Consider the following 288,358-nt stretch of genomic DNA (forward strand, 5'->3'; position numbering starts at 1 on the left):
TGAAATGGTTGTTTCAGTGTGTGTATATGCACATGTTTTGTGGCAGACTGAGCTGCCACACAGAATGTACTTCTTGTGGGTCACAGGAAGGGTTTGAAACAAACAGTGCAGCAGTGAGACCTACTGAATTTGATGACTGGTGAGATGAGGGACTAAGAGAGGGGCAGTAGCTGGGAGTGGCTCCCAGTTTTCAGGCCACTGCAGCTGGAGGGTCGAAGTCTCTGAGGTAGAACAGACACTACTGGATGAGAACATGGGATAAATGATGTTTTATTTTTTAATCGGCTTAGGTGGAGGTTAGAAACCTGCATGGGATGGAGGGTCCTTTGGATGCACAGTGCTCTCAGGATCCCAAGAGGCATGTTGGCAGGGGTGAGATGGCTCCTCTGCAGCATTTCCTGCCCTTGAGAAAAGGTTTCAGCCGCTCCTAGCTCCCTCAAGCAAGACGTCAGACCCAGAACTTGACCCTGGTCCAGTGCTGACCAGCCCACATGCCCATTAATGACGCTGCAAGGGGGGCTGTTGGCGAGTCAGTGTCAGATCTGGACCTCATAACTCACAGCCTGCCCCTGGGTGACAGACGGCCTCTGTGCATCCTGCCATTGCTCTGCGCCCTGGCCAAAGGGTAAAGCCACGGTGGCCGCAACATTCACATCGGGTGCCAACGCACGTCCACAAGGTGTGGCCGAGCCCCGGGGCTGTGCTGGGACCCATCTGTGTGGCAGTACACGGCTCAATTCCTCCTTCTCTCACCCCTTTGTAAATTGCCTTTGTCAGCTTCTCCTAGCGGGAGCTACTCTCTTCATCAATCAGAAACAATGGGCTGTTGGAATGAAAAATTCCTCTTCCCAGCCAGCTGAAGAAAAGGGTTTCAGACCTGAGTGTTTCCTCTTTGCTCTGGGCAGCCACCAATAGACTCCCACACTGAACGCTGAGCTGCCAGCCCTTCACCCTCAACCCCCCTCCCACATACACTGGCCCTGCCTGAGGCCGGCTGGGGCCAAGTACTAGTCTCCCTCCTGATAGTTCTAGTGCCTGAGCAGAAATCAGACTTGGTTCCTTGATTGTAGAGGACAGAGCCATGCAACTTCTAGTCATAATAAAGACAGTATCTACTTATATGTGTTTAGCACTTCATGTACCCATTAAATCTTCCAGTTATTCCTTTATGAAACATGCTGAGCATCCACTTTCTGGAGGCAGATGTTCAAGCCAGTCTCACGTGGGTTCTCTTGGAGAGGATACAGCATACGGTTAGGACGGGTGCCTCTGGGGCCCGGATGCCCAGGATTCAGTTCTGCTCCGCTACACACAGCTGTGGGCAAGTGAGTCACTAAGCCTGTTATTTCTCCTGTAAAACAAGGATTATTTGGGTACCTCCCCCACAGGAGTCGTCTGAGGATTAAATGAAGCAATAGATGTCACGTGTTTAGAACAGTGCCTGGGACATGATAAGTGCTATGTGACTCCTAGTGTTTATTATCATCATCATTAACAGCAGCAGCATCATTATGTTCATCAATATTTGATTAAACCTGTGAGAGAGGAAGCTTAAGCATTATTATGCCCATTTTATAGATGGAGGAATTGAGCCTCAAAGCCTCAAAGATGTTACGTGACTAACACACGTCAGCAAGCATCTCCCACCTCCAAGCCTAATGCTCTTTCCATCTAAGTTATGTAGTTCTACAGAATTAAGAAGGCTCTTTTACCTGCATTATAAAATTATAAGAAAGTACCCAGAGCTTACCGCTCAATATAGTTTGACCAGCCTCCTCTATGGACAATCTCCTCCTTGCAGGCAAAATAAAGTATCCTCCACCCCAAATGAAAACTCCCCAGGGGGTGTCTTCAAGGACACGGCTTGAAGGGTCCCTGCCCTGAGACCCACCACTCAGATATTCCTGCAGGCTCTCCTAGGCCTCCTGTGAACAAATGTGCCCTGGAAAATGTAGGCTCACTGACTCTCCCAGGTTATAGGTGATGCCCAAAGCCACAGGTGTTACCATCAGTCCTTGTGTTTCTAAAGCGTGAACTTGTGGCTGACCACTAGCACTGCTGAAGGGGATGCTGCCAGGCAGGACCCCTGCTCCACAGCCAGGATCCAGGCGGCCTGGATTCTGCCTTCCGTTCTACTGGTGGGTAGGAGTGCAGTGTGGAACCAGCTGGGTCATTTGAACAGCGGAAACTGTTGAGCTATGTTCACACTGACATGAGGCTCCCAGGCCTCCTCCTTCCTCCAGGGGATTTGCCGCCAGCTCCTGTTTCCCCGAACTTTGCCTTGTCTTGACAGCAGCCCAGCCCTGCCCCACAGAATCTTCACTAGGCCTCTTGCTGCATATCCAGTGGCCAAAACCAGCTTTCCAAGGGCTCTCTCGGGTCAGCACTTGGTCCTCAGCCCTGACCTGATGAGCTGCTGGGACCCCCTCCCTACTGTAGTCCTGGGCCCAGTGGGCTTCCTCATGCCTCCAGGAAGCATTAGCCTTTCTCCAAGGGTCCTTCTGCCTAACACTGAGTGTGATGGCTGAAAGAGCTGGTGTCTGTCTGTGGCTTCCCAGCGCTGCTGTCTGCCATATCCATTTCCCTTTATGCAGCATCCCCTGAGTGACAGAGCTAATCAATCTCACTAGCCCACTTCACAGGCATTCATGCACTTGACTGCCTTCCAACAACAGCTAGCAGAAATACATGCATCTCTTATTATGAGGCGGAGAAATGCTTATATAAACATAAAGCCCCAAATTTTAACCTCGGAGAGGTTCAACAAAAGCACTTGTGTCTTAACATGCGCACCTTCCTGCCTCCACATACTTCTTCCTCTGAAATTCTATGTCTCATATGTGAGAATCCTGAATCTGCAAATGGCAAAACAGCAACAACTCAAACAAGGAAAAGCATTGCCACTGATGGAACATGCTCATTAAACATGCTTGTCGCTGTGTGCTGTGAAGGCTAAACCCACACAGAGCAGAGATTCCTTCATGAAACACTAAAACCACTTAGACAAGGCCAGGAGCTAATGGCCAGGCTCCCCAACGTCAGTGGAAGTGCCCCAGAGAGCGTTATCTTATTGTCGAAGACAAGGAAGTTGGAGGGTGTCGACAAGACAGTCCTGTTTGTGATGTGGCCGCTTAGTCCTTCTATGGCTACATTCCTCTCTGGAACTTCGGTGGTGAATTTGGTAGTGGTTGCAATAAGCAGAGGCAGGGACATGGATGCTGTTGCCTGTGCTCATAGAGAAATGTGTCCACAAGCCCAGCTGCGCAACCACACACTCTAGAGGAGCCACAAATGTGGCAAATGCCTGAGGATGATGCCCCAAGTGCCGGCCAATCACTGCATACCTCGGGTCACTAAAGACTTCAGACTAACAGTGGTGTGGGGAGAGGAAATGATAGCTCTGGGCTCAGTTCTCATGAATACTGAGAACGTTTTGGTTCAGGATTTTCATAGGTTCTCTTTCTTCTCCTGCCCTCTCTTCCAGATGCATTCAGCTAAAGAGGTCCTTCACTGAACCAGGCATTATACTTGCAGTTATGTTTTGTTGTGGTTAGCATTAAGCTCACTAAGAAACAACATAGTTAAGTTCCTCGAGATTAATTAATTTATTTATATTTACTTTATTTTATTTTGCCATCTGCACCCCAGATTTATTAGAATAATATCTTATCATTTTATGTTGTATTGACCTTGGAGCTGCCTCTGTCGTCTGAACCTAGTCAAGCTGATACTCATGTAACTGTGATGAGCTAGAGGTCACAGGACACTGAGAGACAGATACAAAGAGCTTTCCACACTCTTCATTCCTTGGCCAATGCCATGGAATGTCTCATAGTGCATCCACACTGCTCCCATTCTCTGCCCAGAGTGGGAGTCTCCACCCGTCTACTCAGAGCTGGGCCCAGGGCCACTGCTGCTGCTTCTGCAGTGGGAGGGGCAGACCCAGAGGGGTTGTCCACATCTTCAGCTGGCTCGCTGTAGGTCTGAGGGGCTCTATTGTAAGGCAAGAAGTGAAGGAACCCAGACACCATTTCTTGGTTTTCTCAGGTCACAAATTGTGGTCCTGAGTCAGTATGGAGTCTCAACTCTAATCCTCTTGGGACAAATGAGGGCAGGTTTTCCCAGTTCTTTAATAGCAACATAAAAATTAAGTATTTATATCTTTAGGTTGTGGGGAGAAACCAGAAAAAAAAATTAAGTATATATTTTGAACAATGCATTGGCTTGGGGGTACCAGCCTTAAACACAGTTGAAAACCCATATGTAACTTTTGACTGCCCCAAAACTTAACTACTAATAGCCTACTGTTGACCAGAAACCTTGCTGATAACATAAACAGTCAATTAACACATATTTTGTATTTTATATGTATTATATACTGCACTCCTACGATAAAGTAAGCTAGAAAAAAGAGAATGTTATTAAGAAAATCATAGGGAAGAGAAAATAAATTTACAGTACTGTAAATACATATTTTAAAAATCCACATATAAGTGGACCCACAAGTTCAAACATTTTGTTCACAGGTCAACTGTACCATGATTTCTAACCCAGGGGCATAAGAAGGGAATTTGCAGAGATTACCTGCTCTCTACACAGTCTATGGAGAGGTGCCCTCCCATCAGAGAAGAGGGCACATGAGCATATTTTATCTCAAGAAGATAGAATTCCCAATATATTAATCCTATTTGCTTCCCAGGGGCAGTGTCCTGGGGTTCCATGTGGAGGGACTGTTCTGGGAGCCCCCTGGGCTAAGAAATAGTAGAGTAAGGGTTTCTTCATCAGAAAGGTTTCTCTTTCTTGGCACATTTGCCTCCAGCAGAAATTGTTTCAGAGAAAAATGTGGAGCCACAAGTCTAACGCTGTAGGTTCAGTATCAAACTGTGTTGAATGGTACTTTGTGACGTTCAAGGGGTAGAGATACTTTTGCTTGAGCCAAAAATTCTGCTGCTTTCCCATTACCAGGTTTCCCCAAACTGCAAAAGCTCCTGATTTATAAACACTTTTTCCACAGCCCCTCTCCAGGCTATTTTGGCCCCCTTACTGAAAAACGGAAGCAACATTACATTTAAAAACCAACCATTAGTTTATTGATGCTGATAAGGTCTGTTAATCAAGCCAGACTTTTCCTCTTTGTGATCAATACAGATCTGGTTTGTCCTGCTAATAGACAGCTACCCAATTACCTGCTTCCTAATTGCAGCCTCCACATCCTTTACAAATCTGGCTTGTTTCATTAATCAGGTAACAGCTAAATTGCCACCCAGTTTCTTGCAGAACAGATTTAATCTGGCCTGCTTTTGATTAAAATCCCTCACCGAAACCAGTGCTAGATGTATTTTAACACTCTTTACAGAGCATTCAGGAGTTATCACAGCACAACATGTAACAGTGGCTAGCCTGGGGGAAACTGAAGGTCCTTGGAAATTTCCCAGTGTGCAATGGGACAAGCATATCCTAGAAACACCGAATTCCGGCTTCTCACCTCCTTGTGATAAATATCTAGAAGTGGCATTCCTGAGCCAGAGAGGTAGTTTCTTAGCACATCTAATGATTCGTTGGTTGCAGAACCAATAAAGATCAGGATATATATGTCACCAAAATATAGCTATGGGAAAATACGATGTTTCCTTTGTAAATCAATTTAACAAAAGATAATTTCCTGAAAATCACAGAGTGATATAATAATAATCTTACAGAAATCTTAAAACAACTCCTATGTCCTCAAGCACATAAGTTGTTAAAAATTTACTTAACAAGTCTCTAATACTGTGGAAAAAATTTAATTAAAATGGAACCGTAGCCTGCAACTCACTCATAGAGAATAACCACCTACCCTGTCCTTAGGGATTAAATAATAATGCTAAAGTCTTTCTAATTACCAAGGGGGGAAAAAAATCTCTTATCTATGTCATTATTTTTCACCTCAGCCTTGCAAATTAAATCATTTGCAGTAACAATTCTGAAATTGTAAGTAAAAAAGCAAAATACCCAATATTTTATAATGTGTAAGTGATGTGTGATGTAAATATAAATTATGTATAACTGAATTACATTATATTTGCAACAGAGGACCAATGAACATGTCCAGTGTAATGGAAATAAGAAACAAGGCAACTCAACCGAAGAGGCCTCGGAGACCGTGGTGAAACTACTGTCAGAATTTCTGTCTCAACCCCATCTAAACCATCCAGGCTTTTGTACAAAGGGAGCTGAAACCCAAACTGTGCTCAAAATCACCTGAGAGGAAGATACAGCCTGGTGTTTTAAAATAATACTTTATCGTCTTGTTCAAATATTAGAGTTGGATTCATATGAAAGACCTTAACTTCCTTATCTGAAACAGCAACAACAACAACAATAATAATAATATAAACAAAACCTTAATAAAGGGTTATGTACCCAAAAAACTGGGTGACAATTTCATTTCTGTAAAAGTCACTATTACACGACAAAGTGAAAACAAATATAAAGGTAACAGATAAAAAGGAACACATGGAAACATGAACGTTTGGAATTTCTACATTTTACCTTTCTAAATTGGTTCTACTGCTCTGAGAAAAACTATTCCAAAATGACTGACATAGTACCTGGAGCTTCACAAAACAGAAACAGAAATAAGGAATCTTCAGATTGCTGGGGGACCACACTTCTCTGACTACTTCCAATACTGGAAACGTGCCCTACATTTGCTGTGTTAAGCAAGACTCAGCTTGTCATTTCACAGGGCACTGTGAAGTATATTCTTGGATGGAACTGTGTTAAATAGAACTTCTCTAGGCATTTCCAAGACACCTTCCTTCTCCTTTCCTCTCTTGGCCACCCACCATCGCCTTTCCTCCGGTTCCATCTTCTCTGGAAGAAAGGACCAGATGAAGGTTTAGAGCCCTATAGCCAAGCACCTCAGCTTTTCTCAGGGCACAAATTGGCAGGTTCTCCCATTTTGACTTGGTTTTAGCTATTGCTATCAGAGGGAGCCAATAGCTTTCATCCTTCCTTCTTAGGAAATGTCAGAAACGGTCTCTGATTTGAAATCCTAGGTTGCACTATCTTTCTAGCTGGGAGCAGAATTATTAAGTACTTGCCTAGATTGTCCCCAGACCCCCAGTTTGGCAACTAACCTGGGGGCCCTTAAGTGGAAAGAACACTGTAGAGATAACGCTGAGAAAAAATTATTGAATTGCTTCTTGTTAATGAGGAATTGGAGCCAACTTCCCTTCAGTTTGCCATGGCACATAGTAGGTACCTGGGCTGGCACTCAGTAAGTTCTCAAAGATTATTGCCAAATAATTCTACTAGGCAGAAGAGTTGGGGTTTTCTTGCCACTTGTGACAAGAATCCCTCAGTGTTAGGCCATGGTACCTAGCCTTGGTTAGTCTACCCAGTAACACTTGGAACAGATAGTCCACTACAGATATTGCTTTATCCTTACAATGACCTATAATATAGGTACTCGTGAAGTGTCACCTTGGCTAGGCTACAATCATCTGTTATACAATCAAATGCTAATCTAGGTATTACTAGGAACACCTTTTGTATATTTGATTAAAATTTATAATCACGTAAATATCTTAAATAATCTGGATGGGTTTAAAAGTAAAGGCTTCTGTGAATGTGTGTGTGTGTGTGTGTATGTTTAGGGATGGGAAAGAAATTCCCTAGCCTTGCACCATGGCCTATGGATTTTAGAATCGCTTAGCCAGCCCCCACAATTGTGTAAGTCAATTTGATGTAATAAATATATATCCTACTGGTTCTGTTTCTCTAGTTGAACCCTGACTATCGTTAGCATGTCCATTTTACAGACAGGGAAACTGAGGAAGTGGAGAGATTAATTAATTTGTCTAAGGTCTCACAGTTATATAGTAGACTCAGGATTCAAAGCTAAGAATTCTGATTCCAAATGCTGAGTCTTTCCCACTGCTACCTTTCCAGGCCACAAAGTAAACATAACTTTTTTTTTTTTTTTTGCTCCTAACCCAGTAATTATTTTTTTCACACAAAAAAGGAGTGTATTAGTTATACATTGGTAACAGTAAATTGCCAATGATTTGGAGCTGTTTTGTTAAATTTTTTCTAAAAATAAACATTAGCCACTTTGTCTTCATCTGCTGGTGAGTTCATATTTGTGATATCTAGTAGTCTATAAACGATTACTAGCAGAAATATCACTGGGTTGTCTTTCATTCAATTTATTTTAAAATAAGAACAGTTTTGCTAGTTATAAAGCTTGTGATTATTACAAGTTTGGTACTTTGACCATATATATATATCAAATCTAAAAATCAAACACAGAACTATTATCCGTACCTGGGAAGAAAATTCACATAATTATGAATTAGGATTTCCTTATATTTCTTTTGTCCATGTCAATCATTTGTTAAACTTAAGTAACACATAAACATAAATAATAAAATATCTTTAGCTTCCTAAATACATATTGAAATTGTACAATTTGTGTTCAAAATAAGGAATCATGCCCAGTTAATACATTCAAGAAGGTCAAGCATACAAATAATTAACGTAGGCTGCATTAAAGAAGTGAAAATGATGTGAATTTAGCCAGCTCTCATTTCCTGACAATGCTCATTGCCTTTTCTATGTGGATGTTTCCAAAAAAATTCGAAGTAGAGGAATGACCAGAGTTTAGGCGATCGTTAAAGCTCTTGCACCCTTTGTATAAAAGGGTGAAGATCTGAAGTACTTCGTTGGTGGCTGGATTTGAAAAAAAGCTCTTTCTGAGGGTGACACTTCTGATAGCGCAGCCCTTGCCTGTGGTGGGGGATGGGTGGGATCGCCCTTTGGGGGAGGAGGGACCCAGGCGAGGGCTGCCTCTGCTTTCTCTTTGCCTCCATCCAGCTCATCCCCATAGGCAGGCGTGGCGGGTGCCTCCTCCGTCCCTGTGCACCTGAGAGCAAGGGCGTTGGGCTTTCTTCAGTGCCCCTGCATCTCGGGAGGGTCACGGTGAACTGGCCTCTGACTCTGGTCTATAAAATTCAACGGCAACGCTGACTGCATGGCGCGTGGGAGGAGGGGTGAGCAGCAGCTGCAGAGGAAAGGCCTGAACTCCCAGGGCTTGTGAGGGCAGCAGCCACGTGTCCCGGGGCCAGCGGTGCGTCATGGAGCAGAGGCAGCTCAGGCCGTGTTTCTGAGGGCCTCCTGCAGGCACAAAGCCCAGTTCCGGGGTGTAAAGAAGCTACAGGTGAGCCACAAAAGTTCAAGACACATCATGAGAGTGACTCACCCACATCAAGAGGACTTGAAGGGACAGTTCCCAGCAAAGGCGTTGGAGAGGGAGGATCTCTAGCCCCTTGACAGAGAGTCAGCAATAATATATGCTGGACTTGGTAATAGAAGGTGACACTCATAACAGTGTCACACGGATAGGAACTTTCCTCACCTGTGAAGGGAGGTGGATAGAAGGGCTCCAAGGAAAGAGAGGAGCCAGCCATGAACCCCGTCTGCTTCTTATTTGGAGCCAGCCTGAGTTTTGTGGGGGAGACGCCTCATTTTAAATAAAGTTCATAGTTTTGATTATTATAAGGATTGAGCTTATCATTTCTAACTAAATATAGAATATGCTGAAATTTAGAGCAACTGGAGGATTTTTATGGCATAAGAGTGACCAGGAAATTCATGCGATGACCAGCTTTTCCTCCAGGGAAGGAATTGGTCCTACCAAATAAATTTCAATAAAAACAAACCAAAAAAAGTCTTAAAAAGAAAATACAATGAGATACTTGTATGAGGCCAGTCTGTTCTGCGTACCATTGACATGAGTTGTAACGTTTCCATCAAGTGTAGCATCCTTGGTGCCCTAGAACTGGGTGCCTCCTTCTCCAGAGAACAGCATTGTTTTATCCTCTCGGGGGACAGGGGCAGGGTTTGCAGTCATAGGTGTTTGCACTGCGCACACTGATTATCTGTTTCTTTGAAGTTACTTGTCATCTTGTCAGTGACTATTGATTGTCAATATGAAAAGTGAAAAATGCAAGCAAACAGCTTTTTATTTATCCTATTTCCAACAAACCATTAGTCTTCACAAATTCTTTAGTTGTCATACTGCTCAACCATTGCTACATTTTAAGCTTCTTAGTTTAAAATATTTTAGTTCCCCAACTCTGAAGTCAGTACTTCTCCACTCTTCAAGAACTAGTACCACATTGGGTCCTAACATATGTTGCTTTTACTCTGTTCCACGAGGAGATAAGAGATTGGGAGAATGTTTTTCTTTTTATCAACACACACAGGCACACACATATTCAGAGGGAGAATTTTATGGACTGTACTCAAACAAAAAGGACTATAAAAGAAGAATGCTACTTCTTAAAGCTGTAACCACAAATAAAATTTACTTGTGGACCTATCTCAGATGTTGGGGTCTCATCTCCCTCAAAATTCATTTTTCCTTTTCCCTCTCCCTCCCTTTCTTTTTCCTCTCTTTTAAAAGCAGAGCTCTGTTGTAATCTCTTTTCCTTTGCTCTGCGGCAAGAGCACTTTTGCCAAACTCCTGTGTCAATATACCTCCTTTGTTAATAAAAGACTCACAGAATCACTTGCTCACAAGAAAGCACTCTTCTTTCTAATTCATAAAAGAGGTAATTGTCAAACATGTAAACACAGCAAACTGGGCAGAGCAACAGGTGATCTTGGGTTGTCAGTGTGCACCATTTTAAACATCTTGGCTCCCTCGCCTTCATGAAAGACAAGAAAGAAGGAAAGAAAGAAGGAAAGAAAGAAGGAAAGAAAGAAAGAAAGAAAGAAAGAAAGAAAGAAAGAAGGAAGGAAGGAAGGAAGGAAGGAAGGAAGGAAGGAAGGAAGGAAGGAAGGAAGGAAAGAAAGAAAGAGAAAAGAAAGAAAAGAAAGAAGGAAAGAAGAGCAAAACATATCCCAAATCCCATAGAAAGCAAAATAGATTTCCATTAGCTCACGCAGCAAAAGAAAACAATTGTGTAGGGTTATATATTTGGAAAAGTCACTTACAAATATAACCAGCAAAACTGAATTGAGGCTAAATGCATAAGGTACAGCATCTAACTGAAGAGTTACAGCACATGAAAAACATGTATTTGTTAGATTACAGTTACAGTCCCTGCTTGTTGCAGGAAGATAACACAAAGGTACGGATAAGAAATGCATCGCCCAGGGCCACAAACTATGTGTTTACTCCAATCATCCTTTTAGAATTCCACTAAATTCTCCAAAATTGCCTTCTTTTTGAGAAAATTGTGTTGCTGTTTACACAGGCTCCCTTCTCCTCTTGACATTTCCCTGTTGGCAATCACTGTCATCGAACGTGACATTTTCCCCCTCAATTCAAGTTCGGGTCAGAGGCAGGAGAGAAATAAATGCCCTTCATTCAAGACAAGTTTCTGACCGACGATGGTGGCTGATGGCAACCCGAGAATACCTGTGACCCCACTTTTGATCAGAGAACACCGTTTTCATTTATTTCTAGTTTTCCCAGGTTTTTCAGCCCATGACTGCAATGACCTTGAGTCGGTGGAAATCGCTACCAAGAAACCAAAACAGGCTGATCCTCATTTTGTTCACGGCCAACCTTGAAAGAACCTCATCGGATGTCATCTGGTGCAAGAGAGGACGCAGAGGCTCCAGGGTTAAGGGACAGGGGAGCCTAGCGTGGGCAGTGCTGGAGTCAGAACGCAGGCTGCAAGTTCCCTCTGCCCCCACCCCCACCCCACCCCAGGCCCACGCAGTTCAATCCTCAGAGGTTTCCTGGATATACCGCAGCCTCGGGAATCTTGTGGACAGTGGACACACTCCTCTTATTTCTGTTAACGTGGGGCATTGTCTGGGAAGGTGAGAGGAGGATGCCTTTGAGGGTCCCAATCAGTGCTTCGCAACAGCCTAAAAAGGGGGCCTTCCCTTTTCCTCTTCTCTCTCATTCCCAGTGGAGGGAGGACCTGGCCCAGCAACTTTCCTCTTCAGGCCAAGACCTGCTACTGTCTGGCTAGCTACTCATCCCCACCCTCTCCTCACATCTCCTATTAAGGCAAGTTGATGGAGGTGTAATTTCCACACAGCAAACTTAACTTCTTTTCAATGCACATGTTGATAAATTTTGAGCAATGTATACAAATGAACAACCACCACAAAGATCAGAATGTATTAATAGAGCATTTTCATCACCCCATAAATGACTTTCTGCCGCTTATAGGCAACTCCACCTGTACTCCAGCCTGACAAACTCTAATCTGATCTGTTTCTATAATTATGCCTCTTTCAGAATGTCATATAAATAGAATGGTACAATGAATAGCATTTAGTATCTGACATCTTTCACTTAACAGAATGTTCTGATGAATGTGCCCTGATGGGTGTGGCTTAGTCAGTTGGATGTTATCCTGAGAAGCAAAGGGTACCAGGTTTGATTCCTGGTCAGGGCACATATCTGGGTTGCAGGTTTGTCCCCTGTCGGGGTGCATGCGAGAGGCAACTGATCAATGTTTCTCTCTCGCAGCGATGTTTCTCTCCTTCTCTTTCTGCCTCCCTTCCCCTCTCTAAATCTAGAAAAGAAAAGAAAAGAGTCATCATGTCAGTATAACATTGAAAGTTGTGTGGAGGCTAAGATTCCATTATTTTATTTGTTTTATTGTATGTCTCTTTCAGTGTTTCCCTCTAAAAAACTCAACAGTTGAGGCAGTTCCCTTGGGGTCTGCTATAGTCTGAATGTTGGTGTCCCCCCCACCCCCAGTGTATTAGGAGGCGGTATTAAGAGGGACTAGTGCTTTATAAGAGAGACACCACAGAGCTCCCCAGCCTGTTCAACCCTGTGAAGACACAGCAAGAAGCTGGCGGTCTGCTCCTTGGAGGAGAACCTTCACCAGAACCTCACTGTGCTGGCACCATGATGTTGCACTCCCAGCCTCCAGAACTGTGACAAATAAATCTTTGCTGTTTAAAAGCCATCCAGTCTATGGTAATTTAATTATAGCAGCCTTTCTCTCCACCCGGGGACCTGGTTCCCCATCATTGGGTGACCCGTGACACAGATGTAGTCTTTGTCCACACCCCCAGCAGCCCCTCTGCACACCAAAGGCTGCCTGACTGCCGGACCGCCACTGTCTGCTGAGTGCTTTCTTTCCCTTGTTGTGGGGGCTTGTTCACCAGGAAGCCAGGAGGGCCGGTGGGTTCATGCTCATGGAAGCAGCTTCAGCCAACCAAAGAGTGGGCAGTGGTGGATAAATATCCCTGCGCCCTTGCCACCTCTCCAAGGGTTGGATAACTGAGGTGTGCTCTACGCTGTCTCCCATGACCCACAGCAGGACTGTGCCCCAGCTCCCCACAGTGGTGACAGGCCTGCTGAACACCCCTCCCTGGCTTTCTTCTCCTCCCTATTTCACTTCCCCACTTCCCTACAGGGCTTTCTAGGGTTAGCCTCCACATACCCACTCATCTCTGGGTCAGCTTTTGGAAGAACTCAAATCAAGACAATTTGCTTTGCATTCCTTTGGACATCCTTTCTTATATGTCTAACACACCAGCACAATCCCTTTCAGAGGAAGCCCTGGTCAATGCCAACACAGGCAGAAGGGCTGAATTTAGTGGTCTGGGAGTAAGGTTTTCTGAGCAGGCCATTCAGAGCGCTCTGCGCTGCCTCTCACCCAGCATGCTTCCAACAGATTCTAGGTCCAGTCGCTCCTGAAATTCAGACCTGCATATAGTAGCCTATGGGTCTGGCTTGATGAGCTTCACTCAAAGCCTGACAGCTTCCAATTCTCTGACATAACTGGCTGCAGATACACCACATTTAGATAAAACCATCAATGACCTTCACCAAACTGAAAAGCAAAGAGATTATTTATATACACAAGATTCGCCCAAGTACTTTCCTAACCTAAATAGTCAGAAATATTTTATCTAACAGACTGGCAGAATGCTTTAAGAAAATGAGAAAAGAGGTCTGCAATAGGGGTCAAACCTACTCTGAATTATCAACTTTATGAGCCCAGTCTACTTTTAATAAATACAGTAAAGTGTCCTCCTTTACTGGTCTATCTCTCATTAGAATCCATAAAGCAACATGACCCAGTTTTGACATTAATTGTAGATATAAAAACATGGTGTTCTGAAAAGAATTATAAATGCTTCACTGAGCTTTAGTAGGAAAGCCTTCTCTTGAAAAATGGAAATCAATGTCTAGTGTAACATGTAGCACTTTAAGAAATAAGGCAGATTCTTTACAAGCAACATGATCTCACTTGAAACAATAGGGTTGAGTGCATTCAATCCAGCCATTATAGCTGAAGCATGTTCTTTTTTTTTTTTCCTCCAAGAAGCTATATTGTTTCCCTTTGGTCCCATGTGTGGCAGAGGGCTCCAGCGTGGTTAAAAGGATGCCTAGTGGTTTCAGGGAGAGGCTCGGGGAAAAGCCAGACACCAGTGGAGGGCTCCAAAGGCTCCTAGTCCTGCTCGAGGGTGAGCCTTTCAAAGAGATACTTGCCCAGCCCAGCCTGCAGGTCAACCAGCTTGTGAAAGTTAGTAAGGTGGTTGCCCATCTTCGTGATGAGTTTCAATTCACCTCCTCATCCAGGAAGTGGTTCTCCAGGAAGCCACAGAGATGAGGGTCTGTGTGGGTAGAACCCAGGGCATGCAGATCCAAAAAGGCCTGGTTCAGGTTGTTCTCCAAGGCCATGGCAGCTTCAGTGGTGTCCTGAGTTTTACCTCACTAATCTTGGGAAGGCCTCAGCATGTCCTGAAAGAGAACGTGGGCACCGCGCTGGTTTTGCATCTTTAAAGAGACACTCGGAGCCCTCATGCTTCTTCTTAGCCAACTGGCTGAGGAAATGGCCCACAGCCTCCAGAGCCACACTGTCATGGTGGAAATAGGAGACCAGACAGACGTAGGTATAGGAGGCCTGCACATAAGTTGACCAGGTGGTTTATGGCAGCATCCATTTCGGTGGAATAATTATGATGAATTTGGGAGCTCATGGTCATTTTGCAATAAGGAATTAAGGTCAAAAAAGTGTTGGCTGGTCTTGGAGTCTTCAGATGGCTGAGTTGTCTCTTGTAGTGACTGAACTGAGGTTGGAAGGTAGTTGGAGTCCAGAAGAAGGGGCATCCTTGTGTCTGTTTTGCCCAAACACTGTTGAAGCAAGAGACATACCTGAGGGGCCTTTGAGGTACTGCAGAGGTGGTGGGCAGGGCGGTTTTGAATTTCTCTTAAAGAAAACATCCTACCAGGAGAAGTGTGAGAAGCACATTCAGGCTAATCGTTTTGAATACAGCATGTTGGGTAATGATGTAGGTGGTCTGAGACCTTTTCCAGCCTTGGCCTATATTGGCAGGGTCTGCCTGAGGACCCTGGCTTCCTGAGTAGGAAGGCCCACTTGCTGTCCCTGTCTCTGACTTCTTTTTAGAGTTCATTTTCGGAACCTTCACTTGGAAGCTGGCTGAACCTCTGGGGGCAACATTTGGGATCCTCCTCATACATTGCTGTAGACCCCTGTGAAAATCCTTCCCTAGTTTGTCCTTCCCCTGTTACCTTCTGCAGTACCTGGACTCCATCTTCTGTGAGTCCTGCTAGGGCTCCTGCTTGTTCTGGGAATTGGCCCTGAGCCTGCATCATTTTCATGAAGCAGGTTCTTGAAGAAGAGTCTGGGAATGCTGGATCTGCAGTGCAATCATACATGACATACTAATGTTGGGATTAACAAGTGTACCCTCCATCCAGGATTTCATATTAATGTCTAATGTGTTGTTGCTAAGGAATTATTGAGAACACTTGGTGCACTGTGATTGAGGACTTGCATCTCTCCTGGTTTTGTCCAGGAGTCTCGTTTAATGTTGTCAAGTTTTGCCGGTGTTTATTTGCATGTCATGAATGCTCTTATTACCCTCTTCATTATCAGACTCTACTCTCTTGCAGAAAATTTCAGCTTCTGTGTATACAGTTCAGTGTTCACCTTCATATAGCAGCTTTACTTCATTGATAAGAGTATTCTACTGTTCATCACTGTGCCCGACAACTTGTGGCCACTGGTTACTCACAACCTGGAATTGCACTCTCTGCTCTGTGGGGCAGCCTGCTTCTATGCATGTCCCCAGGGAGCTACCAGCACTGCCACCAGGCCATGGTTCTTTTGTTATGCATGCTTGTTTGTAATGGGAGGTAAGGGGCATCCAAAGCTCACAAACTTTAAAAAATGTATTTAAATACAAATTTTATGACTAAATATAGTCCCAATTGGGATGGGTCAGAATGATTCTTTCCCACCTGCATTATTCTCTTTGAAAATTAAACCATTACTATTGAGATAACTAAACAGCAATGCCAACCAGTATATCCGTTTGGCTGCCTTTGTTGGTCAGAGCACAGCTCTCTTGCAATCACAGAGCTCTGATTCTGAGCCAATCTAATTTATGTCTCTGTAAATGTCTTGCTCAGAGATGACATTTGTTTTTAAAACAATTAAAGGCAGAGCAGATGCAATAGATCTTAAGAGGGGGGAAAAAGTTCCCAAGATAATGAAAATCAATTGGATAATGTTAATGTGGAAATGACTTTCAGAAATGGTTAGCGTGGTTTATCATAGCATTAGTCACAGACCTCAGAGGACATTAAGAAAATGTTACACATGTATTAGAGTCCAGGGAGTCTTTTCTCGATCATACTGTATGACTTTAGATGCAGATGACCTGTCATTTCCCTTAGATTTGTTTAATGGTGCCAGCACTCAGGATTCTACTTAGTGGTGAGGCCTAATCTTCTGGAACAGGGCAGGGCAGCCAGGAACATTTGCCTGTACTTGCTTTCTGGGTCCCAGCAACAGGCTAAGGCTAGGCCAGAATCATTTATCATCTCATACTAAAGTCCCAGTGGGTTGAGGGCCTTGTGCAATCGATAGTTCCCTGTTTATCCTGTGTCACCAACCTGTCCTGTGCAACTGACTCCTTTCCATTAAAAAATGGAACATTTAACATTTAAACATGGTTGAGGTTCTTCTGTCTTAAAATTTAAAAGCCCTCCTCTATGCCTTTCTTTTCACAGATTTCTTACACTTGCTGGTTTCAATCCCTCAACCCAAATGCAGCCTGCCCTGCCACTCCATGAACACGGCTCTTGTCCAGATCACCAGTGGCCTTGTGGTTAGGGAATCTAATGGACACCCTTCAGTCTAAAGCTCCCTTCACCATTTGGTCACTTTCGGTGTCATTGGCCTCCCTGGGACTCCACTAGGATGGAGCAGAAGCTGGCAGGCCAAGGAGGCAGCTACTGTGATGCTGAGTGGGATTGTAACAGGTAGGGGCATGCAGAGGAAGTGGGAGCTAGGAGGTGATAAGGATTCTGTCATGGGACACATATCACACCCTTCACAGCTCTGCCCATGCTGTGCTAGAAGTATGATCTGGCACCTTGTGCTATCTGTTGCAGGGAGGAGCAACCAAGACTTTTTTTTTTTCCTTCTGCTCCTTAAAATTCACCTATTCAACTAGGATAAGATGACAGTTTCCAGGCAACATGCAAAAATAAGGGCAGCCTCCTCTGAATTTCTGGTAAGTTTATCAAGCGTAATATGCAAAGCAAACATTGTTTTTCTAACGGATGGAACTAAGCTGGTTAGCTACCATCTGTGTTTCCCTTCCTTTTATCTTCATTCATATGTCTTTCCTCCCCATCCCCCAACTTCCAGTGCCATGAATTTCTATAAATAGTCATAACTTCTTGATTTATAGATGATGCCTTCCTCCTTGCCAATGTACTTGTCTCCACCCTGGTACCATATGCATGATTTCTATACAGGTAGCTTCCTGTGGTGCCTACAATGGCAGTCATACACTTGTGTTCTTTATAGCTTGCTTTTTATATTTCCGAAACAGAGCTTTGGCATAGAGGTATAAGAGGCTATGAATGCTTTTCTTTGTGATCTCCTTCTCATTTCCTCCTAAGCACTTAGGTAGCTATCTCTGTGGTTGTACCTTTTTCTAATGTCTACTGTCGCAGCACTCTCGCTGCTAGGAAGCCCTTCTTATGCACAGTGGTGCTTACTAAACGTTCTGTTTGAACCCCAACCTCTCCCTACCTTGAGCAACTTTCGTTCTTTCCTGAGTCTGTTTCTGGGGTTACCTAGGAACACCTGTGTGTTTGGCTAGAGTGCAACATGTTTGCAAGATTGGTTTTTCTGCATGACAATCTTTAAAGTGAGTAGACTGATGTCATTGCCTTCAGCTAGGGCAGGCCACCTCAAAGCATTTTCTTTTTTCGATTGTGGTAAAGAAAAATGTTTCCTACTTTGATTTAAAAGAGGTCTCAAAGACTTACGAGGGTTTATAAGGCAGTATTCCCATTATCACTGGGCAAACCTCCTCCTCCCTCTCTCTGACTATTCTCCATCCATTCGGCCTTCATGCTGTCCCTCAAACACCCCAAAACACCCCAGGGACCCTTCTGTCTGAGGACATGGCTCTCCAGTTCCTCTGCCTGCACTGCTCCTCCTGCCCACTTCCCAATAGGCTCACTCATCACCTCCACCAAATTCATTTAAGTATCACCTGATCCCCCACGACCTCCACATCCTGTTGCACAATTCCTAGTGCCCCCAATTTTTGCTCTATTCTTTTGGTCATAGAAAATGATAAAATTTACTTATTTACTAAGTTTATTGCTTATTGTGTGTCTCCCCCGTGCCTCTCCATGACAGCCACGATGTTCATCTCTTCGTGTCTCCTCACCAAGTGTTCCAAGTGCTGGGAAAATATTGGGTACATGCTAGGTGCTCAATTTATTCATTATTGTATGAACACATTAGTGAAAGAGAGGTGGAAATAAAGCAAGTAAAAACATATTAATTATAAGCAAATTTCTACTGGTTGTCTTTTCCTGACAAAATATTTCCAGCTCTGTTTACTATCTATTTTGATGCTTTTTCACAGCTCATTGAAAATTGGCCCTTTGGAAACAGCACTAAAGAGGTTCAATTGCCAGAAGCCATCATTTTGACAAAGGATCATGTGGTGGGTGGGTTTTTAAAAGAGGAGCTGGTGGCACCCAGGTGAAAGAATGAGGTTGGAAGGGTACAGATTCAGGAGACAGTGGTAAAGGGGAAAAACAACAGACTTGCTTACAGGTCTACTGACAGCTGGACAAGGGGGAGTGACCGATTCCAAGTAAACCCCTGAGTTCTTGCTGAAAGGATCCCAGGCAGGGAACTTTGCCATTGCTGATGCTGCTCCATCTCCCTTGAGGTGTGAAGGACTTTGTCATGCTAACAGAGCCAGAGCAAGAAGGCCAGGAGACCTTTTAAATTGGTTAAGTCCAGAGAATGTCCAGCTTTAGGGAAGATGAGCCTTTCTTAAGAAAACAGTGGGAACATGTCTGTGATTGTATGTATGTAGTGTGACAGCTGACATAGTGGTGCCTCATGGAGGTGAGCTTGTGTTAGAGTATCAGCAGTGAACTCATCCATGTGTTGTCCTCACCCCTAGCACTCCGGGATAGAACTCCTGTCTCAAATTCCCCAAACTGGCTTCTCTGTGCCTGGCCTGTGCTGGGTGGTGTGAGGCAGGAGGGAACAGCAGTGTGGTGATTGCCCTCAGGATGCTTCTCATCAGGGGAGAAGAAGGTGTGTATCCAGATAACCAACACAACTGCCATTCAAGATGTTAATACAAAGCCTTTGACCTGCGAGTTGAGAGATTGTTTCTATTTGAAAGAATCAGGGAAGCATTTATACAGGAGCTGAAGGCCAGGTTGAAATAGGAGCACACATAGGACGTTGCAGGGCATGGCAAATCCATTCCTGCAGAGGGGGCTGCATGGGAAAAGACACGGAGGGGTTGGGAAGCAAAAAATACAGTCTATTTTCTATTCAATAAAATATATAGAACAGTTCAGGAGCAGTATAAGGACTGCAAAGAAAGTCATGTTCAAACTGGGGAGGACACCAAAGTCCAGTCTCAGGGGTGAACTTTACTCTGGCAGCAGTTACAAGTCATTGTATGTTTTTAGTAAATACTTCAGTGGGTCAGAGTACAATTTTCCCTTAGATGCAGAGAAGAGAAAGTGAAAAGGAATCTATTTGGAAGGAGGCTGCACAGTTGTAAATTGTTCTCAGGTCCAGCTACCATGATAGACATTGGACATCAGAAGGCAAAGTGGAATATTCCAGAAGCCCAGGAGGCTGCTCCCTCTGCTCCCAGCTCTGGGCCACAATGTGCAGGCCTCCATCCCACCTCCCTAAAGCAGGTGGTCCCAGGCCATGGAGATGAAGATGTCTAATGGGACCCAGGAGAAACAGCAGTCATGTATCTGAAATTTAAGCTCCCTGAATAGATTCTGTACCTCAAATTGTTCCTGTAGGCTTGCTAATTTCTTTTTCTGGTTTTACATTAAGTCAAAAAAATTTAAATACAAATTTAAAAGGAAACACAATAGACATACCAAGTGAAAAATAAGCAGGAAGGAACTATAAATCATATTTCTAAAAGTAGTGAGATGAAATAATCACATCCATTTGAGAAATCACAGTCACAAAAGCATCATCTAATGTCTGATTAGATAGTCCTCTTCAAGAGGTAAATATAGATGTTGACAATTTTGTTGCTCTGTGTGTGTGTCATCATAGGCCTAGCTTCTTCTGAGGTTATAGGGTATGAGTAGAAAATTGCTTTAAAAATAATCCTCTGTCATTTTTCAATTTCCAATCAAAATTGGTTACTTGGCTCAGAAAGTGCTGTACAAGTGATAAATCATTTTTAGATAAATCATTTTTAAGAAACATTGAACTGCTACTAAAGATATTTCTTTATGTGGTAGACATTCTCACTTTAAAAACAAACATATACTTTACAAATTAAAGTATATCAGGAGCATTTGTTCTACAAGAGTTGACAGGAAAACATGTTGAAAGGACCATGCCACCTGGTTCTCTGCCTATGTGACATGTCCTTGTACCTCAGTACGTACCTACATGCCTCAACATGCACCTTGTGCTAACAACAGTGTGACAGATACTCTCATTTCTGCTGCTTTTGGGAAAATGTAACAGCTTGTATTTAGTTATCCCATGGTTGTATTGTCTTATGTTGAATAACCACTGTAGACTTCTGCTGTTCTGTAAGTAGCCAGAGCTAAGCATGAGCTATGTCTTTCTATAATATGTTACCTGAAGGTACTGGCTATGTAGCTGTGTTGGAAGCCGTGGTTATCGTGGTCTGTTAGGGCTGCTGGAAGAGAACACCATAGACTGGGTGGCTTCTCAGTAACAGAAACTTATTTCTCCCACATCTGGACGCTAAGAAGTATGAGATCAGGGTGCTGGCAGATTTGGTGTCTAGTGAGGGCCCACTTCCTGGTTCACAGACAGCATCTGGTCGAACAGGGGAAGGGAGCTCTCTGGGGTCTCATTTATGAGGGCTCCACTCTCATGACCTAATCACCTCCCAAAAGCCTTACCTCCAACACCATCACATTGGAAATTAGGTTTCAATATCGTATTCCCTCTCTATATCATGGTTTACTTATCATGGCCTCATTGTGTCACGGGATTTTAAAAAATATTATATTTAATTATTTATTGCAGACTTTTCGCTATACTGTATCACAGGATTTTGTGGTACTGTATACGTATGTTGTTAAGTTACTAGGTTTAAGAGTGTAGAACATGTTTAAGAACATAGGTAGTGTTTATAAAAGTGTGGGAAAGGTTAATAAGGGACTGGGAACAGTTTATAAGTGTGTGGGGTTTATAAAGCCTTAAAATATACATAAATACTAAAATAAATGTAAGATTCCTACTTTGTGAATTTTCACCTATCGCAGGGTGGGACTAGAACATAATACCCGCAACAAGTGAGGGAATCCTGTGTATGGATTTGGGATGACAGTAGGAGGTTTAACACAACCACTCAGTCTACAGTAAAGGTTTAGCAAGATTCTCTGGTTTCCTCAGACCTCTTTGTTCTCTCTTCTATAGCAGGCAATGCTGGGTTTTACAGGTACTTTGGCTTTTAAAATTTCTATATATTTTGATGTGGGCAGAGATACTCCAATTCTTAATTAAAAGTGAAGTATTGTGTGTGCATAATGTACATGTGTGATCACACACAGGCACACACCCCAGGATGTTGAGATGGCATTTTTTTCCTTCAAGTCCACAGAACCATCCTAGTACACGGGGTAAAATCCAATTTGAGTGTTCAATCAGTCCCCACATTTGTTTCCGTAAATCCACTCAATTCCACTTACACACACCTTTGTCTTTTCATAGTCTATCTTTAGAGTATTTCTACTTAGTTAAAACTGGTAAGCTTTATTGTTTGAACACAGTTACGGTATAGAAGCACAGTATGTGTCTGTTGGTGAAAATTTATAGACCTGGTTTGACAACCCTGTCCCTTCACAATGTGTAGGAGATAATATGTCATTGAATTCAGGCTTATCATACTGCATGGATGCATTTATCAGCTTACATTGAGGGTTCTCTGTTTACATGCAATCACAGTTTTATTTTCTTTTTAGTATACACACCTCTGATGAGCACACTGTATCTTTCAGTTAAGTGTGACATTTCCCTGCTTCTCTGCCACCTTGTCTGACCTTTTACACATTTGCCGAATACTTTTCCCCTATAAGACTTGAATAGCCCTCCCATGGCATGATGACTACTCAAGTGGTGTCCTGGAGAAGGTGAAAATATTGATGCTGATGTTCAAGGAGGAACAGGGTGATTCAGAATGCCTGAGAGGATGAGGAACTAAGGAGCACGGGCCATTCTGAGGTGAGACTGCTACTAGGAATATTACCCAAGTAACTTAGGTTATAGCCCCAACCCACCAAACATGGCCTCCAGGGAACCATTTTTCAAGCACTTTAACCATTCTGGGTGATGTCCAGAAGAGTCGAGAAGGTCTGCCATACAGAGACTGAGGAAACTGCTGAGCAGCCTTTTCTCCTCCCACACTTCAGCCACAAGGATGAATGACTATGGGAAAACGAGTGAGAAAACTGACCCAGTTGTTCCTGGGAACAAAGTTAGAATAAAATCCAGGAATTCCAAAGGGACTGATTTTAGCATTCTAATAATGGGATAATATTGTGCCTACATGTGCTGCTAGTGGAATAAGTGGCCTTGGGACTCAGGGGCACTGACGTTCCCATGGGAACCCCAGATGCTCTTCTCCCCTGGAGGAGGAAGCTGGCCCCGATCAGTGGTTCCCGGAGCTGGCTGGACTTGAAAACTACTTGAAGAATTTCTTCAGACTGAAGATTTACTAACCAGAATATCCAACAGGAGGCCCTACATACATGTCCTTTTATGAACTCCTCAGGTGGAACCACTTGTAACAACATACAACTCTAAGATGCCATTTCAAATCAAACTTCCACTCAAATATCCACAACAATTACAATAGCAGTAGCAATGACACTTTTGTCATCAGATAACTGTTTCTCTTTTCCTGCCTAAGCTCTGCTTTCCTTGGTCTTGGCTTTACTTCCAGCCAGGATCTCTCTAAGGGGTGGTAAAGTAACAACTACACATAATGCCTTCCAAGTGACACTCATTTGCTGAAATCTTATATTTCCCATAATATGAATAGAGGCATGAAACTAAGCAGAAAGACATTTTAAGGGCATAGGTACTGTTAACCTATAGTTCCACAGAAGTTTATTTGCTTATAGAAGGTCTCATTATAGATTAGTGCAAGACATAACAAGTTTGGTTTGGGGACAAAGACAAATACCTTGTCCCTGAAGGTCATCACATCTGGAATGTGTTACTAAGGCTACATGCAAACAGTCCTTTCCAGGAATCTCTGGAAACTATGTGGGTTCCTATGTAGCCAAGAGTACTGAGTCCTGTCTACAGGTCAGAAGCTCTTGCTGACCTAAATTCTGTATTAACTTTCAGCCCCCAAATGCAACTGTAATTTTGATGGCTTTCTTGGTTCTAGCATCAATCTCTCTGGGAGAGGGTGTGTCTGTACCTGGCGGGAGGGTTGATAGCAGTTGTGATGGCCCAGATCCTGGCTTTAATTTTCACAAAGAAACTATGTTTTCACTGTTTGTTTGTTTGTAATCAAGGCACAGGAAGGTGGCTGGACTATCCTAGTTGTTTTTTGCACTCATTTATTTATCTAACCCCCCTCTCCAGAATGAGAGAATTACATTTGATTGGTCCAAGGATGTATCCTCAATACCTAGGACTTTTATTGAATGCATAAATCAGGGAGATAACTGGCTTGGAAGCTGGGAACAAAATGGAAATGTTGGCCCACTTGTGGGTGCTTCTTACTCTTCTCTGCAGAGATTCTGCATGTGGAGAGAGTGCAGCACCTGGACCGCCTGACCAAACACAAGGTCCCTTCCCCTCTGGGGAGTAAAATCCTGGCCAGGGTGCCCCAGAAGCATAAGCACCAAAGAGTTTGTGGTCTGCAAACTGTGCTTGCCTTGGGGAAAGGTCATTTGGTTGAGGTCATTGGCCACAATAAACGAAATCACGGGACACTGAATACCACCCTGCCAGGAGGCTCCGAAAGCAAAAGAGAAGCAGGAGTGCTGTGCCTGGCGCAAAGGGCAGAACAGCTAGGGGCTCCATGTTGTCGGATGTGGACACTGAAGATTGATGCTTACTGAGCTGGTGTCAGTGGGGAGTACTTTCCCAGGTCAACCAGTCAGAAGCCGTTTCATCTCCTTCCATGTTCTCATTTATCTTTATTGCCTTCTCTGGGCATGTCAATGTTGCAAATGAAAAATATTTTTCTATCTTTTTCTGTAGAAATCCCAATTCATTGAACCTATCTGGGACATTTCTAAGACTGTATTTCTCAAAGAATACCCTGTCGTCATAAAAATCTGTTGCAAAAGTAATCAAGATGGTGGCCTGAGAGCCAGGAAGGTGATGGTCTGGGGACACCATTCCACAAGAAAACTGTCCTCCCTGGAGCTGCCACTGGCTTGGCTGTGCCAGCTCCAATTCTTTTTGGATCCAACATTCTACAATTCACCCTTAAATAAGAGACAACGGAGTGAATGTCTTGAATTTTTCCCCTGGAGTTTCTTTTGCCACCCACCATCCAAACATGACAGACCAAATTTCTGAAGAGTTTTCAACACCCACAGCTTGGCAACTAAGAGTAGGGAAAAAAAAACCCATGCACAATAAATACTTGAGACATATTTAGTTTTTTCCATGAAGTGACATTTTATCTTACTCTGCTTAAAAACATTCAACTGTTAGCAATGGTTCACGTCTGCTGAGTTCTGCGATTCCTATGAACAACTTGCTAAGTTCTTCAAGACAATCAAGAGCTTTATCCTAATTTGTTTGCCCAAGTCATAGCAGGCTCAGAGCAACTCCGGTTGATTGTGAAACGAAGTTTACCAAGAGACGTGGTGGACAACGGATTCCAGGGAAAATGGAAAATATGCAGTAAATGGGGGATGTGGGGAAACAGAGGCGATCGACTGAATGCTCTTCATTTCTTTGTTCATTCTGCCAATCCTCAAACATGGATTTGTTAAGCACCTTCTATAAGTGAAAGCACCTTGGAAAAAACAGATAAAGAATGATAAGTGGTCCCTTCTCTCAAGGAGCTCTTAACTGAATAGCAAAAAACAAGACATAACCATGTGGAGTGTCATACAACAAAAGCTTGCTGAGAGTGGTAGGGGGCAGAGAGTGCCCGGCGAGGTGGCAGTCGGTATGGGCCGAGGGAAGTGGGGGCTCGGAGGAAACAGCAGAGGATTTTACCAGGCCTTTTGTGAAATAAGTTATGTTTTCCTGTGAGCTGCCTGCACTTGGGTATAGCATTGTCAGCTGAGACGTGTACTGGGGATCTAACATCATGTAATCCCTATTTAAAGCCCTCTAATGACTTCTCATCCTGCTTGGAATTAACTCCATGAACTATATGGACAAATGACGGGGCCTCTGCTCCTGCAATTCATTGTCCTACTATCTTCTCCACTTCCTCCTCTGTGTCAGCCACGCTGGCTTTCTTTATTGTCTTCCAGTAAGTTATGCTCTTCCCACCATGGCCTTTTGCCCTAGGTGTCCCCTCCAGCCAGAACCATCTCCCCACAAATCTTCACAATCTGGCTCCTTTTGTTTTGCAGTTACTATATAACATTTCTTGTTGGTCTGTGGACTCTCCCTCCACATGAGGGCTAGAAGCGTTCGGAATCTTACGCAAGGCTATAGAAAACACTGTGCCTTGGCTAGTGCCCTGCTGCTTAAGCCTTTGAGTGCCATGTGTAATTCGAAATTTGGATCGACATGAGAAAAACTGATATATATATATCAATATATAACCTGAGGTACCAAAAAAGAGCACAAAACATAAAATACAAATCATTCCATTGTTATTTACATTTATAGCCATCAAAAAAAAAAAAAGAGTCAGTGGGAGTGACACTGGCACTTTTGGGAAAATTTGTCAGCGTCGCTCACAGCGACATTGTCACTCGAAGGGTTAAATGCTTGCCAAATGCATGAATGAATTCATAGAGATGAACCCTGGCTCAAAATGAAGAGTAATGACCACATAGTATATGTATTTATTATTTAATACCCATCTATCTTTTAGGCATTATTCCTACTTACATTTCAAGATGAAAAAAGTGAAGTTTAGAGATGCCCAAGGACATGAACGCGACAGAGCAGAACTATAAGGTGCACCTTTTGACTTAGAGTCTGTTGGGCTTTCAGATCCACTATTGCTGCTTGCGTGAGTTATGTCTGTGATTATAAGGCCCCAAGTACAGTGGCTTATATAAGACAAACTGATTTTTCTGTGTGTGTTAGTACAGAAGCAAAGGTTTCTGCCATGCGGAAGGTGTAGCTTCCTGCTCTGGGTCCAGGCTGCCTGTGGCAGTGTTGCCACTTCCTAGCCAGTGCGGAAAGGGGAGAGGAGAGAGGAAGTGGGGTCCATGGCTTCCTGGTGAGGATGTGGTCAGGAAGCTGCATGCACCAGAGCTACAAGAGAAGCTGGTAGGTCGAATGGCTACTTTGGAGATTATGAGTCCAGTTAAAATGTGCTAAATTCAATTACTAAAAAGAAGGCAAGACTAGATGTGGGGGACAATAAAAAGACTCTTAGGCCTTATAACAACCACATTAGGTAGAGATGAGTATCATCTCTATTTGGAGAAACTGGGGCCCAAAGAGGTTGAAGATCACACCATTAATCAGTGAAAGGGCAGAAACTCATGACAAGATTTCATTGTAGTTCTCCATTTCATCACTTATTTCTGCCTCTCTCTCTCTCTCTCTCTCTCTCTCTCTCACACACACACACACACACACACACACACACACACACACGTGGCTCAGTGTTTTGGGCTTAGATGGTATTTACCCTATTTTCATCCATGGAACACCATTCAGTCTTGACCTCATGAAGAGAATTCAACCAACAGGGATGAGGAAGCAAGTAGTGGTTAGCGTCCCGAGGGCTAGGACCCTGTCTGGCCCCGTAGCAGCAGGGCTGGTGTCCTCTGGTGCACTAGGCTCCTGCGGAAGCTGTCTCTGAGGGCAGCACGTACTGAGTCAGGCCCTGGGTGTCAGGTGCAGGGGCTGAATGTTCACTAGAGGCTTTGTAAATAATGGGAGGCAGGGGTCCCTAACTCCTGAGCAATAATAACAAGGCCATTAGTAGGTACAGTGGCCCTGTGCTTCTTATACTGGCGTAATTCCAATTTACAGCTGTTGTCCCTGTGCTCTTTCTCTCCAAAGTGGTCAAGTCTGGATGATAAACTATGGGGTCACCCTACCAATAACCCTATGTCACCATTGGTACTGAGCCTTAAAATTGTTGGGGCAAAAATGATGGGGGTGTTGAAGAGCTAACTAAGCAGGGAAGATGCCTAAATAGGAGTCCCTGAATTGTATTGCCATTTTAAAGTCACAATAAGAAATTGATCAACAGTTCAAATTAATAGTAATTCCATTCTGCTGGATAACCGAAACAATCTAATTATAAAGGTTAATTTTATAATTCATTCTTAGATTACCAAACAGAATAAAAATGTCCTGGAGGGTGTTTTATGCTGTTGAGTCATTAATGATTAAAATGTCTGGGAAAAGAAGCATGCATAGTTACAAATTATTCAAACCACATAAGGCTTTTCAAAATTCTGTCTATGAGAGGCATTCAATAAATAACCCAGAATTCATCTATTTCATGTTCATGCCCTTTGGTTTCAATGACATTCTCATTTTTCAAAACAATATTGAGTTACATTGCACATGGACTTTCAGAAAAATTCTTCCCAGTTAATCAAAATTTGCTCAATTTGTAGCACAACAATTTTATTCCCCAGAGGCCATCATTGACATTCCATCTCTATGAACTTGACCCAAAAGTCCTGGCGGGAAATTTGCAAAATGACAGTCCTAAAGGAACTTTGTGATTTGGAATAAGAAAGATATAATTAAAGATCACATAAAAGAAGTTTCTCCTTCTTAAAGTTAGAATAAAATATAAGACATATTCATTATCTAAAGATAATGGGTAAAAGAAAAAAAATAGCAATTTAAAGTGAGATTACTTGATAGGCACCAAAACTTTATAGTAAATTATGAAAACTAAAAAAGGCTCCATAGGATTTCATGAAATTAAAAGTTGCAGATTTTGGTGTAACTTTCCAATGAGTGTATACCGTATTTCATGTGATGCTTGATTTTCACAACATGACCCTAAAGAGGATCATTTAACAATGGGTGAGAACTTCATGGGTCTCCTCAGAGGATTCTCTTAAACACTTTCATACCCAAATATTCTCTTTTGGGGTGCCAGCCAGCCTCTTAAGCTATCACTCCAACTCCACTAGTGCCTCACTTATCAATCTTAGCATGTGTGATTTTTGAGCAGTTCTCCACATCACTTTCATGTGATTTTTATTTTCACTTTGCAATCAATGTGCATTGTATTAACTGTGCATTGTTGAATATTCTAAACTAGCAGTCCCCAATCTTTCTGGCACCAGGAACCGGTTTTGTGAAAGACAATTTTACCACAGACCGGGGTGGGGGATGTCTTTATAACCTGCCACCAGATGCAGCTTAATTGTCACTTGCCACTCACTGATAGGGTTTTGATATGAATCTGCAAGCAATTGATTGATTATGGTATCTGTGCAGTAAACCTCTCTGCTAATGATTTGTAGCTGATCCCCAGGGCCAGCACCACCACCCCAGCTCTGCCTCATATCATCGGTCATTAGAGTCTCGTAAGGAGCACACAACCTAGATCCCTTGCATGTGCATTTCACAGTAGGGCTTGTGTTCCTATGAGAATCTAATGCTGCTGCTGATCTGACAGGAGACAGAGCTCAGGCGTGAACGTGAGCAAGGGGGAGTGGCTGTAAATACAGATGAAGCTTTGCTCCCTCACCTGATGCTCACTTCCTGCTGTGCAGCCCAGTTCCTAACAGGCCATGGACCACTACTAGTCCATGGCCTGGAGGTTGCCGACCCATGTTCTAAACCACCAATAATCCTGGAGTCCAAAACACAAAGACACTGATGTAATTGGTAGGAATCAACACTAACTGGAGCAGAATATTTGAATATGGAATAACTTTATGACACTTTGATACATTAGATACATTAGGTGATATCTTCCATTTAAGCTCCAGATGCCAACTCCTATACCTACGAGGCCTTACATAAAAGATTCTGTGGTAGCCATCACCTCCTTGTACTTCAGGCTTGAATTTTAACTTCATCACCTTATTCTATGATTTTGTCAACTCATTTTATCTCAATGACCCTCCAAGCCCAGGAAACTCAGATTCTTTCCCTGGGACCCAAGTTCTGCATATTCGTTTTAATGTCCGTGTCCTCAGGGAGTATGCTCCTAAATTTTCTCCAATTCTCAAAGGAAACCAAACCACTAACTGTGCAGTATCTCACATGATCTCTAAAAGCTGCTTCCAGTACTCACATTCTCTGATCTCTGATTTTCCCTGGGTTAGACTTTCTGTAGGAATGGAAGTGAAAGATTGGATTAGCCCAGGGGGGAAATATCTATAAACTGTTACCTCTAATCGGTGTTGAAATATAGGTAGCCAATCCATGTATTCTAACAATCTACCTCCCAGAAACCCCTTGAAATTTGTTTTGAGAAACTAAATTAAAAATTTTCAAGTTTGTTGTTTCAGGGGAGGCACAATGCTACACAGAAGATGTAATGATGCATGTGCAAATCATTACAGAAATACTGGGCACTCAGCTGAATCATATCTAAGGATTTGAAACATCACTAAATTAACTACCGTCCTGATCTGTAATTATTTCTGACTGAAATCACTGCAAATATTGGAACTAGAAGGTAGAAAATGATACAGGGCATCTGATGTGGGCAGAGCAAGTGGAGTTTCTGAAAAAAGTAGTAACTGGGGCTTTAATAGCTACTCCAACGCTTGACATTGTCACAGCTATAACTTTATTACATATTACACGCTAAATTTACATTATAAACTCCAGAGAGATCTCAGTGCGATAATATTGTAAACACAAATACAGGGGGAAGAAAGGAAAATTGCTTTGATGATATCAGTTCTACTTTGTAGGACTCAAAGGACCCAAGTCTCCTTTATTTACCTATTCACTAGAAATGGAACTGCTGGTTGGGAAACCTGTTCTGACACTCCTGTGTTAGTGCAGCCCTGAGCTCATGGAATCTTGAATGACAGTATTTAACAGTGGAGGGACTAAGGCCCAGGAGTTTAGGAAAATGGTTTATATTCTTTTATTAGGCATTCAAAGGCAAATAGAACCTGTCCCTCTGTCAGTGTGGGGTTTGAGAAATCCATGGAAAAACTTGAAGCAGGTTACGGAGGCTGATTAATTCAACTATAATCAGAGGTTAGGACATGGAAAGTGGTTACAGTGACATTGATTTTTCTCAGCCATAGAAATTTTTTTTATTTTCAAAGGGATCTGAGACCCAGTTTGTTGGATTCCTGATCAGTCTTCCATACAGACATGAAAAGTCATATGAATGAAATGATTGAACTTGTATAGAAAAACAAAGAGCATAAGCTTATTAATTTAAGAATATGGCAGGATTTAGATCCAATTTGAATAGAGATGTTGAGTAACTGACAATTGAAAGAATTATTTTCTATTGCCAAAGTGCCAGGGGTTTATTACAATCACAGATTTTCAAAAATTACACCATGATGAAAGTAAATTAATAGTTTCAGAAGAGATTTATATGTTTTTATGACCTTGCAGCAGTGAACACTTTGAACATTTGTGGACAGATGTCCACAACTGCCTTCCCAGCATTCATTTCCCCTCCTTTCTTACCGCTGTTTTTCATTGGGATCTACCACCTTCCCCACTGTCAGCCCACAGGTCCGCGGGACATCATCCTCGGCTCCAGGGCTGGGCCTTGTGCTCAAACATGCAACTCAGGCTGGAATAGCTACATACAGCTCCACTTCCTTTTGGTCATAGCGATCGGAAGAGTGATGTGCACAACTAAAGTGGTTGTAATAATATTGAATCTCTGGGTTTTGGGAGAAAATACTGAAAAGAACCATCTTTTTCGAGACTAGACCCAGGAGGGGGCGAGAATGTAGCTACGGGAGCGACTCTGCCAGGCACCATATTGAGAAGCCTGGGAATGGTTTCCTGCTGCCGGCTAAGCCTCAGACCTCACTCCAGTTTAGGCAATGGTCCAGTTCTGAACATGCGCTGCATTTAATGATCATATCTATGAGTACCTCTCAGTCTGGAACAGTTTCTCAGCTTTCCCCTGATTTTTCTTAACCTTGAATTTTGGGAAGATTATAGGCCACTTATCTTTGGAATGTTCCTCAACTTGGGTGTTTCTGATGTTTCTTCACAGTTGGATTCAGGTTATGCATCTTTAGCAGGAATATCACAGAAGTTCTTATAAAGGCCTTGTATTAGGATTTCACTTTTTCTCATGATTGGTGATGGTCACTTTGACAACTTAAATAAGGAGATGTCTGCCAGGTACTTACACTGCAAAGTTACCCTTTCTCCTTTGCAATTTTGGAATGAAGTACTTTGAAATTATGTAAATGTACTATTTTTACCAAAGTTTAATTATTTATATCTAAATGAATGCACAGTTTCCTATTTTATTTAATGGTGTATACTCTTTCATGATCATTACTTATTTTGATATACAAACTTCTCCCAATTTGGCCCCTTCTAACCTGCTTTCTGAGTCCTTGTGACCTGTCTCCATCATTCTCTGATCACTTCCTTTGCTGGCTCAAGGTATTATAGGCTCTCGTACTGTTCTTGTCTCATCAGCCATTTTACCAATAGGCTCCTGTTCCTTTTTGTGGAAGATGGATTTTAGAGACTCAGATATGGGTATTAGGATTATCACTATACCTAAGCATCCCAGGGGACAGAGGTAGGCAACGTGCGTTTGTATGCATGCGCGTGAGCACACACACACACACACACACACACACACACACACACATACCTACATTTCTCTCTCTGTATACAGAAAATCATGAATTGACACTGACATGCCCAATTCCGATCGACACTACAGGGTTCATTCTAGTTTCCTCCTTCGCCACATTGGTAGCTCCCCTCACTCATAGTGACTCATGTGGATCCCACATCATTAATATATTTATTTATTTTTGTCAATCTCCCTAGTCATAACTGAACGCCCGTCTCTGCAACCAACACGAACACCCTGCACTCGCCACACTTGGGTTCTCATTCTCTACACTGGGCTGTCCCAGTGTGGTTTTGACATTCTTCAGCAGACAATCCCCCACATGGCTCCATTCCCACCTTTCAGCCTGAGATCTGAATACTCTGCTGGGCTATTCTTTGCGGTGACACGCTATACACATGTTGGACTCCAATAGCCCACCCTGTAGGACTTGAACATGCCATGCTGAGCTGCCTCTCTGTGGAGATGATTCCTCAGCCTGCTCATATGGCGGCACCCACTCTGAGCCACTATGGTCCCCCTTGCCCAGCACCTTCACCTTCCTTGCTTCACCTTACCAAATGGCTTTCTCACAGAACAATTTAGGGAGAGGCAGCCCTTTAGATTTTTTAAGTATTTTTTTTTTTTTGTACTTTTAAATATAGCTTTGGTACTGAAAATGAACCACTCTTTTCTTTTTTAAGTAAACTTTGACTTTATTTATGTTTAAAGATTTTATTTGTTTGTTTTCGGAGAGGGAAGTGAGGGAGAGAAACACCGATGTGCGGGAGAAACATCTATCGGTTGCCTCTCACACACGCCCCCAACTGGGGACCTGGCCTGCGAATGACCCAGGCACATGCCCTGAGGGAATCAAACCGGTGACCTTTTGGTTCACAGGCCATCTCTCAATCCACTGAGCCACACCAGCCAGGATGAAAATGAACCATTATTTTTTATCAGAAAGAAAGAAGGAGAAGGAAATTTTGAGTTTCCAGGTGGTTTTCTGGTCCTCTTTTATGCTTTCTGTTGAGGGCAATGGGTAAAGGGATTATGAATGCTGGTAAAGGAGCAGCAACCAGCATAGTAGAACTACTTTCCCTTTATGAGTAAAGGATACAACTGGCTTGAGGAATTGTCACTATTGGCCTAGTCTTAGGAATAGATCAACTTGGCTCCTGAACACCAATTGTACCCCATAGAGGATAATTGCACACATACTTCAGAGGATCTCCTGGCTCATAGCCTGGCCTCCTTGGCTGCTAGCAAACATTCAGAGTAGAATTATTACCACTCCTTCTCATACTCTTTCAAAATATAGAATGGAAGTGAACACTTTCAAACCTACTTTACAAGGCCAGTATCACCCTGATATCAAAACCAGACAAGAACACTATAAAAAAGGGAAAATTACAGGCCAATATTCTTCATCAAGATAGATGCAAAGATCTTCAACAAAATAGTAGCAAACCAAATTCAAAAATACAAAAAAGATCTTATACCATGATCAAGGGATATATTTCAGGGATGCAAAGATGGTTCAATATTCAATATTCAATTAATATTATATAGCACAATAATAAAATTAAAGATAAAAATAATATGATCTCGACAGATGCAAAAAATGCATTTGACAAAATTCAACATTTATGATAAATCAACAAAATGGGTATAGAGGGAATGCACCACAATACAATAATGGCCATATATGAAAAGCCCACTGTTAACATCATACTCAACAGCAACAAACTGAAAGTTTTTCCTTTAAGATCAGGAATAAGACAAGATGCCCACTCTTGACACTTTTATTCAGTATAATATTGGAAGTCTTACCCAGAGCAATTAGACAAGACAAATAAAAGGCATTCCAATTGGAAAAGAAGTAAAACTGTCACTATTTGCAGATGACATGATATGATTTACTGAATACTCTAAAGACTCCTTCAAAAGACAGTTAGAACTAATCAATAAATACAGTAAAGGTGCAAGATATAAAATCAATATGCAAAAACCTGTTATGTTCTATACACTAATAACAAGTTATCACAAAAAAATTCAGAAAACAATCCCATTTACAATTACATCAAAAAGAATAAAATACCTAGAAATTAATTTATCCAAGGAGGTGAAGGACTTGTGTACTGAAAACTACAAATGAAGAAGACACAAATAAATGGAAAGATATTCCATATTCATGGACTGGAAGAGTTAATATTGTTAAAATGTTCATATTACCAAAAGCAATCTACAGATTCAATACAATCCTTAGCAAAATTCCAATGTAATTTTTGACAGAAATAAAACAAAAATCCATAAAGTTGTATGGAACTACAAAAGATTCTAAAAAGCCAAAGCAATCTTGAGAAAAAAACAAAGTAGAAAGTATCACGCTTCCTGGTTTCAAACTTTATTACAAAGCTATAGTAACGAAAATAGTATGATACTGACTTAAAGAGAGACATATAGATCAATGGACAGAATAGTCAGCCCATAAATGAGCCCACACATATATGGTCAATTAATTTACAACAAAGGAGTTAAGACTCCGTCGTCGGCAGCCATCCGTCTCCAGAGACGATGGTGTAGCTTCTTAAGAGTCTATCTGCACCGCTGAGAATGGCTGTGCAGTCCAACTCGGGAGTGACACGGTATCTGTCTCCTCCCGTGTTGCATCGACATCTTGTGATGACGCTGGAGTGTCCTCTCCAGTGAAGCTGAAGCTACAGAGCCTGGGCAGGGTGATATGGAGGGTCTGCTGTTGCCCATGCAGCAGACCCCCCCTCTCTTCGCAGCTGAAGGGTCCAAGGGAAAGACGGAGTCAATACAGCTTGGCTTCAGGTGCGCCGCAGGAGTTGCCGGTGTTGACTACAACATCAAACCGCCTTAGGGACTCCGGCTCCGGATTTTCTGTCGGGGTTTACTCCCTTAGCCTTTCCCCTGAAGAGGTATGCCGCAAGGCAGCGGAGGTTTTTTGGAGTCAGAGTTTTCCTTCTCTGAAAGGAGTTAAGACTATACAATGGGGAAAGAACAATCTCTTCAATAAATGGTGTTAAGAAAACTGGATATATGCAGAAGAATGATACTGGACCACTACACTATCTTATACCTACGCGAAAATTAATTTAAAATGAATTAGAGGCTTGAATGTAAGACCTGAAACCTTAGAAGTCCCAGAGGGGGAAAAAAAAACAGGTCGTCAGCTCCGTGGCTCAATCTTAAAAGATTATTTTTTGGATCTGACTACTTCAAAAGAAAAAGCAAAAAAGGAAAAAAATAAACAAGTGGGATTACATTGAACTAAAGAACTTCTGCATAGCAAAAAAAGAAGAAAAAGCCATCAATAAAATGAAAAGGCAAACTACTGAATGGAATAAAATGTTTGCAAATCACAGATCTGATAAATACATACACATGCACACACACATATAAGGCCTGTCCAGAGAAGGTCCAGCCATTGTTAATACAAAGAGAACGGTTTGTGAGACATTGATGTGGCATCCAAGGAGAATGGACTGGAATACGTATGCATGAACAATGATGACTTCACTCTATTAGTCAGTGGGTGCCATAGATGCCATTGAGTGAGCGTGTGTACTGTGTGGCCGTCGCATTCAAAATGACTGAACAAGTAGAACAACAAATCGGCATCAAATTTTGCATTAAGCTTGAACATTCCTCTGCAGAAACTATTCAGATGATTCAGAAGGCTGCAGCTATGGGCAACTGGTGATTGGCAGCTTCATTATGACAACATGCCCGCTCACGCATCACGTCTTGTGCAGAGTGTTTTGTCAAAACACCAAATCACCCAGGTGACTCAGCCCCATTATAGCCCAGATTTGGTGCCCTGCAACTTCTTACTTTTCCCAAAACTAAAATCACCTTTGAAAGGGAAGAGATTTCAGAACATTGATGAGATTCAGGAAAATACAATGGGGCAGCTGTTGGCAATTGGGAGAACAGTGTGAGGTCCCAAGATGCCTACTTTGAAGGGGGCTGAGGCACCATTGTCTTATGTACAATGTTTCTTGTATTTTCTTCAATAAATGTCTCTATTTTTCATTTTTCATTTTTCATATTACATGGCTGAATACCTTCTGGACAGAATCATATATTCATACAACTCAATAGCAAAAAAAAAAAAAAAAAGGCCAATCCAATTAAAAAATGGGCGGTGTCTGAATAGACATTGTTTTTCAGACATATGGAAAACCAACCAACAGGTACATGAAAAAATGCTCAACATCACTATCATCAGAGAAATGCAAATCATAACCACAAGACATTAATTCACACCTGTTTGGTAGCTATCAAAAAGACAAGACATAAATGTTTGCAAAGATGTGGAATAAAAGGGAACCCTCGTGTACTGTTGGTGTGACTGTAAACTGCTGCAGACACTATGGAGAAGAGTGTGGAGCTTCCTCAAAAAAGTAAAAATAGAACTACCATATGATCCAGCAACTTTACTTCTGGATATTTATCCAAGGAAAATGAAAACACTAATTCAAAGAGATATATGCATCACGTGTTCACTGTAGCATTATCTACTATGGTCATGATATGGAAAAAACCTAAGTGTCCACTGATGGATTAATAAAGAAATTATGGTAGATATGTACTATGGAATACTATTCAGTCATAAAAAAGAAGAAAATCTTGCAATCTACAACAACATGGATAAATTTTTAGGGCATTATGGTAAATAAAATAAGTCAGAGAAAGACAAATACTGTATGTTCTCAGTTATGTGTGGAATCTAAACAAACCAACCACCAAGCATTGCCAGAGGCAGCAGTGCAGGTAGAGGTAGGCAAAATGCATGAAGGTGGAAAAGGTACAAACTTCCAGTTACAAAATAGTCATGGGGATATAACGTACAGCACAGTGACTATTGTTAATAATTCTGTATTGTATATTTGAAAGTTGCTAAGAGAGTAGAACTTGAATCCTCATCACAAGGAAAAAACTAACTATGTATGGAAATGAATATTTACTCGACTAACTGTGGCAATCATTTCCCAATATATACAAATATTGAATCATTATGCTGTACTCCCAAAATAATATAATGTTATATGGCAATAATACCTCAATAAAAAATGCAACCTGTGTTAAAAAAAAAAAAAACCTAACCTTTATTGAGTGCTTACTGTTGGGATCTTCGAGAGAGTGTGAATAAATAGCACCCCTTTTTCCTTATCAAATATCTAAATAAACTGAGGCACAAGACAAAATAGTGGCAGAAAGTGGCCAAAACAGCACTTGTGTTACTGAGAAAGGCTGAGATGGGGCAAACGACTTATTTCAATGGGTGAAGCTTTTCTCCAAGGCCAACCTGGCATGAGCAAGGCCCTGGGAAATATTTTTTTTGTTGGACTCTTGTCTTTATAAACAATTTGATTAAAAACTCTATCATAAAATATATGAGCACATGTGAGGTCTGGTGATTTATCAATCCAGATTTAGAACAAATAATGAGCAAAGAAGACACATTTATGTATTTGTTTAAGGCCCCATGTGTGCATGTGAAGCCTCCTCATACAGTCCAGGCACCATTTTTCCCGTCCAGGTCCAGGAAGTATTTATTTATGTTCTTTATTGTTATATGCACTTTCTGGGCTAATTTCCTATCTCTGCTGTGAGAAAATGTGACAGCATTATTCCTCATGGTGCCATGGTCTTTCAGGACCTGTTTGTATCGACCCAACATAGGTCATCTTGCCTCTGCAGTTTTGTGATTCCATTTATTTAATGCATTACTCCTGACCAGACGCCATCCAAATTGTCACCTGTGAATACCAGCTTCTAATGACTCTACCAAAGGCTGTTACTGTGCTTCGCTGATTGTGACCACATATGCAAATCTTATCCAGAGTGTGCAGGAAAATGTGACAATAATTCACTGTCTAGATGTGTTAAACTGTTCTAAATCACATAGCATAAACAAAGCAGCGTATCTTCCAGCTACATCCTCTCTTGAACTTCTTAGAATATGATCTCTGTCCATGTGGACCAAACCCCGCCTTCCACGGCCATCAGCAGGGAGGAGGGGTAATGGATGCAGGGAGAAAAAGTTCCTTTTGCACAAGAAATGCCTGTCCTCATCCAGCACAGTTTAAGAGCAACCCATGTGAGCATGACGTCACTGTGACTAAAGGCAGAAGAGATCATGGATGGAAAGGGCCTGCAGATGTGCGGGAGCAATGTGCTCAGGTGTCCTTAGAGGAGAGGGGCACAGTCACCTTGGCCACTGCCTGCTTGGGGTAAGTAACTGCTTGGGGTAAGGTGCTAGCAGTGGGGGTGGCACAGGGGGAAGGACACCTGCTGACTTTCACCTTGACAGCCACAGAGTGGGAGACACTTCAGTGACATGGGTCCACACATGCAGCTCAAGCCAAGACCCAACCTTGCCTTGATTCTGAAATGACAGGCACTCCACATCAACATAATTCTGGGAGGCTAATCTTGCCCATTCTTGCAAAAGAAAAACCCTGCCAGTCAGTGGGAGAGACTTGCTGGCCAAATCACCCTCCTGAAACCATAGCCTGGCCAAGGGGCCCAGAATAACCCCTCGATACGAGTCCTGGAACCTCTTAGGGAGTCTCGTTGAGCCAACTTGTAGGGTCCAGGGCAAGAGCACCCCAAAGGTGTACACACGGTCGGGGGCCCACACTGTTCTCTGCCCAGACATCACTGACTGTCCAACCACTCCCAGGCGCTGGTGGGGGACATGGGACGTTTTGAGGAAGGAACTCCAAGGCGCAGGACCCCTGCTTGTGGCAAAGGGCCAGGCAGGTCTAATGGCGGTGCTGCTGTTCTGAGTGATGAGCTCTAGAATCTCCTGACTATGCCAATGTTACAGCACTGGGCCAGGGCCGGTCTCACAGGAGGGCTGCCTTGGAAAGGCAGGGGCAACTGCTCACTTCTAAGAGAGGGAAAGAAGCCAAGGCAAGCATGCCAGTTTACTCACCCTCATTCTAACCGGATTAAGCCTCTTCAGCAACAGAGGATGGCGAGGGGCTGGGTGTGTCCCGTTGGTGGAGTTTCCTGCACCTGGAGGGAAACATGGAGAATGAAGAAGTGTTCGCACCTGAACCTTACAGCGAGCCTGTGGGGATTCTAGTACATACTTCATGTGTTATTAAGAGAAACACCACCTGTACCTGTTTTATAGATGAGGCAACACGGAGGTCAAGTAAGCTGCTCAAGACTTCACGCCTGGCAATGTCGAAATTAGGATTTAAACACAGGCACTCTGGCTGATGAAGAAGAGAAGGAAGGAAGGAAGAGTATGGAGGAGACAGGATAAGTAAGAAAAGACTAGGTAGAGCCTGTCACCTCTGGGGTAACTGGCAGGATAAAAGGGTTTTTTTTCTTCGCTTACACCTTGGAGTGTGTAAATATTGCATCAGCTTCCCTCTTTCCAGACTCAAGAAAGTCTGCACAAACAACCCTAAATACGTATTTCGATTTGAAAAGAAAAAATATTCTCCTTGGGTGCAATGAAGCTTATCCTCAATTCTGGCAATAGCAGGTCACTAGGGAATGCTGTTACTCAATTTACAAGACAAAACATTCTCTTCATTGTGATTCTTCCCACCCCTGTGGGTTTCTTACTTCAGGACCATGAAGCAATCACCGGTTCCTAGGGATTATTAATCAATGTTGTCATCCCTGTGAAGCTCAGAATTTCATCTGTACTTTGATTTCAATAAAGGGCCTGCTGCAAAGGAAGCACTCAATTGCAACAGCAGGTGATACTTCAGTCTAAAGAGATGCAGTAAGCCAACCTCCAAGACCAGAGCTAAAGAGACACTGCTTCCCAGGAGGCCTCCTGCAGACTTTCTGGGGAGAACTGTAGTGGCAAACAGGCCAGAGGTCAGACAGCAGAATTTTCTGCGGAGTCCAGCCAGAGAAGGACAAACTAATTCTTTTAAGACATGAATTACGGAAGAAGGACAGAGTGTGACTCAACTTTTAGTGATTTGGGAGCTGGCCTTACAACAATGCAGGCTCCTAAGGCCTGCAGGGAAGGAAGCATATCTAGCTCCTGGGCTGAACAACTCTGACACATCCCAGGGCAAACAGAGAGGCTGTGGGAACTAGTGAAGGGGAGCTGTGAGCAGGGACAGCTTCAGGCCTCCGCCCCGCTCTCCCATACTTAAGGTGGAGATACATTCTCAGTCATCTCCTTCTGAGCCTGCCATACTTTCTCCAGCCAGCTATCAGAATCGAAAAGCCAGGCAAAGCCTGTGTACACCCTTGACCATAGGAGACCCATATAGTTTCTAGGAGGGCCTCTGAGAATGAGTCAGGGAGAGGAGTTTGATATCGAAACAACTTTCTTAGGGAACAATGCCCTTTTTTGAGGAAAAGGAAGAAGTATATATACATATACTTAAATATACATACGTATTTGCCAATATGGTATAGAATGTTAATTCTTAAATTATCAAATCCATTGCAGATAGACATGTATATAGGGGCTTGCTATGTTTTTAAATTTCTCATGTATTTTTAAATGTTATAAAAATTTTCTAATATTGATATTTCTATTACCATTTGTGCTCTGCAAGTGTGCCAGACAGCTATTGATTTTCAGCTGCTGAAGCTAGATAACCATTGATATCTGCTTTTCTATTTCATTCCAGTTCCCCTGCTCTCCCCAAGCCTTCCCTAACTTAAAATTGACCCCAAAATGGAAGCAGAAATAGGACCACACAAGCAAATGTCTTAAACCTGCTAATTTGTCATTCTTGCCCACTTTGTCCTCTGGCAGCTCAGGATGTGTGCACAAAGCACTTTTGTAAGTAAATACAAACCTGTTCCTGACCTAAACTTAGCTGCTGCCCTGCCTCACCAGAGGATGGCACTGGGCAGGAAAGCAGGAGCTCGGCTCCTGGCAGTGGGACACTGTGTTTGTAGTCCGGAGAGCTGAATTCCAGGTCTAGCTCCAATGCTTTCTGGCTGCAGGCTCATGGGCTAGACACTGCCTCCTCAAGTGAGGTAATATATTGGTGATTTAATTGTTAATTTTTCATTGATTCTAAGTACAAAGCAGTCTATGAATAGACAAGCACCTTCTGCCAAGTTGCTTTGGCAGGGCTCTCCCAGCATCCTGTGGTGTCTGTTACTGGAGATGATGAAGCCATGGTATTCATTAACCAAAAGGATTAGCTGTCTGGGACAGACTAATCAGGACAGAACAAGACCATGTAGAGCGGATTTAGCCTAGCCGTAGGGACTTGACATTCACTCCTGTTAGATCACAAACTGCTTTTTACTCAAGCCTTACCAGTCTGTAGAAATACAACAGGTTCCCTTCGACCACATTGTTGTTCTTCCTTATTTGGAGATGTGCATAGTGATCACTTGAACTGTGGATACCACAGGAATTGACAAAGAGAAAAATGATGGAGAATGAATTCTCTCTGCAGTGGATTTGAAAGTAACATAAACATCTGCATCTGCTGAGATAGTGTTTTTTTGTTTTGTTTTTTTTTTTCAGGTAGGAAAATAATTAAATGTTTAGGCTGCTCTCTTAGCCTCTTCGGGCTTATTCTCTATGATTATTAATGTGGATAACTACTAATTTCTGTGTTAGTTTTTGGTCCAAATGTTTAGTGTTTTCATCTCCACTGAAATGTTATAAAAGGCTATTGAACTTACAGGTTAGTTGGCAAAAATTCTTAGCACTGTAGTTGAAATTTACTTCACTTATACTTACCTTGAGTATTAACTCACCCATGCAGGAGGCAACACAGAGCAGTTTTAAGAGCAATAAATTGGAATCCGACTCCCTTACTTTCTAGCTGTGTGACTCTTGGCAGCTACTTAACCTCTTGATGCCTTTTGGAGATTAGCTTAGCTCTAAAAAAATAAGGTGAAACACTTTTCAGTTTGCTTCTGTCCATTCTTCTCAGCCTCATGTCTGGAAAACACTTCCTAAACTTCCCTGGTTATGAGACATCATGACCGGCTGCAGGCCATGGGGCATGTAACCTCCTAAGAGATGAGCCTACAAACAGAGCAACACAGTTACAGAGTTTTTGGGTTTGAGGGTAGTTGCTGATAGTTGGTCGCCTTGGGGGCTCAGCACTTGTGATTCTTTCTCCCTGCTTTGGATAACCACAGAAGAGCTCCTAAGGCCCTGTGAGCTCCTGGCCAAGATGAAACCCTTCCTATGTAGTGAATCCAGTTGCTCCAGGTGGGGGTGGGTGGCACACATTTAATAGTCTCCTCACTACAACGGGCACTCCGGAGGCCTGAGAGTTTGGATTTCTAGTTGACAGTTATGCCATAGTAGGCACTTGGTAGACATTTGTTAAGTAGATAGAAGCTCAAGATATGCAAACCGTTAATTTATTAGGTTTGATGAAGGCATGTTTTTCAGATTCAGGGAGGATGCCATGCTGATATGTCCTAATATTTTCATAAGCTCACTAAGTTTTATATTTAAAACTTAAATGTCTTTCAGGCGCTACTTATTCAGATGTGGGTGCAACTAAAATGTTAACTTGACTCATCATCATCCAATCTAGGCTGGCACTTGCTTACCGACAAGGTTGATTTTGTTAGCTTCCCATTCCTATGCTCAAGTGCCCTAAATATGAATTTAAACTAAAATAAAACCTCTGACATTCTGTAATGGTACCAAACCTAGGGTACTGCAATACCAGAGTCGGAGGATCCTGGGTCCATGTCAAGAGGAGGAATTCTTTGGTGGAGGCCATAGGCCAGTCAGTCTGATGTCAGGTAATGAAGCCCCTCATAACACTTGGTTCTTTTAACAAGACAATGGGAATAAAAGATAAACAGAACTACAGTATAGCTGAAATGCCTGGGAAGAATTTAAAATAGTATTTAAGGGTAGCTTCCTTCTTCTTTGTAGTGACTGCAAATGTTCCTGGCTTCTGAAGGAAGAAATCCAGATACTCTGGAATAAGTTGGCAACTGTCACTTAGGTGTCTGCGTTACTGAGGTCTCATTGGCTGGAGAGACAACAGGAGGCCATACACCTATTGGGCAACAGAAAGTCTCTATAGAATAATTTAAGGATCTCAAATCATCAGGCAAAAGTAATTCTCATAAGATCTAAATAGTGATTAAGAAAACTTCACTGACCAGGGCAGGAGTACATTACCTAAGGCAAACATGTTTCTTTGTAACAATTTAGCAAAATAATATGAAAAGGAAAAACTAATGTTTTTTCCAGAATTTTGAATAGACACTCCTTCCTCCACCATCCCCATTTTAAAAACTCATACTGTATCACAAAAAAACGTATATATTAATACTGATCAGATAGAGATGTTTTTATCAAGGAAGGTGGCATCAGCCAGAAAGAAGACTCAAGCTCTTGCTTCAGAACCAGGACTCACTTCCAGCCAAGATGGAGGCATAGACAGACACGCTGTGTCTCCTCCACAACTAAGAAGGAATACAACTACCTCAAAACTGGCAACAACCAGAAGTTTCAGAAAATCAAAATGCATGGAAGTCCAGCAAACAAAGATATAAAGAAGAAATATTCATCCAGACAGGTAGGAGGGGCGGAACTGGGGTGGAGAGGATGTGGTCTGGTGGCAGCAGCAGCAGCAGCAGCAACAGCAGCAGCAGCGGCAGGCCGGGGGAAAGCAAAGTCACACGTTTTAAAAAATCAGGAGGGACACCTGGGGAGCATTCCCAGCTCCTCACCGAACCTTAGCAGCTCACGGTCCCAGCACTGGGGAAAATCAAGCCTCATTGCTTCTGACTGTGCAGACCAGTGGGGGTTGGGGTGGAGGCAGAAACTGCTGGTCTCTCAGCAGAGTCTGCTTATTTAAAGGGTCCCCATGGTCCTAATGCCTGCAGACCCACCCACTCTGGGAACGACAGCCAGAGCAGCAGCTAGAGGGGCGCCAGTCTGGTGCGGAAGTGGGAGAAGTGCCCAGAAAAGGGACGAGTGCTGGGCAGGCGGCATTGTTGCCTCTCGGGCCCCTCCCCCACATACAGTGCCACAATGTGGTGAAACAGGTCACCCTGTACTGACGAATACCTAAGGCCCCGCCCCTTACAACATAACAGGAGCGACAGCTCTACCTGGAACGCGGAGGCAAACAAACGCAGGAGCCTGTCAGAATGAGGAGACGGAGAAGTATGGCTCAAAAAGGGGAATGGATCAAGATTCCAGTGGGAGAACTAAGCAATGAGGAGATAGACAACCTCACAGATGAGGAGATAGACAACCTAACAGATGTAGAATTCAAAACACGGGTGATAAAGATGCTCACAGGTTTGACAGATATTCTTGAGTACAGCAGACGCATAAAGGAAGAAGTGAAGGCTATGCTAAGTGAAACGAAGGAAAATCCACACAAAACCAATGGTGAAGGGAAGGAAACTGGGGTTCAAATCAATGATTTGGAACATAAGGAAGAAAAAAACAGTCAACCAGTGCAGAATGAGGAAGCAAGAATTGAAAAAAAAAAGAGGAAAACTTCCCAAATTGAAAGAAGATGGACATACAGGTCCAGGAAGCATGGAGGGTCCTGGGTGAGCTAGACCCAGAAGGGACCACACCAGGACACATCACGATTGAGATGCCAAAGGTGAAAGATAAAGAGTCCTCGGGGCAGCAAGAAAGAGGCGGAGTTGTCTACAGGGGGGTACCTATAGGACTATCAGCTGATTTCTCAGAGGACACCTTGCAGGCAGGCAGGGACTGGCAAGCAGTATTCAATGTGATGAAAGGCAACCTGCACCAGGACTACTCTATCCAGCAAGGCTATCATTTGGAATGGAAGGGCAGATAAAGCGCTTCCCAGACAAGGTGAAGCTAAAGGAATTCATCATCACCAAGCCATTATTATACGAAATGTCAATGGGATTTAAGAAAAAGAAGATCAAAACTATGAACATGAAATGACAACAAACTAACAACTATCAACAACTGAATCTAAAAAATAAAAACAAAATCCAGCTAAGCAAACCAGAATAGGAACAGAATCATAGGTGTAGGGATCACCTGAAGGCTTATCAGCTGGGAGTGGGGAGGGGGAGAAGTGGGGAAATGGTGCAGTGATTAAGAAGCACAATCAGTTGGTACAAAATACAGGGTGAAGTTAAGAATAATATAGGAAAGGGTGAAGTCAAAGAACTTACATGCATGACCCATGGACATGAACTAAGGGGGATGGGATTGCTGGAGGGAAGGGGGTTACTGGGCGGAGGGGAGCAAAGGGGAAAAAGATTGAAACTACTGTAACAACATTCAATAAAACATACTTAAAAAACAAAACAAAACAAAACAAAAACCAGAACCTGGACTCAATCTATTTGTAAAGTTGGGACAATACAACCTGCCCTGCAGATTCATTATGAATATTTAACTATAACAGAGAACTTATCACAATGCCTAGTATTCAAGACTTCATAAATGGGAACTATTCTTATAATGTAAAAAGTGTATTTTTCCAATGAATCTTAACAAGAAATCCTGTGTTAGAACCAACGGAAAAGAAATGATAGTGGCTTGGAGACTTTTTCTTATCTCTAAAAAAATAAAAATAAAGATCTCTCCCCTACTTTCCACTAAAACTGTATACTGATTATAAACTAAGAATCCAAGATGAAATAAATTGTTACATCCAGTCATGTAGCATTTTAGTAAAACTACTAATTATATTTTATTTATTATGCTTTAATAAAGTTCCCCTGTCAAATTCTTTTCAATTCCTGAGAAGGGTCTAAGATGTTTCTTAGGTTTTCATCTGAAATGTTTTATCAACCCTAACTGTAGTAAAGATGGGAAGCACCATATTTCCCTATTACTTTGCACATCAACAAAGAACAGCTTTTTCAAAACTTTATCCATGCACATAAGATGGTGCTGAACCTATAATTTAGACTTGTTTCTTTATAGAAAAACAGAAGCAGAGATTAGGTGACTTGTTAAAAGTCATGTTTTTGGATTGACCAAAAAGTCCATTACATTTTTTCCATAAAATAAAAGACACATTTTTCATTTTCACCATATTGATTTGGATATTTTGAGTATGTTGGCTATCTCCTGCTATTGGCTTCTAGTGGGTAGAGGCTAGGGGTGCTGCTGAACATCTTCCAATGCATATAAGGCAGCCCCACAGCAAAGAATTATTTGGCCAAAATGTCAATAGTACCAAGAAACTTCACACTCCACTTCTGACACATTCGATCAGTCACAGCACCTTCTCCATACACTGCACAAATCTTTTCTCATGTTTCAATTGTGTTTTTACCTTTCTTGAAATAATCAAGCATTTATATGCTGAAAATCTTACATATCTTCTTCCATCTTCAATATTAAATTGGCTGCACAAAAAATCACGAATTTTGATGTTTTCTTAAAATGCACACTGATATGACAGCTGTCACAATTTAAAACAATTGTTTCAAATGAAGTTAAAGACAAGTAAGTGCTACCAGAGCCACTGTATGGAAAAAACTGAACAAACTTTTTGGCCAACCCAATACTTCTAATACTGTACTTCTTAGAGGAAAAAGGAAGACTCTGAAACTGATAAAAATGAGCTTGACATTGATCACTTATCAAATTCTAGGGCAGATTAATAACCAGATGGAATGCGAGCAGTTGGAAAAGGAGGTAGTGTAGTTTCACTAAGAATGAGGCATTTGATGCTAACTTCATTTCCTTTACCGATTTAATTTACTAGCAGGATAGGCTACTTCCATAGACGTGTAATCTGCCTGTCAGACAAACATGACAAAATTTCTTACAGTGTCCTTTTAGGAAAGATGAAGAAATAACTATATCCGAAGTACTGATTAATGGATCAAAGTTATCTGGAGGGCAGTCTATAGTGACATTCTGAAGAGGATAGGTATTTCATCCTGTTATAGTTGATATTCATCAATAACATGGGCAAAGCCAGTCAATACCAAAGGCATGCTTCATGAAAATTGGAACTGATACAAGGCTAAGAGGAAGAAGCAGAAATCATAAGGACCTTTGCAAAGTAAATTTAGTAAGGATAAATTAAGTAATTATTAAAAGTGGACCTGACTTACCAGCAATGCCTAATGAAGTTCAGCAAGTGACTACAAAGAGATATGCTGGCCTAATAATGATAGTAATGGTAATATCAACATATAGTCACATGAGAATCACTCTGAAGTTGGCAAGAATGCTTTGGACCCAGCTCTAGTCAGACCACAGAACTGTGTTTAGTTCTGAGCAGTATATTCTATGAGAGGGACTGAAAGAGCCAATGCTCGGCTCGTCTGGAATAACTATCATGTAATATCTGAGAAAAGTGTGAAGCGTGAGGGGTCGCAACACACAAGAGACAGGACCCTTCTATGTAGTTCCACATATAAGCTATTTATCAAACCATATGGGTGACAATTCTAACAGTGAAGTCCATCCCTTGTAAGAGTGCTGAGTGACTCCAACTCTGGAAGCAGTGGCTGGATAAAAATCATATGACACAATTATAAATGGATTTCGACACTAGAAAGAGGGGTACCACTGCTGTTCTAGGTCTGAGACTGCATTTTTTCTAGCAAATGTTTATTCTATTATGGGAGAATCAGAATTATAAACTTTATAAAGCCTCTAAACAAAATGATTATAGTTTTCTATCTAATTTAATTCAGGTGTACTCTATTGGCACTGTTTACCTTTCTGAAATGAGTGAGGTTTCTGAACGCTTTGGAAGACATGAGGAATCTTCCAAAACAGGTAGACTTGGTAATACTGCCATACTCAATTTGGAGAAGTGAATGAAGTGAAGTGGGCATCCATCCTTGGCCTGTGAGGGCTTTGGCAGTCCTGAGTTAGTGTGGAAGTTGGGCTCTGCTGACCACACAGGACTGTTACGACAGTTGGCCAGGATAGAGCAGGGACTACTCCTGCAGAGCCCTCACAGAAGGAAGTCCATCAACCACTTCTAGACAGCTGGGCTCCCTGTCTGGGCCTTCTTAGATCACAGTTCAGGGATTATAAAATCATGTGCTCTGGAGCCTATTCCAGACTTCCTTAATAGCTTTATTCTTTGCCATTAATGCTATCCTCCGGGGTTACATTATAGAAGTGATAAGACTACACAATTAAATATCAGAAATGACCACTGAGTATATCCTGTTTATTGTTTATGATTTACACAGAAAATGATAGACTGTAGAACAATAAACCAATCATTACATTTAGACTTGGGCTTTTGAAAAACTTGCATTCCATTTTAACAATCATATATATTTAACAGCTTATATATAAATCCAGATCACAAACAAGTGTTAGTTCGCTTAGAGATAAACAATTAAGAAACACAAAAGAAAGCCACATGGACCTATGTTTAAATATCAGCATTCATATTACAAAAAAAGAAAATGTTTTTAAAAATAAAATTATTAGGTCAAGTTGCTTAACATTAATAGAGAAATAAGTGACATTTTTATTATTATTTATACTTATTTCTAATTTACCTTCATATAGTCTTAACTTTCTCAAAAGGATTCAAAATTCGATCAAACGATATTCTGGTGTCTGAACTTGTCAACCTCAGCTTTTATCAGCTTGGTACAATGAAAATCCTAAGACCTCAATTTTCTTTAAAAAAATTTTTACAAGCCAACTCTTACTCAACTTTTCTCCTTCATAGCAGCTGTTCATAGATAATAAAGAGCCAAGAACGAAGGACAGAAACAGATGGAAAGCAAAAAGTACAGCTCTCAACACTACTATTTGAGTTTGGAACCAAAACCTCTTAACAACTGGCAAATAACAGCTAAATCTTAATGCGCAAAGAAATATTTTCTTTGGGACAGCTGCTACTGAGGAGAAGAAAATCAAGGTCCCTTAATACTGCCTAAATATAATGTGTGGCTTATTACAGAGAAATCTGTAGTGATGTCAGTTTAACCAGTAAGTGTCACAACCGATCAATATTACTTAAAAGGAAACAACAAAAAACAAACTAGCCACAAATTTCTGGAAACCCCCCCCCCAAATAAAAACAAACAAACAAAATCGTACTCGCCACAAATTTTCACAATATACACGAGAATTAATTTTAGTCTGATTTGACTCCTTGACACTAACTGATCATCAATGAAACATGATATGGAAAGATCACAGAGTAGAAAACAAGCAAAGATTAGTTTATACAACAGAGACTATATACATTAGAAGGAAAACATGCTAGCTAATGCAACATTAAGGCCTGAATGTAAGCATTTCCAAAGTCACACAAGCCCCAAAGAACCCCTAAATTACAAAGTCACCACACTACGTGCATGCAATGCTCAGTTGTTTTACTCATAAAAGGATACACTGTATTTTGCTGTAAATACCAGACACATTTACAATATATGCAAAAATTAGAATGCAAGTGTTATGTTCCTTATATTTAAGCCTCAAATGTGCCAATAGTGAATATTCATTTATTTTTAAGAATAAAGAAAAGATGGAATATAAATACTCAGAAAAATCACACAGATAGAATGTAATTTTGTATTTAGGAAGCCACATAAATATTCCTTTTACATATCCAAACTAAATTATCAACGTACTACTTGAATGAATGTACAGTCACTATGGGCTTTACTATTTCATCTGCTCAAATGTGGTATTCTAACGGCCATCCTTCTCTGGTGTTTGATATCAAATCGTATCTGTAAGTTAAATATTATGTCCATGTTTATACATAATTGCCTGCTGGGTGTGATCAGCTAAACAGAAAGCTGTGCAATCCTAATGTGGGGTTATGCAATTACAAAGATGACCTTGTAGGTCTATTTCCCATAAACAAGAATAAGGAAAGTGGACTTCCTTACTTCTGTTGAAGCTTTTGAACAGAACTCTTTGAGAGAGTAAATCTGAGGTTAGGATCTTTTCTCTTTTAAACAAAGGAAAATAAGAAGGAATTTGTGTTACAGGTTCGGTTCTGTTCACAGTCAATAGGCAATCATATAATCTATTCTCTTTTCACCCATGGTTTAATTTGGCTTAATTTAAAACTACCTATTTATATTTTAGTTCCAGGTGAATAATTTTACCAAAATAAGTTAGTGTAAAGAAACAAATACTGAAAATGTAATATAAATAATCTTTGCTCAGGAATACTTTAAAGAAATAAATTATAACAAAGTAAGGTTTAGATATGGTTTAAATAGGTATGGCCAAATCTGTCCTATACCCAATCAGTTTTAGGCTTTATACAAGTCAGAACAGTTAACATAGTTTTTTAAGGATTCAGATTTTCCTTTAGGATATAACAGAATGAGTGATAATCACACTTTATGCATATTTTCAGACTTTTTGAAATATTTCATAACAAAAATTACCTTTAACTATATACCCAATAGTTATTAAACAACTGTGCCATGAGTGTTCTGGACCTTCAAGTATAATTCTAACTAAGCAGAAAGAATTCCTCTAAGGCCAGGTAATTCATCTCACTGTACCAAGCACTGAGCACACTAGACTGTTCATATGCTTTACTAACCTTACTTGAGCACATCCAACATTTAAAGAAAATAATTTACTTTACTACCTAACCATTTACAGGGGATTACATTTAAGACTTAAAAATTTTGTGATGCTCTAGCCAGAAATTCAGCCTTTGTTTGGCATTCTTAAAAAGTCTGAGTTTTAAGCAAAGACAGAAGAACAGACACCTTCCTAGAAAACCACTCAGTATTATAAACCAAGAGGTTTCAATGTGGCAAACGCAAAGGGACCAATGAAAAAGCATGCTTTAGATTTCTTTTTTATTTCCAGTGAAACCAAATTTTACTACTGTTGTGATCATAGTCTTCACATTTGATGCAAATAGGAGAGTTTAATCATAATCACTTAGTGGCAGTGCTTCGGACAAACCCAGTAAGGTGCGCCACAAAGACGATTATTTCTTCTGGAGATAGTTATGTGATAAACTTGACTTTTACAATTAATATCAACATCTTCAACTAAAAAAAAAAGGATGTACTGCTTTAACATTCAATTGAAAATGTTAGTACTTTCTTCAAACCTAAATTTAGTTTAGAAAGGTCAATACTTTCTAAACTATGGCATAGACTATATATAGCATTAAATGTATTTATATATAATTATTTGCACATCAGGTTTAGAAGGAATTCGCAGATTTACTTTGATAGACTGATCTCATTCAAGTGCTAAGGTTTAAGGAGCTTCTGCAGTGCTGTCACTTGAAGGTGGGGCATCACGATCCGGCTCAGAGGAGGCAGCTGCAGATGCTTCGATAACTGCAGGTGGGAAATGACGGCGGCACACAGGACATGTTCCTGACTGGAGGGAGAAAAAGCAAGTTCACAGCCAACAGAAAGGTCTGAACTGCCACACAAGTATCTTCAGGAAGACAAAAACAGTATCATTATCCTAAAAACAAAACAACTTAAAAGCCAAATAATCTTCAAATCTACACAATATAGAGAAGCAACATTTTAATGCTACTTATTTCCTTTCAGCCCAATCGGAAATGAATTTCTTTGAGGGTCAACAGTGTCTCTTAATTATGATTGATTCTTTTTGATCACTCATCTTTCATTTAGTGAGTATTGACTGAGAGTCTATCACACTCCCTGCTTGGCACTGGTGCTGCTGTAGAGTGAGCAAGGAGTCATCATCCAGCATGTTCTCACCTAAACTGATTATTATTATTTAATCTATGATACATACATTACAGAAAATACAGACCTAATTAATTCACATATCTATTACCCCAAACCATCCCTCTAGAACCTTCCTCATATGTGTGTATGTGTGTGTGTGTGTGTGTATGTGTGTGTGTGTGTGTGTATATATATATATATATATACACACACACACACACACACAGGTATGTCAAAGCAGATGGATTTCAGACCTTCTTTATAGGACATGTAATTAATTCCTTTTCAAAAAGATATGGAGTTAGTTGCTTTCTAAATGATAAAACAAATCAACCACAGACCTAACAGGGAGGGTGGGACTGGGAAAGCAATTATACTGGAGTACAACATTTTAGGAAGAAAAGATTCTAGAGATATGCCATCTGGTGACAGATTTATTCTTTTGCAAGTCTGATAGAAAGCAAGCTGAAGGAATCATGCTGTTAAAGGTGACAAAGATTTGTATCTTCGGAACCTTCTTCCAAGAGGAAAGGCTTCATACTAAGCTGTTTCCTGACAGGAAAGAGACTACAGATATTAATGCCATGGGTTACAGCAAAGCCAATGACAATTCATGACTGTACAACATATATAATGTTTATAACTCAAGAATCTAATTCTGTAAACATTTACTGTGCACTTTCCATACAGACTGGGCCCAATAGCCACATTTGAGAGTCAATAGATGAGTGTGGTCTCCACCAAGCATTTACTAACTGTGTAATCTTGTACAAGTCACAATCATTGGAAAATGAGAATAAGAATACCAATACAGGGTGGGGCAAAAGTAGGTTTACAGTTGCTCATACGGAATATAATACAATAATAAATGATACAAGAATAAACTCTGTTTCATGTACTCTCAACTGTAAACCTATTTTTGCCCCACCCCGTGCGTCCCAGAGCTATTGTGAGAAATAGGAAAATACACAAGAATCATCTAGCAGTGCCTGACATAGAGCAGGCACACATACACTAGAGACCCTCACGAAAACTTTGATACTATTGTAGAAGTTTAAAGAGAAAGGATATTAAGTATAGATAAGGTGCAATTTAAGCAGGGCCATCTAATCTTACAGGCATAGGTGGAAAACCAAACCAGACTAAGCAAACATAAGCAAAGGTACAGAAGTAAATGTGAAGAGACAGGCTGGGAGTTGGATCATGGAATGCTTTAAAAGCCAAGATAGAAACTTCAGAATTTATAAAAGAATGGTAAAATTTTCTGCATTGCATTTTAGAAATTTTAAGTAGAGTTTTGGCAAAGATGAAGTAGTAGTATAAGGGGAGCAACAACAAAGAAAGAGAAAGAAGAGATGAAGGAGAGAGGAGAAAGAAAAGGAACGGAAAGGAAGGGAGTGCTTGTAGGGAAGAGAGGGAGTTATATCCATACATAAATAAGCTAGGGAAGTGATTTGGGGAATTTCCACTGAACTGCATGTAAATATCCTTTATACAAAAATAGTTAACAGAGATTTAAGTAGAAGTCTTTTTCCCCCTTTAAGTATTTAATTCAAATATACTTAAAATTTTTAGATATTTAAGGGTAGTATATGAAAAATCTGAATAGAAGATTGTTGGTGGTTATTAAACATTTTTCATATACATTTTCAGAGACACTGATACATATTAGCAGAATATCAGTATATTGTTACAGTACTCTAAATAGTGCCAAAACTTCTTTGCTTGAGATACTAAGCACTAAGTTTCCAGGATATGGTTAAGTATGTTAAGTAGTTAGTATTATCTATATTGTTTTTTAGACAATGTTAGTAAAGTAAAATAGTTTGAAATTATCATTAACCTGTAGTCATTAAAAGGTAACCAACTTTTAATTAAATTAAACTGAACACAAAAGTACTATAAGTATGTAGCTAAATTAAACAGGCTTCAAAGACCCTACTATCACCATTAACTTGTAGGAAAAACTATTAAAATATTAACTTAAAATAAGTAAAACTACAGCTCACCTTCTGCAGCCAAATTGAGACACAAGGTTTATGAAAGAAGTGGTGGCAGGGTAACTCTGTTGCTATATCATCCTTAATATACTCACTGCAACAGATTGGACAGCACTGCTCCTGACCAATAGCTGTAAACAACAAGTATTTTGATATATTAATCCAATGAAGTTCAATTTTAATATAATTGAAAATCAGCATATGAACTCATAGATGATATCTGTGAAAGACAAACGAATCAGCTTATGATCAATAAATTGGCAAACATGTTTCTAATACATAATAACTTGAAATTTAATAAACATTGCTTTTGTAGGAAAGTTGACTAGGGAATATCCGTCCCAACCTATCACTTAATGAATTAAAAAATTCTTCCACTAGGTAAAAGCTTGTCAGAATCTAGTTTCATAGACACTCTAATGAAAGTTTCTAATAGTATTTTATCTTCTACGTGAAACTGATCATATACTTAAACATGCAGCGTGTCATTCAACATTAGAGGTCAACTTTGCCCTTACCAGTGTGATCTTCAAGAACAAGTGTCTCTGGAAGACCATCAATGCTCTCCTTACTGGCTGGTGGATTGGCCACCTCAACATCTACTGCAAGAGACTCTAAATGTGCCAAGGCAGTCTGAAAAATAAAAGTCACAATTCTTTGTTAGAAATCACCTTAAAATAGTAATATATAACTATTTTTTAAGGCATCTTCCAAAATTATATCAACCATTAGTCTCTTTCTGCTAGTTTCTTTTGCTTCAGTCCCTGGCCCCTTTTGCCTTCTTTCAAAAGAAATCATCATTGTCACCATCAAACCAGAACATCAAAAACATACCAAAAAATAAAAGCCCTATTTTTCACAAGTATAACAAAAACCTATTGTCTCAATAACCATCTACTTGCCCATCCTATTTATATTTCCAGAAGAGTGGTTACCTTGTCTAACTTATCAGTTCCTATATGGAATCAATACTATAAAGAATGTAAACATTTTGGATAGGTTTAATTCATGAAAGATAAAATGTGACCATGGTTAACAGATGTTCAAAGTACGGAACCAAATAATGCATTCCTGAATAGCAATGTCTACTACTATCACCCACATTCCTCACTCACTAGTATTATTAGGTTATCTGGGTTGTGAACTTCATTTAGGTGTTCAAAAGTTGTATAAAATTACTATTTTAACAAGGAAGGAAGAAAGAACATTACATCATACGATCATCTAGTACAAATCACCCTCATCCTTTTGTGGGCTAATGAGTACTTCTGGACACAATTAAATTAGAACTTTCAAGTAGGACTCATATACACAAGTCCCAAAAGGTGGAAACAGCTCAAGTATCCATTAACAGATGAACAGATAAACAGATGTGGTTGGTAAAGGTAAGTATATAGTTCAATTCAGAATACTCTGATACTGTAAAGTGATGTTATGTTAAACACTTTACTCAAGTATAAAGGCTAAAGGACAAGAATATTAAAATAACTAGAGTTATAATAATGTGTTAAAGAATACACAACATAAAAGTAGGTAAATTGTGACATCAAAAATATAAAAGGGAAAATAAAAGGGTAGAGCTTTTTTAAGTAACAGAAGTTGTTACCAGCATAGCACAGACTGTTAAGATGTTATTATGTGAGCCTCATGGTAACTACAAAGCAAACATCTACATCAGATTCACAAAAGATAAAGAGGAGGCTATAAAAAAATACCACTATGGAAACTCATCAACTCATAAAAGAAGGTAGCAAGAGTGGGAGAAAGAAACAAGGAAACTACAGCCAGACAACCATTAATTCCACAGCAGTATTAAGTCCTTCCCTATCAAACATTACTCTAAATGTAAATGGACTAAATTATCCAATCAAAAGGCACAGAGTGCCTGGATGAATAAAAAGAGAAGACCCAACTATATACTGCCTACAAGAGAATCCCTTTGGCTTTAGGGACATACATAGGCTCAAAGAGAAGGGATGGAAGCAGATGTTTCATGTAAGTTGAAACCAAAGAGCGCAGGAATAACTATACTAGCATCAGACAAAATAAACTTTAAGAAAGAAACTGTAACAAGAGACAGTGAAGGTTATAATGATAAAGGGTGAACTAACTCATCAAGAGGCTATAACAATCATTAATAACAATACACTCAACATCAGAGCACCTAAATATATTAAGTAATAAAAAACATCTGAAGTGAGATTTGACCACAATATAATAATAGTAAGGGACTTGAATACCTCACTTTCTATAATGGTTACATCATCCAGACAGAAAATCATAAAGGAAGCACTGGACTTGAACTATACTTTAGATAAAATAAACCTAACAGACATGTAAGAACACTGCATAGAACAACAGTGGAATACATATTCTTCTGAAGTGCACATGGAACATTCCCCAGGAGACAGCATATAATAGGTCATAAAACAAGTCTTAGCAAATTTAACAAGACTAAAATCATACCAACTATCTTTTTGACAAAAATGGTAAGAAACAAAAAATCATTCCACAGGAAGAATCTGAAAAATTCACAAATATGTGGAAATTAAATAGCACATTCCTGAAAAAGCAATAGGTAATGACATGCCAAAACTTATGAGATGAAAAGCACTTCTAACAGAGTTTATAACAATAAACACCTACATTAACATGAAAGAAATCTCAAACAACTTTACACCTCAATGACTAAAAAAAGAACAAACTGAAACAAAAGGTAGCAGGAAAAAATAATAAATATTAGAGCAGAAATAAATGAAGTATAGACCAGAACAGCAACAGAAAATAGAAACTAAAGAGCTGAGGTTTTTTTTTTAAGATAAACAAAATTGACAAACCTTTAGCTAGACTAAAAAAAAAGAAGATTCAATTAATGAAATGAAATGAAAGAGGAGACATTACAACTGACAGCCCAGAAATATGAAGGATTGTAGGAGAGTTATCATGTGCAAACTGGATAACCTAGAACTGGGTAAATTCCTAGAAATGTACAACTAATTAAGAATGAATCATAAAGAAATAGAAAATCTGAACAAGAAACTTGGATCAGTAATCAAAGCTCTTCCAACAAAGAAAAACCCAGGATCAGATCATATCCCTGAGATATTCTATCAAACATGGAAGAATTAATGCCAATCCTTCTCAAGCTCTTTTAAAAAAAGTGAGGAGGACACACTCCCAAACTAATTGCATGAGGCCAACATTACCGTGATATCTAATGTCAGATTAGGACACAACAAGAAAATAAAATTATAGCCCAATAACCTAATATAAATGCAAAATTCTCAACAAAATACTAGCAAACAATTCAACAGTACAGTTAAAACATCATATAGCACAATCAACTGGAATTTATCTCTGGGATACAAGGACAGTACACCACATTTATAAATTAAGGCTAAAAATCTTATGATCATCTCAATAAATGCAGGAAAACCATTTGACAAAACACAGCATTCTTTCATGACAAAACCTCTCAACAAACTGGGTAAAAAAGCAAAATACCTCAATATAATAAAGGCATCAATATAAAATAAACCAACACCTAACATTATCAACAGTGAAAAGTTGAAAGGTTTTCCTCTAAGATCAAGAACAAGACAAGGGTGCCCACTCTCACCACTCCAATTCAACACAGTATTGGAAGTGTTAGCCAGAGCAATCAGGCAAAAAAAAAAGGCATCCAAATCAGAAAGAAGTATAATTAATTGTCTGTTTGCAGATGCAATCTTTTTTATAGAAAGTCCGAAAGACTCCACCAAAACAATTGTTAGAATTAATAAATTCAGTGAAGTTGCAGAATACAAAAGTAACATAAAGAAACCAGTTGCGTTTCTATATATTACAATGAAATTTCTGAAAACTAAAGGAAACAATCCCATTTACAATAGTATCGAAAACAAGAAAATATTTAGGAATACTTTTAACCAAGGAGGCGCAAAACCTGGCCACTGGAAACTATGTGACAAGGGTGAAAGAAATTGAGGACACAAAAAGTGGAAAGGTATCACATTTTCACAGACTGCAAAAATTAATACTGTTAAAACATTCATATTACCCAAAGTAATATGTGATTCCAGTGGCATTTTTTCACAGAAATTGAAAAAACAACACTAAAATTTGTTGGAATCACAAAAGACTCTGAATAGCCAAAGCAAAGAATATGAAAGCTGGAGGTATCACATTTCTTAATTTCAAACTATACTACATTATTATAGTAATCAAAACAGTATGGTACTGGCATAAAAATGGACACAGAGTTCAATGGAACAGAATCAGGAACCCAGGAATAAACCCTGTCATATACAGACAACTAATATTTGACAAAAGTGCCAGAAATACTCAATGGGTGAAGAATAATCTCTTCAATAAATCGTGCTTGGAAAACCAGATACTGTAATCACATGCAGAAGGATAATCATGTTAATGAAACTGAAGCCTTACATTATACCACTCAGAAAAATTAATTCAAAATGGATCAAATACTTAAACATAGACCTGAAACCATAAAACTCCTGGAAAAAAAATTGGGGAGAAGTTCCCATGACAACAAAAGCAAAAATAAATGACACTACAGCAAACTAAAAAGCTATGCGCAGCAAAGGAAACAAAATAAAAAGCCAACTTACAATACAGGAGAAAAGATTTGCAAATCATATATTTGATAAGGAGTTAATATCCAAAACATGTAAGGAAGTTATAAAACTCAACAACAATAAAAACTGATTAAAAACAGACAGAGGAACTGAACATTTTGCCAAGACAAACTGATAACAGGTACATGAAAAGATGCTCGACATCACTAATCATCAGGGAAATGCAAATAAAACCCACAATGAGATATCACCTCAAACTTGTCAGAATGGCTATCACCAAAAAGACAAGTAATAAAAATGAGTGCCGATAAAGCTGTGAAGATATGGGAACCCTTGTGTACTGTTGCTCAGAATGTAAAATGGTACAACCACCTTAGAAAACAGTATGGAAGTTCCTCAAAAATGTAGAAAATAGAACTACCATAAAACCCAACAATTCCACTTCTCAGTATGTATCTAAAGGAAATAAAATCAGGATCCGGAAGAGATATCTGAACCTCCATATTCACTGCTGCATTATTCACAATAGCCAAGATGTGGAAACGACTTAAATATCCATCAATCATAATATATAAAAAGATGTCATATACATACACAGTGAAATACTACTCAGCCATGAGAAAGCATGAGAAAGGAAATCCTGCCATTTGTGACAACATGGGTGTACCCTGAGAGCATTTTGCTAAGCCAAATACATTAGAGAAATACGAATAGCGTATGATATAAATTATATGTGGAATCTAAAAGAGCTGACCTCATAGAAACAAGAGTAGAATGGTGGTTATGGGAGCTGGAGAGTGGGACAAATGGGAAGAGAATGATTAAAGGGTACAAACTTCCAGTTATAAGATGAATAAGTTAAGGGGATCTATTGTACAGCATGGTGATTACAGTTAACAGAACTGTATTACATACCTGAAAATCACTAAGAGGTAAATCTTAAATGTTCTCACCAAAAGAAATGGTAATTATGTGAGGCGATGAACCCTACTGTGATAATGATTTCATAATATAAGCTTATCAAATCAACACATTGTATATCTTAAACTCACATAATGTTATATGTCAATTACATCTCAATAAAGCTGAAAAAATGTAGTATAAATATACAATGGAACATAATTCAGCCTTGAAAAAGAAGAAAATTCTGACATGTGCTACAACATGGATGAACCTTGAAGGCATTATGAAATAAGCCAGTCACAGAAAGATAAATACTGTATGATTACACATAGTTGAGGTACCTCAAGTAGCAAAATTCAGGGACAGAAAGTACAATGATGCTTGCTATGGGCTAGGGAGAGGAGAAAATGGGAAATTATCATTTATAATGTGCTTAGTGCCATCTAAATACATACTTAAAAATGGCTGTAATGATAAATTTTATGTTATGTGTATGTTACCACAACAAAAATCAAACTAACTGGGTCTCCAGGTAGGAAGAGGATTTTGCCTGATAGTTAACACTGTGTTCTCATAGGTGGCAAACGTAATCTTTTGTATACTCAGGACCTAGCCTAGGCATTTTAGCAATGGCTCATGTCTTTCCAAAAAGAATTGGAGATGACTTATAATAGAGGATAGGACTAAGGGCAAAACAAAGTCAGGACTGAAAAAAGAAAGCAAAAATGATTCATCAATGAGAGTCAATGAATATAGTTAATAATACTAAACACCAAATTTGACTCTGGATTTGCAGAGAGATACTGCAATGAGAAAATTAGTGTCCTGGAAATTGAATTGCCTCTTAGCTCTAAATTCACCTTCCATTTCTGATCTCTGGAAACAGGTCTGGGCTTTTTAAATATCTTTCCTTTGTCACTTAGCATGATCTTAGGCTTTGTTAGTAGAGAGTGCTGAGGAGACAATCACAGAAAGAAAGGACTTTGCTTCTTGGTTCTGATGGGCTTGCTGGGCTTGCTGAGGCTTCCTTACTGTGGACCTTACAGCACAGATGGCTTTTCCAGAACCAGGCTCATCCAGTGTGAGCAGCTTCCCCAGTGTGGGACTCCAGAAGCACAGGATGTTTCTCCAGGGCCTGACAGCTACAGCTTCCCCTGGCACCCACTGGGTGGTATGCAGCACAGTGCTTCCAGTTAGTCACCTTCCTATGAAGTTCCTCCGGCACTCCAGGATAGTAGCACAAACACTACTCTAAGAGTTATGACTATGTCCCCCCTAATACAGTCTGGATCTCAGCTCTAGGTAGTGGGGAGGTGGAGTGCTCTATCTCAGTCCTAAGGGAATTCCTTAATCTGCTATTTCTATATTGTTTAGAGGTTATTTACAATGCTTCCTAACTCTAATCTGTTATAGCTGATACTTTTTATATTAAGCTTATCCTGTTCACATTATTATTTTCTCTCTTGTAATTGAGTCCAGACTGATACAGGATTGGTTCTAAGGCATGGTCCAATGAAGCAAGAATGGGATATGGGGAATGGTTTGGACAGGCCTTTGGGCTTGAGCTCAGTGCTGAGCTCCTTACTAATCGGAAAAAGATGCTATCAATCCATGGCCTACAGTGTAACCACAATCAATCAAACTATCACGGTGGTTGACTGCAATGAAATGCCAACTATGGCATGTGTCTGGGCAGCCTAGGTGGCTGCCTGCTATACTTGACCTTATTGGAGTAATGATGGCTATAAAAATTGTCATGTGAGATGAATCCTTGGAGTGCCCTTAAACACAAGAGAAAATGACTAACTCAGGCCCATTAACTCTAAGAGTGAAACACAGTATGAGAACCAGAGTGTGTTCATGATAGCCCTAATAAAAACCCTCATATCTGAAAATCAGACAAAATTTAATTGGTAAATTGCTGAATTAAAATGAGAACTTAATTCTCGGTCTTGTCAAGTTTTTCAAGTTTTATCATTGATAGTTAAGGAACAGAATTCTGGAACTTAGTAAGAATGGGGACATCTGGTTGTACTCATATGAAACTGACTACAGTTGACACTTGAACAATGCAGGAGCTGACTCCCGGTGCAGTAAAAATTCCACATATAACTTCTGATGCCCCTACAAGTTAACTGTTGACTGGAAGCCTTACTGGCAACATAAATAGTTGATTAACATATATTCTGTATGTTACCGGGTTGGCCAAGAAGTTTAGTTTTTTCCATAAAAAAGACACATTTTTGATTTTCACCAATAGCTTTGAGTTGGATATTCTGAGTATGTCAGCTCTCTCCCACATGGTAGAATGTTGATTGTTCTCAATGTCTCGGATTTGATCGCTATCAACTTCAAGTTGTCTACACAAGCATGGAGCATTGTCCACCCAACCACGGAACATTGTCCAGGGAGAAATCCCCAGCACATAACTTCGCAGACCACTTTTGACATGTTTGATCAGTCACAGCACCTTTTCCATACACTGCACAAACCTATTTTTTGCATTTCAGTTGCATTTTTTACCTTTTTTGAAATAATAAAGCATAATATGCCTCAAGTGTTACATATTTTCTCCCATCCTCAATATTAAAATGGCTACACAAAAATTCACCAATTTTAGTAAGTTTTTTAAAAATGAATGCTGATATGACTGCTGTCACAATACAATCTAACAAAATTATTTTGAATGAAGTAAATGACAACTAAGTGCTATTAGAGCCATCTTAAGGAAAAAAAACAAAACAACCTTTTTAGGCAACCCAATATATGTACTATACTAGTATACTGTATTCTTACAATTAAGCTAAGAAAAAGAAAATGTTATTAAAAAATGATAAGGAAAATTCAATTACAGTACTGTACTGTATTTTTTGATGCCATATGCTTATTTCATCTGTTTACAAGATGAAAATAAAAATCCATGTATAAGTTCAAACCCATGTTGTTCCCGGGTCAACTGTATTTTGAATCTCAAAGTCACTGAGCCTTCTTCGCCAGTAGAAGTACTAGCTTACCCTCCATAGGCCAGCCTTCCTCTACTTAAAAATTCTGTGATAATCTCACCTGGAAGGTATTAGTACCTCTATTTCCCTCAGTGAAGTTACCAGAAAAGTACAGCACCCAAAAAGGGCAGGGTAACTGAGGACATAAACTTTTCAGGAATGCAGGTTTGGGTCACTTCAGCAAGTAAAGAATCCTAATGAGCTGAGATTCTTGCTGAAGCCAGAGAAAACAGTGAATGGGTCATGACAGAAGGAAACCATAGCTACCATTTACAGCCTGTGACTAAATACAGAAACAAGTAGTAGCTTTGCATATTTTCTGTTTGCTTGTTATATGCATGTATTTATTTGTATCTGCTATTTTCTTTAACTCTCTCCTTCCTGTTTTTATTTCATATAGTAGTTAACTATAATTTAATCTTCATATAAAAGAATATTTAGTGTTTAGTATGACTGACTGAATTGGTGGATTAATTAATATTGCTAGTGACAGCTACAATGATTCTTGGGACTGCTCATCTGTTAATTCTGGGGAAAGGGTAAAATTTTCATTTGTAAGAATAGCTAAATTTTGTTAGGTAGAAATATAGTTGTATTGTTGCTGGATGGGAGTTCAAATGTGTATAGAAAGGTGTATATGGAACCCAAGTAGTGAAAGGGATGACTGTTCCAGTTGTTCACTATTGCTCCCATCATCCAAATTCACTATTTTTGTCAGCTCTGTGAAAATGGATTTGGGCCATTTAAATATTTTTCCCTTCTGACATCTGTCATGCTGTTAAGCTTGTTCATAGAAGACACTGAAGCGACTCTGTAAGAGGAAAAGGGCTTTGCTTTTGATCCCAGTGTGCCTACTTGGCAGGATTCTGTGGCAAGTGTGGCTTTTTCTAGCACCAGACTCCTGCAATGTGCATAGCTTCTCCACTGTCTACCTCCTGTAATGCACAGTGGCAGGAAGATAGACTCCCCCAGCATTCCCTTAGACAGCGCAGGAGCAGAGTGCTTCCAGTTAGACATCTCCCTATGAATAGCTTTCCCTGGCACCCTATAGGATTGATTTCCAGCAAGTTCTGCCAGCACAGCGCCACAGAGACTTCTCTGCCACTCACTAAGCCACAGCTGTGCCATCTTCATCAAGGTCTGGATCCCAGCCCTGGAGTGGAGTGGTGACCCTTTCTTAGGTGATCTTTGCTCTATAGGTGGTAGCTGTTCCTTAATATATGAGTTTTCTATATTCTTTAGAATTATCTTTATTCTTTACTAAGCAATCCCTTATTCTAATTCCCTGTAATAGTTAATAATTCTTTATATTAAACTTTCCCATCAAGAGATAGAAAATGGAAAGAACCTGTTATTTGTTCCTTCTTTCTCATATAACTATAAGCATGATTCTCCTCCAATTCTTTATGTGTGCTACATATAAACAAAAAGAAAGGATACTATTTATAGTAAGTTCCATTTGGGGAGGTTATTCCAGGCTAACTGTGCTGTGATACATGTTAGTCTCAATGGGTTCATTATCCCTTTCCAGTGATTATGTACACATTTACAGTGCTAATAATACCTGGAATTTCATATATGTAAAAATAATGTACTGCCTTGGTATTGACATATATTTAAAGCAATCTGGGAACACTTATAATCAACAAGAGCAAGAGCAATCTTTTTATAGCCAGTGTTATGAAAATCTGTAAAGATGTAAAACTCTATCTACCCCTGAAGAAGTACAAAATATTTTCAAAAGTGAGTCCAAATATTAAAAGATAACAAACAGCTTAAATAGCCTAACTGGACTATATCTACGTTTAAAATAACACACTCCTTTGTCAGCAAATATTTAGTTTCTAAAGAATAAAACAATTTAGTTTTTAAGGAAGAAGACTTATAACAAATGATTTAATGTTAATTTTGAATGACCACTGAATCCAGATATGCTAGATGAGTACCATTTGGTTGACTACTGATTTGAATATATCTTTGAAAACAGCCATTTACTAAGAGCTTACCTACTGTACCAGGTAGTTTGCTAAATATTTAAACACAGTCTCACAATAACCCATTAAGCAGATTTTTATTCCCATTTTGTAGATGAGGACCAGAAGCTTAAGGAGGTTAAGTGAACTAAGTTCACAGAGCCTAAATGAATTTAACTCAAAAGACCATGCTCTTACCTCATGTATTACTTTCCTAAGGCCTACACCTCAGTGTATATGAAGTGCTCTGTAAGTATGTAAAGACTTTCAAGGGGTCCAACGGCAAGCAGAGTCTTAAGAGATGCAATTTCAATGAACTTTCTTAGGTAATCTTTCCTCAAACTGATCTGCCTAAGCATGCACCTGCACCTGTAGTTAAAGTATCATGCTTGTTCTCTGTTCTCACATTCCTTTTTATACTAACCTTTTCCCTACTTTAATAAATAAAAAATTCTTATTCATTCAAAGGAACAATCTGAAAATAACTGGGTTAAACCTAACTTTAATGACTGAATAACAAATCTTTGTAGATGGCTTCCAATCCTCTCTCAAAAAAAAAAAAAAAAAAAAAAAATTGAAGGAGGATGGATCTAAACAACTTGTCAAGTTCAGATAATTCTGGCCAATATCTCAGAAGACTTGAGGGACAAGGCTATGATCAACTTCCACCCCTTATCAATTTATTTATGTGAACAAGGTTTCTCAAGCTTACATTGATAAATATAAAAAACAAATAAAATTGATGCTGAACTGTCTCATTCTAGGAATAAATAAAATTCATTCATAGAGTAATTAGGAAGGAAAAAAGCCTCCATCTCATTAACAGATGTATTTTATCAGTAAAGATTTACTTTATGTTTAAATAATTATTTGTCAAAATTAGTATATATAATATACAGATAATAACAGAATTTTACACTTGAAAACATATATAATCTTACTAACCAATGTTACCCCAATAAATTTAATTTAAAAAATAAATTATTTTAGATGGAAAAAATTATATTTGTTTTTGATCAATACAATTTTAACTCAATTTATTTTTTATATTTAAATTTGTGAACATATTTTTATGTAGAGCTAAAATAGGGTAAACAATCATTACATAGAATTTATACTAAAAAGTTTTAGATGTAAATGTGCCAAGGGATACTCTTCCCCTCCAGATTTGTTTGGGAGTAAAAATCTTTAATACTGTCTCGAACAGTTAAAAATCTTAACTATCTTGCACTAGTGTCATTCCAATTTCAGATAGCTTTGAGGCAAATGTTTATTGCCACTATTTTCACAATAGCTACTACCTGAAAATAAAGATCATTCTAGTATTGAAAAATAACAGAAATGAAAACAACTACTTCCAGAAAGAGTTAGGGATGCTTGAGGAAAAGAACAAATAAAAGCACAATTTGTCTTGTTTTTGTTTCATTTAAAGAATGTTAGTGTTAAATCTAAAGGGAAAAAATAATAAATTATATATTATTCCAGTATCATTTTTTTCAAAATGATTAAATAAATGCATACTGGACCCAGAAAAATAAAGATTTGTAGAAAGTAATAGGAAGACAGAACTGTATTGATTATGTAGGGGTGAAACACACCTCAAATTCAAATTTGAGTAGGCTGTTACGCTGTGGGTACGGGAGATACAATACTATGAATCAGAAACAGAAGGATAGATGACAACAGTAACTTAAAGTGGCAGTGCCACTGGGTTTCCTAGGAGCAGAAGCCAATAATGTGGGAACCGTAAGTTCCCTGTAAATACTATGTTCTTTCCTGCCTCTGTCTCTGCCTGTTCTGCTAATGCCTTTACTTAGCATGACCTCCCATGACCAATCTCCTTGGCTCTTCTTTCAAGATGACAATCAAAATGTCAAATTTCCCATTATAGCAAATAACAAAATTTTATTTTAATTCTCAAAACTTCTTTTCAAAGGTTATCTCCATATTGTAGGAGATCATATGTCACTAGCATAAGAATGGAAAAGACTGTTTAAGCACTGTGAAACCAGACTCTAGAATAGGTGTTTTCCATTGTGGTCACTTAAAATTTATTTAGCTCAAGGAAGTTAGTGATCTTTAATCTTTATATATTATATTTCTGATGCAAGTTATGCTGTGCCATTATTTCATGTGTCAGAATTGGGCAAGTTAAATAATCTGGGAAAAGTCTTAAGTGTATGCTGTCTCATGATGTTCTTTCTGACTTTTCTCCTAGTATGGTCATGTGGAAAAGAACAAACACGGTAATAAAGCATAACTCAGAGCAATGATCTCCATGGAAGATTATACACAAATTTAAAGAAGTTATCCCAAAGCACAGCAAACTTAAGTGTGTGTGCATGTGTGCCTGTCTTGGTCTACCTACCTATCTTGGATCTAATTTATGAATCTAAACCAGACTTTATAATCTCAGAAAATTTCAGGAGAAAATGTTATTATAATGACCCTGAAAGTTCCCTCAATCATTTTTGCTTTCTTACTTTTGACTCAGTCACATCCTTACTATTCCTCTTATTTTAGAAACCACTTTGGAAACAGTAATTTAAAGACTTCTATAATGAAACCTACTAGTGAAGTGGAATCCCAAAGTGAAAGTGCTTGGGCTTTTAGCCTTAGGCAAATACTGTACAATTACAAATAAGTTTTTGTGTTTTAGTCAGATAAAGAAAAGAAGGCAAGACAAACTTAGGAACCAAATGTGCTATATTTACTAAAGTGTGTATGTATATGGAGATGAGGGGGAGTAAATTTTCTAACTGCATTAAGCAGCAAGATAGTATTTAGAATCCATAAGAACAAAAAAAGGAAAGTGATTAATCAGTATTGTAATATATCCTTAGAGATCTTCAATTTCATTTCATAAATACACCTGTGCATGTATATATAAAATATTCAGATTCACAGACCCATACAATTCAACAGAGGAAAAATGTATATTCTACATGTACTCAAAACATTTTTAATTCTGTAGTAAAAACTGGGAAATCAATTTTTGGATAACTGGCAGGATGTTGAGTGCAAGTTATATACACATGCTTGTGGCAATCGGTATTCAGGAACTGTTATTAAATTGATAAGATGAGAATATTATTCACCTTTTCTTAAAAGCAGTTAAAAAAACCTTTAACTTTTTTCATTTTACACCCTACCAATTTATACATGGGCATCAGAGTCACTAAAATACCTCCATAGCCTGGGCTAAGCGTTCTTCTAGTGCCATGTACGTGAGGAACTGAGGATCCACATAAGAAATAGCTTCAGCAACTCCTAGGCCATCCGCAAAGCCATCAAACAGACTGGAAAAAAAAAAAAAATGACCATGATTTGGGAAACATTTATGGTGAAGACAATCATATTAACATACTGATAAGCCAATAAACATGCCCACAAGGAGAAAGCCTTAAGATATTTTAATATAAATCTTGTGAGGGGCAGAAAGAACCCAATTAAAGGCTAAGCATAAGGAGTTATGATACCACTGCCTTTCCAACAAGTGACACCACACCCACTGCACAAAGTTCGTAGGAAAATTCTCATTATATGTTGCTAGTTCTAACTTTGGAGACTGCTGATGGCTGGAATAAAGGCAGTGCTTTTTTTCCCTCCTAATTTTTCCCATATATTTCCCCTTCTGTTTATTTTAGTTTCCAATCTAAATTTAGGTGAGAACATGATAAAGAGAATTATTGCATTTTAATTCTATCATTAGTCAAAGCCTTTTTTCTTCTCTTACCTTTTACTGCTTACTTTGGGCTTAAAATATTTGATTTTATCAAATCTTTCTCATTAATCTCTCTCCTTCTGTGAACTAGGCCTCCTCCATTATTATTCAGCTTGAAAAATATTTAGCTCTTAACTGCTCATTTTTTTCAAGGATTGTAAGCCTCTTGATGAAAAATGTCTTCATCTGAAAAATGGCTAATCTCCTTCCACATCTAGACTAATACACAGATTCTTCCTTTTCCTCCAGTCTTAGAAATACTATTTCAAAATTTGGAAATCATAAGTATGTCCTCAGTTCTCTTCTTTTTAATCTTGCTCCACTGGAAGTTACTTCAAGTCCATTTCTTCAATTATCCTCTCTGCAGGTAATTTCTAAACTTCCACCTAATTCCAAACTCCCTCTTGAGCTCTTGACCTACATTTTCAGTTTTCTGTGGGGCACAGTACCTCAATGAATTCCTATCACCTCAAATGCAAGATCTCCAAAACTGAGCTTATTTCGTCTACCTAAAGTCATACTACTGTTAACGTCTGTGTTCCTACCAGATTTCATAATTAGAAACATGGAGTTACACAAACTAGCTCAAAATATTTTTGATGCCAACCTTTGTGGCATCATTAAAATTACAAATCTATTGCCCAAAGATACAGAAGTATTTTCATGAAGAACATGTTATAGCTTAGTAGTAGCTAGAAATCAGCGGGTTTCATATGGTACAAAAAAACAAACAAACAAACAAAAAAAAACAGACATTCTCATACAATCACAGGTTTTAGAATTAGAATTAAAAATAAGAATTAGTGAATCCAACCTCTCTTGTAATACCAGACCTGCATCTAGCAGTGAGATGTAGTGCAAAGAGGAAGAAGAGCCCTGGAGTCAGTGAGATAGGAATTTAACATCACATTTAACTGAGTCATAGTCAAACACTGAAAAATTTAACTTTTACTCTGTTTTCTCATATAAAACAAATTATATGAGTAGATGCACTCAGGTGCATAGCAGAGTTGGCACCAGAGTAGGGAGTCAAGAAATAGTAGAACTATTCCCTCCGTGCGAGAAATACACAAATACAGGGCTTTTTAAGGTGTTACGTGCCAGCATGGGAAAACCCTATTACAAGTTTGAAACTTAATGTGCTGAAGCAACACAAACTATACCCACTTCCCTTTTGTAGAAAACTTGTTCAAATAGTCAGCTTTCTCCCAATAATTAATCTTGTCTCCAGGCTAAACAAATCCAGACACTCAAAGCATGATATCTGGTTAAAATTTGGTCACTTCAGAATGATCAGCTAAAATAAAAAATCCTAGTATCATTCATTTGACCATCACCATGGCAGTAACTGTTTCAGACTAAAATCACTGATGATACTAAAACAAATGGGTGGAAATGTGATAGTCTGAGAAGAAACAGGTTATACATAGTCTCAAAGGATCTTTCCACTTGACATCTATTAATTATAAATGAAAAAATGGCATCTGTCCAGTGAAGCAATCTGAAAGACAGAACTCTTAACACCGTAACCAAGTGATCAGAATTAACATCACCAGTAATGGGACAATTTGACATCATGTACCTTCTGATATGAACTGAGAAGACAACAGATTACTTCTATGATGTTCCTGCTAAAAATTTATAACTTGAATCTCATCATGACATCATATAAATTCAACGTTAAGAAACATTCTATAAATTGAGAGGCCTATACTTTTCAAAAATATCAAGTTTATGAAAGACAAAGAAAGACTGAAGAAATGTTCAAGACTGAAGGAGACCAAAGAAACATGGTAAACAAATGCAATGAGCAGTCCTGGATTCACTAGAAAGAAATTTCTCTAATGGCATTAGTTGGACAACTATAGACGTTTAGAATAAGGTCTACAGATTAGATTGGCAATTTTCAACTAGTGTGCTGCAAGAATTTTTAAAACATGCAATACCTGACTCTTTAGTCAGGGACACTGACCTCTTTTCCCTTAAATTGTCAAATACAAAAAAGAAAAAAGAAAAAGATAATAGCCAACAAAATAATAGTTGTTTAGTGTGAATGAATCAATATTGTACCTATTTTCTGTCAGACCACCAAAAGATGTATTTTTGGGTGTGCTGCAGAATTTTAGTAATTAGTTTATGTGTGACATGAGATGAAAAAGGATAAAGATTGCTGGATTAGATAATTTGACAATTTTACTGTGTGAGATAAGAAAATCTTGATTTTAGAAAATTCATTTTAGAGTATGGGTAAAGAGGGCACCATGTTTGCAAATTACTCAAAAATGGGTCAAAAATGCCATAAATAGAGAATATACAGAGAAGTAAAGAAAAAGAGAATGAAAACACAAATGTGGCAAATGTTAATATTTAGGGAATCTTAGTTAAGGATATATGGAAATTCTTTGCATTATTTTTGTAACTTTTCTATAAGTGAAATAATTTCAAATAGTTTTTAAAAATGTTATTAAACCATAATTATATTCATATAAAATTCATTTCTCAGAATGTTCTTAGGTTAATAATTATAACCCCAGTTTCTTACAGAAAGCCAGAGAGGTTAAGCAGTTATCAAAGAATAAAAAAATGGTATAGCTGGGATCTGTCTCAATTCAAAACCCACATTTTCTCCATATCAACTCTTAACACACCAATCTATAAGATACTCTCGGGATATTATTCTGCCAGACTTCTATGACTTCACCAAAACAAATAAACAAACTTTTGGTAGAGGACTTTTCCCATTTTCCTTTAAACTAAAAAGTTTTTTAAAAGCTTAAAATTTTTTTCTTAGTGGTAACACTGAAAAAAAAAAAGTAAAATTTTAGCTTTAGAGGTAAGAACTATTGTTCTTTGCCATGGCTTATCCTTTTAGTTATGAAAATGACAGTCTATTTTAACATGAAAATCAAACCATATTTTCACCTATGAACCTTTGGCTACCACAATAGGATGTAGGACAATATAAATAAGTAATGAAGTGTTGCTATATCTAGATAAAATTCAAAAGTTCTGTCTTAAAAAAAACAATGCTAAAATGCTTTCTATATTTAAAAAAACACAACCACCACTATGGAACTCCCCTTAATTGGGACAATTAGTAACAGCTCTAAATTTTTAACACAACAGCCATGTCCAGAAAGGTAGTTAATAAACTGGAACACAAAATAAAAGTTGTCAAATTTAAGTTAAAATTATATTCAATAAAGACCTCAATTATTTATTCATATTTTTATGTGGAACAACTCTTTCTTGTAAGTTATTTAGAAATATACCTCAAGTTCTTAAAAAATAAACCACAATTCCCAGTAATGTTCCCTTATGAACCTGTCCTAAAGAAGTAAGCTGAAGTCAGAACAAGTTTCATGGGTTAAGTGTGTGTGTGTGCGGAGGGGGCGGGGGCGGGGAATTTCACTGCAATATTTCAATGGGGAAATGGTCAATTAAATTTTAGTGCATCTGTAGAATGGAGCACATAATGGAGCCATAAAGAATTATTTTTACAGAATTTTGAAAAAACGTGCAATAAAATAATGAAACCATAATTGCCTCCTAATATATGCAAATGATGCTACGTAGATAATTCTGTCATCTGCTGAGTTCTTTGAGGAATGAATGACTTCACATATGGAGAGATAAGACTGCAGAATAAACAAGGTTAGTAAGAGGGCAGATAGAGGGAGGAAGTGAAGGGAACATCAAACAAGGCTAGGACTAGGTGAAGCCACCAATTTTCCATAATGTCTGGAAAACTAGAAAGTGGATTTTGGAAAGCGGGAATGTTTAAGATGGAATTACAGATTGTCTGTGGCTGTGACAAAATAAAACTCCACTTCTACTTCCACAAAATGGTCAATAAAAATCTGCTCTGCATATATAATTCTTCCCTCCTGGGAAGAATAGAAAATGGTAAGGAGGATTTCAAGGAGTAGCTGATTTTTGTGTCTGGAACAATTTGGAGAAGCACAAAGAAATAGCTACACACACAGAAAAACTGAAGACACAAAAAAGGGCTTAAAAGCATAAGGAATCTACAGTTATCAGGGGATATAAATGAATTTTTCTTATATTTATTTTTCCAAGTTTTCTGTAAAAACATATTAACCTAAAAACAAGACAAATTCTTAAAAACATATTTGTGTGGAGATGAAAAAACATGGGTAGTACCAAGCCATATTTTCCCCAGAAAAAAATAATGAAAAGTTATCAATTGGAACAAACATCCCTTATTCATCTCAATAGTTAGCTGCTTCCAAAGAGCTACTACACACTTGAAAGATACATCTAACTTTAAAAACAAAAAGTTAAACTTTAACCACTATATCATGAAGTGTAACAATTGTATAAATTCACTTAATTTATATGCTACTTTTATCAAGCTACGCTTTGTCAGCATAATACTTTCAACATCTCTGGGAAAGTAAAACTGTATTTTCCATACAAAATATATACAGAAGAAAAACTAAATTCTTATAATTCTGATTCAATCACAGGTTGTGAAATTCTTCAAATAGTATTCAGGAGTTTAAAAAAAAAAATCATACTAAGCACTATAGCATATAAGGGTAAATTTGAAAGTGGAAATCTCAAACTGTTAAGTGTATAATTCACTGGGATATAAGGTAAGTTTCAAGAGCTAAATGTCAAAGAGGGAAGCGGTCATTGACGGGAATAAGTCCCTGTAGGCAATGATATTTGAAATGAGCTTTGAAGAAGGGGAAATTGACAGATAGGAACATCAAAATACTTCTTAGCTATCAGATTCCATTTTCATAATGTAGAACCATGAACAAATTCTACTCAATGAACAATTAAGCATGGTAATAACACTGTGCTACATACCTCCAGTCCACATCTAAATCTTCACTCACACTGGAGTCATCCTCAAGGTTATTGTTACCATCCAACATGAAAGCTTCTGGCTGTGCAAATTCATTGGCTGGCTCATTTCCTTCATCACTGCTGCTTTCATTAACTTCATTGTACTGTAACCAAGGAATTTCTCCTTCTTCCAAAGATGTCTGTTCCCTAATACAAACATTTTTAAGAGAAGAAAAAATATTATTTTAAAACACATCATGAATTTTTTCTTTAAAGAGGTCTGGTTAGTGCAAGTAGATTCTCTATCCTTTGAGTTCTAAACTCTTGGTACAGTACTTACAATTTTTAAAAAATCTGTTTTCTTTAAATGTAAAATTATTTAAAAAGGAAGTAAATTTGTTATAGGTCCATGTATATAGAAATAGCCCCTAATTACATAAGAACCTATTTGATATACAAATTATCTAATCTCCTATATTTACACTTTTTGCAGAAAAAAAAAAGAAAACAAAATTCATCTTAGACTATTTGAATTGTTAAACACTGCTCTTGAATAGTTTCCCTTCAGAGTTAAAAATAAAATACAGATGCCCTAGACTACCCTACAAATCCCTACCAAATACATGCTTTCTCCTTGGCCTCTTCTCCAACTGTTAACTCACTACTATTCCCTCCATGGAGATCACTTCCATCTTGGAGCCATTTCCTCTCTTTCACCAGATTTTTACACCCCAGCCCAGGGTGTCAGTGCTAGGAAGATAAGTCCTCATAACTTCTGGTTGCAAAAAACAGTGGGAATTGAGTTGGCGGAAGAAACTTCTGGAGGCCCAAGCAGTTCCTCTTAAAGGACCCAAACATGGACTCACCTACTCAGACACACTCCCTCTGAGCTCCAGCACCAGGGGAGCAGCTTGAAAGGCACCAATGGCATATGGGGAGAAGTGTCTGGCATCAACGTGAAGGCTACAGGACAACTTTATCTCAGAAAGAAAGGTGAGCAGAGGCCATTGTCCCTTTTTTGAACCCTGCCCTCATGGAGCCACAAAGCCAACAGGTGGGTGCCATATCTGAGACTCTATCAACCTGGCTAACACTGTGCCCTGCCCTGAAGATCCCCCAAGACTCCATTCTACCCAAATTATGGGCCCACCCAAGATGTTAACAGTGGCTTTTCCATGTGAATGGCTGGTCTTGACTCATATTTTACAACTTCCTAATTCTTCCCAAACAAGCAACAGCCAGCCTCAGTGAACCCTCAGCCCTTGTACCTCTTGCTAAGTGGCCCCACATCTGGCACTAGCAGCAGCCAGTGTAGATTCACAGTGTGGCTTCTCCTGGCAAGCTCCAAGCCCAGTACAGGTAGCAACCATCTCAGATTGATTTATAGCTCAGGCAGGGTGGCCCTGGGTAGAACACAGGTTGGGCTAACTTTGAAAGAAATCTCATAACCTGTGCACCCAGTGGACAGTTGCAGACCACACTGGAGCTCCACTACCCTGCCCTTGCACAGCTAATCCTCCACAGAGGGCGGAGGCTGGTGGTCAGTATTCACAGCCAGTTCTTGCAGCTGACTGGCCTGGGTAAATTCCTACTATTGACCTGCCAACAGGCTCAACTACAAAAGGAGGGTGTCCTCAGTCAACATGAAGAACACTCCTCAAGTAACCAGCCTGGGTGATAGGGAAGGCTGTGCCACTGAACTGAAAAGGACATCTACTACATTAGGCCATGCTACCAAGACAGGAAGTCAAAGCAGCTCTACTTAATACAAGAAACAAACACAGGGAGGCTGCCAAAACAAGGGGACAAAAAAAACATGGCCCAAATGAAAGAACAGAACAAAACTCCAGAAAAAGGACTAAACAAAATAGAGGTAAGCAATTTATCAGATGCAGAGTTCAAAACTGGTTATAAGGATGCTCAAGGAACTTAATGAAAACCTCAACAGCATAAAAAATATCCAGTCACAAATGAAGGGTACACTAACTGAAATAAAGAACAATTTACAGGGAAACAACAGTAGAGTGGATGAAGTCGACAATCAAATCAATGATACAGACCATAAGGAAGCAAAAAACAACCAATCAGAACAACAAGAAGAAAAAAATCCAAAAAAACAAGGAAAGTATAAGCAGCGTTCCAACATTCACATCATAGGGGTGGCCAAAGGAGAAGTGAAAGAGCAAGAAACTGGAACTCTATTTGAAAAAATAATGAAAGAGAACTTCCCTAAGTTCAGGAGGCACAGAGTCTCAAAATGGATGCAAAGAGGCCCATCTCAAGACACATTATAATTAAAATGCCAAAGGTTAAAGAGAGAATCTTAAAAGCAGCAAGAGAAAAGCCATTAATTACCTATAGGGGAGTTCCTATAATACTGTCAGCTGATTTCTCAAAAGAAACTTTGTAGACTAAAAGAGATTGGTAAGAAGTATTCAAAGTCATGAAAAGCAGAGAAATATAGCCAAGATTGCTCTACCCAACAAAGATTATCATTTAGAATTGAAGGGCAGATAGAGAGCTTCCCAGACATGAAAAAAGCTAAAGGAGTTTATCATCACCAACTATTATATGAAATGTTAAAGGGAGTTATTTAAGAAAAAGATCAAAACTTTGAACAATAAAATGGCAACAAATACGTATCTATCAACAACTGAATCTATAAAACAAACTAAGCAAACAAGAACAGAGACAGAATCATGGATACTGAAAGCATTTTGATGGTTGCCAGATGGGAGAGGGGTGTGGGGGAAATGGTGAAGAGGTGAAGGAATTAAGAAGTACAAATAGATAGTTACAGAATATCCATGGGATGTACAGTACAGTATAGAAAATGGAGTAGCCAAAGTACTTGTACACATGACCCATGGACTTGAACCATGGTGTTGGGATGGCCCAAGGGAGTGGGGGATGCTGAGTGGAGGGGGACAAAGGAGGAAAAATTGGGACAACTGTAATAGCATAATCAACAAAATATAATGTTAAAAAAGGCATTTCAAGGCTGTAATGAACTGAACACGTGGTATTTTAAAAATTTACAAATAAAAAAATTATACTGGTAAGATTTTCTTACTCATTTTACTTAACAGAAAATACCTTTTAGTATATCAAAAGGTAAAATATAAGAGAACAGTGTTGGCAAAACTGAATTTTAGTTTGGGTTTTAAAATGAGAAATAATTTTATATAACAGTTTATATATTTCAACCTTAAGAGCAAGTATAATTAGAGTTCTATTCATTTTTATGTGCAAATTTAAGTTCTGAGGTAAAAACATTTAAGAAAGATGCATTGTCCACATATAAAATTCACATTTAAAGCACATCAAAAAGTTTCTCTTTATATATCTAAACTCATAAAAGTTTCTTTATTTTCAGATCCTAGACTACACTTCAGAATAATAGGTTTATAAGATTTAGTATCTAGTACAGCCAGTCTAATAAAATCAGAGAAATCAGCATAACAAAATACGCTTATTTTGTTAAAGGCTTAATGTCAAATATATAAGGATAGTATATGTTTTCCTGTGTGCATAATTAGTCCAATGAAAAATTTAATCCATAATGGATTTAAAATACAAAATCAAACTAAAAATTCCTAAGCAACAGATTTTTATTCACACTTTCATTACAGCACTCATCACACTGTATTATAACTTTTCTGTTGACTCATTTGTCTTCTCTTAGACTGGGAGTTTCTCAAGAGCATATAGTACTGTCTCTCATCATTGTATCTTCAGCCCCACCCCCTATAACAAGTGCTTTCTATGTAATAGATACTCTATCTCTTTATATGTTGCAAATATAATAAACACTTGAAAAACAATCAATTAAGCCTGAACAGTCCTTAGAAATTTGTTATTTCTAATGTATGCCTATAAAAAAATACATTTTTTCCTATCATAGACATCAAAATGACTCAAATTACTCCATACTTCACATATGTAACATAACACTCAAATATATTCATGAAAATAATTCAGTATAAGGAATATTAATGTATGCGTGTTTTGTAATTCAAAGAAGAAAACCAAAGTAAAGAAATCATCATAATGAGTCTAAACAATTTATAATATATGATTAATAATACTCTTACTATATAATATTTGGCTACATATTTTGCTTAAACATTTGATTCTGTCTTTAATAATTCATTTTAGCATAGTTACATGAAGTAAGTGGTATACGGTGTATGCTCTCAACATGTTATACAACATTTAGTATACAAATTCCTACCATTTGACATAAATTTTCACAGCCTGAAGAGTGGCAATGTGCCAGACCAGAGCTATCTTGATAGTAATAAAAAAGGAATTTTGCTCTAAAAAAAAAAGAAAAAAAAAATGATTCTGAACGATAAGGTCAAATATCTTTCATTTTGTTTCAGACAACAACAGAAACAAATATCCCCTCCCCTTGTAAGCATATTATCTGTCTTCTTTTTCTCTCCATATACATTCAACGTACACACAGCCTGTTTAGACATTCATAAAAATTTAGACCTTCAATGCTCTTTCCTCATTTTGGCAATTCAAAAATCAACAATTGGCATTATGTTACATAGTAATGTATGAGACACAAAAATACACATTATCTAATCATGTCTCCAAATAGTCAATTCTAAAAAGTCAATCCAGTATATGGAAGACTGGAAGCCTGTACCTACCACTTCCACCACCAGAGTCACAGTCATTTCAATTGGGAAGAAAAATTGCCAACTTGTGCTTCCCTTTTGAGGATTTTTCAGCACAGCTTGGAGAAAACAAATGCTGCTACCATGACAGAAAGCTGAAAATATCCCATCATGTATCCCCACAACCTACTCCCCGTGAAAATCTTAGAAGACCACCTGCATCATCTATTGTCATGAGGACAGGGTACACTGTTACCTCAGATAAACTATTGCTCCCTCCCAGAAAACAATTAAAGACCCCTCCTCCTCAATAATAGAAACTAAATTTAAAAACACTCCATGGATAGAATTATTAAAATTATCAAAATATATCAATAAACACTTAATATTTTAAGGACATTTTCATTGCTAAGTTTTAAACTTTGCTATCACAGGGAAACAATTTTTAACATAATTCCTATTGAGTTCGATTTTTCAGCTGTTTTAGACTTAAATAGGCATGGTGATTTCAAAACTGCAGCTAGTTTTCTTCTGTTATTGCATGTAACTGTGGTTCATTCATTCTCATTGTTGTATAATACTCCATGTACAAATATGCCACATTTTTCTATTAATTTATATTTGGGTATGCCAGTTTAATGGCTTTCATGAAAAATACTGCAATGAACATTCTTGTATATAACTTCTGGGCCATACGGGGAAGTTTCTTCAAGGTATACACCTAAAAGTAGAATAGCTAGGTAGTCAGTCTACCATGCAAATGTTAAAGTCATTACATAATTTCTGTGAATTTGACCTACTTTACACCTCAACAAGCAGTGCGTAAGAACTGATTCAGCCTTGGCTGGTGTAGCTCAGTAGACTGAGTGCCAGCCTGTGAACTGAAAGTTCAATTTCCAGTCACGGCACGTGCCTGGGTTGCGGGCCAGGCTCCCAATTGGGAGCATGTGAGGGACAACTGATTGGTGTTTCTCTTGTGCATCAAGGTTTCTCTCCTTCACTTTCTTCCTCCCTTCCCCCTCTTTATAAATAAAATCTAAAAAAACAAACAAAAAAAACATGATTTATATCTTCCAAAACCTGACATTGTCGAATTTCCTAATTTCTGCTAATCTAATGGGTTAATAAAAAATGATACCTCCTTATGACTGAAACATATACTCCCGAGTAGTACTCCTGAATAGTAATAATCTAAGCATCTTTTGATACATTAGTAACAAAAGCATCTTTTATTCATCATTAATATTTCCTCCACTGAATTATCTGCTCAAGGGTTTGTTCATCTTGAAATTAGATGGTCAGGTTTTTTTGTTTTTTTTTTTTTTTTTTACCTAATTTTTAGGAGTTGATACATTCTGCACATTAAGACTTTATATTCTATAAATACAGTCTCCTAGCTTTATCTTCCTTTTCATTTCCTCTTTTTATATCTTTTTACCCTCTATTTTCCCATCATGCCATGCTGATTAAGACCTCCACCAACAACAGCTATGGAAATAGTGCTAGTGAGCACTCTTATCTTGCTCCAATTTTAAGGGCAGATTTTTAAAAACTCTTAATTGAAAATGATTTCTATTTCTTTCTTTCTTTGTGGGATACCTTTTATCAGATCAAGGAAATTCTTTTCTAATCCTAGTTTCCGAGTTTCTATCATGACAAGGTGTTTAACATTATTAAGTGATTTTTCCTCTCCACCTACAGAATCTATCATAAATTCTCTCCTGTATTCTGCTGAAGTGGTGAATGACATTTGGAGGCATTCTACACGAAAGTACCTTTGCATTTGTGGAAGAAACTCAGATTTGTAACAGTTTTATCTTTTAAAGACTACATTTCCAAATTTGAATTTCCAATAAATCTATTTAAAATTTTGACATGTATTTTCTGATTTTTTAAATCCTCCCCCAAGGATGTTTATTGTTTTCAGAGTGAGAGATCAAGGGAGAGTGAAAGAAACATTGATGTGACAGAGAAACATCAATCGGTTTCCTCCCATACCCGCCCCAACCTGGGACTGAACCTGCAATTTAGATACTTTCCTTGACCAGGAATCAAACACACAACCTTTTGGTATATTAGATGATGCTCCAAACAACTGAGCCACCCACTAGGGCTGACATGTATTTTAATGGGAAAAAAAACTGTAATTTTCTTTACATACTCTTGGTATTAGGGTTCTGCTGGCCTTATTAGAATGATCTGAAGAAATAGCTCTTTTTCTATGCTCTTGAAGAAGAGAGTGACATGATCTTTTAAAAGTTTAGTTTAAGAGAATTTGGCTCTAAAACCAACTGGATCAGTTGTTTTTCTACATAGGAAGATTTTAAACCACTGATTACCTATCTGTAATAATTACAGCACTATTCAGGCTTCCTAGCTCTTCTTGAGTATGTTATGATGAATTCCATTTTCCTAGAAATCTGTCAATTTCTAAGTTTTCAAATTTACTGGTATAAAGTCTACAGTATTTTTTAATATTCAATCTTTATTGTATTTTTAGATGTATCCACTTACGCATTTCAGTCTTTATTTGTGTCTTGTCTTTACTTTCTTGTTCACTACCCAAATAAATTACCTTTCTTTCTTAACCTTTTTAAGGTTTCAACTTATGATATTTTTAATCTTTGCTCTTGTCTTTCCCAATTCTAATTCATATCTCTTCATTTTCTTTGTATATTCTAATATTCCTTTTCTATTTTAAGTTAAAGGTACAGCTCCATTTTCAGCTTCTTTCTCAAGTATTATTCAAAGATAAATTTCCCTTCAAATATGAATCTCATTGCAACCTACAAATTTTGATTGGTGGTATTTTTATTATCATTGACTTGTGAATATTTTAAACTTCTATTATGATTTCTTCTTAGTCCTATTGTTATTTAGAAGAAAAAATAATTTTAAATGCATAGTTTTTTTTAAATTGTATTTTTTATTTATTTCTAAGGGTAGAGCATGTGCCCAGAAAATACAGCCTGCAGGATACTGATTCTTTGAAATGTGTTAACTTGTGTTAACTTGTGCTTTGTACCTAGTACATGTTCAGGTTTTGTGTGTTTGCATATTCCAAAGGATGTAGTGTTCATTAAACCATGCTTAAATAAGTACTTAAAATCTGCTAGATTAATTTTTATATCCATGAATCATCAGTAATTGATAAAGGTATTTAAATTTTTTTCCAATATGATAGTAAATTTGTCAATATTCACTAGTTTGTTCAAATTTTGATTTATATATTTCGAGTCTATTTTATTAGGTGATTTCAAATTTAAAACTGCTACATTTTACTGGTAAATTGGACTTATTACAGTGATCCTCACTCTCCTCAATAATGCTTTCTTTTGCCTTTAAGTGTACTTTGCTAATGTTAATGTAACATTTTCTTTTAGTTCGTATTTGCCTGAAATATTATTTTCTATCCTTTATTTTCACTCTTTCTATATACTTATGCTTTCAGAGTATCTTTTTTAAAAGCATTTAACTTAAAGAAATCCAACTGATATAAAGCTGCCTTTTATAAGCAGAGATTAGGTAATCTAAGAAGTCTGTGCAGAAGGTATCCAGTCATGTAATAGGAAAAAGAGACATTTACTGAAGTTGCCCATAGCTGAGGCCTTCTGAATCATCTGAATAGTTTCTGTGGAGGAATGTTTAAGCTTAACTCACAATTTGACACAAATCTGTTGCTCTACTTGCTCATTTTGAATGCGATGGCCACACAGTACACGTGCTCACTCTATAGTGTCTACCACCCCCATTGACTAGAACCGTGAGATCGTCATTATCTCACATGCGCATTCCAGTTCACTCTCCTTGGCTGCCAGGTTACATTGATGTTGCACAAAATGTTCTCATTATATTAACAATGGCTGGACTTTTCCCAGATAGACTTGGTATATTTTTCATCTCTATTTTCCTTCTGTTTTTATGCCATTGTCTTCCTTTCTTTACTTTTATTTGAAGTGACTTTAAATGTTCTTTTTCCACATCTTAATTCCTTTTCCCTATTCTACAGGCTCCCAGTACATATTAACTGTTAATTGTTATCCTTGAAATTTTACCATACAAATTAAACTTTTGTCAAAAGTTAACTTGCAGCCCTCTCTCAAAGAGTATATTTCAACTCTTATTTCCCTCTTGTCAACCTAAATATTATCGCTGCCCAGTATTTTAGTTATTTCCTCCTCGCCTTCCACTTTTATCTTTTAATTAAATTATTGGGTTTTATTATGGTAGGGTATCAATGAGAGTAGCTGATGATTCACAAATATGTTATTTTATACTCATGTATCTCTACATGTCACTATAATCAGGACATTTTCCTTAAACTTGAGAGTTAAATATCCAAGTTAAATATCCTACACTGCATGTCTGTCCAAATGACACTTAAAACTTCCCAAAAGGAGTTTCTACTTCCCAGTTCTCTCCGCAGACTTCATCTCAGTCAATGCTGTTAACATCTACCCAAACCAAAATACCCAGTCCTGACTGATTCTTCACTCCCCTTAATCTTTTTTTTTCTTTTGACATACTCATATTTTTTAAAATATGCTTTGTTTATGCTATTACAGTAGTCCCAACTTCCCCTCCCTTTGTTCCCCTTCACCCAGTAATCCCCCTCCCTCCAGCTGACTCCCCCCTAGTCCATGCCCATTGGTTGTGCATATAGTTCTTCTCAACATCTTCCTATCTACTCCACTCCCTCCTACTATGTTTCTTAATTCCTGTACCATTTCCCTCCCTTACCCCCCTCACTCCTCCCCACTGACCTCCCCCTAAAATGTTCCCCATACCTATAATTCTTTTCCCACTCTCGTTGTCTTAGTCTGCCTTTGTTTCAATTCCTTAGCTTCTGTTGTTGGTTGTTGTGATATAGTTTTCACTTTAATGTTCATAGTTTTGATCCTCCTCCTCCTAAACAAGTCCATTTAACATTTCATATAACAGTGGTTTGGATCTGATGAACTCTTTGAGTATTACTTTGTCCTGGAAGCACTTTCTCTGCCCTTCTATTCTGAATGACAGTTTCGCTGGATAGAGTAATTATGGCTGTAGGTTTTGTTTTTCATTACTTTGAATATTTCTTGCCAGTCCCTTCTAGCCTGCAGAGTTTCTTTTGAGAAATCAGCTGATAGTCTTATTGGGACCCTTTTGTATGCAATTCTCTTCTCTCCTGCTGCCCCTAAGATTCTTTCTTTATCCTTAATTTTTGACATTTTGATTATAATGTGTCTTGGAGTGGTTCTCCCTGGATCCAGTTCCCTTGGAACTCTCTGTGCTTCCTGGACCTGTAAGTCTATTTCCTTCCCCAAGTTAGGGAAGTTCTACTTCATTATTTTTTCACATAATTTTTCCATTTCTAGTTCTTCTTCTTCACCTTCCGGCAGCCTCACAATTCGGATGTTGGCCCGCTTATAGCTGTCCCATAAGTCTCTGAGCCTCTCCTCATTTTCCTCACTTCTTGTTTCCTCTTTCTGCACTGGTTGACTGTTTGTTCCTTCTCTATGTTCTGATTTTTTGATTTGATCCCTGGTTTTCTTGTCCTCATCACTAGTTTTGTATGTGTTTTTGTTCATCTCAGTAGGACTAGCCTTCATTTCTTCCCTGTCTTATTTAAGATCTACTGTTAGGTCTGGAAGCATTTTTATAACCAAAACTCTGAACTGAGCCTCAGAAAGATTTCCTGTCTGCTGAGCTGTTAGATTAGATATTTGCTGCCTGGTCAGCTGTGTCACCGGGATCTCTATCATAATCTGTACCACCCTGACGGTTTTGTGATTACCTTTTCTTTTTGGACAGGGCTGTCACACCTCCTACACTACAGGGGGCAGAGCCCTGTGCACTTGTCACAACCTGGCGACCCGTCTCACCACGCTATAGCGTTTTCTGTGGGGGTGGGGTCCAAGATGGATTCCTGCTGTTCAATCTCTGCTGAGAGACCAGGAGCCTCCTCCTCCATCCTCACCCCTCTGGGCCTCACAGTCCAAGGCAACGGAGGTCTGCGTTCCCCTTCTTTGGAATCGCAAGCTGATGGGTCTGGTCTGCAGCTGGGGTGCTCCCTAAGTGCTTCTCACCTACCCCTAAATATGGGTGTCTGTGCTTACCGCTGTCCTGCCTCCATCGCTGCTGCTGCTATGGACAGCATAGCTTGAACTCTCCTCCTCGGCTTCTCCCCTCCTACCTGTCCGGATGAGCACCACTTCTTTATAACTTCATATGTTAAACTTCCATTTATTTTCTGTAACTTCTGGTTATTTCTGGTTTTGCAGTAGTTGTATTCCTTCTTAGTTGTGGAGTGAGATGGAGTGTTTCAGTCTAGGCCTCCATCTTGGCCGGAAGTCCCCCCTTCATCTTACACTCAACTCATTCTATTATTTAAAATTCAAAAATATTCTCAAATCTCTTCGCTTTTCTTAATCTTCACTATCATCTCCTAGGCCAAAAGCCAAACTCATCCTCCTTCCCCTCTTTAACTTTAGTGCCTTTCCAAGTCAATCTCCACATGACACTAGAGTGATCTTGTAGAAATGTGTGTCAGATCAATAACTTCTCTCCTGCCCACTTCATCTAATATCATTCTTTTTTTCACTCATTCACTTCAGCCCCAATATCTTCATACAAAGCCTTTTCCTTTTCAATATCTTTTTTTCTGACCTTTGCTTTTGCCTAGAGAGCTCTTCCTCAACTGCTAATTCTTACATTGTAGATCCCAGCTCAGAAGTCAATTCCTAAGAGAAGTCCTCCCTGAGTGCTCTAATTAATGTAGGCCCCTTTTAGTTACTTTCTAAGAAATTAGTGTTTTCCCTCATAGTAATAATCAGTTGTCACTTATCATGTTTGTATTTTGTTTATTATCTGTCTTTCCCACCATAATGAGCTTTACAGGGCAATCTCACTTGTTAACTGATGTAATTCCAAGCTATAGTACAGTGCTTGGCACATATTAAATGCTCAATAAATATCTGCTGAAGGAATAGATAAATTACTATCACAAATACGTATGAACCACTTAATACTCAGTAAACTAAGTAATAGTGATTAAAGACAACAGAACATAAAAATCAGGAAGAGCAAAGAACTCTACCTCAATCTATCACTGTCAAAACCAATTGTATTTATAAATCTCTTTCTTCACAGATTTTCTAATAAATTTTACTCCCAATTTTTCTAACAGAATTAATTTTAGGCTGGAAACTTATACCCTTTGAGAAATACAAATTTCAGTGTTAGTTCAAGCTGAAAGATTTTTCCTAAGAAAACATATTCACCATAATAGATTATGTGAGACTAAATATAGGAGCCAACTAATTATTACAGAAAAAAATAAAATTATCAGAGATACTTTGTCTCTAAGCCTAGAAGGTTTCGCAAGCACATAGTAACAACATTTGAAAGAATAAGCTACTTAAACAATAACCTATTTAAACAACATTTAAAGGAATAATTAAGCTATTTAAACACCAAAAAATTTAAAAGGAAAACACATTCTTTTAGTAAAACAAGTATGAAACTCTTACTGGGACAAAAAACTAGACAAGTGACACTATGAGTCTCAATATAAACAACCCATGTAAAATACGGCAAATAGAATCCAGCAGCTCACTATAACAAAAAACAATGACTACGTGACCACGTTGGGTTTATATCAAGAAACAAGAGCAATTAAATATTAAGAAATCTAATAACAGAATTATTCCTTATGGTCATTAGATCAAAAGTGAAAAATCTTCATGATCATTTCCACTGATGCTAAAAAGACTATAAAGTCAGCAAGCACCCTTGCTACAAATCTATAAAATAACAAACAGGGGGTATTTCCTTAGCGCGATTTAAAGAAGAGTGCGCGCGCGCGTGCGCTGTGTGTAAAATCAACCTAAAAGCCAGAATTATTCTTACTAGGGAAATACTAGAGCAAGGATTGGCAAACTATGGCCCAAAGGTTATTTCTAGCCTGTCACCTGGTTATATAAATAAAATTTTGTTGGAAGACAGCTACACCCATTCATTAACCTATTGTCTATGGCTACTTTTACACTACAATGGTAGAGTTGAAAATATTTACTATCTGGCCCTTCAAAGTGTGAGTTTGACAACCCTTGTACTAAAGCATTCCTATTCAAGATAGAAAAAGACAGATGTTTACCATCAAACAATGGTTTCCAGAAATATCATGCAATCAGACATTCAACTAATATTCAACTTTTACAACTGCCTTTATATCTGTGAATGTATCACTGATTCCTTCTGAGTCTGTCCCTTCTCCCTTGCCATTATATCCACTGCATCCAATGGCAGCTATAATTCATGCATACCTAACGCAACCAAAGTGATCTTTTAAGTGACTAAGTTTTCTTTAATAAAGTGGAAACTATACTGCATCTCAATAGAATATACTGAAACTACCTGTGTTTTCGATTTTACTGTTTTCTCTAATACACTAGTCCTACACGGGACTTGAAAATACAATTAATAGCATACCTAACATTTGAATGTGGTGTATAGCTCTCTTGTACAAGACACACAAAAATAATAAATCTCACTGTAAAACATACCCTTCCTGAAGAGATAATTCTTGGTTTTCTTCTTCAGGACCACTGCTATCACTCTGTAGTTCAGGTTCATTCTCATCTTTTCCTGGCAGAGTCTCCCAGCTTTCATCACTCGAGGACTGATCTTTTTCTGTACCAGAAAATCGATGAGGCAGAGAAGCAGACCATTCTCCATCACTGCATTCTGAACTGCAAATTTAGAAGAAATATATGTGCATTTATCATTTGGAGTTTAACCAGGCATCATGGTATAAGGTGGACTACTGATGCCACACATGCTTCATCGGGTGCCAATTCAATTTTAAAAATATTTTTTAAATAAATAAATATATTCAGTAGAATGTAACTTTTTCAAATGAATAGAGCATATGGCAAGTTATGGAATTATCAACTTATTTTCTTCATTAAAGTAAATAATTTCATGGTGCTTAGATATAGGTTCTTCATATTTTAGACATGTTTCTTACTAAAAATTTAAATGTAATTTGGTAATTACAAATTAAATGCTATGTAGAACAAATGATAATAGATTTATTATTCGCCTGGCCTGACTAAAACAATTTTCTAATTATATATTGATAAACTGATGAAATATCCTCTATGGAAAAATTTCTATTATGTTTTAAAAGCTTAACTATATTTTCATTTTTTTCCACAGACTTCATAATGAAGAGAGATTCAAATTCATATGAAGTAGTACTAATAAACTTTTGGTGAAATTCTTTGGTAGGACTGTGAACACAAAATATTGAATATATTTCAATTCAAGAGACAAAATGTACAATAAAAGGGTAAATAGCCTCAGAAAATTAATTTTGGTTATATTTAACTTTGGTTAATTTGGCTACTAATTTAACTACTCTTAAAACACCAGTCATACTACCAAAGGCAAAAATATTACTTACCAATGTTAAAAATAAATCTTAAATGCCCCTTCCAACCATATCAACCATTCTGGTCAAGAATCCCTTAAAGATTTCCTTTTGTGCACCGACTTTTGAGAAACCAAAAAATAACAAATTTTATTTATGTTTTTGAAAGGAAGTGATAATTGGTAAGAATTTTTTTTCTTTTTGATGACAATATATATTTAATACTTTTACTAGTTAGTGAGTTCCTCCTTCTATAAGTAGATGAACTCAAGAGACCAAAATGCTATTAACAAAGAGCAGCTCTAATCTGAGCACTGAGATCTTGGAAGAAAAAAAATAAAATCAATATTCAATTTTCAATAAACGATGGGCAGTGTGGCATAAACATTCTGGCAAAGGAATGCAATATAGCTTCAGAATAGCAAATAAAAGACAATAAAATGCAAATAAAATGTCTAAAATTTTGTGTGACCCAAAGAATACTCGAAGAGCAAGTAAATCAATTCTAGGCTTCCATTAGTATCAAAATGTACCAAAATATAGATTTAAAGGAGCTTATTGAACTAAGTTTCCTTAACTATGAAGCTTCTGAAATTTAAAGCTAAATTACCAACTCCAATTCTGATATGTCTTTAACAATACAGACAATTAATATGCCTGTATTAATTTGTGGCAATTTTTGACATACTAAAGAAAACCTCATTTTTGTAATCATTTTACTCAGAGTACGATTCTGTTCAGAAAGTGAACACATGAAACTTCTGAAGTTTTCTGAATTAATGAAATAATTAATAGAATATCTCTAAATTTTAATACAGAAAGAATATCTATCATCAATAGTTAATATATTTAGAAAGCTTATGTCAAAGATTGGCAAACCACACCATTAAGCCAATTCTGGCCCTGCTGCCTTTTAAAAAATGATCTATAAGCTAAAAATGGTTTTTTACAAGTTTATCTTTGATTTTGTCTCTTAGTCAGCAAACCCTAAAATGTTTACTATCTGGCCCTTTATGAAAAAGTTCGCAGACCCCTGGCCTCTATCATTATACATAACCCTCACCTCTAAGTATATAATTTTAAAATATATATCCCCAGCCCTGACCACCATACTAAGCTTTCACCATCACTAACTGCCCACCAGACATTTTTATATTTCATACTCCTTTTCAAAAGTTGCATTTTTTACACAAAATCCATCTGCCAAGTAAGTCCCTTTCTTCATTTTCTAACTGCTAATGGTATTACCCTGCTTTTTAAGATTTAAACATATCTTCTTCTCTTCAAACTCCCCACGATTAAGTCCTTTCTAGCCTTCCATTCTGTCTGTACAACGGCTCTTATATCCTAGCTTCTTTTTCTCTTTTCCAAAAATATCCCTCATTCAACTTCTTTTCTCCAAACCTAGACTTTAACCAATTATTAATTGGTGTCCCTAAATTTAATCCACTCTCTCAACTCACTTAAACATGCATTCTGATTATCACTATCACTTCCATGTATATCAAATAGTAAATTTTTAGTATTACTCCAAAACCCTCAACAGTTCTTTTTTCCTAAAATACGTGTCACAAACTTAAGCCATTTGTTTACTGTCTTCACATTTTTTGCTACAGTTGTACATTAATACTGTGTCCTAATAGCAGTTGGGAACACAGATTTTGGAGTCAACCTGCCTGATTTGAATCCACCACTTATTAACTGTGAAAAAATTACTTAACCTCTCTATGCCATTATTACTTCACTTATCAGGTAAATATACCAGTATGTAATAGCTCACTGAGTATGTATGAAGAGTAAAATAAGTTAATATATGCAAAACATTCTAACAGTGCCGGGTAAATAATTAGCCATCAATAACTGTTAGCAAATCTTTTTTTAACAACATATTTTTTTTACTCAAATACATTTAGTTGCCTCCTAAGCAATACCCTAAAAATTCCAAATTTGAAGCCCTGGCTGTTGTGGCTCAGTGGATTGAGCATTGGCCTGCAAACCAAGTGTCGGTGGTTTTGATTCCCAGTCAGTACGTAACTAGGTTGCACGTCAGGTCTCCAGTTGGGGTCGCGTGAGAGGCAACCACACAGTGAAGTTTCGCTCCCTCTCTTTCTCCTCCCTACCCCAATAAATAAATAAATAAATATTGTAAAAATTAAAATAATTGCAAATTTGATGAGCTAATTATATTTATTCTGATCCCATTAAAATAAATAAATAATGATAAATAATAATTCTTGTCTGTGTGTCAGTTAATATATTTCACTCACTGGGAAAATTCTAGCCTATAAAAAAAAGTTTAAACTTTGAATGGCATTTATGACTTACTACAATTTGATTCCAGTTACTAGTACATTCTTACATGCAACTCTTCTTTTACATACGTAAATGCTCTATTCCAAATACTGTCCCTCAAGTGTGAACTTTCGCCACAACCAGTTATCTACCATCAAGAATGTCTTCACAATCATTTCACCTTTTGTCCCTTTCAGACTCAGATTATTCCTTCACGATCCTCTCCTATAAAATTATTTGTTTTTCAGTTAATTCATGAAATAGACACCTTGTTTATCACTCTAACTCACAACAGCACAGCTACTTCTTTAACAATGCATTTAAAGGTATTTTTCCTACATACAAAATCACAGTTTCTTTAATAATAACTAGGAAAGCGTCCAAAGAGATCACCCTGAATAGTGATGTACCTGTAAGCTCTTGGGAGTTAAACTAAGACTGTACAATTGCCTGTTTTATTAAAAAGAAAAAAAAATTATTTTTAGAAAGAGGGGAAGGGAGACAGAGAGGAAAACATCAATGTGTGGTTGCCTTTCACACACCCCCCAACTGGGGACCCGGCCCACAACCCAGGCATGTGCCTTGCCTGGGAATAGAACCAGCGACCCTTTGGTTTGCAGGCTGGTATTCAATCCACTGAGCCACACCAGTCAGGGCATTGCCTGGTTTTAAATAGAGAACTTTTGGTAATGTTAGTTTCTTTCTTTTTGAAAAGGGCCAAAAATTAATCCTCTTTAAAGTATGTTCCAGAAATTAATATACATTTGTGACATAAATGATAGAAAGTAATACATGAACAATTTCCTATTAATATTTCATTCTTAACATTCTTTATGACCAAGGTCAAACTTAATGTCTATTACTAATTTAAAGCTCTAAAAGTCCAAACTGGCTTATAGGGATAGTCAGGGGAGACTATGCAACTATGATTAAGATATTTTACTAAAAACAATAAAAAGCAAAGAACCTACCACAGACAATTTCCTTATTGAAGAAACAAAGTACTATAATTCCATATTTTCTGTCAGGTGAAAGTTCAATTTATGTCAGCCTCTTTTTCACCCCGAGTGGTGGAATGTCACATTGAATAAGAGCAAGCTTTGAAGTTAGATAAATTTGGGTTAGGATTCTGGCTTGGTACTTACTAGTGATGTAAGCCCAGACATCTAACTTTCCTAAACTCACTTTTCCTCATCTGTAGGACACAAAATCAATGTACAAAAATCTACTGCTTTTCTATACACTAACAAAGACACTTCAGAAAAAGAAATGAAAATAACAATTCCTTTTGTAATTACAACCAAAAGAATAAAATACCTAGGAATAAACTTAACAAAGGATGTGGACTTATATACCAAAAACTACAAAACATTATTAAAACAGACAATGAAAAAGACACAAGGAAAGATATTTCATGTTCATGAACTGGAAGAATCAACATAGTTAAAATGAGCATATTACCTAAATCAATGTACAGATTTAATACAATCCCCATTGAAATCCCAATCTCATTTATTAAATAGAATAAAATATCATCATATTGGAATGGAACCACAGAAGACTCTGAATAGGCAAAACAATCCTAAGAAAAAAGAACAAAGTTGGAGCTATCACAGTAGCTGACTTCAAATTATACTATAGAGCTACAATAATCAAACCAGCATCGCATAGGCAGATAAACAGATACACAAACCAATGGAACACAAATGAAAGCCCAGAAATAAAACATGAAAGCCCAGAAATAAAACATGTACATGGGCAAATACTGCTTGACACACAATGGAGAAAAGAAAGCCTTTTTAATAAATGGTGCTGGGAAAATTGGAAAACTACATGCAAAAGAATGAAACTATATTAGTCTGTCCCCATGTGTATAAAAATTAAAATGCATCAAAGACCTAAATATAAGACCTGAAACAATAAATTACTTAGAAGAAAACATAGGCACTAAACTTGTGGACCTTGGGTGTAGATAACATTTTATAAACTGAACCCAAAGGCAAGGAACATATTCACAAATAAATGAGACTATATCAAACTAAAAAGCTTCTGCACAGCAAAAGAAACCAACAGCAAAACAAAAATGCAATCAAGAAAATGGGAAATGATATTTGCAAACAACAACTCCAACATGGGGTTACTATCCAAAATATATAAAAACTCTCAATACAACTCAACACCAAACAAACAATCCAATAAAAAAATGAGCAGAGGATCTGAACAGACCACCTCTTCCAAGAAGACATACAAATGGCCAACAGATACATGAAAAGATGTTCAACGTCACTAGCTATTAAGGAAATGCAAATTAAAATGTGGACCCTAGTGCACTGTTAGTGGGAATGAAACCACTGTGGAAAATGGTATGGAGTTTCCTTAAAAATTTTTAAATGGAACTGCCTTTTGACACAGTGATCCCACTTCTGGGAATTTATCCTAGAAATCCCAAAACACTAATTAAAAATATATGCACCCCTATGTTCATAGCAGTGTTCTTTACAATAGCCAAAGTCTGGAAACAGCCCAAGTGTCCATCAGTAGATGAATGGGTATAAAAGCTGTGATATATTTACACAATGGAATTCTATACAGTTATAAAAAAGAAGGAACTCTTACCCTGTGCAACAGTATGAATGGACATAGATATTATTATGCTAACTGAAATAAGCTAATTAGAGAAAGACAAATACCATATGATCTCACTCATATGTGTTATCTACTTAACAAAATAAACCAACTAACAAAATAAAACCAGAAGCATGGACACATGAAACAGCCTGATAGATATTGGGGAGGGGGGGGGCAGGGGAGGGCTGGAAGTGATTAGCTAAAGAACATCCATGCATATATGCAAAGCCCATGGACAAAGACAACAATGTGGTGAAAGCTGGGGTTGGGGGGTGAGGTGGGGGCAGGGAAAAGGGGGACATCTATATAATAGCGTCAACAATGAAAAAAATCTACAATTAAATACCTATTAGAATGGCTATTATCAACAAAACAGGTAATAACAAGTTTGGGAGAAGCTGTTAAGAAAAAGGAACCATCATTAACTGCCAGTAGGAATGTAAACTGGTACAGCCAGTATGTAAAACAGTTTGGTGGTGCCTCAAAAAATTAAGAAGGGAATTACCATATGACCCAGCAATCCCTCTTCTGGGTACCAACCCAAAAACTCAAAAACATTTATTCTCAAAGATATATGCACCCCTGTGTTCACGGTAGCATTATTCATGGTGGCCAGGGCATGGAGACAACCAAAGTGTCCTTGTTAGAGGACTGGATAAAGATGTGGTACATATATACAATGAAATACTACTCAGCCATAAGAAAAGATGAAATACTGACATTTGCGACAACACAGATGGATCTTGAGAATACTACACGAAGTGAAATAAGTCAATTAGAAAAAGCTAAGACTCATATGATTTCACTCATATGTGGGATATAAAACTGAAACTCATAGACACAGAAAACGAACCAAATGGAGATTACAAGAAAGAAGGGGATAGGAGGGAGTAAAGGGAAAAGGGTCAAATATATGGTGACAGAAGATGATTTGACTTTGGGTGGTGGGCACATGATGCAATACACAGATCACAGAAATGTACACTTGAAACGTATATAATCCTATTAACCAATGTCATCCCAATAAATTTTATTTTTTTTAAAAGAAAATGGTTACCTAAGTAGCTAAAAAAATATCCTTGCTCTTATCTTTTGGTCTACAAAGCATAAATTATTTACTCTTTTATCATCTTTTTAAAAAGTTTGCCAACCCCTGGGGTCCAGAGGAGACACAGGTCAAGGGAAAAGAAACTGTGGGGAGGAAACAGCTCAGTAGTAGCACTGCAGTCAAAGAAAATGAATACTGAGAAAAGTCAACTGTGGAAATTAGGAGGTCACTATTAACATTACAGAATAGACAAATAGTATTGAGAGTTAGATTTGGAGGCATTTAAAAGAGTGGATAGTGAAGGAATAGAAGCTATGTGTGTGGAACGTTTATTCTGAAAATTCTGCAATGAAAAAGAAAACAAATAGGCAAAGTAGTTAATAATAGAGGGAGCAAGATCAAGTGAAGGTTTTCCCCAGACTTACAAAAAGTGGAGAATGAAAGGAAGAAAGAAGCAACCTAGGAATAAGGATAACAGAAAAAGTAAATGTCAGATATGACTGTAGGCAGAGAATTAGAAAAGTTACCTCTCCTCATTGAAAAATTAAAACTAGAAATACTGAGATATTCTCATATGGAGAAGAGGAAAATAAGAAAGTTCATGTTTAACTATTTCAGTATCTCCAGGAAAGCAGGAGGCAAAGTTATTTACTAAGAGTGACAGGAGTTTATAGAACTAAAAGTAAAAAGAGAAAGAATTTAAAAATAAGTTCTCAAAGAGAATAAGCAACAGAACAAATAGGATATAAAAGAATTGTGGAACAAAGGACCATTTGTTCTTGATTACAAAAGCACATGGGTTAAACATTTTAATTTCTCAAAGTAAAAACTAAATTAAGAACCTCTTTAATTTTCATATGGTCTATCACTAGTATTGTATCCCATTAGCATTTAGAACTATATTCCACAGCAGACAACTATAACTTACTAGAATGTTACACTCTTTACATATTCAACTGTGAACAAAAACAACTTTTTCACATATGGAATGAAATTGTATGTGATTTTGACTTCCGGCCAAGATGGAGGCTTAGACAGACACGCTCAGTTTGCCTCTACAAGTACAAAGGAATACAACTACCTCAAAACAAAAGAAAACCAGAAATTCCAGAAAATAAAACTACATCTGGAAGCCCAACGTACGAAGTTATAAACCAGCCATGCTCGTCAGACGGGTAGAAGGGGTGAAATCGGAACCAGAACAGAAAGGTCGGGCCAGTCTCCCAGTGGAGAATAACGGTAGGAATCCATCTTGGACCCCTGCCCCCACACAAAGAGCCACAGCGCAGCGAAAAAGGTTGCAGACGAGTGGTGACGAGTACACGGGGCTCTGCCCCTTACAGCCCGCCCAGGAAGCAAAGCAAAACACAAATATGTCAAAATGAAGCAGACGACGATTGAAATCCCGGTGATGCAGCTCACCAGGCAGCAGATGAGGAACCTGACAAACAAATAGGAAACCTTTCAGAGGCTCAGTTCAGAGCTATAGTTATAAGGTGGCTTACAGAATTAACAAAAGATTTGGAACAAGACAGGTGAGGAATGAAAGCTACTCATACTGAAATGAACGAAAACACATACGAGGCAAGTGGTGAGGAAATAAAACCCAGAGTTCAAATCAACAAACCGGAACACAGGGAAGGAACAAACAGTCAACCAGTGCAGAAAGAAGAAACAAAAAGTAAGGAAAGTGAGGATAGGATCAGAAACCTCTGGGACGGCTATAAGAGACCAAACATTTGGATTATAGGATTGCCAGAGGGCGAAGAAGAACTAGAAATGGAAAATTTATGTGAAAAAATAATAAAGCAGAACTTCCCTAACTTGGGGAGGGAAAATAGACTTACAGGTCCAGGAAGCACAGAGTTCCAGAAAAACTGGACCCAGGGAGAACCACTCCAAGACACATTATAATCAAATTGTCAAAAATTAAAGATAAAGAGAGAATCTTAAAAGCAGCAAGAGAGAAGAAAAGAATCATGTACAAAGGGGTCCCAATTAGACTATCAGCTGACTTCTCAAGGGAGACCCTGCAGGCAAGAAGAGACTGGCAAGAAATATTCAAAGTAATGAAAATCAAAAACCTACAGCCACGATTACTCTATCCAGTGAAACTGTCATTCAGAATAGAAGGGCAGAGAAAGTGCTTCCAGGACAAAGTAAAACTGAAGGAGTTCATTAGATCCAAACCACTGTTACATGAGATGTTAAAGGGACTGGTTTAAAAGAAGGAGGATCAAAACTATGAACATTAAGATGAAAACTGCATCACAAGAACCAAAAACAGAAGCTAGGGAATTGAAACAAAGGCAAACTAAATATGCAACAAGAGTGGAAAAAGAACTACAGGTATGGGGAACATATTGGGGGGAGGTCAGCAGGGAGGGGGAAGGGGAGAGGAAGGGAGATGGTACAGGAATTAAGAAGCATAGTAGGAGGGAATGGAATAGACAGAGAGAGGTTGAGAAGAACTATATGCACAACTAATGGACATGGACTAAAAGGGGGGGAGAACTGGAGGGAGGGGGCCACCGGGTGGAGGGGAGCAGTGGGAAGGGAAATTGGGACAACTGTAATAGCAAAATCAATAAAACATATTTTTTTAAAAAAATAGATGCACAGTAACAAATGTTAAAAAAAATTATATGTGATTTCTAGAAAAATAATTTATGTACAAATCCCAGGTAGAAATAAGATCTAGAAGTAAAACCAGCCAAAAGCAACTTCTTCACTAAATCCCTCCAGGAACTGGTTTGTCTGTCCTCCCTGGCATTTATCACATGCGTACATATGCAACTACACAGGAGCCGAGGGAAAAATGAAATTTTAGATAATTTTGTAGAGGATCAAAAACATTATTTTTTGTTTTTACTGAAAATACTCTGGATTGAAATTGCATAAAACATATAACTCCTTGGATTTTCAAAGCCAATAAACTCAACATAATCTAAGCAGTTTAGGACACGAAACCACGTTGTAATACAGTGATACAAATGGAAGGTGTTTAAATATACATACAAGCCTGCTTAATTTAGTATATAAAGCCCAGATGGTATCAGTTTTGAATTGTGCCTGCCTTTCACAACTTTGTTTTTTCCCCTTAATATCAGACTATTATAATCCATTAACTCTCCTGCATGCCCAAAGAACAAACCTGTTTATCTCTAATTTACTCCAAGATTCTATGAACTTGGAAACAAGATAAAATGTTACAACATGTGCTTTAAGATCTTTGTCTTGATCTTTGTCTTGGCTGCTCATAGATGTTTTATTTGTTGGGATACAGGAAGATCAGAGGAGCTTTCATCATGGCCTTCAGCTAACTTAGTATAAAAGAGAAAAGGAGCTTAATTTAATCTCATGATAATTATCCATATATCTTGTCTTCCTCATAAGGTTGGTGAAGACCAGGTAGACGGGAATCATAATTATTTGCATTAAAGAGTACTGGGAACAAATTCTGACACTTAGGAGGTTTCAATAAATCTTTTTTTAATATGTCAAATTGACATCAAATAAATGATTAATATTCTTTTTATTCTCCCAACATTAACAACAAAAGAAGCTGTTGCGACATTTTTATCTTAGGTAAGGTTTTTTACTTTTTAAGCAAGGTTCAGGACTAGGGACAGAAAACCTATGAAAGAAACTTCAAGAGTTATAATAAATGGTTAGGAGATGGCATGCCTCTCTTCAGAACAGCTGGGCTCAAGGTTAAAATGTGCTGACATGGCTGAAAGGGCCTCTTAAACTGAACATCTTGTACTCAAAGAGTTATTCAAAGTTCTCTGGGTATATTTCAAATGAGAAGGATATGAACATTAGCTCTTCGGTCTAATTCCAAGTCTAGCAATTATATGTTGGCTATTAAAATTCTCCTTGCAGTTCTAATTTAATAAGGCATTGCTCAGGTCCTATCAAACATCTCAGAGCAATGCTACCAGTTGCAATACTTATTCCATAGATTGTAATGCCTCAGATGTGATTAAGTGATCATTTAGAAGTCTGGTACTGGCATAAAAACAGACATACAGATCAATGGAACAGAATAGACCAGAAATAAATCCAGGTCTCTATGGTCAACTAATACTTAACAAAGGACAAGGAACATAAAATGGAGTGAAAATAGCCTTTTCAATAAATGGTGCTGGGAGAACTGGACAGGGACGTGCAAAAAAGCGAAACTAGACCACCAACTTACACCACACACCAGAATAAACTCAAGATGGATCAAAAACTTAAATGTAAGCCGTGACACCATAAAAGTTCTAGAGGGAAACACAGGCAAGAAAATTTCAGATGTGCCACATAGCAATATTTTCGCTGTTATATTTCCCACGGCAAAGGAAATAATGGGAAGAATACACAAATGGGACTACATCAAACCAAAGTTTCTGCTCAGCAAAAAGAAAACATCAGCAAGATGAAAAGGAAACCAACCATATGGGAAAACGTATTTGCCAATGATACTTCAAACAAGGGATTGATCTCCAAAACATATAGAGAACTCACAAGACTCAACGCCAAGAAGACAGACAATCCAATTAAAAATGGACAAAGGACTTGAACAGACACTTATCCAGAGGACATACAGAGGGTCCACAGGCATATGAAAGAATGCGCAACATCACTAGCCATCAGAGAGATGCAAATAAAACCACAATGAGATACCATCTCACATCTGTCAGAACAGCTATCATCAACAAATCAACGAGATCACTCTAAGAAGCACCAATAAACAATAGGAGTCACAAAAATGGGGAGACAGAGAAACAACCCCCCATCGAAAGGAAAGGTAGAACCCCGAGAAAGAGTGCTAAATGAAATAGAGGGGAGCAAACTATCAGACGTGGAATTTAAAACATGGATTATGGAGAAGCTCAATGAGCTCAGAGGAAACTACAAAGAACTCCAGAAAAACTATAGGGAACTACTGAAAATTACACCAGCATGAAAAAGGACATAGAAGCTATCAATAAGAGCCAGGAGGAAATGAAGAATACGATCTCTGAATTGAAGAACACAGTAGAAGGAATTAAAAGCAGGCTAGAGGAAGCAGAAGGTCAGATCAGCGAGCTGGAGGACAACTTAGAAAAAAACTCCCAGACAGTGCAACAAAATCAAAAAAGACTGAACAAGACTGAAGAGGTTCTAAGACAGCTGCAGGACAACATGAAACATAATAATATCCATATCATAGGAATTCCAGAAGAAGAAGAAGAGCAAGGGGTAGAAAACCTCTTTGAAAAACTAATGACAGAAAACTTCCCTAACATGAGGAGAGAAAGAGTCACGCAAGTCCAGGAAGCACAGAGGGTCCCAATGAAGATGAACTCCAACAGGCCCACTTCAAGACACATCATAATTAAAATGGCAACATTCAAAGACAAAGAGAGAATCCTAAAAGCAGCAAGAAAGAAACAACTAATAACATACAAGGGAGCTCCAATACGGCTATCATCAGATTTCTCAGCAGAAACACTACAAGCCAGAAGGGAATGGCAAAAAATATTCCAAGCAATGAGAAACAAAGGCCTACAACCAAGAATACTCTACCCAGCAAGGCTCTCATTCAAAATGGAAGGTGAAATAAGGAGTTTCCAAGACAAAAGAAGGCTAAAAGAATATATCTCCACCAAACCAGCACTGCAAGAGATGCTTAAGGGTCAGCTTTAAGAAGATGAAGAAACAGACACAGAGAGGAACACGAGTACAAAGGGGGAAAATGACAATGAATAAGTACTGAAAGAAAGAAGGAACTTCTACCATTTGCAACAACATGGTTGGAACTAGAGACAATTATGCTTAGCGAAATAACCCAGGCAAGAAAAATACCTTATGCTGTCACCTATTAAAGTAAACGAATGAACAACACAAACAAATTAGCAAAATTGAACCAGAGGTATGTAAACAAGGAGTAGACTAACAGTAACAAGGGGGAAAGCGGGAGGGAGAGAAGGGGGTAAGAAGGGGAAGGGTCGAGTCAAAGAACATGTATAAATGACCCATGGACATGGACAACTGGGTGGGGACTGAATGTGGGAGAAGCGGGGGCAGGGTGCAGGGAAGCAAGAGGGGGAAAAATGTGGGACAACTACAATGGAAAAACAAACAAACAAAAAATTTTAGTGGGGGGAAAAATGAAAATATAAAGAATAGAAATGCAAATTCAGTGAATATTAGAAGGACAAGGATTTTCCTTCATACTGTATATTTTTCTCCCTATCTGATCCCTCCAGAGTTTGGCATTCTAAAGAAGTAAGTTAATGACATAAGTTTCTTTGCATAAAACTAATAAGACCAGTTGTTAATAGAGATTTTTTTTTTTTTTAACTAAGACTTTGACTGAAATGTCATGCCTAAAGGAGACATGCTTGGGCTCTGGTTGTTACCAAAAAGCCCTGAGGAACTGGAATTGACTTTCAAAGGTAATAAAAGTCCTCGAGATAAAAGGCCTGGTACCTTGAATGGATGCGCGGTCCATGGCAATCTTTCCAGGGAAGGAATGAAAGTTGTTTTCCTGAAAGATGGCTAGATGGAACCTTAAGGCACAATGGAAAACCAGAAGGACTTGGAAAAGACAGGTGTTTACAGGCAAGGCTGAATATCAGGTATGTGGTTCTGCTTCTGTGCCTTGAAGGGCAGACTTAAGGTCACCCTAAATAAATGTTCCTTGCGTAAGTTCCAGCAGGGTAGAACTAAAGATCATAAGTGATCTTTTTCTGCTCTTGTTGTGTTTATGCAAATGAACAGGATAAATTAAAACTGAACTTAATGCAGTCCCTTTAATGACAAGGAGGGTAATCTTAGGGAGAAAAATCGCGATTCAAGGAAAATCACAATGCTCAGTGGTAGACTATAAAGTAGTGCAGCTAACGGTCTTTAAAGTTTCTTTTCATTTAAAATTTGTTTTCATTTGAAAGTTAAACTATGTCTGTGGCATCATCAAAGATGTTTAATTTACAGGCAAGAAGAATGTCAAATGCCTTGCAACTGGATGTCTTTCCGATAAAACAGTCCTACAGATTTAGACTTGTATGTGGGTTATGTTACATAAATTAACATGTGTTTTCTGTTTTCAAAGGGCATAAGCCTACAATCTCATTACCTGACTGACTGTCTGTACGTATAGGCCTCACTTAATCCTGTATGCATTGCTGCCTCCTGAGACTCAATGGCTTGGCTGAACTAAGTGGCTGGGTTGGTGAAGAATGGGGTGGTCTCTGGGCTTCACTTTAAAACTGGTTTCTCTTTTCTATCCTAAAGGCTTGGACAGAAAGAGCCCAGAGGTCTGAGAGGGGGGAAACCCAAACTATTTCCCTCAGCCCAAACTAAGTATAATGGGCAAAAGCGTTTTGACAGGTGAGATGTACCTGGCACACCTCCCTCCAAAGAAGCCCTTCTTTTCCCTAATGTGGGACATTGAAAAATTAATACCTGTCTTTTGTCATCTAGTGGTTATGGATTGAATGATGTCCTTTAACCTTGTTGCCAAATCTGTTGCCTCCAGAATACAACAAGGATGCCAGCCTGTTAAACCAAACACGCCATTGTCCGGGGACAGCCAACCAACCTGGAGTCTGCATGATCCTTCCCCATGTGGGAAGGCCACCCTCCCCTCCACACCCCCACTCTTATTAGGGATTTCTGGACCTAAGGGTAGGTAGGACGATGACCATGTCCAGTTTGAAGCAGCTAGAGGAGCTCGAGACCTTCGCCTATTGTAAAGGGTCTTAAGTCTGAGAGGGAGGGATTGTTATTTTTTATTATTAAAATAATTAATTAATTATTTAAAAAAGAAGAAGAAGAATATATGAAAGGGTGAGGCAGTAGAGCTTGTATGTATGACCCATGGGCATGGACTTGGGGGGGATTGTTGGGGGAGGGGGGGTGCTGGGTGGAAGGGAGCAAAGGGAAAAAATTGGAACTATTGTAACAATATAATCAATAAAATATACTTAAAAAAAAAACAAATCAACAAACAACAAGTGCTGGCAAGGATGTGGAGAAAAGTGAACCCTAGTGCACTGTTGGTGGGAATGCAGACTGGGACAGCCATGATGGAAAACAGCATGGAATTTCCTCAAAAAACTAAAAATGGAACTGCCTTTTGATCCAGTGATTCCACTGCTAGGATTATACCCAAAGAATCCTGAAACACCAATTCAAGAGCCTATGCACCCCCATGTTTATAGCAACACTATTCACAATAGCCAAGTGCTGGAAACAGCCTAAGTGCCCATCTGTAGAGGAGTGAATCAAAAAACTGTGGTACATTTACACAATGGAATACTATGTAGCAGAAAGAAAGAAGGAACTTCTACCATTTGCAACAACATGGATGAAACTAGAATTATGCTTAGTGAAATAAGCCAGGCAGCGAAAGACAAATACCATATGATATCACTTAATACAGGAAACTAATGAACAACACAAACAAGTAAAATAGAACTAGAGGTAAGTAAAAAAGTAACAGACTGAGAGTGACCAGGGGGAGGGAAAAGGGGGGAAGGGGGAAAAGGAGGGAAAGAAGGGGAAGGGTCTAGTCAAGGAACTGGTTTGAATAACCCATGGACATGGACAACAGAATGGGAATTGAATGTGGGAGGAAAGGGTGGGCAGGGTGGGGAGGCAGTGGGAGAAAAAGTGGGACAACTGTAAGAGAAAAACAATAAAAAATAAAAATAAAAATTGATAGTCAAGAAAACTACCCCTGTTTAGGTTGGCAGCTAGCATAAAAATTTCAACTTCATTAGATGACATTAGCCTGACTATTTAAAGCAAACAAAAGAGGTTTTTATTTTTGATTGGTATGTCTACAGTAGAGAAGGTAGAGACAAATTATTTTCTCCAAAAAGCAAAAAATGTCAGGAAAAATGCAACAACTTTATACTTTCAAAACACGGTACCTAAAACTCTAAGTTGCTTTTTAAAAAATAGTTACCTAGAGATATAATAGAGTTCACAAACTTATCCAAAAATCTTAGGGCTGAATATGTCTTGGAATTTAGATTTTTTTAATCCCTGATACTTAGAAACTACCTAACAATTCCTAGTGGGGTCCAAGCCAGCACCCAATAATCAAACACTCATATTATCACAAAATATATAAATACTTGGAAAAAAGGCCTCATTTTAGTTCAGACCCAGATCTGCCGTCAAATAAGTCAGGTCAGGTTTTGCTGCCAATATCCATTTTTAGAACTTTGTGGATTTTGGATAAAAAACTGTGGACCTAAACTGAAAAAAACAGAATAAGTCAGGCAAAAGTTCTCAACTGCCTTTACCCTTAACTTAAAAAACAGCAGGTTACATAAATGTCTGCTAACCCTTAAAGTTTACAAACTTCCATGAAAGTGTAGAAATTATATTTCCATTGTTTCTACAAGTTTCTTAATTCATGTGTCCAAAGAATATAACATATAATTACAATATACAGATGATGTATTATAGAATTATATACCTAAAACCTATATAATTTTATTAACCAATGTCACCCCAATCAATTTATTTTTAAGTAGAAAAATATATATATTTTATTAATTCTGATATGAAATAAAATACATAAAATGCATTCATATTCTAAAGGATAAAATTTCTTCCTTTGTAGTACTTTCTAGTTAAAAAATTAATTATTTCCATAAACTAGAAAAGTACAGGTTACAACTAGCTTAAAAGGACATTTGGACTGCAATAATGAAAAGTCAGCAGTTGACAAAGAAATTCTCCATTTCCTCTTCTTTCTGTTATCTTACAGTGTGGGGAAAAAAGAACTACATTTGTAAGAGGAATCAGAATGCTTATTGTAAGAAGAATTACATGTTCTCGAGGAAAACAGTAAACTCTAGTGACGACGAACAGAGTCTGGAGTTAGGCAATAAGCAGATATTCAAATTCCAGCTCCACTGCTTACTTGCTTTGTGACCTTAGGAAGTTGGCTTCTTGTGCTTTAGTTTCCTCATTCACAAATGGAAAAAATAATAGTGTGCACCACACAGAATTGTTAATGAAAATTAAATGCTAAATAAAAATAAGTAAAAATCAAATAAGTAACAGAAATAAAGAAACAGGTGATATTAATAAGTATTGGCAAAATTCACACAATATTATCCACCAAAATTTTTTGTGGTTTTAATTACCTTTTAAACCAAGACTAGCTTAGCACAGAATATTTAAAATACAATATCTTGCATTTTATCAACTGAAATACAAAGCATTAAATTAATAAGTATCTATTCTTTTGTAGTAATAATCATTACCTGGTTTTAATTTCTGTTAAATTCCTGAAACGCCTCAAAGAAAAGTTTCCATAAAAAACTAACCACTAGTTTGCACATATGGTTAGCACTTGGTAAATAAGAACACTTGGTAAGTCAGAATATGACTATGTCAGAGAGCCCACCACCACGCATCACGGTACTGGAAATAAACCATTTTGCTTACTACACAATCTGGCAAAGCATTGAGTGAAACTTTACCTATCTTCGTCTTTGTCATACAGTTGGTAATAATCTCCACAGCCATCCCAAAAGGCGTCATCCATAACTTCTTGCCTTCCTGCTGTGGCTCCACTTTCTGATGTTATTTGGTTATTTTCTGTTTCTCTCTGTGTAACTCTTGAGTAAGGTGGATCCAAGAACATACAGTCATGTTCTCCATCGTAGTCATCACATTTTATTAAGAGGTCATCTGAGCCATTTTCCTCAACTTCCAAAGCCTCCCTCCACCTCTGCACACTTCTTTGTTTAGCTTCATGCCTAGTAAAGCCTATTTCTTGGTCCACCTGGCTTGAACTTACCAGTTTTCTAACTTTGGGTCTCACTACCTGTTCAGGAGAACTTCCCTGGTGGTTGTCCCTATCCCTGGTATTTTGTTCACTGCAAATATGCCCCAGAGCACAGGCTGAATCTTCCATTGAATTTTCTCTCCGTGTCTCCTGGCTAGTATTATTTTGTTCTTGCTTTCTAATAACTTTCTCTTCAGAAGAGGACCTCCGAAACTCCTGTTTGTTTTGAATGACAAACTCAGTATCATCGGTAGAACTTTCTGGTAAAGGCAATGAATCAAATTCTTCAAATTCATCTTGTATTTCACAGTTAAAAGAAAGAACTGGTGTTGAAAGACCAGCATATGCCTCTACTGCTCCATTTTCCAACTCAAATATTGTTTTGCACAGTGCTTCCTGGTATCTACCACCTTTCACAACTTCTGCAGAAAGCTGAAGACGGTCATTATCCTCCTTTCCATGTCTGCCACCTGGATTGTAAGAGTCAGTATGAACCAATGCAATTCCATTTTGGACACTTGAGGCATTACAAGCTCCTGGAGTATACTCTCCCTCAGAGTGATTATGAAGCTTTGAACTGCTTCCTAAGGTCTCCCTGCTTCCCCCACTCTGATGTACTGCAGCAAAGGATGGACTGCTCTCAATAGTTTGATTCAATGCTGTATCACAAATGGGAATTCCTGTTTCCCTGTTTTCAAATAAAGGATCATTGGGTAAAGACTGAGTTTGATCCAATGGACTGGAACCTTCATAGAAAACAAAAGAAAACATATTAAGAGTGATTAATTCAGATAACTGATTTAATACTGGCTATTTAAGTAGAAATCATACCAATTACTACCCACTTGAAAATATAAAAGAATTTCCCTGACAGGTGCACCTATGTACCCTCACTTAACTGAGAGGGTAGAATGGCTATTCTATGAACTCTTTTATGCCACTGTGTAGACACTCAACATCATCTCACTCAGATGTCTTTTGCAGGTTTTTCACCTAAATCCTAATATCTAAAACATTCTGTAAAAGACATTAAAAGGAGAGGCTAATGAAAGACCAAACAATAAAAGGCATAAGTGACGTCACTGCCCTCTCAACTGTTGGTGTGTACAATTCAAAATTAACTTCTTTTATTACATGCAGATTAAAAAAAAAACTTCAAAAGTACTTATGATAGATATAAGATCAGATTACAGATCTAACACAAATGAGACTCTATTTTGTTTTATGTCAACTCAGAAGATTATATTTCTCTAGGTATAATAGATTTCTATCCCTAGAGTGGATTGTTGTACTACAGCTATCATAATGAGTTAACTTTAGATATGTTACAGCTATAAATGAAAAACAGAAAAGACAATGACATAATTTGCCAGAATCTTGACACAAGAGTAAAATCCTCTCTATTCTATAAATTACTTTACCAAGACTATCTTTTTATCACTACTAATATAAAAATAAAAATGAAGACATTGGGGATTTGTTGGAACAAAAATTTATAAATTATAAATAACTGAAAATCAGTCTGGTCATATCACAAATATAATTCAGGTTCTTATATATAAATGGCAGTAAAAATAATTTGGAACTATCAACTTTGCTCAGGACAAGAGGAAGAAGACATTCTAGCTCCAAATAATGTAATACATGAATATTTGCAAAATTCTGCTACAAACCACTGAATAATTAAGACATTTTAATTGAATAAGAGTTATTTGACATTTAAGTTTTATAAAATAATTTTTTAAAAAATCAAATGAGCCAAGCTAATTTAGACAGATAATTTAAAAAAGATATTATTTAACCGTAATATGCAGGGAAAAATATACCCAGCTTACATTTAAACAATGTTTTTGAAAATTTCCTCTGGCTAAAGAATGTGACAATGTAATCACTGACATGCCAGTGTAGTTATACTTTAATGATTGGCCATATTCTATTTTCTTCTGTGTTTAAGTATTAATATTAATTCAATAAAATTTAAGTGAAATAAAAACTTCAAAATGGAATTTCTTGGTAAAAAGTATATAGCATTTTATTCACAGACACACATAAACTCACAATTTCAAATACTACAAGATCAATTCATACATGCTTATTAATAGTTCTTAAGTAATTCCATGTTGTATACCTGAGGAATTTTCCTTTGGAACATCATCTAGTTCCAACACTTCATAGTCATCACCAGCTCGACCTAAGCTCCTTTCATGCCTGGTCATACAAGGTTTAAAACTGACATATGCATGTCTTCTTCCGTATCTCCTGCCTGTGATTGTCTGATATCCTCCTGCTGGTTTGGGCCAGGCAGCCTTGTTGGATTCTTGATCCATTGCTGAAAAACAGTTAAAAATAAAAGAGGCAGAGCAATGACCTTCATTCTGGTAACTAGTGGAAGTATTGTTTCAACACATATGCTAGTTTTTGCCAAATCATATGACATCAAGTGTACCTTACCAATACTGTAGAACATATTTAGAAAATAAACATGAAATACTATGTTATGAGAGTTATGTGGCCTCTTTACCAACAAAAATATCTTATAAAGTTTGGTTCCTTAAAGGTATTTAATATTTTTATAATGTAATCTACCAAAAAAGATTTTCATATGCCAAACTACTACAGTGCAAAAAAGCTCATGAATGATTAGAGAATGATCCTTCAAATTACCTAAGTATGGTACCTTACACATAAGTGCTCAATAGATATTCATTGAGTGAATTGCTAGCACATGATATGATGATGGTTTCAATTACATTAAGAGTGTAAGAGTGAATACATTCCTGCCAACAGTAACAAGTAACTTCTTTAAATAGTGTCTATACTATCATAAAGAACCAACTAGACCACAATAAATATATTCCAAAAGTTAAGGTCAGATAAAATTCTCTAAAAGAAAACAATGACGACCCAAGTCAAATACATGCTACCCCAGCTTTCAAAATTACCAATGGCATACATTATGGTAAGAAAAGCCATAAACATTTAAATGACTTGAACACTAAATTCTGATGACAAAGAAATATATACTAATAAATGGCATCTTTTACTGAATATGACAGTATTTTATATATATTAAACTTATTCATTCAATTAGGTTTTACATACACAGTGTAGCAGCTAAACAAAATACTATCTCACAGTATAGGGAATAGTCAATAAATCCAACACTTACATATTTTTATTGCATTAAAATGAGAAATACAATTGCTTCCAAGCAAGAAAACAACATGTACTTATAAGCGTTACATTATGTTAATCCCTTTAACAACCTAATGAGGTAGATACTGTACTTTAAAGATCAAAAAGTTAAGGTTAAAATTAAGTATTTAAGTAAATTGTCCCATAATGCAACAGTCTCCAAAGCAGAAAGCACAACAGAAACCAAGGGAATGTGAAAAGAAAATATAAGAATTCCTATTTGCACTTATTTTCATACCAAAATTAGAAGGTAAGCTTTACAAATATTTAATATTTAGATCAAGATTGGCCTTAAGAAAGACCATAATCATATGTCATATATGGTAGTGAAATATCTTGAGGGAAAAACACAAAGTCCTAAATGCACAGGTAATGACAGAGACACCTTGCTTACCTGCTGGCTCTTTTTCAGTATACTGTGACATATATGGCAGTTTTTGTGTGCCCAGTTCAGTGGAATTTTGGATGTGACTTAGTTTATACTTCACAAATCAGAAAGCTGCAGAAGATGCCTAAAAAGAAGCCATGTATTAAACAAAATATTAATATAAGCACAAACAAAAATGGCAAAACTAATACATCTCCTCCTTCTAGTGAAACCTGTTAGCCTTATAACCAACAACAAAAAACTGATCAGATAAGTTAATAAAAAAGATAGCCATCTGAAAAGTTTTATATCTCCTCCTGAAAAATCTTGCTGTAAGTATATGTCATCCTTAAGATTAACAATGATAATGATACAGATATAATTTATAAGTAAATAAGCAAATATATTTGGAAAAGTGCTGACCAGGGTCAAATTATCTGAGAATCTACTATACTGTGTTATCTTTGCTTCTTCATCAAGCTCTGTATTGTTCCCTTAGCCCTGGCTTGTTAAAAAAGTTAACCCTCCTGGCTGCTGTAGCTCAGTGGATTGAGCATCGGCCTGCGAGCCAAGTGTCGCTGGTCCAATTCCCAGTCAGGGCACATTACTAGGTTGCAGGTCAGGTCTCCAGTTGGGGGCACGATGAGAGGCAACCACACAGTGATGCTTCTCTCCCTCTCTTTCTCCTTTCTCCTCTAATAAAATAAAATAAAAGAAACAAACAAATAAATTATAAAAAGAAAAGATAATTAAAAAAAAGTTAACCCTAAGAAAACAAACTTAGGCTTATGATGATTAATATATAAAGTATATAATGTATAATGAATGAGATGTAATAATGTCTATGACAATTAAAAATTAATGTGTACAATAAAAAATAATTAAACAATTAATGTAAATGATATACTTATGCTTTACATTAGTCAACTGATCATTCAGATATTTTCATCCTAAATAAGAATCTATATTCTAAATTAGAAAAATCAAAATTTAACATGTAACAAATAAAAAAAGACCTGTGGTTTTGAAATTAGTCCAATTATTTACTATTTCAAAACCTGCTATCTGTGCTTTTCTCAAACTTTGATAAGGACTTGATTTTTATTTTGTATTTATTTTTATTAAAGATTTTATTTATTTATTTTTAGAAGAGAGGGAAATGGAGGAAGAAAAAGAGGGAGAGAAACATCAATGTGAGAGAGAATCATCAATTGATTGCCTCTCGTAAGCATCCAAACCAGGGACTGAACCCACAGCCCAGCTAAGTGTCCTGATCAGGAATCAAACTGGCAACCTTTCACGTCATAGGAAAACGCCCAACCAACCAAGCCACACCAGTCAGGGCAGGACTTAATTTTTAATTTAAACATATGATTTACTTAAACATTTGAGCTATAGCTAATTGCCTATCACCAACTCAAATTTATTAGATAATAGTTCTGCAAATGAATTTAACTGTATGTTATGACTAGCCATGGATCGCTATTAACATACGTAAGAATATACAAACACATTTTCCCCATGTAAATTATAAATTTAGGAACAGGTTGTGATCCTCTATCTGAATTGAGTCAGACTGTTAACAATAGCTGAAGGGTAAAAACATATTTAAAAATTTTACAAGGGCAAAATACAAGCTCTAATTAATATTGTTTTTTAAATAATCTTTACCAGAGGATATGTTTATTGATTTGAGAGAGAGGAAGGGAATCAAGTCATCAGATGACTGTACTCTTGGCCTAAATCTGAGTGTAACCTTATGAAAGATCTCGAGCCAAAATCACCCAGCCAGATTGCTCTTGAATTTCTGACCCACTCAAACCATGAGATGATAAATGTTCTGAGCTGTTAAGACTATTGCAGCTTAACAAATTCTCCTGCAACAGATAATATAAATAATTAAAATTACATGTACTTACATATACTAGATTCCTTATAGTTCCACTTATTAACAGAACAAAGATTTTCTAATACCACCTCATGAAAGTTTATTTTCTCCCTTTAAAAACTCTACTTTTTCTTAGCATGAAAAGTACCATGTTGGGGTTGACATTATTAAAAGGAATTATACTGGTCTTTTGCTTGTTGGAAACATCAGAAATGCTGCTTAGCACCTGAACTCCACCTATCACCTAGTAGAAACTCATGAAATAGTTACTGAATCAGGAAAACTTACTTTTAGAATTTAAATCTAACTGATTCTAATGAAGCTTTGCATAGAGGGAGAGAGAAATCACTTGAAATTCCAGAAGTTTCAACTGAAAGAATGTTCCTATATTCCTGTAACCCATCTGCTGAGAACCAGAAATAACTTTAAAAAAAATGGAGTATAATTGTCATATAATATTACATTCGTTTCGGGTATACAACATAATATTCAATATTTGTATATATGGCAAAACAATCACAAGAATTACTGTCCAGTTACAATTTGTAAGAACTTTTAAGACCTATCATTCTCTCAGCAACTTTCAAATAGTCCATAAAATATTATTAAGTCACCATGCTGTACATTATATCCCCATGACATTTATTTTATAACTGAAAGTTAGTACATTGTGAACCCCTTTGCCCATTTTATCCCACCCAACCCTCCCACCTCTAGCAACCACCAGTCTGTTTTATCAGCTTGGTTTGTTTTGATTCCACATATTAAGTGAGATCAGATGAGATTTTATCTTTGTCTAACTTACTTCATTTAGCATAATGCCCTCAAGGTCCATACTTGTTGTAGAACATTCTATTACACACACACACACACAGAGGTCTCTGTTGAAAGTGTCAAGCCATTGTTAATATGATGAGAACGGTTTGCATGACATTGATGTAACCTGGCAGCCAAGGAGAGTGGACTGGAATGAACATGTGTGAACAATGACAACTTCACAGTACTAGTCAGTGGGAACAGCAGATGCCATTGAGTGAGCATGTGTACTGTGTGGCTATTGCATTAAAAAATGACTGAGCAAGTAGAGCAACAAATGTGTATCAAATTTGCATTAAAATTTAAACATTCTTCCACAGAAACTATTCGCATAATTCAAAAAGCCTCAGCCATGGGTAACTGGTGACTGGCAGCTTCTTCATGACAATGCACCCTCTCATGCATCACATCTCATGCAGTTCTTCAGAGAAACCTCAAATCACCCAGGTGACACAGCCCCACTACAGCCCAGATTTGGCACTTGTGACTTTTGGCTTCTTCCACAACTAAAATCACCTTTGAAATGGAAGAGATTTCAGACTGACAGCAAGATTCAGGAAAATACGAGGCAGCTAATGGTGATTGGGAGACCTGTGTGAGGTCCCAAGATGTCTAATTTGAATAGGGCTGAGGTGTCATTGTCCTATGTACAATGTTTCTTGTATCTTCTTCAATAAATGTCTCTATTTTTCATATTACATGGCTGGGTACCTTCTGGACAGACCTCATATACTCAACGCTCTAGATTAATAAAAATTTTCTATGGTTTTAAAATTGGCTAAGGAAGAAAAAAATTAAAGGAGAATCAAAGACAAACTAAGATGAAAGAAAAAAAAATATTAACCCATTAAAAAAGATGAAGAATTTGTTCAAATTTATCTTTCATGTAGACAGAAATATTCAGATGTGGTACAAAAAAGAAGCACCCTCTTCAAACCCCCCCCCCTCCTTTGAGATGTACAGGTCAAATCAGTTCAGAATAAAGAGGTAGCAGAGATTTATTTCAACATCAAAGCCAGGGAAAGCAAAAACAAGGGTACAGGAAAATAGAAAATTCAGTGTTATGCATATCAAAATGTTGCAAATTACATTTGATGATAAAGTCACAAAATATGCTCAAAATAAATTAATACATCTGGTAATTAGACACTTAAATGTGAGCTAATGACAAAAAAAAAAGAACGTAATTCTGGGGTTGGGGAGACGAAAAAAGCATGGCAAAATGCTGAAACAAGACGATGTGTACATGGGGTTTCTTGAACTCTGGAAATGTGGAAACTTGCATGGCAAATCTTTTACATATTTCCTTTTCTTTGCAATCAGTTGTTGAAGAATTGTTTACAATAATAACTTCAATGAATTTTTACACATGTAAATATCTGAATAACTACCCCGCAGTTCAAGATATTAAACACTACCATCTCTTCAGGTTTTCACTCATCCTTTCTAAGTCATTAACTCCTCCCAACCCAGAGGCAACCCCTTTCCTGACTTCTATTACCCCAAATTAGGTTTTTCTGTTTTAAACTTGATACAAGTGTAATCATATAGTATAAATTATTTTGTGTCTTGTCTCTTCAAGACTTTTGCTCAACAAAATACTTCTGAGATTCATTCACGTTGTTATAAACATCCTTGCACCTTTTTTTTTTTACCTTTATTAGGTACATATGACCTGGAATCACAGTATAGAGCGTGGGTTAGTTGTAACAGGTAGTGCTGGTTTCCCGAGGTGGCTGAAACAATTTACATTTCCACCAGCAATATAGAAGAGCATCAGCTGTTTTACATCCTTGGCAACAGTTGTAGTGTCAGTTTCCATGTGGCCATTCTGGTAGGTGTGTGATGGTTCTGCATTGTGACTCTTCCTTGGTAAGTAATAATGTAGAGCACCTTTACCCATGCATACTGGCCTTTTAGATACCTTTGTGAAGAACCTGCTCACTTTTTTGCATATTTTAAAAAGTAGGCTGTTTGTGCCTTTCCCGTTTTGATTTGTAAGACATATTTTCTGGATACAAGTCCTTTACCATATTATGATAAATATATTCTGATGGTATGTGGCTTGCCTTTTGTCTTTTTTAATGATGTCTTGATGGACAGAAATTTTTAATATTATGTATTCCAACTTATCAATTTTAAGTTCTAAGAAATTTTTGCCTACCCCAAGGTGATGGAAGATATTCTTCTAGAAGGTTGATAAGTATAGCTTTTTCATCTATATATATGATCCAGTTCAAATAAACTTTTAAATATAGTATCAGGTAAAAGTCAGGGTTTTTTTTTTTTTTTTTCCATACAGATACCCAGTTTACCTAACACAGTTTATTAAAAAAAATGCTCTTAATTTCAGTGGAACTTTTGTATAAATCAAAAAACCACAAATGTGAAGGTCTACAGATTCTAAAGACTATTCTTCCTTTGTCTTTTTGTCTACCTTGTTATAATAGTGATTTTCAAGATTTTTATTCTCATGCCACAAATAAACTAATTACTATAATTCTGCAGCACACTCAAAAGTATATTTGCCGATCTGAAAAAAAATTTAGGTATAATTTTGATTCATTCACACTGGAAGGCTATTGTTGTGTTGGTTGTTGTTAACAATCTAAGGGAAACAGGTCAGTGCTCCTAACCAAATGGTCAGGTATTGCATGTTTTAAAAATTCTTGTGGCACACTGGTTGAAAACTATTCTAATACAAACTCTTAATTACTATAACTTAATAACAAGTCTTGACATCTGGAACTTTTACATTTTGATATCCGTTTTGGAATTCATTTGACCAAGATAAAAATTTCTGGGATTTTCACTGATGCTATAGCTTAACTTGGAGGAATCTGATTATTTTAATAATACGAAGTTTCCTACTACATAAAGATGGAATATTTCTCCATTTATTTGAGCATTTTAAAATGTCTCTTAGCACTGTTTTGTAATTTTCAGTGTAAAAGTTTTGCCCAAGTTTATTAGACTTATTTTTAGGTATCTTACATATTTTGATGCTATTCTAAATGTAGTACTTTAATAATTGTGGTTTCCTACTCTTTTGGTTGTGTTAAAATAAAAAACAGAGACCAGACTTGAAAATTCCCTGAACAGACAAAACCAGTTTAGTCATATGAACAAAGTTTAATTTAGCTTACTCTACTAGGCTAAATTGATCTGTGTCATTTATTGTTTATGATAGGCCCTGAAATAAAAGTTTGGCTTACGATTTTATTGACTTTATGATGAGTAAAAGCAATATGCATTTACTAGAGACTTCACTTTGAATTTTTATCTTTTTCCAGGCTAGCAGTATAATACTCTCTTGCGATGCTGGGCAGTGGTGGTGAGCTGTAGCTCCCAGGCAGGCATACAATCAAGAGAGTGAACAACCAGTAGTTTACAGTGTATTCTATTGCTTTTCTTTTTTGGGGGGGAGGGGTTATTGCATTCAATAAATGACATGAGAGAGTCAAGATTTAATTATAAAATAGGTTTTGTGTTAGAAGATTTTGTCCAACTGTAGGCTAATGTAAGTGTTCTAAGCGCGTTTATGATAGGCTAGGCTAAGCAATAATGTTCAGCAGGTTATGTATTAAATTCATTATCAATGTACAATAGGAGCATCTGTATGTAACCAAAAACTTTCTCACTGTGTAAGGTGCTTTATAACAAGATACCACTGAACCTCATTCCATGTTTGCTTTGAGTGCTCCTGGTTTACAAATTTGTTTTTGGTGTATACACAATAAACTTTTACTAATTACTACTACTTCACAGATTCATTGGTTTTACTTCTGTTATTTCAGAACTTTTGACATTTCATCGCATAAGAAGTGGAATTCAAAGACTCTCAGTTACTCCAAGATGTATGAACAAACAAGTGATGGTACCCTCAGACCCCGTGAGCTCACTGCTTTCTTGCCAAACCTGGATATTGAGGCTGAGGCTAAGTTCTGTTGGATCCAAGCTCCACTCTGCATTTTGAGCTCTCTGATTCTACTGTGCATAACTGTAGTTTGTGGAAGCTTGTTGGTAAGTCACCCTATTCTGTTCAAAAGGGCATAAATCACGACTCCCTGTGTTTTAGACCAATCACTGTACTGGAAAACAGGGCTCCTCGCAATTAACGCATCTTCGGAAAGCTAAAGGAAAAGATGAGTTCTACCTAGTCAATGGACAAGGGTCTTTTGCCTTTTGGAAAATGGGTGAACTTTTGGAATTGCAGTGGCCACTCTAGGGAACCTTTAACTTAGGTTAAGTCCACCTTAAGGAGCACCCTTAAATGAGAGGATTCCAAACCATTATGAAACAATGAAACACATTCTTTAAATAGAAGCCTCTAAAAGACAAAATGATTCCAAAAACAGCCCTAAAAGGATCCTTACAGCATATAAATAAAAAGTCTTTAGTAAAACACTGGCCATTTGAGTAAGTAACCTTAACTAAGTTCACCAGAAACACAATATATATACAGTTATTTTGAGTTTTATACATAAGACATGACTAAACATTTTAAAACAAAAGCTGTAAGATCTGTGTCTTTTTATATGCTTAAGTGTGTTGATCTATGTGTTATAGATATATTTTTTCTGTCTCCAAATGGTACTGCCAAAATGAAATTGTAAAAAGTTCTATTTGTCTTAAAATTTGTTTATGTAAATTTATACTCTCAGAATTATAGCAATTAGCCCAGATGTTTTTTAAGTTCACAGGATCTAAGATAATTTTTGATAAATAAAGGTTTAAGTTTGTTGGTTTAATAAAAGGAAGTGTATCTTCAAAATCTGTCAATAGGAAAATAAGATGATGGTTAGCTGTTTAATACATAATCCACACATAATTACTAAAAGGACATCAAATAAACATAAATCAAGTTTATACTACATTAAATAAATAATAGATATTCATTTAATAACTAAAGCATTTCCTAGTAAAACATTAAATACTAAACATAAGTTTATCTAGTCGTAGTTTTTAGATTTTTTACAGAGACAAAAATAAGATATTTGAGTCTATTAATAAGCCCCTTTGAGCCAATTTGAATTTTTTACTATGAGGAAGAATATACGGTAATTATAAAATTTATAAATTTTCCACTGTTTTTCACTAAGAATTAAGGACTCTTAAGGATTAAGAATTCTAATATGTGTTATTAAAACTACCAGAAATAATAAGGGTGAAAAAAAAAGATTACATATGAGAAGAAAATAGAATTTTTTTAATAAGGACAAATATAAATGATATGTTGTTTATTTTGTGTTGTAAAGAAAAGTAAAATGAGTGTTACATATAGCACAACAGCTGGATATATAAACTTGGCAGTTTTGTAGAAAATGAATAACTGAGAAAGGAATTTTATATATACTCATGCTAAGACTAGAATTTATTTATTTAAAGTTAAAGACAGTTTAATATCCAAAGTATGCTAGTGCAATATTAGAATTTGGTTTTTACTTTGGCGAAAGAATAGGTTTTTGTTGTTTTGTTTTTTGGATTATTGGCCTGCTCTTCATGAGAAATAAAAAAACAAAGTTGGTTTTTTTTTTTCCTTTCATGTAATCTGTCTAGGAAACAAAGATTATGTCCTATGAAAATATTTTCTGTGCTTCATATTGTCTTCATCAATACTTTGATTAATTCGAAAAATAACTGTCTTCTCTATTAAAAGAGCTAAGGGTCTTTTACAACTATGTAAGTTTCTGTATTTGCCTTTGGAATCTAATTGTCACTTTGGCTGAATGGATAACTAAGTCAACTGAATCATTTGTGAGAGAGAGTGTGTGTGTGTGTGTATGTGTGAATTCTCTCACAAGATCTCTAACCATGGCAATCTTCAAGTCTTTTCTCATTTACAGACTTACTGCTTTACTTGCTTTTGCAAGCATGTTCCTGGAAAAGTGTACCATCTTCAAAGAAATTCAAGGAAAAGACCCTGACAAGTACTCTAATAAAATGCAGGTTTCTGATAACATCAAGATAATAACAGTGAACTGTGGGTAAGAATTTATTTTTAAGATTTTATTTATTTATTTTAGAGAGACAGAAAGGGAGGGAGATAAACAGGAAGACAAAAATCGATGTGTGAGAGACAAGTTAATCGGTTGCACCTCACCCCCCCCCCCCCAACTGGAGCCCAGGCCCACAACCCAGGCATGTGCCACAACTTGGAACCAAACCAGCGACCTTTCGGTTCAGAGGCCGGCACTCAATTCATTGAGTCACACCAGCCAGAGCTGAGGGTAAGAATGTTTTAAACTTTGATGGAAAACTGACTGAATTATAAAGCTGCTAACCCAAACTGAAGCAAAACAAGAATTACATAACACTGAATAAAAACTAATAAACATGATTATAATTTTTATGTCTTCATTAAAACACTACCAGTTCTTTAATGTTTTGTTTCCAAATTTAAAGGACCCCCTTTTCTCCTCCTTTATGCCATCTATAACTTAAGATGATTTGATAAAATGTACCTTTGCAACATAAGTTGAAACATTTACCTTTTACACCCTGAGTCCCCTCAAATTCAGAAACTCTTATTAAATATTACTTTTTGTGACAAATATGTAGTTGCATAAATTAGTAAAAATTAAAAATCTGTTCTCTTTGCAACAGGAAACAGTTAAACAAGTCCTTAGCTTGGATTCCTAGCCTCAAGAAGCTTTTGAAAGTCCAATCTGAGAGTCTTTATGAAAACTTCCAATAAACCAGACAAAAAAGAGGCTATTTGGTCAGTCACGATTCTTTCTGTACTTACATGAATAATCAAGCCAAATTTATTAAAACTAGATTTAATTTGCACACAAAATTGTCTCACTGGGGTCACCTTTTATAGAAATGGGGATGATTATGAAAAGAAAAATTATATTTCAGTAACACACCTTTGTGATATCAGATTCCAGTGTGTAAATGGTCTTTGAGGTTGTTTCTAACTAGACTGGACCCTGAATTCTAGTTTCCTCCAATATTTCGATAGAACCTTCACTGAGTATGATGTTAGCTGTGAATTTTTTGTTTATACTCTTTAAAAATTAAGGATGTTTCCTTTTATTCCTAATTTGATGACAACTTTTAACACCAACAAATGCTGAATTCTGTCAAATGATTTCTCTGTATCTACAGACATGATCCTATGGTTTTTCCACACTGTTCTGTAAAGAAGTAGATTACATTATTTTAAAAACATTAAACTAATCTTGCATTTCTCGTACAAATCTGTAATATTATCCTTTTTACATATCACTTGATTATTTCTGTATCTATGTTCATGAATAATATTATAACATAATTTCTTTGTCATAATCTTGTCAGGTTTTCCTATCAGGATTATGCTAAAATCATAAAACATCCCAGAAAATGGTTTTGTTATCTTGCTTGTTTTTAAAATTCTCACAAGAGTCTGCATAAAACTGACATCATACCTTAAATATTTGAAAGATTTACCAATAGAAGATTCACCAATGAAACCATCCAGGCTTAGACTTACTTTGTAAAAGGTTTTTGATAAATTCAAATTGTTTACTAGACATCAAACAACTCGGATTTTCCATTTCTTCACCTGTTTTGATAAACTATTGTTCAATAACTATGACCTTTCATTCAAGTTAACAAATGTATTAATATAAAGTTGTTAATAATTTCCCTTTATTAACAATTTAATATCTATAGAATCTATAGTGATGCCTCCACCCTTTTCATTCCTGGTATTGGTAATTTGTGTTTCCTCCCATTTTTTCTTGTTGATCAGTTCATTACATTTACTATTTTTAAAAAGTCCTCTCAACAAACTTACTGTAAAAGTTTTCTATTTCATTGATTTCTACTTTTACATTTACTATTTATTTCTATAGGGTTGGCCAAAAAGTACATTAAGTTTTCCCCATAAGATGGCTCTAGTGGTGCTAAGTTGTCTTGAACTTCATTTGAAACAATGTTGTTACTGTATCGTGACAGTTGTGGTATCAGTCTGCATTAATAAAATATCACCTTATCAAAATTGGTTTATTTTTGTGCAGCTATTTTAATATTGAAGATGGAAGAAAATATGCAACATTTTTGACATATTATGAGGAAGGTGCTGTTGCTAATTGAACAAGTCAAAAGTGGTTTGTGGAGTTTCTTGGTACTACTGACATTTTGGCCAAATATTTCTTTGCTGTGGGGATAACTTATTCATTGAAAGTTGTTTTAGCAGCACCTCTTGCCTCTACCCAAAGAAGCCAATAGTGGGAGATAGCCAACATACTCATAATATCCAAATCAATAAGTTACTGGTGAAAATGAAAAATATGTCTTTTATGGAAAAAAAAAAAGTAACATACTTTTTGGCCAACCCAATACCTCTTTGAGCTTGATTTGTTTCACCTTTCAGTTGTGAGTTTATAGTACTGACTTTCAACCTTTTGTGTTTACTAACACATGCATAGAAAATTATAAAGTTCTCTCAAAGTACTGTTTCAATTGCATCCACAGGTTCTATAGTAGTATTTTATTGTTTTTCAAGAAAAATGTTTTCTAATTTTCGTTATGACTTTGTTTTTGATTCATGGACAATTTAGATATGTTATGCTTAATATCTAATATTAGTTATTTGTCTGTTACTATGTAATTTATTTTTAAAAATGCACTGTATAATTTCAATCCTTTGAAATATGATACTTTTTTAAGTACCAGAATATTTTGGCAAGTTTCACCTGCACTTAAAAAATGTAGTATTCACCTGTTAAATACAATGTTTTGTAAATGTAAATTATGTCAAATCGATGAATTATGTTATTAAAATTTTTCTTTACTTAAAATTTAATATAATTCTTCTAACGGTTACTTTAAATGTTATTTAAAATCTTTACCTTAAATGCATATCTATATTTCCTGTTACATTAACTTCTATATTCAGAAGCTATGTTACTAGATGAATATATGCTTAATGTTTTTAAGTCTGTTTGATGTACTGACCCACTTATATTTTTCTCTATCAGTTATAATATTAATACTTCTTTTGCCTTGTCTGTTTTGCACAGTTAATATAGCCACATCAGCTAAGTGTTTGCAGACAATTCTTATTCCATTTTTTTATTTTCATTCTATCTGAGCTTTATATTTATTCTATAAATAGGCTGTAGTTGGATCTTATTTATGAAGTCTAACAATATTTGTATTTTCACTGCAGCTCTTGAACCATTTAAACTTAACATTACCAATATAGATAAGTTTAAGTATCATATTGCTGTTATTTTCACTTTTCTTATCTGTTCTTTGTTTCTTTATTTCTCCTTTCTTGACTGCTTTGGTACTATTCAATTTTATTTCATCTACTAGCTTATTTGATATATACCTTTTAGTGCCATTCTTTTAATAGTTCCTAGAAATTACGAAATACATCCTTCCTGAATGCTGTATGTGATTTTCTAGAAGCTCTGGATAACTTATTTCCCTCTCCATCTGTCAGGCAATTATACTGTATTGTAGCTAAAGTGTGGGTAGATGAAGAGTATAGAATCTCTAAGGACTGTAGAAACATAGGAAGTTGGTAGTCACTCACAGGCTCTTATCCACAGATCTCTACTGGGTGCTGAAAAGATTGGAAACAGGCCAGGACACTCAAGAGGCCACTCTTCAGTGATGGGAGTGACTGCCAAGGTGGGAAAGGAATGAAACCCTACCTAAATCCTAACCCCTACAGAAAAAAAAAAAAAAAAAAATACCCTAAACCACTGGGAAGAGGGCAACAGTCACTGTCCTCTATTGTGGCTAGGGGATGGGTAAAAGAAAAAAAGGCCTTTACTCCTGGGGTAGGGTTAGGAAACAGACCAAATATTTCAAGAATGAAAATAATGTAAAACTGCAAGAAATAAAAGACACACTAACAGAGATGAAGAATGTATTTTATGGGCATATAAAAAGACTAGACAAGGGAAGTATAAATGAGCTTCATGATACGTCATGAGAAATTACTCACACTGAGATAAAAGGTAATTTTAAAATAGGTATGTGTGGGCCTGGCCAGTGTGACTCAGTTGGTTGGTCATCATCTCACAAATCAAAAGGTCACAGGTGGTATTCCAGGTCAGGGCACATGCCTGGGGAGTGCGTTTGGTCCCCAGTTGGGGTACTTGCAAGAAGCAACTGATTAGCGTTCCTTTCTCACATTGAAGTTTCTCTCCCTCTCTTTCTCCCTCCCTCCAACTCTCTCTAGAATCAATTTTTTTAAAAAAAGTTAAGAATAAATAAATGGGAGGGTGGGAGGCTAACAGATTAGAGCCTTCAAGAATTGTTGAAAGTGTCATCAAATGAACTACCATGTGTGTAATTTGGATCCCACAAATGGTACAGAAGAAATATTAGGAGAAAAATGCTACGAATTTTCTGAATATGATTAAAAGATCAAACCATAAATCTAAAAAATTCAGTGGCCTGGCCAACCACAAAAATCAAGATAAATACAAAACACACACACCCAAGACAAATCACCTTCAACCTATTGGGTGGCCAAAATGTTCATATACAGGGAGTTGCAAAAAAATGTGTCCACACTTTGATAGCTGGTAACTTGCTGAATTTTTTGTTTTAAATTTAATTGTTGACAAATAATAGCTGAAATCAGATCAAGTTTTGAACAAAGAAAGTTTATTTTGAAGTGCTATTTCCAACAACATGGAGTGCCTCCACATTACCACTGTGATATAAAGGCATATCTTTTCTTTTTAAGTTTATTTTATTATGTTGTTATAATAGACCCAATTTCTTTTCCCTTAGCTCCCTTCTTCCCAGTACGTCCCTCCTTCCAGCAATCCCACTCCCCTTAGTTCAAGTCCATGGGTCGTGCATGTAAGTTCTTTGGCTTCACCCTTTCCTATATTATTCTTAACTTACCCCTGTCTATTTTGTACCAACCAATTATGCTTCTTAATCCCTGCACCATTTCCCCATTTCTCCCTCTTCCCCCTCCCACTGGTAACCCTGCAAATGATCCCCACACCTATGATTCTGTTACTTTTCTGGTTGTTGCTTAGTTTGCTTTTGTTTTTATTTTTTAGATTCAGTTGTAGATAGCTGTTTGTTGTAATTTTAACGTTCATAGTGTTGATCTTTTTCTTAAATAAGTCCCTTTAACATTTCATATAATAATGGATTGGTGATGATGAACTCCTTTAGATTTACCTTGTCTGGGAAACACTTTATCTGCCCTTCCATTCCAAATGATAGCTTTGCTGGATAGAGTAATCTTGGTTGTAGGTCCTTGCTTTGCATCACATCGAATACTTCTTGACAGTCCCTTCTTGCCTGCAAAGTTTCTTTTAAGAAATCAGCTGATAGTCTTTTCAGCACCCCTTTGTAGGTAACTCTCTGCTTTTCTCTTGCTACTTTTAAGATTCTCTCTTTATGTTTCACCTTTAGCATTTGAATTATGATGTGTCTTGGTGTAGTCCTCTTTGGGTCCAACTTGTTTGGAATTCTCTGTGCTTCCTGGACTTGTATGTCTATTTCTTTTGCCAAATTTGGAAAATTTTCCTTCATTACTTTTTCACATAAGCCTTTGATTTCTTGGTCTTCCTCTCCTCCTTCGGGCACCCCTATGATTCAGATGTTGGCACGTTTAAAGTTGTCCCAAAGGTTCCTAAGCCTCCCCTCATTTTTTTCAATTCTTGTTTCCTCATTTTGTACTGGTTGACTGTTTTTTTTTTTTTTCTTCCTTATATTCCAAATCATTGATTTGAACCCCAGTTTCCTTCTCTTCACCATTGGTTTTGTATGGCTTTTCCTTCGTTTCATTTAGCATAGCCTTCAGTTGTTCCCTTACGCGTTTGCCATACTTAAGCCTATCTGTCAAGTCTGTGGGCATCTTTATCACCAGTGTTTTGAACTCATCATATGTTAGGTTGGTTATCGCTCATTGCTTTGTTCTTCCATTGGAACCCTGATCTGTACCCTCTCTTGGGCCATACTACTGTCTCCTCATCTTGACTGGCTCCTGGGTTTGTTTGCCTCTGTGTCTTAGGTAAAGCTGTCACACCTGTTAGGTTGTAAGGGGTAGAACCTTAGGTATTCTTCAGTAACGATGACCCATTTCACGTTGTGGTGCTGTGTGTCGAGGAGGGTTCCGAGAGAGAACTACGCCGCTTGCACAGCATTAGCCCCTTTTCCAGGCACTTCTCCCACTTCCCATATGGGACTGGAGCCTCTCTAGCTGTTGCCCTCATTGTAGTTCCCAAAGTGGGTGGGTCTGCAGATATTCTAGCACCGTGGGGGCCCTTTAAACAAGTGGACTCTGCTGAGACACCGGCTGTTTCTGCTTCCACTCCAACCCCCACTGGTTTGCACCATCAGAAGCAATGAAGCTTTATTGTCCCCAGCACTGAAACCATGAGCTGTGTGGTCTGGTCTAGTGCTAGGAGTACTCCCCAGGTGTCCCTCTCTACTTTTTAAAACCTGTGACGTCGCTTTCCGCCGGCCTGCCTCTGCCGCCACTGTTGCCACCACTGCTGCCGCTTCCCCCACCACACCGTGTCATTTCTACCCCTCCTATCTCTCTGGAATAGTATTATTTTTTTATATCTTTGTTTGTTGGACTTCCATGCAGCTCAATTTTCTGGAACTTCTGGTTGTTTCTAGTTTTGAGGTAGTTGTATTCCTTCTTAGTTGTGGAAGGAGACACAGCGTGTGTGTCTAGGCCTCCATCTTGGCCAGAAGTCTCTATAAGAGCCTATCTTATAGAACCTGCCAAACAGATAGCCTAGGCGAACAGGTCCTGCAGATTACCCTGTATGTTCACCAGACCTCATACCATTACACTTTTTTCTTTGGGGATTTCTCAAGAATAACACTTATGCTAAAACACCTCAAACCATTGATGAATTACAAGTAGCCAATGAAAGAGAATGTGCCCAAATACCAAATGAAGTGATTCCTGATGTTTGTGATTCTGTTGCTTTGCGTTGCCAGCAATGTCTAGACCAGAATGGTCATTATTTTGAAAATAGGTGCTGAACTTCTGGCCAAGATGGAGGCGTAGACAGACACACTGCATCTCCCTCCACAAATAAGAAGGAATATAACTACCTCAAAACTAGAAACAAACAGAAGTTCCAGAAAATCAAACGGCACGGAAGTTCAGCAAAAAAAGATATAAAGAAGAAATACTCATCCAGATAGGTAGGAGGGGCGGAGAGGACATGGTGTGGTGGTGGCAGCGGCAGCGGCAGGCCAGCAGAAAACAGTCACACATTTTTAAAAATCAGGAGGGACACCTGGGGAGCATTCCCAGCTCCTCACCTGACCTCGAAGCTCATGGTCCCAGCACTGGGGAAAATCAAGCCTCATTGCTTCTGACTGTGCAGACCAGCGGGGTTTGGGGTGGAAGCAAAAACTGCCGGTCTCAGCAGAATCTGCTTGTTTAAAGAGCCCCCATGGTCCTAGAACTTCCGCACTCCACCCACTCTGGGAATGATGGCCAGGGCAGCAGCTAGAGGGGCACCAGTCTGTTGTGGAAGTGGGAGAGGTGCCTGGAAAAGAGGCAAGTGCTGGGCAGGCGACATTGTTCCCTCTCGGACCCCTCCGTCACATACAGCACCACAATGTGGTGAAACATGTCTCCATGTACTGACAAATCCCAAAGGCTCTGCCCCTTACAACATAACAGGAGCAACAGCTCTACCTGGGACATGGAGGCAAACAAACACAGGAGTCTGTCAGAATGAGGAGACGGAGAAGTATGGCCCCAAAGTGGGAACGGATCAAGGTCCCAGTGGGAGAACTAAGCGACGAGGATATAGCCAACCTAACAAATGAGGAAACAGACAACCTAACATATGCAGAATTCAAAACACTGGTGATATAAAGATGCTCACAGGCTTGACAGATATGCCTGAGTATGGCAGATGCATAAGAGAAGAAGTGAAGGCTATGCTAAGTGAAACAAAGGGAAATCCACACAAAACCAATGGTGAAGGGAAGGAAACCGGGGTTCAAATCAATGATTTCAACATAAAGAAGAAAAAAAAAACAGTTAACCAGTGCAGAAAGAGAAAGCAAGAATTGAAAAAAATGAGGACAACTTCCCAAATTTTACGAAGGAGATGGACATATAGGTCCGGGAAGCACAGGGGGGACCACACCAGGACGTATCATGACTGAGATGCCAAAGGTGAAAGATAAAGAGAGTCTGGGGGCAGCAAGAGAGAGGTGGAGAGTTGCCTACAGGGGGGTGCCTATAGGACTATCAGCTGATTTCTCAGAGGATACTTTGCAGGCAAGAAGAGACTGGCAAGCAGTATTCAATGTGATGAAAAGCAACCTACAACCAAAATTACTGTATCTAGCAAAGCTATCATTTAAAATGGAATGGCAGATGAAGTGCTTCCCAGACAAGGTGAAGCTAAAGGAGTTCATCATCACGAAGCCATTATTATAAGAAATGTCAAAGGGACCTAAGAAAAAGAAGAGCAAAACTATGAACACTAAAATGACAACAAACTCACAACTATGAACAACTGAATCTAAAAAATAAAAACAAAATCCAACCAAGCAAACTAGAATGGGAACAGAATCATAGGTATGGGGATCATTTGGAGGATTATCAGCTGGGGGCGGGGGAGAAATGGAGAAATGATGCAAGGACTAAGAAGCATAATTGGTTGGTACAAAATAGACAGGGGGATGTTAAGAATAATATAAGAAACGGTGAAGCTAAAGAACTTCCATGCACGACCTATGAATATGAACTAAGCGGGGTGGGAATGCTGGAGGGAAGCGGGGTACTGGGCAGAGGGGAGCAAAGAGGAAAAAAACTGGAACTACTGTAACAACATAATAAAATATACTTAAGAAAACAGGTGCTAAGTATGAAAAAGTACATTTATGTAGTTTATTATGAACATGAAAGGGATTGTACATTAGTTAATAAATAGAGACTTTTTAATCATTAAAATTATGGATACTTTTTTTGTGATACCCTGTAGTTATTTTTCTGTAAAATAAAAGACACCTTTTTCATTTTCACCAGTAACTTAATTGATTTGGATACTTCGATGATGTTGGCTATCTCTCACTTGGTATAATATTGATTGTTTTCAATTAATGTCTCAATTTGATCACTGTCAACTTCAATTGGTAGATACAACCATGGAGCATCATCCTGCAAGAAATCTCTAGCACAAAACTTCACAAACCACTTTTGACATGTTCTATCAATCACTGCACCTTCTCCATACACTGCACAAATCTTTTGTGTTTCACCTGTGTTTTTATCTTTCTTGAAATAATAAAGCATAATACACCAAAAATGTTGTGTATTTTCTTCCATCCTCAATATTAAAATGGCTGCACAAAAATTCACCAATTTTGATGTTTTTTAAAAATCTGTGCTAATATGACAGCTGTCACAATACAATTTAACAAAATTGTATCAACTGAAGTTAAAGACAACTAAGTGCTACTAGAGCCATCTTATTTGAAAAAAACAAACAAACATTTTGGCCAACCCAATACTAAAGAAATCCAACAATAAAGGGAAACATTTTGATGCAGAGGAATGAAGAATTACAACTTCTTGTCAGAAACAATGCAAGCCATAGGGTATATAATGCCACCCTTAAAGTGATATAAGAAAAACACCGTGGACAAAAATTCTATACCTAGCAAATATCTTTCAAAAGAAAAGGTAAAATAAAGTATTTTAAGCCAATCCAAGAAACTTTGATACTAGATGTGAACTGCAAGAAATGTGAAATGGAAGTTCTTTAGGCAGAAGGAAAACTAGACACTTGATTTTACAAAGTGAAGAACTAAAAATAATTTAAGTGCAGGTAAATGTAAATTTTTTTTTCTTATTTTTAGTCACTTCAAAACAGAACTCTGTAAAGTAGCAATGCCTGACCAAACTTTATGAGATGATAGAAATGTGCTGTATCTTATACAGTTCAGTGTCAGAGCTAAAACATGTATGTAGCTACTAAGATTTGAAAAATGGCTATGTTTTACAACAGAGATAGTCACACTGGCTACTGACTAACATATGGACAATGCAGGTCTAGAGCAAACATAATAACAAGGTATTATGAATGTATGTCATAAGTAAAAGTAAAATGTATGACAATCACAGGAAAGATAGTAAAGAGAAATTTAAAAATATACTGTTGTGGGCTTCTATTACTACTAAAAAATGGCATTACATTGCTTGACTATACACTGGAATTAAAAATGTGTAAGGTAAATCATAGAGAAACAAGTGTAACTTTTTTGAAGAGGCAAAATAAGGATAAGTAGTAAGGATAAATAATGAGGATAAAATGAGCTCAAAAATAGAGAACATTAAGCAGATGGGTTAAATAGAGAACTAGTAAGATGATACATATAAATCCAATCACATCAATAATTACATTAAACATAAATGGTATAAATAACTAAATTAAAAGCCAAATTATCAGGATGGATTTGAAAAGTGAGTTGCATAAGCAAATCCACTTTAAATAAAAAGACAAAAATCAAAATAAGAGAATATATCATGCAAGAACTAATCAAAACAAAGATGGAGTGGCAGTATTAATATCACATTTAAGTAGACTGCATTAGAAGGAAATGACCTGAGATAAAAAGGACTATTACATAATGATAAAGGAATCTAATCACCTGGAAGACATAACAATCCTAAATATATATGCATTTGACAACAGAAGTTCAAAATACTTGAAGCAAAACTTGTTAGAAAAAGGAAAAATAAGACAAATACTTGGAGACTCCAACTCTTCCATGATGATCAACAAAACAAGTAGACAGAATCTCAATAAGGAAACAGACAACCTAATAAGTATGATCAATCAACCTGACACAACAATTACAGAATATTCACGTAATACTGAAATTAATATTTAATACGGAATATGGAATTTATAGAATACTCCACCCAAAAGGAGAATACACATTATTTGGAAGTGCACATGGAACATCTACCAAGTCTAACCATATTTCTAGGCCACAAAATAAACTTCAAGAGCTTAAAAGAAGTTACATAATCTATGTTATCTGCTTCTAACAAAATTAAAACAGAGAATTTAAGAAAGCATTAGGTAAAACCATCAACTATTTGGAAATTAAATAAAATACTTCTAAATAACCCATGGGTCAAAGTAAAGTCTCATAAGAACTTAGAAAATATCAACATAACAAAATTTGGGGGAACATCTAAAGCAGGGCTGAGTAGGAAAAGAAGGTCTCAAGTCAAAGACCTAAGCTTACACCTTAAGAAACAGACTAGACTTAAACCCAAAGAATACAAAAAGAAATAGTGAAGAGCAGATATTAATGACAATAAAAACGTATTTTAAAAAAGCAATAAAAGAAAAAACTGGACCTTTGGAAAAATTAGTAAAATTCTGATAAACCTGGAAAGATACTAATAAAGACAGACGAAAGAAAGGAAACACTGTCAATATCAGTAATGAAAGAAAAGGCATCACCACAGATGCTACAGACATTAAAAGGATAATAAAGAAACAGCTTAATGGTAATAAGTAAATGAATACTTAAGTTCCTTAAAAGACACAAACTATTAAAGCTCACAGAGTAGTGATTCATATAGTCAGAGACTGAAAATTTTCAAAAAGAAAGAGTTAACCCTAATCACCCTATAGGTATATATTAATTAAATTTATCCTTTAAAATCTTTCAACAAAGAAAACTCTAGGCCCAAATGGGTTAGCTTGCAAACTCTAACAAACAATTATGAAACAAGTATTAAGCCTATCGAAAAACTTTCAGAAAATACAAGAAGAAATACTTCCCAACTCTACGAAGCCAGCATTATTGATACAAAAAAATGTGAAAAAGCATCTTTCATGAACATAGATACAAAAACATACTCAACAACATAATAGCAAATCGAATCCACTAATGTATGAAATGATAATACATCATGTCCAAGAGGTACACCTAGAGAATGCAAGGTTGATTCAAAATCTGAAAACTTATCATGTAGTTCATCTTATTAACAGACCAAAGAAGATAAACCATATGATCACCTCAATAAATACAGCAAGAAAATTTGAACAAACTCAATGCGCACTCATAATAAAAACTCGACAATCTACAAACAGAATGGGAACATCTTTATCTTGGTAAAAGACCTATTATACTTAATATAACTATATATATATATAAAATAACTTGATAAAAGGCCCTTTAAAGACTAAAAGTTTTCCTCTTAAAATCAGGAACAAGACAAAAATATCTGCTCATCACTCGTAGAGGTCCTAGTCAATAAAAAAAAAGGCAGGGGAAAGAGGAGGTTGTACACACAAACTGAGAACAAAGAAATACAGTATTCCCTCACTTATCATGGGTATTACGTTCTAGACCTCCCCACGATAGGTGAAAATCCGCGATGTAGAAACCTTATATTTATTTTAGTATTTATATATATTTTACTGCTTTATAAACCCTTCCCACACACTTATAAACCATTCCCAGTCCCTTATTAACCTTTCCCACTCCGTTATTAACCTTTTCCACACTTTTATAAACACTACTTATGTTCTTAAACGTATTCTACATTTTCTCAAACCTGTGTAACTTTAACTACATATATAGTACAACAAAATCCCACGATACAGCGAAAAATCCGCGATAAATAATTAAATACAATATTTTTAAAAATCCCGCAATACAGTGAGGCCACAATAAGTGAACCGCGATATAGAGAGGGACTACTGTAAAACTGTTCTTTATTTGCAGATGATATAATTTACATAAGAAAATCCCAAAAAACTGAAAGAAAAACACCTTACTAGATTAAATGAATTTAGCAAAGTATACAAAAATCAATAGTCTACATACTATCAATGAACTGAATACCAAATTTTAAGAAAATTATCATTTATATTGGTATCAAATGAGGTAAAATACCTAGATATAAACCTAGCAAAAATGACATTTTTTTCAGAATATATATGTATGCTGAAAATACAAAATCCTGATGAATGAAATCAAAGAAGATTTAAATAAATGGAGATATCCTGTATTCATTACCTGGAAGACTCAAAATTGAGATGTCAGTTTTTCCCCAACTGATCGATGCATTTCATACAATCTAAATAAAAATCGCCTCAGTACTTTTTGTAGAAATCAAATCACTTCCAAACAATTTTATGGAAGAACCAAGAAAGTAAAATAGCCAAAATGATTTTGAAAAAAAATAAAGTTGGAGGACTCACATTATCTGATTTCAAGACTATGAGAAAGCAACAACACAGTATGATAACGTGGTATTGGTAAAATGAGAGGTAAAAAGATCAAAAGGACAGTTCAGAAACAGACTTACATATAAGGTCAATTCAGTTTTGACTAAGTTAATTCAATTGGGAAAGGAAGGTGTTTCCAACAAATGGTGCTAGGATGCAGAAAATGAGCCCTGACCCTTATCTCACACAGTATAAAAAAAATTTAACTCAAATGGATGATACATCTTGACATAAAAGCCAAAACTATAAAACTTGTAGAAGACATAAAAAAAATCTGCAAAACTTTTCATGTGCTACTGTCAAGAACGCAGAAAAACAAACAATAAAAGAAATAACTGACAACCTAAATTTCATCAAAATTAAAAGTGCTATTTTTAAAAGTTAGGAAAATGAAAAAGTAAGCTTCAGATGGCAATCTGTGTGTGTTTGTTTGTGTGGGTCCAAAGACCTATATAACAAACATACAAAGAATTCTTACAACTCAATAAGACAAACACCCCAATCTTTAAAAAAGGTGATTTCAAAAGATACTTCACAAATGAAGACATAAAATGATCTATAAACACATGAGTAAATTCTCAGTGTCATTTATCATATGTATGCAAATTAAAGTTACAGTGTGATACTACCACATACCCACTAGGGAGGCAAAAATTTAAAAGACTTAAAAGAACCAAGTGTTAATGAGAATGTAGAGCAATTGAACTGTAAAATGGGAAACAGTTTGGCAGGTTCTTATATTTAAACATTCACTTACCATACAACCCAAAAAATCCATTTCTAGGCATTTACCCAAGAAATGAAAATGTATGTTCACACAAAAACTCATGAATGAATGTTAATAGCAGCTTTATTTATTAACAATAGCACCAATCTGGAAATAATCCAAATATCCATTAATAAGTGAAACAGTCTACAAACTGTGGTAATTCAATATACCCTGGACTCAGGAGTAAAAAGTTGTGAACCAGTTAAGCACAAAAACATAGATGACCCTAAAACACACCATGCTGAGAGAAAAAAAAGGTCAGATGCAAAAGAGCACATAGTTCCATTTATATGAAATGCTAGACAAATGAAACCAATTTATAGTGAGAAAATAGAGGACGAATAATTTCCTGGGGCAGAGAAGGGAACTTTTGGGGATAACAGAAATATTCTAGATCTTGATGGTGGTAATGAAAATATTCTGCTCTTGATTGTGGTGGCGGTGACATGTGTAAACATTTATCAAAACACACTGAGCTGTACATTTTAAATATATACATTTTATTAAAAGTAAATTATCCTCAATATAGTTGATTCTTTATAAAGGAGCTCTCTAGGGAAAATATTAACTAGGAAATATTAGTGATGCCTTTATATAACCATTCAAAAGATGACAAAAACATCAATAAAATTTAATACCCATTTATGACTTTTAAAATGTCATCAGAAATGAAAAACAATAAAATTACCTTGGAAAATCAAGAATAGAAGAAACTATTATAACATAAAAGCCTCTATCAGAAACCTTCCACAAACATAATTGATGCTAAGACATCAGAAGCATTCCCCTTAAAGTCAGAAACAATACCAAGTTTTTAGCTATCACTGCTACTACTCATCATTATATAGGACATAAAATAGGCAAAGCAATAAGGAAAACAGTAAGTTAAAAAATTGAAAAGTCACAGAAGTGTGACTACTGTCAGATAACCAACTCAATGAAGTTATCTGATACATGGTAAACAGGAAAAATTCAAAAGCTCTCCTATCACCAGAAAAAAAATGTTACTGAAAATTTCCATGCACTAGAGCAATCAAATTATAAAATACCTGGTAATATTAAGAAGGACTGTAATATGTTTGGGAAAAATATATAAAACATTTCCTGAGCATATAAAGCAAGATGTAAATAAAATAGAATGATACCATACATACATATATTTCTGAGGGAACGACTAAATATCATAAAAGTCAGTTCACTCCAAAAAAATTCTAAAATTTCAATATAACCTTATTCAAAACACTTAAAAATTTTTTAGTTAATTTATAAGTTGAGTCTAAAGTTCATCTGGAGAAGAAATGCATAATAAACAGTAATGAGTAACTTTGAAAAGAATAAGGAGAAAGAAATAGTTATCAAAATTTAAAATATGCATACCCCTAACCCAGCAATTCAATTTCTAGGAATCCATGCTCCAGAAATAATCACATACAGACAGAGGAAGTTTCAGGAAGTTTCCTGAACAGTTAGTTGACTCTGAAGGCAGAACTAGAGGAAGTGGGAGAAGAACTTTACATTCTCTCATACTGTGTGTTTTTAAAATTTAGAAAGATTTAAAGTTTGTCATTAATAACATCAATAAATTTAAAAGTTGGCTTTAAAGAAAGCGTTATTTGTGATAGCAAAAAGAAACTAATTTAAATGTCTTTTAGTAAGAGACATGGTTAAATAAATCACAGCCCAAGCAAATGAAACATCACTTAGCCCTTTTTTAAAAAAATGTATTAGGGAGATCTATATATAACAAGTAGAGATGTCCAAGATATTTACTTAAGAAAGCAAGTGATATATCATTAGGTTTGATATACACTCCCCCAAACAACTTTACACATATGTATATGTATCTGAAGTGCATTTAGAAAGATGCACGTACATTGTTAACTCTCCACACTGATATGGGACTGCGGGATTAAATGTTCACATTTTACCTAATAATTCTTTTCCTATATTGTTGAATTTTACATCAAGCTTGCATGTCTGCAGTTAGTTTTTATTTTTATTTTTAATTAAAGATATTGCATTTAAAAAGGCCTTGTATTCCATAATCCAATTATAAAATTGAAAAATAGTTCAAATGTTTATTTCTGTTATCTTCGTGTATACTTACATACTCTTCAAATGATGGATATTCAGCAGAGGGGAACTGCCATTTTTATAAATTTAACTGACATATTATTATTAAAATAACAATATATTAGGCCTTCTTTAAAAAAAAGATGGTAAACTTCACAGAACCCGCAGATTCATGGCACTGTCTATGCGTATGTAAAATAAATAATAATTAATGGGACATCTCCTCAACAGTCTTCCTCCTTCCAGAAAAATGATTCTCTCCTCCCCCTCCGGGTCTTTAACTTGGTCTGAGCGGCTTTAAACTCACCATTTTGAACGTGCGCAAAATGATTAAAAGCAGTAATCTTAAGGAGGCCACACTGAGGGTGCCTCCGTCAGAGGCGTGCTCAGACCAGACATCTTCAGTGGGAAGAAACACTGATGGAATAGTGCTAATATCGGGAGAAGAACGGCTGCTTCGGTTTTTACAGGATGCCTGCGTGCCCGAGCCTCTGTGACAATCGGGAAAAATGCAAATACAGCCAGCGGAGCAACGGCAAAGGACGGTTTTTTCGGGAGAGGAGCAGGAGGCCTATGGCGGAAGATGGATCAGCTCTATGTGGGGTGACTGGAGATGGGCAGAGAAGGTGGGTGGGAGGTGTTAGTGGGGGGAAAACTCATACAGTTGTGAGTGTGCAGAGAAAGACAGCGGGGGTCCTTGGCCAAGGCACCAAGGACAGCAAAAGAGGGAGCAGGAAAAAGCGGACAGTGGAGACCCCCAAGACCAATCGAAGTCATCCGTCCCGACACATACGCAGCGCCAGGTCCCGACTGGACAGGGCCCTGGAGGCGAAGAAGGCCTAACAGCCATCAACCCCACCCACCATGGCCGGCGCAGGGGACCAGGGACAGGCCCCACTCCCTCTCAGAGGAATTAAGAAAGGGAGGAGCTGAAGGCAGCAATTTCCTCGCCCGACCCTCACATACCCGACATCAGAACAAGCCAGATTAAAAAAAAAAATCCCCTCACCGAACTGTGCAGCGGCTCCGGAGTGAGAACAGCGCTCGATCCTCCACCCGCCACCACCGCCTTCTTCTCCGCCTCCGACTCCTCCCCCGCCCAGCGCACAGCGGCAGGTGGTGGCACCCGAGTCCGCCGCTACGGTGGCGGAAGCAGAGGCGGCGGCGGGTCCCGCCCCTTGCGTCGCTATAGAGGCAAAGGAGGTGGGCATGCAAACCCCGCCCTCAACACAGGACTGACCAATAGACTTAACAGGATTCTGCGGGGGAGCGGAGGGGAATCCACATGTCCAATCGGAACCTGAGGAGTGGGTCACAGCAATGGTTGGGACGTGGCAGAAAAAAGGGAAAAAGTACTTAGGCTGTCTCTGCACCCTGGTCCTCCCTTCTCTGTCAGGGGGACTTCTCAGATTGCTCGAAGAGAGGGAGGAGAAGCTATAATCTTTCCCACCCCACGGCCCTGTCTGGGACCGCCTCCATTCCCTGCAGCACTGCGACTTTGGGGGAGGGGGCGGGGCATCGTGCTGGGCAGGAACAGCACTGCCTTTTGTGGTTTGGGTTGGGAGAAAGGGGCGGGGTTTCGGGGAAAGGAAAGGGGTTGTGGAGAACTAAGGGTAGTACTGGCGTAGCTAGTCTTTAGGAGATTACAACAGCAACAACCAAAATGGAGGCATTAAAAATCAATCTTAATTCGACTGGAAACCTGACTAGCAAGGTTAAGGTCTCTTGGCATAATATTCACTTCGTTGCAGTTCAGATAGGAGCTGTAGAAGGAAAAAATAGACTGAGGAAGGGCACGTTTGCCTACCCTGAGTCTGCGCACTGTATATACAGTGCCTTCTCCCCCCTGATCCTGCAGTCATACCCTAGCACCCTCATTTCTGATTCGGTTGACCTGCGTTTCATCTTTATAGCCTTGGCCTGATGAGAGCCTTCCAGTTTTCATCTTGAAGCTGATGGGTTGTCAAGCTGGGAAGTAACAGCTCCCATCATATGCCACTGAAATAAATACAATAGCTGTAGTCCATGAACACATTGCTTAATTTAAATCTGGCTAACAGTTTAGTTAATCATGTCAGTGATGTTAAATTGTTTCTTCGTCCAGCACGTGCCCTCTTTTTTTGATCCTGAACATGTCCGCTTTTCTAATTACAGTCCTGCTCTCCTCTCCCTACCCATTTTATTCCCAACCCCCTCCACCACTTACACACACATGCACACACAACACACAACACGCACACACACACCTGTGCCCAGGGTATATTTATCACAACCCCGCCCCCAAGAATTAAGACCCCTACTACTTGTGCTGTTCATGGCAACTGCAAAATCTCTTGACAGTGAAACAAACCTATTTTGTTGCTGTTGATGAAAACAAATTATCCAAGATTTACTATAGAAATTTATGAGAATTTGTTAGACATATTGTAAAATCAAATCTAAGTTTCAGACCATACCTGTAACACATTTCTTACCAAGGAACATTTCCCACTTGATACTTCTCAGCTTTACATATGTTGCTCTAGAAACTGTGGCTCTTTTCCATCTAAGTCTCATCCTCTTTAAAGAGAATTCATAATTTCATCACATTTCCCTAATCTCCCATTAGGATGTTGCATGTTGATCCAATTGGATATACTAACCTGTTTTGGGGGGCAAGTTCTCCCCAATTTCAATCTTTTTCATATCATAGCTCTTATTTTCTGTAAGTGCATTTTCTTCCATTTTTTTAAGAGGGAAACTTTATAAAAGTACTATAAATGAGAAACTTCCAACAATTATCCTAAGTTGAAAGTAACTGTAAGTGAAAACTATATTTTTAAATCCTGGCTAGAAACTATTGACTACTCAAGTCTCAGCCTAAAATCCACTCCCTGTTAAAAGGGTAGGTAACTGAACATTAGACTGAAATAAAGGCCAAGCACGCAAATGGCATTTTTATCATGATGTATTCAAAGGATAGAAAAATAGAACCACAATAGGAATGATTCTCTCATCATGTGACTCACTGTTTTTAATTCTGCATTCATGTCCCAACTGAAGTCATCTAAGGCATCAGAATTGATCTCTCTTATTCTTTGAAAACACTGCTGTTGAGGCTTAAAGAATGTATTCTAGAATCAAACAGACCACATTTTTATACTAGCACCTGCATTTAGAGATGTGTGTCTCTGGGCAATCTACTTATCTCTCTGGTTTCAAATTACAATTTAAATATTGGGAAAGTAATAACACCGATGAGTCACTGTATACATTAAAATAACCTAATAAATGTAACGCATATCATACCTAGCATGTAGTAAACACTAAGTACATTATTATTAGCTTAGGTATTGATTACTGTATATATAGACAGATGATATGTATTGTTATTATTGATTCCAGATGTAAGAATCACTCTCTAAGGTTAATAGGTTGAAGATACCACACAATGGAATGCAGTGGGTTCTTAAAGAGTGATCCCCCAGACCAACAGCATTACCCGGAAACTTTTTTAAAATGCAAATTCTTCAGGTATGCCCAAATTCAGGTCTGAATTGGAAAATCTAGGTGTGGGGTCCCAGCAATCTGTATTTTATCAAGCCTCACAAGTGATCCTATCTATAATAGTAGAAAGGGAATTGGTCAAGGAGTGAGGGGACCTGGTTCTAATCATAGCCTTGGAGTAACGTCAGCAAAAATAGAGGCAAAAGAACCTCTGAGAATTTTTTCTTCACAAAAGCAATGAGAAAACTGGCAAAGTTGTCAGAACCAACTTTTTCAAAACTCTGGAAATTAACTAAAGGCTTACAGCAGTCCAGGAAGCATTAATGCAAAAAAAAAAAACAAAAACAAAAAACTGAATCTCAGAAAGAAGAGTGAGCTTGTGATGTTTTGACTTGCTCTAATCCAATTCCCTTGTCTCTAGCTCTGCTGTCGCATTGAAAAACAATAGTCCACAATTATGGTGAAAACCAGCAGCCTGGCAGCCACCCAATGAAGCAGAATGAGATTGGAATTCTTTCAAAGCTTAATTCCAAGAGAACAGTCATTATTTCACCTATCTGGTGGTTCCCTGAAAGACCTCACTTGAATTGATTCAGAGCCAACCCCAGGGCAAAAAACATTTTCCCTAGAAGCATTTGTAAACAACAACAAGAATGGCCCTGGCCAGGTGGTTTAGTTAGTTGGAGCTTTGTCCCTCACACCAAAAGGCTGTGGGTTCAATCTGATAGAAGAACTCAAGACTTAAAAGATTTTAGCTGTACTGGAGAACTTCCGGCCAAGATGGAGGCGTAGACAGACACACTGTGTCTCCCTCTACAACTAAGAAGGAATACAACTACCTCAAAACTAGAAACAACCGGAAGTTCCAGAAAATCAAACTGCATGGAAGTCCACAAAGATATAAAGAAGAAATATTCATCCAGACAGGTAGGAGGGGCGGAGCCAGGGTGGAGAGGACATGGTTTGGAGGTAGCAGCAGCGGCAGGTCCGTGGAAAGCACAGTCACATGTTTTAAAAAGTCAGGAGGGACACCTGGGGAGCATTCCCAGCTCCTCACCTGAACTCAAAGCTCATGGTCCTAGCACTGGGGAAAATTAAGCCTCATTATTTCTGACTGTGCAGACCAGTAGGGGTTGGGGTGGAGGTAGAAACTGCCGGTCTCTCAGCAGAGTCCGCTTGTTTAAAGGGCCCCCATGGTCCTAGAACATCTGCAGACCCACCCACTCTGGGAACGATGGCCAGTGCAGCAGCTAAAGGGGCCCTGTCTGGTGTGGAAGTGGGAGAGGTGCCTGGAAAAGGGGTGAGAGCTGGGCAGGCAGCATTGTTCCCTCTCGGACCGCTCCCCCACATACAGCGCCACAATGTGGTGAAACAGGTTGCCCTGTACTGACAAATCCCTAAGGCTCTGCCCCTTACAATGTAACAGGAGCAACGCTCTACCTGGGATGCAGAGGCAAACAAACACAGGAGCCTGTCAGAATGAGGAGACAGAGAAGTATGGCCCAAAAGGGGGAATAAATCAAGGTTCCAGTGGGAGAACTAAGCGATGAGGAGATAGCCAACCTAACAGATCAGGAGATAGACAACCTAACAGATGCAGAATTCAAATCACTGGTGATAAAGATGCTCACAGGCTTGACAGATATGCTTGAGTATAGCAGACGCATAAGAGAAGCGGTGAAGGCTATGCTAATTGAAACAAAGGAAAAATCCACGCAAAACCAATGGTGAAGGGAAGGAAATTGAGGTTTAAATCAATGACTTGGAACATAAGAAAGAAAAAAAAAAAAAAAAACAGTCAACCAGTGCAGAATGAGGAAGAAAGAAGTGAAAAAAATGAGGAAAACTTCCCAAAGTTTGCGGAGGAGATGGACATACAGGTCTGGGAAGCACAGAGAGTTCTGGGCAAGCTGGACCCAGAGGGGACCAAACCAGGACGCATCATGATTGAGATGCCAGAGGTGAAAGATAAAGACAGAGTCCTGGTGGCAGCAAGAGAGAGGCGGAGAGTTGCCTATAGGGGGGTGCCTATAGGACTATCAGCTATCCAGCAAAGCTATCATCTGGAATGGAAGGATGGATGAAGTGCTACTTAGACAAGATAAAGCTAAAGGAGCTCAATCATCACCAAGCCATTATTATATGAAATGTCAAAGGGACTTACTTAAGAAAAAGAAGATCAAAACTATGAACACTAAAATGACAACAAACTCACAACTATCAACAACTGAATCTAAAAAACAAAATCCAACTAAGCAAACTAGAATAGGGACAGAATCATAGGTATGGGGATTATTTGGAGGTTTATCAGCTGGGAGGGGGGAGAAATGGGGATATGGTGCAGGGATTAAGAAGCATAATTGGTAGGTACAAAATAGACAGGGGGAAGTTAAGAATAATATGGGAAAGGGTGAAGCCAAGGAACTTATATGCACGACCCATGGACATGAACTAAGGGGGGTGGGATTGCTGGAGGGAAGTGGGGTACTGGGTGGAGGGGAGAAAAGAGGAAAATAAATTGGAACTACTGTAACAACATAATCAGTAAAATATAGTTTAAAAAAGAAAAAAAGAAAAAATATTAGCTGTACTTATAGTTGATAGGCTTAAGAGATTAATGCATGTTGAAAAGTCTTATTCCAAGAACTGGAATACATGACCTATGTGACTCCAGGAGGTCAACAAGCAATTCAAACTTTGTGTCCCAGGGATTATCTGAGCCTTGGGATTGTGTTCCAGGCAGGGAACATCAGTGATGCAGATAAAAAAATTTTAGGAAAATGGCCACTGGACTGCAACTCTTATCTGGTTGACTTTTTCCCAAACCCCTTACCTACCTATTTCTTCTCATTATAAAAAGATTAGCTTGAGTCGAGATGTTAAGAAAGTTTTTGAGGGTATGTAACTGCCATCTTCCCAGAAACCTTCTCAGACCACCAGCATCTGAATAAAGTGCCCGTAAAGATTCAATCCTTGTCTCTGCTTATTGGTCCTGGTAGTGACAGGCAGCATGAGCACTGACTTTTCTGGTTTCAGATTCCCAGTTAGGTTGCAGGTTCAATCTAGGCCTGGGCAAGTACAGGAAGCAACAGATCAATGTTTCTCTCTCACATCAATGTTTCTCTCTCTCTCTCTCTCTCTCTCTCTCTCTCTCATCAATAAACATATCCTTGAATCAGGATTTTAAAAGGGGACAATGAGAAGGAATTGATTAGCTTGCTGGTGCAAAGGAAATAGTTGGTGCAACCATAGATTAACCAAAAAACTTGATAGAAAAAGCTGCAGGATGTCTGTAGGAACTTTGAAAAGCTTCAACATATTCATGGAAATCCAGAAATCTGCATCCAGGGCTGTGCTAATCTGTACACAAGCTCAGGAAACACCTGAAAAGGCCCAGCGCAATCACCTTAGGCTGACCTTGATGCTTTTTATAAATAAAAAGTGAAGCGTAAGGGAAAGTTGGCAACTGCCTGGCTAGTGTTAAAGCCATGCCCCCAAACCCACACACAGAGACCTTTAGCAAACACTGAGAGACATATTGTTTCCAGGAATTTAAGGAAATCTCTGTTTAATCATTAACTGAGTATAAGTAACCAAGCAAGATCTTCCATGGCAACATACGAAGAGTACAGACTTTATAAAAATAAGAAAAGTCACTAAACAAATAAAAAACCAACTACTATAACAAACAGCAATTACAAAAATCCCTGGGCCAGATGAAGAATCTGACTTCCACAGTTTTTACATCATATTTTTTTAAAATATGGCTTTCAACAAATCTAAGAGTTGGTTTTTCAAAAAGATCAACAAATTGACAAACCTTAGCTAGACTAAAGGAGACAAAGAGAGAATACTCAAATTACTAAGATCAAGAATGAAAGAAGCCCTGGCTGCGTGGCTCAGTGGCTTGACCATCGGCCTGCGAGCCAAGTGTCGCTGGTTTGATTCCCAGTCAGGGCACATTACTAGGTTGCACATCAGGTCCCCAGTTAGGGGCATGAATGAGAGGCAACCACACAGTGATCTTTCTCTCCCTCTCTTTCTCCTTTCCCCTCTCTCTAAGAAAAAAAAAATTAAATTAAACAAATAAATAAATTATTTTTTAAAAAAAGGAATGAAAGAGAAGACATTATTACTAACCTTACAGAAATACAAAGTTATTGTATGGGGAAACTGAGAACATTTGTATCCCAACAGATTAGAAAATATAAACAAAATGAACAAATTTCTGGGAAGACACAAACCACAAAAGCTGATTCAAGAAAAAATAGAAAGTCTAATTTTAGCTTTGTCATTTATGAACTGAATGACCTGAGGTTGGTCATTTAATTTTCTTGAGCCTTAGCTTCCTGAGGTAGAAAACAGTGAAAATAAAAATAATACCTATGTCAAAGCATTTCAGTGAGATGATAAATATAGAAATAAATAGTTAAGCCACTGAAATAAATAAAACCTTCAAGTCTCAACAGCACAATACAGGATTATTTATTATTAAAAGTGCATTCAGCAGGATGGGTGAGAAGCTTTGCTTCACCTTCAGGGACATGTATCTCCAATATGTGACTTTTACTGTAAGTCTGAGCACCAACATCCAGCCAGTAGAACGGAGAAAGCTTAGAGTAAAAGAATGTAAAAGAATTCTGAGGTTTTTATTGATCTAGCATGGAAGAGACTTAGTGATTAATAATCGTGCTCTGTCAGCAGATCACCTTGACCATTGGAGGCTTGATTTTAGGCTATGTTAGGACTAGTCTATTTCAGTTTTGTCCTTACTATTGGATGTGGCTCTTATTTCTAGGGTGTGGTTCTTTCTCTTGGAGTGCCACCTTTCTGGAGTCTCAACTGAAAGCTTGAGACGTTTCCCAAGATGTCTCTCATGGCAGGACTTAAATTCCTATCTTTGAAATCCAGACTGACAAATGCCTGTTGAAATCTATGCTCCATTCTTCATAATCTCAGTTGGTGTGTTCTGCTGGTTTCTTTCTCTTTGCATGCCTCATTTAAGAATCATCCAATAGCTTAATGGGAATTAATAAAGTTTTTGAGATTCCTTCTTTGCAGTTCCTTCTTCTTGGAGATTTACCACTTGAGTTCAACCATTTTTGGCAACTTTGTACTCTTGACTCCTTGTCTCCTTTGTGTACCATGTTCTGCTTGAATTCTAGTCCTTAGCAACACAATTTTTGTAAATCCTCTCAGGAAAAACATCCAGGGCAATGTAAAGCTCACCTGTGTTTCACTTCTCTCAAGAATCATAGGCTGTCAAGTCTACTTACATTACAAACTCTTTAATGCCTTCAAACATTTTTTAAGTATACTTTCCCAGTTTTTATAGTTGCTTTTAGTGAGAAGGTTAGTTGATGGGAGTTAATCTGTTCTTGTTGCAACCAGAAGTCTACCAGATGGTTGTTTTAAAGTTTGTACTGGGAAATGCAGTTTTATTCTAGACTCATAGTTCTTTATCAATAGAATTCTTTCCAGATCTTGATAAACTTCTGATATTTTTTTCCAAGCAGTTGATTAAGTCATTAGTCATATCCAGAGTTCTTTCCCAGATTTAATTCTCAAATCTTGTTAAATTCTTTGCTTCTAATGCCCATGTCTCTGTCTCAATTTAATGATGACTACTTTAAGCCCATCAGGCCGGAATGGAAGCCATAGTTCTAAACGCTGAATTTTTTCATAGATATTAATCTTAATTAACCCGTGTTAATCAAAATATTTCTCAGTCTCTTCTCTCACAATTTAGGGTTTAATTGAAGTCCACTTTTCCAGCTGTTTGCAGCCCCAACCTTCTAGAATTTCTTCACTTCATTTATATTTGCCATTTCTTACCTGAACTAATTTCTTTCATCTTATACTTTGCTAAACAGTCAGTAGCAACAACACACATTCAGTTTTCAAATACTTATCTTTGGACTTACAGACTCTGCAGGTACTTTATCTGTCGTCCAAGTTACTACAATGATAGCCGTTATTTAACCAAACCTTTGAGACTGTAGAACATCGATCTCTATCTTCCTAGCATCTGATATCAGTTGCTTCACCATCCACTGACCAACTGCTAAGCCAATGCTGTGCATTTATAATATTTTATTTAGGAAATCTTGTATTAATTAAGCAACACTAAATAATGTAACAAATAAAGCTTAAAATGTTATGGAGTAATTTGATAGAAGGATATTTTCTGAAAATATAAGGTCCACCTAGTGATGGGAGAAGGAGGTCATGGAACAGAGGTACTTTTTTATACCAAAATTCATTGACTCATGCTGGCAGTGGCTGAGCTGTCTTCAAGCCCATGATCCAAGTTTATTCTGAGAATTCCCACCAAATGGTTAAAAAACTTTGACCAAATGCGTCCTGGCTGAGGGTTGTCAAACTGCTGAACCTGCACAAGCAGCAATAGCATCACCTGGGAACTTGTTTAAATGCAGGTTTTAAGGCTGTGTCCCTAGACTTACTGAATCAGAAACATTGGAGGGTGGGGCCTAGCATTCTGTTTAATAGCCATACAGGTAATTTAAAGCAGGTGAGGATGTGAGAACCACTGGCTCTCAGGACATCAGCATTGGGTTGGAAAGTGGGTGTGGTGACTGCTAAGACTTTGGTTCTGTCCTTTCCTCTGAAGCTTTAAGTATGAAAACAAGAGAAGTACTGGCTAATATATTCTCCTATTCTGTGGGTTGTCTTTTTATTTTGTTGATGGTTCCCTTTGTTGTGCAAAAACTTTTTAGTTTGATGTAGTCTCATTCATTTATTTTTTTTTTTTCTTTTGTCTCCCTTGCCTGAGGAGATATATCAGGAAAAAAATATTGCTACGAGCAATGTATGGTTTCAGGTCTAACATTTAAGTCTTTAATCCATTTTGAATTTATCTTGTGTGTGGCATAATAATTTTTTCTGCATATATCTGTCCAATTTTCCCAACACCTTTTATTGAATAAACTATCTTTAGTCCATTGTATGTGCTTGCTTCCTCTGTCAAGAACTTATAAAACTCAACACCAAAAAAAAAAAAAAAATTTCAGTTAAAAAATGGCCAAAGGACTTGAATAGACAGTTCTCCAAAGAAGACACACAGATGGCCAATAGACATATGAGAGGATGCTCAACATCACTAATCGTCAGAGAAATGCACATTAAAACCACAATGAGATACCATCTCACACCTGTCATAATGGCCATCATCAATAAATCAACAAATAGCAAGTGCTGATGAGGAAGTGGAGAAATGGGAAACGCCCTTCTGCACTGTTGGTGGGAATGCAGATTGGTGAAGCCACTGTGGAAAGCACTATGGAGATACCTCAAAAAATTAAAAATGGATCTGCCTTTTGACCCAGTGATCCCACTTCTAGGAATTTATCTGAAGAAACCCAAAACAAATTTGAAAGAACATAAGCACCCCTGTGTTCACCGCAGCATTATTTACAATTGCCAGGATCTAGGAGCAGCACAAGTGTTCAGCAGTAGATGAGTGGGTAAAACAATTATGGGACATTTACACAATGGAATACTTCTTGGCTGTAAAAAAGAAAATTTTACCCTTTGTGACAGCATGGATGGACCTGGAGAACATTATGCTAACTAAACTAAGCCAATTAGAGAAAGGCAAATACCATATGATTTCACTCATGTGTGGAATCTAATAACAAACTGAACCAACAAACAAAATAGGGACAGACTCATAGATAGGGAGCAGGCTCATGGCTGGGGTGGGAAGGGGCAGGTTAGGTGGTGGAGGGATTGAGAACAAAGGAAAAAGGACTCATGGACATGGACCATGGTGATTGCAGGGGGAAGGGAGTATAAGGAGGATAAATGGCAATGGAAAAAATACAATAAAAACAAACAGATTGGATTTCTAAAAAAATAAAAAAGGGAGTGTGTGGGATGAACTAGGACAGGTAGTATTCGGCTTCTTCAGCCTTACTTACAACCTTCTAACATATCTTCCTATGCTGGGGAAACCAGAAAGTTAAGAATGCAACTTCTTGGATTCTGCTGCTGCTAGGGTTCCAGATGTGACTTAGGTTCTGTCAATTAGATGTACCCATGTGAGATTTGTAAGGTCAGAGTGAATGTCATAAATCAAAGTTACCTTTGTACTGCTTTGGTTATTTCTGCTGAAAAGCTTGGTCTGAAGAATTAATTATCTCTGTCAGCTGTGGCAGAGATTCTTGCATCTGGTCTTGAGTTCTGTGGCAGTTCAAAGTTAGGGGGTGAGGCATTCATTTTGTTGATGCAGATTTTGGTGGCGATAATGTGGTTCTGGAGCTGGGAACTGCAATGATGGTTTCCTTAAATTGACAAACAGCTCTTGATACTCTGTTTTTCTCCTAATGGTAAGGGCAGAATTTCTCTTGGTGGCCCAGTTTTGCAGTGTGACTTTGGGGGTAGTTCTTGGAAGTCCAAATTAGAGCCTCTTTCATCTGTCCTTCTAGTCATTTTATATTACATAATAATATTGTTTTACTTAAACTTATTGAAGAGGATTAAGTTTTCTGAAACTGACTGTAAATGATACAGTAGGAGATCTATCTGCCCCAACTCCCAGCCCCCAGAACTTACATTTTCCTTATCTTTCATGTTCTAAAATTCACAATTTGTTCTAAATGTGGGTCTATTTTTATTCCTATGCTTGATGTTGAGTAAATCTTTTCTGTATAAAAATTTAAAGCTTTGAGCACAGCCCTGGCCAGTATGGCTCAGTTGGTTGGAACATTGTCCCATAGACCAAAGGGTTGCAGGTTCAAGTCCTGGTCAGGGCACATACCCAGGATGTGGATTTGGTCCTCATGTAAGAAAGCAATAAATCAATATTTTTCTCTCATATGGATGTTTTTCTCTCTCCCTTCCTCTCTGTAAAAAAGCAATGTAAAAAATATCCTCAGGTGAGGAAAAAATAAAAATAAAACTTTGAACCCAGTGAAATTTTTCTAAATTGTTACATGGATAATTTCTTCCCCTCTCTGTTCTTTGCTCTCTAGATATCTCCCAATTCTTCTTTCACCCTTTCATCTTATTATTTTTCTTCAATCTGCTAAGAGTTCTTAAACTTCATCTTTAATTCCTTTTATATAATTATTTTTCAGCCATCTCATTTTCAGTTTCTGAGATTTCTTCCTTTTCATGCCATACTGCTCTTAATTTTTGCTGTACTCTTTTCTTGACTTATTCTAAAAGTTTTTTTTCCCCCAGATTTCTAGAAGTATTATTGACAAATTAAAATTGTATATATTTAAGGTGTATAATGTGATATTTTGATATACATACACATTGTAAAGTGATTACCACAATTAAGCTAATTAACATATTCATCACATCACATGGTTACCTCTTCTTCTTTGATGAGAACACCTGAGATACACTCTCAGTAAACTTCATGTATGCAATACATTACTATTAACTGTAGTCACTGTGCTGCACATTAGGTCTCCAGAACTTATTCACATTATAATTGAAAATGTGTACCCTATGGCCAACATCTTCCCTATTCCCCCACTACTCTCTGCTACTGTATACCATCAACTACTCTCTGTTACTATGAGTTGACTTTTTGAGATTCAAAATATAAGTGAGATCATGCAGTATTTGTCTTCTCTTCTGTCTAACATGTTTCACATAGAATAATGTTCTCCAGGTTTATCCATGTTCTATAAATGTCAGGGTTTCCATCTACTTTAAAGTACAACAATGTTCCATTTGTGTGTGTTTCTGTGTGTACATACATATATATGTGCACTATACCATGGGCACTCACTCACTACATTCTCACTTTCCCCAGTGGGGGAAGTTGTGGGTTAAAGAGGTCTCTTTTGGCAACAGCTGTGCTGTCTTGAGGGAAGGGTGTCATGGATAAAATGAAACTGTTCTTGTTACCCTCTTCATTGCATCAATTCTGAGATTTTTTGCTCCAAATTCTCCACCAGAATCCTGGACCTCCCACAAAGGTATACTCATCATTGGGGGGTTGTCAAAATCAATGTTCTGTGGTAGAATGATGATGGAAAATGCCTACTCTGCCATCTTTCTGACCCCAAAGATTCTAATTAAAGCCAATTCTAATTACTTTTTTAAAGTTCCCTTCTGTTCCTTGAACTATCTGTTTCCTTTAGTGTTGTTTATTGTATTTTTAATCTTAATATTCATCTTTTTTATTGTAAGCTTTCTTCACATATATGATAATTATTCATCTGTAATCTGATTTAAAAATAAATTGCAGATGCAAGGTGGCGGAGGAGTAAGTGGAAGCTACACTAACCTCCTTCCAGGACCAGTCTGGAATTACAACTTAATTGTAGAGAAATCACCAAGATTAATCAACTGAACACTAGCTGAAGAAATGGACAGAAAAGGCCGCTTTATCACAATGTGACTGGTAGGAGGTGTGGAGACATGACAGGGCTGGCTGGGCTCCCATGGGTGGCAACTGAAGGGAAAGAGAGACATCTCAGTAGCCAGGGGTTCCCCCTGAGAAGGGTGGGGTCTAAACCCCCAGGTGGGCTTCCCGGCCTAAAGCAACAGAGCAGAAAGTAAAATAGCATCCAGCTGTGAAAAGCAAAAAGCTGCAGGTTTTTTTGCTGGCCTGAGAGAAATGGCTGGAGAAAAAGAGCTCTTAAAGAAAATACATTGGCACCTACTTACCTTGGGCTCCAGCAGAATGAGGTGAGAGTGGACTAGAAATGCTTGAAGAGAGTTTGGGGCCGTGGTTTTGAGGAGAGAACTGAGGGAACCGCTGACTGGGTCCCAGTGATGACTCATTCCCCCTATTGCAAGCAGACCACTCCCCTCCAAATGGTGTCAGCCAGAGGGGAAGCAATAGCCCTGCCCACAGGAATTAATCTGCCCTGTCTTTGATGCTTAAGCCTGACTGCTGATCACAGATTGAATAGATTAACAACTAAAGGAGACAGACGAAGACAGTAGATTTCTGGTAGTCTCGAGCAGGCTGCCTAGGCTCAGACTGGGACACAGTCTGACACCACCAGGGGCAGATTCAGGAAGAAAAGAAAATGCACCTCTACAACAGTACACAAGACATGGTGCGAGGAGTGACTCTCAGTCAGCAAGCTGGAGGGAAGGACCCATCAAAGGGCAACACAATAACAACAAAAACCCAAGTACAACCAGATAGCTCAAAGAAACAGTATAAAGGGCATCCCAAGAGCATCAAGTTCAGGAGATTAAAGAGACTAAACCATGAATTCCACAGGTCTCCTACCACAGAAGGTCACAACATCAAGACAGGAAGTCAAAGCTGATCAACCTAAGAAGTAGAAACAAGAAGAATCACAAAAATGGGAAGACAAAGAAACAACCCTCCATTGAAAAGAAAGAAGGAATCCCCAGAAAGAGAGCTAAATGAAATAGAGGTAAGCAAACTATCAGACATGGATTTCAAAATAATGATTATAGGGAAGCTCAATGAGATCAGTGAACTCAATGAAAACTACAAAGAACTCCAGGGGAACTATGAAGAACTCCAGGAAAGCTACAAGGAACTTACTAAGAACCACACCAGCATTAAAAAGTACAGACACTATGAATAAGAGCCATGAGAAAATGAAGAATAAAAATATTCCCAGACAGTGCAACAAAATGAAAAAAGACTGAAAAAGAATGAAGAGGTTCTAAGACAGCTGCAGGAAAACATGAAACATAATAATATCCATATCATAAGAGTTGCCCTGGCTGGTTTAGCTCAGTGGATTGAGCGTCGGCCTGCGAGCTAAGTGTCGCTGGTTCGATCTTCCAGTCAGGGTACATCAGAGAAGGAAAACTCTGATTCCAAAAAACCTCCGCTGCCTTGCGGCATACCTCTTCTGGGGAAAGGCTAAGGGAGTAAAAATGGATTAAATACATCAATCAAAAGACATAGGGTAGCTGAATGAGTAAGAAAACAGGATCCACATATATGCTGTCTACAAGAGACCCACCTCAGAATAAAGGATCTACACAGAGAGGAAGTGAAGAAATGGGAAAAAATATTTCAAGCAAATTAATGTGAAAAAAAGCTGGGGTAGCAATACTTACATCACAACAAACACTATAAAAAGAGACAAAAAAGGACATTTCATATTACTTAGGGGAACAATCCATCAAGAAGACATAACCCTTGCAAACATATATGCACCCAACATATGAGCACCCAAATATATAAGGAAAATCTTGGAGAACTTCAAGAAGGATATCAACAGCAACACACTCATAGTAGGGGACTTTAACACCATATTGTCAACAATGGACAGATCTTCCAAGCAAAGAAACACCAAGGTTACTGTGGCACTAAACAACACTCTAAATGGACTTAATTGATATATACAGAACCTTTCACCCCAAATAAGCAAAATATAGATTCTTTTCAAATGTAGATGGAACATTTTCAAAGATAGACCACAGTAAGATGCAAAACAAGCCTTAACAAATTCAAGAAAGTTGAAATTATATCAAGCATCTTCTCAGATCACGATGGCTTGAAACTAGAAACCAACCTCAAGGGAACAACTCAAACATTCAAACTCATGGAGAATGAATAACATGCTATTAAATAATGAATGGGTTAATAAGGACATCAAGGAAGAAATCAAAAAAGTTTCTGGAAACAAATGATAATGAACACACAACAGCCTAAAACCTATGGGAGACAGAGAAAGCAGTCCTGAGAGGAAAGTTCATTGCAGTACAGGCATACCTAAAAAGGATCGAAGAGTCTCAAATAAACAACCTAACCCTAGAGCTACAGGAACTAAAGGAACAACAACAAACAAGCCCAGAGCGAGTACAAGTAAGGAAATCATCAAGATCAGAGCAGAATGAAATGACTTAGAGACTAAAAAACAATTCAAAGGATCGATGAAACCAGGAGCTGGTTCTTTGAAAAGATAACAAAATAAATAAGACTTTAACCAGACTCATCAAGAAAAAAGAGAGAGGACCCAAATAAATAAAATCAGAAGTGAAAAGGGAGAAATCACAACAGATATCACAGAAACACAAAGGATTGTAAGAAATTACTATGAACAACTATATGCAAGAAATTCAACAACCTGAGGGAAATGGATAAATTTCTGGAAACACGTAATCTTCCAAAACTGAATCACGATGAAGCCTAAAACCTGAATAAATCAATAACACCTAGTGAAATTGAAGCAGTAATCAAAAAATTCCTGGCACACAGAAGCCCTGGACCAGATGGCTTCATAGGCAAATTTTACAAAACATTTAGGGAAGAACTAACTCCTATCCTTCTCAAACTATTCAAAAAAATCCAAGAAAGGGAAGACTCCCAAATTCTTTCTATGAAGTTAGTATTACCCTAATTCCAAAACCAGGTCAAGACACAACAAAGAAAGAAAACTACAGGCCAATATCACTGATGAACATAGAATCTAAAATCCTCAACAAAATATTGGCCAACCAGATCCAGCAACACATTTAAAAGATCATACACCACGATCAAGTAGGATTCACCCAGGGATCCAAGGATGGTATAATATCCTCAATCAATAAACATAATACACCACATAAACAAAATGAAAGGCAAAAATCACATGATCATATCAATAGATGCTGAAAAAGCATTTGATAAAGTTCAGCACCCATTTATGATGAAAATGCTCAGCAAATTGGGAATAGAGGGAGCATACCTCAACATAATAAAGGCCACATATGAGAAACCTGCCACCAACATCATACTCAATGGGTAAAAACTAAAAGCTTCTCCCCTAAAACCAAGAACAAGACAAGGATGTCCACTCTCTTCACTCCTACTCAACATAGTCCTGGAAGTTCTAGCCACAGTGATCAAAGAAGAAAAAGAAATCAAAAGCATCCAAATTGATAAGGAGGAAGTAAAACTCATTATTTGTTTATTTTTTAAAAATAGGTTTTATTGATTTTGCTGTTACAGTTGTCCCAATTTCCCTTCCTCTGCTCCCCTCCACCCAGTGGTCCCCTCCCTCCAGTTGTCCCCCCCTTTTAGTCCATGTCCATTAGTTGTGCATATAGTTCTTCTCAACCTCTTCCTGTCTATTCCATTCCCTCCTACTATGCTTCTTAATTCCTGTACCATCTCCCTTCCTCTCCCACTTTCCCCTCCCTGCTGACCTCCCCCCAGTATGTTCCCAGTGCCTATAGTTTATTTTCACTCTTGTTGCCTATTTAATTTGCCTTTGTTTTGATTCCCTAGCTTCTGTTGTTGGTTCTTATGATGCAATTTTCATTTTAATGTTCATAGTTTTGATCCTCCTTTCTCCAAACCAGTCCCTTTAACATCTCATATAATAGTGGTTTGGATCTAATGAACTCCTTCAGTTTTATTTTGTCCTGGAAGCAGTTTCTCTGTCCTTCTATTCTGAATGACAATTTCACTGGATAGAGTATTCGTGGCTGTAGGTTTTTGATTTTCATTACTTTGAATATTTCTTGCCAGTCCTTTCTTGCCTGCAGGGTCTCCCTTGAGAAGTCAGCTGATAGTCTAATTGGAACCCCTTTGTACATGATTCTTTTCTTCTTTCTTGCTGCCTTTAAGATTCTCTCTTTATCTTTAATTTTTGACAATTTGATTATAATGTGTCTTGGAGTGTTTCTTCCTGGGTCCAGTTTTTCTGGAAATCTCTGTGCTTCCTGGACCTGTAAGTCTATTTCCTTCCCCAAGTTTGGGAAGTTCTGCTTTATTACCTTTTCACATAATTTTTCAATTTCTAGTTCTTCTTCTTCGCCCTCTGGCAATCCTATAATTCATATGTTTGATCTCTTATAGCTGTCCCAGAAGTTTCTGATTCTCTCCTCACTTTCCTTGCTTTCTGTTTCCTCTTTCTGCACTGGTTGACTGTTTGTTCCTTCCCTATGTTCCAGTTTGTTGATTTGATGTCTGGATTTTATTTCCTCACCACTTGTCTTGTATGTGTTTTTGTTCTTTTCAGTATGAGTGGCTTTCAATCCTTTCTCATCTTGTTCCAAATCTTTTGTTAATTCTGTAAGCCACCTAATGACTATAGCTCTGAATTGAGCCTCTGAAAGGTTTCTTATTTGTTCATCTGTCAAATTCTTCATCTGTTTCCTGGTGAGCTGTGTCACTGGGATTTCTATAGTTCTCTGCCTCATTTTGACAGATTTCTGTTTTGCTTTGCTTCTTGAGCAGGCTATAGGGGGCAGTGCCCGTGTACTCATCTCAACCCAGTGACCAGTGGTGATCCGCAACCTTTTATGTAGCGCTGTGGCACTTTGTGTGGGGGCAGGGGTCCAAGATGGATTCCGGCCGTTATTCTCCATTGGGAGACTGGGACCTGTACTCCAGCCCTCTGGGTCTCACTCTCGGAGGCAATGCGGGTGCTGCCTTTCCCAGCGTTGGGGTCCTGAGCTGCCAGGAGTCGACTGCAGCCAGGACTGCTCTCCCTGTTGCTGTCCCTGGTGCTACCACAAACAGCACTGCCCGATTTCTACTCTTCCTACCTGTCTGATGAGCACTGCAGGTTTATAACTTCATATGTTGGGCTTCCGTGTAATTTTATTTTCTGGAATTTCTAGTTATCTTTTGTTTTGAGGTAGTTGTATTTCTTTCTAGTTGTAGAGGGAGACCAAGCATGTCAGTCTAAGCCCCCATCTTGGCCAGAAGTAAAACTGTCATTATTTGCAAATGACATGACAATGTACATAGAAAACCTTGTAGACTCCAGCAAAAAACTACTCGACCTAATAGTGAATTTGGCAAAATAGCAGAATACAAGTCAATATTCAGAAATTGAAGGCATTTCTGTACACCAACAATAAAATATCAGAGATAGAAACTAGAGAAAAAAACCCATTTACTATAGCAATAAGAAAAATAAAGTACTTAGGAATAAACAACTAAGGAAGTAAAAGACCTCTATTCAGAAAACTGTATACAGAACACTGAAGAAAGAAATTAAGGAAGATACAAATAAATGGAAGCATATTCCATGTTTATGGATGGGAAGAACTAACATCATTAAAATGTCCATACAGCCTAAAGCAATTTATAGATTCAATGCAATCCCTATTAAAACACCAATGACATATTTCACAGACCTAGAACAAATACTTCAAAAATTTATATGGAACCAAAATGACCCTGAATAGCCTCAGCAATCTTGATAAAGAAGAATAAAGTAGGAGGGATCACAATACCTGATATCAAACTTGATTATAAGGCCACGGTAATCAAAACAGTCTAGTACTGGCATAAAAACAGACATATAGATCACTGGAACAGAATAGAGAGCCCCCAAATAAACCCAGGTCTCTATGGTCAAGTAATATTTGATATAGGGAGAAGTAGCACAAAATGGAGTGAAAATAGCCTTTTCAAGAAATGGTGCTGGGAGAACTGGACAGGGACATGCAAAAAAAATGAAACTAGACCACCAACTTACACCATACACCAGAATAAACTCAAGATGGGTCAAAGACTTAAATGTAAGCTGTAACACCATAAAAGTCTTAGAGGAAAACATAAGCAGGAAAATCTCAAATATCCCACACAGCAATATTTTTGCTGATATATCTCCTAAGGCAAGGGAAATAAAAGAATAAACAAATGGGACTACATCAAACTAAAGAGTTTCTGCTCAGCAAAAGAAAACATCAGCAAGATGAAAAGGGAACCAATAGTATGGGAAAACATATTTGCCAATGATACCTTGGACAAGAGTTTGATTTCTAAAATATACGAAGAACTTATATGACTCAACAACAAGAAGACAGGCAATCCAATTAAAAAATGTCAAAGGCCCTGAACAGACACTTCTCCAAGGAGGATATACAGGGGCACATAGGAAAATGAAAGAATGCTTAACATCACTAGCTATCAGAGAGATGCAAATAAAAACCACAATGAGATACCACCTCACACCTGTCAGAATATCCTTCATTAACAAATCAACAAACAAGTGCTGGTGAGGATGTGGAGAAAAGGGATCCCTAGTGCACCATTGGTGAGAATGAAACTGTTGCAGCCACTATGGAAAACAGTATGGAATTACCTCAAAAAACTAAAAATGGAACTGCCTTTTGATCCAGTGATTCCACTGCTAGGATTATACCCAAAAATCCTGAAACACCAATTCAGAAGAACCTATGCACCCCTATGTTCTTAGCAGTGCTTTTTACAATAGCCAAGTGCTGGAAAGAGCCTAAGTGCCCATCAATTGATGAGTGGATCCCAAAACTGTGGTACATTTACACAATGGAGTACTATGTAGCAGAAAGAAAGAAGGAACTCCTGCCATTTGTGATAACATGGATGGAACTAGAGAGAATTATGCTTAGTGAAATAGGCCAGGCAACGAAAGACAAAAATACCGTATGATATCACATAATATTGGAACCTAATGAATATAACAAACAAATGAGTAAAATAGAACCAGAGGTATGGAAATATGGAACAGACTAACAGTGACCAGAGGGAAGGGTGCATGGGGGGAAAGTGGGAAAGAAGTGGAAGGGTCTAGTCAAGGAACTAATATGAATGATTCATAGACATGGACAACAGAGTGGGGATTGACTGGGAGAGGGGGGAGGTGGGCAGGGCAAGGGAGAGCAATGGGGGAAAGATGGGACAACTGTAATAGAACAACAATAAAAGTGGAAAAAAAATGAAAGTAAATAATAATAATAATAAATAGTAAACTGCAAGTTCTGTGAATATAATTAGGGTTGTTGACTGGAAAACCTCATTTTAAGAGATGCTAGCTCTTTTGCTGAGGGAATTACAGATACTAAAATGCCAAAATTTTGCTCTGGGGTCCTTTAATTTCTTCAGGGGATTAAAAACAGATGTAACTTTTCTCATTTAGAGGTAGACATTTGACTTTTATTTTTCTGCATGGGATTTTGGAATTTTATATAGAGCTACATTGTCCAATATAGTATCCATTAAATACAAGTAAGATAATGAACACTTGAAATGTAGTTAGTCTGAATTAAGATGCATGGAAGTGTAAAACACACACCAAATTGTAAACTTCGTACAAAAAGAAAAGAAAATATTGCATCAATATTTTTATATTGAAACATTAATATCTTAGATATGTTGAATTAATTAAAATATATCAAAATTAATTTCACTGTTTCTTTTTACTTTGGTCACTATAACATTTAAAATTGTATATGTGGCTCATGTGTATTCCTATTGTTCAGTGCTTATATGTAGCTATCAGTGATCTTCTTTTTTTTAGTTTACATCTTCTACTTTCATAGTACTAATACCCCACTTTCTAAAATACCAACTATTTCCATGGTTTTTTATGTTTGCTAGTTTCTCACCTCAGCTATAATCCCTTCCAAGTATTCTTGAGTTTTTAGCTTTTTTTCTGCCTGGCTCCATCAGTTACATTCCTCCATTTGATTTCCGTTTTCTTAAAATTTGTTGAAAGCTCTCATATGCTGATGTCCTTTCTTCTATTATCTTCATATTTTATAATTTATACTTTTACATTTTTTAATAATATGTTCAGGAAGAAGAGGAGATAACATGTTGTTTTGAGCCTACTCTTTAACATAATAAACTCTTCAAACTTAGAAGACATTCTCTGGATCATATGCTGGTGTGTCTTCAGCATTGCCTAACACAGAGCCCTAAATATAATAGAGATTCACTTAATTTCTAATGAATATCAAATTTGTAAGATGAAGAGATTACATAGTTAAACTGAAAGTAATGAATTCTATTTCCTTATTATGGGAACTATACAAGTTAGGACTGTAATAACCAAAACTAGTTAATTAAAGAGAAAAAGAAGATTATTGAAAAGACATAGGTAGTTCCCAGAAGTGTTGAGAAGACTGGAGAGGCAATCTTAGAAAACTGGCAGAAGTAAATGCAGGCTGAGCATGTACCACCATAGCAAGCCACATAATGAGGCTGGTGAGGACCCTGCTGTACCCTGAACACCAGCTGATACAGCCCGCACCAACACAGGATGCTGCTCCTGAAAACTGCCCTGGAGAGGGCATCTGATTATCACCAGAGCCTGAGTCATGTACCCGTATAGGGTAGGAAAGCAGGTACTGGCATTTTCTGCTACTAAAATGGGAAGCTCTTCCTCTCCTAAAGATTTGTATAGTAGGGAATTTCTCAAACAGAAAAAATACTTAGATTCCAAGCAGCCAAAAGAAATGACGTGTCCACTTCAGAATACATAGCCAATTTTCAGAACCAACATTCAGAATAACTGTCAGAAATGTAAATGTTTAGGTACCTTTAGAAAATATATTCCTCTTATTGTAGTAATTGCAAAATATAAATAGGCTGTGAGATCAAATGATTAGTGAAAATACTTAAATAATGAAGACTTAGAAGAAAGAGTTGATATCAATAGGTCCAGTTTCTTACTCAATGCAGAAACCTTACCTCAAGATCTATTTCAACATTTGCAGTATTTGGAGAGCTCATTGAAATAGGATTTTATTCCTACTCTGAATTGTTAGAAGTGGAATGTTAGAAATTTCCTCCTTACGTAAGATGGAATTTTCCTTTTGGTAACATCCACCTATGAGTCCCAGATCTGCTGGGTCTAGGTATTCAAAAATAGAGCATAGTACAGTAGTCCCTCTTTTCTGTGGTTTCACGTTTTGTGTTTTCAGTTACCCACGGCCAACTGCAGTTCAAAAATATTAAGTGGAAAAGTCAAGGAATAAACAATTTATGTGTGCTGTTTTGAGCAGAGTGATGAAATTGCATACCATTAAACTTGTCCTGCCTGGTACGTGAATCATCCCTGTGTTCCGCCTATCACCACTGTATGCTTCCTGCCCTTTAGTCACTTAGTAGCCATCTATGTTATCAGGTTGATTGTCATGTTATCACAGTGCTCCTGTTCAAGTAATCTTTATTTTTACTTAATAATGCCTCCAAAGCTTGAGTAGTGATGCTGTTCATCCAGATATGTCAAAGAGAAGCCATTAAGTGCTCTTTTTAAGTGACAGAAAGCATGTATGTATAGGAAAAAAACATAATGTATGTAGGGTTTGGTGCTATCTATGGTTTCAGGCATCCTCTGGAAATTTTGGAATGTATTCCCCGCAGATAAGGCGGGGAGCAGTGTAGTTAAATGTTTTATTTTAACTACTGGAGTCAAATGAATATTTGATTTCTGGCTTTGTTTTATTTTGTTTTGTTTTTTAAATTTAATCTTCATTGTATTTTTTTCAATTACCCTTTAGCCTCCTCATACCCCCCTCCACCCAGCAATCACCACACTGTTGTCCATGTTCATGAGTCCTTTTTCCCTTTTTTTTCCTGGCTTTATTTCTTACTGGCTTGGTAACCTCTCTAATTCTGGTTTTCTATTGGGCTGGCCAAAAAGTCCCTTCCATTTTTTATGTAAAATAAAAGACACATTTTTCATTTTCACCAATAATTTTATTGATTTGGGTATTTTGAGTATGTTGGCTATCTCCCGTTACTGGCTTCTAGTGGGTAGAGGCCAAGGATGCTGCTAAACATCTTCCAATGCATAAGACAGTCCCATGCCAAAGAATTATTTGGCCAAATTGTCAATAGTACCAAGAAACTTCACAAATCACATTTGAAACATTCCATCAGTCACAGCGCCTTTTTTCCACAACCAAGTCTTTTTTTGTGTGTTTCAGTTGCATTTTTACCTTTCTTGAAATAATAAAGCATAATATACTGAAAGTGTCGTGTATCTTCTTCCATCTTCAATATTAAAGTGGCTGCACAAACATTCACCAATTTTGATAAGTTTTTTTTTAATGCATGCTTAATGACAGCTGCCACAACACAATCTAACAAAGTTGTTTTGAATGAAGTTAAAGACAACTTAGCACTACTGGAGCCATCATACAGAAGAAAAGTAATAGACTTCTTTGTCAACCCAATACAACTGGAAAATGAGGATTTTCCCCTGAAGTGTTATTGTGAGGTACAAGGAGATAATTAAGCACTTATATCAGTAACCAGCACGTAGTGAACATTCAATTAATATCAATGGTAATAATGATTGATGATGATCATGATGGCAGCATTTCTGAAATTTAAAGTCACCTACCATGAAAACGCAGAATAATGTTAGAGAAAGAACACTGAATGGATGTGATATTTCCATTGTAATCTTGATTCTACTTAATTAATTCCATAATCTAAAAGCAGTTACCATATTATTCTTTTTTAAAAGATTTTATTTATTTATTTATTTTTAGAGAGTAGGGAAGGGAGCGAGAAAGAGAGGGAGAGAAACATCGATGTGTGAGAGAATTATCAATCAGTTGCCTCTTGAATGTGCCCCCACTGGGGACTGAACCTGCAACCAAGGCATGTGCCCAGACTGGGGGCCTTTTACTTTACAGGATGATGCCTCAATGAACTGAGCTACACTGGTCAGGACCCATATTATGCTTTCTGAAAAATGAAATATTTGAACCAAATGATCTTAATAAGATCTCTTCAGCTGTAAATTTCTGAGATTCTATATACTGTATGTCAACTATTTTTCATAATGAATATTACCAGTTCCCTCAACTATACCTAACTTGATTAACAGACTCATAACAGCCTCTGTCATCTTTTATCAGCATTGTTTCTTCAGATGAAATTCTTACCTATATTTTAAAAATTGAAAATAAAACAGAAAGCTGTGTGTATAAAATACAACAATATGAAGCTATGAACTATATGGCTTACATGAACTCTATGAAAATAAATTAACCTAATCTTACACAAGCAAAAATTGATTATCTGTTTCATAATATTTTAAATACAGGTCTCATATTGCTTGAAATATGTTCTACATATAGTGTGTAAGTTTAGTCTATAAACTCTCTGAGAGCAAGATATGTTTATTTTTCACCACTGTGTCCTTGTGTTAGCAGACTATACTTGCACATGAACACACACACACACACAGTTCTACCTCTAAGAAAAGACTGGAATTACCTCATTAAGTGCTAACCTTGTTTTTGAGGGAGTTGTGTGATTTAGCATTTTGAATGGAACTTCAAAAAATGTTTTAATTTAATTCAGCCTTTTCAGCCATTATCAAACCTTTGAAAACTTAGTGTTACCCAAAGTTTGCCAAAAGTTTGGAAATGTTAACTTAGAGGTGGGAATAAGTATCCAGAAATTGCTTTTGTAGGATACCCCCTAATTTTGTTTTGGAAAAAGCCTAAGTGTAGATGGGGACACTGTGAAAGAGATATTTTGGACTGTAGAGCCATCATTATATAGATAATATTCAGCTTTATTCTGCCATACATCTCTTTCTCCTCAAGCCCAGATGGTAAAATGACTCATCTATTCCACTGGCCAGAAAAACAAGGGAGAGAGAAGAGGAGCTGATATAATCCAGATAAAAATGGATGATGTTTCAGAAGCAAGAGGAAAATATTTCTAGGCAGTGATGATGGCACATTGATAGTACTTGTTATTACTTTACATTTCTTTTCAGATGCACAGCTTGAGTTTCATGCTGCTTCTAGGATTTCTGAGTGGTAGTTCTGACCAGGAATTCTTCTTTTCTTTATCATGTATGTAAGTTGCAAGCATTTTTGACCTTCAATTAACTTACTTTAGTAATTTCTCTTTATGAAGCCTAAATGTCATCCTTCAAACATGTGATTTTTTAAAAATTACTTTCCTTGAAAATCATCTAGCAATTTTATTTGGAGCATATTCTAGTAAAGAATATGACTAAGACGAATGTATATTCCTTAGTAAACAACTGGAAAAATGTGTACAGGATAGGAAGAATGATGAGATAGATGATTATGGGGTCTGATTGACAAAATGAAGAGAGTAGGATAAAGAAGGTATTGTGTATTCTTGCTTCTGTGGTTGTCATTGCGGGAGGTTATGCTGAGTCTGTGTGTGCGTGTTTCTAGCTCTGTAATCACACAAAAAACTTGAATCCTATATCCTTCTCCAAAAATTTGGAGAAGTTATTGATTTCTAGGAAATTAGACTAGTTTTTCACTAACAAGAAGTACAGTTCTTATGCAAGAGAGTGTGGAAAGAACTAGGCAAGATTTGTTCTTGGCTTTTAGTGACATAACTGTATCTCTGAATCTAACTCCCTATTCCATTTGCTACCAAAGCAATGAACCTGAGCTTCCTTAACTGTAGATCCAAGCATATTATTCTTCAAGCCTCAGAATTTCATAGCTGCCTATTCCCTGTGACATTGGGTAAGATCTTTCACCTGTGCACTCAGTTATACACAGCTGAGCCTAATTTCCTATTGTTACCTGTGAGGTCTATTTAATGCTTCATGTTAGCCAAACGAAACATTCATAAATTATACAGTTTGATATGATTCCAGTACAACCTAGCAGGCTCTGTTATTATTACTCAGAATAATTCTCTCTCCTACAGTGAACCTTGTCTTGCCTCCTAACATTCATTTCTTCTTCTGGTAATAATACCTAGATTCTCCATCAGAGAAGAACCTCCTCTCATTGCATAAGCCTTGATGGTTCCCTCAATGAAGGTGTTCATCCCAGCTCTGGCTAAGGTGTAGATATATTACTCAAGGCAAGTCTGTCAGACTCTATCTCTCCCTGGAATTAAAATCTTAAACAGAATAAGAAAACACATACTTGGAGTTGATCCATCAAGATAGTAGTGTTTACGAAAAAGATTGTCAATTATCTCCTACTTTCTGTATAACCAGAACCGCTCTGTTTCACATTCTTTCAACACAAAATTATTCAGCTTTTCTGTAATCCTATGAGCTAAACCTTTATCCACCTAATAAGTTCCCTCTCTGCTTACATTAGAGACAATTTCAATTGCTTGTAGACAAAGAATACTGATGGACCCTGTGGTAGGCAGTATAACGGCTCTCCAAAGATGTCCACATTCTAATCCCCTTTCAATATTATGATGCTATGTGGCAAGGGGGAATTAAGGTTGAAAATGAAATTAAAATGACTCATCAGCTAACTTTAAGGTAGAAATTATTCCAGGTGGGCCCAATGTAATCACACAGTATGTAAATAGAGAAGAGGGAAGCAGAGGAGTCAGAAAGAGAGAGGAGACATCTTGAGCAAAACGTGACCTGCCATTGTTGGCTTTAAAGATGCAAAAGGACCATAAAGCAATGAACGTGGGCAACATCAAGAAGCTGGAAAAGGCAAGAAAATGGATTCTCCCCTAGTGCCTCCAGAAAAACACAGGCCTGCTGACATCTACATATTAGCCCAGACTTCTGACCTTCAGTACTGTAAGATAATCTGTATTGCTTCAAGCCACTAATTTTGTGGTAATTTGTTATAGGAACAATAGGAAACTAATATGACTGTGTAAATCGTATATATCCTTCAAGGCAAATATCACTTTCTCTATGAAAGCTTTTGTTTTTAATTTTTTTTTGAGTTGTAAAATATTTCAAACATATATAAAAATTCAGATAAACTTATGATGAATATACATGTTTACCATCCAGTTTTTAATTTTATTATTTATATAAACAATATATAATTTTCTTTTTCACCTTTTCACACTTTTATAAACTATATAAATTATTCAGCAACTCACTTCTTTTCACTGAAAATTGTCTCTTTGACTTTTATTTATAACAAAATATATAAATCTAATTAATTTCTTATAATTTTGGTACCTGGTAAGATGCAAGCTAAAAATAGTAGTAAATAAAAATCCTCAAGCTGTGGAGAAAAGGGAACCTTCTGAAACTGTGAATAGGAATGTAAATTGTTACAGCCATTGTGGGAAACAGTATGAAGTTTCCTAAAAAAATTAAGAGTAGAGCTACCATATGACTTAGCAATCCTTCTTCTGGATACTATTGGAAAAATTAGAAAACACTTATTTGTAAAGATATATGTACCCCTATTTTCACTGCAGCATTATTCACAGTAACCAAGACATGAAACAATGTAAGTGTCCCTAGACAGGTGATTGAATACAGAAGATATGATACACAAACAGAGAGAAAAGTACCCAACCATAAAGATGAAATACAGCCATTTGTGACTACATGGAGGGATCTTGAGAGTATTGTGCTAAGTGAGATAAGTCAGGAACTGTGTGATTTCACTCATATGTGGAATATAAACCAAAAAGCAATAAATGAACAAACCAAACAAGCAAACTCATAGACAGAGACAACAGAATAGTGGTTTCCAGAGAGGAAGAGGGTGAGGGAGGATGAAGAAGGTAAAGGAGATCAAATATATGGTGACGGAAGGAGACTAGATTTTAGTTGGTGAGCACCCAATGGAGTATACATATATTGCATCACAGTATAAAGTTCTACACCTGACGTTTATATAATGTTATTAACTGGTAAATAAATTCAATTTAAAAATTAAAAATAATTTTAAATCCCTCAAAATAGAGCAGCTTAAAACTAGATAAAAATATATTTCTTACTCATATAATAGTCCAGTGGGTGGTACAAGGCTGTTTGTTCTGTCATCCTCCATAAGTGGTTTCCAGCTGTGGGATGAAGTTGGTTCTACTCTAGCTCTTTCCCTTTCCCAGACAAAGAAGGAAAAGTAAGAATAAGGTAGTTCTATTGTTTTTCTTTGTTTGTAAAACAAAAAAGTGGCATTCATCACTTCAACTCATGTCCCATTAACAGAACCTAATCACAAGTTCACACCCAGCTACAAAGAAGATAGGAATGTGACCTCTAGCTAGGCAGTAAGATGCCCAGTTATAATTTAGAAGTTTTGTTACTAAAGAAAGGAGGAAAGCCTTTAACACTCCCATCTCAGTAAAATAGACTCAGTAGAAAGAAAGGCAGCAAGGCCAGAGAAAACCTGAATCCTATCAACCAACTGAATGTAGTTGACATTTATAAAGCATTCCACCCAACAACAGAAGAATACATACTTTTTTGAAGTCTGCAGTTACCAAGATAGGTCATATTCTGGGTCATTAAACAACTTTAACAACTATAAAAGAATTGCAGTCATGCAAAATATATTCTCTGACCATAATGAAATTAACTATAAATCAATAAAAGAAAAATGACAGAAAAAAAACTTTAAACACCTGGAATTTAAAATACATTTCTAAAGCTATCAGTCAATGAATAATTCTAAATGGAAATAAAAGTATTAGACTAAATGAAAATACAATTTAGCAAAATCTATGAGATGCTGCTATAGCAATGTTTGGAGAGAAATTTATAGTATTAAATAATTGCATAAAAACAAAATTTTCAAATAAATAATCAAAGCTTCTACCTCATGAAACTAATAAAAAAATGAAAAATGAAATAACTCAAAGTAAGCATGAAGAAATAAATAATAAAGTTAAACCAGAAATTAAAGATTGGAAGCATAAAAACAAAAGAAAGAAATTAATTACAATAAAAGCTGTTTCTCTAACGGGAACCCTACTGCACTGTTGGTGGGAATGCAGACTGGTGCAGCCACTATGGAGAACAGTATGGAATTACCTCAAAAGATTAAAAATGGAACTGCCTTTTGAACCAGCGACTCCACTACTAGGATTATACCCGAAGAATCTTGAAACACCAATTCAAAAGAACTTATGCACTCCTATGTTCATTGCAGCACTGTTTACAATAGCTAAGTGCTGGAAACAACCTAAGTGCCCATCTGTAGATGAGTGGATCAAAAAACTGTGGTACATTTACACAATGGAATACTATGTAGCAGAAAGAAAGAAGGAACTCCTACCATTTGCAACAACATGGATGGAACTAGAGAGAATTATGCTTAGTGAAATAAGCCAGGCAAAGAAAGAAAAATACCATATGATATCACCTAATACAGGAAACTAAAGAACAACACAAACAAAGGAACTAAATAGAACAAAGAGCAGAATAGCAGTCAATAGGGGGGAGGGGAGAGGGCAAGAAGGGGGATAAGTAAGGGAAGGGTTTAATTAAAGAGCCTGTATAAAAGACTCATGGACATGGACAACGGGGAGGGATATGATTGCGGGAGAGGGGGTGGGTTGGGTGGGGGAGAGAAATTGGGGGAAAAGGGGACAATTGTAATTGAAAAACCAAAAAAAAAAAAAAAAAAAAAAAGCTGTTTCTCTGAAAAGATGAATGAAACTGATAAATCTCTAGCAAGTCTGATAAAGAAAAACAGAAGATGTCAATTACCAATATCAGGAATTTAAGAGAGGATATTTACAGACTCTGCCAAAATTAAGAAGATGGTAAAGGATCACTCTCAGAAAACCTCTACACACATAAATTCAATAATTTGGACAAATGGACAAATTCCACAAATCAAAACATGAAATATATAATGAATAGCCATATAACTACCAAACTAATTGAATTAGTAGTTTAAGACCTCTGCCCCCCCCCCCAAAAAAAAAAGAGAAAAAAATCTCCATGTCCAGATGGCTTCAATGGTCAAAGCTGGAACAATTTGAGCAGCAAAATAAAGTATTATTGGATTATAGCCCAGAGTATAAATTAATGATCCATGAGTCCATACTGATACACATAAATGATTAAATAAAGTAATAAATTGGAAAGAAGAGATAAATCTGTACAGAAGAATTCTAAATAATTTACATAGATACTTCATCCTTAAAGAGAGGGAGCAGGCTGTGCATAGTGACTTCCTTCTAAAGAGTACCGTATAGAAAGGGGGAAAAAGAGTAACTTTATAATAGAGAAACCTGACAAACACCACATCAGCCAGATAATCAAGGTCAACATCAATATTCATAAGTCATTTGCTGATAGTATGTACCCTTGGTATATTGTAATGAAAATGACTATTTAATTTTTGTGATCTTCCTACCCCAACCCATAACCTCAGTAAAATGAGTAAAATGTAAGACAAATTCCAACAGTGGGGTATCCTACCAAATGCCTGACCACTCCCTCAAATTATCAAGGTCATCCAAAACAAGTAAAGCTTGAGAAACTGCGCAGCTCAGAGGAACCTAATGAGATAGATAAATAAGTGCTATGTTCTACCCTAGATGTGATCCTGGAACAGTAAAAGGACATTAGGTAAAAAGTAAGGAAATCTGAATAAACTATGGACTGTACTTAATAGTAGTCTATCAATATCAACTCATTAATTGTAAGAAATGTCTCATACTAATGTAAGATGTTAATAATAGGGAAACCTGGGTAGGAGGTATATAGAACTCTCTGTGCTATTTCAAGTTTTCTGTAAGTCTACTTAAAATAAGATAAAAATAGAGGGGAAGAGGGTGGAGTATCTACACAACTTATTTGGAAATCATTAGAAAAATGGGGGAAAGAGAAACAGACAACTCACAGAAAAGATATAAAAATTGCCCTTAAATCTATGAAAAGTTGTTCAATTTCACTCATATTTAGAGAAATGCAAATTAAAACATTTCTTATTTTCTCTTGCTAGAACATCTTTCCTCTTTTGGAGACTGTACCCCTTTTTGTGAAAAAGTGCTCTACTGCCCCTCTCCATCCCTGGGGTTCTAGTTAAAACTGTCAATCATAACCACTTTATACATACTAAGCACTCAGTCTCTGTTAGCTAATAAATCATTACCTGACTTGTGGCAAACTCACACTTGAGAAAATTTCTGTTCATGGATGCCCTGAAATTGAACCATAGTCCCCTCCTGGGTCCAAGAGATTGGAAAGCAGGTAACAGTCATTATAGTGGCCATATTTGAGGCAGCAATTCAAGCAGGGGAGCTATAATTACATCAGGGCATACTCTATTATACATATATCAGGATACTCTGTTGGGTCAGGCCCAGGGTACATGACATGTAACAACATAGGGAGTTACCCTGATTGCTCCCCCTTCCTACTTGTGTGATCAGTAACTACCATACTGGTCACCATGATGCAGGATACTAAGAAGCTATGAAAAATCCTGGGCAAGTGGAATGAGGATACTGAGACAAGAAAATTAAACAAGATCAAATAGTTTAAGTAATTTACAGCCAGTCGGTGAATCACAAGATTTTATCTTCCCTACTAAAGGGCACTTGAGAGTAAATGGTTTATACCTCTCCTTCCTAACCAAGAATACATAGCTTAAATCTCCCTGGTCTGGGAAATAGAGAAGAGTGACCCAATTAATGTCATTTGTGCCAGCTAACCCAAAGACAGATGAAATCAGGGGAACAAATAACAAAAACCCCATTAAAGCCAGAGAGACTCAAAATTAAAGCAAAACAGTATGATGTACTAAAGAATATTCCCAAAACTCTCTATGTGCTCATTTTGATGAATCAACATATAAAAAAAAAAAAAATACACCTGGAAAGCTAATGAATATTCTGTTGAAATCCTCCTCTGATTCTCAACCTCAGAAAAAAAGATAAAAAGCCCTCAGAACAAAGACACAGTGTGGGTTCACCAGAGAGCACACCCATGCCCTGTTCCAGGCATGAACTTTATTTCCTCCTAAACTCTAAGGGTCTCGAGACTTTCAGCCAGGATAGCAGTGAGCAGGAGTAACTTGACTGGGACTTACACCCTAACCCTCCCTCCAGGGCCCCTTTTTCCTCTGACTTCCAGATGATCTAACAGCAGCCCCATCTAGGCTCTCTCCAGTTACTTCTTCTACCCAAAGGCCTTCCTTTGTTTCACTGTCCCCAGCTTTAATAAACATACTCTCAAAATCACCTGGACTCGTGTTGCAAAATTTTTTCTATACGAAGTCAAGAATTCACACATGACAGGCTGCCTGAGGCACACCTGCTCCTGACTGGTACCTGTCTGGTAACAAACACAGTGAAAAGTTTGGACTGGTATTAGTTTGATTTCTAGGCCAGCCATCAGGAAAATCTATTTAGGGAGTCTCTCTCTCTCTCTCTTTCTCTCTCTCTCTCTCTCTCTCTCTCTCTCTCTCTCTCTCACACACACACACACACACACACACAATTTGTTCACTATAAAATTAAGAGATGCAGGGAAGAATACCTCACTTCAAAGGTTGCTTGAGCCACATTCACCTCTGTCCCAAGCTCTGAGAAGATGTTTATTTGTATGTTTCAGATGACTGGGCTATCTACACAGTGCTGGATGTGGAAATTCATATTGTGATATCTTTCGTTCCCAATTCTTTTCATCTTAGTAAGCTGTGGTTTCTCACTTTGTTTACAGACTCTTTCTTTTTCTCTTTCTTTCTTTCTTTCTTTCTTTCTTTCTTTCTTTCTTTCTTTCTTTCTTTCTTTCTTTCTCTCTTTCTTTCTCTCTTTCTTTCTTTCTTTCTTTCTTTCTTCCTTTTTTCCTTTCTTTCTTTCTTTCTCCTCCCCCTCCCCCTCCCCATCCTCCTCCTCCTCATCCTCCTCCTCCTCCTTCTCCTCCTCCTCCTCGTTCTTCTTCTTCTTCTCCATTTCTAATATTGTAGATGTAGTAGTATAGTTTAGAATCCCAGTACAGAAATTCCCAGATGGATCAGAATTTGCAAGTAAGCTCAGAAAGAGGCCAATGATAATAGTCAATTTTTGGAGTCCTATGACACTGATTCAACCTAAATTGTCCACAAGATATCAGAATTTTAATATGTGAGATTAAAAGGTTATATGGTGAAAATAGAAATGTAAACAACAGTCATTAGAAAAGTCAAATATCTGTTACGATGAGGGCTGATGTGTCCATACTTTCATACTCTTGCCATAGCGATCAGGGTACGTAAACTATGATGCATAAGACTCCCTCTCATCAAGAACCTGTTGAGATGGACATTGCCAACACTATCTTCTATAACTTTCCTTTGTGTATGCTGGGAAGGATACCAAACTATCCTCCACGACTCTCCTTTTCTGGGTTTCCTTGACAGACCTGACTGGAATATATGTAAACATCATCTTCACATTATAGTTCTGAAGGCCTAGAATGTTTTCTCTTTTGCATGAGCATTTCCCCACCAAAGATATGGTAATTATGCTGATTTTTCTGTTGAAGTCTCAAAAATCAATCTATTTTCTTCATTTCTGAGTTATTGAGGGCCACTTCTATATACAAGACCTGTCTGGAAGAAGTCAAGCCATTGTTAATATGACAAGAATGATTTGCGCAACATCAGTGTAACCTGGAAGCTAAGGAGAGTAGACTTTCGGGATGTGCATGTGTGAACAATGATGACTTCACTGTACTAGTCAAGGGGGTAGTAGACACCATTGAGTGAACATGTGTATTGTGCAGTCATCACATTCAAAATAACTGAGCAAGAAGAGCAACAAATCTGCATCAAATTTTGCATTAAGCTTGACGATTCCTCTGTGGAAACTATTCAGATGATTCAGAAGGCCTCAGCTATGGGCAACGGGTGATTGGCAGCTTCATCATGACAATGCTCCTGCTCACACATCATGTCTTGTGTAGTGCTTTGGCAAAACATCAAATCATCCAGGTGACTCAGCCCCATTACAGCCCAGACTTGATGTCCTGTGACTTCTGGCTTTTCCCCAAATTAAAATCACCTTTGATAGGGAAGAGATTTCAGACCATCTATGAGATTCAAGAAAATGAAACAGGGCAACTGATGGTGACTTGGAGAACTGTGTGAAGTCCTAAGGTGCCTACTTTGAAAGGGGACCAAGGTGTTATGGTCCTATGTACAATGTTTCTTGTATCTTGTATCTTCTTTAATAAATGTCTCTCTTTTTTCCTATTACATGACTGGATGCCTCTGGACAGACCTCGTACAGCTCTCAATACACACCACACCTAGCTTCTGACAAGCACAGCACTTTCAATTTGTTGCCATATGGAGAAAAAACTTGCAACCAACTGATGGATAATAGCGCTAGAAATTTATCTTTATATTATGAAAATGCAGTAGGCAGGTGCAAAAAAATGTTGAGTTGTCAAGTTAAATTAATTATAAAAGATATTTCCATAAAATAATCAAAACAAAAATTTGTTCTTAGCCTAGATGGCATGCAGTATTTTTGGATCATTCATTATGTTTTCTGTGACTTAATTGGTTTTCAATATTTAATGCACTTTTATTTTAATAACTATATGGTAGTGATCAGCATCAATGAGGATACATTTGTTTCTAGAATGAGTGAATAATGTCCTAAAACCTTTCTTTGAAGTTCATAGCCCATATTTAAATGAAAGACCCAGACATGTTAGCAATACCAAAGGAATTATATTATCAACTAAAAATTGTTCAGATGCTGTTGTCTGCACATTATTTTTCTTAAACTTTCTATGTACGAAGTAGTGATAAATCTCAATTATTTTTCAATTAAGTAAAGCTTAAAATTATGAAATGTCATCAACTCATTTGTAATTTTATATTTTTACTATTTGCCAAGTTAAATTAGGGCCATATCTCATTTGGCCCTTATTTTAGGGCACTTTTAAAAAGCTCACAATATATTAATTGTAAGAAACAGCTTGTCTGCTTAAAGAATTCTTGAAAAGGGAGACATCTTTCTCTCTTGTTTTTAAGTTCATACAGACCTGTATTCTGACTCTGGAGGCTATCCTCTTGTGTCCAATAGGGCAATTGACTCTGTGTTTAAGTCAGTAACTCCTGGGCAGTCGTTGGGGGTGGAGAAGGAGTGATTTAACTGATGTAACAAAATATCTAAAGTTTTTACATAGAAATTCAGTCCAGTGAGGAAATAGTCTGTGTGATCTAGAAGCCTTCACCAAGCACTCAGTCAGTGAAACTCAGGGATGTCAACAACTCAAGGAAGGAAGATCTGAGGGCCCTATTTTTTAGGCAAGGATATTAACTAAAACGTATAGCTTTGGGGGGTGGCTTTTGAGGCTAGCAGTGATTACATGGTTGAGTTTCTGGACCTGCAGTGGCCTTGCTACCAGCAGCATTTAACTCTTGGCAACACTGCAAACAAAGCCCCCAGCATTGGTGGTGGCAGATGCAACATTGTGGTAGTTTGTTTAGATCATGCTTGGCAGAAGCTTGGCTGCAAGCATGGTTCTCCAGCCTTGACAACAATTCTGTAGCCTTTACAACAAGCCTACAGAGTAGCTTTCTTTTTTTTAATCCTTATCAGAAGACATGCTTATTGGTTTTAGGGAGGCGGAGGGAGACAGAGAGGGAGTGAAACATCAGTGTGAGAGAGAAATATCAACCTGTTGCCAAACATCAATTGGTTTGTACGCACCCTGAGTGGGTACTGAACCTGCAACCTAGATATGTGCCCTGATCAGGAATCGAACTCATGACTTTCAGTTTACGGGATGATGCTCCAAACAACTGAGCCACATCAGCCAGGGCCAAAGTAGTCTTTTAATCAACCCCTTTTCTTTTTAATCCTCAGAGTCTGTGGTTATAAGTAAAATTCTGACTATAATGTAAAAATGGTAGATGTAAAGCTGGAAATTTCATAGGCCCTGACATGAAGAGAGCTTATTTAAAATGCAATTACCATAGAAGAAAGGAAAGATGAGAGATCAAGAGCTAGAGACTGAGATTTGATGAGTACCTGGATCCAGCCTTGCCAGAAACTAATAAAAAAGAACTTATTTATTGGCTTACCTATCTAACATGTAAGATAGGTAAGCCATTAAAATTCTTTTCATTGTACAAATCACTTTGGGTTGGATTACCTGTCATTGCAATTGAAGAATTCTGATAAGTATAGATTCTTGATTAACATATATCTATATCTATATTTATAGCAGGACTGTCAAAGAACTTGTGGGTGTTTTAAAGTCAGTGACAGAGTTGTTGTAAAGGCTGGAGAATCACACTTGCAGCCAAGCTTCTGAATCTTACCTACTATGCTGAAAGGGATTTGTGAGATCAGAGTATTGTATATATGTGTGCTGAAAATTACAGACATTAAAAATGACATAGAGCAGTGATTTTCAACTTTTCTTTTTCAAAGCGGAAACTTTTGAAGAGGAAAAAAAAAAAGGAAAGCATATTTTACAAAGTTCCTATTGATGAAGGTATGATCTAGGCTGGAGGGGGAGAGATCAAACTTCGTCCACTCAGCCACACTCCACTCCCTGATCCCCTCTCAGGCATCTCAGTGGAAGCTCTAGGTCTCACCAGAGTGCTGGTTTGAAACTGTTTATGCACGAAAATCCAGGGATAAGTGAAGGTGTTCAATATACAGTGTGATATGTGCACTGTGGTCCTATGTTTGTTAAACAACAACCACCCGCACATATATAAGAAAAAGAATATAAGGAAACACATGAAAATATTAATGGACTGATGGGCTTGCAGATTATTTTAACTTTTAATTTTAATTTTTTATCTGAATTTATTGTGATTACCTGTGTATACAGAAAATTAAGCCTTTTTTGTTTAGTTCAATCTTTCTGTGAAACAACTTCCCCTATACTGAAACCCCAGTCTCACTATCTTAAAACAATATTTTGATAAATCTGTGCTGAATCAAATTAGTTTTTTGAAGTTATGAGTAAATTGAGTGACATAGTGAATGATATCCGGGAAGTTATGCAGTTAGAGTGTATTTAGCAGCATGCTGACACTTGGGGGTAGGTAAGTCCTGAACTAAACTTAGACTCTTGGTTTTTGCCTCTTATTCTACTAAAGAGAAACCCCAGAATTGCTTGATAGCTTTTAAACTAGCCAATCAATATCTGCCCCTTTAAAAAACATGGTGTTTGAATAGCTGTCATGGCTTTTAGATGCAAATAGGTAATTTATTGGATACAACGGCTCATCTCCTCTCTCATCAATGACCTTTGCAATCTCACTGAGATAGATGTTCAAGCGTAGTCATTGGATCTGTTCTGGTTCAGTTATGAACAAAATTAGCCTATATGCAGATAGCATCCTTTCACATTTACTTCAAGAAGAGAACATTGTAATTGGGCTTTTATTAACATCACTAAAGATTTTTGCCTTTCTGATTAAAAAAAATGTTTATTAATTTTAAGTCATTGAAACAGACTGAAGAACTCAAATTCTATTTTGTTCTCCCTCCCATGACATTACATCAGGATTTATGTATTTAAAGACTGCTGTCATGAAAAATATCATGGTGAGTGGAGTTTTAAGGAATCTCAGAGATAATATAGACTTGTTCTGATGATAAAAAAACAGACACTTCAAAGTCTGTGACTTGTCAGGGTTACACAGTACACAGTGAGATAACCAGACTAGAATCCACTTCTCCTCATCTTGGGGGCGTTCTTGTCCAATCATACCTACTACTTGTTATGAGACAGCTTCCTGCAAACTTCCAAATGGGCTTGAGACCTCTGGCATTTCCATGTACTGATTATTTTTTTCTTATGGGAATATAGAATTATTAGGTCATGACCATTGTTCTACAGACAAGTATGCAATTTTTCCTGAAAAAGATGCTGCACGTCCGTATTGAAGGTACATGGGTAATATCTGTGCACCTCCTGCAATAAAGCTATAATTGAATTTCTCATTGAGGTCACAGTTTTGCCTTGTGGAAAATAATAAAAAGGATCAGAAGATACCCTTCTTTATGCAGGGTCCCCTATACATACTTGACTTAGAACTATGGAAAAATATTTTCTATCATCTACTCCCCAGCCGCCAACTAAGAGACCTCAGTTGTGGGGATCAGTGCAACTCAGACAGATGAAGGTTCTCACCTTTAGGCAGAGAACTGGAAGCAGTCTAGTTATTGACTGAGAATTTATAGGGAATGAAGGGAGTGTGAAATGCTCTACCTACTGGTACTCTGCTTATTCTTTCTCACTGCAATAAAATGAAATTTAACCCAAACAAAAGGTACTTCCAAGTTTGAGAGATCCCTACAAGTGTATAATAGCATTCTAGGATTTAAAAAGGAATTTTATCATCTTATTGGTCCTGCGATGTTAGCACAGATGAGGACAATGAGGTCCAGAGAAATGAAGTAACAGGATTCCATCCTGGTCCTGGCTCTGCTTGAGGAGCTTCTCCACGGGCTATTAGTCCGTTGTTGGCACAGCTATAGGAATCTCACAGACATGGAAACATTCAGTCCAGAAAAATCTAAAGGTTAAACAACAGAAAGCATTCTGTTAAGGGAGAGGTGGGCGGAGCGGGGGAGAGTAATGGGGAAAAAAATGGAACAACTGTAATAGAACAACAATAAAAAAAAGAAAGGAAGAAAATCTTGGAAAAAAGAAAAAAGCATTCTGTTAAGGGCAAAAACCCTCTGACCTTGGTAGTCAAAACACTGTTCTCACAGTGAGAGTTGCTTCTTTTCATTCTGCTTTTGGACATGAATTTGTAACGTTGGGAGACTATTCTATTCTCTCAGCTGGCATAAAAAATAAAAATGTTTATTTTTAAAATTTGTGTCCAAAAAGGGAAAAAATGTTTTTCATACCTTTTAATATGCCATTGGGGTGTTTACATTAGAAAGCAACTGGGTTTTGACATGCTTTTATTATGGTTGATAGACATAAAAAGCACTACAACTGAAAATGAAGGTCTTCCACCCTGTGGTGAAGTGAACTTGAAAATTCTGCTGCAAAATCTTTTAAGCATCTGGAGACAGGTTCACAGGTTGTCAATCTGCAAAGCTCTCCCAATAACCTTCCCACACATCAGGGTGTCCTACAGCAGAGTGCGGTGTCGGCAATAGCCAGCAGATTGGGGCACTAGATTACCAGTTAGGGCATCTGATAGTTTTCACTTCTATTTCTACGCAAATTACTCATAGATCCAGTTCTTTTAGATTTAGTTTAATCTCATTCAGTTTCTATAATTTGCATGGCTGGTTTAGCAACAGATTTTTTTTTTTTATGATAGGAATTCCTTTGATATTATTTTTTCACTCAGTATTCACAAGAGATTGTTAATAAGTTAGACACTGAACTAATTGCTCAGTGTGCAAATCTTGTCCCGTTTTTATCTATGTGTGTCTTTCTATAAATATACTCTTCCTCTCTCTGGAAATCTTACCCTCTTTCTTTTATATGTAACTCATTATCCTGCAAATTCATCTCTTCTGAAAACTTTAGCCCCCGAATTACCTCAATGTCAATACCTTTATTTATGCCATAATGGAAATAGATGAAATCACTCAGGAAGAACATGTCATGTGAAAACAGAAGAATTGGTTTGTAAGGGACGCAAAGAAGAAGCAATGCTCCCAGGGAAAATGGAGAAGAAATGGCTGGAGAGATAGGAGAAAAACTAGGGGAGAAGCCAAGACTGTTTCCAGGTTTTGAGCGTTGCAAATTCTGTTTACTGCTGCAGGGAAGGCTAATGAGCAAAGAAGTGAAAACCATTGTTGGTATATATTTGTATCTGCTCACCTGCACAGAGAGTAATAATGAAAATCACTCATAAAAATCTAAGAACAGGGTTTATTTGCAGAGGGGAGTAGGTCCTGGACACATGAAAAATATAGATAAAGGTTGACTTTTACTCATACATATATATTTTTTAAAGTATACTTTATTGATTATGTTGTTACAGTTGTCCCATTTTTTTTTTTACCTTTGCTCCACTCCACCCAGTACCCCTCTTCCCTCCAGCAATCCCACCCCCTCTAGTTCATGCCCATGGGTGGTGCATATAAGTTCTTTGGCTTCATCCTTTCCTATATTATTCTTAACTTACCCCTGTCTACTTTGTACCAACCAATTATGCTTAGTCCCTGCAACATTTCCCCACTTCTCCCCCTCCTCCCTCCCAGCTGATAAGCCTCCAAATGATCCCCATACCTATGATTCTGTTTCTGTTCTGGTGTTTTGCTTACTTTGTTTCTATTTTTATTTATATTTTTTAGGTTCTATTGTGGATAGTTGTGAGTTTGTTATCATTTTACTGTTCATAGTTTTCATCTCCTTTTTCTTAAATAAGTCCCTTTAACATTTCATATAATAAGGGCTTGGTGATGATGAACTCATTTAGCTTTACCTTGTCTGGGAAGCACTTTATCTGCCCTTCCATTCTAAATGATAGCTTTGCTAGATGGAGTAATCTTGGTTTTAGGTCTTTACTTGTCATCACATTGAATACTTCTTGACAGTCCCTTCTTGCCTGCAAAGTTTCTTTTGAGAAATCAGCCCATAGTCTTAAAGGTATTCCTTTGTAGATAACTCCCTTCTTTTCTCTTGCTGCTTTTAAGACTCTCTCTTTATGTTTCACCGTTGGCATTTTAATTATGATGTGTCTTGGTGTGGCCTTCTTTGGGTCTAGCTTGTTTGGAACTCTCGGTGCTTCCTGGACTTGTATGTTTATTTCCTTCACCAAATTTTGGAAGTTTTCCTTCATTATTTTTTTTCACATAAGTTTTCAATTTCTTGCTCTTCCTCTTCTCTTTCTGGCACCCCTATGATTCAGATGTTGGCACATTTAAAGTTGTCTCAGAGGTTCCTAAGCCTCTTCTTGTTTTTTTCAATTCTTGTTTCTTCAGTCTGTACTGGTTGACTGTTTATTTCTTCTTTAAGTTCCAAATCATTGATTTGAACCCCAATTTTCCTCCCTTCACCATTGATTTCATGTTAATCTTCCTTCATTTCGCTTAGCTTAGCCTTCCCATTTTCCCTTCTGCATTTGCCATACTCAAGCATGTCTGTCAGGTCTGTGAACATCTTGATCACTGGTATTTTGAGCTGTTCATCTATTAGGTTGGCTATTTCCTTGCCTGTTAGGTTGGCTACCTCCTTGTTGCTTAGTTCTCCCACCGGAACCTTGATCTGTTCCCTCTTTTGGGCCATACTTCTCTGTCTCCTCAACTTGACAGGTTCCTGTGTGTGTTTGCCTCTATGTCTTAGGTAGAGCTGCCATACCTGTTATGTTGTAATGGGTGGAGCCTTAGGTATTCATCAGTTTGGGGCAACCTGTTTCACTACGTTGTGGTGCTCTATGTAGAGGAGGGATCTGAGGGGGAAAATGCCACTTGCTCAGAACTTGCCCCTTTTCCAGACACTTCTCCCACTTCCTGTATGGGACTGGCACCTCTTTAGCCATTGCCCTAGCTGTGGTTCCTAGAGTGGGTGGGTATGCAGACATTCTAGGACTGTGGGGACCCTCTAAACAAATGGACTGTGCTGAGAGACCAGCATTTTATTTCTCTACCCAACGCACTGGTTTTCACAGTCAGAAGCAATGAGGCTTTATTTTCCCTGATGCTGGAATCATGAACTGCATGGTCTGTTGTGGTGCTGACAGTGCTCCCCAGGTGTCCCTTTCTACTTTTCTGCTGGCTGGCCATAGCCACTGTTGCCACCTCCACACTAGTGCTCTCTGCTCCTCCTACCTGTCTGGATGAGTATTTCTTCTTTGTATCTTTATTTGTTGGACTTCCATGCAGTTCAACTTTCTAGAACTTCTAGTTGTCTCCAGTTCTGAGGTAGTTGTATTCCTTCTTAGTTGTGTAGGAAGATGCAATGTGTCAACCTATGCCTCCATCTTGGCTGGAAGTTCACTCATGTATTTTGTATACCTTCTAAAGTTTCTGTTTTGAGTTATGTGAATATCATATATATTTAATAAATTCAATTAATAGTAAATAATTGTGACTTATTAATGTTCAAATAAAATTAGCAAAATATAAAAACTTCCAAAATTTTGTATTTTAAATTAATTAAATATAAATTAAAATTGAGTTTAATGGATCAAATGATCTAATCAACACTTGTATGAAATTTGTATAATAAGCCCTTGGTGAAAATCATTATTGCATTTGTTGCTTATACTGCATTGGAAAACAGAGAATGTGTTCCAATACATTAGGACTGGGAATCAAAATATTCTGAAATCATATAAAGCATTCTCTTGATGCCATAAAGCTCTTGGAACCCTTTTAGTTTATTTTTCAGTAGGTGAAATGACACCCCGCCAAAAAATAATAAGAGTTATATATACCTAGTAGGGATCAAATATTTATGTTTGTCATGAAGTTTAAGAATTAAGAATTTTTAAAAAGATCTCTTTCCATTGGAGAAATGAAGAATTAAAGAAAATAATAGAATTATTCTACTTTCCAAGGAACATAGGTCAAAGTGTTAGTGTTCAAAAGATCCCTTATGTAGGCCAAAGCTTTTTTGACTTATTTCATATGTGGTATATTGTGGAAAACAGAGACATGGGGAGATGTGGGAAGCAGACAGGCTTGGTTTAAGAGGCTCTGACCACTGTGCGGAGCCGCCCCCAGATGGGCCCTTAGCTGGTAGGTGGTCTCCCAGGCCTGCTCTGAATCCCACCCTCTGGGGGATTTTAAAGTTAGAATAGAAATCCAAAGTGGCTTTTAAGGAATAGGGAACCTGCTCTGTTTTTCTCTGAAAAGCCTCAAATCCTTGTCAGTAAAATGCGAAGAACACAATGATTAAGTAAGAGGAAGTGCTTTTGATCTTGTGTAAAATACCTGGATGTTTCAACCCTGTATTGATCTGCACTTCCCTTTCACTCCCTACCATTTGGGGAAGTGCTGCGTTATTTTTCTTAAGTACTTCCGCATGTGGAAAGTGGATAAAAACCCTGGCTAATAAAGAAACGGGGGCGATTATCCACTAGAGAAAACCCCCTTCCTTCCTTCCTTCCTCAGATGAAGAGTGTCTGAGTAGTTTCTTCATCCACTCCGAGGGACCCAGAGTCTCTCACAGTGTATCCTATCATTAAGATTCTTAGTGTTGCCTATAGAAATACTTTTGGAAATGTGTTGGTTACATATGGTAATTTTTGTGTATTAAAGCTTTCAAATGTTTCTATCCCATTTTTAATAACTCTTATCTCTTTCTGTACCAAAACTCCCTTGGAGACTTGGGATGATACCCATCCTGTCAGATCCTCCTTTCTGGGTTTATTTGTAGCTAAACAAGAGATTGTTTTTCACTGATTTCAGCTAAGCACACAAATACATTCTAACTTATTTTTATATTTTTAAAAAATCCACAGTTAGGAAATTCCCTGAAGCTCAGAAAATGTAATAGTAACTATCCTTTCCAAGAAGTATATAAAATATTTTTATATAGTAACATTTCTAAAACTTCCAAAAGAATTTTCTAAGATTCTAAGAGTTTAACAGTTTTTAACATTTTAAAAATAAGACTTTTTTCCAATGGTTAAACTTTGCCCTTTCCCATAAGAGAAATCTTTAGGATATGTAAATGAATGTGTATTCTATTTTAATGTATTGATTTCAAAGCATGATAAAGGGACATATTCCATCTTAGAGTGGTTTTGTGAAGCCTAGTAGGCATGTATGAGTCCTTAGGGACAAAAAATATGTCAGAAGCCTAACACTAGACTCATTCTCTATTTTAAGCATAACTACATTATAACCTATAATTTATTAACTATAAGAGAAAATAAACTGATTTTTATAATTTTGTATTTCTTTATAAGACAAAGTTCCAAGCAAATAATTTTTCCACTATTTATATTGAAAATTGTTTCCTCGATTGAGTTAGTACAGGTTATCCTACCATAACAAAGTAACCCTGAAATCTCTCTGACTTAACACAAGAAAGGTTTATTTCCTGTTCATAAAAATTCTCATGCATGAATGATACTGTCAGTTATGTAGTAGTGACTTGGGGATTCAGGCAACTTCCAGCTATGGTTCTTCCATCTCAATAGGTGGCTAGGATTGCTGTGGACAGGACCTTCAACTCTGCTTACAGACCAGTGGCCAGAACAGGTTGCATGGCCACAACCTAACCATAAGGGAAGCTGTGAAGTGCTCTTTTTTTCTTGTGTTTAGGAAGAGAAAACAGAACAGGACTGGGTGAACACAGCATTGCCTTCACCATGGTTTTAAGCCTAAACCCTTTTAAAGTACTTTTCTAGAACCAAATATCCTTGGAAAAGGGGAACTTCTATGACTGAAACCAAATTAGAGCTATTACTCATCTTTGACTCCTGTTCATGACAAAAAATATTTCAACAAGCCATGTACTATATTCAATTGACTGTTCAAACATGGCATTTGTGAACATCCCTGCCTTATTATTGCCTTCAAGATTTAATGTCATAATTTGTTTTGTTTTGATGATATATTGAAAATGAGGAGGGACTGGAGATGTAAGAATGTATCACTTTACAGTGTTGCTATGTAGAGAGAGAGTCTCCTACCATGACTTTGATTTAGCTTTTAAAAATATTGCCATCAAAAATGGTTTGCATGTCTCTGATAATAAATATGGTCTTAAAACTTTCACTACATTAATCATTTGATGAAGTTGAGAACTTACATCAACAAAAATGAAATTATATCTAATAAAATACTCTATAAATGTCACAGAGATAAATGAGGTATTTTTATAACTTGAAATTCTCTCTCTTCTGGGAGCATTTTTACCCTAAAATAAGAACCAAAAATTTCCCCAAATTTTACAGTTTCGGGCTATTTTGAACTCTACCAGAATGAATATTTTATAAACAAAAGCTTTCCCTCTATCCTTTAAAGTGTAGTCAGAGAAGGTTGAAATATTTGCTGTTGGTTTGCTTTATGAATGTGAGGCCATCCTGGGTACAGAAGAGAGTCAACAGCTATGTATCTAACATACCTAGACATTTTCTTGGCACACAGGGCATTTGGTACAAACCATATAGCTGTCATTTGAAGTCTGTGGGTTAACCTACTGGGTACAACATAAGGGTTATATATGGTAGCTGGCCTGGCAGGTATGAGCATTGGTACAATATTTATGAGTTCCAGCTTTGTTCCTGGACTACAGTCTCAAATAAGTAACAGATGAAGTCCTGAAAACAGTAACTTTACTGTTGGAAGTGATGAGAAGTCTTACTTTACTCAAAATAATAAGTAAATAAACAGACAAAGAAACAAGAAGATAAAGCTTTTAAAAAATGTCCACAAAAAATATTTCTTATCTCACATTGCTACTAAAAACATTGATGGCAAAAGCTAATTAAGAATGAATGAAAAACAGTAAAAAACACATCTTGATCTCTTAGTTCCCAATGTATTGAAAACAGTTATCTGAAAAGATAAAGATTTTTGTTAATTCCTGCAGTTTTTGCAAAGTTATAACTGTGAATCAGGGTGCCAAGGGAAATTTTTGCATGAAAACAGAAAAGAGTTCAGAAAAAGTGGCTCTCTTCTGTAAGCTATTCTTCCTAGTCTCAAAACACAGAGAGAAGACACATACCTTTACAATGCCCTGAAACATAAGCCTCAGAAGTCATTAAACTCAATGGTGAGAGAAGCCAAGATTGATCTAGCCATGGAATACTGTGTAGCCAATACCATTCATGTAACCAAATTGGCTTAAGGCTTCCAGTGGCCATCATATTTTTTAGAGTCAAGCTGGGCAGTATGATGAGAGAGATTTAGGAGCAGTCTGGAAGCATCCTTAAACTTACGGCTTAAAGAAATAGTCATGGACATTCTAGCTGGTGGTCCAAGGTTGTGGACCGTGGTTTAAAGATCAGGCACCTGTAGAAGAGAGACGAGTTGTTTATTTATTTTTTAAATGTATGTATTTATATGTATATTATATGCATGTATCTCCCAGGTAAAGTGAGATTAATAGTTAATATAAGACTGTACCTATAGTAGACACACATATTAGTTATTTTCATAAACATCCTAGGGAACACGGTAATATTATCCTGTTAATATTCTTTAGTCAAGGATTCTTCAATAGGGATTGACTGACACCCTTAGAGAAATAGGTTCCTCAATGGCTTCTGAGTAGAGGTTAGGCCTGGCTTGGACATCTGCAGAGTGTTACACCTGCAAAGGATGCTTTGGCTGATCAACAATGTGGTGAGTTGAGTAACTGCCATCAGAGAAGAACTTTTGGAAAAAATGTATTTACCCATCAGAATATATCCTGAATGCCTACATTGTACAGGCATTTGTATAAGATCCACTCCTTACCTTTCAGATGTCTGCAACTTAGAAAAAAGGTAAATAATCAATGTACAGCAAATATCCAAGTAATTTGAAGGAATGAGCAAAGTTAAAATTCAGTTGTTGAGAAAACCAGGTATTTTTTGACAATTCAAGAAAGGACGATGAGCTGGGATGGGTTGTATATTCAAGGAGCCATCTCAGAAAGAGTTTCAAGTGCTTGCTTATCTAACGTGACTCCAGCAAAAATGATCACCCCCGACTTTATTACCTATTGTACCATGAATATCTTTCAGTGCAAATACCTTTAATTTTGTTGCTTTATTTTTATTTTTATCCCCAAAACTCTGTGTTGTTCATCTTTTTATCACCATCACCTAGTGTAGTATCTGTTTATAGTAGGGATTTAGATGACAAATCATTCTCTCTGCCCCAGTAGTTGATATTAGACTAGTAGGTTGTCTGGACTTTGAGAGTGTATTGATTGTGAAAGCAGCTGGAATAATTAGGTTGGCTCTACACAGATTAATGATTAGTAGAATACATTTTTAATTTAATCCATAGTACTTTGCACAATTCTATGCAAGGATATAGTTACTCAATAAATATACAATTACTTACTATTTAGACAAGCTAAGCCAAATGCTGATGCTTGCTTTACTTCACAGCTGATGATTGCTCTTTAAAGTGGATGAAAGAGAAGCGAAACAGATTAACAGGAAATATACAATAGACTCTCAAGTATATAGAAAAATGTTCAATCTCTTTCATAATGAAAGAGACATAAATTAAAACCACTTTAAGATATCATTTCTACCTATGAATTTACAAAGATCAGGAAACTTAATAACAATATTTTAAAGAATATTCAAGTGTGAAACTTGCACAAACTAGAATATTAGCTTCTGGAAGGCAATTTGACAATCTCTATTAAAATTACAAGTGTATCTACTCTTTGACTCAGGAATTACATTTCTAAGGCTGTTAGGATCAATATTCTCATATATGGAAAATGAAGAGTCAGCAAAGTTATTCAGCACTGCATTGTTTGTAAGAGCAAAATATTGGAAACAACCTAAACGTATAGTCAGTATGTTTCTGTTTCAATAAATAATGGCAGAAGGTACAGTGGAATACCATGTAGCCATAAATAGAATGAGAGTGCTTTTCTTTTTTGTACTTGATTACTAAGATATGCTAAGGAAAGACAAGAAAGGTACAGAACAATGTTATCATTATGCTATCCTTTGTGTGAAAGGATATGCAGAAGATATCTTTAGAAGACAGAAGAAACTAGGAACCTTGATTTGCCCTTGAGGAGGGGAACTGGGTAGTTGAAACACAGGAATGGGAAAGTTTTCACTGAGTGCCCTTTTATATTTTGGAAATGTAAAACCTTATGACACATAGCCTATCAAAATTAAATAAATAAAAATAAACACACCACAGCTGATAGATGCTGTGGTTTCTGGCAGGGAGCTGCTGGCTGTTGTCATGCTCACCTACTACAGCTGATACAGTGGTGTGGTGACCTACAGTGACATCTGGTGCTTCTGGACACATTTTTTAGGCCAGTGTTTTTCAAACTGCTAGATTGAAAGTAGGCCATGAAATCAAGTTAGTGGATCCCACTAGCATTAAAAAACAAACAAACAAACAAACAAACAGAAAAATCAAGGAATAGAAAATTTCAAATTTTGCAACCTGTAATGAAAGTAAATCCCATTGTGGGAACTTTTATTTTATTTTTTTATATATGTGTTATCACATAGCTTTCTTATTGTACTCAAAAATGTGAAAAGGCTAACCATCCTCAGTGGTGACCTTTCTCAGCAGTCTAGACTTCTGCAGTTCTCCCTGAGCAACCAACACATTAATAAGGAAGTCTTGAAGCTCCCATCCTGGTTGGGCTAGGATTTTTACACCAAGTATGTGTGGTTCCCACCCTTTCAGGTTTGTTCCTCTGCTTATGTCTCCATTACCACTGTCCAAGGTACATAGAGCCTCTGTTCATCCAGGCTCCAGCTGTGCGTCTCCTCTCATGAAAGCAGATTCACTCTCCTTAGGAGAGTACATGCCACCCCATGGAATACTGTGTAGTCAACAGGGGCTGTTTCGAGTCTAGACGGCGTGACTGGGACCAAGACTCAACTTGGGGTCTTTCATGGATACTGAGCTTCAGCGACCCTGTAGCAATTTCCCTTCTCATATTGACCCAAATGCCTTGGATTGTGCAGCTGCATCGTCAGCAAAGCCCTTCTCTCCATCTCTGCTTACTCTGATCTAGGTTCCTTCAAGATCTTTCCCAGCATCGCTTCCATGGAACCTTCCATAATTCCTTCAACCTAAATTGATTTCTCATGTAGTTGTCATGCTTCCTTGAAGACAATAAAAGAAAAGTTGACTTGAACAGGGCTTAAACAAAGAGGGGAGTTAGCTCATCTAGTTGAGAAATTCAAGGAGAGGTTGGATCCAGAGGCTAAACATATCATCTGGACTCTCTCTCTCTCTCCCTCCCCACGCCCCCTCCCTCTCTTTGTCTCTCTCTCCCCGCCCCCTACACCTCCTCCCCCATCCCCTTGCTTTCCTCTGTGTTGGCTTAATTTTTTAATATACCCTCTTTTATGATGGCAGAATGTCATCTGGGAGCTCAATGATTATACCCAACAAATTAAATTCTAACAGAAGGAGAAGCCTCATTTTTTCCATAACCCTACCAAAGGTTTCAAGAAATGTGCCTAACTGGATTAACTTGGGCCATGTGCCCAGTACTAAATCAACCATTGTAGTCATGAGATTAAAATCCACTGATTGACCAATCTCAGAAAACATACTACCCCTGGAGACTAGCCAGCCCAGTTGTAGAACACAGCTATATGGAGTGTGAAAAAGGGATAGTTCCTCAAATATACACTAAAAGTGCTGTCATCTGAGGGAGCGGAATGACAAAACATGCAAAAACAACAAATGTCCTTGTCAAATTGTAATCGGTACAATGAAAATGCCAACCTGCGTATGCCAACTTGCATAAGTACCTTTTCTTGTGTTAATAACTTACCTCTGTAAAATGAATCATTTAAGATAAAAATGTCACACAGGCAAGTGAGTTAACATTTTAGTTCTTAATGAGTTGAATAAGTAACTTTATTCAATTATTCTACATATTTCAGGCTTCTCCATGATGTGTTTTCCCTCAGGATTTTATCTAGATCTCCCACTAAGCGATTCTTATGGGGAACTAACTTATCATTTTATAAAATTTATACCTATTGTAAAATTATTGAATTCATTGTTCTTTGACCTGTTGATTTTGTTCAAACATTTTAATAACAATAGAAATATAAAATTTATGAAAAAAGACTAAAGTACATTTTGAGGAGCATATCTCTCACTTCTGCTTTTGATCATTCTTTTCTCAGGAAATAAAAACATTTTTAAGGAGAAACATCTTAACACATCTGGTGCGATTTTCTAGTTATCCAGTTTAAGCCAAAAAAGAAAAAAGAAAAATGGGGGGGTATCATCTGTATTTCTTTTTCATGTTTGGAAACATGAGTCTCCGAAAGCTATTTCCTAACATATGTCAATGTAACATCTGCCAGTTCCTAACTGAGATCCAGAAACAGCCATGCTGGCAGCCCCTGCAGAAGTGCCAGGGTAATTCCCACTAGAACTGTCTTCACTTTGGAGTTGTCAGTACTATTTTTACTCCAGGGGTAGCCTATTTCCCTAACTTGAAGTAGACATGTGAATTGGAAACATGGAGCAGGATGAATAAGTAGGATGATGTATTTACAGTTATATGAATGTGTAGCAGAGAAAGGCTTCAAAAAGAAGTATGGCTGACCCTTGAGGAACATGGGGTTGAACTGTGCAGGTCTGCCCACATATGGATTTTTTTCAATACATACTATAAATGTATTTTCTCTTCCTTATTATTTTTGTAATAACATTTTTTCTCTAGTTTACTTTATTGTAAGAACACAGTATATAATACATATATCTACAAAATATGTGTTAGTTGATGTGTTATTGGTAACATTAACAGTAGGCTATTAGTAGTTAAGTTTTGGGGGAGTCAAAAGTTATATGTGGCCTTGGCCTGGTGGCTCAGTTGGTTGGATCATTGTCCCATACACCAAACAGGTTGCAGGTTCAACTGCTGGGAATATATCTAAGTTGTGAGTTAAATCCCCAGTTGGGATACGGACCGAAGGCAATCGATTGATGTTTTTCTCTCTCATCTCTCTTTCTCCTTCCTCAAATTAATTTTTTAAAAAGCATATCCTTGGGTGAGGATTAAGAAAAAGTTACATGTGAATTTTTTGACTGGGTGGGGGTTGGCACCTCTAACCTCCATTTTGTTCAAAGGTCAAATGCATTAGATAACAAAGACTATATCATAGGTCACAGATTAAACTTCTCCTGGCAAAGCATGCTTCACTATGCATCTTAATTTCTCTTTGTTATTCAATATCAAGAGTGTTTGCAAGCAGAATTAAGATGTATTAACTATATCTAAGGGTACCAAACCATATCTAAGCTCTTCAAAGCTTCTCTTACATTTCTTCTCCTTTTTATTCCTTTGAAGGAATTTAAAGTGCATCAGTGAGCTTCAATTTCTGTCTGAGAATTCATGACAAAATGATATTTTGACACTTATTTTGAAAAAGGGAGCCCAAGTGTTGGTCCTAGAGAGACCAATATTTTTACCTGTCATAAAATAATCTGGGGTTGAATTTAGCAGTTCAACAATTTTCAGACCTAGCTATTTGGGACCTCCAAATGATTAGTGTCATTTGTTCCCTTTAAAATATTTTCTGCACCTGACTAACATTATTGTCTTCTGTTTCACTGAACTTTAAAGAAGAAGGATCACTGAGGGCTTGTCAAGGTCAAGGTCAAGGCTGTTGCTATATCTCTATGTTAAACCTAATGCTTGACACACAGTTAGTACGAAATGAATGAATCAATCTGTCCTGAATTTCTGAGATCCAATATTCACTGTTAGAGTCCTCAAATTTGGGCACCTTGACTGGTACCCACCACAACTGCCAGATACAAAGAGAAAGTTAATTTTAAATGTTGCTATTTTGTGAATTTTCATATAATTTGCCTCCTGGAAAGAACTGAAGACCAATGCTGATCTGATTTATTATTTTCACAGTTCATATTTTATAAAAATTAATTATACTATCCAATCAAATTACTTAATAATGGTCTATTATTATTTTCTTAAAAGCTTCCTTTTCCTGTCATGTATATTTTTAAATAAACTTGCAGTTCACCCTAGATTTAATTGGATTTCATTCAGGTAGGCATAATACCATGACTAATAAACAAAACTAAATCTAAATTATAGTTTTCACTGGTCCCCAGCAATACCCTTCATATACCCAAGTTTTTCCACATCATTCCTATCAAATGTTTTATCTTCACCCTTTTCTTTGTTTTCTCTCTTGGAAAAGGTATTTGTTTGTTTGTTTGTTTATCTGGGCTTGAAACATTAAAATTGTTTTTCTTTTCTGCCTTTTCTCCCTTTTTCTAAGTAGCTATTGGCGCATAACAAACTGCCCTAAAACTTGTTAGTTTAAAACAACAACAATCATTTAGTAGGATTTTATTAATTGCTCACAAATCTGCAAGTTGGATAGGGCTCAGCAGGGACAGCTTTTCTCTGCTCTACATGGTGTCATCTAGTATGGCTCAAGATGGTTCATTCACATCTGGCAAGATAGTGCTGGCAAGAGGCTGGGAGCTTAGCTGGGCTGTCAGTTGGGGGCCTCTGTTCCTTTCCACATGAACCTCTCTACAAGGTTACTTGGGTGTCTTCACAGCACAGAAGCTAAGTAACAAAAAGGAGTGTCCCAAGAGGCCTAGGAGGAAGCTGTAAGACTTCTTTTGACCTAGCCTCATGAGTTTCAACATGATACCTTTGCCACATTGATCAAGCAAGTCACTAAGACCGCTGACAAACAGTCTGTGGATGGAAGAAATAACAAAGAATTTGAAAACATTTTTAATCTATTAAGTTCTGATGAATCTTCTGTTATAACATCTCTCAAATCCCTTCTTCAAATTTTCATCTGCCCATTCATTTTGGGGGGCAAAGCAGGCAAAAAAAATTTAATATAAACAAACAGCTAAATAAACTGAGTTGAGCAGTGCCAAAAGATAAGGGTAAGAGGTGATATAAAACCCTTGCAGCAATGTGTGTTAAATAAGTTGAGGCACCGGGAGAGCTTAAGGGAAAAAAAGATACTTTCCCCACAATGGCCATTGTCATTGTTTTCCTTATAATGATCTTTAAAACCATTCACAAACTTTCTAGTCTGTGGAGTGATTTTTAATAACTGTATATGGATAGTTATAAAGAAAAAAGAAGAGAGACATTTGTGGATTCCTTGGATTTTAAAAAACACCTGGACCAACAAAAACAAGTTACTCTCCCCTTTGAAATTTTAAAAAGGAACAGAAAATTAATGCTGATTGAATTTATTAAATTATTTTATGGTCAATATATTATAGCTAAATTTGATTTTTTAATATGCTATAGGTATATTTTCCCATTGTGTAATCAATCTACATTGATTGGAAGACTCATATAGATTTTATATGATGTGATGTATGATTTTTATTGTTTAAATTATTATGGATGTATCTCATTGTTGGATCTTTGTTTTTATGGCAGGTTAGCTGGAAAGAACTACAGTTTATTTGTTTTGGTGTCCTTATTTAGGACTCTGACCTTTAGTTAAGACACTGGTCTCAAGGTAACACAGATCCTTATATAATATGGTTTCCAGGAATACACTGTGGACATAAACAAGGACTGCTTGTACTATCCTAGGAAGTGAAAAGAATACAAACCAGTATTTCAGTGAACACTGAAATCCACCTTGCAAAAAAGCCACTGGATCATGTATAAGCAAATAATGATTCTCATGGAACTGGGAAATACACTGAATGAAATCTAATATACTGCTCCATAACTTGTCTTTGTTTATGACTCTATAGGGAGCTAATTTTATTCCTCAATCCTGTGACAAAAAGAATTGGAGGGACAGGAAGAGCAAGAACAACTTGGCTCTCAATGAATTCTCAGTAAATGATTGTTGAATGGTATTGAGACCAATTTAATACTTTTAAACTTAATACAAGGTTATTTAGACAAATGATTTTTGAGAAGAATTTTCAAGCCTGGATTGGGTAGATAATTTCTTAGACTGATCAACTTATATCCAACTATACCAGTAAAATATGACTGGAGCATATTTATCCATTTCACTTAAAATTTTATTTATATTTGGGTCCAATTTCAAATCTGCAAACTTTAAAACTTTTAAAGATTTCCTTTTATTTAATATGCTCTTTTTACAAAGCAATGCTAAGTGAAAATATTATAACTAAACTATATTTTCAAAATTTTCTGTAATAATCAGAAAAAAATGTAAATCTGTAGGCAAATTTTAAAGTATTCCAACTGGAAAATTCATTTTTAAAAAATATATGTTTTATTAATTTTGCTGTTACAGTTGTCCCAATTTTTTTCCCTCTGCTCCCCTCTGCCCAGTGTCCCCCCGCCTTCCAGTTGTCCCCCCCTTAGTCCATGCCCATTGGTTGTGCATATAGTTCTTCTCAACATCTTCCTATCTATTCCATTACCTCCTACTATGCTTCTTAATTCCTTCATCACCTCGTTCACTTCCCCCCCTTCCCCCTCTCCGCTGACCTCCCTCGCAATCCTACTGGCAAATTCTTAATCCTAATTTAGGAGTAATCCATACTTAACCTTAATCTAGAAGACAGGCCATGTAAACCAGAAGCCAGAAGACCCATCTCATAGTCTTCTAAGCCTCAGTCACAGTTGCACTACTGACATCCAAGTACTTCTCCAGCAAGTGAACATTCCCTAAAAGCAATTATTTAGAGTACATGAAAATATCTCTTTTATACAAGCATCTTCTCTCTTGTTGTTCTCATATTTCCTCCTTTTATTACAAATCTAAGATAGGGAACAAAGTTAGCATTTATACTTTGAAATTTTCCCTGGGTCAGATCAAAAGGCATGTGAATTTCATGATTTTGAGGCATAATGACAGAGAGGATAGTTGATTTAGGGTGAATATAATGTAGGAAGGGATGTAAACATCATTCTTGTTTCTCCTGAAATATAAATGAATCACTAAAACTTTCCTTAAGTGTAATATAAATAACACTCTTGAGGTATTTAAAGTCCACATAAAAAACAGATTTGCACTCTTAAACTTAATTGACCAAGAACCAGAAGAACTATGAACTGAAATGAGAAATATTATTAGAGAAGAATGTGACAAAGGCCATGCTAGAAGTAAAAAGGAGAGAAAAGTAAAAATGCTTGACAGAAGAAACACTAAAAATTGTTTAGGGCAGGTGAGAGGCAACAGTCAACGATGACAAAAGCAGGGTTAGAATCCTGAATGCAGGTTTTCCATGATGATCAGGTGGAGATAAAGAGAGCTATCACAACAGTTGATGCAAAGAGATAGAAGAGAATGACAAAAAAAGAAAAGAATAATATTTTTCTACTAGAAGATCCAAGAAACAAAAGGGAAATTCAAACCCAGATTGGAAATGCTGACTGACCAACAAGGAAGCACATTATCAGACCAGAAAAAAAATATAGGGAGAGTAGAAACAGTATTCTGAAAATCTATACAAGAAGAGACAAATGGATGACAGATACCTTTGAAGAAGATTCCTATACAGAAGAACCTATAACTCTTGAAAAAGAAGTGAAATCTGCTCTGAAAGCATTGGGAAGAAATAAATCACCAGGAATACATGGGATAGTGACAATTATTTCAAGCAATAGAGTTGAGTCTGTCCAAATCCTAACAAGAATATGTTGACAAATATGGAAAATAAAATAATGGTCTGCAGACAGGAAGCATTCATTATATATCCCAGTCTTTAAGAAAGGAGGTGCCAGAAAGTACAGTAACTACAAAACCATTTCCCACACAAGTAAAGTGGTGCTCAGGTGATGCAACACAGGATTTACCTTATATGGAGTGAGAAATGCCAGATGCCCAAGCTGGATTCAGAAAAGCAAGAAGCATTCAATATCTAATAGTTAGCATTTTGGATACTGGAGTGCTCCAAAGGATTTCAGAAGAAAGTAAGTCTATGTTTTATAGACTACGGTAAAGCCTTTGACTGCATGGATCATGGAAAACTACGAGTTGCACTGAAAGACGTGGGCATGCCTCAGCACTTGATTGTCCTGATGCACAACCTGTACTGTGCACAGGAAGCCATGTCAGGACAGAATATGGAGAGACTTAATGGTTCTCTATAGGTAAATGTGTCCTTATTTGTTTAATCTATATGTAGAACATATTTTTTAAAAACTAGGCTAGACTCAGAAGAAAGAGGAGTGAAAATTGGTGTAAGAAATATCACTAAATTAAGATATGCAGATGACATCTTATTGACAGAAAGTAACAATGATTTGAAATGAGTTCTGATGAAAGTGAAATAAGAAAGTTCCACAGCAGGACTGCACTTGAACATCAAGAAGACAAAAATCATGACTACAGAAGAAATACACAACTTTGACATAGACAATGAAGACAAAAAATTGTTAAAGATTTTGCTTACCCTGGTTCAGTCATCAATTCAAATGGAGACTGCAGCCAGAAATCAAGAGAAGGCTGAGACTCAGGAAGGCAGCAATAAAAGAATAGAAAAAGGTCATCCAGAGCAAAGATGAGTCATGAGAGGCCATGGCTAAGATCATCCACCACACCCTTGTATTACCAATAACTATGTAAGGATGGGAAAGTTCAACAGTGATGAAGGCTGATTAGGAAAAAAAAAAAGGGTTCATTTAAAATTTAGTGTTGCAGGAGAGTTCTACAGATACCACGGCCCACCAGAAAGATGAACAAATTAAACTACAAATTAAACTTGAGAAGGCAGGTTTATTAGGAAAAGCCATTAATGCTGATAAGAGATGGCAGCAGAAAAAAAGGAAGATCAAACAGGAGATGGACTGATTCCATAAAAGAAGCTGTAGGCCTGAGTCCTCAGGAGCTGAGCAGGGCCGTTGAGGATGAGACATTGGGTCATCACTCATTCATAGGGTCATCACGCATCACCAGGACTCAGAGCTGACTCAGTGGCATGTAAGACACACACAACTTTTTACCATTGCTTCAGGTAACTAAGGTATAATTTGTGGGAAGCTGGAAGTAAAAAACCTCTCTTGCAAATTGGTTTGGTAAAGATGTGTAACAGCATGAGAGGATGAGAGGAGTAGCTCTTGACATTGATCCATGTTCCAGGAGTGCTATGACTAAAATTTGTTCCTTCTTACTCAGTATATAATTTAATAGGATACTTTGTAAATTAGAGCCCTGAATTTATTATTGAAAAACGGCAGGTAGTGGGTGTGAAAGAGAAAGAAGCATGAGCTGGAGGAATCTGTATCTTTGTTGCACAAAAGGTACGATTATAATTTCTTTTTCTCGGCTGGCCTAGGGTGGCTGCAAGATGAGTAACTCCAACAACTAGATAACTAAAAACATACTTTAAAAAAACTTCCCATTCTATTATAGGGCTCTGGAAACACTGTTTTAATAATCTTTGTGCCTCTGTAGGTAGAAAGAAATATTACTGCTTCTCAAGAAAAATAAATAAAAATTTTAGTTCTTGTGAGAAAGTGCTAGAAATATAAAAAAAACAAGCATAAGTTGTTGCACAGTGATGGAAACTATCAGAAAAACAAAACGACAGCCCTGACCAGTGTGGCTTAGTTGGTTAGGCTTCACCCTGCAAAGTGAAAGGTTTAATTCCCAGTCATCATCAGCACATGCCTGGGTTGCTGGCCATCCCAGTTAGGGTGCATGCAATAAGCAACAAATTGGTGTTTCTCTCACACATCAATGTTTCTCTTCCTCTCTTTTTCCTTCCCTTGCCATCTTTCTTAAAATAAATGAATAAAATCTTAGAAAACAAAACAAAACAAAAATAGAACCTGCCAAATGGGACAAGGTACTCATTAACAAAACATCCAATAAAGGCATTAATATCCAAAAAATATAAGGAACTCATACAACTTAACACCAAAAAACAAATAAACCAATGAAATAATGGGCAGATGGCCTGAATAGACACTTCTCCAAAGAGAACATACAGATGGCCCATAGACATAGAAAGGATGCTCACAATTAGGTATGACCTCACACCTGGCAGAATGGCTAACAACAATAAACCAACATGTGGAGAAAAGGAAAGGAAACCTGTTCACTGTTGGTGGCATTGCAAATTGGTGAAGCCAGGATGAAAAACAGTATGGAGGTTTCTCAAAAAATTAAAAATAGAACTACCATACGACCCAGGGATTTCAGTTGTGGGTATTTTTCTAAAGACATACAAAACACTAATTTGAAAAGATATATGTGCTATGTTCATTGCAGCATTATTTACAATAGCCAAGCTATGGAAACAACTTAAGTGTTCTTTGACAGACAAATGGATAAGAAAGTGGTGCATATATACAATGGAATATTACTCAGCCACAAAAAAGAATGAAATCTTGCCATTGTGACACCATGGATGGACCTAGAGAGCATTATGCTAAGTGAAAGAAGTAAGACATAGAAAGACAATTACCATATGATTTCACTTTTATATGGAATCTAAAAAAAACAAATAAATAAAACAGAAACAAACTCATAGATACAGAGACAAACTGATGATTACCTGATGGGTGGGAGCTTGTGTGGATGGGGGAAAAGATTAAGAAGTACAAATTGCCAGTTATAATAATAGTAATGGGGATGACACAGCATAGAAAATATAGTAAATAATAACCATGCAATAACTATGTATAGTGTCAGATGGGTACTAGATTTATCATTGATCACTTTGTAGGGTACATAAGTGTCTATGCACTATGTTGTACACATGAAACTAATATACTATTGTATGTCAACTGTAGTTGAAAATAAATTTTTAAAAAATACAGAATCCATTTTACTATTTTCTATTAATATTTTTCCCTAAATAAAAAAATAAGAAGGTATTATAAAAATGACTACAAAACATCAACCTGTGAGTCTATTAGGGACAGCTAAACAGACATGCCAGAATGCTTTTCTTATTTCTTTAAAAATAAAACTCGAATGTTAGAGTAAAAAGTTTTCTTTAATTTATGAAATATTTTAAATACATAATAAATACCAATGTACTTGCTTCTCAACTTTATCAAATCTCAACATTTTTCATGTTTTTAGATTGATTCTTTTATAAAAGAAATGAAATAGTTGAAGTTTCCTCTGCCTCCCATCCATCGTCTCCAGAGATAGAATAATCATGAACTTGATACTTACCATTTCCAAGAATATCTTTATAATTTGATAAAATCTATAAGCAACTTGTCATGTTTTTAAGTTTTATATATTGTAAAATAATGCAGCACTATAAAAACCACACTTATTTATGCATTTACCCATTAATAGAACATTTAGTTTGTTTAGACATGTTTGCTTCTAGAAGTGGAATTGCTGTTTTTTAGAATATGAGCACCTTGGCCCTTACTTAATGCAAGTTGCCTTGGAGAATAATGACCAAATTACATTCTACTAGTAGTGTATATGGGTTCCATATTCTACATATTATCACAAAACTAAGACTTAACAGATTTTTAAACTTACTCCAGTGGAGTAGGTGACTCTCTGTAGTTTTAGATTGTAGTTCCTTAATAATAGTGAATTTAAACATCTTTTCCTATGTTTATTTGTTGTTTTGGCTTCCTATTCTGTAAACTGACTGCTCTTTTTATATTGGTTATTTATGTAAATAAATTTTATCTGGAACAAGTACATATGCACTTGTATATGTGTTGTAAATATCTCTGTCCAAGGCTTGTTTTTTCTTTCCTTTGTGTTATCTTTTGATGTACATAAATTAATATGAAAAAATTTATGACTTTTTATTTTGTGCTTCTGGTGTGTTATATAAGAGATTCCTCCCTATTCTGAGGAGAAAAAGGCACTACATTTTCTTCTTACAGTTTAAATATATGGTTGAAAATATCAAGGTTCTTAGTTGTCCTGGAATGTTTTTCACTCATGTCACATAAAAATTTAATTTTATTTAGATTAATATTTTTCCACATGAATAGCCAATTCTTTCTTTTTGCTAATTTTTGGGATTTTTTTCTTGAATTTATATTTCATTTCATTGGTCAAATAAGGCAAGTTACCCCAATATTGTTCTTTCTCAAATTGAACAAACTAGTTTAAGTCATGTGCTACTAAGGTGGATTTAGTATCAGCTTGTTAAGTTATACAAACAACTGTATTGGTATTTTGATTGGAATTGTATCAAATATGTAGATTAATCTGAAGAAACTGACATCTTTATATTATTTAGCTTTTCCATTCATGAACATTGTATAGCTATCACTTCCAGGGCTTTTTAATGCTATTTAAAATACTTGACAATTTTCTGTATAAAGGCTTTCACCTCTGTTGTTAGTCATTCTTGAGAACTTTATATTTTTTGTACTTACTGTGAATGATTTCCAATTGGTTATTGTGAGAACCTATATAGCAGTGCTACAGATTTTTGTATGCTTATCTTGAGAAGAATACTTTGAATATCAACTTGCAATTCTTATTAAAATTTTTTTATTAAATAAATAAATTTGAAATTTATTCCAATTCTGCCAAAGTCATGGTTGTCTAGAAATGAATTAGAATTACCTGCATAGGAGTGCTGACTAAAACATTACAGATATTTTTCTTCAAGATCATTACATTATATTAGATCCAATTTGGTAAAGACTTAACAACCCCATCTAGTGGCAATTTGAAGTTCTAAATGAATTGGAAAATGCACGTCCATGTTTTATTGGATAGCTGTTTGTGTTTAAAAAATCATGATAGCAATCAATATTCTTCCTGGAAGTGTCAAGAAATAACAAGGATTAATTTGATACATCAAAAGTAATTATGCTTTTAGTCTTAAGTGTTACTGATTTCAAGATTAGAATGAAGTATGCTTACAGAGAAATTATGTACAACCTCCTATGCTGGAGCCAAATTATGTATGTGGAGATTTAATTTTCAGAATTGTTATTAAGAGAGTTATCATAGGTCATGTTCACATAATGTTTTAAAAATAACTACCAACAGCTGGCCAAAGTGAATCCATACAACCTTTACAATAACAATCCTCAGAGTCCACCCATGAGGACTACTTTGTAGTTAAGGATCCTTTAAAATGATGCCTACTTTTATATTTTACCAATTAAATTTTTTCTTTGAGTAAGAAATAAAATTTTATATTTTGCCAATCAAAATATTTCTTTGTAAGAAATAAAAATTTATGTACTGAATTTCAAAAACATGGCGACAACTTCTGGCAAAGATGGAGGTGTAGACAGACATGCTGTGTCTCCCTCCACAACTAAGAAGGAATACAACTACCTCACAACTAGAAACAACCAGAAGTTCCAGAAAATCAAAGTGCATGGAAGTCCAGCAAACAAAGATATAAAGAAGAAATACTCATCCAGACAGGTAGGAGGGGCAGAGAGGACTCGGTGTGGTGGTAGCAGCAGTGGCAACAGCGGCAGGCCAGTGGAAAGTGCAGTTACACGTTTAAAAAGTCAGGAAGGACACTTGGGGAGCATTCCCAGCTCCTCACCAGAGCAGCTCACTGTCCCAGCTCCAGAGAAAATCAAGCCTCATTGCTTTTGACTGTGCAAACCATTGGGGGTTGAGACGGAGGCAGAAACTGCTGGTCTCTCAGCAGATTCCACTTGTTTAAAGGGTCACCACAGTCCTAGAACACCCGCAGATTCACCCACTCTGGTAACGACAGCCAGGGCAGCAGCTAGAGGGGCACCAGTTTGGTGCAGAAGTGGGAGAGGTGCCTGGAAAAGGGGTGAGTGCTGGGCAAGTGGCATTGTTCCATCTCAGTTCCCTTCCCAGCATATAGCGCCACAACGTGGTGAAACAGATCGCCTGTTACTGATGAACACCTAAGGCTCCACCCCTTACAATGTACTAGGAGCGACAGCTCTGCCTGGGACACAGAAGCAAACAAACACAGGAGACTTCCAGCCAACATGGAGGCCTAGACTGACATGCTCCTTCTCCCTCCACAACTAAGAAGGAATACAACTACCACAAAACCAGCAATAACCAGAAGTCCCAGAAAATAAATGGAAGTCCAACATATGAAGTTATAAAGAAGTGGTGCTCATCTGGACAGGTAGGATGGGCGAAGCTGGGGAGGAGAGGTCAAACTGTGCTGTCCGCGGCAGCAGCAGTGATGGTGGCAGGACAGTGGTAAGCACAGACACCCGTATTTAAGGGGAGGCAAGAAGCGACTGGGGAGCACCCCTGGCTGCGGACCAGACCTGTCAGCTTGAGATTCCAAAGCCGGGGAAAGCAGACGCCCATTGCCTTGGACTGTGAGGCCTGGTGGGGGTGGGGATGGAGGAGGAGGATCCCGGTCTCTCAGCGGAGATCGAATGGCAGGAATCCATCTTGGACCCCTATCCCCACAGAAAATGCCCGTTTGTGATGAATGCACAGGGGTCCACCCCCTATAGTGTAGGAGGTGTGACAGCCCTGCCCAGGAAGCAAAGGAAAACACAAAACTATTCAGGATGGCACAGATCATGATAGAGATCCCAGTCACGCAGCTGACCAGACAGCAAACTTCTAATCTAACTAAGCAGCAGATAGGAAATCTTCCTGAGGCACAGTTCAGAGCTTTGCTTATAAAATTGCTTACAGAACTAACAGCAGATCTTAAACAAGACAGGGAAGAAATGAAGGCTAGTCCTGCTGAGATGAACAAAAACACATATGAAACTAGTGGTGAGGGCAAGAAAACCAGGGATCAAGTCAACAAATCAGAACACAGGGAAGGAACAAACAGTCAGCCAGTGCAAAAAGAGGAAACAAGAAGTGAGAAAAATGACGAGAGGCTCAGAGACTTATGGGACAGCTATAAGTGGGCCAACATCAGAATTGTGGGGCTTCTGGAAGGTGAAGAAGAACTAGAAACTGAAAAATTATGTGAAAAAATAATAAAGCAGAACTTCCTGAACTTGGGGAAGGAAATAGACCTACAGGTCCAGGAAGCACAGAGAGTTCCAGAAAAACTGGACCCAGGGGAAACCACCCTAAGACACATTATAATCAAATCATCGAAAATTAAAGATAAAGAATCTTAAAAGCAGCAAGAGAGAAGAAGAGAATTACATACAAAGGGATCCCAATAAGACTATCAGCTGATTTCTCAGAAGAAACTCTGCAAGCAAGAAGAGACTGGCAAGAAATATTCAAAGTAATGAAAATCAAAAACCTACAACTATGATTACTCTATCCAGTGAAACTGTCATTCAGAATAGAAAGGCAGAGAAAGTGCTTCCAGGACAAAGTAAAACTGAAGGAGTTCATCAGATCCAAACCACCATTATATTAAATGTTGAAGGGACTTGTTTAGGAGAAGGAGGGTCAAAACTATGAACATTAAAATGAAAATTGTATCACAACAACCAACAACAGAAGCCAGGGAATCAAAACAAAGGCAAACTAAGTAGGCAACGATAATGGGAAAAGAATTATAAGTATGGTGAACATATTGGGGGGAGGTCAGCAGGGAGGGGGAAGGGGGAAAAGGGAGGGAGATGGTACAGGAATTAAGAAGCATAGTAGGAGGGAGTGGAGTAGACAGGAAGATGTTGAGAAGAACTATATGCACAACCAATGGGCATGGACTAAGGGTGGGGGACAACTGGAGGGAGGGATATCACTGGGTGGAGGGGAACAAAGGGAAAAGAAATTGGGACAACTGTAACAGCATAATCAATAAAGCATACTAAAAAAAAAAAAGGAAAGTAAACATGTCTGAGGCAGAAAACAAAAACAGAAAAACAAACAAAAAAAAAACACATGGCGACAACTTGCTAACCACTTGAAAAAAGTGTATTTAACTCTAAAATAAACTTGAGATGTATTTAAATGTGCATGTACAAAACTGATTTTAAAAGTGTAAGATTAAAATACACATGAAAGCTTATTTTAATTTTGAAGTGTGAAAGACCTTTCTAATGATAGACAAAACTTCTAAGAATAAAGGTTGATGAAAACCTTCTACAGAACAGTAAAAAGTTAAAATAAGTATATCTTTAGTAAAAATTCTAACATGTTGATTCCCTATGTTAATAAAGATTGAGGGAGAAGACATCAAGAACAGGCTTTATTATATTACTAGTTGACAATATATGTGGAATAAACTTTCTCAAGGGAAATTAAGCAATGCTATCAAAAGCCTTAAAATATGCATAGCCTTTGCCCCTGAAATTCCACTACTTGGAACAAAGATATGATTACAGGAATATTTTTTATACTTTAGATGATGTCATGAGGGCAAACTCTCGTGATGGGATTAGTGCCTTTATAAGAAGAGACACCAGAAAGCTTGTTCTTTCTCTCTCTCCACCAAGTGAGGACACTGAGAAGGCTGCCATGTACAAGCCAGGAAGAGAGGTCTCACCAGGAACCAAAATGGCTAATACCTTGATCTAGGACTTCTAACTCCCAGAATGTGAGAAAATAAATTTCTGTTTTTTAAGCCACCTGGTGTATGATCTTTTGTTATGGCAGCCTGAGGAGACTAATATACTTGAGGTGATAAGACTTATTTTCTTCCTTTTTTTGCTTATCTATATTTCTAAATTAAAATATATATATTATGCTTGTAATTTTAAAAGATATTACAAAATATCTTAAATAGTATTACAGAAAATTTCCAGCAAATACAGATGATTCAGTAAGAAACTCATCATTAGTGAAAATCAGTTATTTAAATCTGGTTTGTGATAACTTTGACATATCTTCATTAGTTCTCTCCATATACTAATTATATGGGCTACAATTATATTTAATAAAAATAGATTGAGTCCTTTTTAATTATGATAAGGTTTCTAAATATAGCATTCAAGAACAGGTTTTTCTTTCCATCTAACTACTGTACAAGTTATTATTTGGAAACATTGACCATTTTAATAATTATATTTCCAATTAGAGTAAGTAATTAGCATTCTGCCTTAGGATGGCATGCCTAATAATGGTGCAATTATATATTTTCTTGCATTACTAGACATTTTCTAAGTATCTTACCCATCCATCCTATCTCCCTTCTATGCCATCAACTTTCTAAGAAACAATTTACTCCTTTTACTTTTGTTACAATTATATCTAACCATAAAGCAGAAGTGAGATTATGAGTTCCTCCATGGCAATATGTGATGTCTAATACATCTCCACACACATACATACATGCATTCATTTTTATCATTTTTTTTCTATCATCTCAATATCCCAGCTAACACTGGGTATGCTGGTGAGGGGAAGGATGGAAGAAGCAGGGATAACATGTTTTGCAAATGGCAAGTTTTCTTTGTGACAGCAAAGGGTTTGAACATTCCTGGGTCCTGAGGAACATAGAGTCTGTCACCAGAGAGCTGAGAAATACTTGGAAGCAGGAAATTTCTCCTCAGGGATGAGACCTCACAATTAGTGTGCACAAAACACTCAGAATGACTAACCCCGTAATGTACATTCATCACCTGAGCTACCTGACATCTTTGAGCACTATTCTTATGTTGTGATATTTTCCCACCATATGTCTCACTTTCTCAAAGAGGAAGCCAGCTATCTTGCAGTCCCAGACTCCCTGCATGCAACCTATCTTCCTCTAATCACAGTATTCTTGGGAAGGAGATCTGGAGAAAGCATGTGAGGAGCCAGGTGCACCTAGGAATATTGGTCTTTCAACAGGTCAGGTGGGTGGAAGAATCCAATTCTTGGGGGCAGAGAGTGGCAGTGCTTCTGGAGTTTAGTCCTGAGCATCATAAGTGCTTACTGCTAGTGTCAGTGATGCTTCTGCTAGAAAAGGAGAAATTGACTATAGCTCACTGATGTTCATATTTATCATCAGACCCTCTGGCCCTGCCAGATAGTCTGTGAATTGTCTAATATCCTTTCATCAATTCCTCTTCTGGTTAAATTTGCAAAAGTGAATTCCGTAGATTGCAAGCAAGCACTCTGCCCAATATATCATTCCGATCAAAACATTCCCTTCTTCTTCATAGTAAAACATAACAAAACAAAGCTCAATCCTAGTAAAATTTCATTGCTCATTGTTTAATTATCACCAAGACCAATCACATTTATAGGTATTAACAAGAAAATTTTTATGTAAATAGTGCTATTTATTTATTTACAGAGTTTTAGTGACTAGAAAAAGAAGAAGGAAGTGGGCGGGGGGGGAGAAGGAGGAAGGAGGAGGAGGAGAATGAGAACAAGAACAAGAACAGGGACAATGACTTTCTGGTCAAAGCTCCTCCTCTCTACAATGATCAGCAGAATTCATTCTTCCTGTTTCCTTGGTTTCAGAAATAATCCAAGAATTTATCCAGAACCTGTGAAGTGACAATTTCCTCATTAACACATGTTTGATCTCTGCAAAGCCCCTATTCATTTACTGGGTGCTTAACCACTTACTTCCCACTTACGCAAACATCCTTAAATTCTACTTCATATTGCATACAATGTAGATGATCACAGGGAATCCCAAGGATCAGTCGATGAATATCTTCAATGTAAACATAATGTCAGGAGGTGAATATTTTTATTAGAAGCAATGAGTAGCCAGGATGACAAAAGGAAAGGACACAAGGGAATCAACTGAAATACATCCCCACATGAAAGGACTGTAATCAAAGAGGCCACTGCTCCCAGGGACAAGACATGAGTATCAGACTCAAGGAGCTGAAATTGAAATGTTTTTCCAGCTTTATTTAGAAAATTTTAACATAAAACACTACAAATTTAAGGTGTGTAACATGATGATTTGATATATTTATATTGTAAAATATGAAATTGGAATTTAAAAAGATTGTGGGTGCATAATAAGCATTTTATCATGTTATAGTGGTTATATCTCAAAAATAACTTTTATTTTCCACTTGAACTACTATACCACAAACATTTATATTTTATGAAGATTATATTTAGCTAAAATTTATTAGACATTTAGTATATGCCAGCATTAAGACTTTTCATCCTGTAACTCATTTATTAATCCTGACAGGATGAGGCAAATATCGTTAACCCTATTTTAGAGACAAAGTGATTCCCAGAGAGGATAATTAATTACCCAAGTTAATACAAATACTAAACAATAGGGGTAGACCTGCCCTCAGGTCTATTAGACACCAAAACTCCCAATGCTAAATTATGAAGGTTATACAGCAGCACTGAAATACTGCTCATGGATATATGTTAAATGCTAAAAGAAAAGTGGAAAACTGTATGCAGACTATGACACAACTATGTGAAACTTGATACACATATAGACAGAGGCTTGGATGGAAGCACATGTTATGTGCCATGGGCTTTTGTGTTAAAAAAAGATCAAGCATGTGTGTATGCGTGTGTGAAAAGGAAAAGTAGTTAGGGAACTTGAACTCTTACTAAACACATAACATAGAATACATAGGTTCAGAGCTTGGGTTGTTTTCTATGCAGTTGTGTACAGGATTATTGGAGTTTTGTCTTTCCAGTATTTTTCCCCAAATATTCCTAAAAGCTGCTACATAGTTTTTATAATAAAAAAAATAAAAATATGCCATACATAGAAGCAAAAATGTTCAGGATTTGAGCCCCAGAGCAGCACTTAGCGAGTCAAGGCTGAGGAGAAAACCCGAGGTCAGTCCCACCCCATTGCCTCCAGGGCACTTGCTAGGCTCTGCCTCAGCCACAGCCAAATTTGGATTGAGAGTCCGTAAGGTCACTGAGCAAACAGCTCTAAAAGGTCAGACTGTCTCATTAACAATCAGGAACTTGCAGGATGGTAAACATCCCTTCCTTCCAAGAAGAGAAACATGTTATCGTACCATCCTAGAGATGAACCCTTCTAAGGACCTTTGAGAAATTGTTTTTTTTTCCCCTAAATCAGCAGTTCAACAATCCCTCATCAGCAGGTTCCTCACCATGCCTCACTATGTAACAGACTGGCTTCCAGTACTACCCCTGTACAAAGTCCTAGCACGTGGGTAGCAAACATCCTTGCCCTCTGCCTCTCTAATGGTTAAACAACAGAAAGAGAGAATACGGAGGAAATGTAGATATGGCTCTAAAGGAGAGGGAGTTGTGAAGGGTCAGAGGAACTCCCTGGAGGTGCTGTCACTGAAGTCAGGCCAAGGGAAAGAATATGAATTCTTGGGGGAAAGAGTTAGAAAACTTTACTGAATGAATAGAGAGCAAAGCTCTAGAGGAAAGACAGTTCAAGGCAAGCATTCCTCTGAAGCTTCATTTATTGATGATAACTAATTATTTTTAATGTCTTAGAAATAACGATGACATGTTCAATGCTGTATAGTCAGTCACAGATAGGTGATCCTTGAGTTCTAGTAGCTAATGCTCTTTAATGAACATATTCAAATTTACCTAGAAGAACAAATGGATAAAAAGCCTTAAGAATTTATGTTATATATAAGAGGGTAAAACTTTTGACTTGTACTTTGAGAAAGAAAAACTTCCAATATCACTCAGTAGTTTACAACAGTTTAGTTTAGAAGGGGCAGAAAAATAGACAAACTGGACCATTGTCGTCAACTGTCTAAGCATGCCCAGCAGTGACCAGTTAGAAGGGGGTATGGTAGCGGGGCTCCAAGGTGGGCCCAAGGCTCTCTGCATCCTGCAATTCACACCTTTCCACATTGTACAAGGGTAGTCTGACCAATAGAACCCGGCAGAAGTACTGTCCTGTCACTTCTGAAATTAGTTTACAGAAGACTTTGCGGCTTCTGCCTCTCTCTCTCACTTCCTTGGGTTACCTGGTCTGGGGAAAACCAGCTCACATATCGCAGTAAGTCCTATGAAGAGACCCAGAGGGTGAGAAACTGATATCTGCGAACAGCCACATTGTAAGGGGGGGAGGGGTGAATCTGGTCAGATCTCTGGGGGGCAGGGAAAAACTCTGAGCCAGCAGGGAAGACAGTTCTTAAGGAGAAGGGAGAGGCTGTAGGAGGAGGCTGCCTGAGGCAACAGAAAACAAGCTAACATGTGGTGCCAGCTTTCTTGCGTGGTCCCAGCAACTGAGCAGTGTGAAGTGGCCCAACAGGAGAAAGGCTGCACTTCCAAAATGAGAGAGGGGTTGCAGGAAACCCAAGGTGGGGAATTGAAGCCCCAGTGGAGGCGTGACCAATCTCCTTACCCCGGGGGAAGAGTAAGCACCTGAAGCAGCTCATGACACAGCTTGCCCAGAGTGTACACGGGCTGGAAAGGTCACAGCACACGTGTATCGTAGAGGTGAACTTGGTGACGCTCCGCTCTGGGCAGAGAGGCTGTGCCCCTGAGCTTGGCTAGAACACCCTCCTACCCATTTCCGGCACCTGGTGGCAGGAGGAGGGACAGAGACGCTGGGCGGGCTGATGAGTGTGGTGGACATTGGCCTGATTGGCTGATGACTTGAACACTTTCACAGCATGTAGGATTTTGGAGCAAAAGATTTTTAATAGAGGGCATGGAGAGGTTCCTCCCTTTTTGTGCTCCTCTCTCCCACCAGGTCGGGAGGAGCCGGAGTGTTCATGGGACCTGGTGGATGCTAGGGCCTGCTCGTGGCTCTTGTCCTGCCCTTGCTCATCCAGCTGGGTGCAGGCTTGCGGAGGCAGGGAACACGTGCCTCACTGGCGGCAGCTCACAGGACACTGTGGCCCCTCACCACACAGCATGGTCCCAGACCCTTCCCATTTTCTCGCTCTGAGCCCCTCACAGGATAGGCTGCCGTGATCTGGCATTGCGCCTGCCTGGGAGACCAAGGAATCTGTGGCAGGTCAATGGACACCCGGCCCCACAAGTGCGTACTGCAGAAAGAGGGAGATCCTGGATCTGGAGAGCTGGAGACCCCTTTGCGTAACAGCCTTGGGCTCCAGGTGAACAGATAAGAATGCAGCGAGGTGTCTGGATACTGATTATGGTCTTGAGGTTGGCTGGCTTATTTCTGTGTTTTACAGAAGAGAATGACTTGGAGCCAGGGAGCCTCCAGCTCCCCCAAATTGGGCAACCTTTTAATAAAACCCTTTTTCTTTTCTCAACAATTACTGTGTTATGCTTGTGTATGGCGGCAGGTGGCTGAATCCCATTTTGTTTGGTGAGAACAGGAGTGAACTTGGAAAAAATCCTGCTGCCTTGACCAACAGCTTGGCTTTGCAGAAGGCCTCATGAGAAACCCTGAGCCAGAACCACACAGCTAAGTTACTCCTGGACTCCTGGCACTCAGAAATTGTGTGATAATAAATGCTGGTTGTTTTAAAGTGCTAAGTTTTGGAATAATTGGTTACGTAGCAATACTTACCTAATACCAGGGGGAATGGTGGACATGGTGGAACACTGAATATGTTCAGAGAAGTCGTCTAAGACAGAGAGGAACAAGACAGGCCACATCGCAAAACTATAATTTAGGGAGTCAGTAGAGCAGGGAGGAAGCAGCGGGGCTGGGATATCTGATTCTACAACCTCAGTAACTATGTATTAAATGAATGGGTTTATGTGCCCTAACTTTCCTTCATGAACCTCTTAACGAAAGACCTACTCTGGTCCTCTACCAAATTTTAGAGTGTCAGTTTACTGCTGTTTTGGATTCTTGAGTGCAAACTGTAAGTCATGTGACCACAGGGATTCGTACCCTTGGATACCTGGACTTTGCTGTGGCACTCCTGGAGTGGGGTGTCTGAGTGGCATACCACCATGGGAGTGCTCTGAAGTGAATCTTGACTACTTTATTTGAACATCACTGGGCTTTGATAAATCTGGAGTCTGGAGTTCCTCACTGGTGGTTCTGGAGTTCTCATGGGGACTCAGACACCTTCTTCATTCCTAATATTTAGAGTAGCTAATGTTTAAAATGGCTGTGCTACTGACCTTGTGCTAAACTTTCTATGCATATTGTTATTTAATCTTTATGACCGTCTTGTTGCATAGATAGTATAGTAATTTTCATTTTAGAAATGAAGAAACTGAGGCAAAGAGAAGTTACACATTGTGCAGGAACAGACAGAGTTAAGGCATGGATCTGACTGGCCTGATTACAATGTCCACGATCTAAACTATGAGCTGAAAACATTTGGAAGAGGATTTTGCCACTTGTATACTTAACAGTTCTAGACACTCAGCCCATTTGAAGGGATGTTTATTCATACTGAACCCCTCGTTCTTTTTGATTGATTTACAATATTCAAGCTAAGCATCCAAAAATTCAGCTTTATTAGATCTACAGCTTAAATCATTCTACTAAAAGAGAATGATAAATACTTCATTTTAAAAGACGTAAGTGGGGAGAAAAATGACTTTCTTATCAATGTCCAAGTTTCTTACAGCTCATCTAAAGTTATTTACTTTGCTGCACCTTTCTATGCCCCTTCCTGCTGCTGCTGGCTTTCTGATGGAAGGCTTTAATTTACTCCACATATAATATCCTTACACCACTGTTTTTTGTAATTTATACCACATGCTGTCCACTTTCTTGTGCTATTTTATTTGGTAAAGCACTTTGGATATCAGTTTTTATGAAAGATGTTATTTGAAATGAAGTTGTATTGCAAGCTACATTATTATAATTTCCTTCTTGCTTTGGTCCTACTTTATCTTACACAGTTGCACTGATGGTTGATGTGGTGCTGAAATTTAAATGGAAAAAGTGTTTGAAATTGATGCTCGTGTATTACTTATTTAATCTGCTGCCAAAGCAATCTATTAGCAAGTTCTTGGTTTTCAATATCTTCCAAGGCCTGCTTTGACATCCATCTTACTTGTTTCCTGGAGAAAACCTGCACTATGTACATTGTTACAAGTTAAGTATAAGAGGGCAAGTTGTTTTGGCTTTGGGCTGATGTTACGGAGTATAACTTAATAAAACCAAACAATTATGGATGATAGAAAAGTCTGCCAGATCTCAATTATTCAGGAATAATTGCCTTGGTCCTTTGTTCCAATTCTTTTTCCATTCTGTCCTTTTGCTTTTTGTTCATTCCAATGTTTGACTTTAGAAGTTAGACACAGAGGGAAAAAAATTGAACTGGTCACTTGAATGAGTTTTTGGCAGATCTTGATAAAGATGCAACAAAACAGATGGAAAAAGTTATTTGGAAGACACAGGTGAAGCTCTTGTCTAGCATCTGCATATTCCCTGGATTTATGCTTTTCTCTGGATTTGAATATACATGTTAATCATATTTCAGGTAATGAATGAATGTTGCCTAACTTTATTTTACTAGGAGGGTTATATTGGCAATGAATAAATAATAAAGGTGACAGTAATATTATTACCATTTATAAGAAAACACACTGTAATGTCTTTTTGGTAAAAAAAAAAAGAGGTACAGAAATAAGGAAGACAGCGTACGCGATTTTTCAGGGTTATCATTCTTCTGTTCCCTTGCTCTGAGTGTCTCCGAGTGTTTAAACCCGTCCTGTGGTTTAAGCCGTAAGGCTACCTCCCTGCTCTGACTCCCAGAGTACTTTGTCTGTGCTGCTTTTCTGCCAGTGGTTGTTTATATGTTATGACCCAAACCAGAGCATGCACTCTTTAAAGGTAGAGAGAGATTTTAGTTCATCTTTTGTCTTTCCCACCATACTGGTAGAAAGGAGGTGTCAGGAGGTACTTAATTTTTATTTTATTTTTTATTCCAAATATATAGTTTACCAGTAAAATACAATTCATGTGTAAATAACAATAAATTTTCTCACTTTGTCTTTGAAGTCAGGCAAGATAGACTTGAAAGAGATATTAAAAAGTACTTAACTCAATTCCAGATTTCATGATAGGTGGTGGTTTAGAGATCTTGAGTAAAGAACTGGATCTAACATTGTCAGCATAGTCTTGAGCAAGCCATTTACCAACTCTCAATTTAAATTTACTCTATTAAAAATATAAATATTTACCTTATACAGTCACTGTGAATATTGTTAAGTGAGATGATGGATGTGAAAGTGCTTTGTCAAAGCTCTACCAATGTTAGTTCAGTAACCTGGTGCTTAGAGAAATGGAGGGACTGTCCCAGGGTACAGTTTTCAATTGGTAATAGAGCCAGATTTCTTTAGATGGTTTAGTGTAATCAAATAAAAACTGAATTTCGGTTCAGAAGGAAGGTACATTTCAAGCAGATCATAGTTTAGTTTGGAGCATACCCAGAATATCCTTACCACTTTGGTTAGTGCTAATTTGAAATATAACAATTAAAGTTGAGAGTTTTGAAAAAATGCAATGACTTCAAGGTACTCCTCAACTGAACTTGTTCCTGATGTGTAGAATGGGGATGGTAAGGTCAGTTCTGCCTGGCTTACACAGAGCGCCGTGTCTATCAAAGGAGGTAATGCCTGTGAAAGTATTTGGGTGAACAGTAAGGAGCTACATCAGTGTCATTATTATTGTCTCTTGCTTCCTCCATATAACTTTATATTACCTTTTTCACATCAGGAAGAAGAAAAAAATGCTTATAAAAAGTTTCTCATTAAGTCACAGGAATAGCTTAGTATAAAATTTGGGGGGAAAATAACAGATTTTTTTCTAGCACGATGTACCATGCCATTAAATCTTCCGTTCATGACACCCATTTGATTTTTCAAATGTTCTTAATATTATTCTATAATTTTTCTCTCAAAGACTATTACTATACATTTGTTATTTTTTTGGTCCTGGCCTGTCTCCTACTATTAATCAAATTTATTATTTATTTGTTTCCTGTCATTAATCTTTACCATATACTCTTTTTTACTTGACCACCTGAGTAACTCCTTTTGTCTCTTATACCCATCAACCTTATGTAGGCTTACAAATACGTGCTCTGAGTTAAGACAAAATCTCTCAGGAATTATTCAGTTGTCCCTTTGGGAAATAGCTGAGATTCTGAAAGTTGTGTTTCTCTTTAACAGAATTGCTACAAAGGAAAAATGTACTGAATGGCAACTCTTACTTCTCCCCAATTTATGGAGCTCCCTCTGCATGAGAAAAGAATCTATACAGAATCTCAAATAAACACCTAATAAAAGAAATTCAGCTCACATTAAAATACTAAAATACCAGATGGTGGAGTTTAAGTATTATTTAACTACTGTTTATCCTACCCAGTGCTCATTTTAAATTCAAAGTTTTTGAGAATTATTCATAGAGCCATGGTTGTATTTCATGCAGATAACAAGCTAGTTTGGAGCGAATTACCAGAATGCACCCATAATTTCCATACTTCCTTGGTTATTGTTAATTTGGATTGCAACTATTAGTTGAAGTTGAGAGGCTTTCGAAAGCAAATCTACGTCAAGCTATTATGGACATAATTTGTTTAGCAATCAGTGGGGAGGGCAAATCATTAAATTTTACAGGGTGGAGGAACTCACCAAAGAATGTGATGTTCCATTTGCCAAAGCTGAAAAACACAACTGTTTGATGAGTGTGTTTCTTCCTCTGTAGCAGCCTGCCCACAGAACAGGCAATTATTCTTGCTTTTATCTAATGGCTGTGGTGTAACTTTTAAGTGAATGTAAAGCGCAATTTCATCTTCCAGCACCTCTCCATGTGAATGAATAAGGGTTCAACAGAGCTGTCTGTAACACAGCACAGTTCCCTTATGTAGCAACAGGGCCCTTTGAATTGATCACTAGGACACACATTATGGCAAGTGTATATTACTGAACTCTTCTCAACTCCAGTTCCCACCACACATTCGTATTTCATTCATATTGTGTTAGGGAAAACGACAAGCTTCCTGCTTCAAGTCAGTAAAAAAAATATATTAGGAGAACTTTCAAATGAACAACATCCATTTCGATGCTAAAAGCTAATGCTTTGACAGCTTGAAGAGTTTTTACCCATGTTTAAAATTAATCTTTGAACACAAAAGTTAAATTCAATATGACAGATCCCCAATGCCTGAAAAAGCTTTTACATGAAAAAGTAGGGCTTTAAAATTTTGTCTGATTTTATCGTTGAATTTTCCAAATAGTGGGAGCAACAGAAGTTAAAGGTACTCTACAACCATCCTACAAGTCATCCTTATTGCTCTTTATTGTTGAACACTTACTGTATGCCAGAATATTGTGCTGGAAGCTCTATATCCATGGTCTCATTTAATTCTTACAGTAATCCTCCAAGGTATTCCCATTTTACAGATGAAGAAACTGAGCATCAGAAAGGTTAGTAAGTAGAGAGCTAAAATTCCCACTTGATGCTGTCTCATTTTGGGGCATGTGTTTTTCTACAGCAGCATACTTCCTACTTCAGCAGAGTAGGTGTTAAACTATATATGAAAGTTAATGCTTGCACAGTTCATTTTTCAACACACCTGATGAAAAGTTTCCTTTGGGTGCATCTTTACACCCAGTCTTGCTCCTCCTATACAGTTTGCAAACTCACTGAGGTACAATTTGCAACACCTTATGGGGAGCATATAAATACTAAGACACTCCCATTAAGAAGCACATACTATATGCCTTCATTGAATTGCTCCTTAAATTCTCTCTAAGCTTGAAGTTTCTCATTTGTAAGAGGAATAATTATAGTACTTACATCATATTGGGAGATAATTCTCAATGAATGTCTTACATTTCTGCATGTCCTGGAAGCAGAGGCACTGACCTACTTTGTTCTGGCCTATTTGTTCCAGGATATCTGTACAGTAAATAGCCTTGGAATAAAGTGATGGTCTATTCCATCCCTCTGGAGCAAAGAATGGCATGTTTACTGTTCATTTAAAAATATTCAGGTTCCTGGAACTCAAGGCTCCTCTCCTGTAATGCAATCTCTGTGGCTGTGTGTTTGTGTGTGTGTGTGTGTGTGTGTGTGTATGCTGTGTCACCTGATCTTCTTCCTGTTGTTCAGGGGAATTGGGGCTTGCAGAACTGGCTCAAGAAAATGCTGATACTTTGGTTACTGCAATTTCTCTGGGTACTAAAGTCCTCTGTGTCTGACCCAAGAGTCTCATGTCTTCTGCCTACATCCATAAAATTGTAGCAGGCTATCTTGTTAGTTCGCAAGTAGGGTAAAAATCTCAAACCCTTCACAGTTTTTGACACCTCATATAGTTGTCAGAATTAAATGAGAACACTTGTGTAAAGAATTTAGTGACAGGCACAGTAGAAAATACTAAATATATTTCAGATATTGATGTGACTATTGTCTCAGAAAAAATACACAATTGGGTCATTAAAAATATGGGTATTTTGACATGTTACATGAATTAATTTCAAACTGCTTTTTGCGTGTGATAAACTATAATATGACATTCCTTTGTATATACTACAGTTAATTCAATTGGGACTCTTGGAGAATCAAGTCTGCAAAGACAGGCTTCATGAATTTTTGCCTCTTATGGCTAAGGCAATAAATACAGAAATAATTCTGAAGGCATATTTTCCAGTGTTACTTAAATATAGATCTTGCAGTGTTGTAATTGAGTTTTAAGAGAAATTTAATAAGCCAATGATACAAATGACATTCAAAGGTCTGCCAAAATTTCATGACTCAGAAATCACCGAAGCCTATGGTTCTTTATACACTTGATCTGAGAAACACCGGAAATATGATTTTTAAACCATCTGTGAACTATATAACTTACTGATGCAAAAATGAGTTAAGAAATACAAATGATAATATAGCTCTGATAACTATGGAATCCGTCTGGAATTCCTTCTGTTTCTCTTCATGATTTATTTCTTTATTTTAGCTCTGCCCTTGAATTTGAAGAGATTTTTTTTTTTTTTTTTTTTTTGTAGTAATGGCAAGTCATTTGACTCCTTATGCTTTTTGAGAGGGCTTTCAGTTTCATGTGCTCTGCCTTTAGCAATTCAAACATTTTATACGTAAGGATTCTCATGACAACGACCAATCACTCAGGCACTCTGGCTTTTGGTGTCACTGGTAGAACACTCCTGTCTTTGGATTATGTTTGCCTTTTCTTCAAAAATGAGTTGTTTACTGGAGAGTAATATGCTAAGTGAAATAAGCCAGGCAGCAAAAGATAGATACCATATGATCTCACCTATAAGAAGAACCTGATGAACAAAACAAACAAATGAGCAAAATAGAACCAGAGACATTGGAAATAAGGAATGAACTGACAGTGACCAGAAGGGAGTGGGGGAGATAACAGGGGAAAGAAAGGGAGGACTCTGGTCAAGGAATGAGTATAAATGACCCATAGACATGGGCAACAGGGTGGGGGTTGACTGTGAGAGTGGGATCGGGGGCAGGGGAGAACATTGGGGGTAAATTAGGACAACTGTTATTGAACAACAATAAAATAAAAAAATTAAAAAATGAGTTGTTTAGTGGGTAAATATAAGGAGAAATAGGACATTTCAATAATTTTAAAGTTTTTCTTATTGTAAGTATAAGAACGGTGTTACTCAGAGAACCATGAGGAGGCAGCGAGCAGAAGAAAAGAAGCTTATTTGAGGGAATTAGCAAGCGGAGAGGAAGCCGTGCTGCGAATGGCCCAACTCTGGGGTCCTAGGGATGGAGGGGCTGTTTTATAGGGGGAAAAAAAAAGAAACTGTTGAATTCAGTCGTTATCTCACAGCTGTGAGTCTAGGGCTCATCAAGGCCAAATGGAGCTCAGGTTGATGTACCCCACTATTATGGGAAACTCCCAGGGGGGAGGGGGGAGGACATGGGAACCAAGGTTGTCAGTAAGTAAATAAATACTTATATTTACAAAGTAAGATTTGCATTGGAGAAAGCTGAAAGACAAAGCTTTAAACAAGATTAACATCACCAATAATAAGACATATTCATATTATATACTCCCTGATATTCTTTTTTCTAATACATAATCTCAATTTAAGCAGAAGAGAACATTGAAAAAACCCAAACTGAGGAAAACTCTACAAGAAAAAATGGGCATAACACAAGAATAGACATTTTTCTAAAGAGGACATACATATGGCCAACAGACCCATAAAAAGATGCTCAACATTACTAATCATCAGGGAAATGCAAATCATATCCTCAATGAGATATCACCTCATGCTTGTCAGAATGGCTATCACCAATAAATCAACAAAGACCAAGTATTGGCAAGAATATGGAGAAAATGGAACCCTCATGCATTGTTCGTGGGAATGCAGATTGGTGCAGCCACTGTAGAAAACAGTTTGGCGGTTCCTCAAAAAATTAAAAATGGAACTGCCATATGACCCAGTAATTCCATTTCTGGGTACTTATGTAAAGAAATCTAAAATACTAATTTTAAAAGATATATGAAACCCTATGTTCATTGTAGCATTATTAATAAGATAGGGAAGCAAGATCGCTTACAAGTTATAAGTGTCCATTGACAGATAAGTGAATAAAAAAATGGTACATATATGCAATGGAATATTCGGTCGTCGGCAGCCGTCCGTCTCGAGAGACGATGGTGTAGCTTCTCAAGAGTCTATCTGCACCGCCGAGAATGGCTGTGCAGTCCAACTCGGGAGTGACACGGTATCTGTCTCCTCCCGTGTTGAATCGACATCTTGTGATGACGCTGGAGTGTCCTTTCCAGTGAAGCTGAAGCTACAGAGCCTGGGCAGGGTGATATGGAGGGTCTGCTGTTGCCCATGCAGCAGACCCCCCCTCTCTTCGCAGCTGAAGGGTCCAAGGGAAAGACGGAGTCAATACAGCTTGGCTTCAGGTGCGCTGCAGGAGTTGCCGGTGTTGACTATAACGTCAAACCGCCTTAGGGACTCCGGCTCCGGATTTTCTGTCGGGGTTTACTCCCTTAGCCTTTCCCCTGAAGAGGTATGCCGCAAGGCAGCGGAGGTTTTTTGGAGTCAGAGTTTTCCTTCTCTGATGTGCCCTGACTGGAAGATTGAACCAGCGACACTTAGCTCGCAGGCCGATGCTCAATCCACTGAGCCAAACCAGCCAGGGGCGCAATGGAATATTACTTAGCCATAAAAAGAATAAAATCTTGCCATTTGTGACAACATAATGGACTTAGAGGGTATTATGCTAAGTGATAATTCAGACAAAGAAAGACAACTACCACATGCTTTCATTTATATGTGGAATCTAATGAACAAAAATGAACAAACAAAACAGAAACAAACTCATAGATACAGAGAACAAACTGACAGTTGCCAGATGAAAGGGAGGATGTGATAATGTGCAAAAATGGTGAAAGGGATTAAGAAGTACAAATTGCCAGTTATAAAAATGGTTATGAGGTAAAGTACAGCATAGGGAATATAATCAATAATATTGTAATAGCTCTGTATGGTATTAGATGGGTGCTAGATTTATCAGAGTGATCACATCATAAGGTATATAAATATATAAATGTCTAATCACTATGTTATACATCTGAAACTAATGTAATATTGTATGTCAACTATGATTGAAAAATAAATATTTTGAAAACTTCAAGGTAATGAAAAACAGCAAAAGACTGAGGAACCGTCAAAGACTGGAGCAGGCTAAAAATTTATGACAAACCAAATGCAGTATAGAATCCTAAATTAGATCCTGGAACATAAAAAAAAGGACATTAGTAGAAAAACTAGTGTAATCTGAATAGTCTATAGTTAATAGCACAGTACCAATGTTAATTTCTTAGTTTAGAGAAAAGTACTCCTTTTGGTTACATAAGGTGTTAGCATTAAGGGAAGTTTAATGAAGTGTATATGGGATATTTTCAGCTCTTCTATAAGCCCCAGATTATCTTAAAGTAAAAAAAAAAATTTAAATAAAAAGTGAAAAAAGAGCAAAGAAACTTATGGACACAGACAACAGTGTGGTGATTTCAGGGGGGTGGGGAGGAAGGTGGAGTAGGGTACAGGGGGATAAATGGTGATGGGTGAAGACTTGACTTGGGGTGGAAAATACATAGTATAGTGTACAGATGATGTGTTGTGGAATTATGCACCTGAAACCTGTATAATTTTGTTAACTAGTATCACCACCGTTAAATTCAATAAAAAGAAAAAAAAGAGAAGAAACAGAAGTAGAAAACAAAAAATAAAATAAAATAAAAATAAAAGTGAATTATTTATTAATCATTGTGATAAAAGCTTGGCTTTATTTTCCATGCTAGGAAATAAAGTTAAAATACAACAGATTACTGCAAGGATAATTATGCAACATCATAAAGACACTGGAGGAACTGAGGTGTTTTAAGGAAGACATTCAGCAAAATGGCATCCACTTTGCTTTGTTCTCTTTTAATGTGTAAGTGCATGCATAGGTATAGTTTATCTCCCAAAGTAAATCTTAAGACCTTCTACCTTTTATTTTTCCACTATCTAGAATTTTTATACATATTTAATACTCTTTTTTGGTGTGGAAGATGATAAACAAATGCTCTCTGCTGGCTCAGATCTCATGCACTTTTTTTCCAGGTGCTAAAACCTGCTTTATAAACTTTTCAATTGCCTTATTCAATATGAGGTCTGAGCTAACAGTTTTTTATGTAAACTCAGGAAAATATTTTTTCTTGTATTTCTAATTCATAATTTCTTTCAGCATTAGCAGAACACATACTCAGAAAAGATTGCATGACACATTTTCTTTATCTAGTGACAAAAAAAATTCCCTTTCCATTAATACTCAATTATGTTGAGTGTTTATGTTAATAAATTAGAGTTGAAAGTGACAGGTGAGGTTTTTATGTTTATAGTGATATTTTTGAGAGGCTGAATAAAGATGCAAATTATATTGATGTTCATACAAATGAATTCTTATTCTGCTACCATCTTCTCCTTTAGATATATTTTCTCCTTGTTCTCTTCAGAAGGTATTTTTTAAGCATGTTCTGTCAATGTCACTTCAACAGAGATGGACAAAGATATGTGGGTCTTCGACTTCACCATCCTCTAGAATTGAGACTATTCGGGTCCCACTAGAAACCACAGCCTCCTCTTCTGATATTATAGTTGTGAAATATCTCCTGTATAAAACTGTCAGTCATGCCTAAAATTTCATCATTGAAACTTCATTCTATGGTTACTTCCTATTTAACTGCAACCAAAACTTAAAAAAGTAATGCACACTTGTGAACTATTAAATTCCTTCTAATAGGGTAACTGACTGAATATCAATTTGAAAAGAAAGAGCTTAGAAAAGAGGGGATATCAAAAAGTAAATAGGAAATGAGGAGGGTATATTAACTGGATTTTAGAATTCTTGAGACCTAAGGTTATATTTTGGCTTTTCCATTTATTAACAGGTTAACTTTGAATATATTCCTGTTTTTTTTTTTTTTTTGTTTTTGTTGTTTGTTTGTTTTAGCTCAGTTCATTTGTTAAAATGGAAACAGTTAGCCCTGACCAGCATGGCTCAGTCAGCTGGGTGTCAACATTCAAAGTGAAAGGTTTGATTCTTGGTCAGGGCATGTGCCTGGGTTGTGGGTTCAGTCCCCAGTTGGGGGCATGTGAGATGCAATCAATTGTTATTTCTCTCACACTGATGTTTCTCTCCCTTGCTTTCTTCCTTCCTTCCCATCTCTCTAAAAATAAATAAAATCTTAAAAAAAAAAAAAGTGGAACCAGTTTACTTACCTCTCTGGAATGCTATCAGATTTAAATGAGCTGAGAAATGTGAAAACACCTACCACGAGACCTACACTGGAGTAAGTGTTAAAGGACTTCTATTTTCTTTAAATATTGGAGATAAACTTGGTCCTCTCCACAGTTTTGACTATAGGAATAAATTTTGCTAATTCAGAGGTGTTAATGCAGTATGAAGCATCCTTCAATCACATCTCGTTTCAAGTTTGCACTTAGAAACTGGGTTATGGATGTGCGTGCAGCCTGACAACAAACTGACTGCGCAGAAGGCAAGAAAAACAGCTGCTCTGTCCTTTACACCAAGGTGGAATTTCATTTTCTTCCCCAGCACCCCAGGCTGGCTTGAGCTGAGAGGCAGTCAAGTTGGATGAAGGGAAGAAGTTACCAATGACAGAAGAAAGTGTCTGTGTAACCCAGCGCGGAGGGAGAAACCTGAGGTGAATCACTAACAATGACCTCAGTGGGAGAGGCAAGGCAAGGTGAAACTCCAGGGTTTTCTGGAGGATGAAGAGGTGAATGGTGGGCGGAGCCTTATTTCCAGAGTATGAAAGGGAGGTAACTGGCCTTTTCCATGGACCTGATATAGGTTATCTGTAACAACTGTTTCTGACGTCTAACCACCTCATTTCTGACCTGGAAAGGTATAAGTCAGGCTCTGTCCTGGCCTCATTGCAAACACAGTGAATACACAACTCAGTGTTGAAAACAATCTCTGAATAGCAGCTGAAGGAAGCTTTACTGCAAGCCACTTTTACAATCCAATTGTGCTCTTTTTCAGTAAAGGACAATTAAAATGACAAAAAGCAATGCTTATTTCTCCCTAAGGCTTTTCATTGAAGTTTACTTTATTCCTTTCTCTCTATATATTTACTTCAATTTTAGGCCCTGGCTGGTTTAGCTCAGTGGATTGAGCGTCGGCCTGCGAGCTAAGTGTCGCTGGTTCGATCTTCCAGTCAGGGCACATCAGAGAGGGAAAACTCTGACTCCAGGGAACCTCCGCTGCCTTGCGGCATGCCTCCTCGGGGGAAAGGCTAGGGGAGTGGACCCTGGCGGAGGGTCCGGAGCCGGAGTCCCTAGGGCGGTTTGACGTTGTAGTCAGCGCCGGCGACTCCTGCGGCGCACCTGAGGCCAAGCTGTATCGACTCCGTCTTTCCCTTGGACCCTTCAGCTGCGAGGAGAGGGGGGGTCTGCTGCATGGGCAGCAGCAGACCCTCCATGTCACCCTGCCCAGGCTCTGTAGCTTCAGCGTCATCGCGGGATGTCGATTCAACACGGGAGGAGACAGATGCGATGTCACTCCCGAGTCGGACTGCACGGCCATTCTCGGCGGTGCAGATGGACTCTTGAGAGGCTACACCATCGTCTCTCGAGACGGACGGCTGCCGACGACGATTTACTTCAATTTTGTCTCATCGCAGAAGGCAACACTAACCAGCATGCACTTTTGTCATCATCTGCCTGTTCTATTGTTTTGGGAATTTTTTTGAATGAATATCATCTTTGAATAACCTGGAACAATAACCCACTAATTTGAAGAAGCCATCAGAGATAACACAGAAAACCCACATATCTTCTGCCTGTTTTCTATGCTAGCTGTTCTCTGTGCTTTTGAGTGAGGATAAGTCAGTGCTTCAAAGACTGTTGGCAATGTACATAATCAGTGCTATTACTTTACAGTCATATTATTTTGACTCAAATATTATCACTCACTTTGATCATTGACCTTATTTACCAGGTAGTAATACAAAATTACTTTTTCTTTGTGTTTTGGGGAGTATGAAAGATAAATTTTTAGAAAGTAGTCTCTGAGCTCAAAGAATTTATAATCTATGGATAGACGTAGGATAGATATCTAGTGAGGAATTGAACTGTTTCCAAAAGCCACGTTTTGTTAATTTTGACAGCATTCAAAAATATCAAATGTGGGCTGCTGTTGAAAGGATTATATGCAGAGAAATTTGGTAGTAACAAACGTTAAAAAAAATAGCCTTGACTGGTGTGGCTCAGTTGTATGTCATTCCACAAAGCAAAAGCTGTTGGTTTAATTCCTGGTAAGGGCACATATCTTGGTTGTGAGTTTGGTTCCCAGTCAGGGCACATATGGGAGGCAATTGATGGATGTTTCTCTCTCTCTCTTTCTCCCTCTCATCCCCTCTCTCTAAAAATAAAGAAAGAAAGTCTTTTTAAAGTTTTAAAAAATATGCTTCTCCTTTTTCCAGGAATTCTACCTCTAGGAATTTGAATAGCTTCCAGGAATTGAAATGATCTCTCTCCAATGAAATAAATAGATGTGTAAAAAACTTATGTACAAGTTATTCATTGCACTGTTATTTATAAAAACAAACTATGGAAAACATTAGATACACTGGTAATAAATTTTCGTATATCTGTTAAACACTATGAAGTCATTAATGTAATAGTTACAATAATATTTAATAATAAGAGGGAATATTTATAATATATCAATTGAAAATTTTAGGTTACAAAATGTGTAGTGTATTTTCAAGTTTGTAAAAAGTATATATTTATAGATACATAAATAAAAAAATAACTGGAGTATATGCCCAAACTCTATTATGATTATTTCTGTGTGGTGAGATTAACATTGATTCTGTTTGTTTTTCTATATTCCTCAAAGTATTAGGTCTGCGGGAGAAAACCCAGTCATTGATAATATAATGGTTTCTTCCTCAGCACCCCAGAATGGTTTGTGTGACATTGATGCAACTTGGCAGCCAGGAAGAGTGGACTGAAATGCACATGTGTGAACAATGATGACTTCACTGTACTAGTCAGTGGGGGCAGTAGACACCATTTAGTGAGTATATGTACTGTGTGGCTATTGCATTCAAAATGACTAAGCGAGTAGAGCAACAAATCTGCATCAAATTTTGCTTTAAGCTTGAACATTCCTCTGTGGAAACTATTTGGGTGATTCAGAAGGCCACAGCTATGGGCAACTGGTGATTGGCAACTTCATCATGACAATATTCCTGCTCATGTATAATATCTCGTGCAGAGTGTTTTGACAAAATATCAAATCACCCAGGTGACTCAGCCCCACTACAACCCAGATTTGGCGCCCTGTGACTTCTGGCTTTTCCCAAAACTAAAATCACCTTTGAAAGGGAAGATATTTCAGACCATTGATGAGATTCAGGAAAATACAATGGGGCAGCTAATGGTGATTGGGAGAACTGTGTGAGGTCCTAAGGTGCCTACTTTGAAGGAGACTGAGGTGTCATTGTCCTATGTACGATGTATCTTGTTTCTGGTGTCTTTTTCAATAAATGCCTATTTTTTCATATTACATGGTTGAATACCTTCTGAACAGACCTAGTATTCAGTAAAAAGCATGTATATTTTGTAATTAAAAAGTAGCAACAAACTTTTAATAGTGATTTGGATTTCAAAGGTGATTACAACATGGAAATTTCAAAAAATGTTTTGGTCATGTTCAGTTTATTATGTAAAAAGCTAATTTGATGATTATTTAGGACTATCTCTGTCTTATCAGTTTCCAAACAAGTTATTGTACAAAAAAAGTATTTTACATATTTGTTTATATACAAGGAACATTTTCCCAAAGAGCATGGCAATCCAAATAATCTATAAAGAAGCATCTGCGTGCTTATGTTCTACAAAGTTCTCTGCCACAACTAGGGAGAAAACAAAATGAGTGGGGAGAAACAGTTGGGCTGTCAGGGTATGCAAAGTAGTGAACTTGCCCATGGTTACCCATCTCTGTACAAGCAGAGCCAGGAATTATGAAACAAGAAATGTCTGGAGGCAAAGAAGGTTTAAGTCCCATCAATGACTCTTGTACTGTGCCATGTGCCTCTGCTCACCATGTTGGCATTGACTCTTTCCATGAGTCACTGGGCTTGGAGACACATGGAGGTGCAGTGATCTTCACAAACCCTGGTTTCTTTCTCCTGTATTCACCGTTCACTGAGACCTGTCACTGCCTCCATCCTCACTTCATCTTCCTTTTCCTTTTAGTTTTTATTTTTATTAAGGTTAATCAGATACAACAGCTAAAGACTCCAATAGTTTATAAGGTCTGCTATGAAACAGCATTGCTCCACCCCTCCCCAACTTTTGGTCCTCCCCAGCATTAATCACTTTCATCTCTTTTACTTGATTATGTTGTCATTTAGTTTCACGGCTCTAGTAGCATTCTTCCTTGCTACTTCTTTAGTTTTCAGTTTCTGACATTGTTAACTGACTTCCACTGAGACTATGTATGTCTCTTTTCTCTCCTCTGCTCCCTCCACATATACATAGTTTTCTCATTCCCTTTCCTCCTGTAGTTATATTTTGTTTAACTTAATATTACATATTAATTCATTATCATGATTATATAATTCTATTTTTAGCTGAGATATGCAGTAACTGTATTATTCTTTTCCTGCACACACTTTGTTTTCCCTGGAGTTATGTTTTAATTTGTTTCATTTTTTTATATATTTAATCACTATTCAAGCTCACTTTTCAACAATTGTCTAAATATTTTCTTAAGAGTCTTCCTGAAAACTCATCTATTGAGTTTTTATTTTTAACTACAACACTTTTCATTTGTAAAAGCCCTTATTTGTAATGTGCATGAATTGAATCTTTATTATAGCATCCTGTTCTTGTTTTTGGTTGCATAATCTTTCAGCTCTGTAGATATTAATACTGTTTGGCTTTTATTTTTAAGTTCTCTTTTTCCCGCACAGTTTGTTATCTCCAAGTTGCTTTAAATATATTTGTTTCAGTCCCTATCTTTTAAATTATATGCTGGCTTCCAACGTCTGAGAACCCTTGATTATCTTCTCATATTTTATAGTACTATCCTCTCATATTTTATAAATAATTATATATGCATATATACAATATTATTAAGGACTTCTCATATTTAAAATGTTTCTCTTTTCGTATTTTCTAGATTCTGACTACCTCACTGGCCACTTCGAATGCATTAGTGTGCCTTATAGATTGTGAATTTCATTATAGTGTGAACAGGTTGAGCTATTTACTTGAGAAATTTCTGATATGAGCATCTTTACATCTTCTTGAATTATTATTTTCCAGAGACCTTAAATCCCTTCCCTGGATGGTGAAGAACTGGCCACCAGCATATGGGGAGCTGAGTGGGCAAAGATGGTTGCATTTACTTAATTCTCCAATTTTTAATGCAGTAGTCAAACCTTCAGTTTTGTCTTTTTGCTCCCAGACCAGAGACTCTGTCTTACAGACTTCAGAAAATAAAACTCCAGTCCTCAATAATTATAACTGAGTTCTATTCAGAAATCTTATAGAAGACCATCATTTGTCCAAGTATGTCTGTCTATAGTCTTGTCACATTTGGGGGGAAACTGTGCTTTAGAATTCCTAAGGGCAAATACTAGTTTAATAAAAATAACTTGAAAATATGGAACATCAAACACACACTTGAAGTGTAATGGCTTGTATTGTATTCCAAACATACAATGTGTGAGCAGCTGACTTCACATTAAACAGAAATGATAATGGGTATTAAAGTCACACTTTTCTCCATATTCAACCGCAAGCATTCTATCCTTTTCCAAGAAGGTGGTCCAGTGTGACAGGTTTCCCAAGATCAGTAATCATATTCATAGGTTTGCAATGTGCTCCTCTTGCGCATTTCACTTGGGGTAACTGAGAATGCTTTCTCAGACTACCTCCCTGAGATCAAGGTGAACTTTAAATGTAAAAATACACGTTTGCTTTTGATACTAAAATAAAATTCAATCCTTAGCATTTTCCTATAGTGGCAGAGTCCCTAAAGCATTCTGTTTAACAGATAATATCTTTCCTATGGTCTCATTTGTAAAGACATTAAAGAATTGAGGAAAAAAGAAAATATTTATTTTCAACCATAGTAATGGGACTTCTTTCATATTTTGAAAGCTCTTAACTTTCATTTGTGTTTGAATATTGTTTCCTTTCTGATAATACCTGACATTTAAACAGGATTTGTTAATAAAATTTAGACCACCTTCCATTTGACTAACTGGGCATGATTAACTCCATCAATCAGGCTTTCTAACATTTTCCCCACAAATTAAGCTTTGGAGCTTTGAAAAAAATGAAACAATCAAATTACTGTTATTTGAAATAGATACAGTGTGTCATGCTGCAGTTTGGTTTATAATGGCAGCTCATTATCATACTCATTACTGTGAATTATAGGAGTTTCCTGGCTGGCCTTCGTTAACCATCTGGCTTTAAACATTGATTTGTGGTTATGTATGCTATTTTTACAAAAGAGCACCTGAACATCTACTGAAAGCATTTGTTTCATCATGTTCTACATATTTTTAAAGGCCATGAATCTTGCTGTTGTGAAAATCTCATAGATTCTGGTGTATTTTCATCTCTGACTTATGTTCATGTATTATTTATCCAGAGAAGATACTAGCCATGTCATCAAGTCTTGATCCTATAAGCTGCTTTTCCTCAAGAAATTTACTAGGATCTATGATAGGAAAGGAGAATAAATGGGAGACAAACCTAATTCTACAGATTTCTGTTGCATTGTAGTGAAAAATTTCATATACTTGAAACTATGTAAGGACCTGGACATTGGAGTACTTTATTTTACTTGCTTTTTACTTTTTTTAGAGGGAGAGGCCGGGAGGAAGAAAAAAACTGATGAGAGAAAGAAATATTGACTGGTTCCCTCTGCAACATAGCCATGTGCCCTGAGCCCCTGACTGGGAATCTAACAAGTGACCTCTCTCTCTGCTAGACGACACCCAACCAACGGAGCCATGTCAGCCAGGACTGAAGTATTTTAAATAAGAGGATATTAAAAGCAATCATTCATTAATTTAGTCAGGAAGTATTTACTGAGCACTTATTAGGGAACAGGGACAGGTGCTAGAGATATTTGTGACACAACAGTAAAGACTAAGGCCTCTACCACATTCATTTGGACACCAAACACAGGACAAGTAATTAAGACAAATAATTAAGATCAACTGGACTCTGCAACAGAGATGACTTTGGGGAGGAAAGCAACTCTAGATTTGGTGGTCAGGAAAAGCCTCCCTGAAGGTGTGATATGAGAACTGAGACCATGTGAGCAATCAGTAGAAGAAGCTTCTTGGTAGAAGAGACAATGAATTTAAAGGACCTCAGTCTATAAAGAGTTTGATGTTGCATGAGACAGAAAAGAGGCCTCTAAGCACAGTTATTACAGACTGTGATGAGAGATGAGTTTGGAAGTGCTGGCAGGCGCCAGATTCTGTAGGGCCATAATAAGGAGTCTGGACTTAATTTTCATTGTGACTTACACTTTAAAAATATTACTATGCCCTGGCTTGTGTTTCTCAATGGATTGAGCACTGGCTTTCAAACAAAAAGATTGCCAGTTCAATTCCCTGTCAGGGCACATGCCTGGGTTGCAGGCCAGGTCCCTAGTTGGGGGCATGCAAGAGGCAACCACACATTGATGTTTCTCTCCCTCTCTTTCTCCTTTGTTTCCCCTCTTTCTGAAAATAAATAAATAAAATCTTTAAAAAAATAAATAGAAATATTGTTATGGTTATTATGTAGAAAGATAACTCCAGAAAGGCAAGAGTTGAAAGATGGAGACCCTTTAAAAGGCAATTATAATAGCAAAAGTGATAGATAATGATGATCTAGATCGGGGTAATGGTATTAGAGGTAGATATATAGAAATAGATAGGTGTGTGGTTTTGGAGAGGAACCAAGATGACATTCATGCACTGGATGTGAATAATCAGGCAAGAATAGAAAACAAGGACGATTTCTAGGATTTTGGATTAAAAAAATGAATGGAGAGAGTTGTCATTTACTGAGATGAAGAATTCTGTCAGAGAAATATATTGGCGTACCAGAGTTCATTTTTTGACAAAATAAATTTAAGGTGTCTATTAGACTTAAAGATGTAAATAGGAAATAGGAAGTTGGATATGCGTCTTAAAGTATATAAATTGGTTAAGATAAAAGAAGATCACCCAGTGGGAAGAATGTAAACCAAGAGGAAGAAGCCCAGAACAAATTTGTGATGTTCCAGGAAGGAAAACAGAAACCATCATAATCAGAATTATAAGTAATTGATTATGCAGAAGTCAGAAATAGAAAGAGCCAAAGGGGAATGCTGAGGTGTCCAGAGTGGTAAGAACCAGCTACCACCCTTAAGCCTGGAGAACATAGGAAAGAGGCCTTTAATCAGAGCTTATGTATGAAGGAGGGACCCTACAGAACTAGGGCTTGGGATCTGGGGGAAAACCCCATGCAAGCTGGTGTTCACATCTCTGAAGAAGGTCATGGCCCGGTGGGTTCTCCCAGGGCTCAGGAGGAGAAAGTAGCCATGTGCCTCTTACTGGGGCTGCCAAGGGTCTCAGCTTGGTTGCTAATAGAATGGAACTCTGGTGCTGGAAGAAGGTGGAAGTTGTAGCCAACTGTGGGTAGTTACTGAAGATTGCTGACAGGAAGTAAAAATGGGAAATAAACCTCCCCTCGCCTTCTTGCTACTTTCACTATTCCTCTGGTGATTCCCTTTAGTAAAATTTATTAGGAAGCTAGCTAGCAGGGAGCCTTGGAAATGTAGTTTCAGCAATCCCAGCCCCTCAATATAGAACGTGGGCTTGGAGCTGAGAAATGACTCTTCAATATTCCCCAGTTTTTGATGTGAGGAAACAACGTTGCTTTCACAGAAGATATGCAATTCTCACATGAATATAAAGTGAAGGCTATTAAGGTGGCATTATACTGATGGCCCAGAAAGGCCAAGATAACACCTCCTTGCCTATGAGCAGACCAAGGTCAGGCATGGGGTGTTACATAGTTTCTCTCTCACACTGATTCCAGAGCATGAGTTTCCTTCCTCTTCCTTCCCTGGAAGAACTAGCCTAATATTTTCATGAATACTTTCCAGAAATATTTTTTGCACATATAGGTGCAGGTAATTCATTCATTCATTCATTCATTGATTAACTCACTCATTCACTCATTGAACATTTACTGAGAACCTATTCTGCATTTGGCACAGCTCTCAATGTTGGAGGCATAGGGACAAACATGACAAAATTCCTGTCCTTAGGGACATTAAGTCCTAATAAATTGATGTGTACAAAAGGGAAGGGTAAATAATAAACATATGAAATAATTTTTAAAATATTTTTCAAGTAGTGCGAAGGGCTAGGAAGACAAATAAACAGGGTGACTTAATGTAAATAACAAGCGTGGAGTGCTCTAGCGATTATGGATGCTATTTCACAAACATGTTAGTAATGTCAGACAGTTTCAAGCAAAATAGGCTAATTTCTTCAATATATTGTTGTTACTAGCTAGAACATCTCTTTAAGGGGGAGAGATTTGCACTAAGACCTGAAAAATGAGCATAAGTCAGCTATGTGAAAATTGAGGACATTCCTGACAAAAGGGATAGCAACTACAAAGGCCCTGAGGCTGAAGTGAACTTGGCATCTCTGAAAGAAAGGCCAGAATGGCTGCAAGACAGTGAATGGGAGAGTGTATCTACACACAGTCCTGCATCTACTCTATTTTATTTAACAAAATACCTTGGAAATTAGTCCATAGTAGAACCTTTCTTTTCTTAGTGACCACATGATATTCTATTGTATAAATGTTCAGTTTATTCAAGCATTTTTTCTATCATCAGAGGTTTAGCTTGTCTGCATTCTTTGTTCTTACAAACAGTATTCAGCGCTCTAATAAAAATCATTGTGCATATGGTTTTACACATTACAGTAATAACTGTATACCTGTAAGAAAAGTCCTAGAGATGTGTATGCATTATGAATTTCGCTATGTTCACTTTACATTTTGGTAGATATTTCCAAATAGACTTCTAAAGAATGTTACCAATTTTCATCCTTATCAGCAATAATGCCTTCAACTTCATCCATCCGATGAACCATAAAATGTTTGGGTCTTACTCAATCTGCCACATGAAAGTAATATTTCACTGTAGTTTTATCCCGTCTTATTTTCTTTATTGGAGAGATCTAATTCATTTTCATGTGTTTAAAAGCCATTTACTCTTGTGTGTGCATGAAATCTTAGTTCATGGTTTTTGCCCATTTCCATTGGATTTCTACGTTTATTTCTGTAAGGAGTTCATTGCTGGCTGGCTCCTACAGCAAACCTAGTGAGTATGCCCATGGATGGGGAGGGGTGACAAAGATCCTCATCCTCCACCGACTCCCCAATAGCTGTTGACTTCATTACCAGTCTAGAAATTGTCCTGGTAACCTTGGTTTCTTTCTTGTGCTCTGTTCTGGAAGCTGAAGCAATACTCTTAGGGGAGGTGAAACCAAGATTTAGTCTCTCTATTCTCCCACCGACTCCAGGTCCTAAGTCATCAGCACAGAGCTGAGAAGCATCCCCCTCTTACATGGAATTCCGATAAAAATCCAAACGTGATTATAGTTGGAGGCTTCTTCCTAGTTTCGTGTATTTCTCTGCCACAAACTGCAGGGGTTATTGATGGAACTTGGTTTCATGCTTGTACTTGTGTCTGGATGAGCATGTGAGAATGTTTCTATTATTCATTCTAGGTAATTATAGCCATGAATAATAGAACACAACTGTGTTTAATCAGGAGAACCAAGAAGAAAATAATATGTTATTGTATCATCTCAGAATCCTCTACATTACTCCCCTCCCCCAGAATACTTACTTACTCTCCCATTCAAATGCACATATGCAATTTTGTATGGATGTTGGAATCTATGTTTACCATGATTTAAAACCAGTAATCAGAGAGTTATTTTTCTCACTAGAAATGATTAAAGGAAGATGCATAATTCTGGAGACCACATAATCATGCATATGGAATATTTTTACATAGTGGAGACCCCCCAATAGACGTCACTGTAAATAAGCAGGATAGTCTGAAGTTTAACTACAGATAAATCCATTCCCATTATCCCAGACCATACATCATATACACTCTATCATATGAACTTATGCAGAGAATCTGAATGGGGTGAAAAAAAAAATGCCTTTATAAAAAGGTAAAAAAGTCACCTCCTGGGATTTCAAAGGCTTTTTTTCAGAAATACTTTGAATAATTCAAGGGCTTCTGCCATAGGACTGCCACACTCTAAAACTTAGAGGGATTACTAAGTCTTAATAATACTGATAATACAAAATACTCTTACAAGTTCTCCATATTACTTCTTGCCCATGTCTTACCTTTAATTAATGTTTTTTTTTTGAGCCAGAAGAGCAGTAGTTTTCTTTGCTACTTTTTTACTAAGAGTAAGAGATTTGCTGTTCTTTTAAAATCTTGATCTTCAGAACTTTTCTACTAAGAGAAGCACAGAAAAATACAGGGATTCTAAGTTCTGAAATACAATTAACATATCGTTCAATCTCAGAACTTCCCTAAAACAGTACTGAGCAATATTTTACATGTTCTCCTATGCCATCTATCATTCATTCACTCATTCGTCTTTTTGGTTATTTATTTATTTATCTGTTTGGCCAACAAACAGTTGCTGAGCATACTTTGACTTCCAGATGCAGGATTAGGTGCTGAAGCTCACAAAGGTGAATGAGACATAATCTGTGAGTAACATTTCACTTATAGGACAGACATGGGTATGAATAAGTGTAATGAAGTGCTTTATTTCATTTGAACCTAAACCAAGCCTTGTAAGTGATTGCCATGGTCTGAATATTTGTGTACCTCCCCATTCATGTTGAAATCTTAGCCCCCAAAGATGATCATATTAGGAGGTCAGACTTTGGCTAGTGCTTCTGTAATGAGTATAGAAACCTCATACATGAGATTAGTGCCTACAAAAGAGGTTCTGCAGAGTTCCTTAGTCCCTTCCTCCTTGTGGAGATACAATGAGAAGTCTGTGACATGGAAGAAGGCCCTCACCTAACCATGCTGGTCCCATCATCTTGGATTTCTAGCCTCCAAAACTGTGAAAATAAACTTCTGTTTTTTATAAGCCACCGAGTCTGTGGTATTTTGTCGTAGCAGTCTGAATGGACTAAAGTAGTTAGGTAGGACATTTGTTGTTAATCTTATGTTACAGGTAAAGAAATGGAGGCTTATGTGATAGTTCAATAAATTGTCCAGAGCCCTACAAATAGCAAGTGTAGGATCAAGACACAAACTCAATATTAAAATTCCAAATCTGCATTTTTCCCGTTGTCATGCTACATGGTGCTAATGTCCTTCCTTGAGAAGCTTCTAGAGGCAGCATTGCTATTGTGACCACTTTACTGACCCTTCCTATCTGTGTCATGAACCATGAAGTATGTTCATTAACAGATAAATTCATTAAATAGAGTAATATTTTATTCTCTTTATCTGTTAATAATAGAAAGATGAGCTTGTACCATGCCCCAAAGTTTTCAAAAGCTGTGCCTTAGCAATAGCAAACTTTAAAATCCAATTAAGCCCCGTGTGTGGAGGAATCAGACTCATTCCTCAAAGCAAACTTACACATCTTCCCAATGATGTTATCTCCACCACAGATTTTCCTTCCCCCCGCCCCCGCAACTACCAAATTATCATGGTGTTCCCTGCAGAGTCAAATTTTAATATACAGCAAGCCAAGTTGTGATAAGCTTGAGAAAGAGATAAAGCCAGCGGATCACTGGCATAACAATACAAACTGACTGACTACTTAGAAATGATGTACCCAAAAGCAGAGTTTACACATAAATGGTACAGGGTAAGGTATGGCCAAGAATAAACACACACATAGTTACGGTAATTGTAAACAAATAACATCATGTTTAGGTAGAACTTTACCACCTCTCCTGCAAATTTCTGATCTCTGGAATGATATAGATATGATCTAGAATTGGCTAAAAAAAAAAAAGGCTTCTACATCTTAGGTGTCATTGATCACATTGCCCCAGCTAAACCAACGAGACTCAATTTGGGGATGTTTGTTGGGACCACAAGAAAAATAAAACGCTTCTCTTCCTTCCTTCCTTCCTTCCTTCAAGCCTCCAGGGATAATAGTGTCAGCTTAGCAGGCTATTCTGAGAATTAATTGAGAAAAGTTATCATAAAATTATTTAGCACATTAGTGCATAACAAGGGCCGGCTTTCTTTTTTAACATTTACCTCTTTTAGCATTTACCATAGAATATTTACTTTACCTTAAAGTATTTAAGTGTTTTCATATTTTATTTTAACCATTGGTCTATCCATCCAGGCAATATTAGATATGTGTTTATATGTTACCAAAACCAGACTGATCAACATACTTGCACTACAAACTACTTTCAAGTCTAAACTGCTTACCTGAAATTCAGTCTATGATTAGGGGCAGTGGGAGCTAGGAGTTTTTTAATTAAGGCATTAAAAATATCACGGAGATTTTTAGAACAAAGAAAACAAAAAACACTCTAGTAATTGACTTTTGCACTGCTCCCTGCCTCTGGATTGACTGTGTACCAAGGTTGTAGGTCATCCCCCCCCCCCCCCAAAAAAAAAATCTGTTGTGGTTAAATGAAGGAATGAATAAAAAGAAGAGGTCAACTGAGAAAGTTTTTCTCCCTTGGGGATTTTTCAGAGATATTTATTTTTAGAAACCATTCTTTCCCTTTCAGTTCTAAATATTAAGAAAACTGTGTACTCCTGGGATCTCACTGAAACTGGAGGTATTTTTTCCAAGGAAACCGGCAGGATTAAAGACATTATGAGGAAGAGTCCAGAGTATTGTGGAGAAATCAGTGTACCATGTTTATTGGATTATTTTAAATGGCTGTGATCTTTAAAATAAAAGATTGCATTTTGTTATAGCAACTCAAAATGCCAGTAACTATGCAAGCATTTAACTGTTTCTGGCCTCAAGATTTCCTAATAGAGTTTACTTTTCATTAAGAGATAAAACCTTAAATCATTCTAGGCTATGTTTTCTTCAAAACATATTTTAGTTGTTCACTAAACATCAAGAAAAGAGGTAGGCTGAATCTTGTGGACTGCACAGCTGAGGTTTATGGTACTCAATGGTCACAGCCTCTAATAATCTATACTTTTTAAAAGATACAAGTCACTGGGAAAAAAAGGTTGATTACTCTTTTTCTGAATTACAATTCTTAGTAGTGAGCGAAAGAAACACCTATCAAACCGGTATAAGGAGAGAGAGAGAGAGAGAGAGAGAGAGAGAGAGAGAGAGAGAGAGAGAGAGAGAGAGACAGAGACAGAGAGACAGAGAGAGAGAGAGAGACAGAGAGAGAAGAGAGAGAGCATCAAAAGGAGTTTATTGACTTAATTATCTGAATGCTACAGAGGTAACTTGCACTTCAGGTATGGCCAATTCCAGGGTGTGAGATAATATTAGGGTTCAGTTTTCCTCCATTTCTTTATTTAGATTTTTTTCCCTGTTGTGGACCTTCTAAGCTCTCTAGAGACATCCCTTCCCAGCTTCAAATCAAGCAAGCAAGAAGGGAGGAAGGTTGGGAGAGAAGGAGAATAGGAGGGAGGGAGAAAGGGAGAGAAGGAGAGAGAGGGAAGAAGGGTTCCCTCCTCCAATGTAGTTGAAAGGGCCCGGGAGCACTCCGGGGAGGCCTGGATGTTCCAAACCTCTTACAACCAGGCACCAGGAGAGTGAGCACTTTCTGTATCGCAGTCTAGGGCTCCTGATTTCTGGGGTTTCTTTCCAAGCAGCAGTCTGATTAGATGAAGGGGCCAAGTGTGGATGTGCAATTGCCTGATTTGTTACTTTCTTCTGACTCTCACCAAAGTCCTCTCCAAAAAGCAGCAGGTAATCAGAACCAGTTGCTCTCCCAGGACGCAGACACAAAGAAACCCTTTACTGCTAATCATATTCCCTATTTTTATGTGAATTTAGAGTTGTAACCTGATCACCTTCCAAACTCCCTCCCAGATAATTATTAATGATAATTATTAAGACCACAAAGTTCAGTGATAAGGAAAACTCTGACTCCAAAAAACCTCCGCTGCCTTGCGGCATACCTCTTCAGGGGAAAGGCTAAGGGAATAAACCCCAACAGAAAATCCGGAGCCGGAGTCCCTAAGGCGGTTTGACGTTAGTCAACACCGGCAACTCCTGCGGCGCACCTGAAGCCAAGCTGTATTGACTCCGTCTTTCCCTTGGACCCTTCAGCTGCGAATAGAGGGGGGTCTGCTGCATGGGCAACAGCAGACCCTCCATATCACCCTGCCCAGGCTCTGTAGCTTCAGCTTCACTGGAGAGGACACTCCAGCGTCATCGCAAGATGTCGATTCAACACGGGAGGAGACAGATACCGTGTCACTCCCGAGTCGGACTGCGCAGCCATTCTCGGCGGTGCAGATAGACTCTTAAGAAGCTACACCATCATCTCTCGAGACGGACGGCTGCCGACGACGAATGTTACCACGTTAAAGCAAGGATCCTATTGTGAAGGCAACCTGATATAGAATATAATTGTGTATTTTTTTCTTTTATCCTCACCTGAGGACACTTTTCGTTGTTGAGAGGGACAGAGAGAGAGAGAGAGAGAGAGAGAGAGAGAGAGAGAGAAGGAGAAGAAACATAGATTGGTTGCCTTCTTGTAAGCACCCCTACCAGGGATCAAATCCATTCCCTGATGGGCATCAAATCCATGACTTTTCGGTCCAGGGGAGAATGCTCCAACTAACTTAGCCACACCAGCCAGGGCAAGTTGTGTACTTTTGACTAAGATCTTTTTATCTACCTGACTGAGCCCCACTTTGCTCCTGAAGTTCCCCACTCTTGTGTTTAAAAGAATGAAAATCATATCATGGTTCTTCCTCTTTCTTTCCTTTGTCTTTGTTTCTCCCAGTACTCCGGTTGATCTGCTCAGCTCAGCTCCTCTCATTTATTAGATAAACTCCTGCTATTGCTACTAGTTAATCCTAATTATCTCCTGTACCATAAATGACTCCTCTGAGCTCTCTCAATAATTCCTGTTTAAGAAATGAAGATAATGAGATCTGAGAAGCTAGTTGCATCACTAGTAACACTAGGATGACTTGAATTCAAAACTGTTTATTCCAAAGCCCATGTGCTTTATTTCATACTCTATCATTCCTCTTGTGATTGCTTCATTTGTGATTGATTTAGAAAATTAAGTGGTAAGGGAATGGATTTTTTTGGCTTACTTAACATGAATTATCCCCTATGACCAATTATGCTGCTGTTGAACATTTTCAATACATAGAAATAAAATGTATATGTTCACATATTTTATTTTTTTTCATTATTATTATTTCACATACAAACATCCTAAAATTGATTTCTTTTCTCCCCAGATTTTTAGCAAGAATCAATCATTTCATATAGCTTTGCAATGTTTAAGAAAATTATGCTATTTTTACATAAACATCTTATGGAATAATATTCTCCGGGGGAGAAAAATGAGGTGATAAATAATACACAAGGTTAATTCTAGTTTCCTCAAAATAACTTCTGCCCTCGGTTCAGTCTGTATGATCTTACTGGTATTGATATGTGTAAATGTAAGTATTGACAAAGCTCCTGTGCCAGGTTCCAAGTGGCCAATAAATATAGCCAGCTAGCAGCGGATGTTGAAAATATTTACAAGGTTATCTACAGTTTGAAGTTTTGCTTGTGGTTTATTATTTGCAAAATTCCTTTTAATTTGATGAGCAGGATTTTATTTTATTTGAGGAATTTTAAGACAATCTAATATCATAAATGATTATTATTTTCAACCATGATATAGAATATGTCCTGGAACTTCTATTTCTTTTATATCAAAGTTACTGCTAATGTGTTTCTTCTCAAGTTTCTATAAGTTATATTGTGTATCAACATTAGTTATCATCAATAACTTCCACCTTCTATTTTATGCATTTAATCATGTTAAACTGCCAACAAGCCAGGCTGTGAAATGATTTAGTGATATTCATTCACACATTCATTCATCAATCCAAATTATTTAAGCCTCCACTATGGATAAGACACTGTGCTAGATACTGAAAATAAAATAGCATGCAAGACAATGTCTGTACCCTCATACGCCTAGATGGAAAAACAGATGATAAGCTAGTAAGTGAATACCTTACACCCTATCCCCCATCTTGAGGTTGTAGAGAAGTTGAAAAGCAAATACTGGTGAAAATAAAGAATGAGAGTCCATAAATCTAGACTGTCCATGTCTAGTTGCTTCAAACATATGCCCTTTGCCACATATTCCTGAATCTTGGCCAGAGCACTTTCTCTGTATCCTCAAAATAACACTGTCTACTTTGCCTTTTGCAGCAGAGTGGCAAACTTGGCCCAGTTAAGATCAAGAAGCAGGCACAATTGGCATTATTCATTTGCTGATTCCAACAAAAATGGATTCATTCTGTTCAATCTTTTTGAAAGGTCAGAGTTGTTGTAAAGATTAGAAATTACATGGAGAAGGACTTCTGCTTCTGAGCAAGATGTAATAGGCCAATGGTCTTACCTGAGCAAATGAAAAATATTACAAAAGTCATTTTCAAAACCTCAGAGAGCTATGAAAGCAATGGAGACTAAATGAACTAAATTTCTAGAGAACAATTCTGGGTGATCTGATGATTAACAGCTATTTTTTTCTCAGGGCATTTGTTGGTTCTGGGGATTCTCTGATGCTTGGGCTTGACCTAAGTGGAATGACTGCTGAAAAAAGAGCAAGAAACCAAATTTTTATAATCTTGTGGAACACTGGAAACATGAAGAGCCTCAAATGCATGCCCTGAATGTGTACAATCACCATTGAAATCTCTCATATTCTCATCTCTCACAGAGCTTAGAAAAATTCTCATCAGGGGATAGGTCTGTCTCAAATACATGGTCAATCTCCTGAGGATATTTTTCAAATCTTGAAAAAGCATGGAACAGGAGGCCGAAAAGTAAGCTGGAAACTTCTGAAGGGCAGAAATATAGTTTCTGCAGCCTTTTTACAAAGAGACAAAGAACCACCATAGTTAAAATCAAAAGCCTGGGATTGTCTTGAACAAGGAATTTGATTAAACCAGAAGTAAATTGGATCTTACTAAAACTCTACCCCAATCCAGTAACTGATTGGATTTAATGATTAAGCCTCATTCTCTGCCTAACAAAGATGTATTAGTCAACTTATGTTACCATAACAAAATACTCCAGACTAGGTGGTTTAAACAATAGCGATCTATTTCTCACAGTTCTGGAGGCTAGAAAATCTAAGATGAAGAAGATGAATGTTCCGGCCAATTTTATTTCTGGTGAAGAGTTCTTTTTTCTGGCTTGCTGATGGTTGCCTTCTCGTGTGTCACTGTGCCCTCACGTGGCCTCAGTACACAAGAACAAAGAGAGAAAAGAAGAGAAAAGGAGAGAGAGAGAGAGAGAGAGAGAGAGAGAGAGAGAGAGAGAGAGAAAGGAAGAGAGAGAGAGAGAATGTTCTCTTCTTATAAGGGCACTAATCCTATAGATTATGGTCCCAATCTAAAAATTACATTTAATCTTTTTTGTTTGTTTGTCTAAGAAAAGATTTATTGTTTACATTAATGTAGATAAAATAGAAAGATACCAACTATTTTTCAAGTCAATCAGATGTCTTCTTTGTGGTTTCTTATAATTTCTGTAAAATCAATGGAACTTTTGTGAAATTTTAGTTTTCTTTCTTTTTTTAAAATTTTTATTGTTATTCTATTACAGTTGGCCCAATCTTTCTTTCACCCATCCCACCCCCAGCTCCCAGAGTTAATCCCCACTATGTTGTTCATGTCCATGGGTCATTCATACATGTTCTTTGACTAGTCCCTTCTTCTTCTTTCCACCATTATCTCCCTCCCCATCCCCTCTGGTCATCGTCAGTCTGTTCCATATTTCCATGCCTCTGGTTCTATTTTGCTGATTAGTTTATTTTGTTCATTAGATTCCTCTTAGAGATGAGATGATATGGTATTTGTCTTTCACCAACTGGGTTATTTCACTTAGCATAATATTCTTCAGTTTCATCCATGTTGTCACAAAAGATAGAAGTTCTTTCTCTCTTCTGCATAGTATTCCATTGTGTAAATGTGCCACAGTTTTTTGATCCATTTATTTACTGATGGGCACTTATGCTGTTTCCAGCACTGGGTTATTGTAAATAGCACTGCTATGAACATAAGTGTGCATAGGTTCTTTAATAAAAGTGGTGAAGGTCAATGTCTCCATCTTGTTCCTGATATCAAGAGAAACATTTTTAGAAATTCCATGTTGAGAATGATGTTAGCTGGGGGTTTGTCATATATGGCTGTTACCATGTTGAGTTATGTCCCCTCTATTCTCACTTTGCTGACAGTTTTTGTTCTTTGTTTTTAATCATAAATGGTGCTGGATTTTGTCAAATCTGCTTTTTGCATCTATTGATCTGATCATCTGATTTTTATGCTTCATTTTGTTTACATGGTGTATCACATTAATTGATTTTCAGATATTGATCCATCCTGCATTCCAGGAATAAATCCCACTTGGTCATGGTGTATGATCCTCTTAGAGTTTTGCTGGATTAGGTCTGCTAATATTTTATTGAGGAATTTTTCATTATGTGCATCAGGGATATTGGCCTATAATTTTTCCTTGCAGTGTTTTATCTGGATTTGGAATCAGGATAATGCTGGACCTGGAAAATGAGCACGGGAGTCTTCTTTCCTCCTGAATTTTTTTGGGAGGGATAAGTGTTAGTTCAACTTTGAATATTTGGTAGAATTCACCCATGAAACCTTCCAGTCCAGGCTTGATGGAAGTTTTTTGATTACTGTTTCAATTTTGTTGTAATTGGTCTGTTTAGATTTTCTGTTTCTTTTTTATTCAGTCTTGGAAAATTGTATATCTGTAGGAATTTATCCATTTCTTTTAGATTGTTTAATTTGTTGGCAGTTGTTATTTCTCCTCTTTCATTTCTGATCTTAATTATTTGGGTCCTCTCTTTTCCTTGAGTCTGATTAAAGGTTTATCAATCTTGCTTATCTTTGCAAAGAAGCAGTTGTTGGTTTCATTTGAGCTTTTCTATTGTTTCTGTGGACTCTTTCTCACTTTGGGCTTTGTGTTATTTTTCTAGTTACTTTAGGTGTAATGTTACATTGTTTATTTGAGATTTTTCTTGTTTCTTGAAGTAGGTCTGTATTGCTATAAATTTTCTTCTTATTACTCCTTTCCCATACATTTGTGTTATTTTTTCATTTCTTCCTTGATCTCATTAACTCGTTTATTGTTTAGTAACATGTTATTTAGCCTTGATATGTTTGTTTCTCAGGTTTTTTTTTTTTTCTTTTAGTTGATTTCTAGTTTCACACCATTCTGATTGGAGAAGATGCTTTATATGATTTAAATCTTCTTTATTTTATTGATACTTGTTTTGTGTCCTAACATGTGGTCCATTCTGGAAAAGGTTTCATGTGGATTTGAAAAGAATGTACATTCTGCTGCTTTGGGGTAAAATGTTCTGAAAATATCAGTTTAATCCATTTTGTTTAATGTTCATTTAAGGCCACTGATTTCTTGTTCACTTTCTATCTGAAATATTTATCCATTGCTGTCATCATGGGAAACACAGGGACCGAATGCCTGTGAGTAAGATTTTGTGTGTTGGCTCTTTAAGAGGGTGCCCGGGTTTCCAGAATTCTCTCATCTTACCCAGGCAGGTGGAATCCTTGTTGATTTTCACAGTCTGATGTTATGTGGACTCTTCTTCCCAGCGCTGGTGCCCTGAGCTGGGGAACCTGGGGTGTGGTTGAGAACCCTCATTCTTCAGGGGGAACCTCTGAAGCTTAGAGATCCCTTTGGCTTCTTCTGTATATCCTTATTTATAAGACTCCTTTTCAACTACCCTTCAGATGGTTGTTATTGTATAATTTAGTTGTAATTTTGCTATGACCCTGGGAGGAGGTAAATGTAACTTCTGCCTACTCTGCCACCATCTTGGATCCCTCAAGCCCTCATTGAATGCTAATTACTTCCTTTTGGGCCCCATCTCTACGTAGTCACATCAGGGGTTAGAGCTTCAATATACAGATTTGGGAGGTCCCAATTCACCCATAGCAAAAAGAGAAGGGGATTTTTTTGTTGTTGTTGTTATGGAATATAAAAATATCTGGAACCTGTATGGGTCTTTTACACACAATATCCTACCTATGATCAAGAGATACTAGATATGTGATGAGGCAAGTTCATATGACCAATAATCAAGAGGGGAAAAAAAACAATAAAAAACAGACAGATGATTCACATAATAGAAATTAGCAGACAAAAACTTCAAAACAGTTATAATTGAGGACTTCTGGGTAGCTAAAGACAGTGACAGCTGCCTAACTACTTGCCTTTCAGTATTTGCTCCTCAAAACAAGATAGAATGTGTAAATCTACATAAAACCACGCCATTAGCATAACTTGAAGGCAGAGCATGCTCAAACTTTAAAATGACTGACTAAAAAGAGAAAAATCACCATACCCCAGTGCACAATCTTTCGTATTCTGGCTTGACCCCTGTACTGCCATGAAGCTTTGTAGTAGGCAAAGGCAGACTTAGAACAACTCCAGGAAAGAAAGAAAAAAAATAAACAAGCAAAAGGTTTAAGGTTCATTAAAAACCACCACCAAAGAGACTAAGTTCACCCTCCATATAAAAATATGATGAGAGTGTCCAAGGCAGTTCATAATTTGAATTACAGGGAAAAGACTTCAGAGTATGTGTCATTAAAAGGATCAAGAGTTATTTAAAAGGCATTATTCAAAACATATTGTTTAAGGAGATAAATAGAAAGACAAAAAAAGAAAGAAGAAACATCCTTTGTAACTGGGTGGTGAATGGAAAAAGAAGCAGAAGGTAGAAGATTTAGGGTCCTGCAAGATCAAAGAGAAACACAATGTTGGAGGACTTACAACTCTTCCTCCCACTACCAAAACAAATGAACAAAATAACCCCAAAAGCATATGGACCCTGCTATGTTGTTAAATGCATCCATTTAGTGAGGAATCATATTAATCACTATAGTACCATAAAATGAAAAGAAATAATAATAAATTCATACAGAGCCATTGAAAAAATGCCAGGAAAGACATTTTTACATGTATCAACTAAGTAACACCCCATAGCCTATGAGAAAATCCCTGAAACAGAAAAAAATTTGTAAGTCAACACTTCAATCAGAATCATATATATTCATCCAAGCATTTGAAGATATTAAAAAACTCATTGAATTAGAAATTCAAAAACTAAAAATAGAAAAGGACAAAAACTGGAAGAAATAAGAGTTGACTAAATCCAAGAAATAAATGGATTCAAAACACAAATATATCTGAGAAATTTAAAAAATTACGAGGTATCTGAGGGAAAATAGACTCAAAAAATTTTGAAAGGCAGAAAAATAGATAAGGTAATAAAGTAAAAATAAAGAAAAATGGTCAGAGAGAAAGTAATGGAAATGGAAGAAAGGCATGGAAGAACAGAACAATAAAAAAGAAAACTATGAACCAATATTCCTTTAATACTGATGCAAAATAAATATTAGCCAACAGACTACAATACCATACTAAAAATATACTATGACCAAGTAAGATTTATTATCAGAATGCAAAGTTTGTTCAATATTAGGTCATCCATTAATATCATATTTCAACAGTGCTAAAGAAAAAAGCGATCATCTCCAATGATATTTAAAAAGAATGAAAAAATTAAAAACTCAAACTCATTCACAATAAAGATAGTCAAAAATAGTAATTGAGGAATACTCTCCCGAAATGATTATACACACACACACACACACACATACACATATGTATATAGCAAGCTACCCTTTATGTAAGAAAGAAGGGTATGTGAAAAAATATACATACAGCTGCTAATTTGTGCACCAAAAGTATAACTGTAATATTTTAAAAAGTGGTTACCTATGGTGGGGGTTAGTGTGGAAAGGAGAAGAAAGCATGGAGAAACGAAAATAAAATGGTGAAGATAAGAAGAAAGGGGCACTTTTCTGAGTGAAGTTTTAGGTATAGCTCTGACTCTTGGAACCCATGGATTGCCAGTACGTTTACCATAACATGAAACCAACAGTCAAGTTTTCTTCAGGTTTGGACGTAGGAGGCCAGCAAAGATACAATACTCATTCCTTACATTTGTGTTTTCATATCACCTGTATTTCTTCATTTATAAAACAGCTCGTAGTGCTTTGTCTAGATTTTTAAACCTTAAAGTAACAAATACCCCATTTAGAATAATAGTTAAAAGCAAAATCAATTTTAAGCACCAATTGCAACATTTTATTTCTGATCTGTCAATTGAGAGTTCATAACCATTCACTTTGACACCTGCAGTGTGCCCCAGGCTCTCCCCTCCAACCCCAGCTCTGGATAATAAACCTAACTAATTCTTAGCAGGTTGATTTTGTACAGGGGTTAATTACCTCCTTAACACGTTGCTCTGTCTCTCTGAGCACTAACTGCTCTTAATTATCATCTTCATTTTATGATGAGATAACAGGAGAAGAACAAGGGGAAGACTGGGAACTCCTGTACTCTGTGGTTCATCTTTTGTGTGGGAATAGTGGAGTTACACACGCATTTCTGAGCCAGTTCAAGAACCTTCTCTTTTCATCCTCCATGGCTTACATTTTGCCATATTTGCTACAAGGACACGTGAGTACCATAAGCCATATGTCCTGATTAACCTGGAGTAACTCTATTTAAATTTTGTATATTTCAATTTGAGTTGCTAATGTTATTTATTCTGTTTTCTTGGTATAGGCAAAAGAATTCAAGCTGAATTTGAGTTCTGACTCTTGCTTACTCACTTCAGGCAGATTTCTCCTCTGAATCTTGTTTTTTCCATTTGTAAAGTTGAAACAATAATTGCCTACAATAAAACATAAGTTGCAGTGCCAGTTACTATTATAGTAATACATGATTTTAGTTTTCTCCCATTTAAAAAAATTAATCTTCCTTCTGCAGTAAGAACTCATCTCCTATCACTATTTAAAAAATAACACAGCCAGTCAGAGAAAGACAAATACCATATGATTTCACTCATATGTGGAATCTAATGAACAAACTGAACTAACAAGCAAAAGAGAGACAGACTCATAGATGGAGAGCAGATCACGACTAGTGGTGGTGGTGGGGTGATAGGGGATGGAGGGATTGAGCAAAAAGGAAAATGGACTCATGGCCATGGACAACAGTGTGGTGATTGCTGGAGGGAGGAGGGTATAAGGGGACTAAATGGTAATGGGAAAAATTACAATAAAGATTAAAGTTAAAAAAAAAATAGAACAGAGAGTTCCCATGGGAAAAAAATAACAGAACTGTGTTTTCTAAGGTCATTTATTTCAGTCAAGATTTGTGATCACAGGAACAGAACCTACTCTGAGTCAAGCAGAAAATTATCTAAGTAAAAGAAATTGGGAAGATCACAAAATCTCCACGGAAGCTTGAAAACCAGGCATGGAGGCCACATAACCTGTAAAAAATCCTTCAAACTAATGTTCCGTGAGCAACATCAACACTTAACCAAGGCCCACTGTGTTTTGCTGTGTCCTCCTTCCCTCCTGATTTTCTGTTGAGTACAGCAGGTTATGCTGTTACTGATTTTACTTTGTTGTGGTGTCCCCTTATGCTTCCAGTATCTTTCCACATAATCTGCAATCGGTTCTAAATAATTACCAATTTAAATACAACTTCTCAACCAGCAAACATTGATTGCTGCTTTCCTCAGCTGCAATGCTTCCCAAGTGATTACCTCCATAGGCTAATGTACAGTGCTTTTAATTCTAGCCTGTTATGTCAATTACAAATCATTCTGGGGTGTCTGGTAGCGCTGATTTGTTAGTTGTGCTATCACCTTATTGGGCTTTTATTTTGTTAATGACCCTGTTGCCACAATTCTCACATCATTTAATATAAATTAGCTGTGGCTTTGTGCCTTACTAGTGTATGTGTGTGTGTAATGTCTCTTACACACTGATTGATGCCTTTAGTGACTTGGAGGAAATTCCACTGTATTTGCCATTGGCCCTCACTTCCAGAAAAATAGACATGAGTGTTCCTATCTCCAATCTGGGCCAGTTTCCTCCTATTTTTGACTGATATTCCCTGATACAATTTAAATTTTTTCATTTTTACTGGAATGATTCTTGGTACCTTATTCTGTGCCCCCATTACCAGTCCCCTCCTTTCCTATGACTCTGACTTGGGTTATGGATGAAATGGAGCATTTCCACTACTGTTGTAGAACATCCCTGGACTCTGCCTGTCCCAGTTTTCATTATACCTAGCAAGAGAGATACATGCCAAGACATCTCTCACTCCATTGATAGTGCTGTTTTGAAGAAATTTGAAATGCATTACCTTTATCTTTCCTCATTTTCCTTTTGACAGTGTTTTCAAAGCATATGAAAGAAAAAGGGGGACCCAAAAGAAGAGAGGAAACTGAAAATTACTTGTACAATTTTTTAGGGTACATATTCTAAATCCCAAATAAACAAAGGATGCCTTAGATGCAAATTTGTGGACTTTAAATTGTTCCTGTTTGCTTTAAAAGTTTAAAAATCTGTTATATTTCAGTGTCAGACATAGTGTTAACAATCACATTTGATTGTATAATAATGTAACATATTGCAATATAATATAATAATTACATATAATATTACTGATAATATATAAACACACACACATAAAATTTACTTCTTACTACAACCCTATGGTGTAATGATATAGAAAACAAGAATGATCTGGTTTGAAGAAATTTGCTAATCTGAAAAATTATCCCTTAATTTGTATTTGATGTTTGTATCTGAATTTCCCCTACAGATTTTATTTTTTGAGATCCCCTAAAGAAAAGTAATGCTAGGCGACCTATTAGAATGGCAGTTCTACTTCTAGTAGCAGAAAATTAGGCTAGAATCCTCTAGAGACTTGCCAGCAAAATTAGTGACAGAGGGTATAAAAGCAGCAACTAATTCTTCTAGAAAATGAACAGAAGGGAAAGCACTAAACTTGTTAGCAGTTATGTCATCAGTCAAAACAGCAAAGATGTAGCAATGAAACTTTGAAGGCTTATTTCTCTTTAAGAATCCTAGTTTTTCTTCATATTTCAAGACCAGTAGTAAGATAAAGAATAATGTAGCAAATGAAATTTAACAGGGGTGAAAAAGCAGAGCTGCATGATTGTTCCATCATATAATTTTGCAAGAATGGACATGGCTCAAGAGTGACTTTGAGCATGCGCAGCACTGATTGCCCAGATGTCACAAGCAATTGTTATTGTGTTCAAATTATAATGAAAGTTTTGCAAGAACAGTCTCTCTGTGTAGGGTTAGCCTGAGTGGGTAGATTAAAGGAGTAATGTTCACCAAACCTAAGCATTCATCAGAGAACGTTGTCTGACTTCGGTTGGCCCAGCCTATACAGACCAGAGGCCAAGAGGTTGAATCATAGGTCATGGGGTATGTTCTGTTCATTGATCTCTATACATGGAGACTATATTATTGGGCATGCAGCCTAGCAGGTAGGGTGGGGTGAGCACTTCCTTTCTCCTTTAATTCAGTGTAAAGTTATGAGTCAACAGAAGTTTAGACTACTTTTCCCAAAGGTAAGGGGCTCAAAAACTATCTATGAGGAAGGTGATCCCACATATGGTAGACTTAATCCTAGACTATGGCTAAATGCTCAAATTTGTTTGTTTACATTTAATTTTGCTCCTGAGAAGAACTGACATGAATTTTACTCCTAACTTGCATTGATCTCTCATTTGTAAATTCTCACAGTCCCCTAACATTGTTACCACTTGGATTTTGTGAATAATCAGATCAAATTCACACCTGGAATAGTTAAAACATGTAGACATAAATATTTACATGTAGTCTTGTGAGGATATTTAAAAAAATGGGACTTCTGAGTCACCAAATCCCATGGCATTGATTTAACTTCCAACTAGATACAATCTCTGGTGTCTTGACAACAGCAGCAATATGAAATTCAAAATATAATTTTCCATAGTCACATTCATTGTTGAATTGATAAAAATTTTTATTTTTATTTTTTATTTAAAAAAGTTATTGAATTTGTTGGGGTGACAGTGGTTAATAAAATTATATAGGTTTCAGGTGTACAATTCTATAATATACCATCTGTATATTGTATTGTGTGTTCACCACCCCAAGTAAAGTCTCCTTCTGTCACCATTTATCCCGTCTTTACCCTCTTTTACCTGCCCCCACCTCCCTTTCCCTCTGGTAATCATGATATGTACTGTTGTCTGTGTCTATGGATTTGTTTATTTATTTCTGCTTAATTTCTTCACCTTTTTCACTCAAAATGTTCATTTTTAAAAACCCATATTGTTGTTGATTTTTCCTGAACACAATTAAGCAACTCTAAATATCAACATAGTAATTCAGGCTGAATGAGAAAGTCTCATGTGATAACTTTCAAAGAAAATAGTGGAAAAACCAGAAGTATTTCTGGGGAGGTGAACGAACAGTGATGCTAATATTTTGCTTTGCATTAGAATGCTCAGAAATGTTATTTCACTTCCCTCTTCTGTATTATCTAGTTTATGCAGGAAAAATCATGGACTAAATCCACAATTCTCCATGGTGTTACTCAGCTAGGGAAGTTTATTTCAGTTTGCTGAGTGGTGGCGACTGGGCTCTCGTATTGTCCTGCTGTTGGTTTGTAACTGCCCCATCTCCATTCTTATTTTATTTGATTATTTTAATAGAATTTGATTTCTTTTTGGGAGCCACTCTTCTCTGACTCTCAGCCTATGAAATTTAGGTGGCTGGTGCCTAGCTAAGCAGCACATTCAAACACAGTGATTCTTAACTCATCATACTCTTGGACTTACTGATAATGTGATTTTATAAATCCCATTTCTTAATAGTCAAAGAATTGTAGCCCTCTTGTTTTAGAGCAAAGTCCTTTGCTTTCTACACAGGCAATTTCCATTTTGTGTAGCCACAGTGCCACTAGGGTCATGGCATTTTTCATAGACAATGACAGTCTCATACTTTCCTACTGCTTTGATTTTCTGAGCTCTCTTCAGGATAAGACAGTATTGATTTTGAAGGTCAAAAGGCTAATGGTTGGAAAGGAATACCAAGAATTATGCAGTTAGGACAGGGTAAGTCATAAGTGAATAAAATATAGGAACAATTTTTGTTTTCCCTCACATAAGGCCAGAGAGTTTCCTAAGAGAAAGGAAAAAGCACACAGCAATGTTGTGAAATCGAGAGCAATAGCTCTTGTCACTTTGTACACCATAATCACTGAAGGAGAGAAAGAACATTGAGTGGCAGACAAATATCCTTCTCAAGTTTTTAACTCTTTCTTAAGAGAGGTAGTGCAGTGTAATAAGACCATAGACTCTGGGGTCAGATTGCCTAATTCCAAATCCCACCTTGGTCATTTAATAGCTGTGTGATCTCAAACAAGTTATTTAATTCCTCTGTGCCTTACTTTCCTCATCTGTAAAACAGAGACTAAAGCTATCACATAGGTTTTTTTTTTTTTAATCAAGAAATTAATGCATGCAAAAATGCAACAGTGCCAGCCATATGGATGCCATTTTTTATTCTTGTCAGGTAGCACTGGGCCATCTTGTTATACATTTGTCCTTTATACTCACAAATTTCAATATTGCAGTATTATTTCACAGCTCTTATATCTACGTCTCCAACTCATATGATCTCAGGACCTTTTCTCAACTACCATATTTCTGACAGTGGTGTCTCCAGTTTTCAGTCTAAACTCAAAACCTTTGGATCATCGTAAGCCTTCCTCCCAGTGTGATGGATCAAAGAGAGGTAACTTGACCAGATAGTAGACCAAGGCCAAAAGCCAGTAAACAGAGATATGTCTCATCAAAACTAAGAGTTGTGTGACTTTAAGATTGTCTCTGTGCTTCCCTTGTCAGTAAAATGGGTATAATTATTACTGTTGAGTCCATGCAGGGCTGATAATAGAGTCAGTTTCAAGCTACTTATAGAGTCCTGGTGTGGGCTACAAATGTCAATCTGGGTGAAAGGGTCCCTAAACTGTGAGGTCCCTAAGGTGAGGGTCACTTCTGCCCATTCACCACTGAATCTTCAGTCCTTACTATAGGATTGATACAGAAATATATATTTTTGAATAAATGAGTCAATGGTTTAAAGATAAAAGCAGCTTTAATTCTAAGGATGAGAACTGCCTCATTACCTCAAGGCTAGTCGCTCACAGGTATTCTGTCCAGTAAACCACCCTTCAGTGAACAAAAAATTAGGCCATAGCAGTTTCTGGGTCTCTAATATTGCTAATCCCAAGTTACTAAATTGTCCCAAGTGAAAACCACATTTTATATGCTTATAATAATTATTTCTTTTTAATTTTAGTCTGGCTAGTTTTATGAAGGCATATGCTTTTTATTTATTTCTTTTCACAGACATTAATTTTTTAAAAAGTTAGAAAATAATTGAAATTGCTTGCATAGGGTTCAGTAAAAAACCATGAAATCTTTTGGGGGACAACATATGAATGCTCTTATAATAGTTTTCTTAATGTAGTTACACTAAGAAAAATATATTGTCTTTATGTTTTACATTTTCTCTATTTTTAATTTGTTGGTACATTTAGAACAACTTTTGACAATGCTGACTATAAGGTTATATTTGTAAAACAAGATTAAGGTTTCAGTATCACCATATCATAAATTTACATTAGGTTGAGAAAAACCTTACAAATACTTATGACATTTAGTTTTACAGTAACTTGCTAGAAGGAAGATCTTGAATAATTTGTTAGTTAAGACATCATTAAAAACAGATTCAGTTTATTTATTAGGGAAATAGTCCCTACCACCTCTGAGTGAAAAACCTCATTTCCTGTTATAGTCATGGTGTTCAATCTCGAGCATATGAATCTGAGAAGTAGGCTGCTTACCACTTACTGGAATTAGAAACAATGGTGGTAACAAACTAAGCATTCAGTTGCGCGATCATTTATTTCACCATTATGTTTTAATGGGAGATATTTGTTAGTCTTGCTCAATTTCTGTAACTCTCAGGAGTAAATTAAAATCCAGTTCCATTCATGGCAGGAAGTGATGCAACTGAACAATAGACTTTCTTGACAAGTTACAGAGGGGCTGTAGGAGCTGCTGGGGTGTGCTCGCTACTTTTCCCTGATGAATTTTGACTTTAGCGAAGCTCGTAATATGAGAGAAGCCATCTCCTACTTAGTAACTTGTCATAAATTATTTTGGCCTTGGCCTAACAATTGTTTTGAGAAGATTTCTTAAAAAGCAAGCCATTTGGCTTATTAAATAGGTAACAAAAGTAGGTCCTTTTGTAAGTCTCAGAGCATCTCAAAGTCAGTTGCTTTTGTGGAATCCAGAGAAGGGCTCCATTTACTGTGAAGTTGTGCCTATGTCTCCTGCCACAAGCCAGACAAGAAACTGCAAATGCTTTCATGGGGTTCACCATGAATGGCGAACACCACAGATACAACTAAATTGAGTACCCCATTCATCCATTGAACAAATATTAAATGTAAACTCAGTGCTTTCATTCTCTGTAAAACATGGAAGAAAAGGCAGAGACCAGAAGTGATGTCATATAGACCCAGTTCGATTTGCTATTGGTTGTATAAATAAAATCCAGTGTATGCATTACATAAAGAAATATTTATTCATTTATCTCACACATATTAAACTCTTACCATAAGGTCATGGGAAGAGGAATGAGACTCAATCCCTACCCTCTAGGTTATATAGCTATAACTTAGTGTATAGAAATCATGTAAAAACAAATAGCGTTAGTCCATAAAACTGAAGCACTAGATCACTAACTCCCTACTTCACCCCTTCTGTTTACATATGGCCCAAGTAGTAAAAGCTGCTGCAGATCTGAGCAGTGCTTCCAATTATGATTTTATTGGGGCTCTTCGAGTTCAGTACTATTTACCAGGTCTCCCTCCACAGTGTGCCTGTCCTGCTGCTGTCCACCAGGGTCCTACTCAAGAAGAGCTCTACTGCCTTTTTCAAAAGCAGTCTTCAGTCTCTGTAAAGCTCAATCCATCCAGTTAGTCTCTCTGGCAGAAATCCTAGCCATGGCCTTGGCCTCTGGCTTTGGCTGCATGCCTATTCATAGGCTCCCTGACTCCTTTGTACTCAGCCACAGCTTATAAGACACATCATCTTGCTTCTTGCTTCCTTTCTGGACCTGACTGGCCCTGGCAAAGAGCCTGTGTTAGGTTCTGTATTCATTATATTGTAGTCTCCAGCATGTCTGCTCAGCTCCTTCAGCTGTCCTGATGTACCAGTTGATACGGTGGGAAGGAATGGTGTGGTTGGCCGGGCCTCAGATAAGAAAGAGGTTGACCTCCCCTTTGCTGTTTACTAAATCTGTGAAATTTTGGACAAAATGGTTAACCCTCCCAGCCTCTAAAACCTCCACTTTATAGGGGATAGTAGTTTTTAACTTCATCTGATTGTTATGAGGATTAAATAAGTTAATGTAGTAAAATGCTCAGCACATAATTATGCTAAATACACAAGCTAGCATTCACTTCCCTTCTAGACTCTCACTTTAACTAGCCAGTCTCCACACTTGAGCACCTGAACAATTTACCAGCTCAGCTCCTGTATACTCATTTACCACATTTGTCAGCCAGCTTCCTTTGGCCCTCCATGGAGAGCCCCAGGTCCCTTGCCTACTGCCGGTCAGGGAAGAAGGTATGTAATTTTCATTACCAAAGTAGTGTCCAGGAAATAAAGTGGTTCCCCCAAACAAGCTCAGGTGTCACTTTCTGGTAGTTCAAATGAAGGGATGATGAGTATAGAGATAAAAGGCTTAGATTAGGCCAAGTTTTTTAACTCCTCGAGAGCCTCTGAAAACACTGGCTTTATTTCCTTTGGATCCCCATGGGTTGCTCACAGCAGGGAGCAAGCATGACATTGTGTTTGAAGCCTGCCAGGCATACTAGGGCCAGGTTGCCTGGATTCAAATCCTTATTCTGCCACTTAATAGCTGACGACTTTGAGTGAGCTATTAAACTTCATATCTCAGTTTCCTCATCTATAATACAAGGTTAGTATCTACCTTATAGAGTTGTTCTGAGAGTCAATGTGTTTAGATCTGTGGGCTGCTTAGAACAGTGATCTGGGACATAGAAACACAACATAAGTGTTTTTCAAACAGGACATATTTTAAAACAGTACTGAAATCCTGAACTCCAAAATTTGAGGAGCTCATGAATGCACTAGCTCATTCCTTTCGGCTCACTCTGCCCTGGAAAGCTCTCTACTGGAGTCACCTGCAAAAATTCTGCGGGTTCCTGCTCTTGCAATGTCTATTTAAAAAATGCACTGATTCAGGAATATAGACTCAGTACATGCTTCCATAAGTACATGAAGGATATGGAATTTATCAGGTTAAACTAAATGATCTTCCTTGAGTCAGTTTTACCCAAGACACCTACCTCACCAAAGAAAGAATGCTAGCTCTTTGTACATACATTTTAATTAAAATCTTCAAAATAAAGATGCTACTTATCCCTGGGGCAAACTGCATAGACCTGCAATTGTTTTCCTTGTCTCCCTCTGAAGAGTGCGCTTCATCAGTAATCACTGTTCCTCCAGGACCTCTGCTCAGGTCCTTCTGCCATGCTGCTTTCATCGATCTTTGCAGCAGGTGAGCATTCTCCTGTTTAGTTCACCTTCTCTTCTAAGTTCCTTTTACTTACTACAATGATGGAGCATTCATCACGTGCCAGGCACTAAGCCAGGTGCTGGGCTACACCAACGAACAAAATGCAGATGGACTCGGTTGTCCTGGAGTTTCCAATTTTAAGAATAGGGACTGTGTTTTCTTTGTTTTGTAACTTCCTATAAACACGTGGTGAAATGGTTTTTACTTAAATGAATATTTGATAAACTTGTTAGACTCAAAGATCGGTTAACAGGGAATCAGAACAGGACTTCTGGTAACTAGACTGTGTCCTCTTGGTTAAGTGACTACATGTGGTGGGTTTCTGATTCCTTACCTGTGTGATGCTAGGGTGGGCCTATGGGGCTATGTAGTCTTCAAAGGTCCCTGCCACCTCTCAAAGTCACTAAATAGTGCTTGTGAAATTTGAAGACAAATGCAGGTAAGTACGCTGGTATTGGCTGTCTTTTAAGGAAGGAGTAGGACTTTGAAAATAAGATAAACCACCATAGCAGCGTTGAAAGAAACATGAATGTCCCTAGGATCAGTTTTATTGGTTACTTTTGAGTTATTATAATTTCAGTGTTCAGATTTTTGTTCCAAAATCAGAAATATAATAATGAGGGAAAAGTTAAAAGAACAGCAGATAAAGGATGGAAGTAACATTGTGTTTTTTAAAGCTGCTGATGTGAAATTTTAGTTTCTCCATGAATATTTGGTGACAAAGCCTCTTTTCTTTTTGAATGAGGTAAATATGCCACTCATCCAAAAATGACTACACAGGGGGTGAAATTATCCACAAAACTGAGCTCAGTATGAGTCTGAAGTAATGACTTCTGTGGGCAATTAGGCTTATGAATCCAGGTTCTCTGCAAATTGTACATATTTGTATTTACAGTTCAGTTTGTATGTATTAAATAGCTGATGATAGAGAGAAAAAAGAATATGTCGTACAATCCATGTTTCTATGGCTAAAAGAAAACACTGAATCCTACCACTGTAAATTTTATTGAGTGTAAAAATGTCTAGGAAGGTATATTACAGGTCTGAAACATCCCTATATCAATAAAGTTGGGATATGCCCATATAGACCTAAGAACCTGAAAGATGATTCATTATAAAAAATCTATCTTACAGAAGCCTAGAGAAAAATAAGTGAGCCTCCCAAGATCACTTCATGAATTAACAGCAGAGCTGGAATTCTAGCCCTCTTTTTTGCTCATCTATCCCAGAGATTTTGTACTCTGTGTGGGAAGCAAATGGGCAGTGGCCATATCTGTAACCATCTTTTAAAAAATAGTTAGAAAGCTCAGAGCATCCATACTTTATGAATCTTTGTTTTAGCAATTTCTTAGTCAAGATGTTCATTATTAAGCTAAGCCTTTCATTTCATCTTATAAATCTAAACATTTATTTTATTCTTAAGAGTCCCCCATTTCTATGTTCTTTACTCTTGTTTCTATATCTTGTGTAAATGTACCTTCAGTCACTTTCTTATAATCTCACTGGACTTGGTCCAAATGTTGTTGCAGCCTGGCAAGCTCTCTAGCATCTTCATTCAGGATTCTTAGAAATCTTTTGCTTTCAATCTTGAAAGCTGGCACATGTGCATTCATATTGGGTATTTCTTATTCCAATTATTTTTGAGCTGTTATCAAAGATTTAATATTGATTGAAAAGTTTATCTCTTTCATCTGACATTTTGAAGACAAATTTCTTTGTCTTGGATCACTCTATGGATCCACACTATTAAGTCCTGGATGGAAAGAATGTTAGATATTACCTGACAGATTTGTTTGCTAGTTGTAGTCCTTTTGAGTGCATAAGGGGGTGGGGAGATAAACATATAAAATGACTGAAGGAGAAAGTAATTAAATTTTTGATGCTTCTTAGGCAGAGAAAGTTGTTACACTAAGCTGGTGCAGGTGGTTAAGTATCAGATTCTCTCATTCTAAGATGATAAAACACTTTCTTCCAAAACATTGAAAAGAGAGAATCATACCTCTTTACCTCAGCTTCTGCAGGGAAATAAAGCGATTTCTTACATCTGTGTGAACCTTTAGACTTAAATGTCTCAGCTCTCAATATCGGCTAATTGCTCCAAAGGAAAGTCAATCTCTGATATTCTGAGTTAATAACATGTTTCCAGAAGTCCATGTGAAAACCTGATGGGGAGGACTGCTGCTTCTGGCTATGTCAGACTAGCTTATATCAGACCAACCCTCCCAGTGAATGAAATCATGGGAGCTGGATAAAGAAAATGTTTGAAGGTGTCCAAGAGCTTCCAAGAACTTTCTCTTTGGCTTCAGGGGCTATGATGCTGAAGAAAAGGGAAGCACAGAGAGAGCCTGACATTTGGCTGAACATTTTTCCTGAGCCATTTGCTGATTTATAAGCAGTGGCTGAAATGAAGGCAAGCTAAGCAGAACTTTTGGCAGGCTCACAAGGCTGATGAGACAAAAATTCGTGTTTAAAAACCCACCCAAGAGGAGGGCTGATAAAAACTCTAGACTTTTGATGGGCTGCAAGAGGGCTTAAACTTTAGGGCAAATAAAAAATACATCTGCCCTCAAAAAAAAAAAAAAAAAAGCAAAACAAAAAACAAAACTGAAATAGAGATTCGAGTCATCTCCACCCCCAGTGAGAGTAAAATGGTCTGCCTCTGACCTAACAGCCTGACTGAAGGTGAAGTATATTCTCTCTAGGAGGAAGGTGACATCATCCAGGGCCTCAGATTATCTCTAGAATCTTCTAAAAACAATGTTTGGAATTTAATTTAAAATTTGCCACAAAAATATAAAATTAAGTTTTTGCGAGTATAATTTAGGCTAAGATTTCTTAGCTATGATATCAAACACACATTCCATCAAAGAACAAATTGATATGTTGGACTTTTTAAAAATTGAGACCTCCTGCTCTTTGAAAGAAACTTTTAAGAGGATGAAAAGAGAAGCTATAGAATGAGGGAAAATATTTGTAAATCACATTTTTTGATAAAGGACTTGTAACTAGAATATGTAAATAGTTCTCAAATATGTAAATAGTTCTCAAAACTCATTAATAAGAAACTGTTCAATTAAAAATGGGCAAAAGATTTTAAAGGAGACTTCACCAAAGACAATATACAAATGACAACTAAGTACATGAAAAATGTTCAACACCATTACAAAAATGTAAATTAAAATCACAATGAAATACCACACATTCTAGCTATAATGAAAAAAAGGACAAAAGCAAATACTTGTAAAGACACAAAGCTACTGGTACTCTCATATATTGCTGGTGGGAATGAAAAACGATGAAGTCACCCAGGGAAATAAAGTGTGTGCAATTTCTTGTAAAATTGTACATACACTTAAAATAAGACCTTGCATTTACTTTCCCCAGTCAAATGAAAATTTATGTTTACACAAAAACCTGTATATAAATGTTTACAGTAGCATTATCCAAAGCCACTTTATCACTTAAAGATATAAACAACCCCAATATTCTTCAACTGTGGAATGGATAAACAAACTACATTACAATGCAACACCATTCAGAAACAGAAAAGAACAATCTACTGATATATAGAACATGGATGACTCTCAAATGCTCTATGCTAAGTTAAAGAAGTCTGTTTCACAAAAGCTACACACTACGTGATTCTATTTATAAGACATTCTGGAAAAGGCAAAATTGTAGGGACAGAAAACAGATTAGTTGGAATAAAGAAAGAGGTTGACCAAGGAGAGACAGGGAAATTTGGAGGGATGAATGGAACAGAGCTGAATATAAACATGAATAGTTACATGATCATATGTGTTTGTCAAAACTCTAAGAACTGGACTTCCACTTTTGGGAGCATGAAGTAGAGATACCTTTCATTAAAAGCAATGACAAACTCTGGACTTTATACATAAAACAACCATAAGAAAGCTCTGTTTTTATACTAAATCACTTTTTATTGTTGTTCTATTACAGTTGTCCTAATCTTTCCCCATTTGCCCTCCTCTGCCCATCCCACCCTCCTCACACCCACAATCAATTCCCACCCTGTTATTCATGTCTGTGGGTCATTAATACATGTTCTTTGTCTAGTCCCTTCCCCTTATTTCCACCACTATGCACTCCTCCCCTCTGGTCACTTTCAGTCTGTCCCATGTTTCCATGCCTGTGGTTCTATTTTGTTTGTGAGTTTATTTTGTTCATTAGATTCCTCTTATAGGTGAGATCATATGGTATTTGTCTTTCACTGACTGGCTTATTTCACTTAGCATAATACTCTCCAGTTCCATCCATGCTGTTGCAAAAGGTAGAAGTTCCTTCTTTCTGTCTGCTGCATAGTATTCCATTGAGTAAATGTACCACAGGTTTTTGATCCACTCGCTTACTGATGGCACTTAGGCTGTTTCCAACATTTGGCTATTATAAATAGCACTACTATGAATATAGGGGTGAATAATTTCTTTTAAATTAGTGACCTGGGATTCTTAGGATATATTCCTAGCAGCAGAATTGCTGGGTCAAAGGGCAGTTCCATTTTTAGTTTTTAAAGGAAATTCCACACTGTTTCCCACAGTGGCTGCACCAGTCTGCATTCCCACCAACAGTCCATATCCCTTTTCTCCATATTCTCGCCTGCACTTGTTGTTTGTTAATTTATTAATGATGGCCATTCTGACAGGTGTGAGGTTATAACTCATTGTGGTTTTAACTTGCATCTCTCTTGACTGTGTGGGAGAACATACTTGCCAATGATACATTGGATGAGGGTTTGATCTCTAAAACATACAACTCAACACCAGAAAGATAAATGATCCAGTTAAAAAATGGGCCAAAGATCTAAATAGATACTTCTCTAAGGAGGACATACAAATGGCCCATAGACATATGAAAAGATGCTCAACATCACTAGTCATAAGAAGACTCTGAAAGGTGAAGCAAAGGAGACAGACCAGCTTGGTACCTCAGTTCCCAAGGGACAACACCAGTAGATTGTGATAATTTATGTATATATAATGTAATACCTAGAGCAACCATTCAAAAAACTATACTTAGTTATATAATCAAAAATACTGTAGATAATTCAAAATGGAATTGTAAAGAATGCTCAGGTTAACCCACAGGGAGACAGAAAAAAGAGAAACAAAAAAGAATGAATAAACAGAAAACAAAAAATAAAATGGCAAACTTAATTCCTAATGTATTAATAATTACATTAAGTATAAATAACCTAGATAAAGCCACTAAAAGACAGAGGTTATCAGAGTAGATCGAAAAACATAACTTATTATATGCTGTCTAGAAGAAACACACTTCAAATACAGCAATATAGTCAAGTTGAAAGTAAAAGGATAAAAGATATATCACGCAAACATTCATGAAGAAAGCAGAAATAGCCCTGACCAGTGTGGCTCAGTTGGTTGGGCATCATCCCAAAAGCCAAGGATCACTGGTTCAATTCCCGGTCAGGGCAAATGTCTGGGTTGTGGGTTTGGTTCCTGGTTGGGGCATGTATGAGAGGCAACCAATAGATGTTTTTTCACATTCATGTTTCTCTCCCTCTCTTTCTCCCTACCTTCTACTCTCTCTAAAATAAATAAATAAATAAATAAATAAATAAACAAACAAACAAATAAATAAAATTTTAAAAAAGAAAGTAGAAATAACTATGTAAATATCAGATAATATAGACTTCAGAGCAAAAAACATTAACAGAGACATAGAGGGACATTATATAATGATAAAAGGATCAATCCACCAAGAAGATATAGCAGTCCTAAATAGTATGAAGAGATATTTCACCAAAGAAGACACTGAGATGATAAATAAACACATAAAAGTTTTTCAATATTATTAGCCATTAGGGATACAAATTATAATCACAATGAGACATCATTACACACCTATTAGAATAGCTAAAACAAAAAAATATTGACAACACATAAATATTAATAAGGATACAGAGAAACTGATCATTCATTCATACATTGCCAGTGTGAACATTGAATGGTATACAATCACTTTGGAAAACAGCTTGGCAGAGAAAGAATGAAGCAAAATGAATAAATGAAAAGAAAATGACTGTAAATTTTCAAATATTGGTGAAAGATTTGAAGCAACAGATTCAGCAAGTGCTATAAAAAACAGAACAAAACAAACAAAAACAATAACAGGATAAATACAAAACAAAGCACTCCTAGACACATCACTGTAAGATTGTTGAAAACCAAAAACAAAAAGAAAATTTAAAAAGCTGCCGGAAGCCCTGGCTGGTGTGGCTTAGTGGATTGAATGCTGGCCTGTGAACCAAAGTGTCTCTGGTTTGATCCCCAGTCAGGGCGCATGCCTGAGCTGCAGGCCAGGTCCCCAGTTGGAGGTGCATGAGAAGCAACCACACATTAATGTTTCTCTCCCTCTCTTTCTCTGTCCCTTTCCCTCTCTATAAAAATAAATAAATAAAATCTTAAAAAAAAAAAAAAAAAAAAGCTGCCAGGGATAAAAGAAAGAATGAAAAGGGCAACCTGACTTTACAATAGAAATGATGGAAATTAAGACAATGGAATAATAGCATCAGATATCATCAAATAGTAGATGCAAGAAAGCCATGCAAAGGTCACCAGAAGAAAGCTGAAGTTTTTTTGTATTATAATGTGGATGTGCTGGTAGATGAGGAGCTTTAAGACAATTTTGCAGAAATGCCTTTCATTTGTTAATAATCATATAATTCTGAAATAATTAAAAAAGAAAGTTGAAGTAATTATATTATCAGAAAAATATATTTTAATATAGAACTATTACTAAAAATAAGGGAGACATTTTATATATAAGGTAAGTATTTCAGAGAGATTTAACAAATATAAATGTATATATACCTAATAATAGAGGCTCATAATACATGAAGCATATATTCTGAAATAAAAAATAAACAAATAATTATAGTTGAAGATTTCAATGTCTCACATACAATTATTCATTTATAAGCACTCTATTATAGCTTTGAAATTTTTAAAGCAAAAATTAATAGAAGTAAAAAGAGAAATAGGCCAAGCCACAATCACAAAGGGAATTTTTATCACATGTCTCTCAGCAGATTGAAGAAGCATACAGAAGTTAGCAACAATATAGACAATTTAACAACATGATTTACAGAATAGAACTTACTGATGTATTTAGGAAACTCTACCCCAAAACTTCAGAATATAAATTATGTTCCAATGCTTTTGAATTATTTATAAGCTGAGCTACACTGGACCATAAAGCATATCTCTACAAATTCAAAGGACATAATAGTGAGCATATTCTCTGACCACAGTGAAATTAGGCTAAAAAATAGAAAATCACCAAATCCTCAGAAACTTAAAGTATATTTACATACAATCCATTGGTTAAAGAAATCACAATATAAATTTAAAAATATTTTGCATGGAAGTATAATAAAATAAAATATCAAATATTGTGGAATGCAGGTAAAACTTATGTTTAAAGGAAATTTATAACATCTAGTGCATACAGGGGTGGGCAAGAGTAGGTTTACAGCTGTAAGTCTGTGAAAATGTATTCTTCTATTATTTCTTAATTATTATACTATTTGTATTATTTGTCTTATTGTTGTTATTTCGTATCTTATGATTTATGCTTTAGGTAATGATGGCTGGTAATTGTGTATTTCAAAGAAAGCTGAAAATCAATGATCTACATATTTACTTCAACAGATACAGAAAAAGAAAGCACTAAATAGAACCTCAAAAAGTAGAAAGAAGGAATAATATATAAAAGTGAATAAAATGTAATACAACAAATGCAATACTGAGAATAAGGAAATGGAAAAATTGGTCCTTTAAAAGTGAATGATAAATCCCTGACAAGAATGATGAGAGAGAGAAAAGGATAGGTAGGTAATTTTAATACCATTTGTAGAAATGTGACATCACTACAGAGCCTTCATTTGTTACAAACACATAAGACAGGATTAACAACTTTTTGCCATGAATTTAAAAATCAAATAAAATGGGCAAACAGAAAATTACAAGTTTTCAAAAAATGATGTATGAAAAATAGAATATATAAATGTAATTTATTTAAATAATGGAATTTCTATTTAAAACCATTCCACAGGAAAACTTCAGGCCCAGACGTCTCCACTAGTGAATTATTCTAAACATTAAAGGATGAAATAATACTAATCATACACAAACACTTTCAGAGAAAAGAATACAATATTCAGCTTATTTTGAAGCCAGCATAATTTTGAGAGCAAAATCCTGTAAGAATATTACAAAAAAAATTACAGTCCATCTTTTCCATAAACATAGATACAAAATAATCCTAAACAAAATGTTAGCAAAATAAATCCAGTGATATTTAAAAGGAGCCACCCAGCGTGGCTAAGAATGTAAGTTTGGTTTAGTTCTACAAGAATTAACCAGGATAATTCACTGAATTAAGAGAACAAAGGGGAAAAATCATATCTCAATACATGAGTTAAAAACATTTAATGAAATACAGTATCCATTTATAATAAAAACTCTTAGCAAAATAGGAGTAGAAGTGGGCTTCCTTGATCAAACAAAGTCTATCAAAAAAGCCTACTGCTAACATTGTACTGAATGGTGAAAGTGTAAAAGCATTCACCTGAGGTTGGGAATAAGACAAGGGCATCTGCTACCAATAGTTTGATTCAGCATTGTCTTGGATGTCCTAAGCTGGGCAACAAGTGAAGAATAATAAGTAAAAGTTGTCAGGATTGAAAAAGAAACTATCACTGTTCAGAGATAATATGATTATATTGCTGAAAATTCAAAAGAATCTATAGATACACTAATAGAGTTAAGTGAATATAGCAGTTTCTTGATATTAGAGCAGTATACAAAAAAACAAACAAACTGTATTTCTCTATATAAGCAGCAAACAACTAGAAAATACAATTTAAAATATTATTTGAAATAGCCCCAAATTTAAATACCTAAATATAATTTTAAGGACAGATATACCAGACCATTACACACATGTGCATGCACACACATATTGTTTAAAGAAAATAAATATGATGTAAGTAAATAAAAGGACACATCACATTCAAGCCATAATATTATAAAAACGTAAATATTTTCCATCTTATTTACAGATTTGATGCAATCCCAACAAAAATCTATTTGTGTGTGTGTGATTTGGGGGGTGGTGGTGGGGTTGACAAGCATATTATAACATATAAAATAAAAAGATACAATAGAACTTAATCTTGAAAAGGGTCAAAATTGGAGGATTTATGTCAGGATGGTAATTAGGACACTATAATGTCAGTGCAGGGATAGACAAAAAGGCAAGTGAAACGAAATACGGTTCAGAGTCAACCCCACATAGAAGAACACCTGATTTATTACAGAGCTGCCAATGTAAAGTAGGAGAGGGAAATACTCTTTCAATAAATACTGGTAAGTCGATGGATAACACTAAAAAAAATGAGGCTTTACTTCTACCTTAGACTTTACAAATAATAAACTCAAGATGGGTTTTAGTTTAAAAGAGAAAGGTAAAATAAAATTTTAAGATGATAATATAGAAAAACATTTTTATGATTTTGAGAGAGGCAAAGACTTCTTAAACAGGACAGAAAGAGTTCCATTATTAAAAAATGATTGATAACTTTGACCACATTAACATGAACTTCTATTCATCAAAGTAGATCATTAAGAGAATGAAATGAGCTCACAGAGTGGGAGAATATAAATACAAAGAAAGACTTGTAAGAGGATATATAAAGAGATTGTATATTTCAAAAAAAAAAAAAAAAAAAAAACCTAACAGGCAAAACAATTGGAAAAGGGTCAAACTCCATTGCATATATACCCCCCCCAATTGGTTAATTTTTAAAAAGATTCATAATATGGCAAGTTAGCAAGGTTATAGAACACCTGAAACTTTCATGTTCTCCAGGTACAATCACTTTGGGAAACTGTTTTGCAGCATATCCTAAAGCTAAACTATTGCACCTCTTGACTCAGAAATTTAACTCCTAGATATAAGTCTAACGGAAATGCATAAATATGTATACTGAAGCATATGCAAGAAGTTAACAGCAGCATTATTCATAATAGCCCAAACTTGCCAATAACCTAAATGTCTATACATATATATTATATATATAAATACATTGTGGTATATTTATATAACGAATTACTCTATAACAATAAAAAAGAACAAATAACTGCAATGTGTAACAACATTGATTGACTGTACAAACATAATCTTAAGGGAAAAAGACAAAAGAGTAAGTATAATTCCATTTCTATAAAATTCAAAAACAGTTAAGACTAATCTTTCAGGTTTAGAAGCCTGAAGAGTGATTACTTTTGGGGTGTGAAAGGGTTGGTGTCTGGAAGAGATCACAAGGGTTGTCTCTGTTGAGCAGGAAGGTTTTGTTTCTTGATTTTGTGGTCATTACCAGGTGTGTTCATATTATAGAAGTTAATCAAACCAAATATTTATGATTTTATATGTTTATATACATGTGTATTAATTCCATAAAATTTTGTTTGAATAAAACTAATGGTGAGACTTAGGTAGGGGCACGTCCCTGTGATCCGTTTAGGATCACAGAACAGTGAGGATACTTTCATTTTAAAATGGAATTTAAAAATGCAAAATGATAAATAGCATCATCTAGACAGAATTAATTCAAGTGAACGCTATATATAGTAGTTTTCACTTTCTCTTATAGGAAAGGCAGATTGTAAATTAATAGTACATTTTAGAGAAATACTTTTAACATTTGTAATGATTACATTTTCTTTGTTCTTTATTATGTCTCTTAAATGTGTATTTAAGGAAGTAGCAGCTATTTTCTTTGGGAACATTATGTTCTTAAAAACAGAATGTCTTGTTCAATCACATCTGTCCTATTACTGAAGAGGGTCCAACAGATAAAAATTTACAGTGTCTAATGGAGATAAAGGTGTTTGCTTTGTTACAAAACAAAAAGTATGTATTGTCAGGTTTTAGAAGTAAGCTTTAAATGCCCTAAAATTAGTAGGAATTTTCTATAACTAGTTAAAAATAGATAATAAGAACTGGATACAAGGATATAGATGAGGTTAGTGAAAGAAGGTCTTAAATAAACATAACAGTCAGTAGGAATTCGGAAGAGATGCTTTACTTTATTATTTTCTAAAAAATTAAAAGAATACATTTTATTATAGGAAATTTAGAAAGTACATGTTGGGATAAAAAACAAAAGAAAAAAATCACCAATAATGATCCTACTAACCCAGAGATTAAAAAAAAAGCAACAGCTATCAGTTTGGGCCTATTTTTGCAATGTATTTTCTGGGTCTGTATTTAAGTAGCCTTTACTGTATTATAACAAGTTTTCCATCCTTATCAGTATGTCTGGTATGTCTGGAACATGTTCCCATGTTGTTATATATTGTGCTATACATATTTACTTTCAGTCTACTGATCTGAATCTCCTTAACGAGATCCAGGCAGGGGCATGTTTAAAATGTTTCACAGCTGATCTCAATGCAGAGCCACTGTTGAAACTATTCTATGACAAACTTTTTCTTTTAATAGATTAATAGGATTCTATTATATGATGTACCATGACTTATTTCATAGTTCCCAATATTATTAGTCATTTATGTTCCCTTTGGAAAGTTATTAGAAATAGTCCTGTAGTGAATATCTGTGTATACATCTTTGATTATTTCCTTAGATTAAATTCATAGAGGTAAAATTGCTGTTTTAATTTAACTGAAGGCTTTTGATTGCCAAATCGTCCTCTAAAATGCTTTGTCAAAGTATTCTAGCACAGACTAGTACTAGAGTTCCTGTTTCCTTGCGCCATCACCAAGTAATTATAAATGGTATTATAATTTTAAAATATTTTGGCCAATTTTATTATTTTTATGTAAGCATTTTTGATTATCAGTTAGGTTGAACAATTTTTTTATCAGTGAATTGCTTTTTTAATTTAGTCTTTATTATATTTTTTCCATTACCATTTAGTCCCCTCAGCTATCACCACACTGTTGCTTTTATATCAGATAAATTGCTCTTATATAAAATAAATCAAGGAAAAGCCTAAAATTTTAGACTGAAAATGAAAATGACTTGGTAGTCAAAGTTCCAAATCAGGAACCAAAGCAAAATTTGAAGTTTTTATTGTAAAATCTAGAGTTATCTTAAAAGTTTGCTTTGAATTAAAGTTAATAGGCAATGAAAATTAGAACACTGAAGGAAAAATGGGTTGGCTTTAATATCTTCCTAGTATACTTAATTTTGAATCAATGTCTAGAAATGCACTTTGTGAATTATCCATTAAAAAAGAAACCTTAATACCCAAATGCATATCTGAACCATCATTTAATCTAATTTCCCAACTAAACATTTATTGAACACTATATCAGCTGAACTTCCAATACAAAACAGATAGTACACACTTATTAACAAAAGTTGAGGAGGGTTTATTTATAAAGGACTAATCGCAAAGGTACAGGTATGGTGAAAGGGAACAATAAAGGGAGAGCACAGGAATCAGGGCGAGCATGAGCAGGGCTGCCTCATCCCCGGGTGCAGAATTAGTTGTATAGGGTAAGCCACCCTGAGCGTTCTGTTATATTTGGTAAAAGAACCCTGCCAGTTCACAGCAATGCCATGGAGTAGATGCTGGGGAATAAGTTCCCTGACAACGGCCTGTTAGGGCCTCACCTACACTCTCCAACCTCATCTTCGACCATTCTCTCTTCACGTCTCTTCTCCTGCTGTAATCCCTGCAGTCAGATTTCTGTCCAAATGTTACCGCCTCAGAGAGGCCTTTCTTGATATGCAAAGTAGCCAGAACAGACCTGTCCTCCTTCCCTCAACTCCTTATCCTGCTTTATTTTACCTTAAAATTCTTATTGCCACCTGAAACAGCACCTTTGGTTGCATATTTATCCACAGATTGTCTCATGTCATGAGGGCATCGACTTGTGTCTATGCCACGAGCATCTCTATCCTCGGTGCCTAGAGCAGTGTCTGGTTCATAGTACGTGCTCAAATGACATTTTTCATCTTTGAGAGAATGCTTAGTAAACTCTCATCTACCACAGAAACATGAAATATCATCATTATAATACTGTATAAATGCACACATAGTTTTGGATTATCCCATTTTCACCCATGTGCTTTTAGATAACTCATTTTATATCTAATTATATTTCCTATAGATTCTTCCTCTGATAGGTATCTCTAACCAGTCCAGTTCCCTCCACCTTTACTGAAGACTGAACTACCACCTCCCAACTGAACAAAACAATAACCAACTTGTCTCACTGATCTATTCTTGCCTTTTTCAATCTTTCCGCCCAGAGCTGCCAGAGCAGGCATTTTTATGCTTAAAAAGCTTCAAAGCCTTCCTTTTGCTCTCATGAAAGAATCTGTAGCCTATCCTATCATTCACCTGCCCTTTTCTTGTACTTACACATCTCTGGTGGCCACTCTGGATTTTCCTGTTTCTTGAGTATCCTGAACTCTTTCCTGCCCGAGGACATCCACACGTCTCCACTACCTAGACCCCTCATTCCCCACTTTTTCCCATTTAACTTCTACCCACTCTTCACATCTCAGCCTAAAGTTTCCTTCAGGAGTGGCTTCCATGACTCTCTGGTCTTGACTGGGACCCTTTTTCATAAGCTCTTAGAGCACTTTGTAATTTTACTTCTTAAGGTTTTTATAACTGTCATATCTTTATTCTTGTGATCATTTGTGAAGTCTGTATTCCCCACTAGACTAAACTCTATGCCTATGTTCTTCCTGCTGTTTCCAACAGCTAAAATAGTGTCTGGACTATACTGACTTAATTTTAGTGTTTCTCTTTTTGAATAAGTAGTATGATTTATGTCTTCAATATTCTTACTTTTAACACATCAAAATGTACTTTATATTAGAAAATGGCATTTAAAACTCAAGCCTGTGTATGAACTACTTCTGTTTCCTAGCACAGCAACTCTTATTAATAGATCTAGCATAAACATTTTTGAAGAATTCATGAATGTTCTACAATGGGAGGCTTATTCTTCATGTTTAGTTAGATTCTTGGCTCCTCAGAGTAAGGTGTGAAGGCACATGGCCAAGGTCTCCACACAAAGTGAAATTATGATGAATGAAACAAAATTACTTTTCTGATAACTTTCTTTTGTCACCCTTATGTCAAATTGTGGTATCAAACAATTTTCCTGGTTAAAATGGGATTCTTAACATTTTAGTATTGAGATAGAGTCCCAGGGCTGCTGTTAACTCACATAACCCACTGGTGGCTTAGAAAAGGGCCCCCCTTCCTCAGGATACTTTACTTCCCTCTGCTTGCAGTTGTAATATACTACTGATTTTGTTGTAATTTTATTGCCAAAATTATTCTAATCTTTGCACAATTCTGTAACATCCACAGTGTGAATGGCGCCTCTGGGTGGTGCCATTGTACCTGCCCAGATGTCCATGGTAGCCTTGGAGGGTGTACAAGATAATGGACCAGGACACTGAAAACATGTCATCCATTGCATGCTCGTGCAGTGTTTTTTCATCACCAGTGATACAAAGCACAGTAAATGCACCTCCCCCCAAAATATTTTTTATGTTCATTGGGATATTTCTGAAGAAAGACTGTAACCTCATTGATAGGCCTTAAATATTTGATTTCTTCTCAAACCCCATCAGTTTTGCTCAATTCCATTGTGCCCCATGTCATTTGAATTGATCTCTTACTTTACTTTTATGACAGACCTTTAAATTCCTGCTTTAAATTCATCCCAGAGGGCATTATCTTTCCTGCCTCGAGGAAACAACAACAAACAACTCAGGTAGTCTCCTGGAGAACTTAGAGTAAAATGCAATTAAATTTTAAAGTAGCTGTTTTGTTGGCATGGATTTCTCAGTGGTCATGAATTTTATCCTCTCATCCAGCATTTCCTAAAGTGGTATTCTGTAGGATGCTTAGAGGAATATGGTGGAAAAACTATTCTATTCTGTAAAAGTTAGGGAACTGCTGGTTCATCACGTTTAACGTGTTTTGTGAGCTTTTCTAGATTTTTTTTTTTTTTTTTTGGTAGCTTTTACCTAGATCTTTAAGTTATTGTGTATCTGAATTTGAAGTGTTTAAAATTTAACCATAAATCCTTTTGCAGTACTTGTTATCAAAACTCTGAAAAATGTTTTGGAGAACACAGGTTTGGGAAATGCTGCTTTATTGATTAGTTCAATTGTGTGTGCTTCTGGGAAGCTGGGTAGTGAAGTGGAAAGGCACTGACTGACAACTAGGAGACCTGTTTCCGAGTCTTTTCCATTAAGTAGTTCATATACCTTGGGTAAGGAAGTAAATCTTTCTAGGCTTAGTTCTCTTCTTGTTGAATATTTGCTCAAAAAGGTGGCAAATCAGTATTCTTAGTTATATACTGGGCTGCCATAATAGAGTAACAAAAACTCAGTGGCTTAAAACCAAACATATTGTCTCACATAAAAGATAGAAATCTGAAATCAAAGGAAGAGCAGAGTCATGCTCTCTGAGGACTTGGGAAGAATCTTTCCCTGCCCCTTCCAGTTTCTCATGTGTTTTCGCAATCCTTGGTGTTATAGGTGCATCACTTCAGTCACATGGTCCTCTTCTTCCTGTGTGTCATCCCTCTGTGAGTGTTTGTCTTTGTGCCCCAATTTTCCCTTTATATAAGGACACCAGTCATATTGGATTAGGTCTCATCCTAATGACTTCATTGTAACTTTATCATCTGTGTAAAGACTCTAATTTCAAGTACATTCACATTCTGAATTTCTGTGGTTTAAGATTTCAACTATATCTTTTTGGGGGTGACAATTCAATCTATAACAAGCAGTCATCAACAACTTTGCTTTTTCGTCTGAAATACATTAAATTTGCAGACTCTTCTGTTGTTAGGACCTATACTAGCTCCCCAACCCTAACCCAACCCTATGCCCTTCACTCTAGCCAGCTTTCCACTTCTCTGCTTTGCCTATCTCTGGGCAGGCCTAAGACTCTGCTGTACAATATATAATTTCTGGACCAGCAGCATAGGTATTATCTAGAAGCTTTATAAAAACAGAGAATCTTAGGCCTTATTTTGAACCTCTTGAACCAGAATCTGTATTTTAAAAGGTCTCAAGGGAACTCACAAGCACATGAAGTTTTAGAAGTACTGTATTGACAAATTAGCTCCCATGAGATCAGAGGACCCCTAATGCTGAAGCAGAAAATTGCCCCTTCCCTTAAACTTTATATGACCTTGAGGAAAGGGACCTGGCTTTTCAGGTGTTCTCCCTTGTTGCCTTCCTGCTTTCTTGTTGTCTGCTCCTGTGGTCTGTCCTGACTGTGTGGACCCCTGTTCCTGTCATCTAGCTTGACTCATGCCTTGGTATTTACCTTCCTTGTTAGTCCTTCCTAAGTTTCTCCTTCCCCAGCTACCCAACTTGCACTTACGTTCTGCTGCTGCTGCTGCTGAAGCTCTGGCATGCTATAAATAATTATGAGTGCCATTGTCCCTGGAGTACAATAAATTATAACAAAGCAAGTTGGAGACTATTAAACAGATGTATTATCATATCCTCAAATGACACCAGAATGTTAGTCTCATTAGTTTCACAATGTGTATGATATTTCCTTCTTGTTACTAATATAATCCACAAAGCTGAAACAGAAGCTGCCCACCAGCTGGGAAAGTTTGTGATGTAAAGCAAAATCAAAATATTGTGATATTGAAGTTATAAAAGAACGTATGTAATTATGCTGGCCCAATTTTGCATTGGATTCTCTCCGAGGTAGAAAATGAAATTGCCTTCCTTTGATAAAAAAGTAACATTCCATTTATAAATTACACCATCAGTCAAATAAAAATAAAAGTGACTGACACAAAAGCAATAAGTGAGCATGTAATTTTAATTCTATGTGTAAATTCTAATTCATTAATAAAAAAGAGGCACAGTAAAGTTATACTTCATCATTATTTAAGTGAAGTGTTGTTTTAAATATTAGTATAAATTTCTCTTTTAGAAAATAATTTTGGATTATATTGATTGCTACTACTCCATTAAGATAAAATTTTATTCAAAGCCAAATAATGTCTCACACTTAAAGGTATGTTTCCACTATCCATATGCAATCACATGACATTATTTGGCTTTATTTCAAAAACTCCATATCTGGTTCTTTTTCCTAAGTCAATTCTTTTTCTTCACGTGAGCCATGTTTAAAATGGAGTCACCTGCCTGAAACTTGACCATAACCAATCCTTATTGATGATATCCAGTGAGACCGAAATGGTGAGATTCAAATGGGAAACATTTTTTTATATAGTATGTGTCATGCACTTTCATTAAATGTGCTTTTGGCTAGGCATACTAGAAGTAAAACATTTATGACCAGGAAAGTGCATGTACTGAAAAACAGGGCAGGCTGAAAGGACACTGACATTTTACACTGAGAAAGGCAAAGATCAGCTCAGATGAACTAAAACAGCGGCTCAGTGTTTCTTTTTCTGTTAGTAAATCACTTATACGGCTCCAGGCACTTGATTAACCCCTCTAAATCTCTTTTTCTGTCTATATAGGTAAGCTTCAACTTATAACAGAAAGATGCTTTGGATATAAAATATGGAAATGAGCTATATAGAGACAATTTAAGTGAAAATACTTTCTTTTTCATTTACTTAGGTATTAAACGAACAGTTTGAACACCTATCCAATTCTAGGAAACATCGTTGACTTGAGGAACTAGCTCACAATCTACGGAATATATCATACACTTGGAACTCAGAGCAGTAGGTGGGGCAGGCAAAAACATCTCATGATGCGCAGTTGAATGGACCAGGTTTACCTCTTATTAACTGGGTTAACCTGGTTATATCACCAAACTCTTTGACCTTAGTTTTCTTATCTGAAAAATGAAATAATATTCTTATCTGTCTGGAAAAAAAGCTATAATTGAAAGTGATATACAAACATTAGTTATTGTTTTTATTAACTTATCTAAAACTTAACACATACAAAACTGTTGACAAACTCAACTAAAGCAATGACTAAAGTGCTTTCAGCCTTATTGTATAGTTTTAAAAAGTACAGACTGAGAAGTAGGAATTATTGCAAATAGACTGCACATAAAATATGATATGGAAAATCATAACTAATTTATCTTCTCAATTCCAACATAGAATCTGCTAAAAAATCTGGGAAATCACTCATCTCTTAACTACAAATTCCTTTCACATGAAAGGTTCTTTGTGAATTCAAAGTAGTATTGTTGATAAAGTTTTATCATCAACCTTCAATCCATAGATTGGGTCATTAGCCCCTAAATAATATTGGTTCTCTTTTGGTAAATGCAATGATTTTGCATAAATATTGCTTCAATGGGAGTCAGGATTTATCTGTTTATTATACAGGCAGCTCCTACATCCAGGGCTCTGAATGCCCCCTTACCGACTCTGGCTGGACCTGGAAGGCTATCCACAAGATGCAGATTTATAAGTAAGATGGGAGGAGGGGATGGAGAAGCCCTGACCCTGAAGGGGAATCCCAAATAAAAGAGGTTAGAAGAGTTACCAAATCACAGGTTACAATCTAATAGTGACTGAAAAGCGTTCCCAGACCTAGTTCCTATGTATGTGTAGAGGCTTCTCCACACCAATGATTCTCTGATGTCAGCAGGGTGTCCAAGATTTCAACTCAGTCCTGGCACTATCTATCTGGAGACAGACAGAGTCAGAATCCACAGATAATGACCTCAATCCCACAAGGCTGGCCTCTGTAGCAAGCCAAGTTGTTACCTGTGCTTGTGATCAACTAGCTATCCCACAACCTGCTCCTTGGGTTTAAATAACTTGTTAGAATGGCTCACAAAACACAGAAAAAAGCCATTTACTCACTAGATTACTGATTTATTGCAAAGGACATTGAAGGTATGAGTCAACAGCCAGATGAAGAGATACATATGGCCGGGTCCCAAACATAGTGCCATATGAAAGCATTCTGATTCTTCAGTGTGGAAGCTCTCCAAAAAATTGCAACAAAGTATCCTTTTGGGTTTTTATGGAGGATTCATTACAAAGACATGATTGACTAAGTCATCGGACATTGGAGACTTATTCAGCCTCAAGTCGCAAAATCAGGGGGTGGGACTAAAAGTTCCAACCACGTGGTTGGCTCCTATTGACAACCAGCTCCCACCCTTGGGTAGGCTCTAAAAGTTACTTCAATAATGTAACATAACAAGAGACACCATGGTTGCTCTTATCACTTTGGAAATGTCAAGAGGTTTGGGAGCTGCAAGCCAGGAATTATAAATGAAGATGAAATATATCTGCAAAATACATTCTGATCATCTAAATTACTATATATATATATATATATATATATATATATATATATATATATATATATATAAATCTTAAGGTCTGTCCAGACAGTATCCAGCCATGTGCTATGAAAAAGAGAGACATTTATTGAAGAAGGTACAAGATATGAAACGTTGTACATAGGACAATGACACCTCAGTCCCCTTCAAAGTAGACACCTTAGGACCTCACACAGTTCTCCCAGTCACCATTAGCTGCCCCATCGTATTTTCCTGAATCTCATTAATGATCTGAAATCTCTTCCCTTTCAAAGGTGATTTTAGTTTTGGGAAAATCCAGAAGTCACAGGTGCCAAATATGGGCTGTAGGGTAGCTGAGTCACCTGGGTGATTTGATGTTTCACCAAAAAACTCTGCACACGATGTGATCCATGAGCAGATAGATACATTGTTGTGATGAAGCTGCCAATAACCATTTGTTCATAGCTGTGGCTTTCTGAATCATCCGAATGGTTTCCATGGAGGAAAGTTCAAGCTTAATGAAATAATTTTAATTTAATTTAATTTTATATTTTTCTCTTACAGTTGTCCCACTTTTTTCCCTATTGCTCTCCCCCAACCAGCCCATCCCTTCTCCCACAGTCAATCCCCACCCCATTATCCATGTCCATGTTAGTGCAAAATTTGGTGTGGATTCGTTGCTCTGCTTGCTCAGTCATTTTGAATGCAAAGTCACACAGTACACATGCTCATTCAATAGCCTCTACTACCCTCACAAACTAGTCCAGTGAAGTTGTCATTGTTCACGCATGTGCATCTAGTCCACTCTCCTTGGCTGCCAGGTTACATCAGTGTCACACAAGCCATTCTCATTAAATTAATAATGGTTGGACTTTTTTCAGACAGACGTTGTATATTTTTCTTATAAGACGCATTATCACAGTGACCTTATGCAAATCTCATCAGTTCTTTGCTCCTCCATTTGCTCAATGGTAAAACATTAGTAATAATGGTCTCTGCAGATCATTCAGAGGAGCAAATGAAATGACAGATAAGGACTGATCACAGTGCCTGCTGCATAACAGGTGCCCTATAAAAGAGCTATGTTTTGTCATAGTCATCATCATCTTATTCTAACTTTCTCTAGGATTAGCTGTCCTGGTGCTGCCCTCCTTCTATAACTCCGGGGTGCAAGCTGCACCTGTAGCCAGTTTTCCTTGTTGCCAAGATGATGAGTTTAATTAATATTCAAAATGTCTCTAAGATAATCTCATGTTATTTATTATTTACCAAGTCCTTAAGAGCTTTAAGTCTTTTACCCTCTGTTATTGGGCGACATGTGGCCTTTTTTCCCTCTCTCCCTTCAATTAAAACAATTACTTGCAACATTCATGACTCTGTTTTCCTGTCATAAACTACTTATGTTATTCTACCTTCTCAGGCTTACAATTTTATCACAAACAAAATTTTTACCTTTTGCATCCTGACTGTATTTCCCTAATTTGAATTTCTTTTGGAATCATTCTTAAATCAATCCCTGATTTTTCCTTAGGAACAATTAAATACAATAGAACATAGGTTTTTTTTTTCTTTAATATTTAGAAAAAGGTATTTCTTGTAGAAGCTAGTGATTTAATAAAATACTGTGATTTAATAAATTGTCGTGATTTTATTTAAATAGTTTTTGTCTATGTTATCCTTCTCTACTCTTTATAGTTAAGAAGTGATTATGAATATCACCACTGATAATATTTTGATTAATTACAAAAATTATTTTAAAATAGTATATGTTCTCATCTTTGTGTCCCCACTAGATTAAGCATAAAATTTTGAATGAATATATAATTTTTATGAAGGAAAAACATTTCAGTAGTTATGATAATTTATTGTTGAGAACTTATGAAAACAGAGCGAGGCTACATCAAGGAAAAAATCTAGAAATTTTGAGGTTAATCTTTATATCATAATTATGATTTAAATAACAATATACTCAGTGGCCTTATCTGAAAGTGAGAGGGTACTGTACTGTTTTCTACAGATAAGGTGCCTATAACAAACAAGAGTATTTATTCTGCTGTAGAATTCTGCTACTCAAATTCTAAAAGAGAAAACTCAGATATCATAATTTTCCCTTCAAAATCTCTTGCTTTAGGGTATTTAAAGACAATTCTCTAAAAATAGTGAAATTAATTTATATGCAAAGAAGAATAAATGCTAGACTATTGAGGAAAGACATCCTATTAAGAAAGCATTTGTGAGGGTATTGGCTTCACTTTGATAGGAAATTTTAAACTTACAGTGTACAGGTGTGTAACACCATTATTTTGACATTGTTTCTGTAAACGCTGACTCTGACCAATATGTAGCTTGTAGATAAACAGCATGTTTGTATAAAAATCCTGGAAACTAACTTCAAAAGATAACAGACCCCAAGCTTCAGGCATCCCAGGCCTGGGAGATTTGCTGGCCTTCAACCATGGAGGCAGGACAATGTAGAGCAGGATGACTAAACCAGGATGATGCACACTGGACTATCACTTGCCTTATGAGAATGGACTGTGCTTGTCTGTATGCAGAGAACTTTTCAATTCCCTTCCTTTGATTTCTTTGTTCTGTTCCCCTCTCCCTCATTATAAAAACCTCTGCCTGCACTGAGAGGTAGAGATGGACTTTGAGACATGAGTCCCCCATCTTCCCAGGGGGTTCATGTCTGCAAATATACCACTTTCCTTTGTATCAGCACCTGCCTCTCAAGTAATTTGCTTTCCAAGGAGCAGGCAGCCAGACCTGCATTCAGTTACAGTTTATGGCAACTCAGCCAGGACAATATGGGTCCCAGTAAGGCCTGGAGTGCACAGACTGCCCAGATTGGAGTCATAGCCAGACATGCGTTCGGTTACAGGTAGATGACAGCTACCATAAAAATAGTGAGAAATATAAGCTAAAGAGAGGTAATTTGCTGGAGCCATCAATGCATTCATACAACCTTCAAATTCAACCTAATCCAGAATTTATTTACAAGATTACCAATGGTAAGGATTCTATGATTGAATGCATTTTTCAGTATAGTAATATTAGTGGTAGTAACAATATTAATTATTAAAACACAGAACATAGCATGATTAGTTTTCAAGATGTTATTTCCTCCTGTTGTGAAGTAGATAAATATAAGACAAACAGTGAAGATTTTCCAGATAGAGTCATGGGAAACCTCCCAAATCAAGCAAAAGAATTTCTTGTCATCCAAAAGGATAGGGAAAAGAGAGAGATGCTATTATCATGCCTATTTTACAGATAGAAAAACTGAGGCAAAAAGAAGTACTGTAATTTGCTTAATGTCGCATATCTGGTTAATGGCAGATAATAGGATTTGAGTTCAGGCAGCGTGCAGTCAGAACCTAGACTTTTAAATTCTACAGTATACTGTTCTCCAGAGAACAAAACTCCAATGTACTGTTAATTTTAAAAAAGAAAAATGTTTAGACATCAGTGCACAACATGAAATGTTTTCTATAACATACTCAATTCAGTTAACAGCATTAACATTTCTATTTTAAGAAATTCTAGTTCACATTAATTAGATTTGATTTTTCATTTTGTCATTGCTGAATCTCTCTAGCCTCGGGTCACCCCATGACTGTTGTGTAGAACAGTAATACATGTTCAGACCACCTGGAAGAACTGGTATGCAAGGGAATTTTCAGGCTTTGCCTAGAAAGAGTTTCCCTATGTTGTCTAGTACCAGGTGGTCCCAGATGGCGACTGTTCTGCTGTATTTCCAAATTGGGCTAAATCTCCACTGAGATCAAAAAACTATGCAGTCAGTTACAATGACTTCAGCTGACTCAATTTTACTTAAATAAAAATAAATTATTTTTTGGCACAACAAAAAATTTAGTGGTTCAACAGTATAATTAAAGATGCAGGTTCCTTCCATTTTTGTCCCTCTTGTCATCCACAGTGAATTGGCTTTGTCTTGTTATAAGATAGGAGTTAAATCAGTCTGATAATGTCCAGAAAAATAAAACAGCCATCTCTTCTGAAGAGCTTTTCTCATGTTCAATTATTAGGCGAACACTGGCATGGGGAACAGAGCTGCCATGAACCCCTATAACTTTAGTCACTTAGAAGAAGGATTGACACCCACATACCTTGCTCTTCCAGAAAGAAAAAGGGGAAAAGGTTGTGAATGGGCCACCAACAGTGTGCACTACAGAAAAATCAACTGCTCATTTTGAAACTCTTCACCTTTAAGTTAAAAAAAAGAGAGCCTACCTTCAATTTCAAAAGATATGTTTATAACACTATCTTTCTGGTTTTGAGAAATGTTCATTGGTATTTAACTTCAAGTTCTTTAACTTTTCAGGAAAAATATGCAAATATGACACTCAAATAAGGGAAGCAGAAGCATGATGCACCAACTAATACTTCAGTGACTTAAGAGGAAGAGAAAACTGTGGTCCCTTAATTGATGGATATAATAACTCTTTAAAGGACTGTCTTCCCTTCCATGTAAGTTCAAATTCTTTCCCAGTTAGAAATGAAAATGATGGGAAAAGCACAGAGAGTTTGGGATTTACAGGATTTAAGTCTTGGCCCACCTTTTCCTAGGTGTGTGCTCTTAATTAACACATCATTAATTTTTCTTTTTCCATCAGTAAAATAAGAATAATGGAAATCTACTACATGTTTGTCATGAATCTCAAATGTGATATTGTTTATAGAAGTACTTCATTAGTTAGGAATACTTTTAGCTGCAAGTAAGGGAAAAATCAAAATTCTAATATTTAAAAAAAATTTTTAATTGATTTTAGAGAGAGGAAGGGAGAGAGACAAACGTCATTTTGCTGTTCCACTTCTTTATCCATTCATTGGTTTGATTCTTGTATGTGCCCCGACTGGGGATTGAACCCACAACCTTGGTGTATCAGGGCAACGCTCTAATCAACAGAGCTATCTGGTGAAGATATTGGTGAAGACCAATATTCTAATACTTTAAACCAGTAATTTCCAACCAGTGTGCCATAAGAATTTTTAAAACATGCAATACCAGACTATTCAGTCAGAGGCACTGGCCTCTTTTCCCTAGATTACCAAATAAAAAAATGACAACAGCCAATACAGCAATAGTCATCCAGTGTAATGAATCAAAATTTTACCTACTATTTTGTCAGGTTGGCAAAATACATATTTTTTTGCAATGTTACTGAATTTTAGTATGTAATTAGTTTATGTGTACCATGAGATAAAGGTTGAAACCACTGCTTTAAACAAATCAAAGTCTTTATTTTCCTCATCATAAGACATGTACAGGTAGGTAAGCAGGTGTAGCAGCTCCATGACAACACCTCAGGATTCTTTTTCCTTTCCTTTATAGCTTCCTTAGCAAGTTGGCTAACTGCTTTGTCATCACAACTTTGCTGCTGGATCTCTACATACCATCCCAAGTTTCATGCAGAAAGTGGGAAGAAGTATGCATGAGCTTTGCCTGTTCCCTTCTTCTCAGAAGTCTTCCGGCTGACTTTCCCTTATATCTTACAGTCTCAGAACTGGATGACATGGCTATGTCTATTTACAAGGGAGGCTAAGCAAGTCCTTGGCTTTTCAGCTTCTCCAGTGAAAAGAGCCAGAGTGCAAAGGAGGATGGATAAAATAATCAACAATGTCTGCCACAAACATTTTGTTATGATACCTCTCGGTAAATGCTAACTATTAGTGTTTTTGTTGAAGGCTTCCTTGAAGCAAATAAGTCACAAAATACATGATGGAAGAGAACTAGTAAAATATATGAAAAGAGGAAACGAAAATGTTAGCTTATTTATAGGGATACCAAGTTTCTACTGTATCGCTGTGGTTAACTGGTCATGACAGTTACCTTTTTCACAGAAAAACATGTCCAGAACAGCCCTTCAAATGAAATGCTACAAAAAGCATGGCTTAATTAGGCACCATTTTCTACTCTTTTTTCGTGTTTTACAAGCAGATGAAATAATTTGTGCCCTTACTACCCCTTTTTTAGCATCTGTCAGTAGAATGGAGTGTCAAAAAGGACTTGCAATGCCTACAACATTTGGAAATTAAAATAGTATGCCATGGTACCATGACCTTTTCAGTATGCTGGCTTTTCAATTAGCCATTCTTCTTGTTCTTTTCACTGACTTTTATTTATGGGAGGAAAAGTTGAATTGGCAACTAAAGTATGGAGTACTCACAGGAACAAAACAGCTCATCATTAAAACAATTCAGAGGCACTGCCTCAGAGTGGCAGGGGAACAAAAGAAGGAAACTTTATTACTTGTGACAAGGCTGGGGGAATAGATTTAGAACCTTGCCTCAACAATTTTCTTCTAGGGTACTCTGTAACTACCCGTCTATTCATAACCAAAATGTGACCCTGCCTATTTCAAAGAATAAAAACTGATAAATCCCCCGATGATATTTCTTCTCTGTTTCTCTGAAGGAAAATAGTTGCTCCACTGTCATTATGGTTCCATGACATCTCTTGGAGGAAGTCTTCTGGGGATGCCCAAGCCCCTGTTTTGGGTTTCCCTAGAACCCTGCATGTGTTCCCATGTAGAAATTACCACTTGGTATTGCAATTTCTATTCACCCACCTAGTCTCTGAGATGAGTGTGATTTCCTGAAGGGTGCATAGCACATGCCTGGAACACAGGAGGAATTCATGAAATGTGGGCTGAATAAATGCCACCCTGTGCCAAGGAGCAGGCCAAACTGTCAACCAAGAGGCCTTCTCTGGTCAGAGGTTCTCCATCTCTGAAAAGATGAGAAAGCAGCAGGCCTGCTCTACCATCTCTAAGTTTTATTCCAAAGATGACTTTGGTACAGCTCTGCCTACACTATGGACAATTGGGATGACTACTTGAGAATTCAATAGATGCAAGCAGCTCTAAAGCCACACTTGTACTTTCTAACAGAAAGTAGGTGTTATTTTTAGATAATGTTGGCAATTTCAGGAACCAAAATAAAATTGAGAAGCCCAGTACCTCACACTTGTAGTTTTATCCTTCTCCTTTCTTGCTTAATTCCCAAGAGACAGGTAGCTCCAGAAATTGTTGGCCAAGGATGATCAGGAAGAACCAGCCTCAAGGCAGATGTTTGCACTTCCATGCTAGATAGGTATCTGAGCACAGCAGGTGCTGGCATATGGGATTATATATTTATTAGGGGATAAAAAAAAAAAAAAACAGTATATTTTTAACCTGTTTCTGTTAAAGAAGAAAAGTGGGGATGGGCAAGCCATAGCACATGTGGCAGTGAATGATAAAACCTATTATGTTGGCTAAGAGTTAGGCCTGTGGAGTGTAAGGATCCAAGTTCAAATCTGAGAGCAGCCACTTTATAGCCATGTGACCTTGGTTACTTAACTTCTCTAATCCTTGGTTTCCTTATATGCAGACTGTTGATAATAACAGTGTTTAAAACATGGAAATGTTAGAATGAGATGTGATGCACAGGGCTTGGCTATTGGTGAATTTTCAATAAGCATTAACTATTACTATGTGACAATGACCTGTCTTTGATCTTCTTGGAGGCTGCACGGTTAGAGAGTACAATGGTCATGAGACTTAAGCTAGGGTCTTAGCTCCATGACAAACTACAGACTCAATGCTGAGCAGTTCTCAGGGCTTCAGTTTTCTCATCTAATAAATGAGAAGGGTTTGGATGAATTATCTCCTGCCTGATCATTCTGGAGACTCTGGCTTCTAGCAACCAGTGTAAAACAATCTCAACACTTTTCTGTGTATTTTCCATGAGTGGGATATAGCAAAGATCAGTTTCCTGGGAGCATCCCTCAACAAGTACATGTATAAGGTCCATTCCTACAAAAAAAATAATGTGCGTATTCAAAGTACAGCTATGAGTTGTCACTGCCAGACCACACAGGAGCACAGAGGACATGAAGAACAACTGTCCTAACTGGTTCCAATAGCTTTGAGAGCCACTCTTTTTGGGGTTCCGGGACCCAACTCCAAAGTGTGTGTCTGTTGTAGTTGGGGGGAAGGGGGTCGGGTCACACAAAACACCAAGCAATTCTTGGTCACCAGCAGGATTTCCAAGGAGTCATTCAATTCTGATGCTCTCTACCCACACATAGCATCAAGTTCCATAGGTTAAAGACTCAGTTTTACAACACTCCCACCACCACTCCCACTTCAGATATCAGTCACAGCCCAGGTTGTCACCTGTGTCTCTGACTGACTAGCTACAGATTGGAAGTCCCCACACCCTCCTCCTTGGATTTCAGGTGCCAGTTATAAGTCCAGGTTGTCACCTATACCTTTGACAGACTGGCTATAACACGAGGTTCCCTCAACCCCCTCCTTAGATTTGGATAATTTGCTAAAGCAGCTCATGAAACTCAAGAAAACACTTACTTTCATTTATCAGTTTAATAAAAGATACAATAAAGGATTTAGATAAACGTCCAGATGAAAGAAATACATAGGCAAATGTGTGTAGGAAGGGGCACAGATCTTTTATACCCTCTGTTTCGGTGCGCCGCTTTCCCAAGCACCTCCATGTATTCACCAACTCAGAATCTCTCCAAACACAGTCCTTTTGGGTTTTTATGGAGGCATGATTGATTAAATTATTAGCTATTAACAATTGATACAACCTCCAGCCTCTTAGCCCTCCCCAGAGGTCAAGGTGTGGAGTTAAAGTTCCAAACCTCTGAAGTTCCAAACCTCTAATCACAAGATTGATTTTCCTGGCAACGAGCCCCCAGCTCTACATGCTTTCTAAAAGCTGCCTTATTAACATAACAGATGACACCGTTACCACTGTTCTCCCAGGAGCCCTGTACCAGACCAGGACCAAAACCAAATACATATATTTCTTATTATAAATCACGCTATCATAGCCACCTAATTCCTTTCAGACTCAAATGCCTATTTTCCTTGGTCACTGCCCAAGGACACCTTTCTGGTCATCATTTTCACCCATGACTTTTGTTCTAATAATGCTTTGTTTCTCTTTTCCCTGATCCAATCTCCCAATTCTTCTTTACCAAACTCTTGAGCCCTTTACAGATCCTTTCCATGGCCTCAAATCAGGCTCTGCATCCTCAGCTTCTTCACACAAACCTTACCTCAATTTTTTTGCCTTTACAGACATTTGGCTATCACCTTATAAAACCACTTGTCCTATAACCTTTTTGAATGGAGTCTTTTTTCTCTCCCATACCCCCTACACCCCGTGTAGCTCATGATTAAGAAGTACAGTCTGTGGCCCATTACTTGTGCCTCTAATTTCTTATAAAGAAAAACTCCTGTATCTGTGAAGCCCCTGACAACTAGACACTGTCCCTGTGTAACTGCAGGACCAACTCAGGGACTCAGGGGGGATAGAGGCTCCATCTGACCTGTGCTTCTGCAGTCATTGCAGCAGGGAAAGGGGATATAGTGATAAGTGTGTTGGCTTTGAAAGGCTCCTGCTCATCTGATGTTGGCCAAAGGAACTCAGGAAACCATACCCAAGTTCAAGGGGTTTGAGAAATGCAATTTTACCATATGTCAGGAAGAAGAACCAAATATGAATATTTGTGAATAGCCAGTGACTGCCACTATCATCAATCTCAGCTGCTCCTGCCATTCTTCATATTTCTCTTATTCACTTGACATTCTTAATGTTTCTCCATGGCAATGATTTCAAACTTCTTAACACTATTCAGACTCATTCTTATGCTCCCACAACTCTGTAGGCTGGAGAGAGATGAGACTGTGCTAGGAAGCATTGTGGCAATCTATCATCTACAGTTTCCTTATCTGTAACCCTGAAGCAGTAACATCTGCTATGCTTACTTCAAGGCCAAGAAAGTATAAAAATTAAAGAAGAACCTATTTTAAGTACTCTGAGAAGTTAAACACCATATATTCTAACTTCATAATATTATTATTAATAATTATTTTGGAATACCTAACATGCAAAAAATGCAAAAATGAGGATATTAGCATTGCAGTGGTTTAGAATTTGAGCTCCATGCGGACTTTTTTTTTTTTTGTCTATTCACTGCTATATTCTCAATGCCTAAAATGCCCAACACATAGTAGGCACTCAGTAAATATTATTGAATGAATAAGTTTTTTAGACTATCTGGTCTGATTTATAAGGTAACATGACTATTGTAGGATGTTAAATGTTTTGATCTAAATTCAGCTAGTATACAGTTGAATTCTTCCTTGTCAATCCAGTATAAAATTAGGACTGTGTGTTGGGAAGTGTAGGAAGCTGGTTGTCTCAAAGATATATGATCTAAAGCCCAATTTTAGTGGTATTTTAAAAGTAAATTTTGCTTGCTAAATTTTTCATATGCTAAAGGCTGTTCAAATTTATATCAATTTTGTATATGCATAATAAAATGTTGTCATTATTATAAATTTAAAATACATTATTTAACATATGGCAAATGTTTGCCAAAAAATATTTTCATTATATATCAGACAAGGCAAATACATCACTTGATGTATGGCATGATAATTTAACAAGACATATTCACAACTGATTTTTTAAAATAAACTGGATACAACTCAATATTTACTCAGAAAATTATCACTCTTTTCTTTAGTTTATATAAAATAGTCCTTGTCTTCATTTTTTAAAGTTACACTATATAGCAGTAGTATATGTAAATCGATACGCAGTTAATACTTGTCTTCTCTTGTAATACATTACTTGCTAATGTCTTTTAAAACTTTATTTTTGAGTTAACCTTTGAAAACATCTATAACTGTGGGAAATTTTTTTCAGCATACAAAATTCAAAAAGCAAGTTCATTTATTTAGTAGCCTTTTTGTTCAAAAATTTTTTTTCACACATTATGATTCTGTTCAGAGTGGACATTTAAAGTGATGTTCAAAGTGCCTACCACAAATCAGCAGCCATTCTAAGAAGTCACATCCAGCAATGACAACCACAGAGCCACTGGTATTTCAGAAAAGCCTTGTGTCTCACTCCAACCCCAGGCCACAAACGTTAAGTACGTCAGGTTTGTTGTGTCATCGGGTCCCGCAGAGTCTCAGGGTTCTCATATTTTCCTATTCCTGCACAGAGATCACTGAGATGCTCCATTACACCTGCTGAGGGCAGCATTTAGTATCTCTCTTGACCTAATTCTTCTTGACAAAATAATTTGTCTTATGTTCTCTAGCTTAAGCCTTTGGAGATACCTTGCTGCACATTTAGTAAGCAAAATCAAACAAAGCTATTAATGAACACTTAATATATTTTCCTACAACAGCTCAAAACATGTTTGCACATCTGTGTGCAAGTATGATGCTAGGCTCTGGGTGTATACAAAAGGAGTAAGAAACAAATCCTCTCTTTAAGGATAGCTACCTATAGAATTAGACAACATACAATTTTATTAGATTGCTTAAATTTAACTAAAGGTACCCAAAGTTAGTGAGACGGTGTTATGGACCATTGTCCTGGGCTCTGTGTATGCACAAGTAAAGAAGACCCATTCATGCCCTCAGGAAGTCATGGTTCCAAGGGCAAAAGGGCAAATTGGTGCCTGCAGGCCCACTGCTGCTTACAGATTCCTTGTGTTTTTAATTGGTACAGTGTTTTAGCAAATTTGAGACTAAACTTGAAATTCTGAGATGTCACATAAAAATCCTGACTTTCCAGTTTCTACAGAAAAATAATAAGATCTGGTACCGTTAGTCCCACATTCCTGGCGCACCCATCTGGTACTGAGTGGCAGCCTCCTCACTTTGGCAGGGTGTAAATTTTACAGTTTGTCACAGTCCTCACCAGTCCCTTTTTCTTCCTGACACTGAGATTGAGTTTTATGACCATTTATCAATAAGTCTGAAAAAATACTAGAGAAATATTTTTGTACCTATGTCTAAAAAGTGGGAAATGAAAGGCCCAAAAGACCATGTTTTTTTTTGTTTGTTTGTTTTTTGTTTTTTGTTTTTTTTTAATGGAGGAAAGCATTAGGAAGCAAAAAATAACCCAATATATTTAATGGGCAAGTAGCAGACCTTTGTCACTCGCTTAAGTCCCTTGTTTCGACTCTTTAAGGATTTGAATTTGGTGCTGCAGGTTAAGGGTATCTTACTGTAAAGTCCAAGATGGGAAGAAGAGATAGAAGAAATTGTATGGAGTTATGGGAAAGGGAGAGAGTGATAGTGGAAAATCTGGAAAGGACTCAGTCAGGTGGTGGCTATGTGGGTAAGGTGGGAAAAATCACTCATAGAGAAGCATCACCCTGAACCAAATTCCAAAGGTAGGAGAGTATTTAGTAAATATTAATGAAATAAGTGGTAGCTAGAGTGAGGCCCTACAGAGAGGGGAGAATGGATGATAATACTTAAGTCAGAAGCTCTGCTATATAAAATATAATGTTTTATTATATATGGACATCAGAGAGATTGATAGGAGTATCTCTTTCTCATCTTTTTGGTGAATCCTGCTTATGGCCATCACAGATCATTTTCATTATGCTTTTCAGGACTATCCTTGAACAAGGCTAAAATGCAGCACCACTACCTCTTTTTTGGTTGTTTTATTACAGTTGTCCTATCTTTCCCCCATTGCTCTCCCCTGCACAGCACCACTACATTTTTGTATACCATGCAGAATGATCTCAAAATCAGGCCCAAATTGTATCTTTACCAGCCAACTGATGAAAGGGAATTTTCCCACAGACTGTAGATGTGGGTCGAGGGAGAGGTGACAAAGCAGCAGGCGTAGGGGCCATGGGAACCTGAGCCATCTGCTCTCTCGCAGTCCATCGTCCTCAAGGCTTTCTTGAGCATGATCTTCCTTAGACTACATTCACTTGATTGTGAAGTGCCGCTGCCCATGCCCAAGTCTGTGGCTCAGTGAATTCAACAACCTCAGTTTATGATGAGCAGTTCAGGCTGTATGTTCAGTCATTCAGCCTCTACTTGGACTCGGTTTTATTCCAAGAGTTATTTCTCAAAAGGATAAGAATTATCCATGGAAGAGAGCATGGCTTCACTCTAAAATCCCAGGGGTTGCATTGTAATTTTCTTATTTGGATTTTTCAGAAGCTTAATACAGGATTTCCATTTGGAACAACTGGTCTTTATGAATCAGTATAAAGAAGAAAGCACTGGCCAGATCAATAGTGGCATACCTGATGCCAGAGGATGCATTAATTTTCTCCAGAAAAGATAGCACATTTGCAGCAGTGATTGTAATGGGTGTCTCAACCTGATTAAGTTTATGATAATCTGCTTTTTTCTTTTCTCCAAAATTCATCTTTTTTATTCTACACAGGTTGAAAAGGGGAGATTTAAGTGAATGTGATAGAAATCACCACCCCTATATCTTGCAAGTTTTTGGTGATGATAGTAATCTCTGAAAGTGCCTCAGGGTTGTAGAATTATTATTAATTTACTACTCTGGTAGCAGAGGGATGATTCCCGTGGCTTTCTCTTGCCCCTTCCTATCGTAACAGCCCTCGCTTCAAGGGTCAGGAAGTGAGGGTTCTCCCAGCTGCCAAACAAGCTTTTGGAAACTGGGAAAAGAGCCACAAGGCTAGGTTCACAAATCCACTGGGGCCACTGGGAGATGGACTCAAGCCAAAGCTTCATTATTATCTAACATTCCGAAGTCCCCACTCCAACTGGTGGGTCCTAACATTTGGGGGATCTGCTCAGATCCAGTGCCCAAAAGTCTTCTGGATATTTTCCTTTACCCAAAGTATATAATCACAATGATAAATAAATGCATTTCCCTTTTAGGAAAGCTAGAAGGAAATTTTATAGTCCATCTTTGCACTCTTACTGGGTCATTCCTCCAGAAGCCCCAGCCTCTCCTTTTAAGGGGCCCTGTTAACTAGCTCAGACCTGAGAACTGGTGAGAGTTCATGACTCTTCACTGTGGCTATTTCAGTAAGATTTCTGTCTATAAATATATACGTATTTTTTAATTTTACAAATGAACTCAGATTTTATTAAGCCGATGATCGATTTCAGTTCTTTGGACACACTGATTAAAAAAAAAGTTACTGCCAAAGATCTCTATGAATAAAACTATTAGATTGGAATTCTGGACTATTTTTCAGTACAATAACCTTGGCCACCTTGTGTCTCTTGTGATTAAGAGTTGTCAATTGGCCTCTGCAACTCTTGGTAGCCCTTTTGAATCGTGTAATACTATCAACACTAACCTGAAAAGGGACAGACACCACTGAGATTTTCAGGGATGCTGATGCTCCCAAGCTATTATATTTCTCAATGTGTCCTGTGGGCTCTCCTTGGGACCATGGTAAGAGGTAGATGAGCCAGTCATGTATGATTGATCCATGCCAACAATTGTATCTTTCTAACCCTTTGAGTTCTTCTTATATCAATTTAACGTAATCAAAGCCACTGTTGGGTCCATTTTAGTCAACAATCAAGCAGATTCTTTATAGGGTTGTTCCCAGCCACTCAAAGTAAACATTAAATCTAGAATACATGGTGATTTCACCCATATTAACAAATTTGCCTATATCCAAAATTATGTTTCCTCCTCTGTTATCTAAAACCTTTAAACTCCATTCCAACTAATGTTTTTCATGTTTCTGATATCTGTCCAGGTCTGTGGGGCACTGATTCTAGTCATAAAAAAAATCTAGGGGCAATAAGTGGTGGAAGTGAACCATGAAGACAATCTTTATCTCTGTAAAAAGTAATTGTAACAGGATCTTTAAGCGAGGGGAGACTCCTCTCAAGCAGGGAAGAAGGGCAGCTCAGTGGGATTTAGAAGTTCATGATTCTCAGAGCCCTTAAAATTCACCCCGATATCTGCATTCCAATTATTGTTCTTTCTCAATAAATGCTCTAACTTTTACATAAGAGACCTGTCAAGTCTGTGAATTACATTTGAGTTGTAATTATGTAGCCTACAGGATAAAAAATGTATATATTAACATATGGCTATAAGAGATATTTTCAGAGCAGTCTTAGAAGTTCTGTGGTTCTCTGTGCCTTGAACTGAGAATTCAAAATCCTAATTTTTTATTTAGAAGCAGTCAGCTCATAGCATAGTCCTTATAAGTTCTTATTCCCTTTTAAAATCTAATTGTAATTGTAGTCTCTCAGAGGCTTTTCTATATTCAACACTGCATTCCAGAAAACTATAGATAATTATTTTGCCACTCTTTGTTATGGACTACCAATATCCTGGTGATAAAGTCTTAACTGCTTTCCAATCTAGGGAGGTCAGATAACTAAATCCTAATTCCTATCTTTGAGTTTCTGCATCGTGGAACCACTTCTGGAAACCAAACACAGTTACCAGTCAGGAGTTTGCCAGGAAAGCACTTAACTTTTTAGTTTATAGCAGGAAAGGATGATTAAATACAAAGGGATTTACAAATTTACAAAACTGTTGGGAGGACTGGGAATTAAGGTTCATGGAAACATACTCCTGACTTTAAGGAAATTTGGAGATCCAGGAATCACAGTGAGTGATGGTGGTTACAGCTGCTTGAAGTACCAAGGCAGGTAATTCATAAAAGCTCACCCAGAAGCATCTGTAAACTTCATGTTTGCTATCAACCCAGTCATCTACCAGCCACTACTGAGGAAAGATAATGGCTATCCTCTCTTCTGCCTTCCAAATTTTGTGCAAGTTGCCTTTTATTGCCAGATTCTAAGTGAGGCAGTGAGGGAGTTTAAGCAATGTACTTTCCAGGCTTCCAGACCTTACAATATAAGGAAGAGTTTGGATGGAGGAGATCATGCTGAATATGAATAGTCAATATTTGGCATAGTATATAGCCATCAGCTTCTCAGAAATATTTTTTAAATGTAGCAACAAAAACTAATGTATGATCATTCAACTTTCTTCTATTGTCTTTTCAATAAGTAGAGGATTATAGTTTCCCCATGATCTGTTTTTTCTTCACATTTCTGAACCAGTTTGTTTGTTTGCTTTTTAGGCTTTAAGATGAGACTAAGAGGTAGATAGAGAAGAATTCAAGCATCACGGGCAGTGGGTAGGGAGGGAGCTTTTGGGGGTGGAGGTAGTTGGAGAGGAAGGCACAAGAGTAGCGGCAATATGAGAGCTTTGGATGGAAGGGAAAATTATTTTTAGAAACACTGCTGTGAATTATATGTTTATTTCATGGTGCTTGAGAAACACAAATAGAGGATTTTAGTCATTTTGAATTTTTTTTGCTTGCTACCTTTTGTTTGCATATTTGTTTATAGCAGAGATTCTCCAAGCATGGCCCAGAGATCCTTGAAAGTTCCCAAGAGTACTGTGAGGTCAAATTATTTCTGTAAAATACAAAGATGTTTGACTTTTCACTATGGCAAAATTTCTACTGATGTGTAAAAGCAGTGGTGGGTCAAACTGCTGGCAATTTAGCAAGAATTGAAGCAATGGCACAAAGCTGCAGTAGTCTAAGTTAGTGTGTTCTTCACCACCATGCACTTGCATTATAAAAATAAAATGAAAATGCCACTTTCATTTAGTGATGTTCTTGATGAAGTAGTAAAAATGATTACTTTATTAAGTCTTAAAACTTGAGGATACCTAATTTTAATAGTCTGTGGAACGAAATGGAAAGTACATATGCGAAGTGCATCCAAAGTGTGACGCGGTCTCATGGAAAAGCCCTTCTGTCATTGAATTGTGTGCTGCACTAGCCAGTATTTTTCAGAGAATGCCATTTTTACTTGAAAGAATGAATGACAGACAAACTATCATTATTCAGACTTGTGTATTTGGCAGACATGGTGTTCAAATGAACAAAATAAGCCTGTTACTTCCAGGAAAATAATTTACACTGTATGTTGCAAAATGATAAAATACAAGCTGAGTAAAAATGAACATTTGGAAAATGTGTATCTAAACCACAAGCTTGACAGCTTCCTACAACTTAAAGACTTTTCTAATGAGATTGATGGTGATATTAAGTATATGACTTCTTTTGTATTACCTAATGAAATGTGCCAATGTTTGGAAGATCTGTATAACTCAGTGAACCAATATTTTCCAAATCATCAATGCATGATGTTATGCATGAGTTAAATATTTCATCAATGTGCAAGACAGACCAATGGATTTAAGTACAGACTACCAAGAGTTATAGTTTCAAATGCCACCTTACAACTCACCTTGAAGTAGCTACAACTTGTTGAGTTTTGGTGCGATACCAAAGAATACTGACCTCCAACAGAAATATATTTCTTCTTTTTTCAACCATATATCTCTATGAGGTTGGATTTTCTTTGCATATTTTAAACAAAGCAACATGCCACAAGAGTGAATGCAGAAGTAGACCTGAGAATCTAGATATCTTCTATTACATCAGATGTTAAAGATTTGCAAAATGTAAAACAGTGTCTTTTCTCTCGCTAATTTTCACATTATTTTGGAAAATTCAGCTTTTTAAAATTGGAATATGTCATTTATGGTAATATGCAATGAGCTTCACATTGTTATTTTAAATACATATATAATTATTTTTAATTGTCTTATTTTTGAATACAGTAAATAATAGTAACTCTAACCTACATAAACAAAAGATTCCTGGGTCTTCAATTAATTTTTAGAGTAAAGGAGTCCTGAGACTAAAACGTATGAGAATCATTGTTTCACTGCAACACCACTCTGAGACCAAGCCAAATGAATTACGTGTGGTGTTACATGGGTTACATGTAATATTGAGATGTTTTTGTGTCCATGTTCTTTTTTTAAATTAAGGTGCATTGTACAATCTACTGGTATAAAAAAAATCTAGGAGACCTTAAAACTTGCTATGACTTCTTTCAAAGAATACGTAGGGTCATATTATATATACCAATTAGTTTAGAAATATGTAAGCAATAGAGCAGAATGAGGAAAGGACCTGATTTTGGAGCCAAATATAAATTTGAATTCTAGTTCAGCCACTGCTTTACTATACTACCTTTTATACTTTTATACTGATACTTAAATATATTTTTACTTAACATCTTACTTTTAATTTCCTTATTACAGAGATAATAATATAGACCCCATGAAACTTGGAAGCAGAATTATGTTTAGATATAAATTACACCATAGACTAAAGTGCTATAACAATGAGAGCAAAAATTACAGTAGTTCAAACATGACAAGTTTACTTCTATCTCTGCTAAAAGTCTAGTTGGTCCAGAATAGCCAGATATTTCTGCACACAAGAATGAGGAGCACAGGTACTTTTAATGTGTTGCTTTTCTATTATGCTCTGTGTGCACATCCAGGCTAGTTAATAGACACATCTGCAATTCATCCAATAGAAAAAGAACAAGAGAGGCAATCTGGGACAAAAAAATTTCATTTATTCAAGTGATGTAAAAGTTGCACATGTCTCTGAAACCACCTTCTTTTGAAAAGAACTCAGTCACATGGCTACATACCTTTAAGGTAGCTAATAGCCTCAAGGTGGCAAATGATGTACTCTTCTGAAAACCCATTACTGTTGAAGAAGGAGAGAAAACACTAAGAAGCCATCTACCAGTTTGCCACAGTGACTGTGTGTTAAATAGCTAATACAGTACCTACCTGCTAATCCATAGGCACTCAGCAATGTGTCTCTTTTTATTAGTAGTAATACTATAAGCAAGTGTATGTTTTGTTGAGTACATTAAAAATTTACAAAAATACCCTTTGAGAGAACATTTCCTCAAAGGCAGATTTTTAAGTGGAAGAGAAAGTTTGATACAAATAGACCTTTCTTGGTTTAGTAAAAAAGTTCGTAGCCTCAGGTGGCACTTCCTCCATTCTGCTGCAATGTCTAAAAATTTTACAGTTAGGGTCTAATTTCTTTGAATATGATAGGGGTGAATAATAAATTGTTATTATGGGCTATTAGCATCTTAAAAGAAATCTATTAATTTGTAATTCCTGTCCCACTCTTCCTCCTGTTTTTCTGTGTTCTCAGAAAAATCCAAAAGAATATCTATGGAGAAGCAAGAATTTCCAATTTGGGTAGATGAAGAGAGGAACTAAGCAAGGAAAGCCAGAACCTGTCTTATAAGCTGAGAGCAGGTATTTGTCAGAAGAAATGAGGGACATAATAGGTGTGGTTTAGTAGGAAAGGGGAAGATTGTGGTTCTGAGCCAGGGCTCAACCCTAACAGGGTAAGTCTTAGTGAAACTGTAAGAGCATTAGGTGCTCCTGAGGGAGAGAAGGCAGCAGAGGGGCTGATATCAAAGCAGCTACTTCACAGTTTTCTCCCAGGACCAGCCATACTTCAGAGGCTTTGCTGCAGCCATATTTAGCTAGAGACAAATAAGGTATACGACAGCTTCCAGGGCTTCAAGCTTTGAAAAAGCTTAGTGCAATTTCTGGGCTTTGCAGTTATTTAATCAAGGCAAGCAAGAGGTTATACATCCAACAACTTTGTGATTAAGATTAATGCGCTCAGAAGTTAACTCTTGCTTTCACAGGCAGCTGGCAAGTGAACATTAGATATTAAACATTCCCTAAATTAAATCTGCCTGCTTGGTGGCATAGAACAAAACAGGGCTCCTGGAATTTAACCTTTTCATGGTTGGCATCAGAGTCAGATGAAATGGTGGCCAGTTAGGACATGACCAAAAGTTGCAACCTATAATTGTGCAACAAAACACGATTTGGTGTTGAACCAGAATTTCTTTCGGGAAGATTGTTCTGTTACTAGAAGGGATAATTTGAATATGTTACATAGGGTTGATGTTAAACCAGCCAAAGAATTTGCTAGAACTCTTTCTGTCTTCATTTAAGCTGAGACGTCAAAAGCTGAGAATAACACAATGGGTTATTATTGTCAAGTTGAGGTCACATTCCAAAATGAACTGCTAAACCAGCATGCAGAGAAGGTCACCCAGTTTTGCAGGCTTAGGCAAACACTCACTTGAGGATATAAACAGGTTTGGGTTGAAGATGTTGGTGGGGGGGTGTTTTGGGAAAAGTTGTTGGAGTTCTATGGCTATCCTGACCTCAGCAACGTTGGAGTGGGAGGGTGTGCTTACCTCTACCTCAAGGAAGAAGATCTCCAGGAAAACTACTTAGAAAGTTCAACTTACATCTTTGAAGTTTGTACAGAACAGCGACTGGAACAGTATAAAGACTCTGAGCCTGTGGCTGAGTTGCTGCTCTCGAGTGGTTCAAATCTCTACACAGCAGCAGGTGGATAGGAGTCAGAAGGGCCACTGTGGAAACTGCTAAACTGGCTTACACACTTCCAGAGATTCAGCTGGTAAGGTGACAGTGAGCCCAAGTGGATTCAGGTCGGTTTTTACTTCACAGCAAAAGCAAGGTCACCATGATGTCAGTTTCCTTTGCTTCTCTCCCACAGGACAGGGGCAGCAGTGTAGGTAGTGGCCAGTCTGTGGCTGAGGAGCCAGCTCTAAAGTATAGCCAAGCAGTTACAGATTTATACAGAAGCCTACGTCTGTACCCTAAGGAGGGAAGGGAGAAGTGGGTGGAAAGGCCCGTGCTCAGCTGAAATTAGGAAGATGGATCAGAAATACTCTGTGGCAGCCTCTCACAAGATAAGAAAGCAGATGAGAAACCGTGTTGGGCAGATTTTCACAAGGTGATTATCTCCCCTTGTTCTGGAAGGAATCACAGGGCATTTAGCCAAGACTTGGATCAGACTGTGGCAAAGTCTTGCCCATGTGGCCTATGTGGAGAGCAAGGCTGTCAGGGTGCTGTGGTGAAGCTGTCTCCCAAGTCAGCCTTGGTGAGACAGATAAAAAAAGGCAGCACTGGGAAGTGTCTGCTTTGGATTTTGCCCAAACAGAGCTTTGAAGGTAAATGAGACCCCCGGTGGTGGAATCAACTACTTGCAAATGACCAGAGGCTGGGGCAGGAATCATGAGATGCATGTGGAAAGAGATACATCTCCAAATTATGTGAAATGCAATTGGATGTTCCCAGTTGGTAAATCTCAAAAAGAGACAAATATTCAGAAGCACCCAACATGGAAAAAGTCCGCCTGAACACCCACAGAGCCCCAGAGAGCACCAACACCTTATCACAGCAGCTCCACCACATAAAGCCTCTCTTGCTGTCTAGCCTTTCTGTTTAAGCCCACCTCAGAGCCGAAGTCACAATCTAATGGAAACGGGTGCACTAAACTAAGTACAAGTCAGAGAATAAAGAAGAGGCCGATCATGCATCCTTTTAGGGTTTTTCGATCATGTACCACTGTAGCCTTTTAGACAGAAGTAACTCAATACGGAAGAAAAAAAAAAGCTTTCAATTTGATTGAAGTTTTCAGTTTTGACTATTATATTAGAATGGAAACTTTAATTATTGACATTGTGCTTCAACTGGAAGTTCCTGGAGGACTTTTAAAACATTATCTACAAGTGAACATAAAGGCCAAGATTTCATTCATTGGCAGGGAAAAATCTAGCCCACAGAAAGGATTTAAGGGATAGTGACATCATTATCTCCTTGTATCCTACTGGGTTCTACTTTTTTAACATTAAGGCTATATTCAGGAGTATGCCTGAGTAGCAGTAGATGGTGATAAATTGACTTTGAAGAACATGGGTGTCCTTTTGCTGCATGGTGTATGCAAGTTTGGACTGGAGTTGAATTGCCTAGGGAAATCGAGGAAGGACTGAGGTGGCCCCCAACCCCTCCTTTTCCACCCCCCTTACCTTTGTAATACACAAAAGATACAGATTGAGTACCAAATTATTGGTGCAACCCTGGACCAAGATTTTTTTTTCCTTCCTAGCTAGACTAAGAATCAGTCAGGTTTAGAGGTAACTCTAAGTGGAATAGGTTTGGAATCAGAAGAGGTGGAACACTTCCTTTCTTTTTAAAAGATTTTATTTATTTAACATTAGAGAGAGGCGAAGGGAGAAAGAAAGAGAGGGAGAGAAAAATAAATGTGAGAGAGAAACATTGATCGGTTGCCTCTCACATATGCCCCATCCAGGGGCCAGCTCACAATCCAGTCACGTGCCCTGACCGGGAATCCATGCGGAGATGTTTTGCTTTGTGGGATGTTGCCCAACCAACTGAGCCACACCAGTCAGGGCAAGGGGGAGCACTTTGTTTAACAAAACATGCTGCCTCTAATGAACAATTTATGTGGGCTTTCAGAAAACTCATCAGAGAATAGTGCTATCTTCCTGGGGTAGGCCACAATTTCAATACATAAGTGGTTTTTATTTTATTATTAGGGCACATGGTATCTGGCACATTTATTGTTTTTGAGAATATGAAACAGCTTTCACACATGACTGCAGGTTTCATATGAAAATATAGTTAACGTGCTTTCAAAAGGTAATTTTTTAAAACAAGAGAATAATTTGTTATAATCAGGCACGATTCAATGGTTCTTAGCTCTGGAAAAACTTGTCCTTAGGTAAACACTGGTGGGTGTTTCATGACTGAATGAGAACTAGAGCAATAGGCCAATAAAACCAATGCTTACGAGTTTTGAGGATCTTGCCTATTTCTTAGTAGCCAATCAGAATATTTTTCTCTTCATACCACATAGCCAATATAA

General features: G+C 37.4%; 1 protein-coding gene, 1 long non-coding RNA gene and 1 pseudogene across 3 annotated transcripts; all 3 read right to left on the minus strand.

The window, feature by feature from the left end:
• Positions 1-14,423: 14,423 nt before the first annotated feature.
• Positions 14,424-14,955, minus strand: LOC150008795 (ferritin light chain pseudogene; annotated as a pseudogene).
• A 10,204-nt stretch (positions 14,956-25,159) lies between these two features.
• Positions 25,160-40,327, minus strand: LOC150008796 (uncharacterized). The gene is made up of 3 exons (XR_016511341.1): positions 39,573-40,327; positions 39,380-39,462; positions 25,160-25,509 (listed from the first exon to the last, which is right to left on the minus strand). It is a non-coding gene; the product is annotated as an uncharacterized LOC150008796 (long non-coding RNA).
• Positions 40,328-48,498: 8,171 nt separating this feature from the next.
• Positions 48,499-133,291, minus strand: PJA2 (praja ring finger ubiquitin ligase 2). Of its 2 annotated transcripts, none has more exons than XM_090276549.1 (10): positions 133,176-133,290; positions 107,425-107,542; positions 105,964-106,164; positions 103,528-104,581; positions 86,213-86,398; positions 73,057-73,242; positions 67,681-67,792; positions 54,539-54,653; positions 54,030-54,151; positions 48,499-51,697 (listed from the first exon to the last, which is right to left on the minus strand). In XM_090276549.1, exons 2-10 carry the CDS (start codon positions 107,453-107,455, stop codon positions 51,572-51,574), a joined length of 2,133 nt encoding a protein of 710 aa, XP_090132675.1. In that variant the 5' UTR covers positions 107,456-107,542; positions 133,176-133,290; the 3' UTR covers positions 48,499-51,571. The 2 variants fall into 2 exon arrangements, with proteins under 2 accessions (XP_090132675.1, XP_090132676.1); XM_090276550.1 differs by having other exon boundaries at positions 51,697-51,757; positions 133,176-133,291.
• Positions 133,292-288,358: the final 155,067 nt, after the last annotated feature.

This window comes from Furipterus horrens, unplaced genomic scaffold (assembly GCF_987537825.1).
Source record: "Furipterus horrens unplaced genomic scaffold, mFurHor1.1.pri manual_scaffold_5, whole genome shotgun sequence".
In the NCBI taxonomy this organism is placed as follows: domain Eukaryota; kingdom Metazoa; phylum Chordata; class Mammalia; order Chiroptera; family Furipteridae; genus Furipterus; species Furipterus horrens.

What these genes read in the sequence shown, in the direction of transcription:
- PJA2 (XM_090276549.1), bottom strand. Translation starts at nt 107,455, where the DNA reads ATGTCACAGTATACTGAAAAAGAGCCAGCAG. An exon ending in GAATTATCTCTTCAGGAAGG is followed by an intron (nt 73,243 to 86,212) that starts GTATGTTTTACA and finishes TGTTTGTATTAG; the next exon opens with GGAACAGACATCTTTGGAAG. An exon ending in GATTTAGATGTGGACTGGAG is followed by an intron (nt 67,793 to 73,056) that starts GTATGTAGCACA and finishes TTTTTTTTCCAG; the next exon opens with TCTGTTTGATGGCTTTGCGG.